Here is a 262,850-nt window from a genome sequence, read left to right on the forward strand (position 1 = left end):
GATGCTGAGGTGGCAGAGCTGCGAGGTACCGGCCCACACGTGGAGGCCTCCGTTTCCAGAATGCACCAAGCACAGCTCCACAGACCTGCAGGCCCGTCCAGGCAAACCTCAAGTGCACATCAGCTCTTCCCAGAGAACTGCGGGGCCAGGGCGGGCTCCTCAGTCCCTAGCCTCATCGCTGCCAGTAGAAGCATTTGAAGGGCTTTCTGGTAAATAAATCAATAGAGCATTTTTAATCTGCAGGGGCCAGATACTGTGCTTCTTTATTCTCACACAAACGGCCAAAGATTTCACACTAGGAAGCTCTTCATTAAACCAGCTAGTTTCCAGAGCCTTCTCCCCACCCCGCCCCATTCTGCATCGGGTCTCCAGGGAGAGCTCAGATCCTTCGACCCAGAGAAGTATCAGGTTTTTCCTTCAAAAACCAAGTCCTGAGATTTCAGGTGATTTCTGCAGGGTCTTTGCTTTTTCTCCACCTGCAAGACTCATGGCTGAGGTAAAATTGGACGAGATCCTAATCACCTCAGGTCTCTGTTGCAAAGAAAGCGAAATATTTTTGTCCCCTCTCCCTCTGCCCTTGGTCTCTACAGGAAAGGGGAAGAGCCCTGAGGGGTCTGGTGCAGAATAAGAACACGCATCCCACAAGATTTTTGTGAGGATTAAACAACTTGGGCCAAAGTATTTTGGAAGCTGCCAGGGGCTGTTCAGATGAGATATACAGAAATGCTGGCTGAAGGCCGACCTAGATTGACAAGCATGATGCAGACGTAAGAAGCTGAAACGGCCTCTGCAGTTCTGAGGGGGCGGCAGCCAGACAAGGATGGGAAGAGGAGTCTCCCACGAGAAGACACGAATTCTTGGCTCCATAGAAAAAAGCTGAAGAGGGGGAGAAATGGCAGGTAGCAAAGTGAAAAACGCTAGTGATGTAAGAGAGCTTGTGGGGATTTCCCGTTTCTAGTCCCTAGGGCCATAGACGTATGAGGGACACACTCAGTGCCAAGGGCCCACCCCAGGGGCCTGTGGGAAACCAACACTGGGAGTCCTTGCCACCCCTGTCTCAGTGCAGGGGTGAAGGACAACCAGAGCGTGGGATCTGGGGAGCGTAGGGAATTTTGGCTTCTATATGGTGTTTCCAGACAACATATTTGCTACTTTCTGTTAGTGAAGCTTCTTTGCTGATAATCTGGCGGTATGCATGCTAGCAAGAGGGCTGAGCTGGCCACGTCTGTCCCACATTTCAGCTGTTCCCAGAAGGGCTTGGCAAAGGAAAACGTGGGTGGGAAGTGTGACAGCAAAATGCCTTGGAAACGTGCAGAAGGGCACACTGCTGGGAGATAAAAACAGGCTCGTGTAAACTGGTTGATGACTTGCTATGGGCCAGGCACTCTTCTAAGTTCTGTGCGTGGACTCGCTCATTCGATCCTCAGTGCAATCCTATGAGGCAGGATGATTTTTTTTTTCTAGGTTAGATTAGCTTTATTCTTTTTATTTTCCTATTTTTAAATTGAAGTATGGTCAGTTTACAATGTTGTGTTAATTTCTGGTATACAGGATAGTGATTCAGTTATACATATATATATATATATATATTCCTTTTCATATTCTTTTTCATTATAGGCTATTAAAAGGTATTGAATGCAGTTCCCTGTGCTACATAGCAGTAGGACCTTGCTGTTTATCTATTTTATATACAATAGTGTGTATCTGCAAATCCCAAACTCCCAATTTATCCCTCACTCCCCCCACCTTCCCCTGACCCCAGTAATAACAATTTAGTTTTCTTTGTCTGTGAGTCTGTTTCTGCTTTGTAAATAAGTTCATTTATATCATTTAAAAATATTCCACTTATAAGTGATATCATATGGTATTTTTCTTTCTCTTTCTGGCTTACTTCAATTAGTATGATGATCTTCAGGTCCATTCATGTTGCTGCAAATGTTATTATTATATTCTTTTTATGGCTGAGTAATATTCCACTGTATAAATATACCACAACTTCTTTATCCAGTCATCTATTGATGGACATTTAGGTGAGGCAGGATTATTATTGTCCCCATTTAATGAATAAGGAAACTGAGGCATAGAGAAGTCAAACAGGCGAAGCCAGATTTTGAACACAGCTTACTAACTGCATAATATTTCATTAAGTGGATATAGCATGTTTCTCTAAGTTGTCTCCAATCAGAAAATAGGGAAATAATATGTCAGCAAGGGCAAGACATAGGGTGGACTATAAAGATACAGCATTACAGCTTACAATGTTAAAATATTTTTGGACACTGCATTACTAAGGATGATTTTGGCTACAAGTAGCAGAATGTCTAACTGAAAGTAATTATACAATAGGGATATTTATTCTTTCACATAGTAATAAATCTGGATTCAGTCCAACTTTAAAAGATTAAATCAATGATGTCTTCAAAGATCCATATATTTTCCATCTCCTGGCTCTGCCTTTCTTGGTATCTCAACCATGTCTCCCTCCTACTAACGAGGTGGCTACAGCAGTTCCAGGCACCGCATGTTAACAAGATCATACCCAGTGAAGAAGTTTCCCATAAGACCCTCAGTAGACTTCACAGGTCACCTGGAGTAAACTGGGTCTCATGTCTGCAGCCTCGCTGTAAGGGAATCTGAGGATGTGTGTAGCTAGAGTTCACAGCTCTACTGAAAGGACAAGGTCCTCCAGCAGGTAAGAAGGGGGTGGGATGAGAGGTGTTGTGCCCCTAATTTGACCACCCACTTAGTGTTTTTAGGTTTAACTTTTATCTTAAGGTGTAGATACACAAAGGACAGATCAAGGTCATGACTTAATGCAAACTGCTAAACCACAACCCATAGCCAGCTCTAGACATGTTTCTGACCTGAAGCTGGGCTCAAAATCTGCACAGCTTGAAACACCCACTTCTGATGCTGCTACGTGGTTCTCTGAAGAGACTGTGCCAACAAGGAGACTCTACCTGCCCCAGTGTCCCAGGGTGTCATGGGCAGGAGCAGCCTAGAGCCCCCAAGTTTAGTCCTGTTTTGCCTCCTCCCACCTATTTAGAAAGAATCTATATCTGTTTCTCTCTATCTTTAGTCTTCAATCTCATATCTTCCTGCTCACTTGAAAGAGAGGCCTGAACAATGTGGGAGAGATTTAAACTGGGTCATTCTCTCTTAACAGAATTTTTGCAAAATACTAGAAATGAAGTTCCTAATGGCCACCAGACAGAAGTGCCGCCACGTCCAGCACCAGAGTGACAGGAATCGTGCCTGTTAGAATCAAGTTCAGCTGCAACAGGGACATTAAACATGGCTTAAATATGACTGGGGTGATGCACTTATGGTTAATTAATCTACGACAAAGCAGGCAAGAATATACAATGGAGAAAAGACAGTCTTTTCAATAAGTAGTGCTACGAAAACTGGATAGCTACATGTAAAAGAATGAAACTAGAACATTCTCTAATACCATACACAAAAATAAACTCTAAAAACCTAAATGTAAGCCCAGATACTCTAAAACTCCTAGAAGAAAACAGGCAGAACACTCTTCGGCATAAGTCACAGCAATATTTTTTTTCAACCAGCTCCTAGAGTGATGGAAATAAAAGCAGAAATAAATGAATGTGACCTAACTAAACTTAAAAGCTTTTGCACAGCAAAGGAAATCATAAACAAAATAAAAAGAACAACCTACTGAATGGGAGAAAATATTTGCAATGATGAGTCCAACAAGGGACTAATTTCCAAAATATACAAACAGCTCATACAGCTTAATATCCAAAAAGAAAAAAAAGCAACTCAATCAAAAAATGGGCAAAAGACCAAAATAGACATTTCTTCAAAGAAGACATCCAGATGGCCATTAAGCACATGAAAAGATGCTCAATTTCACTAATTATTAGGAATTGCAAATCAAAACTACAATGAGGTATCATCTCACACCAGTCAGAATGGCCATCATTAAAAAGTCCACAAATAATAAATGCTGGAGAGGGTGTTGAGAAAAAGGAACCCTCCTACACTGTTGGTGGGAATGTAAACTGATACAGCCTCTATGGAGGACAGTATGGAGGTTCCTTAAAAAGCTAAAAAATAGACTTACCTTATGATCCAGCAATCCCAATCCTGGGCACATAGCTGGAGAAAACTATAATTCGAAAAAACACATGCACCCCAATGTTCATAGCAGCACTACTTACAATAGCCAAGACATGGAAATAACCTAAATGTCTGTTGACAGATGACTGGATAAAGAAAATGTGGTATATATTATATAATAGAATATTACTCAGCCATAAAAAAGAATGAAATAATGCCATTTGCAGCAACATAGATGGACCAAGAGATCATTGTATTAAGTGAAATAAGTCAGAAAAAAACAAACATCACATGATGTCACTTACATGCGGAATCTAAAATTTTAAAAAATACAAACTGTATTTACAAACCAGAAAAAGACTCACGGACATAGAAAACAAATTGTGGTTACCAGGGGGGAAAGTGGGGAGGGACAGATTAGGACTTTGGGATTAACAAATATACATTACTATATATAAAATAGATAAACAACAAAGACCTACTGTATAGCACAGGGAACTATATTCAATTTCTTGTAATCAGCCATAATGGAAAAGGAACTGAAAAATATGTATGTATGTATGTATGTATGTATGTATGTATGTATGTATGTATATGTAAAACTGAATTGCTTTGCTGTACACCTGAAATTAACATTGTAATTCTACTACACTTCAGTAAAAAATAAGAATTAGAAAATATTATGGGGTAAGCCAGAAAGAGATAGAAAAATGCCATATGATATCACTTATATGTGGAATCTAAAAACAAGAACACAAATGAACTTATCTATAAAACAGAAACAGACTCACAGACATAGAGAACAAACGTATGGTTACCATAGGGTAAAGGGGGTGGAAGGGATAAATTAGGAATTTGAAAATTGCGCCTCTTGGGGAGTGATGGGAATGTTCACTATCTTGATTGTGGTAGTGGTTTCATTGGTGGATAGATCTATCAAAATTCATTAAACTGTACATTTGAAATATGCATAGTTCACTGTACAAGAACCATACCACAATAAAGGTGTTAAAAAATATGATGGGGGTATATGTCTCTCTTATGTAAAAGTCCTGATTTAGTAGCTCAGGGCTGGTCAGAGGGCTCCACAGCCAGGGCATGATCCTCTTACCTCACAGAGTTGTCATTCAGAATAAATAAGGTCATTTATACAGTGTCTAGTGCATCATAAAACCTCTCTTGTTTGATCATGAAAGAAATAATAACTAATGTTAATTGAACTTTACCTATGTGTCAAGCCCTGGGTAAGGGCTCTCTATATATTAACTCCTTTAATCCTCACAGTAGCCCTATGAAGAAGGGACTGTCATTATCCTCCTTTTACATATGGGGACACTTTGAGATTAGGTGTCTTAATAAGATTGCCTCGTTAGTTAGTGCAGAGCTGTGATTCAAACTCAGCTTATCTGATTTCTGAACCCAAGAGCCCAACCATCAGCCTGCACCACTCCCTCCCCATGTCAGAGCCCTCCCACCATCCCCCTCCTTCCTCCTCTGGCTGTAAGACAGTCACAGTGTAACCAGGGAAATGGAGCAGATGGGAATGAAAAGCTACTCTGTAGTATAAGGCAGTGGGGGCTAAGTGTTGAAGGAGCAGCCTGATTTCAATAAGGCAGAGGCTCCGTTCCCTGCAGTGAGCAGGGAAGGTGTCACAGCGGGAAGGGGCTGTGATGGACGTACAGGATTTAGAAGATGGTGGAGGGTGTGCCAGGCATGGGGAATGATGTGGATCAAGATTTGGAGGTAGGGAAGGAAATAGCATCGTTGAGGAATAACAAGGAAACAATCCTGGCTAAATCACAGGATTCTTATAGAGGAGTCCTGAGGGAACAGTTTGGAAATGAAGACCGGCATCAGGTTAAGAAACTTGAATGTCATTCTAGAGAGCTGAACTGTATTCTGTAGACACTGGAAGGTGTTGAAATCACATGACGGAAGCGGTATCTTTAGGAATAATGCGATGGCTGTGGGAGAGGTGACTTAGAGACACGGAGGCTGGGAGACTAGCTAAGAGGCTCTTGAAATTATCTAGACATGAGGTAATGAGAACTTGAAGTGGAGCATTAGCATAAGGCATGAATGGAATGGAAGTGATGTGAGAGGCATCACTAGTGCAGAATGGAGGGGACTGGTGACAGTTGCTGGGAGCGAGGGAACAGGAGGGGTCGGGGATGACTGCCAGGTGTTAAGCCTGGGAGATGGGCAAATCCTGTCGTAAACAGAAGCTCTGACTCTCCTAGTCAGAGAGCAACTCTGTTTGTCTCTGTCTTCTGTGAGGTCTCTGTATCCACTGAGCATCTTCATGTACCAAGCATCCACCAAAGGTGCCTGCACCAGTTGGTTGTCTTCTCTTTCTTCTTTGCTGCAAAGGACCACATCCTCCAGAAAAGAATCTAGGGCGCAGGGGAAAACATGGACGGACTTCGGGTCAAACAGATGGGAGTTTAAATCGTCTCTGTCTGTCCCCAGCACAGTAACGCTGAGCATACTCAGAGACGAAGAAATGGGGCCTAGAGAAGACACAGAGCTCGCTAAGGTCCCAGGGACACCGTGAGGCTGAACCAGGGCTTGAACCCTGAGCAGTCCAGCTTCAGCGTCTGTGTTCTTCATCACTACCTTGTCCTTATATTAATAACCAAGGTATCATTTGCACTAAAAGGAGGAAAGAATAGCAAAAAAAGATTCCCTTCAAGGGGGAGATTAAAATACATAACCAGAATGGCTAGGCCACCTGTCTGAGAGGATGGTTACTGGTCATAGCGCAGAGCTGGTCATTTAGGGCCTCTCTGGTTGCTGGGTCCTGGAGAAGTTGCAGGAGGGAGTGGTCCCTGGGGCGGGGCAGAGTTAGGTGGCTGTGGCAGGTCCTTGAGAGGCTCCGGGCAGTGACTTAGAACAATTCACACAGAGCAATGTCAACATCTTCACCTTCCAGTATGGAGGGATAGGTGTGTTCCAGCAAAATATCAAAACTGGTTATCCCTTACCAGTGTTCTCTCATCAACCTGTGGACAAAATAAATAATGACTTTTCAAGGACATTCTCAGGGTTGAACATCATACTGGTTTTTAAAGTGTATTTTATGTATTATTAATACCATACTTAAATTATTAAGAAAAAAGATTTGAAGTACTTTGTAGTAAAAAAACTCTTTGAAAATAAAATCATTAAGGTTGGATAAGAAACAAACACCGTGGAAATAAAGATTTTTATACCTGAAAACCTAAACTAAGAATACATAATGAAACTGAGCACTAAATTTGGCTCTGAGACTCCCAGCAGCCAATGTGAAATGAGAAGTAGGATGAATTTCCTAGTATTGATTGATTATGAAAATAGACCTAAAAGCTTAGATCCCTGTGTTTAGAGCTTAGGGGTGCAGGACCATCAAAGATGGCACTTCGATATGAAAATGAGAAACCTCAATTTATATTCTTGCTCATAAAGAAGTCCACGTCATGTGCTACTACTCCACATGAGAATCATATAATCAAAGTGAAACTTACCTTACTAGCTTCTGCCCGGAAGAAGTCAGTCACAGCTCCAAAGTAAATGACTAAAGATAAAAGCAGGGAAAAGTTAAGTTTGGTACCTCAGGAGAGGAGAATGTGATTTGGACTGGCCTTTCCTTCGACGATCTGTCTAAGGGGAACATGCTGGTCTGGGAGGCATCTTGAATTATCTTAAACAAGATAATTTTCATGCTGTTGATTTCCCTCCACTCAAGTACAGGATGTGCCAATTACATGCAATCTTTCCTCACCAGAGAAATAACTGAGAACTTTGCAAAGACTAGAGGGCATTATGGTGCCTACTACTTTTTTCCTGGGGAGGCAGCCACATAAGACATCTGGGTTCTTTCCTGCAGCACTGATCCTTGAATTAAGGAGAAAGGTTTCTGTTATTGTTTATTGGCTTAAGACTAGACCAAAGTATTTTAGGGGACTTGTTTCTAATAGAGCCTATGATCAAGAAAAATTAGTTTTCTAGGACTAAAAGGAATACTTTCCATATCTTTTCCATTATTATCACATGACCTGAGTTTCCCAGATCTTACCACCCAGTGAGTACAAAAGAGATTGCACTGGGGTGCCCACCTGCTGACTCAAGGCTTTATATTCCAAAGCGTCCCCTTAAGACTTCTGTGACTCTCCAGGGGGTGTTTTACAAACACTAATAACAAGCCTGCTCCCAGAAGGTATCTGCTAGGCATCGTCCCTTTTTTGCCGGCCATCTGCTAATGCCTGCCTTTCCTGCTGCCCCTCCGATGACTGCAGAGCAAAGGGGAAAGTGGGCGTTTGGCTTCTGGGAAGAGAAGAAAAGGATGTGGTCATGAGGGTTTGCACAGGACTTTCTGAAATGGCAGACACCTGGGTCTACACCTGATTTGTTATCTCACCTTGCACAGGTCACCTTGGTGATTTTGGCTTCGATTTCCTCTACTAAAAATGGCAGAAATTCCCACATCTTACACAGATGTAGTGGGAATTGGCTATTTAATGATTGCACCATATTTTGAAAACATCAAATGCAAGGCAAGCGCTAGGTCAGGAAAGCCAAAGGTTTGTGGTTTCCCTAATGAGGCAGCAGATGTGCCTGTCTTTTTCCTTTTTGCTTTAGACATCCAAAGGAAATAAATGTTTAAACATCTGCATAATATTGAGAGAGAACAATCTTGAATACCCAACGTCAATAAATTGCTCCTTAAGCCTCCTTAAATGAACTAAGTTGCTGTATAGGTGAGGCCCAGGCTACAAGTCTTAAAGTATCCTATGCAGTATGAAGTTACACAACTAGGGCACTAAGACGATAGAAAATTTGGGAGGGAATGAGTCCCCATAACCAATATTTGATAATTACATTTTAACAAAAGCAACATTTAATCTTATAATACTCTAATGGCTTAATGAAAACCTTTACTTAAAATTTAAGGAAGGTGTTTAGGAGAGAAGGGAGAATGGTAGGGGCATGGAAAGGAGAAGGTAGATATAAAATTTGAAAATTTTACCTGAGATAAGGCCCTGCTCTCCCCTTGACACTCTCAGAAAACACATCAAAAACAGCTCCTTCTTTCAAAAAATAAGAGACAAGTTATAGGTTGAATTTTGTCCCCCTAAATAGGGTTACGTAAATAGGGTCATTGTAGATACAATGAGTTAAGAGGAAACCTTACTGGAGCGGGGTGGGCCCCTAATCCAGTATGACTGGTGTCCTTATAAAAAGGGCAAATTTGGACAAGATGCATGCGTGCGGGAGAACGCCATGTGAAGATGAAGGCAGAGGTTGGAGTGACGCTTCTACAAGACCAGGAAGACCAAAGATGACTGGCAACTCAACAGAATCTATGGGAGAGGCAAGGACCAATTTTTCTGTTGCTGCTCTCAGGAGGAATCAACCTCACCAACACCTTAATCTCAGACTTTCAGCCTCCAGAACTGTGAGACAATAAATTTCTATTTGTTTAAGTCACCCAGTTTGTGGTATTTCATTATGGCAGCCCTAGCGAACTAATACAGCACATTACACCCAACTGCTCTACCCTAAAGAAGCAGAGATGATGTAGTGAAGAAGAGATTGAAGATAGCGAAGAAGAGAATGAAGGTTCTTCAGTACTTATGCCACTAATACAGAGATTTCATTGGGTTAACATTATTTTCTTAAAATATGAAAATTTCTTTTCAAGGTTATGGTTGTCAATTATTTATACCTTCTGGCATATTGTACTTTCCAAAGATAGCCACCATGTCTCCCAGCCCACATTGCTTTTCAAGAACCTTGCCGTTTCTCCATCAAGCAGTAAGTCTAAATCCTCCTTGAATCAAGTGGGCTTGTGATTGACTTGCAAGCACTGGAATGTGGTAGAAGTGATGCCAATGACTTCTGAGGCCATGTTGTAAAAGTTGATGCAGCTGCTGCCCTGGGAGCAAAAATACTTGCACTGGAGCCCTGAACTGCCCTGGGGCTGCCATGTTGTGAGGAAGCGCAAACCAGCTCTTTTGGGGAGACCACATGGAGAGGCCCCAAGACTGCATGAAAAGAGAGTGAATCACCCAGCCAGACAGTAGCTCCTCCAGTCCCTCTGCGGTTTTAGCTCCAGCCACTGACTGACTGCAACCACATAAGGGACCTCAGGACAGAATCTCCCATTGAGCCCTCCCTGAATTCCCAAGCACAAAAACTGGGGGAGGTAATAAAATGATAATAAAATCGCTGATTTCAGTCACTGAGCTTTAGGGTGATTTATTATGCAGCAATGGCTCATGGGCATGCCTGAGTGCATTACTCTGATAATCAAATTTCTTGACTTTTAAAGTAACTGCTTCAGAATTTAATTTTCTTTGGAAAAGGGTGAGAAGCACAAGGGAAAATATGATTTGGGAAGCCAGAAACATCTACTTTGCAGATTTCTCCAGAGTCTGGTGGGCAGTTTGGTGTGCCCCTAAAGCCAACAGAGTTGCTCTCCTTGGCACTCTGCCCAGCCGTTACTTTAGCAGGGAAACGTGGAGGAGGTACCGTAGCATTTGAAATCTCAGATCACGTTAATGATTAAGTCAATCAGTAAATTCCTGATTGGAGGGTCCTTTTATTCTCTCTACTCCCAAAGGTGTCCTAATGATGCAGAATTGCCACTGGTGCCAGAGTCTTGCATGTTGAATTTTCCAATTTTTGAAGACTTCTCTTTTCAGTCAGAACCTGGCATTAATCCTAATGATTCTTACTTCATTTATGAGGGGGCTGGGAGGGCCAGAATGGTGAAGATGTTTGCACTTTGCATAATCCCAGCCCCCAGCATCTTCCTCATAAGAGCCCCCTCCTGTCTTTAGTGCCCCAGATGGAGCTCTGCTCAATTAATGCAGGGCCATTTACCCTAGTCATTTCCTTCCATTCAGAAAAAGCTTGGACCCCTTTGACACCTTCATGTTCCAAATACTCCCTATCAGCCTGTGGCTTGTTTTCTATAGTATCTTTGATTAAGGCCTTTTTTCTGTCACCGCATTTGAATAATCTCCCCCGCCTCTCTTCTGTTATCCGAGTTCTTGCTCGCTGCTTCTGGTCTCCAAGACAGCCCTCAGCCTTCACTGCCAGGGATTAAGATGCCTGTGAAATCCACGCTGGTGCTGCAAATGCCTTGCAACGGATTCCTTTGAGAACATTGACTTCTTTCCCTTTCTCAATCCTGAAACAGTAGTTACCGGGAAATAGTCATCCAGAACGTGGCTAATAGTTAAGAAACTGCAGACAATAGCCGAGGGGCAACAGAGAAGCTGGAAAGAAAAGGCTTCGTAATCTCTTGTTTGTGACTCCCAAGTGGTAGCTGCTTAAAGTGACTTCTGCGAGCAGGCAGCTGCTTCTGCCGTTTACACTTAATCAGATAATCACGGGGCTGCGAGAGCCCGTAACCCGCCCTTCTGCATTAGCCAGGGCCTGCCAAGGCTTTCTGAAGACTGTTCCAGAAACTTCAAGTGTTGTCCTCACACATACACTTGGGAAAGTAAAAACACTTGGAGAGAGGAGACGTCTATTCCTTCTTGGAAAAGAGGCTGAATGACGTTGTTTTTGTCCCCCGAACCTCTCTTCTTCCTGCACAATCTTTGTATGGACATCACCCCTAGCCCTCAAATACCGTGTAAGGTTGTTATCATTATCCTCATTTCACAGATGGGAAACTACGGTTCAAAGAGGTTAGATTACTGGCTCTGGAGTGGGAGAACTAGGGTAGGTGAGCAACCATCCCAGTTTGCACAGGACGGGGGTTTTCTGGGACAGATGGGGCATCTACTGGCAGCACCAGGAAGGATGCAGAATTCAGAGAACAAAGTTGGGGCATCAGCTTTGGGGGTTCAACTCAGGACACCAGGCCCTCTTGCTGGCTATTCAGAACCACTGGAAAGAAGGGTCCAAGAGCTGACTCTCCAGAGAGGTGAAAGCCAGGTGCAAGCGTGCGCACCGTCGTTTGTGCAGTTGGCCACATCAGAGGACACTTTACCAGTGACCTCAAATCCTTGCCCACTGCACTGCTCGGGCCTCATGACAGAACCTCAGAGAGGCCACGGAGGAGTCAGGTTTTTGCTGAAATGCACAGAGCAGAATTGTACTGAATTAGTTAACAAAATCAGACCACATCATATTTTGACCAAAAGCAGAAATTAAGACCTTCAGACATTCTTTCAAGGATGATCTACAGTCCCTTCTTTCCTTTCTTCTTTCCTCTCACCCTCACCCCCGGGGTTTTCTCTTTCAAGATGTCTCCCTAGCCGAGGGAGGGTATAGCTCAAGTGCTAGAGCACGTGCTCAGCATGCACAAGGTCCTGGGTTCAATCCCCAGCACCTCCTCTAAAATAAACAGATAAACCTGATTATCTCCCCACTAAATAAAAGATATTTTTAAAATTTGTTAAAAGATGTCTCCCTGGACTGCAGGGGGAAGCCAGGCATGGACTACACTTGTGGTGGAAGTGTTGTCACTGGAGCAGAGTCCTGGTTGGTCCTCCCACCACACACACACACACACACACACACACACACTGTGCTGGGTGTTACCCTCTAGTTGTTGGCTCCTAGGAGGTCCAGGGAGGCCTGGGGAGGCCTGGGTTGTTGAGGGAGAGCCTCAGGGGGTGGCTACTTACCAGTGATAAAGGAGTGGGGTGGGGGTTTCAATGTTATAACAGGTGGCGAAGGTGTACCTGGGCATTGGGTTTTTCTCTCAGCCCTAAGTGGGGGGAGCCATCCTCCCACTATAGCTCCTGTGAACAAAACATATTGCCAGCCATATCAGTAAACAAAGAATGCTGTGGCCATCGAGTCCTCAGCTGCTACCCTGCCAGCGAGCAGAAGAAACTCAGGGTGCAGAGAGCAGGTAGCCTGGCCTCTGCAGCCACCCCCAGAAGTGTACCTGGAGGGGAATCAGGACGGGAAGCACGGGAGTCTGGCCCCAGGTAGTTAAGGTGCACATCAAAGGAATGCTTTCAAGGAGCCCAGACCTTTGCACCTTCACATACATAGAAAAGTGCTTAATTCCTTAACTTGAGATATCTGGTTTTCTTTAATTAACAGTAATCTTTTGATGTTCTGACTACCTGGTCTTTGCTGTAAAAACTCCTATATATCCTGGTTCCTCCCCTACCTCTTCCGAGCAGTTCCTCAGAGCGATCTGACAGGCTGTCTTCCCGGGCTTAAGTCCTCAGAATTGTCCACCAAATAAAACATAACTCAACTTTTGCGTTGTGCATTTATTTCAGTCAACACTCCTCTCCATCCACCCGCCTCTGACTCTGTCCCCTTGGAGGACAGAAGATTAAAACAAAAGGGCTTCAGAGAGATCATCTCGTTTGATTCCCTCCTCACCCAGACAGGGGCTGAGGCTGGAGAGGAGATGAGAGCTTGCAAAGTCCCCTTGGGTGACTCCAGGGTGGAGACAAGGAGGCAGGAAGAAAAAGGTCTGCAGCTTCTAATCAAAACTGTTCTCTCCCTTCAGCTGATCTAGAATTTTAGCCCAAATTATTTTCAACTCTTTCGTTCTCCACTGTGTCAAACATGCCAAACTTGTCTTGTTTTGTCATCAAACTTTGTATCTTTATCAGTTCAGTCCTCCTTTCTGCTCTCTGATTGTTTCCAAGTGAAATCATTCACAACGTCTTAACTAGATGGTGCACAGATTTGGGTGGACCCTGGGGAGGAGGAGATGGGGCCTGCTCTTCCTCTACTGCCAGGGGCTCCGTGAGTCACGGTCAGGGGCGGCCGTCAGGTCAGGAGCACCACACACAGTGGTCAGGAGCGAGGACCAGGCCTGGGTTGGACGCTCAGTCAATAAGTTTTACCAAAGGATTTTGTTTTTCTTTACTCCAGCTCCCCACCCCTTGCTTTCTAAAAGCACAGGGCCCATCCCTGAAATTTCAACAGTGGGCGTGGGACCTCCCTTTTCTCACCTGGTGTGTTAGGGGATTATAGCCAAGCTGAGGTGGCCCCGACCTGCACCATCTTCCCATTATTCATGGAAGGGGCAGCGTCTCAGGTGAGGCTCCACCCCCACCCCTCTTGAGAATGTCACCATGCCGCTTCTCTTGCAGCTCCCGCCAGCAGCGGTAAGTCCTAGTGCTGAGGGAGTCAAGGTGGAGCAAGTCATTTGTGGGTGAAGAAAGATGCCCCCCTCCACCTTCCTCCCACAGCCAGGGTGATGGTCCCTGTGATCAGGGGCCTTCTCCTCCTCAGACCATTAGCGTGAATGGGATTTCGAAGGAATGCTCATGCCCTCCCGTTTCATTAGACTCTGGATGAAACTAAACAGAATGAGAAGAAAAGGCAGCATGGGCCACCCCAGATGCAACAGGCTTACCCAGGCCCCTTGCGAACAGGCACTGCTTGTAGGCTGCAGCATCTTAACCCCCAGTCATCAAGTGACTCAGAACTCCAGAAGGACCACAGATGGGCCAGGTGAGATGATGGAATCCACACTTACACCGAAATGCCCACAGTTCACCGAGAGGATGACCTAACCATGACTAGGTATACAATGAACTATGAAGAACACAGTGTGACTGTGTCATGACCTCCAGTCCCTCTTCACCAGGGAGCTTGTGAAACTCTCTGCCAGGAGCAGCCAAGGGAAGCGCCTCCAACCCAGGCCAGCTGGCATCCTCTTCTGTGTCCAGGTTCTCTGCTGCCTGCTGGTCCTCTTCTGCTCCCCACACTGTTCCGTGGCCCCGTCAGGCTGGGCCAGGAAGGGCACTCTGGGAGTCAGAACTTTCAGACCGTCTGCAGAGACTTCTCGGTCTCTCTGTCTGCAAGTTCATACTTTGCGGGCAGCACTTTCAGGAAGTATCCCTCGATCTTCTGGTGACCCCTTTTCCCCATTTGCTTCTGTACAAGTGAGATTTGGCCCTTGGGAGGTTTATAGCCTTCACAGTGGATTTTCTTCTATGCCTTTGGTAGTTTTCTGTCCCCAAGGCATGGCTTTTCTCCCTCTGCACTATTATTGCTCCTTTCCATATGCTCCCCAATCATAAGGCAGCTCTCCGCTCTTTGGTGAGCTCTAGCTTTGGGCAGGAAGAGAGCAGGTACCCTCACTGTCAATATATCACTGCCTTCGATGTGGCTCTACTATACACCTCTGTTTGCTGTAGCACTTGGGGGTCTTAGGTTTAAATACTTTGTGCCCACCATGTGTGGGCTCCACAAGGAAGACTGAGGAAAGTCCAGCATCCTGTTTTAAGTATTATCAGTAGCGACCATTTATTGATCATACACTATGTTCTAGGCATTATGCTAAGCACTTTACCTGTAATATCTCTAGTCCTTAAAAGCAAACCTCTTAGATAAGCATCATTAGTCCCATTTTACAGATGAGAAAACTGAGTCTGAGGGAAGTTATATAACTTTCCCTGGATCACATGGATGGTAAGTGGCAGAATCCAAGTCTGCAGGATTCATAAGTCTATACTCTTTCCTTTCCACCAATCTTCCAGTCACCTAGCAAAAATTTATTGACCAATTACCAACCTCCAGGCCTTGTCTTTCCTTGTGGAGTGTCACATTTAGCTCACTTCACCCTTTATCCTACTTCTCTTGATCTGTGACAATAGAGAAGAGAATTCCTGAAGCCCATCACAAGGTCTAGAACAGCGAAGATAAGGGAAATAATTACCTACCTGCAGGTGTTAATTTGAAGTCTGTTAACCACCAGGAGAAAAAGAACTGTGTGAGAATTACTGTATCCACTATTAGTTCTAGGTCACCCATCCCAGGCAGTAGCTGGAAATTTCAAGCGGAGACAGATGCAAACGTGGGAGATTACGGAATCCACTGAATAACAGGAAAGAGAAGCAGGAAAATGAGCTTTAAACCCCTACAGCCTGCCCTGCAATCCTTTTTATAATTAGTAGCAGTACTGGACTTAATGTTTCTAAGAAATCAACAGCATCATCAATCCAAGTGACATAGGAGAAGATGAGAGCCTGATTGATTGTGTGCTATTCCTTGGAAGTGTAGTAAATCAGTGGTGATATAAAGACCTAGGATCTAAACTTATAGAAAAAAAATCACTGTGGCCAGCTACTTCACTTATTTGTGGGTTGTTGAAAGAGTTTTAATTTTCCTGAGAGCCAAAGCAAGATTTTCTCATTAAAAAAAAAAAGCAAACAGAAATTGAGAACTGATATTGTAAAATCCAATTTTCATGTACTGGACATGTGCCCAAGCACTAAAGCACTTTAGATCATCATACTAAGGACTTCTTGGATTGACAGAACTGTTGGTAGCACTTTTCTACTATCTCACTAGTAACTGAACTCTGATTTTGTTTAGACATCAGGGAAATTTTTCTAGGGAACATAGGTCCTTCCCTTGGGCCCTTGAGATGAGCCATGGTCAGTGTGATTCATTTCCTCTTTGCAGACAAGGGAATGTGGTGGTCATCTGATCCACTTCTCAGCAAGGAGACATAACTGGAAGTCTGCTAATGGCTTCTGTATGGAAGTTCCTCTCTAACAAAGGGAGATACTAAAAAGAAAGCCCAAGTCCCGTCCTACTGTCTTTGAATGTTTTAGTTTAAGTATCAGAGTTAACAAGCTACTATAGCAATCTTGCCACCATGAGGGGAAGCAACACTATCACTCTGAGGGCTACAAAATGAAAGATAGAAAAAGCCTGGGCTCAAGATGTGAAAACAACCTAAATGTCCATTCACAGATGATCGGATAAAGAAGTTGTCATATATATACACAATGGAATAGTACTCAGCCATAAAAAAGAATAAAATAATGCCATTTGCAACAACAGAGATGGACCTGGAGATTATCATACTATATGTAGTAAGTCAGACAGAGAAAGACAAATATATGACATCACTTATATATGGAATATAAAGAAATGACACAAATGAACTTGTTTACAAAACAGAAACATTCACAGACATAGAAAACAAACTTATGGTTACCAGGGGAGAAAGGGCATGGAGAGGGATAAACTGGGAGTTTGGGATTTGTAGATACAAACTACTACATACGAAATAGATAAAGGTCCTACTGTATAGCACAGGAAACCATAATCAATATCTTGTAATAACCTATAATGAAAAAGAATATGAAAAGGAATATATATATATATATGTATAACTGAATCACTATGCTGTACACCAGAAACTGACACAACATTGTAAATCAACTATATTTCAATAGGAGAAAAAGAAACAGAAAAGAAAAAGAAAAAGTCTACGCTCTTGGTGACCTCATTGCACCACTGGACAATGTGAAACCACACACCTGTAGAGTTCTTAATTGATGTAAAACTGCTCTATGGTTTCAGCCACGTTTCATTTCATCTCCATGATACAATGGATAAAGAGAAATAGCTTGGCGTCAATGTATTATTCAAGGGCAGAAGAAATGTGTCTGTGGCCAGATGAGACTGCTGATGTCAGACTCACAGCCTTCAAAGGAATTTAGAAACTGAGCAAACAGCACATATTTATTGACCAAGCACCTACTATGTGCCCTACACTGTGCTGGGTGCTGGGGTTACAAGAGTGGATAAGTAGGCAAGGTCATTAAGGTCACGGAAATCACATTCTGGAAGACAGATGATAACTGCACAAAGAAATAAGAACAGGTGAAAATATTCTTAGGCAACTTTTAAAATATTGTTTCAAATCAGTCCTGAGAAGGGGGGAGGGTACAGCTCAGTGGTAGAGTCATACTTAGCATGCATGAGGTCCTGGGTTCAATTCCCAGTACCTCCATTAAAATATGTAAATAAATAAACCGAATTACCCCCTCCCTACCCCCCACAAAAAAAAGTTGGTCCTGAGTATAAATCCAGATTCTGGAACCAGATAGATGTGAACTCAAAGTCTACCTCTATCTCTTGCTGTGACGTTGGGGAGGTCGTTTTGTCTTTCTGACTTATCCATTTCCCCATCTATAAAATGATGATAATAAAAAACTAATGCATAGAGTTGTGAGGATTAAATAAATTCTCTGGAAAGTATTTTACAGAGATCCTGGCACATAGTCAGTTTCTCTAGATTCTAGATGATGAATCAACATCATCATCGTCATCGTCATCCCCACTGTCATTGTCATAATAATTTGTACCAGACACTGTGGGTGTCAAAAGATGAACAACACACACACCCTGCATTCGGGTAATCTGGGAGGCAAGAATCCAGATTCAGCCATAGAACCGTCAAGAGTTAGGCAATGAATTAGGCAGAAACAAAAGAATTCCTCTGGTAACCAGGGTTGGGGACAGCTAGGCCCCCTGTCTCTACTTTTCTCCCAGACATTTTATAACCATTCTCCCCTTTTCCAAGAGGGAAAGAGATATTCTGAATGATTGCTGCTCTTCTTCCACATACAGCCACTGTTCCCAAGAGAATCAAATGGGCCTTTTCTTTCTCCAGTGGAGTGAAAAATATAGGACATGTCTATCTGGGTGGCATTTACCAGTGTGTGCCACATATCAGCAAACACGCACAGATACTCCGGTAAATGATCGCACCAAGCCCTGTCTCCATTCCTTCATCCTCTCGAAATCATACCCACTTAATGCGTTTAGTGTTCTGCAATTGACTATTAACGGCTGTATCTAGCTGTGAAATCCAGATAAACATCAACTGCCCGGGTCCCCACACCCACACACATACCCTCACCCTTAAGAACATTTCCTCTGATGATCACACAAACTCGCACTCGGGTGCATCTTCCCACAGCCTTGCTCACACGCTAGCTTTTTATTTGAGCTCTCCCATGGGGAAGCCTGTAACCCTCAGATAGGAATTTCATTAACAAAGGAAGGGGAGGGGCCATCAAGAGGAAAGTCCAGATGCAGAGGGAAAGAAATTAAAATAGCTTTTCAAGGGGACCTAAAATTGTATCATCCTAGCCTCATCCTCCCTTATAACTGTATTTGTACATTCTGTGCCTGGGTGGGGGAACAAAAAACCCCACAAGTTTTCATTGATTGGGCGGTTGTCCAGGCTCTTAGTTTGGCATCCAGCCCACAGAGCTGCAAAATCAACCTCAGCAAGTCTCTGCTTTGAAACACAGTGGCATCTAACTGGAAGCTTATGCAAAATAAGGAGCTCAGCGCAGGGGTCCAGGGTCCTGCGCTTCTTCCTTCTTCTCTCAGCCGCACCCCTCTTATCCGATCTTGGTGAAGAGTCTTCCTTGGCTCAAAAAGAGATCAGGGACAAGAAAGTAGTGCCAAGAAAGTTCCACGAGACTCTCAGAAGTCACTGCCTGAACACCAAACCTGAATAACCGGGAGAGATGGAACTCTTAGGTGTTCTCCTGCCCACGCTGCAGGTTTTTCAGGTCCCTGCTTGAGTATGCACTCACAGGCGTAAGTAAACGTGCTCTCCACCGCCTGCGTCAGCCAACCCAGCTATTTAAGCAGGCTGGCAACACCCGACTCAGCTTCCAAATCCAAGGCTTGCCTTTGCCGCTTTCACGTAAGTAACTTTCAGAGGTTTGCTTTTCGTGCAGAGGAATGAACTTGTGTGGAAACTGGGCTGAAATGCTCTAGTTACCATGTTTGCTAGCCTGATGGGAAGAGGTAGACATGAACAGGAGAATGAAAGTTAAGAGCTGGCCCCAAGCAGGGAGCCTGAGAATGCTGTGGGGTATAAGACACCAAATGCTTGCAGATGTGCAAGGGGTCAAGGTGCATTTGGAGCAGGGGGCAGTTGGGTTGGTCTTTTGGTGGGCAGATGAGATGTTTTTCTTGCTCACTTCTATCTCCGAAAGACACAGCGAAATCAGCACTTGTATGACTGTGCCAGATGCATGTGAATTCTGTCACTTAGAAGGTGATAATTGTTAGTCTACATCTTACTTGAAAGTCAGACATAATATCACTTTAAAATATTTTTTGATCCAACGGGAGTCAAACCTCCCAAAAGGGGGGGTGTCTGTGGATTGAGTAGCGGTGTTTCCATGCTGACTTTGCAGTGCTATTTTCTGTTATTTCATAATGCTTATCAGTTAGAACAATGAAAACATTGATCTCGTTTAAGATGAAAAGGAATCTCGTGCTCTGGGGTTTTGAGGAAATGTAAGTTTGTGATATGTGAGCACCAGGTATCCAGGTAAACTGTTAAGTAAAGTGGAATCAGAATCGTTAAATTAAAAGGCACAACATACCACATAGCTTAGGTGAGAAAGTCTTAAAGAGAAGAGGAATGCAGAAAGAACCCACAAGGGAGCACAGTCACAGACAGGGCCCTGGAGTGGGTTTGGGTAAATATGGTTTAATATAACCCAAGCCCAAAACAAAGGGACCTGGGACTGGGGAAGGGATGAGCTGGGGAAGCAGATAGTAGAGGATTATAATTAGATATCATATTTATAAAATGCATGTAGGAATATTATAAGGAATAAAGCATGGCATTGATTCCATAGTTCCTCCCTTTGGGTCAAGAATCTGGCAATTAAGAATCTGGGGAAAGTCAAGAGCTTTTCCCAGGTGGTCCCCCGACCCCTGGCCCCCAACACATATCTTGATGGTCATTTTCTGGACCCCTAGAAATCCATGACTCTAAATGAAGACTCCTGGTTTAAACAAATGCATTATTTTTCAACTGAGCTGAACCTGCTGACTAGGAACCTACAGAGAAGTGGCAGGGTTGGGGGTGGTCGAAACCATTAATATGGCAGGCACTTCTTGGCCACCAAACTGGAGCTCAGTTGTAGGGTCATGAAGGTTTGATTTCCACCAAGCAGGTTGAAGGGGCTTCTCTGATCAAAGATAAGTTGCGGGCCGGGAAGAAGAGAATAGAAGTAAAAGGTAGCTCCTGTTCTTAAAGAGTTTGAAATCTGAAGGACAAGGACATAAATAATGAGAAGTCAGGCAAGAAACAGTACACACCATATGGTATGAAATGATAGGACATGCAAACGAATCTACAGTGACAGAAAGCAGTCACTGGTTACCTGGGAAAGAGGGCAGGAGAAGGGGGTGGGGGGATTAGGAGGGTTTGAGAGTGATGGGTATGTTCGTGACTGGGTAACCATTTCTCATGTGTGACAATTTATCAGATTATACACTTTAAACACGTGCAGTATTGGATGCCAATTAGACCCCAACAAGCAAGACTGTAACAATCTTGTTTATAATAAAAAGCATTTCTAAGAATCAGCCGATGCAACATACTGAAAATGAAAATTGAGTACTTTTGGAAAAAAAAATTCAATAAATAAAGTGGAAGACCAGCCCCTCAGGACTGTGGACTTCCATAGAATTGGGAGGGTCCAAGAGATCATCTAAGTCAGTGGTTGCACACCTGGAGAACTGTTCTTGAAAATACCCTAGGCTGAGCCTCACCTCAACCGATTAAATCAGAATCCCTGGGTGGGTGGCCCTATGCTGTTTTTTAAAGCTCCTCAGGTGATTCTAAGGTGCCGCAGCCAGGGATGAGAACCAGTGAAACCCAAACCCCTCACTTGACACCTGAGGATAAGGAGGCTCAGAGAGAGGGCAGGGTCTGCCCTTGACCACATGACCCCCAAGCACTGTGTTCCAGTGCCCAGGGAGGACAGCAACAGGACGTCAGGGGACAAGGGACCTCCAAGACCATTGCTTCTGGGTCCTCAACACCACACTTCCAACTCCAGCTGGGATAGGGTATCTGGCACATTTCAAGCAAATTCTTGGAACCCAGACATGCTCCGGGCAGCAAGCAGGAGGAATTAGTCAGAGCCTCAAAGGTGCATTATTTAAGGATTGTGCTAACGTGTGAGAAGGGATGTTTCAAAACTATAGCTTCCTTTTGTTCCCCACATAATATCTGGCCTAAGCCAGAGGATTATAATTATTGAAAAGAGTCGCAGCCGACGCAGGCGCTCTGCTCTTGGGGGACAGCCAAGTCGTGCTTTCAGGAGCTACCCCGAGTTCTCTGCATTGGGATGAGTCTGCTTGGCACCACAAGATCTCTTCATTGTGATTTCCAGGTCAGCCCCGGGCAGCAGTGTGAGTGGAGTGAAGTTTGTCTTTGTGGCTTCTGCTCCTCCTGTCTGTCCCTCACCGTGACACCTGTGCCCGTGCAGGGGTGGGTGTAGGGCTGGCCACGGGGCTGCCGCACCTCACCTGTGCTGCCTGGGCCAGCTGGCCACGTTTCAGGTGGTTTCCCATCTCTCGTCCAAGCCCAACGATTTCCAGGGTCCCATCCCCTTAGGGCTTTGCTTACCCAGCTCTGGAACACTAATTAAAGTTACCATGTTAACAGGCAATAATTGTTTAATGAGTTATGTCCCTCCCTGGTATATTAAATAGGATCCAACAAGATCACATCTCTGGGAATTCTTTAAAATGTTATATAAATGTAATTACCACTTGAGGTAATCAGGGGAATCAAAGCTTTTAGCAAAATGTATATTCCCTACGATCAGAATTTCAAGCAATTTGCTGGGGGAAAATATACCAAGATTGGGAGTTTTCAGTAGAAGCCTCCAAGTCACATCCCATAGGAAGCTCCCCACAGACTGTGGGCCCTGAGAGATGTCTTTTATTGAATCAGTCTACTTTTTGTTAAATGTATTTGTCTTCATTAGAGATGGCTGCATTTCATTTATCTTTCTGAAAAATGGAGAGTCACCTTAAGGTCATTACAGTAGAGATAAAAAGTCCATACATTCTGCTCACAGGGCCTTATAAATATTACCTGCTTCCTTCACCAGAACAGAAGGCTGGTACTGTCACAGCCTTGGTGACAAAGGGTCTCCTTCCTGGGGACCCAGTCCTGCAGCCCGGGGCAAGAGGCCCCTAAGTTCCCAAGATCCTCACAGCCCTATCTTCCATTTGGAAAGCTGAGATCACTGCAGCTCATGTTGGCAAGTGGCAGCTGCACTTGGTTGGTCCAGCCTCTGCAGAGGGGTGTGGTCAGGGGTGAACTCAGCCTCCCTCTAGGGATGCAGCGTCTGCAGGCTGCAGGGAGCCAACAGTACAGAATCTTCACTGGTGAGAACAGCAGCGAGGACAGAAGAGGAGGGTGAGTGGTGTCCTGAGCCCCAGGGGACCAGGAGACAGGGGACCCAAGTTCCCAAGATCTGGGGGGAAGGATTAGGCTGTTGGCATCAGGGCAGCACCCAACACTGAAAATGCTGCTGTTTGGAGGCTTAATGTTTCTTCTTCTGGCCACTGAGAGTTCCACAAAAGAGAATAAAATTTTTTTGATAAGTGATAGGTTCGCACAGCTCATGAAATAGGTTTGTTTTAGAGTGACAGAGTTTCTGCCTTCTTTGGGTGACTTTTCTTTGAACATTTCCCCCTCATCTTTGCTTCCAAATTCTCTCAGTGTGGAATGGCTTAGTTCACTTGGACATTTTTAAGGCTATGTCATGACCTAACCCAGATTAATTTTTAGAAGTTGATGGCTTCCTCCCACTTTAAAAAAGCCAGGTGAATGGGAATGGTGAACAGGGCTATGCGATGATGAAATTATTGGCAGAAGGGTGGCCTGTGGCCTGGAGTGATTTATGAAGTACCAGCCTGCCCATTAAAAACCAACACCTGAGGATCCCAAGGCAGCCCTTGAACCACACACCAGCCTTGGGCCAGCGGAGAACACGTCTGAGGCTGCAAATAAAAGACACTGTCCTGACACAGGGGGTGCATGCATCTGCTCTCTTGCTGGCTCCTGCCCTTCAATGACCTTGATGTGGATTTGGAGTTCCAGTGTTGTTAATTCTGAACACAGGTAGGGTTTGGGGTGTGTAAGAACCTGACCAAGCAGATGCAGGTCAGGCTGTCCTTGTTTCTTTGGCTGGGAAAGTGCCTTCATTGATCTTTAGGTGATACGGTGAACACTCTTCCGCAGAACTCCAGTGTAGACTGGTCCTGACAGAAGACAGCCTAGCCCAGGGAGCAGAGTACAAGTCTTGCTGGTCAGGAACCCTGGTTATTTTCAGCTCTAATTCAGCTGTAATGGAATTCTAAAGCAAGCGGGAAAAGCCGGAATATCAGGTGTCCCATTGGATTATTAATAGTGTCCCCTTTCATTCTCAAACATACCTGGCCTTGAGCAATAAACTATATAGTCACCTATTAACATAGTATATGAAGGTACAAGAGAATAAAGTGAGCTGCTCTGTGTCTTAAAATTAGTTGGTGCTGAGCTGACTCTGGAACCCAGGCCTCCCCACGCCTTCCCTCTGGCCTCTCTGCCAAGTTACTCACTCCCCCTGTGACTCAGGTTCCCTGTGGGAAGCACTGTATCCATCCTGCCCAGACGGAGAGCTGGTGTGTTTATATTGGCTCACCAAAAAGAAGTTCAATGTGCATGCTGAGGGTTCAAGGAATTGTTCATCACAAGGTCAGGTTACTCTGGCATTTGCTTCAGGCTCTTGTTAGCTTACGGCCCTGTTTGAGTAGTGATGGAAGCTCTTTTGAAAGGAGAGAAGTTAATTTTTACCCATCCTCATGTAATTTCTTGTAATTTACTTTCAATGGTTTTGATAAAATGTGACCAAACATGAAAATCTTGTCAGATCTTTCCCAAATGAACTGTTTCTATCTTTACATGTTAAAGGAAAAACCAAAACAAAATCATAAACATCGTAAGGCATTGATGAGCTCTAATCTCTTAGTGTACACGGAGCAGGAAATGAACGGTACTCATTCCAGCCATTAGATCTGGATGGATCACGATGGAAGTTTCCTGTAATTCTTACGGGCATGACATAGTCTAGTCTTTGTTGCTGTATTTCCATTTCCTTCCTGTGTGGTTTCTCCCTGAGGAAATTTACATAAATAATCCTCTCTCCCTAGGGCTTATAGTCCCTCCCTCCTTTCCAAACTTCTAGTCTACTGGTCCAGGCGCGAAATCTGTTTCATAAAAAACTTTAATTCAATAATTTATGCCGAGAAATGTCTATCACTCTGTTATATATTCTTTACACTCTTTGTGGATAGTAAAATAGCGTCCTTTGGAGATGACTAGAACTAAGGTTTACAGAGCAGGAGTGAAGAAAGGGGGAGGCCATGACTCTCCCGCTTTCATTAGCATGGTACCCGATTCAGGGTTCCACAATTTAAAAGGGGGCAGAGTCCTTTGAACTAGCTCAAAAGAGCTCCTAGATGACTAAATAATAAAAAAGATCAAGTCAGTAAAGAGTGGCAAAAGGACCAGATGTTATTTAAATTGGATAAGAGAAGGCCAGAAAGCCATTTGATGCTGGTGTTGAAAAGCATGGAGCATGGTTAGGGAGGTCAATGACCGGCTAGTCACCTTGATCTTTGGGGGAAAAAAACCAAGCCCAAGGACCCCAAGGATTGGAATCGGCTGGAGCATGAAGGGGATGAGGTGAGGCATGAAGTATTCCCTCATTATGCAAAAAATACATTAGACAGAATTACACAGGCAAGCTCTGAAAGGCAGGGCAGTCCAACAATCTTTTAATTTTTAAAGTTTTTTTTCTTTAGGCTCACGTTAACATATTCCTGAATTCGTGGTACACACGAGACCCTTCCTACGTTTTACATCTCATTCTATTTCTTCTACTCTCCCACTCTCCGTCTTTCTTGCTCTGTCTTTGAACTCAACACCATATTTTTATGATCTGCCTATGTGACTGATTATACTTCTAATATTTCCAATGCATTACTTCTAACTCCTTTTAATTTATTTTATTTTACTTCTTTTTTAAAAATATATTTATTGATTTATATTCTAACTCCTTTTTAATAGTCTGCTATTTATATACACTATTAGCTTATCTAATCCTCTAGTTTTTTTTTTTTTGGTTTTTTTGTTTTTTTTTTTGGAGGGGGATAGGTAATGAAGTTTATTTTTTAATGGAGGTATTGGGGATTTTACCCATAATCCTGTAATGTTGACCATTTCTTCTGCCTCCAGTTCTCACAAATGATGCCATAATGAATATCCTAATATGTATGTATACTCAACCACCCTGTAGATCTCGTTGGTGGGAGACAGGGGTAGGGAGAGGGGTAGGCTAGATAGCTTATGTTTTCTTTAAGCAATGTGGAATATTAAATCGTCTGTAAGAAATGGAGACACATGATATCACAAGTTCTAGTCTAGTATTTCAAACATTTAGAAGCTTCTCTGAGTTCCTTAGGACTTTACTAAGCCTTTAATAAGTAACTGAAATAATTTTCTGGAACTTAAAGAGTATAATTTTCAGCAATTTTCCCCTCTCAATATCATTTTCTTAAACTTGGGCTAGTCAGTTCTAGAAGTACTTCATTTCTCTGTATTAGTGGACAAAGCAAATGAAATGTTTTAAGAAATCTTGTTAGGCATAAGGTTGAGTGAAGTTTCTACAATGTTTGGCTGCTTTAATGATTGCAAAACCTGATATCATTCAGTTGCTCAACATTATACCCTGAATCACCGGGAAAGCTGGATTAGAACCTTAATAATGGTATCTTGTATCTCTATAGTGTTTATAATTTATAGTGCTATTCATAAACTTAATCCATCTCATTGAATCCTACAACAGCCGTGTGAGACAGGTGGAGTAGGACTGTAGCTTCAATTATAGATGAAGAAACAAAGGTTCAAAGCAATTAAGTGAGTTGTCCAAAGTCACTTGGAGATTTAAGTGGTTCTGGTGGAAGGAGAGTGCAGATCTTCTGAGCCTCCCCATCCAGCCTCTTTCTGCAGTATGACGTCTGATGCTCAGAGGAATGATCTACTGTAGGTTCAGAGCTAGCTTTCTGGTGTATCTGTCATTTTCAATCATTTCATGATGGCAATGAGTAGGCTAGAGCTGCACGTCCTCTGTTTATCCCATTAGCTGAACACCTGTTCATAAAAACCACTCAGCTGGGGAGGGGAGGAAATAAGGCCCATGTAACTGAGTATCATGGCAACAAGCAGCATGCATGGTTGGACTTTGACATGATTTGGAGCTCTACAAAGAACCAGGTGTGTGTCATTTTATCCACTACTGAAAGTACAGTCATAAAATCAGAATGGTAGTTGGACCATAAAAAATAATGATTGATTCAAGTATATTTGTGCAAAGAGATAATTCCATTCTATCAAAGAGTCTTTTTGGCAAACACACAAACAACCTGAGGAAGTTATGCGTTTTAGTAGGCAGGTTTCAACGGACTGTGAACGGGCAGCCTAAACATCTATGGGTCACACATGTGCAACCCATGAAGGTCCCTAACTACCATTCCTTACTAGGCAGTTAGGGCTTAGGCAGCAACATCGTAGAACCCGGAATACATTTTTGAAAACAATAAATCATGATGACATGTTCTCAGAATTACAAATGAACAGCCCTTTTCAGACTCAAGCCCTGAGAATGAAAACATTTTCAGAAAGAAACTCTAATCTCTTAACATTCTAAAGTGACCAAATGGTTTATTGCTACTAGATTTTTAAAATACCAGACGGATTTCCATCAACAGCATTACCAACATTTAAGTTTCTGACCATTCCTCCTTTTCTTATTTTTTACTGACATATAGTTGATTTACAATGTTATATTAGTTTCAGGTATACAGCAAAGTGATTCAGTTATATATATATATGTATATACATTCTTTCTCATTACAGCTCATTAGAAGGTATTGAATATAGTTTCCTGTGCTATACAGTAGGACTTTGTTCTTTATTTATTTTATATATAGTAGTTTGTATCTGTTAATCCTAAACTCCTAATTTATCCCTCTCCCCTTTCCCTTTTGATAACCATAAGTTTGTTTTCCACATCTGTGACTCTGTTTTTGTTTTGTAAATAAGTTCATTTGTATAGCATTTCTCCTTTTCTATGCAAAAAACACACACATCTCACTACTGACTTAATTAATCTAATTAATGTTCTCCTAAATAAAACATAATTAGGAAGCTAAATGGGTGACAAAAATTAATAACATACTCTAGAACATAAAAAGAATATTTGTCTGCCATTTTGACTTATTTGTGCCATTTTTCCTCACCAGAAACTATTTAGTAAGTTGATCTCTTTGTTACTTGCTTCTAAGCTTAATAGTGCAAATTTCTCTTTATGTTTAATGGTTTTCTTTAGAAATATTGAGACCCTCCCCATAACAGAACTCTATTTGTCTAATTTCTTGGCATATTAGGGCATCAGACATTTTTAAAGATGAGATTTGATGATCCAACTTAATTCACAAGTCTCACGCCTCCTGTATTATCTGGTTGGAAAAGCCCTGGCCACGTGGCTGTGCTCCATGGAAATCTCTAGTACAAGCCATTCTTGTTCTTTTGTTTATATTTGATCACAGGACCAAACTCTGTTTGAGATGTAATGGATAGTCACAATTACTAAGCATTGACACCACTATACTAACAATACCCAAAGCAGGCAGAGGTCCAAGGGCTATTCACCCTACTAGATACACCTCTTTTCTACGTATTCAAACTGCAATAGAAGTGAAAGATCAGCAAATTTGAAGTTATAGTATATCCTCTTATCTTTAACCACAGAGCTGCAACAGTATGCTTTCTTAAGAGCAAGAAGCAGCCTCCTGTTCAACACTTCGGTTAGGTTTCTGTCCTCTAAGGTCCGGACAGACCTGCATTTCACTAATCCATAACAGCAGCTCAGGTGCCTAAATTCAACAGGACTTTACTATCCCGCACCCAAGTGAGAAATTCAACATTTTACATATAATAAGGGGATCAGATGTCTAGGTCTGCCTGAGACATTTCTGATATAAGCCGGTTGTTCTGATGGAATTATTCATAGCACCTACTTTACACTGGTGTTCCAGATTGGATGACAAATTATATGGTCATGATAATCTAACAGATAGGCTGAATATTAAACAGCACCGTGGTTCAAAATGTTTCATGAGCTTCGCAGTTGTCCTCTGAAGTAGAAACTAATCACCAAGTGTTCAGCAAATCAGGGGTGCAGCCTAGAACCGGCCACTGTACTCCCCTTTCTCAGGTCAATGACATCAGTGAACTGTTGATGAGGACTAATGTGGTAAAGTGAAACCCAGGCCATTCTGATCATTGCGATTTTAGAAGGGAAATGATCTCAGAGGTTTGGGCTCAGTAGCTTCACTTTTCTGGATGAAGAAGTAATCATAACACTCCCAGAAATGTGTACGTTATTTTACAGTTTTCCAAGTTGTTTCACAAGCATAATAATCTCACTGATTGCAACTGAAGTAAATAGGCAAGGAAGGGTGTTTTTAGTCACATTTTACATAGACGAGAACTAAGTTTCAAATAAGTTAATAAATAAATAAATGAATAAATAAATAAATCAACCAACCAACCAACCAACCTCAGCCAAGGTCATATGACTTTAAGCAGAGGAGTGAAAGCTGAAATCCAGGTCTGACCCCTTGCCCAGTCCCAGTGCTCTTTTCATTATTCCACACCAGCCTAGTATTTTCACTTATTAATGAGGATCTAACATGTATCCCCTACATATAATTTATCTATTAAAGATGCACAGATGTTCCCTCTGTAACTCATGCTAGCTACTGAAAAGAACTTTATTTCTGCTTCTTTTTCTTTTCCCATCTACAAAGAGCTCTGGCAGCAATGAAACTGTTCTTGCCTGACAGCGCCACTTAGAGGCTGACTCAGGAAACACGAGGTACAAAATCTTGCCAATCCCCTTCCTTCTTCCTTGTCCCCTGGGTAGGTGAGGAGGAGAGGGCCATGCAAAGTAACTCCTGGTTTTTTCTTTATCGTTCACCATTCACATCATTAATCATCTCTCAGATGACCTACTTTTCACATCAACACTTCTCAACATGCTCTTCTTTTCTTCCTCTTTCCCCCTCCTTATTTCATCTATGACAAATAAATACAGCTTTAATTATTATGCCTTTACAGCAAGATAAAGAAAAGTCATCCTTCTTGAAATGAAAATAGAGTTCAATCAACATACGTTCAATAAGTACTCACTGCACACCTAACAATGTGTCAGGACTGTTCTAAATACTTGGAATACATCAGAGTTGTGCTACAAACCTCTAATAGCCTCAAAAGTTCCCTGAAACCCCCTTTAGTATCTGCACCAAAACCTCATCTCATTAAGCCAAATTTTAATTAAAACAACTTTTTTTAAGCATTTGCTTTCAGAATGAATAAATGATTTCTTACTATATTTCACAAGGATATTTCCACAGAATTATTTTCTATATTTTTTCCAATTAGAAACATATAACAATTCAGTTACCCTCCCTTTTGTGAGTTAGCCTGGGCTTTGATGCACAATTTATAGTGTTTTTACTGGAGAAAATGTTTTCTGAATTCATAACAATCATTGTGGAGATAGACCTTTGGAAAAGGAAGCTGTTTACAAAATGGAGATCTGCCCTAAGGAGATTATGGAAATGGGATTGCCCTCTTTCATTTGCCCATGTATTTTAAGGAGGTAGACTAAATGCTCCACTTACTCACCAAAGAAGCCTAAGGTTTCATTGTTGTCTTTCACCGTTTTTCCATGTTTTCACATACCAATCTTTGGATTAGAACATGATAAGCTGGGCTATCGGCGAAAAGGACTCAATGTGCATACAAAGAGTTGTAGGTCCAGGGTTAATTAATGATTAATTCACTGCTGGAAGTCATTCACAGACACCCTCCCTTCCAATAGCTCTTTTAATAATATCTTGCTAGTTTCCCTAAGTGGCTGTAGAAAGGCTGGACCGCTGAGGGACTTGTTCCAACAATAGTTTCAGGACGTTCCTTAATCAAGTCAACAAAACTCTGTACATGTAGAGGTTAAGGAGCAGCACTAGTCATAAGATCCAGCTGGTCTGGTTGAAGCCAATCTTTCTATTCCATTCTATCTGATGCTGCAACTTTTCCTCATCTGTATACGGTATTACTCACATAATGTCATCTTTCAATTTTGTCTGTACCAATGAAAGAAAAGTGTGTGGGAAAAGAAAGCCAACCTGGCTGCTGGTGCTGGTGGTATTAACTGAAATCACTAGCTAATCTATTTAGCTAGGTCAGAGCTATGTCTGGTCACCAAGGTTGAGAAACGTGTCCCAGGGAGGGAAGCACTGCTCCCAGGCTAGCCCCGCCTCCCCAGGACACCAGAGCGGATGGAGGACACCACCTCAGTCCTGTCCCAGGTGCACCACTCAGCTTTACTGCCCCTCTTTCCACAACCACCTACCAAGGCACTTCTTTCTTCATAGCTACTCAGTACACAGAGGAAATGCAGTGTAGTGGTTAAAAAAATGGATACAGAAGATGGACTTTCTAGGTTTTGATCCCTGCTCTGCCACTCCCTTGATCTGTGATTTGGGAAAGGTTTCCATCGATATCAGTTTACACGTGTGTAAAATGGAGACAGTATGAGTACCTATCACATAGTGTTACTATTCCTTTAAGAATGAAATGAGTTAATACATCTAAGACATTTAGGGCTGTGCCTGGCGCAAAGCAATTACTCAAGAAATATGTTGCTGTTGTTGTTAGAACAGGTGAGCTTTCTGTACCCGATTCAAAAATAGGGATCAACTCTGTGTTTTGGCGGCAGTGAAGACCAACAGATATTAGGAGGCTAGAACGTTATTTTTTCCAATGTTCTGTTTTGGTTTTGAACATGGCAGGTCCTGGTTGTTGCAAACACAGAGCACTGTCTTCCTAACTTATGTCCTAAATCAAGTCATGCCAGATGCAACTGGTTAAGTTCAGTTCAACATACATACAATGAGCACCGGTTAAGTGTCAGACACTCCTAATGAAGGCTAGAGATATATAAATGTATGAGAAATGACATATCTGCCATGGAGAGCATATAACTTGCTGGGGAAGACAAGCCATAAACAGATTATTTGAAAACAACTTCAATTTGGTCATTATTCTCACAAACCAAGACAGCCTGAAAAAAATCTACTCAACAATTCATAGAGTGTTTGTTCCTGCTTGTTAGTGACCTCCTCACTGCTCATCTTCTGTCCTATTAATGCTTCCACATTAATAGATGAGAGAAAAGTAGACGTTGAGGAGTGGTGATGAGGAATGAGCAAAGAAACTAGTATTTTGGTGAAAATACCAACAATTAAGTTCAAATCAATGTACAATGCATAGAGGGGCTAATGAAAAAACCAGCCCACCCCCACCCTGTTGGTCTTGAGACGCTCCAGCCAGTGATACATTTTACAATGAAGCAACATATACAGCATTTGATTTTTTTTTAAAGGTTCTGATTTCAGCCATAGTGCTTTACCATTTCAGAAAGATTTTAAAAAGGGATTAAAGCCCAGAAAAAGTGACACTTATAAGTGATTCTTACTAGTTTACCACCCGGAAGACACCCTACTGAACACCTTGCTCACAGTCATGTAAAGAACAATAGTAGCTTCCATAAGCAAGCACTTTACACTTTAGAAACAGTTCTCCTAAAATGATATCATATGAGCCTTACAGCAGAGCTGCGAGCTCGACTCGGGTGTGTATTATTATGTCCTCTTTCCACGTGAAAGAAATGGAGGCTCAGCAAAGTGATGTTTCAAATGATTAGAACTCGGGATTTCTATTTGATCTTTTTACTACATTAACTCAAATTTCATTTTGCTGTTAATTCTGCTGGGTTTCCTGAAACAGAGGAGCTTCTAAGGCAAGAGGAAAGCAAATCAAAAGAGGAGGACCTGGAAATCACTAAGCTGAATTAGCAGCTACACAGAGCACAGAAAGAAGTACGCATCCGATATGCAGCACTTAGAAGAAGGCACTTCATATTTTTAAGCCTTGGCTTAACTACTAAAAGATATGCCATCCAAGAGCAGGGCTGAAATATTGAAAACCAAACCTTGATAACATCTTTGCCTGACAAATCTTGGAGAATAAGAGGTACTTGGGATGGGATGGTCACTGGCGACCAGCTGGAATGTCATGAATTCAAGCACTGGTTGGCATCTCTGTCTTCCTGCCCCACAGAGTTAAGTGCAGCGTGTTCTATGAGAACAGCGTGCTTGTCATTGTGAGCTGGCTGGTGGCTCTGCATGTGCCTGTGGCTGTGACACTGGGTCAAAAGTTAAGAGCGCAGATCTTACTGGACAAACGTGAATAAATCTTCCCAGTTCATCTGTACCTCAAAATGTGGGCTCAGAACAAATTTGAAAGGGGCGTTTCCATTCTCTCTGTTGCCTTGGTGTCAAGTAGACCCTAGGACTTTCCCAGGAGATTGAGGAGGTCTTCAGGAGGGCTGCAGCAGGCGCTAAGGGAAGGAGGCTGGAGAGACCACAGTGGGTCAGCAATGGCCTGGCTGCCCCAGTCCCATTTCTTCACTAAAATTAGAGCTCAAAGGTCCAAATGGGCAACTCAGTGATCCCTTAGAATTTCTGACATCAATAGAGCATAGGGGAAGACAGTTTGGAAGTATACATCAATCTTAATGCTCATGACATCATGAACTGCCTTGACTGCTGTGGCCAGAATAAATGGTAGAATTCTGAGCCTACCTCTGATGCTGTAGACCAGTTAGCCTTTCTCGACTACAAAACAGGACTAATTCCATTCTGATTTCTAAGAGAGGATTGTGAAAGAAACTAAAAGAGCTAACACCAACCTGCCTTTGAACAGGAGCTGGGCACCCCATGATCACAGTATTGTTGTCGAGACACTGAGCACATTATTTGATTTCACATGTTTATATCCTGTTTTGAGCCCACAGTCTAATAGTCTCTCTCTTTTACACTTCCTGTCTATCCCTACATCCTTTTTTCTTCCTTATTCAGTCATTTTACACACACCTCGGTAGTTTTCATTTGGAGACTTTGATATTTGCTTTGGGGGAGGGAGGAATAAATTGATGTGATTAACATATTTTTTAAAATGTAGAGTCAAGTCCTGACTCCCAGGAGCGCTGTAGAAGGGACGATAGTAACATTTTTAGCATTATACAGACAAAAGGTCTACCGTAATTAGTTTTCCATGCATCTGTCATATTGTTCCTGGTAACCAGTGGAAATAACAAGCGAGCTTTGAGATAGTCTAAACTCTCCAAAAATACCTCAAATCTCCTCTGAGCTGGAACAGGAAATACTTTTATCCAGTAAATAGTAAACATATGGAACCTTTTAGCCTCAAGAAGTTGAGTAGGCTGGAAACATAAATAGCTTCAAGAAGGTTTAGATATTATTCATAGACGAAAAGAATATATAACAATTTGGGGGAAAGTTTAGAAGTTTGACAAGTGTTGATGAGGATATAGAGCAAAGGAAACGCTATATACTGCTGGTGGGAGTATGATTTGTTCAAAACTTTGGAAAAGAAGTTGGTATTACATTGTAAAGCTACTAGTCACATTCCTTATGACCAGTTCCACTTCTAAAGAAACCATCTGAGATGTGCTTCAGAGGACATATACAAAAATGTTCAGAGACGCAACACTTATCATAGGAAAACACTGGAAACAACCCAAATATCCACCGACAGGCAAAGACCTAAACAAATGGTAGTATATTCACTACATGGAAGCAGCACTAAATATCAATGAATTTCTCTACATGCAGAAATATGGATGAATCTTGGAAATGTGTTGATGAACAAAGCAATTCACAGAAGAATTATGTTTAGTATGATACCATTTTATCTCAAAAATATAAAACCCCCCAAAAAAGTTCTCATAGGGATCCATACATATTTGATAGGACTAATTTTAAAAAGCAAAGAAATAATTTTTAAGAAAAAAATTAAATTTTCTAATTTCAAGGAAATAAATGTGAAAAAACAGAAAAATATCAAGAAAAAAATTTAGGTCATCTGTGGTCCCACAATATAGATATAAACACTGTTAATATTTTGTTGTATTTTCCTCCAGCTTTTGTAATATGTAAAACTGGAATCAATGTAGCATTTTAAAAATGTATTTTCCTGTTTAGATTTGGAATCTTGTTTCCCTGAAGACAGCAGTGATGCTAGATGTATATGGTATATTCATAATCTAATGTTCAGTTTTAAGTTGTATTATGTAAATCTGTAAGAATGATAACTTAAACTTTAGCATTTCCCTCACTGAAAAGTTTAAGAATTTAGAGAAGGACAATCACTTGTCAAGGTTGCCAGATGTCTTCCACTGTAATCTTTGGCTTCCAAATCAACGATGGAAATTTGTATGATGAGGTGAAAGGAATTTTTCCTCTGATGGCCTGCATTCTTAAACTCCGATCTCAACACAAAGAGATCTGTATTATTTCTGAATTTTTGAAAGCGTGAGGAAGTTTCTCTTAGTAGTTCATAATTTTAAAGACGGTTTCCACATTCCTGGCCATATATACAAAAGGTAAACAGCATAATATCTAAATTTCCTCTCCAATGTGTATTTTTAAAATCCTATTCTTTTACAACAACCTCAAACTACTGTCTACTCCAGTGTTGAGATGATATAGAGAATCAGTTAGAAGGTATTTTAAAGCATCTTCATGGTATAAGGTATAAGAAGTTCTAAACACTTACTGTTGATTTTAATGATTAAGTTGCAAAATCTTGTGAGAGCTGAAATACTATTTGTGTCTCCCCATGCTGGATTCCTACAATGTGGTTTTGGTTCAGGAGGTCTGCAGTAGGTCTGGACATTTCTACAGGTGATTCTGAGGCCCAGCCAGGCATGAGAACCACTGTTCTAAGCTTAAGGACATTAACCACGAGGTTCATATTTTAAAAACAAATAAAAACAAAAACAAAAACTCCTTTCTTTTAAACCCCGCCTTGTGTTAGCCTGGGGAAGCAGATCAGTAGTCCACTTCTATTTGTCGCTTTCTGGGAGACGCTGGCAGCTTGGGAGATTCCCACCTTGCACTCCATCCAGAGTAGTTCAGTAAGTGACAAGTGAGGAAATGCTGTCCCCTTCCAAAGGCCCACCACTTCTCTTGGGGAAATGGTAGCACTTAATTTTTCTCACTTAAGAAAATACAGAATGCTTTAAGAGCCCTTTGTTTCCAGAAAGTCCGTGAACATAAAGGAGATTCAGGCTAAAGGAAAGTGGGAGACAGCCCTACAGAATGATCCCTCTGCTTTCTTTACTTTTGGCCAGCTCACCACGGAGCTGCTGCTGAAGACCATCTACCACTGATAACCTTTTCTGCTATCAGTGGCATTACAGAGAGGTCAGAAAGGCTGCGAGAGGGAGGAGAAGATGGACAATGTGAGCCCAAAGTGATTTCTGCAGGTCCCAGTTTGTGGCACTCTTCATGAGCTGGTTCGTGTAGGTCGATACTTTAAACGTCTACAGGATTAGGGGACAAAGGTAAGGCTGTCAGATCTGAACAACTGTCTATCTACCCAGGCATCAGAATTTAGAAAACAGCCAGCAGTTTTCATTTAACATTTTGAAAAGGTTTGTGCACCGTCTTTCCCCAACCACAAAAGAAAACACAACCACAGGGCAGATTACTCTTTGAATGTTTCATAAGGTATTAATAACCACAGCAACAGTAGAACTTGTGCTCAAAGTTTAAGAAGCTTTAAAATATCTTTAGTTCTTTTCATCTGACATTGTTTAGACTACCTTCAGAGATACTTTTCAACAGTTTCCTTACTGGAAAGAGTTGAGAAGTTTTATAAGGCCAGGGTTTACTAGGGTGACTTGATTTATAAGTTTCCTTTGAAAGAACAAGAGGGAGACAAGAAATGGAGCAGTAGCAGCAAACACTCATCAACCAAAGAGAGCTGAAATAGCAGACTGAGTTTTATGGAGAAATAACAGGTAGATCTGACCACCATAGTTAGACCTTTCATGCTCATTTCTAGAAATCAAGTTTGTTTGTTTGGTGTACCTTAGAGAAGTAGGTACTTTCAAATGGTCCTCCCACAAGTCTCCTTGGCAGCCAGCCAAGTCCACTGGGCCTCAACCAGCTACCCTAAGGAGTACTTTAAAGTCAAATGAGACCTATCCACGAAGCCTCATACAAAGTCCTGTAACAGGAAGCCACAAAAATATAGTAAGAGAAAATGCACCTGATTAAGTGTAATAAATGTAAGCATATGAGTCACCCTTGAATTATATAATAGCAACGAACAAAACAGAAAGAGGGGAAGAAGTACATTTAGAACAGTCCTTGAATCTGAGTCCAGTTTAGAAAAACGCACATTTGATAAAGATTTCTGAAGGAGTGGGGAGTTTACAAAGAAGCAGCAAAAATGTTCACAGAAGAGCCAGCAGATCTGTGTCACTGGAATTAGATGGAAACTTTCAAGGGCAAGGAATAAAATCAGAAGCAGCCATTTCCCCTCTCCTGTGTTCTTTCAGGCAAAATGAGCAGTGGTGGGTGGCTCCAGTGGGCAGCTTTGGCTGGAATTGGTATCTTACAAGGACAGTCAGTGCCCATTCAAAATAGCGACAAGCCCCTGCCTGCATTTAATTTAGACTGTTGCACTCCTGAATTTTTTTTTTTTAACAAACTAAAGAGAATGACCTGCTGAGAAGGGTTTAGCAAAGCACAGGCCTGAAACTGAAACTAAGGCTTTCCATTCTAGGGTGCTGGTCACTAAGTTCTTTTCAGCTCTTAAGTTCTCTGTCAGAGAAAGGGGGAGATAGGTGCTAACAGGAGAAGAGGTATTCACAGCCTGGCTTGATCCCATCCTGCTTCGGCACTGACAGGAATCACTGGGATAGACTTTAAAGTGGGGGAACACAGAACTCTCTAAGAACACGAGATTTCACCATGACTTGACAACTGGCTTGAGCCCAAGAATCTCTCACAGTAGAATGGCTTCTTGTCTTACCTGGAAAGCCTCCTCAGGTGACCAAGAGGAGAGGGAAAGACATTTATTTAGGGAGGACAGGATGCAGGTCACAGTAGAATAGGTCGTAACAGCATCAGGGACGTTATGCAGACAGATTGGTGAAGTGTGGCTCATCCCCAGGCACAAACCACATCAAAACCTACTCAGGACTGTGCTGGATGATTTTGCAATTGTTTATTAAAACAACAAACCAACCTGATTCCCACACTTGTGCTTGTCTTTTACTGTCAGAAATGGCAGGTCCTGACCTGCCTGTGCCAAGTCCTCAGCCAAGAACCTGAAGACTTTTCCTATACCTCAGTACAACTTAAATTTGGGGGGGGGTCCACATCTGCCATTGTTTTTGCCCCAGTCCAGAGTTCAGAGAGATGCAGCAGGAAGTCATGTTGCCCAAAATCTGCCAGAGAAATGCTTGGCTGTAAAGTAAGGAAATACAAGTGACCTTGAAGCTGGAAATGGACCCATTCTCTTGACTTTACAGTTAATTTTAATATAATCACAAAGGATGTCTGATTTAAAAGACAACTGCTGTAGACCCTCCTCGGCTGGAAGTCCTCATCTAGGGAGGCACATACTGTATGTACCCTGTGCAACAACGCCCAGGCCATGGTGGGCAGTGAACAGCCGGTTGACTGGAGGCGTCCGACTCACTGACTTAGTTAAATAAACTGGAGATGGAGAGACGGAGGAGGAGGCTGCAGACTGCAGAGTGACTCACACAAGCCCTCAGGTGGAAATTTCTCCTGATGCTCAGTTCTCGGCCCGAGGAACTGCAGGGGGTAAATAGCGTCTTTGGGGACCTATCTCCACCTCTAAAGGGGAGAGAATAAAAGCGCCGCCCCCATTTCCCCAATTTTGTGAAGTAACTTCTGTCCTGTGGGTCATTTCTTGGAAGAAGGTGTGGGGTTGTGCAGGCCTCCCTGGCGAGGGCGGCAAAGTGCTGAACTGTTTTAGAGGCAGCACGGTGCGTACGGGCGGGGCGTCCCCGCCGCGGATCGCGGGAGCCCAGCCACGCCATCTGTCAGGACTGTCCCCAGGGCAGCTCCCTCTCCCCCGGGGAAGCCTTGAAGGCGGTTTTTCAAAGTCATCGCCGCGCTTCCTCCGCTCCTTCCTTGGAGCCTCACGGCCGAGAGGGCTCGCGCCGTCATCTTCCTCCCGGCACCCCAGACCAGGGGCCCCCGGGGAAAGTTGCTGTAAAAATTCGGAGCAGGACGGAGGCCCGAGGACGCGCAGCTCAGCGGTGGGACCCCTAGGTGCGCCCCCGGAAGGCGCCTGGGCGGGCTCCCGCCGCAGCCTGCAGCCGCGGACCCGCGCGCGGTGCGACCGCGAGCAGGGACAGCCCCGCGGGCTGAGGGTGCCTGGCCGCGCCCGGGATCACAGTCCCTCCAGCGTCCCGCCCGCCAGCCCGCCTCACTCACCACCGCCGCTTCTTCTCCCGCAGCCGTGCCGGGACCATGTCGGCGGAGACCGCGAGCGGCCCCACTGAGGACCAGGTGGAGATCCTGGAGTACAACTTCAACAAGGTCAACAAGCACCCGGACCCCACCACGCTGTGCCTGATCGCGGCCGAGGCCGGCCTTTCGGAGGAGGAGACCCAGGTGAGCCCCTGCACGCGCCCTGCCCGCCCCGACCCCTGCCTGCCCGCACCGCCGCGCCCGCCCTCGCCTGGGCCATCTCGAGAAACTGCCCTTGCCCCCGTCTCCTGCTTGGCCTGCCTCCCCGTGATCTTTCATTGATTCTGCCCGCACACTGGGAGCCCAGACCTGCATCGATCCCACCGCAGCATCGCATCCCAGCTTCCCGGCTCCACGGGCGCCGGATCTGCCCCTCTACCCCAGCCCGGTGGCTCCCGCAGGAGCTGCTTAGAAATCTCACGCCCACCCCGGCTTCACCTTGCTTTTCCACTCTCCACTACAGCCCAGGATACACGCTTTCTCCTCTCTCTGGCTTGGGAGCAGCGTGCGTTGGCCCACTTGTCTGGCTTTTCCGGGGTTCTATTTCTCCTCTGGGCTGTGAGCGAAACCTCTGGGAGAGGTGCCGTGTGCGCCCTCTGAGCCCAGTGCCCTCAAATCTATTATCGGCGGGAATGTCAGAACTGGAAGAAATCTCAGCGATCAGCTGTAAATTCAGTCCTCAGGTTTGGTAAACGAGGAAACGGAGGTTCAGAGACAGGGACTTGCCAATGGGTCGTTAGGCATGCTCTTTCCACTACATCACGCTGCAGCTTCCGCTGAGCTGCGGAGCTAAAACTGCACGGAGCCAGGGAGATTTGGTCCCGATTTTTTAAAATTCCACAGCTCTAAGCTTTACGGTCTTTTTCTGGAGTTTTCTGAGAAGGCAGACATTCGATTTTACAGCTGGAGGTCATGGAAGCAGATGTCACCTAAGTGCATTGATTGATTGACTGATTTTTAAATTCCTATCCTGAATATTGTTTAAGGTAGTGAATGCAACACTGCCCGTGATTTTTAACCACTAGGTGCAGTGTTCGCTCCTTCCACTGATTTTTTTTTTTTAATCCTGCCTAAATTCTGACTTCTGTCTTCCCTTTGGTCATGGAAAGGCAATTCGTTATGCATGATACTACTACTTGGAACTCCTCTAGCATCTCTCCCATGGGAGCCCAAAGCACTTCACACCTCTAGTCTCAAGTCTAAACAGAGACTTTTTAAATCACTTTTTTATAGACAAGAGAAAGCATCAGACATTTTGTCCTCTCCTCACCACGAATCATAGTTGAGGCTTAAAAGCTTGTAATGGGTGCTCCTATAGATCCCGAAACCAAGACCCCAAGATCCATTTTAGATCTCAAGTCCCAAATGATTTCTACTAATCAAGCCTACTAATCAAGAGAACTTGCCCATAGAAAACCCGCCCACTCCTAGGTCAAACAGAAAGTCAAATGTATTTGTTTTTAGCAAAGGGAACAGCTGTCTGGCTCACCAGAACCAGAACTTAATGGAAGGTGATTTACTGTAATCCAAGTCTAACAGCTCGTGTTTCTTAGAACCCTCTCTCCCCTGCAGGAGGCAGCCTGCTGACCTTTTGTCATTTAAAATCCCATGCTATATTTAGAAAAGAGGAGTGATCACAGAGACAATAATTCATCTTTTTAAAAAGAAGACTATGGGTTTACTGTGGGTCAGTATCAGCCTCGGATTCTCCCTTGGCAAGATTCTGTCATTTCTTTACCTGTAAAGCAGAATAATTACAGGTGATACTTGCCACCTATTAAATGACCTGTTGTTCCAGGTACTCTCCAAGTGGTCAACCATTTATTCATACCAAAAGGTTAAGTAACTTGCCCACAACCACAACTGGGAAGTAGCAGAGATGGGATCTGAACCCTGGCAGTTTGGCTCCACAGTCCAGACTCTTAACCACCAGGCTGTTTTGTCTCCACAAAAAAAACAGAATGGAAACAACTAGGTAGGGATGGGAAGGAAGGACTGAAAATTCAATGTATTTTCTATTTCTTCCTGAGAAAAAAAACCCAATTCAGTAAATGACAGTCATCCCAGACTATATGTGATCTTTCCTCAAGATTCACCTTATATGACAGAACTGAACAGAAATCAGGTCAGGGACAGGAAGAAAGGGCACCTTTCTGTAACTGAGGTCAGCCAACTCAGACCCCTACACAGCAGGGTCATCTGCCCCCCTCAGGCCACCCTTCAGCCATCTCCCCTTTTCTCCCATCCACAAATGAGCAAATGGTGGACCCAGCCCCGAAGTGAGTGTGCTGGGGGATGAGTCAGCCTCACAGCAGGGCCCCTGGCTTCCTTTTCCTGCCATGAAGCCAACACCTTCTTCCTCCCTGAGACTGCCACAGCTCGTCTCTCCCCTCTGTCTTCCGGGCCTTGACCACAGGGAAGCATCTGAGACCCCAGAGCTCAGAAAGAGGCAACATTTGGCAAGTTCGGGGAAAGAGGCTTCTTTGGCAACCCTCTGTCATCTCCTACTGGGTGGGATCTCATCTTCCAACTTCCCATCTTCCCAACCTTCCTTAACCCCTCCCCGTGTGCACTGGTGGGTGAGAATGGGTCTCTGCAGGGACCTTTTAAATAACTCACGGAGGCCAGGGGCTGCCGGGTCTCCATATAAGCAGTGTCTTGTATCAGCACTTCCCCTATTTCTTTTCTTTGTTAGTGTTACCCCTTTCCATGAGAAAAGGTCATCAAAGCTAAAATAATATTTATTTCATACACCTGATCCCTTATCCCTATCACCACCCACTTGCAGAATTGGATTCATACTCATTTCCCTAGAACAAGTAATACTAGGAGAATAAAAAGAAGCATGCAATGCCCCTGTAAGATAGTTCACTAGAGCTGATTCACATTGCTGATACTTTGACAGGAGCAAGAGGAACCAAAAGTTTGAAACATTCTCTGACCGGAGGCTTTGACTTCTTTATACTGTTCCACAGTAGGACAGTGTTCTCTGCTTGGGGACAGGGGACACCTATGGGAACCCAGGGTGAGGTGAAGGGTGTTCTGATGGAAATAACTTTTTATTAAAAAAACCCTAGAATGGTTTTTTTTTCTGATGACAGTAATTAGATATCTCCTATATTTAAATTAGACAAACTTTACAGAATCCCAACCCCTGTGTCTTTCATTTTGAAGTCAGTGTGAAAAGGGGCTGGGAATGCTCTCATCATCCCTTAGGGAGGTTGGGATGATTTGCCATTTTCTATTATCACCAATTCAGTCCCAGTGTAGCTGGCATTGGTTCTTAAGAGAGGTTTCCAGGATTTTTATCTCCTCTAATGTCCTGGGTTTTAGTTGTTGTTCTATCAGTGGAATAAAAAACTCTAAAGGTTTCCTCTGAAAGGAATGAAATGTTAGTTACTAGAGAAAAGGACAGGAATAATGTTATTTTGCCTCAACCCCTCCCCGTCATAGTGTCTAATTATCATCTGTTCCCTCGGAGGAAATAAATCTCCATCAATGGGCATTACTAATGAGGGCATCCATTTATAAGCAAGAGAGGGGTGAATGTCTTTCCCAGGGGATGACTGAAACAAAGAAGAGGAGGAAAGCCAGGAGGAAAATTAATATTGATGTGAGTGAGATGTGATAGTTTTCAACCCTAGAGGGGAAAAAAAACAAGCAAGGTGTTTAATGGGTTTTGTTGGAGAGCAACTGTTTTGCTAAATTATCATATACACACTTGATTTCAAATATTTATCTTCAGAAAATAGTTGAGCTTTTCTTCCCGTCCCTCAATGCTAGGGTTCAACTTGTGAAGCACTTGGATGCCAACTCACCGGTTCACAAATGTGGTCATTGCTGAAGTTATTTTCAGCTGTGCATTAATATTCTGCTTCATTACTAGTGTAAAGATGTGGGTGGCTCTTCTGAATGAAGCCAGCTCAATCATTTTGTCTTCAGTGAATCCTGATAGAAAACGAGCCTTTCCTCCTCCAAGTTTTAATTAGTCAGTCTTTAAAACTCTGCCATTTATTCAGCTCTAGTAACTGGAAATTCTGTTTAATCAGACCTTCTAGGCTCAAAACCCCTGCAGAGCTACCTCATTAATGAAACTGGAACCGTGCTACCCTCACGTCAGATTCCAGAGTTAACTAAACACACGCATGATCACAGAAGCAAACAGGCCCACGTTGAGCAGCAGAACTTTGGTTAAAGCCACCGAAGTTACGTGTGCTGTCTCCTCCTTAAGGTCAGAGATACCAGGGAGTGAAATATGGCACGTGGAGAACCACCTCCAAAGAGAAGGCTTCCCTAAGGGTAGTCTGCTGGCCCTGGCTTTAGATTACTTTCTCTGCTGCCACCCTGCCCCACAGAGTGTGTAAGACGATGGATCTTGATGGCTTTGTAAGGCACCTGAGTGTGTAAACTCTCAGTTAGGGTGAGTTACAGGTGTGGCCCCTTGCTGTTCAGCCAGCTGAGCCCCAGTGCAGAGCCCCAGACGATCCCGTGGCCTCGCTCCCTTCTCGCTCTACAGGTGTTGAATCTAAGAAGCACTCTTTCCCCTGTGGTTCTCACCCTTTCTTCTGATCTTGGGCTTAAGCTGAAATAAATGCCTTTTGACTCCTTAGATCTCTGCAGGGACAAGGTCTTCCCCAGCATGGCCCTAGAGCCCACCGTTTGTTCTGAGGCTGAAACCACATCTGGCTGTGCTAAGTCAGAGCCCACCACACCAACTCCGTCAGCATGCCCCAGGTCTGGCTGGCATCCATCCCACAGCTATGTTCTTTCTGCTACTTTTCTGTCCCCTCATCTACTGATCCCTAGAATAGGTAAATTTGAGCAACCCAGCAAAGGACAGTGGAGACCCTGTAAGCTTACCTCTTCATTTCCAGTTGAGCTGACTGGCGCTCTATTTTTAGGGACTTCCTCAAGTTCTCATAGCCAGTTGTTTATAATAGAGCTTCTTGTTGGCAGAGCCCAGGAGTGCAGGGTCCCTGGCAGTCACCTCCCCAAGCAGTGTGACATGAAAATATCATCATTCTCAAAGTGTGCCCTGATGTGTGAAAGGTTAGGAAGCACAGGAGAATAAAGCCTGGAGGTCCTGCCTTCCCACAGCCCTCCAACTCATCCTCTCCATGTGGATCAATGCTTGCTGCTTCTATTTCTTCACTACTTTCTCTTGTGGTTTTTTTTTTTTTAAACTTCAGTTTCCTCCTGGCTAACCTGGATCATACCCCAGACTGTTCCCCAACAGGGGTCTCCTTATCTCTCCTTTGCAGATTTCCTCACCCCTTGGTGGTATAATAAAGGCAGATTTGTGTTTCAGCCCTCACATGGTACTATGTCTAGAAGTATCCCTTCTGGGACCTTCCCTAAATCCGTGGTTACTTATGCGAGGTATGAATATTTGGGACACACAGAGCTAGAAGGTTTTGAGTCAACTGGGTGTCCCACTCTATCTTTTCTCACTGCTCAGTGGTCCTGCAGCAGGAAAGATTGGGCTAGCCTATTCCATGAACCCCCAAAAAGGAGTGCCTCAAGGTTGTCCCATGCTCAGTTTTCCATTCATTTTCTTCAGGGAATTTTTACTAAGCACTGCTGATGAGCAATGCCCTTGATGAGATCAGCACACATTGATGAGATACAGCAGCCATACAGATTTATCTGGGGGCATCAAGGAGATGTTTCCATTTATTTTATTCACTCAACAAACATTGACTAATTTCTGTTAAACCCTTGTGCTAGGGGCTAAGGATGCAATGATGATAAGATGGATACAAGTCTCTGCTGTCATGGATCTTTATTTCTAGAAGGAAATGTAGATTAAAAACAAGTGAATGTACAAATGAATTAATTACAGATATTAAAAGTTCTGTGATAGTAACAAAATACTAAAATAGAAAACAAGAAGATGAGTAGAGATTCTACTTTAGATAAAGTGGTTAGGGAAGGCTTCATTGAGAAGGTTCTATTTAAGCCAAGCCCTGAGGATGAGACTGAGATCATCAGATAAATAATGAAGTCTGAGCATGGGAAATAGTATGTGCAAAGGTCCTGAGGCAGGAAAGGTAAGTATCACAGTGAGAAGAACCATCCCCATGGACACAGTTCTTGCTTTCCTCCTTTCCAGCTGGGCCACAGAGGCGACTTTTAGAAAGGGAATGGACATTTCAGTTTTTCAGTATGTGACAGGTAATTTTGTACATTTCTCCCCTCCAGAAATGGTTCAAGCAGCGCCTGGCCCAGTGGCTGCGGTCAGAAGGCCTACCCTCAGAGTGCAGATCCGTCACGGACTAGGGAGATGGTGGGCATTGGTGGCTTCCCTCCATGAAGACCATCTGCTGTTTCTCTTGTCAGCTTAACCAAGCTATTTTGGTTTCTCAATGTAATGTCATATGTTCCACTGTTAGCTGTCCTGCTACTTAACACAACGTTGTATTTTTTTAATGTACATAACTAGAAAAGAAAATAACAATAGGAAGCTATGTGCAGCTTCTGTGGAAAGCAGTAGCTTGGCTGGAAAGTGCTGTGGCTTGCATTTTCCTTCCGGTCACAATGACAGATGGTGTGAAAACCATCTAAGTTTTCTTATGATCATCACCTCCCAATAACAGTTTATTTTCACCATCGATTTCAGAGCAGGCAAAGCCTCTGTTAAAAAGATAACATGACCAAGAAGAAGACATTTCCTTCCAATTCTACTTCCCTAAGTCACTTTCCTTGTGTTTCATTTAATACATGGGGATTGAGTGAGAATATAGGGGGATATTTGAGTCATTCAGATTTCATAAAGGAGTTCCTTGGATTATAGCTGCATTCACTTGGAAAGCACCCAGTGAGGCTGGAAGACAGAAACTCCAACTGGCAGAAAAATCAAGTAACGAAGTGAAAAAAATCCACAAAAGTCTTGAATTTACCTTATTTAAATGCATTTGTTAAATGTTATTTTGCTTAACAAAATGAACTGCTTTTTGTTTCTAAAATGATATTCTAAATAAAACCTTCACGTTTTGTTGAAAATGCATTGAGTGAGTCCTCTACAGACTTTTTAAACTGAATAATCAGCATATCAAAGAAAAACAGAATAGCTCAACAGAGGAGCAGCCTGACAAAAGAGCTGTCATTTTCTAAATCTTTGCTCCTTACAGTGTGGTCCAGGGCTGGCATCATCAGCATTAGCTGCAAGCTTGTGAGAAGTGCAGAATCCCAGACTCCAAACCAGACCTACTGAATCAGAATCTGCATTTTTAACAAGCTCTCCAAGTGGTGGAAATGCACATGAAAGCCTGAGCAGCACTGTTCTAAAGGACTCTACAGTCGATTTGTACACATTTTCTATCACAGCACATTAAACGCCCTAGCAGCCTATCAGTTAAGATTGTTTGCGCGGAACAGTAAGTTGAGTACAACAGGTTAACCAAATAGGCTTTTTGTCTGTTTGTTTAACTGATTAATTGATTGATTTTACATAAGGCATCAGCAGGCAGGTTGCTCCCTAGGGTTGCCAAGGACCTGCGGTCATTTTATCTTCCTACTTTCCTATTTTTAGCATGAGGCTCTTATGTTCATGGAGACAAGATGGATGCATTTCACGTGAAAAAGGAAAAAGCAAAGGGCAAATGCCAGCTAAGACTCTCCCCTTTAAAACAGGCTTCCTGGAGGTCCCCACCTAACAACTTCCACCTACATCTCATTGGCCAGAATTGGGTCACATGGCCACTCTTAAGTGCAAGGGAGTCTAGGAAGGTGAGCCTTTTTAATTGGGCATAGTACTGCCTTGAGCAAAACTCAGGTTCTGTTGGTAAGAAAGAAGGGGAGGATGGATATTGGAAAGGCCACAAGTAGTGCCTGCCAACCCAGCCCAGGATGATGCAGGCGTACACTTCTGAACTCTTACCTACAATGCAGGCCCAGTCTTTTCAGTTCTTTAAAATAAAGAGCCCAGAATAAGAAACATTAACAGTTATTCACAAAACAAATGTTTACAAGATCACATTAAACATCCTTGGCAAGCTTCCTCTTCCTCTACCTTAAAACATTCCTTCTCTAAACAATACACAGTGAACCAAGGGCTAAACAGAACAGCCTCATCTGGCATGCTCTTCTGCAGCCTAATTAGCAGTGGTCTGAGCATCTGTCAGCACAGGGCTGGATGCTGACATCACTTTCTGGAAAGAAAGGAGGGAGAAGGTGTGGATGAGGCAGGAATGTGCGTATATCACAAATATCTGCATGGAGAGAACATTCTTTACCTTTCAAAGCGTGTCCATAGAAACAGGCTAACAGGGAAAAAAATGTGCTGCTAAGATGACTGTGGGCAAAGCAGATCCAGACAGAGCATGGAGATTTGCCCATGCCCAGCAATGAGAGAGATGCTAAACCAGGTCTAAGCCCCAGGTCAGAAGTCTTTGCAACACACCAGAGATATGATTCAAGAACAAGCTATGCAGGACAAGAAGAGTTAACCAGCTGGGCAGAGAATGTGCCTTTAGCTTGGAGCTGAGAAGCACATTTATGACACAAGGATCACTTCCTGTGCTTATCAGGCCCAAGAGTCAAGAGTCCTTGAATGGCAGGTGCTGGGAAGGAATGAGGATTGAGTGTTTTAATTGAATGAGGATTATATCTTTTAATTAACTAATTATATGTATTTAACTAGACCCGAGTTTTGTATTTGTTCATTTCCTGCAATTGAAGTCCTCGGCCTGAGAGTCTTTGCCATAGCCCTTAACTTCCACACAATTGCAACCGACCACTTTGTCGGGTTTTCCTCTCTGTCAGTTTTACAGAGGCAGGCCCATTCCCCGACTTTCTCGTTGTCATCAGCGTTAATGAGGTTGAAACGGTGTTTAGCAGGTGGAGCGAAATCTTGAATGTACCTGAGCCTCCGCCTCTGCACTGCGGGGCAGGGAAATAGTCAGTGCCCTTTTAAATGTGAATTTGTTATCAAATTAACCTTGAGTTTACTTTTTCAACTGTAATACAAGGACAGCAACACTCTACCAAAAAATAAAAGCACTTTGCAAATAGTGATGATAATTACTATTGCTAATACTGTCAAGCGCCTTAACTCTAGATCAGTATCTTTTTAGAGCCCCTCTAACTTTCGGTCAGCTCTCTCTAGGGCTTGCAGTGCAGTCCAGCTTGGTAGCCACTAGCCGTCTGTGGCTGGTGAACACTTGAAATGTGGCTAGTCCAAACTGAGATGTGTTGTAAATGCAAAATACAGATGTCAGAGCCTTATGAAAAAAGAAAATCTAAGATATTGCATTAATAATTTTTCTATTGATTGCATGTGGAAATCATAGTATTTTGGCTATATGGGGTAAATAAAACATATTACTGAAATTAAAAAAAAAATTACTATTGCCACAAAGTACTAATGAAGGTGGGGCAAGGTTATTTTGACAGCAGAGATAAATCTTAAGGAGAACCCAGAGCTCTAAGTTTTATTGTCAGGAGTCTCTTCTGGACCCCCAGGGTCACAGAGCAAAGTGGTAACACCACACCAGACTGAGAAAACTCTGCACAGCCCCCTCTGTTTTCACTGTGTCTTAGTTCTGCTGCGGACACTGTTGGTTGCTCAGCCTGATAATTATTCCCAACCCCTCTCTCTGTTGCCTCTCCCTACTGAGGCTGGAAAACCAAACTACTACTCCCTTTTCCATCCCCACGCCAGGCTCTGGCGGTCACGTGACACAGTCTGGCCAATGAGTTTAGGTTGAAGCGGGGTGGGGGGGAGGTGGCTCAGGGGTAGAAGACTTCAGGGAAGAGTTTTATGTTTCTTGCTAAAAGGTACAGAGGCAGCAGGCTCTCTCCTTTTCTCCTTGAGTGGCACCACTTTCATTGGTTAATTGTAGAAACAGAGGTAAGCAAAAACCAAACAAACACAATAAAAACAACAAAACCCATAAAAATTAACAATGATGCTACCATGCTGAGGTAACCCTAATATTCACCTTAATATTTTTGGGTGAGGCATGTTTTCAGTGCATAAATACACACAGAATAGGCAGAAGAAACCATGTTAGCAGGTAGCTGCAGTTTGAACCATTGCTCTGAGAGGATGTGTAAGGCAAAAATTCTTATTTTTCTCTACTACCACACTCAGAATATTTCACTTCTGACAGCGGATATGCGGCATTTCCCCTCCCTCCACAGCAATTCTGTGACACCAGTTGGGTGCCCTACAATTCAGCTCAGCTCTGACACTGTCTCCCTGGAGTCAGCATCAGATCCCACAGGTTAAGGGCTCTGTCCCATCAGATTGCCCCCCTCTGCAGAGGCCCATTGCAAGCCCAGGCTGTTACCTGCATTTCTGATTGATTGGCTGTAAACTGGAGGTTTCCATGACCCTCTTCTCGGGTGGGGCTGATTTGCCAGAGCAGCTCACAGAACTCGGGAAAACAGTTTACTTACCACACTACCAGTTTATTAAAAAGGATGTAACACAGGAACAGCCAGATGGAAGAGATGCACAGGGCGAGGTATGGGGGAAGGATGTGGAGCTTCCACGCCCTTTGAGCGCACCACCCTCCCAGCATCTCCATGTGTTCACCAAGGCAGAAGCTCTCTCAACCCTGTGCTAAGGATTTTTTTTATGGAGGCCTCATTATGTAGGCACAGCTGATTAAACCATTGGCCATTTACAATTAAACGCAATCCCCAGCCCCTCTCCCCTTCCTGGTGGTGGAGGGTGGAGATGTGGGGCTGAAAGTTTCAACTACCTAATCGCTGGTTCCCCTGGCAACCAGCCTCCATCCTGTGGTTATCTAGGGGCTTTCCAAAAACCACGGCCTAAACACAAACTCAGGTGTGATTGCTGTGAATAACAAGACACTCCCTTCACCTTTATCACTCTGGCGCTATTTCAGGAACTGGAGCTATTTGAGGACAAAAGACCAAATACTATAACAAAAGATGTTATTCTTATCACTTAGGAAATTACAAGGGTTTTAGGAGCTGCAAGCCAGGAGCAAGATGAAGACCAAATACATATTTCTTATTATAAGTCACAATATCACCATATTCTTAGAAGGGTTCTTTCTAGGGAATTTGCTCTTCTATTTTTGAAAACACCTTGATGAATTTTCTTGGCTATGAAATGTAGGTCTAGAAGGAGAAACAAAATGAAGAATTCAGTGGCTGTGCATAAGAAAGTAGCAGGAATTTAGGACTGTGTCTTACGGATGCCCAGGTAGGAGGCTACCTGGGCCCCTCAGGCACTGAGAGGAGAAGTGGAGGAGAGTGATGTGGTGAGGGCGCGCTGGCTCCAGCAGCTTGTCAGCTGACCCAGAAGGCTGGGGGAGTTGCCTCAGGGACTTTAAAATGTGAAATATTCAGCAAGGAGGGTATAGCTCAGTGGTGGAGTGCGTGCTTAGCATGCAAGAGGTCCTGGGTTCAACTCCCAGTACCTCCATTTAAAAAAAAAATAATAATAATGATAAAAAACCTTTCTGTGAAAGCCATCAAGGAGTTCAGATCTTTAAAATAAAGTAGAATGTCAAATAATTAACACCTGTCTGGCGTCGGGCCTGCTGTCACCATCCTGTCACTGCTCTTGGTTATCCTCTGTCTTTAGGAAAGCACTATTGCCCAAAATGGCCTTGCACTGGCGATGCTTCGGGGCCAGGGAAGGAGCTGCTTGAGCTGTTTGTGGCACACAGTGGATGCAGCAGCGCTTGTTTCTGTCCGCTGTCTTCTTGTAGGGGGGTAACAGCACCACTCTACATTTGGGAAACCCCTCCCACTTCACATGGTCCCAGTAGAGCAGTTAACCACAGTGTCCCAGATTTCCCCCTCCTACGCAGAGTTAGACACATGACCCAGGCCGGCCAATCACCAAGCCATGTACCTTGCCACACAGGGACTCAACCAAGGTATGGGACCTTGACCTAAGCTGGGCCAATCAAAGTCCCTCACCAGAGTTTTCCCAGTTGGACCTGGAAGGGTAGTTCTCGATTATCCTTGCGCATGGAGAGTGGTGAGGATGGAGGCCTGGGGTTGCAGGCAGCTGTCCACCAGCCACATAGAGAAGGGTACTCTTCAATACGAGAGAATGAAGCCAGGCAGAGACGGAAGTTAGAGAGACAGAGAGAGAGGGAGGCCAGGTCCACTCTTCCCTTGGGTGACCTGACCCTTCCCAGCTCTGTGAACTACTGAATTCCCTTCTTGGTGTGTATCTGTCATTTACAGCAAGAGTTCTGACTAATGGCAAAGTAAAGAAAGGAAGAGAGGAATGCATGGACAGAGGAATATTGGCCACTAAGGGAATTAAGAATCCAGGAATTAGAGTAAAAGAGCCAGGAATCCACAAGCCAACAGACCTTGAAAATAACTGGACAGAGTACCAGACATTTCTCAGTTGATGGGGACTTGAGAAAAGGATTATTTTTACATATTAAAGGGAAAGATGACCACTGACAAGTAGATAATTTAAGGACATTAAGTACATTTTTTTTGAATTAAGTCCAAATGTAGGGTAGATATGATTTGTTACCTTCTTGGGGACATTTTGCTACTCATCCCCGTCCATCTCCGTGTAGAAATCTTGTTCCACATAGTCCACTGCCCACTAAACGGTCATTTTCAAAACCTCACACCAACTGTGTCAAATGTATCCCTGCCCACACTCAATGCCAAAGTAACCAGCAAAAATAATGGCAGTAAGAGGAAGAATTGAAAACTTCATACTCGTTTCCCACAGTGAACGTACTAAGAGGTAGAGTGACGTGCACATAAGTCAGGCAGGGATGTGGGACATTGGCCACTGCCTGGATTGACAAGGCAGGAGAAGATTTCTTGGTTTTATGAAGCCTGGTGCTTCAGTGGTGTGGTCTCTATGGACAACTGTGGGCATGAGGAAGCAGAGGTTTCTAGAGAGCTTCTCCCTTCGCCTTCATGATCAGCTGTGTTCTTACAAACATTCCCACACTGCTGCATGGAGAATGTACTTCTGTAAGCAGAAATTTCAGTGTGCCTTCTAGTAAGAGTTTACCACTTAAACTTAGAAAGCTATGAGAAACATTGGACTTGAATCTCAGTTTACGTAACTCATCCAACTACTTAACTACGGTGACAATCTGACTCATAGTTCATATGACTCATCTTTGGAGTTCCAGATTCGCCATGCAGAAGGATTTTCTCTTTCTTCCAGATGGAAGCTCCCTCTCTCCATTCCTTTTTTAAAAAGCATTTTGCTTGGAAATTTGGCATTGTCTGGGGGTAGGGAAGGCAAGTTTCTGGATAGGGTGACACCAAGGATAAGAAACCTTAGGGCATAGCCGAGGAGCCACAATCCAGAAGCACAGAGTCTTTTCAGGATGCGGAATGTGTGCTCATGGATGAGAAGAAGATGCCATGTGCATGTTTATGTCCCCTTTCCCAGAGGGGAGGGCTGGGGTAGGGAATCCTGGGTGTCTCCTTAGCCCTTCTCTCCTGCTTCATGTAGTTTTATCTGAGGAGAGTGGCCTCCCAGCTAAAGACTAAATTTTCTCACCTCTCATAGAGTTAAGTTTTAGCCAGCCTCCAGCGAGCTCTGCCTCCTGGCATTCACACATTTGCAGAGGCCCTTCACACCCTGAACCAGAGTCGGTCTGAGTCGGTCTGACCAGTGAAAAAGCAGAAATGATGATGTGTCACTTCTGAAGTTAGTTTCTAAAAGACACGGTAGCTTCTCTCTCTCCTTCTCTCTCTCTCTCTCTCTCTCTCTCTCTCTCTCTCTCTGGGATCAGTTGCTCTGGGGAAAGGCAGTTGCCAGGTGAAGCAGCCCTATGTAGAGACCCACATGGCAAGGAACCAAAGTCTTCTGACAGCAGCCAGTGAGGACAGAGTTTTGCCAACAACCATGTAAGTGAGTTGGGAAGTATATCCTCCAGCCCCTGTCTAGTGTCAGATAACTGCAGCCCCTGAGCCACAACTGGTGAACTAAGATGCTGCTGGAATTGTTTGCTAGAATAGATGTCTGTTGTTTTAATCTGCTAAGCTTTGGGATAACTTCTTGTGCAGCAATAGATAACTAAAACCCTAGACGTGGCCAGTGAAGTGATGTGTGCTACTTCCGGGTCACGCCCCTAAAAAGGGTAAGTGTGCTTTCCTGTGTTTCCTTCCCACTTCCCTGAAGCTAGAATGTGACTGTGGTAATGAGACATCACAGATCATGTAGGTGACAACAACCCCTTAGGCTCTGCAGGGCAACAAAACAGAAAGAGCCTGAGTCTCTGTATTAGTCAGGAAATGTCAGGTTTAGCTGCGCTAACAACCAGCATCCAATCTCAGTGGCTTAAAAGCAATGCTTTATTTCTCACTTCCACAAATACGCTGCAGCTCTGAAAAACTTTTCAGGACGGCTGTCCTTCATATCAACAGCGTTTCCACAAATTTCAGTGAAAGAGAAAACCAGAGCAAGAGAGCCCTGCAATGGCTACTAAATACTTCTGCGACACATCTCACACTCATTTCACTGACCAAAGCAAATTGCAAGACCACATCTAACCCCGAGGGGGCAGAGAAACACATTTCTTCCTTATTTCCAGAGGAAGAAAACTGGAAATACTTTTTCAGCAGAACTAATACCTAACAAAGCATTCAACACCATCAAGTCATTACACCAGCCCTGGACTTCTATACAGGAAGAGAACTGACAGAGAAATAAACTTCCATATTGATTAAGTCACAGTATTGGTGGGGGCGGGGGGGGGGGTTGTAGCCCAAGTGGTAGAGCACATGCTTATTAGCATGCACGAGGTCCTGAGTTCAATCCCCAGTACCTTCTCTAAAAATAAACAACCTACTTAGCTTCCCCATCAACACAAAATAAGTAATACAAAAATAAATAAATAAAATATTAAGAAATGTTTTAAAAAGTCACAGTATTGGGGATCTCTCATTGTAGAGCCTAGCTTGTATCCTAAGCAATCAAGACACACAGATTAAAGAATGAATCTAGGATCTACCTACTTAGCAACTGGTTCTAAAGTTATTGACAAGGAAAATGAAGGCACACAAATGGATAGTCCTATTTTCCCTTCTATATTCACTCTCCACCCTTTTCTACTCTACTTTGTGGCCAAGGAGAATGACATTACAGATACCTCAACCATGCTCCCTTGCCCTCAAGTTCTGCTGGGGTTTAGCCAATGACAGTCACTAGCAGAAGATCAGAGAATAAGAGTAGAGAAAGGTCAGGGCATTTTTTTCTAGTTTACGTCCATCCGGAGTCATGGTTTGACGTGACTATTTTCTTCTAGCCAAGGCCACAGCTTCTGTCAGGAGGCCCTTTCCACAGCTGCAAGTCTCTCCAGCTTCCAGTAACCTCTCCCTCTCCTTGACCCACTCTAATCCTAGAGGTGGGAACTGTTTAGTCCCAGTTTCACTATCTCTTGTTGGTTTCCCTTAATACTCCTCACTTCTTTGCAGAGTCTTTTCATTAAACTGTCCTAATTACAGCCGCCACCTATTTCTTGTCAGTAGCCTGACCAATACGATTTTTTTCCTCAACTTACAGCTATTAGTCAAAATAACCAATGACATAAGAAATGGGCAGAGATGAGAAGTCCCAAAAGGATGATGATAATCTTTTAGATCAACAATGTAATAATCAGAGCAAACAGGCATTAGCACCCAAATCTCACAGGGTGTGAGAAAAACATCCCCTGTACTGGCATCAAGATGGTGAGAAGCCAAGTGGCATCTTAAATATTTGCAACTTTATGCCAAATCATTCCAGCAAAAGCTATACTTTTGCTGACATACTTATTCCAAAATTAAAGCTTATCCCCAAATATCTCCATTATTCATTTCAAATATCACTGGCTTACCGACTTAATTCCTTTTAGCTGGAGTTCCACTGAGTTCAGCCAGGAAGCTTTGAATTAGAACATGGGGTTTGCTAGGTTTCTGGTTTGAACAGGTTTCAGGGAGCCTCCAACACTCTTACAGGTCACAAAGAGTACAGCTCACAGCCCAACGCATCTGCAGCGAAAGAAGGAAAGAAAAAGAAAGAGAGGGAGAATGAGGGTGTGAAAGAGAGAGAGAGAAAGGGAGGCAGGGAGTTGAGGGAGGAAGGGAGGAATGAACCTCCCTATGAAGTTCGTAGAAACAAAGACAATTCTTCAAATGAGAAGCTGTCTCTCCTACATTACCCCCTCCCCCATTTTGGAGCGCTCCCCAAGGGGCACACAGCTAGGGGGCCCAGAAGGGAATGTGACTTTGCTGCCAAACACGTCAACTTCCAGTTAGGGGATCTGCAGTAGCCAAAGGAGGAGACAGATCAAGGAAGAGGGCTTTTCCCATAAAGATGCCTGGGATATAAATTCCTCTATGATCAAATAACACAGCTGAGAAGAAAATGAAAAATATCAGATTCTTCATCCATTTACTAAAATATTCACTCATTCTAATCCAAAACAAGCAACGCCAACGAAATTATACATATTTGCTAGGATGCTTTTGGCTACAAGTAAGTGAATATCCAACTGAAATTGTCTTATCCAGGCTTTCTATTTGCTCATATGAGAAAGGTAGGTGATTCCAGGTTTGGCTAATTTGGCCACCGAACTAGGCCAGAGTGCTGGGTCATCCTCTCTGAAATTCTCTTCTCTTTCTCCTCATGGTCGCAAGATTACTGCCCCAGTTCCAAGCATCACATCCCACATGACACCATCCAGATGAAGGAGGAAAACCCCTGCTTTTTCTTCACGTAATTTTCGTCTCTTTTTTTTTAGGGAGGAAAAGCCTTTACCAGAAGCCCCCCAGCAATCTTCCCCTTATCCCTCATTGTCCATAGTTGGGCTATGTGCCTACCCCATGCTTATAACTGGCAAAGACAGCACTTTGAACAGACTGGCACAGAGGGGCACATAAAATATTTGCCAAGTGAATGAAAGGTGAGCTATTATACCACGGTTGCCTTAGACTAATTACAGTCCGTTTCCCAGAATCCATTTTCCTAGAACACACTGTTGCTTGATGGCTGAAGAAAATCTGCATTTTCTTATCAAAGAAGGCAGGCAGGAATGGCTTTTGAGCAGTCAGCCACCAGTGCATGCCATGTTATGCCATTTCTTCTTAAAGCAGAGAACACGAGTAACCCAGGAAATGGCTTATTATTTTCTAATGGTTACTCTGGGGAAGAAAAAGTTTTTTGGATTTAAATAAATTGTCATTAGGGGCCAAGTTACCATATTCTGGAAAGAAATTAACATTTTTTTCCTGTCCCAGCTTAGGCATCGGATCCTTTAGGATATTCCCTCTGCCCACACCCAGTCCGGGTTAGGTGTCCTTCTTGTCTATTATCAAGCACACTTTACCTCCCCAGACGACAGCACTTTTCACAGCAGATTACACCTCCCTGTTTACCCCTGCAGTAGACCGTTTGTTCACTAAACTCTGTCCTTTCTCTTCTGTGTACTCAGCTACGTTTTCCAACTTCCTCTGTAGTTAGGTGTGGCCACATGACTCAGCCTGGTCAATGCAACGTGGGTAAAGTGAAGCCTGCCACTTCCAGGCTTGCCCTGATCGTGAGAACTGCCTGTGCAGTCTTGTATCTCTCTTTCCAATCTGCTGGCTGAATGGAAAGGGCTTTGTGGGCATTAAAGAATGAGAAGGAGTGAGGCCCCCAATGACAAGATGAAGCAGAACATCTCTCCTCTTACCAATCCAAATCAGACTGAGACGAAATGTGTGAAGAATCCATTTTTTATTGCGCTAAGCTACTGAGAATTAGATGTTTGTGTGTTTTTGTTAGAGAAGGTATCCCACCCTGACTAATACAGTTCCCCATTAGAATGAAACCCTCTTGAAAACAGAAATCTCCTGTCTTTTCTACCATGGTAGTCCTTGCTCTAGCATCATGCCTGGCACATAATTGGCACTAAATACATTTTTTAATGAAATAAATATAGTCCCCTCAACATGCATCAAGTACCTACTATGTGCTGAAATAATTTTAACTTTGCAGTGATGTATCAGTAATTTTTGAGATCTCCTCACTGCTTCAATATTGATACTTACAGTAAGTCCTTTTAAAAGGGGGCTACAGGTACTTATGGTGATGATCCTCCTTGGTAATGAGGGAAGGGAGGAAAGAAGCCACCTCTCACTTTTAAACCCTGTTTTACTGGGAGGAAGAACCCCAGGGGGCAAAGTGAATGGTAGAAGCTTTCTCCCAATGTTGATGTGTTTAAAAGGATATGCAACGGAACATTTAAGGGTCAAAAAGGTCAGTGTCAACAAGGTGATATGATGGAAAGTGAGACAGGAATATTTGTGCTATTATCCCCAGCGCACGTTGTGTGAAAGCCTTGCTGAACCTCTGAGCAATGTTTCAGAGCCGTCTTCATGTTTTGGTTTTTGGTTTTTTTACTTTGGAGTAGTTTTTGGAACACCAATGCTGGGGTATTGCTTTGAAAATGCAAATTCTGTATTTTTAATCAGCTCTCCTGCCCAGTAAATATGAGAAACATTGCTACTTGCCTTGCTTTTTTTTTTTTTTTTTTTTTGGTAATACTGTTTTCCAACAGGTTAATTGGAAACAACTTCAGTATCTCACATTCTGTCAAATCCCTTTCCTTTTTAACTAGCTAATGTCCATGCTAGGAAACGACCCCAAAATAGCTACAGGGTTTCCTTCCTGCTGGCACTGGCTGGGGTGGGACAGTTACAGGTGCCCTCCCCGGCCTCTGTTTTTACTGTTTTTCTTTCGTCACTCAACTGGGCAGCACTGCTAGTTTGTATCCCACAGGTCCTTGCAAATTTTATGCTGCCAGGAACTTGGCCCAGGTTAAGGTATTTGCTGACTTTCTTTTCATCTCAAAACCACCACTGGAGTCCTCACTGTTAATGAAAGTGTAAAACAATACAACCACCTCTGAAAAACTGTTTGGCAGTATCTACTGAAGTTAAAGATATATCTACCCTATGACCCAGAAATTCCAGTCCTAGGTACATCCCCAGGAAAAATGAATGCGTATGTCTATGAAAAGACATGTACCCCAATCTTCATAACAGCTTTATCTGTAATAGCCCCAAACTGTAAACAACCCAAATGTCCATCAACAGAGGAATGGATAAGCATTATGGTGTATTTATATGATGAAATACTACTCAGCAATAATAAAAGAACTAACTACTGATACACATAACAATATGGATGGATCTCAAAAACATGCCATGCAAAAAAGCTACACACAAATGCTGTATGACTCATATGAGGTTCAAGAACAGGCAAAACTAATTGACAGTGACATAAATAAGAACAGGGGCTACTTCTGAGTGAGGAAAGGCAAGAGAGAATTTTCTGGGAAGATGAAAATGTTCTTTACTGATTTGGTTGGTGGTTTCAAAGGTGTATGTATATATGTAAAAATTTGTTGAGCTTATATTTAAGCCTTGTGCTTTCTACTTCACATAATCCTAGGAAGATAGCTGGTTTCCACTAGTCACAAGGGGCAGATACACATGCCTCTGCTTGTTACTTCCCTGTCCTTTCTTGTCAGGGCTTCCTCCATTCCACAGACCTACGCGATTTTTTGTATCCTTACTTACCTGAAGTTTTCTGTAGTTGCCAGTCTCCGCTCAGTCTCCCTGCTAGAGTTTTCTCTCAGCGATGCTGTACGTGGTGCCAGAGCTGATCCTGTGTATAGTTATCCCTTGGAGGATTGGTTCCAAGACCTCTGCAGATACCAAAATGCTTGGACACTCAAGTCCCTCATAGAAAATAGCATCGTATTTGCATATAATCTCAGCACATCCCCCATATATTTTATATTATCTCTAGATTACTTATAATATCTAATACAATGTAAATACTGCGTAAATTGTTGCTAGAGCACTGGGCAAATTCAAGTTTTGCTTTTGAGAGCTTTCCAGAAATTTTTTTTTCAAGTATCTTTTGACCCACGATTGGTTGAATCTGCAGATACGGAACTCCCGAGCATGGAGCGCCAACTGTATTTACTCCCATCACCTACCACCAGGGTGGGTTACTAGCTAGAACCTCATTGGCCCTTCTGTAGCCGAAAGGAGCTGTTGCTGATCCTTCATGGCTCTTTTAAATCTTCCAATTTCTATTTTTTCACCCATTTCTATCTTTTTCACAAACTGGCTTTAGCTTCTGGGATAACTGAAAAAAAAGTTAGTACTTTGGTTGGTGGATTTAACTAGTACCACTGTGGTTTGAGACCCAAGACGACAAAGGTTTGCCAAACAGAGTGAATGCTGCGCAAAAGCAACGTGGTGAGCTGCTGGCAACGTAGGACTTAGAGCAGCAGACTAAGGCTCCGGGAGGCCAAGAGTGAAGATGTTAAATAAACTATGAAGTATCACAGTTAGATGATCAATACCAAAGAGAGTGAGCACACAGGCCCAGTGTAAAAGTCCTCACATTTCTAGCTCCTTGTATCTTTACTTGCTCACAACTTCACAAACTATAAAATCAAGGTTTTTCAGGACAAAAGTACAAACCCATTTGGACAGAAGCCAACTTCTGTTCCAAAGTGGAACATACGATCTCTGCCCACAGTTGAATCACAGCAACCGAATCCAAAATGAAAAAAAAAATCTGTAAAGCAGAATATATCCCCTCTTTCAACCACTGAGCATTCTGAGTCACCCACAGAAAGGAAAGTAGTGCAGACCAGGAGAAACCGAGGAGTCATCCTGACTCAGATAAGGAGCCTGTCCCTGGGATCATGCAGCTTTCTTTGCTGGTTACTGTTAATGGAAAGAAGATAGACAGGGCGTGAGGGTGGTCACTGCTGCAGGGAACCCAACTTGCTAAGGAGTTATGCTGCTCCGGGCTGGTGGTTCTCATCCTTGGCTGCACCCTGAAATTACATGGGGGCCCCAAAACTGGCTGAGGTTTGGATCCTACCCCAGAGATTCTGACTTAACTGGCCTGGACATCAGGATTTTTAAGAGCTCCCACGTGATTTTAATGTGCCATCAAGGTTGAAAACCACTGACCTAAGTTCTAGAACCCCGACTCAGCAGGATACTTGGCAGGCTACAGAATATTCAATAAATACTTATTGCTGTAGGTCATAGTAATCTAAACAAAGTTTTTTTAAATTGAGATATAATTCACATAACATAAAATTCACCATTTTAAAGTGTACAATTCAGTGGATTTTAGTGTATTCACAGAGTTGTGCAACCAGCACTACTATATAATTTCAGAACATTTCCATCACCTTGAAAAGAGATCCTGTATCTACTAGCAGTCAGTCTCTACTCCCCCTTCCTCCAAGCCCCTGGCAACCATTAATCTATTTTCTACCTATAGATTTACCTACTCCAGACATTTCATATAAATGGAATCATATAATACATGGCCTCTTATGTCAGGTTTTCTCAGTGAGCATGATTTTCAAGGTTCATTCATGCTGTAGCATGTATCACTGCTTCATTCCTTTTTATGGCTGAATAACATTCCATGGATATACTACATTTCGTTTTTCCATTTATCAGTTGATGGATATTTGTATTATTTGCACTTCTTGGCTATTATGAATAATGCTGCCATGCTTATTCATGTACAAGTGTATTTGTGAATATGTATTTTCATTTCTCTCGGGTTTATACCTAGGAGTGGCACTGTTGGGTCACATGGTAACTGTATATTTAACTTTTAGAGGAACTGCCAAACTGTTCCCTGTGGCTGTACCATTTTACACCAGCAATGTGTGAGGATTCCCATTTTTCCATATTGTTGTCAACATTTGTTATTCTCTACTTTTAAAAAATATACTGTATACACTTGAAACTAACACAGTATTATAAATCAACTATACTTGAATAAAAATTTTAATTAAAAAATAAAAGTAAAAAATAAAAATATAGTGTATATGAAGTGGTACTCATTGTGGTTCTGATCTGCATTTTCCTAATGACTAATGATGTCGAGCATCTTTTCATGCACTTGTGGGCCATTTGTATACTTTCTTTAGAGAAATGTCTATGTAAATTCTTCACCTATTTTTAAATTGGGTTGTTAGTCTTTTCACTGTTGAGTTGTAAGAGCTTTTTATATATTTTGGATACTAGACTTTTATTACATATATGGTTTGCCAATATTTTCTCCCACTCTGTGGGTTGTCTTCACTTTTTTAAGTTTATTATTTTTATTTTTATTTTTTATTAAAGTGTAGTTGATTTACAGTGTTAGTTTCAGGTGTACAGCAAGCTATTCAGTTACACATACACATACTTTTTTTTTAGATTCTTTTCCATTATATGTTATTGTAAGAAATTGAATATAATTCCCTGTGCTATACATAGGCCCTTGTTGTTTATCTATTTTATGTATAGTAATGTGCATCTGTTAATTCCAAACTCCTAATTTATCCCTCCTCTGCCCTTTCCCCTTTGGTAACATAGTTCTTCTATGTCCGTGTCTTCACTTTCTTGATAGTGTTCTTTGATGCATAAAAGTCTTAGATGACATCTAATCTACCTATTTCTTTTATTGCTTGTGTATGTGGAGTCATATCTGGGTCATATTAATTTTGGTAAATAAAATGGTCACTCTCCCCTCTTTAGCTGTAGTAGGCAGCATTTAAAATGCCTCCAAATCTCTACACCTTATATTCAGGCTCTAGTGGCATCCCCTCCCCTTGCCTGGGCTGCACCCTATGACAAAGGGATGGGATGTCACTTCCAAGATTAGGTTACAAAAAGACTATGACTTCTGTCTTACTCTCCCCTGCTCACTCTCTTACTTACTCCGAGGGAGCCTGCTGCCATGTTGAGAGCTGCCCTCTGGAGAGACCCACACGTCAAAGAACTGAGCAAAGTTTCCGGTCACCAGCCAGCAAGGAGCTAAAGCAGCCACCTATGCTGCACCCAGACTCCAGATCCACAGAAACTGAGATAATAAATGCTTAAAATTTTAAGCCACTGAATTGCAGGGTAGTTTGTTACACAGCAATAGATAACTCATATAACGCCTTTCTGCAAAGGCAAAATAAGAAAAAATAATAAACTAGACTAAAGCTTAGCAGCACAGGAAGCACTCTAGCCTTTAAAGTAAGGCAACTGAAGTTTGGCTGCTTAAACAAATGATACTCACACTAAGCCATGAAGTACAAGTTGCTTGATTTACTACAGGGACTCCCAATCAAATATATATAATTTATATTTAATGTAACACCTGATATATTAACAAATCAATATATCAAACTTAAAGTATTTGAATTGATTAATATATGCACATATATAAATGCATTATATATTAACAATACATTAAATTTAATATAATATAGAAATAGACATACATTAAGTTATATAATAGAAATATAAATTATAAATAGCTAATTTTAGATCAGTAGCACTTGTATTGCTGAAACATTCAGAACAACTGAACCAGTTTTTCTTATCCCTACTTTCTCTTACCCACAACTGTCTGCAGTACCTTCAAATTGGTGTGAGGTTATAGAATACAAGTAGTTATCATACCTGTCTAAGCAAAACAAGGTTGGGAAAATGACTTAGTTATCCAAATAATATGCAATACACATTAAGTGACCAAAAACCGCCGCCAGGACAGTTGATTTCAAATATCCTTTTTCACAGTCCAAATATGTCCTGTCTCTAAAATAGGTAAACAAGGTTGTACTGTATAGCACAGGGAACTATATTCAGTATCTTACAGTAACCTACAATGAAAAGGAATATAGGTATGTATATGTATGACTGAAACATTATGCTGTACACCAGACACTGACACAACATTGTAAACTGACGATACTTCAATTTTTTTTAAATGGGGGAAAAATGTGTCCTGTCTGGGTTTCAGAAAACAGTTTGCCACATATATACCACAAGGTCAAAGAGCAACCATTTGGAATCTTTTGCAAGTTTAGACAATTCAACCCCATTTCAACTAAGTTACTCCATTTGCACCAAGATGTGGGAGCTGTGAGGGTTAATGAGTTAGTGAACCAAGAATCTGAGGTTCTCCAATTAATAAATAAGCCCTAGACCACCTTCAAAGCCCCAAAAGTTCCAGAACAATGGCAGCAACCTAAGAGGTCCTGTTTATGAGTTTAGCTGAGTCTAAACAAGGATAATAAGCAGGGAAATTGCCTTACACAGTCTGAAAAGCCACAGCAGGGTCAGGTCTAACACAAACTTCAGACGGGTGGTTTTGCTCCAAGGAGCTGAGCAGCTGGCTGGAGGGAAGAGAGCCTTCGGTATTTTTCCCTGACCAACGCGGTCATTCCTTTAATCTTCTCTTAGGAATCCACTTTGTTGTCCAGTCCTGGTACAAAATACTTATTCCATAAAAGCACATGAGTGTCTGGTCTGAAGCTAAGAAGGGGCCTTTCCCTTCACTTTCTACTCCTTTGCACAATGCACTCCTTGGTGCTTGGGGGTTGTGGAGAGAGGGGCGTGCAGAGCAACTGGAAAAGCAAAGACAAGGAATTAGGATCTCCTGAGCCACTTTATAAAACCAATTTATCAATTTTTTAGATAAATTGAGACTTACTTGGGGATATTAAAAAGCTTGGTGAGGTAGACCCAAATTCCACAGACGTGCACTAAACGCAGTTTCATTTCAGTTTAGTTAACGTTGAGTGAGTGACTCCGAGGTGGCAGACACAGGGCTGGGCGCAGGGGTCCGGGGGAGAATGAGGCCTGGACCCGCTCTCACTAGACAGGCTGCTTAGCATCTAGCCTCGTTATGTTGTATACCTGAAACTAATAGAATGTTAGATGTCAATTATTCAATTACATCTCAGTTTTAATTGATATATCTGAAAACAACAACAAAAACAACAAAGAGTTAATGGCCTGGACAAGGTGAGGGGCGCGAGGGGCGCGGGGCGTTAAGGACCCGGTCAGTCCCAGGCGGGGGAAGCAGGGGTGGACACAGGTGGTTGGAGCAGAGAGCTTATTCGCGCTCCTCTATCTGCGTGCTGCTTCCCAGTGGTGAGCCTCCCAGGGCCCTGGGACTCCAGCCCACACAGCGCAAACCCCAAGGAGCTGAACCTCGCAGCTCCCTACGCAGTTGAAAGGAGAATGAATCAACTCTCAACCGACAACCCACAAAAAAGAAAGCAGACGGGCTCACCCTTTCCGCAGATGTAGGGCATACTCACCCTGAACAAAATGATAAACTATTGCACTGGTTTCTGAGCCCCTTTCGTATTCCATTTCTCATCCTAGTCTGCCACAGGAGGCTGTGGCTTTTTCTTTTCCCCACCCCCACCGTCTTCTATCCAAACTTAACAGGTCCTGTGTCTCATTCCTTCAAGGTTTGTGCCCTGCTGAGTAAGCAAGGTCACCTAAAATCACCTAATAGCACGTTTACATTTTAAGATAGGTCTTCAGTGCCTCAGCTTAGAGTATATGATGTGAGAATTCTGGAGAAGCCCTGTGGCATTTAGGGGTCAGAGACTCAAAGTATTAAGGTTTCTTGCCCCTCCCTCCCCGTCCTGCCAAGTAATATGGTCAATGCATTCAGCATCCTCTTAATGATTTGGACCAAAGCCTCTTCATTTGATGAAAACCAGTTTTCACATTTCACCTATTCTGGTTAACAGTGTTCAGACGTATCAATGTCTCCAAAGGTGACCAAAGATGTAATAGTTGGCAACACCTGGGAAGGGAAGTCTTAGGATTTAGCAGCAGGGGTGCCACCATCGTGAACCCACAAGAGCGCTCCAGGGCTCTCCTCAAAGCTGGCCAAGGCTCAAGGAAGAACCACCAGAGACTGTCAGGGGCATACCTGGTCTCACTCCACAGGTGCTGGGGAAAACAACTCACACTGTCAGACAGCCTATGAGAGAGAGAAGGCCTCCATACAAATAAAACACATGGCCAAATAATATTCTGAAATATGGACTTCTTCCTTTTTCTCTCCGTAGGACTCCTTTCCCTTCCTTCCATCCCAGCAGGCTCTGGCTTCATTGCCCTGAGGAAGGGATGTACAAGGGAGAAAACAGATATAGTTTGAAAGTATTTTTGCTTTTTGTTCCAAAAGCCAAAGCCCTTAGAGAATCCTAGGGTGGGACCTTGTGGAAAAGATTAAAGAAAGAGAATCTGTGTCATCCCCAGACTGGAAAGAGTTTTTTACAGGTGAGAGTCAAGAGGAAAAAATGAGAGGCTGTGGATTCCAGGAGCAGAAAAGATCTGTGCCTGGCTTGGCACAGTTACTACTACAGGAAAAAATCCCAGAGAGAGAATGTGCCGAAGCAGATAGCATCAAAGGCAGCCCTGCCAAGGACTCCCACACGCCAGTCACGGAGGAAAACAGCAGACAGGGGGAGGACCTGCGGGGAACAGGCAGACAGAGATGACACATCCTAGCAGTAGCCTGCATGAACCAAGGCCCAGAGGATCATCCCCACCCCAACTCCAAGCCCCACCACTCAACGTCTTGGCACTCGGAGGCTCTTGGAACCCCAGAAGGATGGGAGGCTGTTTTCCCACCAGCTCAGTGGAGTAAGGCTTGAGGACTGAAATCAAGCCGAGTTAGAATAAAGACATGTTATTCATAGACCTGAGTTTATGTCCATGATTGAAGGTGGTGAATGGCAAGAGGGGAAGGATGTAAACGGCCCCGGGGCTAGAGGAAACTGGGTCTGATCATGAGCTCGAGTTTGAATTCTCCACCACAGAGAAGCGGTCACAGAGCTGGTTCTCTGCCTAGGCAAAAACAAAAACAAAAACAAAAAAACTGACAAAGTTAAATGTGTGATTACTGATCAACAAGATACTAACAATAAAGCACTTCGTTAAACACCTTTATATATGTTTGTTGACACGGTGAATCCTGTAGTGATAATTGCTAAGATACAGTGTTTACTTACTAAATAAATTGAAGAAGATTTAGAACTTTTCCTATAAAGGGTGAAATTTATTCCTCTGAGTAGACTGATTTAATGTTCATGATAGTCAACCAAGTGAGAAAGCTTATTTTGGCAACGGGTACAAGACATTCTATTGCTCTCATTTTGTTCTTAATCCTTATGCCCTTGCAAAATAAACAACGCACCTTTATGCAGAGTAAACAAAAGACCGAAACCGAAAGCACGTTTTAACCTGATTTGTGCTGGATGATTCAAGATTTCCCCAAGAATGTATCATGCAACAATCTCCTCCCCTCTCATTTTCTCCCACTACTAATATCTTGTATTAGGGTGGTACAATTGTTATCATTGATGAGCCAATATCAATACATTATTATTAACTAACATCCATAGTTTACATTAGGATTCACTCTGTGTTGTACAGTCTATGGATTTGGACAAATGTATAATGACATACATCCACCATTAACATACCATACAGAGTAATTTCATTCCCCTAAAAATCTCCTGTGCTCCACTGATTCATCTTCCCTCTTCTCCCCTCCCAAACCTGACAACCACTCCAATTTGCTTTTTTTCTTTTAATTTTTATTTCTTTATTTTTTATTTTGAGGGGAGGTAATTAGGTTTTTATATATACACTTTTAATGGAGGTACTGGGGTTGAACCCAGGACCTTGTGCCTGCCAGGCATATACTCTACCCCTGAGCTATACTCTCCCCTCTTTCAACTTGCTCTTATTATTAACACAAACAACTCTGGAGAAAATGATGGCCCAATGAATACAAGCAATATTTACATAGGTTTAAATTAAGTCCCCATCTTTATCAGTAGACAGGCTTTTATTTTGCCTATAGCTGTAATAACTGTACTGCTTTGAATTCAAAGTGTTTTCAATCAGCATTATCTCATAGATCTTATTCCATGTACAACACGGTTCACATACTTGTCATCTCTAATCTTGCCATAATTTTTAAGGATGAATTACCTTATAGTTGCCATGATTTTGCAGGATTAATTGCCCTACAGTTTTGAGATGTTTGTTCAAATTTCAGCTCTTCTACGTAAACAATTGCCACTGAATTACAATTTGATCCTTTACTCATGAACTAAATAGTGTCTAGCTTTTGTCCACCCTCTTTTACAGAGGTCATATTTTACTCAAAGAACAAATTTTTGGAAGATCTCTCATAAATTAAGATTCATTTTCCCAAAGGAATAAATAAAGACTACGAGGGATGTATTCCTGGAGTACAAAAATCTATAACCATTAGAGCATATTTTTTCTTTAATGCTGCTTTTAATTTTAAGCACTATTTTTAAATTGCCCCACAGGGTAATCTCTTTAATAGCACAGTATTAGTTTGGTTAATTGGCCTTATTCACACCATTTTATCATATCTAACCTTGATTTTGAACTTTTTGATTTATGGTTGCATTTTTCAAGCCCTAGTTTTAGCAATATCGTAACTTGAATAATATTTTATACGATTTGTAAAATCCTATAAAAATCTTTTAAATTATAGTAATAGCATATGTCAGAATAACAATGTAATAAATGCTAAAATCACAGGTAGAATTTGAGATGTCTTCAAATAATCATAATTCTGACACTGAAGGTGAAGAGAATTACAGTTTGCTGGCTAAAGAGACATGGCCAGATGCCAGGCAGCACCAGAGAACAGTTTACAAGTCACTTCCTTATGCAGCGAGACAGTATTTCCACATCATACTACTATTGTGGGGACCAAGAGTTGATATGAAGATTATTTTAAGCTGAAGACATTTGAGATTCAGCAGATGCGGAAAGAAGTCTCAGAACTTCCCTTATCTGACTAAAAGCAGCAAACTCTGGGAAACGAGGCTGCCATAAATCCCCTCTGGGGAGTTCCACGGCTCGGAAGGCAGAAAGACCACTGCACCTGCATAAACATTCTCACAAACCTTCTTCTCTCCCATTTGTTCTAAAAACCCATTTGTCTTTCCTGAAGAAACCTATTTGTCTTCCCGTAGAGTCTTTTTCTTCCCCCCATCGTCCCTACTAAGTTAGGTCTATAAACCTCTCTAACGTCACGCATTTAAAGAGCCAGCTACTTCTTTTGTTGGCTTTCATATGCATACGAATAAACCTTTTTATCCCGTTAATCTCCCTCTTGTCAGTTTAATTCACAGGCCCAAGGACACTAAACCTAACAGGGTAAAGGAAAAGTTTTTCCTTTCTAACATTTTAGAATCACAAAGCGCTCATTTTCAAGCCCCAACCCAGACCTGCTGAATCAGAATCTCTGGGGAGTGAAACGCCAGAATCCGTGTTGTAACAAGTCCTCTGAGTGATTTCTTGTGCAGGGAAAGTCTGAGTAGCACTTATCTAGAGCAGTGGTTCTCAAACTGTGCAGCAGTACCACTTGGGCAACTTTTGAAAGAGTGGTTCCTGGGCCTCACCTTAACATTTCGGTTCAGCTGGTGGAGGGCTGGACGGTCAGGGGTTGCAACGGCAGACCTAGTTTAGGTCTTCTTCTAAAGCTCCCCTGGTGACTCTAAGGTACAGCCAGGGTTGAGCTCCCCAGGTCCAGAGCCTTTTGGCATGCTGTGGATAACTGCCAGAGAGATGAATGAGCACAGGTCCTCTGGGGTGAACTGAAGCAGCTTACAAACTCCCTGACCTAAGGAGCTTCACCAGCAGTGTATCTCTCTCGAGATAAGCAAGCTTCCCTCTTCCACCTGCAAATCCCCCGCTCCTTTCTGTCACTGGGTGTGACGGTTAATTTGATGCACCAACTTGAATGGCCAGGGGGCGCCCAGACTAAATATTATTTCTAGATGCGTCTGCGAATTATTTCTAGATGCGTCTGCGAGGGTGTTTCCAGGTAAGATTAATTATTTGCCCTGGTGGACTCAGTGGATGGCCCTCGTCCATGTGGGTGGGCATCACCTAATCTGTTGAGGGCCTGAATAGAACAAAAAGCAGAAGGTGGAATTTGCCTCTTTTTTTTAAATTGCCTTATTGTCAGAGCTAGGACATAACATCTCAGGCGCTCAGACTGGAATTTATATCATCAGATCCCCTGGGTCTCAGGCCTTCAGACTCCAACTGAATTATAGCCCTGGCTTTGCTGGATCTCCAGCTTGCAGACAGCAGATCATGGGTCTTCTCAGCCTCCATAATCTTATGAGCCAATTCCTCATAATAAATCCCAGATAGACAGACAGATGGATAGGAAGTAAGGGAGGAAGGAAGATACCCTCACGCTGCTTCTGTCTCTCTGGTGAACCCCGGGCAAGCACAAACACCGAGGAGGTAAGAACATCTTAAAAGACTGGAGCAGCCTGACGCACCAATTGAAAGGGAGAAATTCAGGGGCTCGGGATCCAGTGCTGTTTGTTGTCCTTTAGTCTTGCTGGAATTGTGCATGTGTAAGGCAAGGCCCCTTCAGAATAGCTTAAGGATGTATGGGGTGATTTCTCCTAAGGGGTTAGTACAGCTTATATTCTCAGCTTCTAGGATTTTATAAACTCTGACATGCTGAGGTATAAATGGCTGATTTGGTTTCTGTCTGTGTTTTTTTTTTTTTTACATTTTTATTGATTCATAATCATTTTACAGTGTTGTGTCAAATTCCAGTGTTCAGTACAATTTTTCAGTCATACATGGACATATACACACTCATTGTCACATTTTTTTCTCTGTGATTTATCATAACATTTTGTGTATATTTCCCTGTGCTATACAGTGTAATCTTGTTTATCTGTTCTACAATTTTGAAATCCCAGTCTATCCCTTCCCACCCTCTACCCCGCCCCCCCCCCGGTAACCACAAGTCTGTATTCTCTGTCCATGAGTCCATTTCTGTCCTGTATTTATGCTTTGTTTTTGTTTGTTTGTTTGTTTTTGTTTTTTAGATTCCACATATGAGCGATCTCATATGGTATTTTTCTTTCTCTTTCTGGCTTACTTCACTTAGAATGACATTCTCTAGGAGCATCCATGTTGCTGCAAATGGCATTATGTTGTCAGTTTTTATGGCTGAGTAGTATTCCATTGTATAAATATACCACATCTTCTTTATCCAGTCACCTGTTGATGGACATTTAGGTTGTTTCCATGTTTTGGCTATTGTAAATAGTGCTGCTATGAACACTGGGGTGCAGGTGTCATCCTGAAGTAGATTTCCTTCTGGGTACAAGCCCAGGAGTGGGATTCCTGGGTCATATGGTAAGTCTATTCCTAGTCTTTTGAGGAATCTCCACACTGTTTTCCATAGTGGCTGCACCAAACTGCATTCCCACCAGCAGTGTAGGAGGGTTCCCCTTTCTCCACAGCCTCTCCAGCATTTGTCATTTTTGGATTTTTGAATGACGGCCATTCTGACTGGTGTGAGGTGATACCTCATTGTAGTTTTGATTTGCATTTCTCTGATAATTAGTGATATTGAACATTTTTTCATGTGTTTTTTGATCATTTGTATGTCTTCCTTGGAGAATTGCTTGTTTAGGTCTTCTGCCCATTTTTGGATTGGGTTGTTTATTTTTTTCTTATTGAGTCGTATGAGCTGCTTATATATTTTGGAGATCAAGCCTTTGTTGGTTTCACTTGCAAAAATTTTCTCCCATTCCATAGGTTTTCTTCTTGTTTTATTTCTGGTTTCCTTTGCTCTGCAGAAGCTTGTAAGTTTCATTAGGTCCCATTTGTTTATTCTTGCTTTTATTTCTTCTAGGAGAAAATTTTTGAAATGTATGTCAGATAATGTTTTGCCTATGTTTTCCTCTAGGAGGTTTATTGTATCTTGTCTTATGTTTAAGTCTTTAATCCATTTTGAGTTGATTTTTGTATATGGTGTAAGGGTGTGTTCTAGCTTCATTGTTTTACATGCTGCTGTCCAGTTTTCCAAACACCATTTACTGAAGAGACTGTCTTTATTCCATTGTATATTCTTGCCTCCTTTGTCAAAGATGAGTTGACCAAAAGTTTGTGGGTTCATTTCTGGGCTCTCTATTCTGTTCCATTGGTCTATATGTCTGTTTTGGTACCAATACCATGCTGTCTTGATGACTGTAGCTCTATAGTATTGTCTGAAGTCTGGGAGAGTTATTCCTCCAGCCTCATTCTTTCTCTTCAGTAATGCTTTAGCAATTCTAGGTCTTTGATGGTTCCATATAAATTTTATTATGATTTGTTCTAGTTCTGTGAAATATGTCCTGGGTAATTGGATAGGGATTGCATTAAATCTGTAGATTGCCTTGGGCAGTGTGACCATTTTAACAATATTGATTCTTCCAATCCAAGAGCATGGAATATCTTTCCATTTTTTAAAGTCTTCTTTAATTTCCTTCATCAATGGTTTATAGTTTTCTGTGTATAATTCTTTCACCTCCTTGGTTAGATTTATTCCCAGATATTTTATTACTTTGGGTGCTATTTTAAAGGGGATTGTTTCTTTACTTTCTTTTTCTGTTGATTTATCATTAGTGTAAAGAAAGGCAACTGATTTTTGAACATTAATTTTGTAACCTGCTACCTTGCTGAATTCTTCGATCAGCTCTAGTAGCTTTTTTGTGGACCTTTTAGGGTTTTCTATATATAGTAACATGTCGTCAGCATATAATGACACTTTTACCTCTTCTTTTCCAATTTGGATCCCTTTTATTTCTTTCTATTGCCTGATTGCTGTGGCTAGGACTTCCAGGACTATATTGAATAGGAGTGGTGATAGTGGGCATCCTTGTCTTGTCCCAGATTTTAGTGGGAAGCTTTTGAGTTTTTCACCGTTGAGAACTATGCTGGCTATAGGTTTGTCATATATAGCTTTTATTATGTTGAGATATGTTCCCTCTATACCCACTTTGGCGAGAGTTTTTATCATAAATGGGTGTTGAATTTTATCAAATGCTTTTTCTGCATCGATTGAGATGATCATGTGGTTTTTGTCCTTTCTCTTGTTGATGTGATGTATTACATTGATTGATTTGCGTATGTTGAACCAGCCTTGTGTCCCTGGGATGAACCCCACTTGGTCATGATGTATAATCTTTTTTATGTGTTGTTGGATTCTGTTTGCTAAAATTTTGGTGAGGATTTTGGCGTCTATGTTCATCAGTGATATTGGCCTGTAATTCTCTTTTTTTGTAGTGTCTTTGCCTGGTTTTGGTATCAGGGTGATGGTGGCTTCATAGAAAGAGTTTGGGAGTATTCCCTCCTTTTCAATCGTCCGGAAGAGTTTGAGAAGGACTGGTATGAGTTCTTCTTTGTATGTTTGGTAGAATTCCCCGGTGAAGCCGTCCGGTCCTGGACTTTTATTTGTAGGGAGGTTTTTAATTGCTATTTCTATTTCCTTTCTAGTGATCGGGTTGTTCAAGTGTTCAGTTTCTTCTTGATTCAGTTTTGGTGGACAGTATGTTTCCAGAAACTTGTCCATCTCCTCTAGGTTATCCAGTTTGGTTCCATATAGTTTTTCATAATATTCTCGTATGATATTCTGTATTTCTATTGTGTTTGTTGTAATTTCTCCATTTTCCTTTCTAATTTTGCTAATTTGTGCTCTCTCTTTTTTCTTCTTTGTGAGTTTGGCCAGAGGTTTGTCGACTTTATTTACTTTTTCAAAAAACCAACTTTTGGTTTGGTTGATTTTTTCTATGGTCTTGTTAATCTCTATTGTATTTAATTCCTCTCTGATCTTTATTATTTCCTTCCTTCTGCTGCTTTTTGGGGCTTTTTGTTCTTCTTTTTCTAATTGATTTAGGTGGTGGGTTAACTTGTTTATTTGAGATTGTTCTTCTTTTTTGAGAAAGGCCTGTATCGCTATAAACTTCCCTCTTAGCACTGCCTTTGCTGTGTCCCATAGGTTTTGAGTGGTTGTGCTTTCATTATCATTTGTCTCAAGGTATTTTTTAATTTCAGCTTTGATTTCCTCATTGATCCATTGTTTTTTCAATAACATATTGTTTAATCTCCATGCTTTTCTTTTTTTCTCCTTTGTTTCTCTGTTGTTGATTTCCAGTTTCATGGCATTGTGGTCAGTAAAGATGCTTGAGATAATCTCTATCTTCTTAAATTTGTTGAGGTTTCTTTTGTGTCCAAGTACATGATCGATCCTGGAAAATGTTCCATGTGCACTTGAAAAGAATGTATATTCTATTTTTTGGGGGTGTAAAGCTCTGAAAATATCCACCAAATCTAGTTTTTCTATTGTAGTATTTAATTTCTCTGTTGCCTTGTTTATTTTCTGTCTGGAAGATCTGTCTAGTGATGTTAATGCAGTGTTAAAATCTCCAACTATGATTGTATTCCCATCAATATCCCCCTTTATCTCTGTTAGTAATTCTTGTATGTACTTAGGTGCTCCTATATTGGATGCATATATATTAACGAGTGTAATATCTTCATCTTGTATCACTCCTTTAATCATTATAAAATGTCCTTCTTTATCTTTCTTTATGGCCTTTGTTTTAAAGTCTATTTTGTCTGAAATCAGTACTGCAACACCTGCTTTTTTGGCTTTTCCATTTGCATGGAATATCCTTTTCCATCCTTTCACTCTCAATCTATATGTGTCCTTCTCCCTTAAGTGGGTCTCTTGTATGCAGCATATTGAAGGTTCTTGCTTTATAATCCACTCTGCCACTCTATGTCTTTTGACTGGAGCATTTAGTCCATTAACATTTACAGTAATTAATGATAGATGTGTGTTTATTGCCATTTTGAACTTATCTTTGCAGTTGAATTGGTATATCCTCTTTGTTCCTTTCTTCTTCCTTTTGTGGTTTCGTAATTTTCCTTTGTATTATCATGGATTTTATTTAATTTTTGTGACTCCCTTGTAAATTTTTGACTTGTGGTTACCCTTTTTTGTAAATCTATTAACCTATACCCGTTTTTAATAAACTGATAATAACATGATCTCAAACCCATCCTACTGTTAAAAAAATTTAAAAAAGAAAGAAAAAAAAATTCTATATTTCCCTGCCTCCCTCTCCCACTCTCAGTGATTTGTATGTCTTCTTTTATAATTTCGTGTTTTCTTTATTTGTATTTCATGAGTTATCACCTTTCCAGTTGTACGTTTCTCATTTCTGTAGCATCCTGCTGCTTTTCTATTTAGAATAGCCCTTTCAATATTTCTTTTAGCATGGGTTTAGTGTTGCTAAACTCCTGCAGCTTTTTTTTTTGACTGTGAAACTCTTTATTTCTCCTTCTATCCTAAAGGATAGCCTTGCTGGATAAAGTATCCTAGGCTGCATCTTTTTTTCATTCAGGGCTTTGAATATATCTTGCCACTCCCTTCTAGCCTGTAGTGTTTGTGTAGAGAAATCAGCTGAGAGCCTTATGGGGGTTCCCTTGTAGTTCACTCTTTGCTTTTCTCTTGCTGCCTTTAGAATCATTTCTTTATCCTTGACTCTGGCCATCTTGATTATGATATGTCTTGGTGTGGGTCTATTTGGGTTCTTCCTGTTTGGGACCCTCTGAGCTTCCTGTACTTGGATATCTGATTCCTTCTTTAAGTTTGGGAAGTTTTCAGTCATGATTTCTTCAAAAACCTTTTCAATCCCCTTTGATCCTTCTTCCCCTTCTGGGACCCCTATTATGCGAAGATTGGGACGCTTTATATTATCCCATAGGTCCCTTATGCTATTATCATTATTTTTTATTTGCTTATCTTGTAGTTCTTCTGAATGGGTGCTTTCTGTTGCCCTGTCTTCTAGATCACTAATTCGTTCCTCTGCATTAACTAGTCGGCTTTGCACAGCTGTTAGATCATTCCTCATCTCTGTCATTGAGTTTTCCCATTTTGCTTGGCTCTTCTTTATAGCTTCAATTTCATTTTTGACATATTTTATTTCTCTAAGCATTATCTCTTTTAATTCCTTCAGCAATTTGATCACTCCTTTTTTGAAATCTTGATCTAGTAGGCTATCGATGTCTATTTCATTGAGCTTTCTTTCAGGGGATTCCTCTTGTTCTTTTAATTGGGAAAGGTTTCTCTGCTTCATCTTGCTCATACCTCTCTGGCACTGTGGTTTATGAAGTATCAGTTGTCTGTTTTGGATCTTAAGGATTTTATCTATCTAATGCCTATTTAGGAATAGAACTTAGGAAAAAAAAAAGAAAAAAAAGAGAAAAGAATAAGAGAGAGAGAAAGATTTTTAAAAGAGGGGAGAAAGAGGGTTTGAAAACAATGTATAATGAATAATAGAAGAGCGGGTTGAAGCAGAGTATTAATCGGGTGGAGAAGTCCTTTTAAAACCTTAAAAAAAAAAGGGGGGGTGGGGAGATGAATATATGTGTTTGAAGCCTGTGTCTAATCAATAACAGGACATCAAAACCCAAGAGAAATAGAAATGAATTAAGAAGTAAAAATTAAAAGAGTAATTGAAAATAGAACAGGTAAAAACAGATTATAACAAAACAAAACAGAAACAAAAACAGAAAACAAAAAAACAAAACAAAGACCAAAAAAAAAAAGGGGGTTGTCGGTGTTCTCCTGGAGTGTGTGTGCTTTTAATGTGATGTCCTTCTGTCTTCGTCCTGTTTTGGAAGCTCAGCTTGTTTTCATAGGCCCTCCGTTGGCGCCCTCTTCTGTGCTGCTCCCAGCACCTGTCGGCAAGCAGATCGCGCCTCCTCCTCACACGGGGTCAGGTGCAGCTCTCCTCTGCTGCGGGCGGGCGGGTCACTGCCCCTCCGGATGCCGCAGTCAGATGTTGCAGACTGGCCAGGCAGGAGGGCGGGTCGTGCCCCTTCCCAGCACCTCGGTCAGGGGTTGTGTTCCTGCCCGACAGGCGGGGGGCCGCTCTCCCCCTGCCTGCGCCGCCGGTAGCTCCGCTGCTCTGTGCGGCTGCGCGCTCTGCGCCGGCGCTCCGCCCTGGCTGGCGCTCCGCCCCGGTCGCGCTCCGCCCCGGTCGCGCTCTGCCCCAGTCGCGCTCCGCGGGTGGGCTCGGGGAAGACCCAGGGGCAGCCTCGTCCCTGCTCCGAGCCAAGACCCAGCTGCTTGTTTGTCTTTGTGGAGCAAGTTCTCTGGGGGACCAGAATGGAAGGGTCCTATCTGCCCAGGGCTGTAGGCCCGTCTCAGTCTGGCCCTTGAGGCTGCTAAGCCCTTCGGTGCGGACGCAGATTTCGTCTCTGCCCCCGCCTGGGTGTTAAGAGCCGGAGAATATGGCGGCTCTGCCTGGGCCCCGCCCCTCTTCCCCTGAAAAGTTTCCGCGTGTTTTCAGAGATGGGGGTATGCACCCTTCCCCCGAGAGCACATCAACCTTGCTGTTTTATGGAGGGCCCAGGTTGTTCTGTCCTGTACACCCACAGCCACGGCGCCCAGCCCCTTGCAGTCCCCCGGAGTTTCCTCCGTGCAGCTGCCCCCGTCCTCCGCCCAGATTATGCAGCCTGGCCCTGCCCGCTGCTGCCGGCCCGCGTCTCAGGCTGGGTGTCGGGGGGACGCTCTGTGCCCGTTTAACTTAGTTCTGTCAGACAAGGGCTGCTCTGTACAGATCCGAGCCTCGGAGGCTCCCCCTCCGTCCCGCTGGCCTCTCAATTGGAGAGGGGAGACCCAGCGAGCAAGCGCCAGTCCTCCTTTGCCGCTCCCTCCCCACGGGACCCGTCCCGCGCTGCTTTGCCTTTTGTTCTTTCTTTTTTCCTTTTCTCCTTTCTTTTTTCCTTTTCTCCTACCAGATTTTTGGCGTCTTTATCTTTTGAAGAGGGCGATGATCTGTTGGAGTTCCGCAGGTGCTCTGGTTGGCTGAGTGGGCCTGTAGATGTGGGTCTTGGTGTATTTGTGGGAGAGGGTGGCTTACAAGCGTCCTTCTACTCCGCCATCTTGCCCGGAAGTCCGGTTTCTGTCTGTGTTTGCATTTTGAAAAAGGGATAAAGCCTCAGGTTATGGGAAAACAATTCTGGAGGTGGAATTTGATGCACTAGCAAACTTGCAGGAGAAATGGGGGCTGGATGAGAAAATAACATCAGTGATGATAACAGTCACTAAGTATTGGCCACGAGGCGTGCCTACACTCAGGACACTCACCCATGTCTCATTTAATCTTCAAAAAATGCCGGAGGTAAGCTGGGAGAACTTGAACCCAAACCATATGCACCCACACAGTTCATAGTCTGCATTCACATGACTTTTACCCACCGCCTTCAGTAATATACCTTAGGAAACTCTTACGCACAATTTGTATTATCCTGAAGGCACTCCACTGGCCTCGTCAATTCTCAAAGGCTCCTTCAGAAATCCTCACCTTGCTGTATCTGTCAAGCTCTTGCCCAATTCTAATCAAGCCTGAAACTATAAATATCCCACCACTGCCCTTTCTTTATTTCATGCTGTTAAGACTCTGTCAAGGTCAGGATCTCCCTTATCTCACTGAGCTATAAACTCAGCTCTGCTTGGTCCACCAGCTCCTTGGTGGTGCTTTGGGGAGCAGCATTTGACAGTATTATTCTTATCTCCATTTTGCAAATGGGAAAAATGAGGCCCAGAGGAGTTAGTTAATTTATTCAAAGACACAGAGCTAGTAAGTGGTGAGTCCAGGGTTCAAATTCTGTCATTATGATTCCAGAAAATACATTCCCAGCCATGTCTACACTGCCTCCCTATAAATTTGACATCAGACAACACAGTCATTTATTCTTTCTCCACCAATGATCAGGGAAGCAGGAAATGGCTCCCTGATCCAGGCTACCCTGACCCAAGCTTTAAGCTTGTGGAAGCCAGGGCTGTGGTACTTTCGAACTATTCAAGCCCCAGGGCACTCCTGTCTGCTTAGATGATTACAGAAAACATGGTGTGCTACCTGGGGTCTGTTATTGCTTTCCTTTGATGTGCATCTGCACAAGCCACAGCCACCCTCGCCCTGTTCACAGAGCAGCTGCCTGCCCCAGACCATTGTGTCCCCACTATCCTGGGGCAGATTCGCTCCCCGCTTCACACTGAAGACCAGCTGCTTCTTTCTGCTCCCCCGCTCCCCACAGCCACCTTTCTCTGTTTCCAGTCTAATGCCTGCCCTGTCTTGCACTCCAGCCTAAGATGCCCAACATCCTGAAAGTTCTAGCAGACCACGCCTTGGCAACAGCGAGCAGGCAGGCAGGCAGATGCATGCAGCTATGGGTGGGGAAGCTTTCCCACCTGACAGCCCCTCCCAGATGGAGAAGAAAAACCAACACAAACTGTGAAAGAACACGTTACCTTCAGGCTCCCTGTCCCTACTGCCTGAGCTAGGTCTCTGCTGCCAACGGTGGCATGGATAGAGTGAATTCTGTCTGCTCTGGGGGCAGGTGTGCCGATGGAGTGGACCTGCCCAGGGACTCAGTTCAATTCAAGAGGAGAAATCCATTAGAAATTAGAAATCCATATTAGAAATCCATTTGGTCCACCAAAATCACATTCTCCAAACAGCATTATCGGTAGTATATGAATTATTCTGAACTCCATCTGCCCAGGTTTCTCAATAGTTTCTGAACTCTGGTAGGGAACGGATGGGTATAATTTATCAGAAACTTCCAAATCTCAATAGCAAACACTATTAGCCCCTTTTCATTGAAAAGCTAAGTAATTTGTTCAAGGTTGTATCACTAATACTTGGTGGAGCCTTATTACAGAATCAGCCTCCTTGACCAGAAGTAGAGCTGCCTTCACTTCCTCTCCCCTTGATTGTGGAAGCCATGTAACATTTATGCCCCCATTTTTTCCCATCAACCAAATCCAGGTTAACAAACAAGTCTTTAACACCTTCTCTGTTCCCATTTATTCTTTACATCTGGTGTGTCAAGCATTGCAGCCCAGAGGTCAACAGAGGCATCCTGATCTTTGAAAATTCAATTAGAATTGACTTGAAACCTCTCCCCCATGTAAGTGTGGTGAAAGTCCCGAGTCCCTCCCATGCCCCTGGATTTGCAGTGGGAGCAGGGGTTTGTCTTATTATTCCTAGTGGGTATTCCTCATGATCCCACTTCCACCAAGTTATGAATTCTCACCTTTTGTATGTGCTATTTCTCCCCCACACTATCCCCAGCACGGAGTGCAAACATGTTACCTTGGCTCCACTTTAAACAGCCTCTATACCAAACACGTGGGAGTAAAGCGGACTGACTGGCATGCAGAGTGCTGGGGGAGCTTCACATCGCTCAGGCCCCTGAAGCCTCTGCTGAGACCTGTAACCGTCCATCTTGCTCCCCTCCTATCTTGCACTTTATTATGTAAAACTTCAAACATATCTAATAGAAGAGAGACTATTACAATGAACCCTACGCTAATCACTTAGTTTCAACAATCCTCAACTCACAACAAAGAGTTACTTCATCTATACCTTCATCCGCTACCCTGTTGGGATTATTGCAAAGCAAACTCCAGATATCACTTTATTCACAAATGTTTCAGCTTGCATTTCTAAAAGAATTTCTTTTAAAAGCACAACCAATACCCTCCTAAATATAATTAATAGCAATTCTCTAACATCAGCAAATATCAAGTCAGGGTTCCCCCTCACCTGGTCCCACCTCTCACCTCCTGGCTCCAACCACAGCTAACCGGAATGCCGTGCACATGTGTTTCTCCAGGAGATCTCAGGTCTCAGTGTTGCAACACAGACTCATGCAAGGACTGCCTGCCTGAACCTGGCCAATTGCTCCACTGGGTACAGTAGGCCCGCTGCCTACAGCCCACAATATTTTTAGGAGCTTATAAAAATGTTTTAGTTATTTTTATATGAGAAGGGAAAAATGAACTTTTAGTAACAAAACAGCCTTAATATAAAATATTAACATGCTCATCTTTATACTAATGCAGTAATAAAATATAATTTTTAATATTGTTTTAAGGAACAAAGGATGCAGAAAGGCAAAAGTGCCTAGGGTCCATCAGCCCTGCACCTGCCACCCCCTTTTAGATGTCTCAAAGGCATCCTCTAACCTAAGTGTCCAGAACTGAGCCCACACTTCTCCACTCTTTTGGTCATCTCCCTGTCAGTCAAAGGGTAACTATTGTGGAAATAAAGGAAGATCACCTAAATGAGAACACATACAGGCTTTTAACTCAGAGATTGCTATGCCAAGGGAGTCAGCCGCCACAACTTGCATTTGGCAGAGACTCAAAGGCAGAGGAGTGGGCCAGTTTTATAGCTGTGGGCAGGGGACAAAGGCTTTGGGAACGCTCTGTTAGACACTGATGGCATGGGGAATTTGGAGATCAGCTAACTTAGAAACTGGGCATCGTATGTGAGTCACTTGTGGAATATATTTGGCTTTCTCTGGTTGATAATGAGTTGAGAGTGGGGCCAAAAGTAGGCACCAAGAGGGACCATTGACCAGATCCTGACCATTCTGGGCTGGCTGCTATGGAGGTTGTGGGCCAGAGTTCTGTTGTCATATACGGCCTGGCCATTGTCCATCTGTATATTCAGAGTCTCACTATCTATCCTGTTTCGTAACCTAGAAATCAAGAATTGTCTTGAATGCTTTTCTCTCCCCTACCCCATATCCAATTCATCACTAAGTCCTGTGAGAACTCACCTCCTCAACTACCTCTCAAGTCTGTCACTTCTTCCCATCTCCACCACGGTACCACCAAACTATTCACACCCTTCATCCGATCTACTAAGTAGCCTCCTAACTTGTCTGCCAATCGCCGCTGCCCCCTCCCCAATTTATCTGTCAAGGTAATTTCTTCAAAAGGCAACCAAGATTACATTATCCTTATGCTTAAATTATTTCAACAGCTCCCACTGGTTTCAGGATAAAGACTGAAATCTTAAACATGGCCTCCAGGGCCCGGTACCACCTGGCTTCCATCCTCTACCTCCTCATTGATCACACAACGTCTTTTTACTTCCCATCTGAGCCACATTGGCTGTTCAGTCCCACATCTACCACAGGGGGTTTACTGGAAGGCTGTGCACAGCTCCTCTGTCAAAGGAATAGGTGAAGGGCCATGGGAGGGCCAGGCAGCTCCAGGGACACAGTAGGAGGAGCAAAATGAAGCCTCATCAGGTCACCATTACTGGGAAGTGCTGGCTCCAGCCACCCCCGCCACTTGCACCACTCTGCCCTGGAGGACAGATCAGCGAGCCTGGCTGGCTCAGGCCACGTGCCCAGGCCTGGGCCAGGGCACCTTGAATAAAAGCCCCAGTAATCCTTTATCAGTGAAGAGAGAGTAATTCCCCAAGAGAAAACTGGGAGTTCTTACCAGAAAAGGCAGGAATGGGTGCAGGGTGGCCCCCAAATCAACAGACGGCCACTAAACACGTGTTCTCACTACCTGGACTGGCTTCTTGTCCCCTCTTTGTTAGTTAACCCCACTCAGTTTTTAGATTTCAGCCCAAACGTCCCTTCATTAAAGAAGCTTTCCCTCACCTTCCCAAGAGAGTCAAAGTTCTCTAATCTGTCACCTCATAGCGCTATAACCGCTCCTCCATAGCACTTGCCACTGCTGTAATTTTACATTTATTTGTGAATGTCTGAATAGCATCAGTCTCTCCCAAATGACTAAACGGCGCAAGAGAGCAGAGCCCATATCTGTTCAGCTCACTATGATAGCTCCAGTGCCTAGCACAGTACCTGGCAAAGAAAGACATTCAATGAACATTCATTTAATGTATGAATCAAGCCATAAATATATTTATTTTCCTGGTGATATAAACTATGCCACCCCCACAGAAGGCAAAAGGAGCTGAATTTTTAAACAATTTTTTCCTATTCATACCTTATTATATACTTTTATTTAATCTTTAAAATAGTGCAGTAGGAACTCACTTTACACATAAAGAAACTGAGGCACAGGGAGTTAGGGAATTTGTTCAAAATCACATACCTGGTAAATGATCCATGTGGGATACAAACCCAGGTCTGTCTGATTCCAAAACTCAAGTTCAAAATTCCCATATGGTGTTATATACCAATTTCACCTGAATTTAAAAAAAAGAAGTGGTTGAGGTCAAATTTAAAATGTATACGTATAAAAAAAGTATACCTATATTTCACGTATATAATTTTTCCTTCTGGTTTCCAAAGAAGCTATTTAGAATAATGAACAACAAAATAATAATTTAAAAATAATTAAAATTAGCTACTAATTTTTAAAACAATCTGGAGAGAGTATTCAGTATGTTTAGTCTGTCTTTCAGATAAAAGTCCAAAGTACAAAACATTTCATAAATTGTTCAAAAAAAGCAGAAAATCCATTGTTAAATATAATGAGACAACACCGGGAGGATTCAGTTTATCACTTTTTTCCCCATGGTTTAGCACTGTTAAAGTTAAATAAAGGCACATAACATCTCGTTGTTTTTCAGTAAGAAATCTAAACAAGGTAGAATCATGTCTTCTCTATCTCTTCTTACAGTATAATTGAAGGTAAACTAGTAATGTTTGGGAATTAAAGAAATTAAAATTACTACTTAAATGTGAGGTACTTCTTTGCTATTACTTTTCAATTACAACTACCAGAATAATAGTGGTCAATTATCACTCATTAGTACACCATTTAAGTTTAGTCAACAATACCCATTAATAGTGGAATGCTTTCCTTTTTGCCTCCCTCTAAAAGATGCCGATATTTATTAAATAGAGGGTTTTTTTGCCACATTGAAGTCAGTTGACTTTCTTCAAATTTTAATACCACATTCTCTTTTCAATATTTAGATGAATAAATTTAATTTTTCCTACTGTTCAAAAAAATCAAAACATATTTTATATCAACATTTTAATGAGCTTTTAATAATTAATTCAACATGAAGTTAGTCAACACTTAACTGAGTTACGAAAATAGACTATTCAGATGTTGAGCTGGGGCACAATGATAGTCAAGTTCAGCAAAAATCCTGTTTAACCTGATCTAATGGGAACTTTCAATTAAGGTTTCATTTTGTTTGTTTTGGAGAATCAGTGGAGGAAAGGAGGGAATATTATAATGTAGAACAGGATAAAATAGTTTTAACCTTTATTCTTTGTCCAGAGAAATTCTGGGCTTTCCTTAACTAGTAGCTTTTTGAAAAAAACTCTTTGACACTTCAGGTAGACCATGAATAATCTGACGCTGTATTCCAAAATGGACAATCTTAACTTTCCTAAATTTCACTTATCTAATAAGGAGAAAATCACATTCTTCACCTTTATCCTCCTAACAGGGAGCTGAAAATCACTCCAAGGCCTGACAGTTAACACCTACTATTTGGGAATAAAACTGCGGAAACATAGACATTCACAGCTATTACCCTTGAAAGCGAAAAGAGGTGAGAACACATTCGAGCCTCTTAGTGAAATTATCATAACACTCGGTAGTTCATTACAGCCTCTGTAACATTCCTCAGCGAGACTATTTAATTATAACTTAACCACTTTTTTAAAGGATTTAGGAAGTTCTCAGTTTACACACAAACACATACTAAAGACAGGCACACATACATACACTCCATGGAGCAAGTAAAAACAAATTTAGATTAAAGCACAAGAAACCAGGTAGAAGAGGGGCATGAGGAGATGGCCCTCCCCCGGGGTGGTGGTGGAGGCGATACTGCTGGTAGCTGCTACTGATACCATACTGATGATAATGAGGATGGTGCCCACCAATTTTTGATTTCCTACTGTGACTAGTCACAATGCTAGGAATTTTACTTACTGAGGGGCTCACAATGTTTGAACATGATGCTCATTAGGTTCTAAGATTCTTGTATCCAAGTCAAAGGGAGTAGGCAAAAGGTGAACATAATTTGGGAATTTTAAAACAGAACTTGGAATTTGTGGTAAGAAACAACAATCTGCCTAAATGTGGTTCGAATATCACAGACTCTCACCTTTCTTACTGAATTTTCATAGATATTTGCTGTTTGTCCTTGGGACCATTTCCAGAAGCTTTAATTAAAAAAAAATTAATGTTCACCAGTTTCACTGGGGAGTGTGGTCACTGGAGTTCCTCTTGCAGCCTTGCCGGAAGTCCATCTTTTCAGAGTACTTTTGAATACGTACATTTCACCGTGTTCTGAAATGTACAAACATTGAAGGTATCTCAGAAATGTACTTGAGTTTTATAAATGTCATGATTTATCCTAGACCCAGACAAATTCTAGTTGGGCTTCAGTTATCAATTTACATATCTGGCTCAATGTGTGATTCAGGTGATCTGTTCCAAAAGTACAGAAAAAACATTTGCTCTGCAATCGATGGAGGGCCAAACCTCCTACCACGAGTCTATCTCAGCACTGACCATGGAAAGGAACTCTCTCTCTTTGTTGGATTCAAATCCAGTAGCTCTCGGCTTATTTTAATTTGAGCTAGGGAAAGAACTGAGCTTCCACATTTCATTTTAATCAATAAACCCAGCTTTTTTTCTATGTTAAAAAAAACAACCCAAACAGAAGCAAAACAAAAAACCACCAAAACTGCTGTGTGGTACTGCCTTTCTATAACACTAGCTAGCCCCTTAACATACAGGCCTTAGAGACAGAACTCATTCATGTGTAAACAAGTTCATTTTCATATAAAGCTAGATATGCCATAAAGGTTAGTTTCATTTGTAAAATACTGATCCATGGAGAGAATAAAGCAAAATGAAAAACTCTGGGCAGATGCAATTTGACAAAGCATTATAACACTTACCCAATGCCTTGTTTTTTTCTGTCCTTCATGATAAGTGACACTGAGCATGAATGAAAAGCAGCTTGATGGAGATGTGATCACTTACGGTCACCTGTTCCCTAAATTTCATCTACAGATGATAAATATTGACTTATCCACAAAGGCTTCACCATGTCAGTGTTATTTCTCAGTTATGAGGGGACGTTGGAAAAATAACACAGAATGATTTCAGTTCTCAGGACTTATTAGAGAAGGCACTGATGTGAGATCAGCTCCTGCAGAACACAGATCTCACTGGGAAAAGAAAAGCAAAACCAGCAAAGATAAGGAAGAGTGTTTCTTCCAGGTCAGTCCCAGCAATGAGACAGCCAAGATGCGCTTGAGGAGATAGCAAGGATAATAAGGCAGGCTATCACTTTCTCTTTTATTGCATGCCGGAGCCCCCAAACCTGCTAAAGACATGACTCCAGGCAGCAGCAGCGATTGCTATTCGACAGTCACAGCGATGTTCCCTGGAGGTCTCGTGTGTTTTGAGGGGGTGGAGGATACAACTGATAGTACCAGACCAGGGAACTAAATCATCTGTCTTCCAGAAGCATAACTAGAGTTTGACTGATGCGGCTTTTCTGCACTTAACGCCTAACAGGTTCTGCCAGCTCATGGATCCTTGGAGAACATTGTGTTTTCAGAGCAGCTGGCTTGACTTTAAAGACTTCTGGATCGTAATATATAATATGCATAGGAGTCCTGAAATGGAAAAAAGGATTAAACCTGAAGTAAGATGAACAGGAAAAGAACTAACATTCCTCAGGCATCCACAATGTGGTAGGCACTGTGATATTATCCTATTTTGATTTTCATAAGCACCCCATTAAACAGGTATCATGACCTCCACTGCACAGATAAGGACATGAAGGCCCAGGGAAGTTGTAAGAATGATCTGTGATCAAATCTAGATCTGTGTATGTGTCAGATTTTAAAGCCTTGGCTCTCTCCACAGAAAGTAAATTCTGGAAATTTCTCAATAATTTAGCAATGTTAAAAACAAGCCAGACAGTCCTCTGGTGAACTTAAAGAAATCAATTTTTTTGAAGTTTGCACCCTTAACACCTTAACCACCAAATAATAATTTTGCTACCAGGATAGAACCTTGAGCACTTGATCTTACTTTTCCCTTTCCTTTGTCAGTGTACAGAGAATGCGTGTCATTTCATTTGATGTTGAACTTTTTTTTTTTAAGGAAAACCAAGTTATAAAACTTTTAAAATATTTTATTATATAAGACCTAAAATATTTCCTGTTCTTGAGCTCAAGACTACGACAACTTTTTCAGTTAGGTTTTCCTGATGATGTTTTAAAAAGGGGATCAGATATTATCCCTTGAAGGGAACCAAATGAGCTGAGGTTCAGGCAAGTTAAGAGGTTTTCTAAAAAATGAACAGGAATTACACACAATTTCTTCTTTGTTGAATATATTTTCTGATTTACTGGAAATAGTTCATACATGTACATGATGCAAAAACATTAAAAAATACAAAAGCCAATGTAGTGAAAAATAAGTCTCTCTCCCATCCCAGCCCCCAAGGCCCCCAAAGTAACTATCGCCACTAGCTTCTTGCTTACTTCTCTGAGTTACTATATGGCACATACTTACTTTTTTCTTATGCAAATCGCAACATACTATGCTTCTGTTCTGTAACTTGTTTCACTTAACAATATATGTTAGATAAATAATCCTGTATCCATAATGACAGAGTTGTCTCCTAGGTCTAAAGTTCAATTCTAGTCCACTAACTCTTTAACTGTAGCCTTCTATTTATGGTAGGAAGATCATAGATTTATCACAGCAAATGTAACAAGTGAGATGTTTTTAAATTTTCTTCTATTTTGACAATTCTTTTCACTGTCCTGATGAGGTCAACTTTCCCCTTTCCCTACCACCCCCAACCATTCCTGTCCCATCTTAGCCTTAAAGTGACGTACCTCATATTTGGATTAGCTAGTTCTTGGATTCTGGGAGATATTTTGGAATGGATAGCAGCATAAGATACTGGCCAGGAGGCATCCCGGGGAGGTAAGTAGTCTTGATGAAGAGGCCTGGCCTTAGCTAGAGCTACTATTCGAGGGCTAGGTTTGGCTAGCAAGGCAGCACAGGATATCTAGAGTGGAAACAAAAAGACACAAAATGCATCTCCAATTTCGTGCCTCCCTCTCTTTACAGCTATACCCCTAATGAGTCTCCATCATTTCTCTCCTGGATTGCTGCAACAGACTCTCCACACTGGCTTACTGCTTCCATTCTGGTCCCTCTGCAATCAGCCTTCACGTCACAGTTACTGAGGGAGAGAAAAAGCATTTTAACTCGTGTGTTCCATGAGCCAGATGGAATTCTAAGTGATTTGCCGCCATCATTCCTCTGCAATCATCGTAACAACTCTAGGAGGGAAGGACTTCTGAGGCCCAGGTCAGATCATGTCACTCTCAGGATTTAAAACCTTCTAGTAGCTTTCCATTTTGCTCAGAATAACATTTAGGCTCCTTACTGTGGCCTAGATGGCCCTCCATGATCTGGCTGCTGCCCCTCCTATGGCCTCCCCTTCCACCCCTCCCCGCCTCCATCACTGTGATTCCCACCACACAAGGCCCCCCTGGCCCAGCTCTTCCCATCTCAGGTCCTTTGCACTTGCTAGTTCTGCTTGAAATCCTCTTTCTTATATCTTGTCATGGTGGCCTCTTTGTTGTTCAAGTCTCTAGACGCAAAAATCACAACCTCAAGGAGTTCTTCCCAGACCACCCAAGAGAAATCACTGTTTCTAATTACCCTCTTCCACAGTACTTATTTAATCTTCTTCACAGCACTTACCAACACCTGACTTAGCTCATCCATTTCATTGCTGGTATGTTTATTGTCTGCTTCTCCCCATTAGAATACAAGCTGCTTAAGAGAAGTACTTGTTTCTGGACTAGGCTCTGGTGCACAATTGGTGCTAAATAAATATATCTTGACTGACTGACTGATTAACTCCTTTTGGTCTTACTTTGAAAACTATGTCTACGAGGAGGCCTTCCTATTATGTTGCTTTATTGGTAAAATACGAAGGATGGCGTGTAGCTACTATTCTCTCTCTTAAGTGCTCATTCAGAAGAATTAGGATGACAGCAAATGCCTCTCAGAAGCCCTGAAATGGTTCTGTGTTGCACTGGTACAGATTACTTTGGGTTCTAGGAGTGCGATTATCTGCGGTGGTATCACTTTTTTAAGACTTAAAAAAAAAATTCAAACAATCCTAGCAACTAAAGATGCCTATAGTTTCCATTTTACATAACAAACAAACCTGCAAGTCAAGTGACTTGTCCATGGATCACAAGGCAAGTCACTTTAGCAAACTCAAGACACTTTACCAAGAGTTTTTGATTCCCTAACAGGGAATTTCCTAACAGAATTCCCTATCAAATCCTCAGGTTCCTATAAAGAGGATGAAATTGGTCTGACCTCCTTTGGCAACATGAACATTAGATATTTATTGAAAACTCAACTGGGATTGGGGGCTAAGTGGCCACTACAATAAATGGAGGGGAGTGTCAGGGAGGAAGAGGGAGAGAAGCCACTGAATGTGCCAGGCTCTGAGCTGAACACCTGCCTCATCTGTTATCACAAGTCCTAAGTCCTAAAGCTGGAAACTTATCTTGACAGTCCCCTTGCTCACCCAGCTCCACCCAGCGTCAAGGTCATCCCAACTTTAGGACTTTGGCATGTGCTCTTCCTTTTACCAGAATATTCTCTTTGCGGATCTTCACTTAGCTGACTCCTTCTCATTATTCAGGTTTCAGCTTAAATATCCCTTCCTTAGAGAGGCTTTCCCTGACTACCATGTGGAAAGACACTTATTCCCCACCCTCAGCCACAGTTACTCACTTGTTTTATTCACAGCACTTATCACTACCTGACATTATCTTATTTGTTTACTTCTTTGTTTTTTGTCTCCTCCATCTTGTTCACTGGGCAGATGCCTGGCACACAGTAGGCCTTCAAATTCTTTTCAATAAATAAGGCTCAGGAAGGTTGTTAAAAATCACAGAGATAGGAGTGGTGAGGTGAGAATTTGAACCCAGATCTTACTGACTCCAAAGCCCATGTTCTCCGCCTCTACCCCCAGCCTCTCTCCCTATCTTGCAGCTAGGTCTTCTTTCTTGCCACAGACCACTCTTTTAAGGTTCTCTTTTCCAGTGACTTTGGTCTATGCCCTATAGAGGCAAAATACCACCCTAGGAACAATTGGAAAGTGAACCGAAGGATGCCAAGGCAGTGATGGCTTACAGGATGGATGGGCATTTCACTTCTTTCTCTTTCAAAGCACAGACCCTCTATCTTGATTCTTGGATGGGAAAGCTCTACAATCCTTGGAGTTGCAACAGCAGTCAGGGCAGACATCGAAATCTTGGTTTCAATCTAGGGGAGAAAACAAAAATAGTACCTTCAAGTATCAAACAATAAACACCATCTCAGTCAAGGTTACAAAGTAGTGTCTGACCTCTGGAGCAGATTTCTCAGCAAACCTAGAAGAAAGGAGGAAAATCCTGCAGTAACCTATGATCATAGTGGCAAGGATCAATTTCCATCCTTTTCAAACTAGGTTGAATGGATTCCAACCGAGCTTTTTGGGAACTTACTATTAAACTAAAGATGGGGAGGAAATGGTAATTACACATATTGACTATGAGATAAATGGCAACACTGACTTTGGAATGATAAACTCAGACAAGATGGAAGGCCAGCCCTACCACATAAGAACACTGTAAGGGGGAAAGTTCTACTTTGTTCTTAATTATTTTGCTCTTTGGAAATCAGGAATCATTATCACAAATCCTCATGCTTAAAATGAATGTAACTGGCTCTTTTCTTAAGTGGAACAAATAAGAAAAAGAAACCAAAGCCAAGAGGAAAAAAGGTCAAACCATATACCTCCATAGACAATGTTGTACTCGTCCCCCAAGACACTCCTCACTACCTTAACTGTGGAAGTGTGTTCAAATTACATGGTCTTCTGTTTAAAGCACTTGTATTCAAACTCAACACTTACAAGACTTTGAGAGGATAATATGGTCAATAATAGGAAATAAAACAGGGTTTTAACTGTGGGTGGAAAAAATTATAGATGATCTAAATAAAGAGAGATAAAACATTCATGGGTTAGAAAACTTACTATTACTAAGATGTTAATTCTCTAAGTTGCTTTACATATTCAAGACAATCCTAATCAAAATCACAACAGGCATTTTTGTAGAAACTGACACATTGATTCTAAAATTTATGTGAAAATGGAAAAGATCTAGAAGAACCAAAAATAAACTGAAAAAGGAGAACAAAATAGGAGGACTTATACTATTTTATTTCAAGACTTATAAATCTACAGTAATCATGACAGTAAAGTATTGACATGCGAATAGGTAAGTAAACAATTACAACAGAATTGGGAAGTCCACGAATAGACCCAAGGCCATTCAACAGGGAGAAGAAAGCCTTTCATCAAATGGTACTAGAAAAATTGGATTTTGGTATGGAAAAAAACAAACCTCAATCCCTACCTCACGGCTACCAAAAAACTAATTCAAGGTGGATAATATACATAAATATAAAATCAAAAATTATAAAGCTTCTATAGGAAAATCTACAATACCTTCACAACCTGGGGGAAGACAAAGATTTCTTAGCTGAGACGCCAAAAGCATTAACTATAAAAGAAAAAACTGACAAATTGAACATCTTTTTCTTAAGAAAAGATACAATTAGGAAAATTAATAGAGAGAACATATTTACAAATACATAACCCTGACAAAGGAAATGCGCCAGAATAAATAAATTTTACAAATCATTGATAAAAGGAAAATAACCCATTTTTTTAAATGGGTAAAAGTTTCATAAGACAAGCCAACTCTTCATTAACACAAAATGTGATTCTGTAGGTAGAAAATCCAAAAGAATGTTTCACAAAATCTACTAACTAAATGACAGAAGAAGACATACAAATGCCAACAGGCACATGACAAGTGCTCAACATGAACAGCCATCCTAGACATGTAAATTAAAACCACAGCGAGATGCCACTATACACTCACTAAAGTGGCTACATATTTTAGAAGCTGACAATACCAATGTTGTAAAGTCTGTACAGCATCTAGATCACTCATACACTGCTGGTGAGGTTAAAACTGCACACACATTTTGGAAAATACTTGAGCAGTTTCTCCTAAAACTAAATATACACATACCTTATGGCCAGCTGGGTCATAGGATAGAAGAGCTGATTCTAATCCTAGGTATTTATACAAGAGAAATAAAAATGTATGTCCACAAAAATGTCTGTACAGGAATATCACAGCAACTTTATTCAAAATAGCCCCAAACTGGAAACATCCCAAATGTCCACCAAAAGTGAATGAACAAACTGTGATATACTTACACAATGAAATAATACTTGTCAATAAAAAGGAAAAATCTATTAATACTCTTAATAACATGCATGAATCTCAAAAATACTGTGCCAAGCAATAGAAGCCAAGCAGTAAAGAGTATATACTGTATGATTTTATTTATATCAAGTCCAAGAACAGGCAAAATGAGTCTATGATGATAGGAATCTGAAAGTGGTTCCCTCTGAGGCAGGGGGTGGAGTGGGAATTGACTGGAAACAGTCATGAGGAAACTTTTTAGGATAATGTTTGCATCTTGATTGGGGTGGTTTTTGCATGGGTATATACATTTGTTAAAACCTTATTAAACTATACAACTTAAGATCTATGCATTTTAAATTTTATATATATTATAATTTAAATACATATTATTATTATATAAATTACAACCCCAAACTTTTAAGTTCCAAGCTAGGAAAAATATTTACATCATATATAACAGATGAAGAATTAATATCCTTAAGATGAAAAGAACTTCATGAATCAATAAAAAATGTATAGACCAGTAGAAAAATAAAGCCATGAATAGACAAATTTACAAAAGAATTACACATGGTAAATATATGTGGAGAGCTATTTGACTTTATTAATAATCAGAGAAATGAAAGTATTTTAATGAGATATCACTTTATTATACAGTTAATACTTTATAAAATATATAATTAATATATTATGTACAGTAAAAAAGGCAGCACAAATATGTAAATCAAAATCCCTTCTGTTGAAACACATTTTGGGATTTTATATGAATCACCTCCAAATGTTCATACTCGATCCATTAATTATACTGTGAGAATTTTTATTCTCAGAAAATAATCAGAGATTGAGAATGATTGGGGAGGGACATATTGGTAGAATGACCTCATAAATTAGGACAGCAAATGAGACAAAGCATCATAAAAATGCAGAATACAAGTGCGTAATTTTCAAAGGTATATGCCAGATAGAAAAGAAGAGTATTAAAAGTCAAAATGTATCAAGAGTCAAAGATTTAAAATACCTAACCAAGTTGATTAGTCTGAGTAGCAGCTGTGGACATCTTTAAGTAAAGAGAGGACGATGGTTATGGACTAAGTGAGCTAAGAAACAACCCCTTTCTTTCTAAGTTTCGTAGTCCTAATAAAGCTACCACAAAAAAAAAAAAAAATTTGGAATGACATTCATAGTAAAAGGACTTCCCCAGTGTATCCACCCAAAGTCTCTGGTGGCAAGTATCCTCAGACAGCTGTGACAGTACCTGGACTTCTTTTGTGGGTGTGTGTTATCTTTAAACTTTAAGATTTAGAATTAACTGTAAAAAAGCTGAGAGAATCACAATCATAGAATTAATACTTTGTCTTAAGAATAAATATGTGCAAGAACTGATGAAATTGAACATGGACTATAGACCAAATATAGTATTATATCAATGTTAAATTTCATGATCTTGGTAACAGTATGTTACATAAGATAGTGTCCTGTTCTTGGGAAATATACACTGAAGTGTTGAGGGAAATGGAGTACATTATGTCTGTAACTCTCAAAAAATGATTCAGGGAAAAATTTAAATACACACACACACACACACACACCACAGAGGAGAGAGAATGATAAAGTCAATGGACCAAAATGTTCATTTTTGCAGATTTTCAGTAAATCTGAGATTATTATTAAAACAGAAAGTGAGGTATCACCTCACACCAGTCAGAATGGCCATCATTAAAAAGTCCACAAACAATAAATGCTGGAGAAGGTATGGGGAAAGGAAACCCTCCTACACTGTTGATGGGAATGTAGTTTGTAGGAAAACAGTATGGAGATTCCTCAAAAAACTAAAAATAGACTTAATCTGTGATCCAGCAATCCCATTCCTGGGCATATATCCAGAGAAAACTATAATTTGAAAAAATACATACACCTCAGTGTTAATAGGAGCACTATATACAACAGCCAAGACATGGAAACAAGCTAAATGTCCATTGACAGATGACTGGATAAAGAAGTTGTGGTATATTTATACAATGGAATACTACTAAGCCATAAAAAGAATAAAATAATGCCATTTGCAGTAACATGGATGGACCTAGCGATCATCATACTAAGTGAAATAAGCCAGAAAGAGAAAGAAAAATACCATATGATATCACTCATATATGGAATCTAAAAAAAAAAACCAGATAAATGAACTTATTTACAAAACAGAACAGACTCACAGACATAGAAAACAAACTTATGGTTACCAGAGGGGTAAGAGGGTGATAAGGAATAAATTGGGAGTTCAAGATTTGCAGATACTAACTACTATATATAAAATAGATAAACAACAAGTTTCTTCTGTATAGCACAGGGAACTATATTCAATATCTTGTAGTAACTTACAATGAAAAAGGATATGAAAACAAATATCTGTATGTATATGTATAACTGAAACATTATGCTATACACCAGAAATTGACACATTGTAAACTGACTCTATTTCAATAAAATAAAGATGAAAAACTAAAACAAAAAGTAAGTATATACTATTTAAATAAAAAGTAGGTACATGTTTTAAGAGAGTTTGACCCATCAGTGATACCTTTACAACTGCAATCTGAATGTATAATTAAGTAACTGATTTAGAATCATGACATTAAGTTGATGTCATTCTTACAATATCAAAACCTTCAGGTTCACTATATCTGTTTACTATATTCAATTTTTACATAGTCATTTAATATTTGAGAAGGTTTTATTAATGGAGATGGCTGAAGTAAGAAGCTCAAAAAAGAAACCAAATTTAATATATTTATAAATACAGTTTAAAGTATTTGGAAGTATATAAGTTTGGAAACCAAATCAAACATTATTCCAGACTCTTAAAAGTCACTGTCAAAAGCTGCTAGAATTGTCATTAGAATAACCTTCCAAACTACACTTAAAAGCCTAAGAAAGAAATAGATTTTTTAATTTGAAATTTAAAAAGATGACTATTAATTATTTAAATCAAGAATATACCTCTGAACAGCCTTTTCTGCCTACAAAAACCATGCGCAAGGATACCAAAAGGCTCACATCATTGGGTGTGGCAGTTTTCTTTTCTTAAGTGCCTATAAATTCTTTGCCACTTCTCTCATTGAGAGGTGGGGTTTGTGCCTCTGCCCCCTTGAATTTGGCCAGACTTGTACCTGCATCAATCCACAGAGGATGACTCCAGTGACATAATGTGACTTCCAAGGCCAAATCATAAAAAAAAACAAACATGTAGCTTCCACCTGGTTCTTTTGGAATGCTTATCCTTGGGGCACTCCATTTTAGGGTACTCTTTCTCAGAACACAGCTGCCATGCTGAGGGAGGGCCAAGCCACACAGAGAGGCCATACAAAGGTGCCCCCGCATATATTCCTAACTGAGTCTAGCCTTCAAGTCAGCCCCACGTAGGCACCATCAATAGGTGTTGTTATGGACTGAATGCCTATGTCTTCCCCACACCCCCGCCAAATTCATAGTCCTAACCCCTCAATGCAACGGTACTAGGAGGTGGGGCCTCTGAGAGGCAGGTAATTTGCTTTATATGAGGACACAAGGATAGAACCTCCATAATGAGATTAGTATGCTTATAAGACAAGGAAGAGAGAGCAGAACTCTGTGCACAAAGCATAGGTCATGTGACACACAGCAAGAGGGTGGCTGTCTACAACCAGGAAGAGGGCTCTCACCAAGAAAAGAATCTACTGGCACCTTGATCTTGGGTTTCTCAGCCCCCAGAACTGTGAGAAATAAATGTTTGTTGTTAAAGCCGCCCAGTCTAGGGTGCTACAGCGGCCCAAGCTGAGGCAGGTGTGAAGGAGACTTCCGCTAGTTCTGGCCCCTTACCAGTTCACACACCCAAGCCATTAGAAGTACCCCAGCTGAGGCCCCAGACATTCCTGGAGCAGACACAAGCCATACCTGTTTGCCCTATCAGAACTTCTGAGTCATAAAAGCCTTGAGCATGATACAATGGCTGCTGTTGTACATCACTAAGTCTGGGGGCAGTTCGGCATAAAGTTAACCAAATCAGAACTTAAAGGATGAGTTCTCTGTTCAGGCATATCTCGCTTTATTTGCACTTTTCTTTATTGCACTTTGCAGATACTGCGTTTTTTTTACAAACTGAAGGTTTGTGGCAACTCTGCATCAAGTAAGTCTATCAGCACCATTTTCCCAACAGCATTTGCTCACCTTGTGCCTCTGTGTCACATCTGGGTAATTCTCACAATATTTCAAACTTTTCCTTTATTATTATATTATGCTGATCTGTGGTCAGTGATCTTTGATGCTACTATTGCAAAAAGATTACAACTCACTGAAGGCTCAGTTGATGGTTAGTAATTTTTGCAGTAAAATATTTTTTAATTTTTATTTTATTTTGGGGGGAATGTTTTAATATGTAATATTCATTAATATAATCATATTTGCACTGATAAAGTCATAAAATATTAAATGTATATTTGATGAAGGAAGTGGCCTACAAAAGCAAGTGAGTAGGCAGACATAGAAAACTGATGGTTACCGGAGGGGAAAGGGGGTGGGGAGAGCCAAACTGGGAGTTCAAGATCTGCAAATACCAACCACTACACATAAAATAGATAAACAGTAAGTTTATACTGTTTAGCACAGGGAACCATACTCAACATCCTGCAGCAACCTATTATGAAAAAGAATATGAAAATAAATGTATGCATGATATGCACGACTGAAACACTATGCTGCACACCAGAAACCAACACAACATTGCAAACTGACTGTACTTCAACAAAAATATACGGAAAAAAAAACCCAAAACCAAGTGAGTAGGGCCCATAAAAGTCACCCATGAAAGTCACAGTGTGGTCTTGGGGACAGGGACCCCAGCAAGTCTCTAAGGGATTTGGGAAGAACCTAGAAAATTGATCAAAATGTAGACTCCTGGGCCCAGATTCCTGGCAGTCAGATGCAGCTTGTGGTGAGCCCAGGAATCTGCGTTAAGTATTTTTTAAATTAAGGTATGTACATTGTTTTTTCAGACAAACTGCTATTGCACACTTAAAAGACTACAGTAGTATAAACATAACTTTTGTATGTTATGTTTATAATATATAACCAAAAAATTCGTGTAACTTGCTTTATTGTAATTTTTGCTTTCTTGGGGTGGTCTAGGACCAAACCCACAATATCTCTAAGGTATACCTGTATTGGTTCTAGACTGTCTAGAATTTGTTTTCTCAGTTAATTAGATTTAAAGGTATTAATGATCTTATTGCCAGTGGTTTAAAAAAAAGTTAAAAAGACCTGGTAGTCCATGGCATGCACTGGCAAAACAGAAAGCAAGATTTGGGTGGCCAGACAGCTGCTAACAGAGATCATTTTAGTGAAATAAAGAAGTATAGTGGGATTGGCTCACTGCTTCTAATGCACCGGACAACTTGAGGAAAGAAATGATCAGCTCAGGCCTTTAAATTTTCACCTTAAAGTACAGTTAAGGGACCAGAAAGTTTGTGTGACTTACCCAGAAGAAACTCTTATCTTCTGTGGTCAAAGGACTGAAAATTCTGAAAACCAAACTCAAAATCTAATTTTGTGAGTAGCAAATTATAGTGCAAATTGAATTCCCAAACTTACATAGTCTCCTATATTAAACTTAGAGCAATGAATGGGAAGGAATGGGACCATGAAAATCGGACCGGGAACATACAGGCAATGAAGCTGGGTACTTTAAACTCCTGCTTACTGCCGAGCCTTCCTTACCGATAAAATCAGCCCTTCCTCCCCTTCCTGAGGAGGCTAGACACCCCTTGCCTAAAGAACCTATAACGGCTTCCCCTGAAGTAAATACCTTCCAGGGAACTGCTGACCTACCCTACTCTCTCTCATTGCTTCTAGTTCTATGACCAGACCCAAGTCCCAGCTGCCATAACAGTTTTCCAAAGACATCTCCATCAGCTCCCACGATTGCCTAAGGCTAAATCTATATTACTCATACTGGCTCTGCTTCTGTCATCAAATCCTGACAGATACCTTAGGCACAGGGGAGAGAGTTTAAAAAAACTTCATTTGATGAGAGGGGAAAATAAAAACAAAGAAAAGGAAAATACACACCTAGGAGTAAGAGGGGAGCACGTTACAATTACATACTCATTACATGTTACAAAGTCTATCAGGAATTTTTTCTTCCACAGGGGCCCACTTACCTTTTTCGGAGGAACATAGTCTGGATTTGTGCCTTTGGCTATTGAGAGTCGTAATATCCGGGGAGAAGGGTCAGAGATTTGAAGAGAATTTATTGTTGAGTAATCACTGAAGGGTCTATATGCAAATGGAACATGAAATATTATAATCATTGGAGGAACAATAACTACTTTCTTCATTGTTATAATCAACCTCCAATCAATTATACAAATTGTTTCTATCTTAGGAACATCTTTTCCCATAATCATGAGTGCTCTTTCTACCTACCAGACTGGTGTTTCTCAAAGTTGTTTCACTATGACCCAAGGTGAGAAGCACATTTTATATTGTGATACAGTGTATGTAAGTCTGCATGTATCTGAAACAAAATGATCATGGAACAATGCTTTCCCTAGGCAATGCACTCTGATTTTTAAAATTTCATTTGATAAAAACAAAACAAAACAAACAAAACGGAATTGATTTCATGATCCACTGATGGATTGAGACTTGCAGTTTAAAAAACATTTTACTTCCTACTCAAACCTCATATCAAAACCCTGATACAAAAATTCTAGTCACTACCAAGGACCCTTCTGTGATGGCCAGTATCCTATGCAGTGCAGTTTGAAATAGTGCTGGTCATAACTCCCAGCAACTTGGTTGATTTTCCCACATAGTCCTTTCCCGGAACAGAAACCTATCAACCAACAAACCTACAAACAAACCTAATATGGAAAAAAGTTTTTCTCGAATGAATCTGACTACCCTCTAGGGGTAGTCTGTTAGTTTTTTAAATTGATTTATAGTTGACGTACCATAGGATTTACCCTTTAAAAGTGCAATTCAGTGGTTTCTAGAATACACTCAAAATTGTGCAACTATTACCGCTATCTAAATTCAGAACGTTTTCAACAGCCTGAAGAGATATCCCATACCTATTACCTGTCCCTCTCCATTATTGCATCCCCCACCCCTAGGAAGTACTAATTGACTTTCTGTCTCTACAGATTTGCCTATTCTGGAAATTTCAAATAAACAGAATCATCCAAATATGTAGCCTTTTGTGCCTGGCTTCCTCCACACAGCATATTTTCAAGATTCATGTATCAGTATGTCATTCCTTTTATGGCTGAATTCCATTATTTAAATTTGCCACAGTTTGTTTATCCACGCATCCACTGATGAACATTTGAGTTGTTTCTACTTTTTGGCTATTATGTAATGTTACTGTCAATATCTGTGTACAAGTTTTTGTGTGAATGTATGTTTTGAATTCAATTGGGTACATGCCTGGGAGTGGAACTGCTGACCATATGATGACTCTATGTTTAAAATTTGAGAAACTGGAAAACTATTTTCCACACTAGCTGCACCATTTTACATTCCCAACAGAAATGTATGAGGGTTTCAATTTCTCCACATCCTCTCCAACACAAGTTACTTTTTGTTTATTAATTATTATTATTACTGCCATTCTAGAGGTAAGTAGTAGAGCTTATGGTTTTAATGTGCAATTCCAAGATGACTAATGATAGTTAGCATCTTTTCATGTGCTTCTTCTTGTGTATGAATTTGACTTGGTAGTCTGGTATGATTTGAATTGGTGCTGTGTATAAGTAGAATCATACAGTGTTTTTGTGTGACTGGCTTATTTCATTTAGCATAATGTACTCAAGGTTCATCCATGTTGTACCATGTGTCAGGATTTTCCTTTTTAAAGGCTGAGTAATACTCCATTCCATGTATTGTTTCATTCTTTTTGATGTTACTGCAAATGGGATTGTTTCTAAATTTCTTTTTTTTTTGAAATATAGTCAGTTTACAATGTTGTATCAATTTCTGGTATGCCACAAATGTTTCAGTCTTACACATACATACATATATTCATTTTCATATTCTTTTTCATTATAGGTTACTATAAGATATTGAATATAGTTACCTGTGCTATACAGAAGAAACTTGTTGTCTAACTATTTTATATACAGTAGTTCGTATCTGCAAATCTCAAACTCCAATTTACCCCTTCCCACCCTCTTTCCCCCCGGTAACCATAAGTTTGTTTTCTATGTCTGTGCGTCTGTTTCTGTTTTGTAAATAAGTTTGTGTCCTTTTATTTTTTTTAAGATTCCGCATACGAATGATATCACATGGTATTCTTCTTTCTCTTTCTGGCTTTCTTCACTTAGAACGACAATCTCCAGTTCCATCCATGTTGCTGCAAATGGCATTATTTTATTCTTTTTATGGCTGAGTAGTATTCCATTGTATAAATATATCACAACTTCTTTATCCAGTCATGTTTCTTAATTTAATTTTCAGATTGTTTTTAGTGGATAGATACACAATTGATTTCTGTATATTGATCTTAGAGTCTGTGCCTTCCTGAACTCATTTATTAGCTCTAATAGTTTAAATGTTAATTCCCTGAGATTTTCTATATATAAGATCCTGTCATCTATGAGTAGAGATAGTTTTACTTTTTCCTTTCCAACCTCAATACCTTTTATTTCTTTTATTGCCTAATTGTCCTGACTCAAATCTCCAGTAGGATGTTGAATGGAAGTGGTGAGAACTGATGTTCTTGTCTTATTGCTGATCTTGGGGTGAAAGCATTCAGTCTTTTACCATCAATTATGATGTTAGCTGTGGGGTTTTTGTAGATGTCCCTTATCAAGTTGAGTAAGTTCACTTCTATATATAGTTTGTTGAGTATGGTGTGTGTTAAATTTTGTCAAATGCTTTTTCTGAGTCTATTCAGATAATCACATGGTTTTGGTTTTTTTAGTCTATTGATTTGGTGTATTACCTTGACTTTAGTATGTTGAACCAATCCAATACAGAATACAATATTTCTGTATTCCTGGGAGAAATCCAACTTGGTCATGGTGTATAATTATTTTTATATGTGGTTGGACTTGCTTTGCTAGTATTTTGGTGCGATTGTTGCCTAGGTATTTGAACTTGAAATGTAGCATTTTCATATGAATTGTTACATATATATTCATAAGAGATACTGTCATTTTCTTCTCTTGTATGACCTTTTCTGGTTTTGGTATCAGGTAATATGGACCTCATGGAGTGAGTTGAGAAGTGACCTATTTTTTTAAAGAGTCTGAAGGATTGGTGTTAGTTCTTCTCTAAACATATCATTGAACTCATCAATGAAGACATCTGGTCTTGAGCCATTCATAGGAAGTTTTTGTAAATTATTAATTAAATCTCTTGTTATAGGTCTGCTGAGATTTTCTATTATTTTGTCAGTTTCAGTAGTTTGTCTTTCTAGGGATTTGTCCATTCCACTTATGTAATCTAATCTGTTGCCCTTACAACAGCTCATAGTAATCCCATATAATCCTTTTTTATTTCTATAAAGTAAATAGCAATAACCCTTCTTTTGCAAATGAATCCTTAGAAAGGTCCCTTCTTTCTTTCATGATTTTAGTAATTTGAGTCTTCCGTCTTTTTGTCTTCATAAGTCTAGCTGAAGACTTGTTTTGTTGATTTTTTTTCAAAGAGCCAACTTCTGGCTTTGTTGATTTTCTCTGTTTTTCTAGTTTCTATTTAATTTATTTTCACTCTAATCTTTATTATTTCCTTCTTTCTGCTTGTTTTGAATTAGTTTGCTTTTCCACTTGTAATCTCTTAAAATGGAAGATTAGGTTATGATTTGTGATCTTTTTTACTTTTTAATGTAGGCATTTACAGTTAAAATTTCCCACTAATCACTACTTCAGCTGCATCTCATAAGTTTTGGTATGTTGTGTTTTCATTTAATAAAATATCAAAGTGGTTTCTTCTTTGACTCATTGTTTAGGAGTGTATTTAATTTCACATATTTAAAATTTTTCTTCTGCTATTGGTTTCTAATTTCATTTCACTGTGATCAGAGAACTAGTTTTGTATGTATTCAATTCTTTTAAATTTATTGACACTTGGCTTTATGATCTAATATATTACTATCCTAGAGAACACTTGAGTTGAGAAGAACGAGTGTTCTGATTATTGTTGGGTGTACTGTTCTATAAGGGTCAGTTAGGTATTGTTGGTTTAGTGTTGTTCCAGCCTTCTATTTCCTTGTTGATCTGTGTGTTGTTCTTCTTATTATTTAAAGTAGAATACTGAAAAATTCAACTAGTATTGAATTATCTCTTTCTCTCTTCAGTTCTACCAGGTTTTGTTTCATCTGCTCTGGGGTCCTGTTGTTAGATGTATACAATGTTTGTCTTAAAGTCTATATTGTCTGATATAAGTATAGCCACTCACTGTGGCTGGTTTTCATCGTATATCTTTTTCTATCCTTTTACTTTCAGACTTCAGCCTACTTGTTTCTTTGAATCTAAAGGATGTGTCTCATAGAGAGCATATTATTGAGTACATGTTTTTTTTAATCCATTCTGTGAATCCCTGCCTTTTGATTAGAGTGTTCAATTCATTTGCCAATCCCTGCCTTTTGATTAGAGTGTTCAATTCATTTGCATTTAATATATTACTCACAACATAGAATTTCTGCCTGTAATTTTCTATGTTTTTCATATGTTACATCTTTTTTGTTCCTCTACTCAACCATTCCTCTCTTCTTCCATGTTAGATTTTTTTCTAGTGTACCATTTTAATTCCCTTGTTATTTCTTTTCTTATATTTTAAAAACTATTTTCTTAGTTGTTGCCCTGTATGTCTTAACTTACAACATTCTAATTCAAGTTAATATCACTCCATTTCCTCCCTGTTTTTTTAAATACATTATATGCCCAACAACACAGATTTATAATTATTGTTTTATGCAGTTGTCTTTTAAATCAGGTAGAAGAATAAAAGAGCTATAAACAGAAAAACACAATTATCCTGTCTTTCATATTTACCTGTGTAATTAACTCTACTGATGCCCTTTATTTCTTCATGTAGAGTTGAGCTATTGTCTAGTGTCTTTTCACTTTAGCCCAAAGGAATCCCTTTAGTATTTACTGTAAAACAAGCCTGCTGGTGATGAATTTTCTTAGTTTTTGTTTATCTGGAAATGTCTTAATTTCTTTATTTTTGAAGTATGGTTTTGTTAGATAGAATATTCTCAGCCAATAGTATTTTTCTTTCAGTGCTTTAACTGTGTCATGCCTCTGCCTTCTGGCCTCCATGGTTTCTGACAAGAAGTCATCTGTTAATCTTACTGCAGATCCTTTGTATATGGTGAGTTACTTCTCTTGCTTTCAAGATTTTCTTTGTCTCTGGTTGTGGACAATTTGATTTTGTTGTGTCAGGTTGTGGATCTTTTTGAGTTTATCATACTTGGAGTTTGTTAAGTTTCTTGGATATGTAGCTTAATGTTTTTCATCTAACCTAGGAAACTTTGGGCCATTATTTCTTCAAACATTCCTTCTGCTTCTCTATCTCTTGACTCTCTTTATGAAATTCCCATTATGGATATATTGATACTCTTGATGGTATCCCATAGGGCTATGAGGATTTGTTTATTTTATTTCATTCTTTTTTCTTTCTGTTTCTCAGACTTTATCATCTCAACTGACCTATCCTTAAGTGTGCTAATGCTTTCTTCTGACTACTCAAATCTGCTGTTGAGTCCTCCTGGTGAATCAGCTAAAATATATGTCACAAAGTCCAAGTTCATGTAATATACTTAATGGAGAGCACTGTCTTCACTAAGACCTGCATTTTCCCCTCACAAAATTCTAATGAGCTTGGTTATCTATTTCCAGCACACAGAAGATCAGAAAAGAGACTGCTTAGAGACTATTCCCCCAATAAAAAGACAAATGACAGGAAAACTATGATATGTGAATATCGTAATTTAAAGAGGCCAGGCCACTTAACCTAAGAAATGTGCTTCATAATTAAACATTTTCTGAGAGGTTTTCTAAATTAAAGTATTATGTGATAGCTCATGTTCATCATAAAGATCTCAAGCTAATGAAAAAGGTTACATGTATGTTCAGTATCAGAAGAATCTTCTTAGGAAAGCAGGGAAATGAACTTTCAAACATACAAAAAGTTTTAGCATTCAAGGGGGTTTCACGTATATGAAAAATCACACTTAGCTGTTTCAAAAAGTGGTGACAGTTAAATAAAGTATTATTTTAGTTTATAGATCTAGATCTATAACTACCAAATTTACATGCATATTTTAACTAAATTAGCAGATTTTGTTGAATGATAAATAAGCAAATGAAAAAATTCTGTGGAGGAATTGGGCCTCTTTTGCTGGATTCTATGATGGAAAAACACTCAAGCTGTCCAGTTCAACCTTTCTCTGAATACTGGAATCTTTTCTAAAATTCATGTAAAGTCATCATTCCAGTTTGTGCTTGAGTATTTTTACGGATTTGGTGGAGACTGCAGTTGACTTTTCCAGATAAACATTTTCAGTACTGAATAGCTATCAGAAAGATTTTTCTACACTTAGCTGACGTCAGCTGCTCTATAAATTCCTTGTTGTACTTCTAGTTCTAGGATCAAGATTCAGTAATTTTACTCTCACTTCTCCTTCTTTCAGATGCTAAGCCTTTAAACATTTGGTCACAGCTATCACTGCTTCCTTGGTGTCTTCTCTAAGCTAAACACATTCTTTCTCTTAACTATTTTTCATATAACATAGTTTCCAGAAGACTCAACAACTCATTCATCACCTTCTGAATAGTGTCAAATTTATCAACAGTTTCTTAGGGTACAACACCTGTAAGTGGACACATACACCTAATGTGTTCTGATTAATGTAGAGTACAGTGGTACTGTCACATTCCTGTAATTGTATACTGTACATATTCCAATAATGCAACCTAACATTTTTCCAACAAATTCATCACAATCTTAGCTCCCATGTGAAAGGTATCACTTAAGCTGTTTTTTAAAAACAAGGAGAAATTCAACATTTAAAGCAAAAGGAAGAGCATTTGCAAAGTCACAGAGGCATAAAATAACATCAAGTTCTGTGAACTGCAAAAACCTGTAATGCTTCATTTGCATATTTTTAATTGGCTGATAATGGTAAGTTTAGTGTGAATTTTAGCTTCACTACAATTTGAGTCAAATGTAATTATTGATGATGATCTTCTGATTACCTATAATTACTGCAAATACTTGATTTTTCCCCTTGATCCTTTGAAAAACAAGTGGACTTCTATTTTATGAAAATGCATACACTAAAATAATAACAATATTGTGACATTTCACCAAATTACAGGAGAATTTATGGAGATTCTCAAGGTACTGTACCTATTTATTAGATACTCTTTCTTGAATCTGTTGGGCTGTGACAGCTTCTGGATCCTTTTGGAAGGTGGGCAAAACAGTGTAGGAGAAGGGATCTCCCAGATTACAGACTCTCTACCGCAGCTATAGTAATATTGAGCCCTGCAAGTTGTAGAAGAAGAAAGAAATGAGTGAAACAAGTACGAATTCAAATTATCATAGAAATTTCCAACATTGACACCCCTCCTCACAGGTCTAAGGAAGCAGGTACGACAGTTGATTCCTGCTGCTGAGCTATTTTCTACATAGGGAGAAATTAGAAATGGTTATAACTATCAAGTTTTCAGCTGGCTTCTAATATCCTATTTCAAAACATAAAATTTCTTGTAACAAATAAAGTTCATTTTCTATATAGACCAGGTAAATAGTTGTGATATGTGCTATGAAGGCACTGACTATGCACCAGAGGTGGAGGCTTTCAGAGTAGGTTTGTGAGGGGGTGGAAAGTTATGTGGAGGACAGCAGTCAGGGAAGGTCTCTCTAAAACTGACACCTATGCTGAGACTTAAAGGACCAAAAAGATTTCATCACTGTAGGCATTGTAGACAGAGGGAGAATTTTATGCATAAGGTCTTGAGATGGGAAAGGTCTTGGTGTGTTTGAGAAATAAGCATTCTTTAAATAAACATACCATAAATACAGTTTTATATTTAAGTTATTCCACTTAGTATTACAGCACAAGCATTTCCAAAGGTAATGAAATATAATATTCTTTTAAGAAATAAATTACTTTGGTGAATTTAAACACTTGGTAGAGACTTCCACTTCCAGACAAAATGGAAACATTAGGAACTAGGTTTTCCCATAGACTAAATTAAGTTTCAGTACCATCTGTTTTTCAACTTAGAAGAAATCTTCAAAAATGGGCAAAAGATTTGAATAGACATTTCCCCAAAGAAGCTATACAAGTGGCCAATAAGTACATGAAAAGATGCTCAACATCAAAAGTCATTAAGAAAGTGCAAATGAAAAATACAATGAGTACTACTTCACCGGCACTAGGATGACTATCAAAAAGAGAGGCAATAACAAGTGTTGGCAAAGATGTGGCAAAGATATTGGAACCCTACACACTGCTGGTGGGATTGTAAAACGGCACAGTCACTTTAGAAAACAGTCTGGCAGTTCCCAAAAAAGTTAAACATACGATTACCATATGAACCATAATTCCATTCTTGCTATATACCCAAAAGAAATGAAAACATACCTCTACACAAAAACCTGTACACAACTGTTCATAGCAGCATTATCAGTTACCAAAAAAGCAGAAATAATCCAAATGTCCAGTAACTGATGAATGGATAAATCAAAAGTGACAAATCTATACAGTAGAAATAAATCCAGCCATAAAAAGGAATGAAGTACTAATATGTCATACCACATACATAAACTTTGAAAAAACATTTTGCCAAGTAAAAGAAGCCAATTGCAAAGGACAACATATTGTATAATTCCACTGACATGAAATGTCCAGAATAGGCAAATTTCTAGAGGCAGGAAGTAGATTAATGGCTGCTTAGTGCTTGGGAAAGAAGTTAAAAGGAAGTAGGGATTGACTGCTAATGGATTCAGTGTTTCTTTTAGGGAAGACCAAAAATTTTGGTGATGGTTACACACCCTGTGAATATGCTACAAAACACTTTATTGTAGACTTTAAATGAGTGAATTGTATGGTATATCTCAGTAAAGCTTTTTTTTTAAAGAAAGCCTGAAAGAATCAAAGCACTAATAAATAATGGAATGATGACAAAGTTACAAAGCTCAAGAATATTACAGGAGTAGAAAAATATGCAGGAGCCAGCAAAGTAAAATTTATAGTGTCTGGTACCTAATAAAAAATTATCAGGTATACAAAGAAGCAGTAAATTATGACTTATCATGAGAAAAATCAATCCCTAGAAACAGACTCAGAAATGGCATATTACAGAATTAGTAGGCAAGGACATTAAAAGATGGAGCACACTAAATAGAGATAAGATATAAAAATATCCAAATTGAACTTCTAGAGATAAAAACTATGTTGTATGAAAAAAAAAACCAAACCCTGAATAGGATTAACAGTAAGTACATTGTACACTAGAGAGAAAAAGGTTTGTGAAAACATGGAGGGAAATAAAACAGAAAGAGAAAGAAAGAGAACAGATTCAATGAACTGTAGGACAACTTCAAGCAGCCTAATAAGTGTGTAATTGGAGCCCACAAAGAAGTAATAAATACCAATTCTATACATTTTCCAATTGATCCTATGAGGACAGCATTACCATAAACAAACAATGACATCACAAGAAACAAAGACATTACAAGACAACTACAGACCAATATCCCTCATGAACATAGATACAAAAATTTTTAAATGTTATTGGAACACAGGCACACTCAGTTTACAAAAGTCTATGGCTGCTTTCCCAGCATTGCGTAGTTGGAATAGAGACTTTGTGGCCAACTTTATACCTGGCCCCTTCCAGGAAAAATTTGCAGACTTCTGACTAAAGTTGTATGCTGAAAGAGGTAGAGACATGGCCACCTCAATTATCTTGGAAACCAAACTTCAGATAAATAATAGTATCCTTAATTTTTTCCTTACTTTAATGTCCTTCATTGCCTGTACCCTTCCCCCATCCTCCTTCTACACTCTTTCCTCAAAGAGCCAACCAGCAGAAAGCCCAGTCATTCAACAAATATGCACTAAAAACAAATTGGCAATGGGCATCAAAAGCCTTAACAACATTTTTCCCTTCAGATGCCCTAATTAACTCATGGTAATTAAGCCAAGGGTGGTAAACAAAATGCGTAGTTTCATGTACAGATAAGTTCATCCACAACAGTGGTATATGGTACATATCCTTGCATAATACCCTAATTGTATTTAAAAAATCAAAATCCTGATAAACCAAAACACTGTAAGATGTAATGTAAGTGTGCAAGAGCTAAACAACAGATGTTGCTCTGGGAAAGTTTTCCTGTGGCATCAGACTGGAAACAGATATAGAATCCCTAATCCTCAATAAATTCTGTGTTCATGATAACACACAACCTAGTAACACATAAACACTGACCTGTTAGGTACATATCGGTAGGAGACTTCCTTAGGCTGGGCAAGGTTCTCCAGTCTTTTGGTCAGTTGAGCTGTCAAAGCACTTCGGGAAACAGGGCGAATAGGATCTTGATTTCCCCAAAACAGTTTTCTGTTGAAAACCAGAAAAACAAAATGGTAAGAAATTCACTGCTGGTGGACATCTTAGAAATAGCTCTTGACGATTTTTCTACTGATTTTACCTCATTTCAAGAACTATCTCTATTACAGAGTTTTACAATTATCACGCATCAGAAGTAGACATACTACTTCTGGAAATTAAAATAAGAATAAAATAAGACTTTTATCGACTGTCTTAAAAGGTGGTAACCAAAAATGAACCTATTAATAAAATCATTCCTTTAATTTTCCTACTGGTTTCAAAGAGGGATGGGGTGGAAGGGAGTGTTCCAAGATTATTGACAGTTTTGGCAATATTCATAAGACATCTCATCGATGTATACCTCTCATCAATGTATATGTGTATGAATCCATCAATGAAAAAAAGAATTTAAAGCATATTACATTTTTAATGTTTAAAACCAAGACTTTTAAAAATTCTTTTTAGATTATAGTTGTGAGATACGACATTAATATACAAAAGTATACTGATTTCTTATATACTAGCATTGACATTTGGAATTTGAAATTAAAAATATAACACTATTAACATTAGCACCACAAAATACACAGATATAAATCTAACAACATATGGACAAGATGTATACAAAGAGAACAATAAAATTCCAATGAAAGAAATAAAAGAACTAAATAAATGGAGAGATATTGCATGTTCATGGATAGGAAAACTCAATAATGTCAAGATGTCAGTTCATCCCAACTTGACCTATAGATCTGATGCAATCCCAATCAAAATCCTAACAAGTTACTTTGGAATATTAAAAAACTAACTCTAAGGTTTATATGGGCAGGCAAAACACCTAGAACAGCCAACACAATACTGAAGGAAGGGAAGAAAATTAGAGGACTGACACTACCAGATTTCAAGACTTAGGATAAAGCTACAGTAGTCAAGACAATGTGGTGTTGGTGAAATAACAGACAAATAGATCAAAGGGAAAGAATATAGATCCTAGAAATAGACCCACACAAACATGGTTAATTGATCTTTGACAAAGGAGTGAAGGCAATCTAATAGAGAATGAAGAGCCTTTTCAACAAATGGTGCAGGAAAAACTGGACATTCACATGCAAAAAGAAGGAAAAGAATCTAGACACAGGCTTTACACCTTTCACAAAAATTAACTTGAGATGTATCATAGATTTAAATGTTAAACGCAAAACTATAAAACTTACAGAAGATAATATAAGAAAAAAATCTAAGTGACCTTGGATTTAATGATGCATGTTTAAATGACACCAAAAGCATGACCCATGAAAGAAAAAACTAGTAAGTTGGACTTCATTAAAATTAAAAACTTTTGCTCAACGAAAGATATAACTACAAGAATGAAAAGATAAGCCACAAACTGGGAGAAGATATTTGCAAAATATATATTTCGTATCTTAAGTCCATTTGGGCTGCTGTAACAACACCATAGATGGGGTGTCTTATAAACAACAGAAATTAATATCTGGTAGTTCTGAAGTTTGAAAAGTCCAAGATCAAGCTACCAGCAGATTCAGCATCTGGTAAAGGCCTACTTCCTGCTTCAGAGAGGGGAATCTTCTTTCTGTGTCCTCACATAGTGGAAGGGACAAGGGAGCGCTCTGGGGTCTCTTTTATAAAGGCACTAATCCCATTCAAGATGCCTCACCCTTATGGCCTCCCAGAGGCTCCACCTCCATCACAAATACCATCACATTGGGAGTTAGGATTTCAACATATGAATTTTGGGGGGAGACAGCATTCAGTCTATAGCATCTGATAGTGTATTGTTATTCCAAATATACAAAGAACTCTTCAAATTCAACAATAAGAAAACAAATAACCCAAATAAAAAGTGGGCAAAAGATCTGAACAGACACTTTACAAAAGACAATATACAGATGGCAAAAAAGCGTGTGAAATATGCTCTACATCATGTCATTAGGGAACTGCAAATTAAAACAATGAACCACTATATATCTATTAGAATGGCTAAAATACAAAACACTGACAACACCAAGTGTTGGTGAGGATGTGGAGCAACAGGAACTCTCATTCATTGCTGGTGGGAATGGAACACACTTTGGAAGACAGTTTTGCAGTTTCTCACAAAGCTAAACATATTTTTACCATGTGATCCAGTAATTGCACTCCCAGGTGCTTACCCAAATGAGTTGAAAACTTCTATCTACACAAAAACCTGCATATGAATATTTATAGCAGCTTTATTCATAATTGCCAAAAATTGGAAGCAACCAACATGCCCTTCACTAAGTGAATAGATAAACTATGGTACAGCCAGACTGTAGAATATTACTCAATGCTAAAAAGAAATGCACAGAGGAAGGGTATAGCTCAAACGGTAGAGTGTATGCTTAGCATGCACGAGGTCCTGGGTTCAATCCCCAGTACTTCCTCCTCTATAAATAAATAATTAAGCATGATTATCTCCACCCCACCAAAAAAAATAAACAAAATCTATAATTAAAAAAATAAAAAAGCACCTACTCAGGAGCCGAAAAAGAAAAGGAAGAAAAAGGAAAGGAGGAATCCTGAGACCAAGGGTGAAAAGACTGTGGGTCTGGAGATCTAGAAAACAGGTGTGCTCTAGGCAGAGGATTAGGGACAGCAGGACCAGATGTTAGACGCAGACAAGCTGAACTCGGAGGATGGACACAAGTCTTTCAAAAGAGTGTGGAGTAATACCCTGGGACAGTGTGTCTCAAACCTGTCTGCCTATTAGAATCATCTGGGGACCTTTCAACACTCCTGAAGCCTAGGCTGCACCCTAGACTAATTAAGGATTTCTGGGCTTGGGACCAAAACATCAGTCAATGTTTAAATTTTCCAGGTGATTCCAGTGTGCAGACAAATTTGAGAACCACTGACCTAGGGTTTGCTTCCCTTGTGTTGACTCAACTGAAGCGACAATATTGGTTCAATGGATTCAGTGGAGTAGAGAGGTGCTGGGATGCAGCAGTAGTGGGCAGGTAAGAATAACACTTACCTATTTATTGTAAGGAAAACATCATTACCAACAAGACTATATAAAATTGCCTTACCTGTCTGGGGCTCCCCATTGTTTCTTAGGCCTAGAAAGATCTTGAATTCTCTTCCTAGAAAAAAAACTAATAAATACCAGCTGATTAATTAAAAGAGAATGACTAACAAGTATGATTACATAAGTGGCTCCTACCAAAACAAATCCCATCTGAAGGAGAAAAAAACAAAACAAAACACCAAAGTAGTATGTGCTCAGTAAACATTGAGTTCAATTGAATTGATATTTAATTGTTTAAAATATAAACTTAGTTTAAGCATCGCATAAGGGGGATTCATGAAACTATCAGTAAGCTGGGTAAGGCAATACATTTCAGACGGCTTGAACTGTGTTATTGCTCAAAGAGGCTCCTAAATAAAATAAAGGTTCGAAGGTAGGAAGAGAAGTATCCCACCTCCTGACCCTTTTCCCCCAGTGTCTCACATTCTGGATTCTTCTAACTACCCCGTTTCCTACTGCAACAAACCTATCTGCATTTTATCTGCTGCTTAATTCAAGGGTTCCCAGTCTAAAGCTCCCAAATCCTTAGGGGATATGAAGACAATGATGGGAGTCTCCAAATTTCAGAACATTTCCAAAGGCAAACGGAATCCTACCCCACCCACAATCAGGTCGCAGATGACACCCAAAATAACAGATTTGTTTCAGAATTATATCATCTCCTTATGTTACTTCATGCTGACGGATTAATACTAAAACATGTCCTTATTTTTTAAAAAAATAACAAATATAATTTGTTTTGTGAACAATGACAACAACAAATCTTTCCAAACGTCAGAATGTGGTGATGGTTTGAGATAACCAAAAGATTCTTTGGTGGTGAAATGTTTGCAATCTGCTATGTAAATGGATACAATGCAACTCCCAAGCCATGTCTGTTACTACCTAGAAACAATGAAGGTACTGTCTGTACCAGAACAAAAAAATCCACATCCTTATTCAACAAAAGAGTGATTTTGCCCTGGAGGTACTGCATGAGCCCTGCTGAGAAAGCCTGCGCCAACTTTCCAGGGAGGGTGGCTAGTGGGGTAGAAAGCAAGCCATCAGCAGAGTATCTTATTGTGTATCAATCTCTTCAAGCAAGTTAGCGTCTGGCTTCCTTCATCACCTCCAAGCCAAGATTTTCCCTCCACCTTTTCTTCACCAGCTAAACAGTGTTCCTTTAATGTATCATTTTATACAAGACTATCCACAGTTTCCTAGTTTATTCCTGTAGATACTTAAATTGGGTTGTTACTTCAACTGGAAATGATCTTATTAACATTTGCTAATTCTGTGTGGAGAGCTGACCAATACCTCTGCTTTTCATTCACTTATTGTGCGTTATGTCACCATAGTTACATCTCTTCATCTTAACACAGGCTTCCCTTCTCGCTCGTGTTATTACATTACCTCACTATGTCTAGTCATGAGCCTGTGCAGAAACAAAAGAATGTGGTTGAAGGATTTTAACTCTTGAAGGCAGGTGTGTTTTTTGGGTTTTTTTTTAAATTACCTTGTTGTTCCATGTCTTCATTGATAGTCTTCTACAGTTTGCTAAGAGCTGAGCAAGTTTTGGAAATCCTTACCTTGGGTGCAGAGCAGTATGTATATATTTATTTAGCAATAATTACAGAAATGATTTCAGGTCTGGATTGATGAAGTAATTCAAAAAATTCTTTCAGTCAAAATGCTCTTTTACATTTAACTATTTTGCTTATATTCAGAAAATATTTTCTTTCATAACAATCAGGCACAGCACATTTGCTTAACAAGATAATTTTAGAGGACTGGAATGGGGATGGATAACAGAGAGAGAACAATTTCCCCACAGAGTCAAACCAAGTTAGCCATTCAAACAAAAGCAAGAAGCAGTAGTAACAACTGCAAGGACAAAAACTTTTAAAAACACTTTCTTCACAGTCTTCTTAAGTCTAAAAACTTACCAGGTGTAAACGATTTCATTCCCTATTTAGCCACAGCAGACGCTTACTTGGCATAGTATTTGAAGTAATTTGGTATTTTAAGTGAACATTTAGTAAAACTCTGTGAATGTTAGTTCTATCAGATCTTCTACTCGGCCATCATACAACCTTGGGAAAGTGACACCCTTTCTCTGAATTTCATTTTCTCTCAGTAAAATCTATTTTATTATACCCACCCTATCGACTTCTCAGGATTCTCAGGAGAAGAAAAAAAATTTTTAAACTGCAAAGCATCACATAAACATAAGGTAGTAGTATTTGCTGCCTAAAAGACGTGAGGGGAAAAAAACCTAGAACTACAGTAAACTGAAAATGCAAAATAAGTCTAAATAATAACAATAAATGTAAATGTTAAATAATAACAATATGAATGGTTTTAATCCACTTATTAAAAGAGTGGATAAAAATAAAATCTGATATTATTTCCTCAAATTCATCTATATATGAACCCTTGGTATTTTCTCTTTAATGATTCTGTTCTGTTACCTCTTCTAACTACATCTCAGCCAAACCAAGAGTATGCATCTATTTTCAGGAGGCATCTAGTTTGTACACTGTATGTACACACACACACACTTTTTTTTTTTCATAGAGGGCGCATTCTTGAAATTTCATTAGCTACTGCACTTGAATTAGAGGCAAGAGAAGGTTGGGACACATTAACCTGGAGCTTCACAAAATCTAAGACATGAGATTGTCCATGCAGAATCCCAAGTCCCTTAAAGGTTCAGCTCTGTTATGTGCCACACACAGTACTGAGCAAACAAGTAAGCACTGAATGACTGTAAGAAGAGTTCTCCTACATCTCCACCTTAATCACTTTAGCTCTCTTCTTTCCTCTTCCCACAGGAGCTGTCATTAGAAAAGGGCCTCATGACAAGGGGGAAGCACGGAATCTTCTCAAACCCCCAGGATAGGCTTTCACTTCGAATGGCACAGACTGAGCGTGCCATCCAGCTAAGCTGGCCCTTCGTTAAGTCTGGGAGAACAGCACTGTATCTGTGTTCTTACCGTTTCCTTATAAAGTCACAGGGAACAGGATCTGCAAAAAGAGAAGTAAACACAAAAATTAGATTCAATAAGAATCAAAGATATGATAAAGATAGCCATCACAAATCAGTAAAGAAAGGAGCTGGGAAAAATAACTATTTAGAGGGGCAAGGCCAAATTAAATATGTCACACCACATACCAAAGTAAACCACAGATAAGTTGAGGAGTTAAACTTTTTTTTTTAAAAAAAGTTGAATTACAGCAAAACTAAAACAATGCCTACTTAATCACCGGATTTTAATCTGCATTACAGGTGACAAAAGATGTAGAGGAAAAACACAGTTTAAAATATTTAGAACCTAAAACTGTCAAAAAAAAAATTAGAGAGGAAATCAAAATTTGGTGAAATATTTGGTAACAAAATGATAAAGGTTTAAAAGTCTTAATATTTGAAGAGTACAAAAGTATAGATGAATAAGAAAAACACTTAGGTAAGTGTCAAAAGTTAAATGGACAAAGAAGAACTGAATTCATATATGAAGACATATAATGGGCTAATAAACATAAGAAAAAGTTAAAATTTGTAATCAAAATACTGCAAATAAAAATGAGATTTTTTAAAACTATCAAATTAGCACAAAGTTTTTACAAAGGCTAATAATGCTGGAAGGGTGAGATGAGATGAGTACTCGCACACTGCTGATGGACATTTAAATTGGTACACTTCATGAAAAATAATTTGGTAGTAAGTCAGTAATGCTTCTATTACTTAATCCAGTTCTATTTCTAAAAATGTACCTCGAAGAAATAATTCCAAGTGTGGGCCAAGATTTAAACACAAAAATGTTCATGGCAATATCTTTTATAGTAGAAAATTGGATACACCTGAAATATCCAAAATACATGAAATGGTTAAGTAAATTAAAAATCACGTTTAAAAGTGTTGTTTTTGCTGAACACTGGAATTTGACACAATATTGTAAAATGATTATAAATCAATAAAATAAATAAATAAATAAATAAATAAATAAATAAATAAATAAATAAATAAAAATAAAAACTTTATAGAGGGACGATTGACAGTCAAAAAAAAAGTTTTATTTTAATGTGGGAAAATAGAGGAGATCAAACAGGCCAAATTATCAAAAGGCCTATTATATATAGTAAGCCTCATTATGACAGATCATTTCAGACAGTTTCTTCTTGCAAATTTTAAATCACACCTGGGACTTCTGAAATATTTTCTACCCTCTGGAGTGTTTGGGGTGAAGGAAGGTGGGTGTGGTCAGGCATCAGACAGACATGGCTCAAATCCCAGTTGTGTTACTCAGCTGTCCAATCTTGGGTGAATTATTTAACTTCTCTGAGACTCAGTTTCCCCTTCTCAGACAGGAGGATAGTGGGTAGGTGTGTGTAAAGGTTAATGACATGCATGTAAAACACTCTGTCTGTAGTATATGCAGACAGTAGGTGAGTGGAGTCAGAATTATTAGTCACAACTTAAGCGCATCGATGGAGGCGCACCGTAGAGAAACAGCAATCACCTAATTGACTGGGTTTCCGTTACACACAGCATGGCGCCCGTGTTGAGCGCACAAAAATTAGTAAGATACGGTTTCTTTTTTCAAAGAGTTGACAGCCTACTAAAAGGTAGGCTATGCCCTTAAAAAAAAAAGAAAAAGCAAATGGTATTTTTGAATGCAGGTATTTTCTACTACTCTACTTTTTAAGGCTAAACTGACTCAGATCTAAGGAAAAGGGGAGTCGTCTACAAAAGCTCCCTCGCGCCCAGTCCTGCTGTCACCCGTGAAAGACACAGCACTTGTTTTGTGGACTTTGATGTATCACCAAGCTTGGTTTCCAGCGTTATAAACACAGGCCAGAGAGTCAATAGGACACTGAGTCCATCCTAAAATAACTTCTACAAACGCTGGTTAATATGAATTTTCCTATTGCCTTTTCATGCTATAATTTCTGCCACAGGTAGAGCTCTCACGCTTTATCTTAGAACGATGTTTGATGTTATCTCATCAGTTGGCAGGATGGAATAGCTCCCAGGTGGCCATTGTTAGCTAATGTCCCAAGGGAGCAGTGTTACGCTGATTCCCAAACTTGTCTGCACCTTACAATATCTGGGGAATCTTTGAAAAATTTCAGGTCCCAGGCCCACAACCTTTGTGGTGGAACAAGCACTGCCATTTTTTGAAGCCAGCAGGTTTGGGGAATACAACAATGCTGTCTAATGGATAAGACCACTGGCTCTGGCATCAGTGCCTGGAACCAAACCCTGGCTCTAACTTCTGATCTTGGGCAACACTTAAGCTCTCTGTACATTATCTGTTTAAAGATGAAAAATTTGAGGAAAGAGGTAGAAAAATAGTGGAGGGAGAAGGGAAAGGAAAATGAAATGAAGAATGTCATTATTATACTGAACAAAATTTACAGTTATTCTTTAATACCATCTAATACCTGATAAATATTTAAGCTTCCTTGTCTCAAAGTGTGTTTTTACAGTTGGTTTGTTTGAATTAGGCCTCACACAAGGGCCACATATCGTCTTTTCTCTACTTCTCTTCAACACTAGCCCTGATCCTCTCTCCATATAGGTTATGTTTTGTTTGTTATTCTAACAAATAAAAGATGTTTTTACAGCACCTTTTATTTGTAAGAAAAGTTGGGCAAAATCCCCATATTCTGAATTTTTAATTTTACAGGCATAACTAAATTAGCACAATTCTCAATAAACATTTATCTATTCTACCTTTGTCCCTAAAAGTTTATCTATTCAAATCGGCTAGGATTTTTTCAAATTTCCTTATATTCAAGAATATACAGTAATCCCACTTTGGCAGCATCTTGTTATATCAAATCAAGCAACAGTGTTAAGATACAGACTCTCAGTACTAGAAGTGTCTGTAGAGAGTGCCTAGTCTACTCACCTCATTTTACTAGAAGGAAACAGACAGGCAGCTATGATGAAACCTCAAGTCTCCTACTTCTTAGTTCAGTGCTCTTTCCAGTAGCATTAAGCTCCCTTTACTAACTATGTGTTCAAACTGACATCCTCAGGATGTGGCTGGAGCCATGACTTGGGCACAGCAGTGTTCAAGCACTCACATTTCTTTGGGAGCGGGGGCAGGATTTCACACATCCAATCCCTTCTTAGCGGCAGATCTTCCTGAGTACAACTCCAGTATGGACTCCCTGTCCCCAAAGTATTTCCCAGCTCCTTTCTCCTAGAGAGTAACTTCAGTACTTCTTCCCTCCCATTCTCCATTCTTTTCTCCCACTGACCCAGTGTCTAGCCACTGCAGTATTTCATGGGCTTTGGATCAAACGATGGAGCTTTGAATGCTGGCCCCACCCACAACATGCCCTCAGACAAAGCAGAGTCTCAGATTCCTCATCTGTAAATTGAGGACAAAAATACTTTGCAGAGTGATCCAAGAATGGGAGAGAATTGTATGTAGAGGGTCTGGTTATGGATGGACTTAAGGCCCACATCACTCATCTGGGCTCTGATTACAGATTTTGTTTTACTTATGTCATTATTATTATTACCTCCATAAGCCTGTAAACACTTTGGAAAGATTGCTTTATTTTGTACTCCTCACAGCACATGATGTACACAGCTGAACAGACAATACACAAATGTTTATTTCCCTGACTGTAACAGGCCCACTAGGTACTATTTACTAAACACTGTAATATTTATTGAGCACTAACAACGTGCCAAGCACTGTGCTGCACTCCTTCCCTTCATTATTTCCCTTACCTCCCCTCTCTGTCACCCACAGCACCCAGCACAGGCAGAAGAGTGTGAGGGTGAAGTGGGGCAGGTTGTGGGACTGCCTGTCTGGGCTCAATCTCTGCTCTGTTACTGTGTGTGTGGCCTTTGGCAAGTCCTTTACCTCCTCTCTGCCTCAGTTTCCTTATCTGCAAAGTGGGGACACAAATAGTACTTACTCCGAAGGGTTGTTTTAAAGCTAAAATCAGATGTTAAGTATGTAGGACACTCAATGGACATAAGTTACTGCGAGCTCAGTAATGACTGGGTGAATGTAGACAATGTCCACATGAATGACTTTCATGTGGAATTTATCCATTGGTTCTAAGCTTCGGACTAGAGAAGGGTGGAGATAAAGTTCCTGTCCTACTCTGATGCAGCTTGCCTTTCAGGTGGACAGACAGATCATAGGCAAGTGAACTATTTCAGAAGATGGTAAGTACCAGGAAGAAGATAAACCAGCATGATGTTCTGTACGCAGAAGGCAGGCAGCACCTAGCTTAGGGAGACAATCAGGGAAGCGTCTTTGGAGGAAGTGACACTGTACCTGTGGAAATGAAAGACAAGAAGGTGCCAGATATATTATGACCTGAGGGGAGAAAGTGGGATGAGGGAGGAAGAGCGTTTCACGCCGAGGAAACGGCAACTGTAAAGGCCCTGAGGTGGAATCAAGAGAAAGGCAGAGCAAGCCAGTGGTCAGGGTGGATGCAGGGAAGGGAGCCAGGGAAAGGATTTGTGGTGGGGCCAGATCACCAGCCCTGGAGGAGTCTCGCCCTTATTCCACGGCCAACAGGAAGAAGCCCCAAAAGACTCTGAGTAAGATAATGAGTAGCATCTCCCTCCAGGAGATCAACACAACTTACGATAAACACAAGGTCCTCTGTACAGCACAGGGAACTATACTCAATACCTTGTAATAACCTATAATGAAAAATAATACGAGAAAGAATATTTGTATAATTGAATCACCATGCTCTACACCAGAAACTAACACAACATTGTAAATCAAAAATTCTTCGATTTAAAAAAAAGAACATTATGGCTGCATTATGCCCTTTAAATGTTTGTGTTTTATTCCATAGCACACAAGCCACACTGCTCAGGCTGCCCTTGGAGCTAACAAACCTGATGATCAGGCTTGTGCTCCGAGCCGTCTGCTGGGGAAGGCTGCCATCTGCTGGCAGTAGTCACAATTAAAAGGCTGCCCTTCCAGATGGGGACTAAGGCACAAGGATTCCACTGCACCTACAAATAAAGCCTTCTGTAACATGATCAAGATGAAGCCGGGACAAGTATGGGGCAGGCCTTTCAGAGGAACAGAAAAGAAGCCAGTGTGACTGGGGCAGAGTGAGTAGGAGGGACAGAGGTAGGGGGTGAGGTCAGGGAGCCCGTGGGGCTCTAGAGACCCCTACAAAAAGCTTGGGTTTATCCTGGGAGCAACGGGAAGCCCCTGGAGGACAACACAGTACGGGGGAAATGCAATCCAATTCGGTTTTTCAAATACCCACTCTGGCTGAGGTAGTAGAGAGCTCGCAGGGCACAAGGACAGAAGCAGCGAGACCACTCAGGATGCCAACGTAGAATCCAGGTGACAGATGACCGTGCGTGGCATGACGGTGTTAGCAGAGAAAGTGAGTGAATTCAGGAAATGGTCTGAAGAGGAAACTAACAGAACTCGCATTGGATTTGAGGGTGAAGAAAGAGGAATCAGGGAGAAATGGTAGTTTGGGGTGTTAGGTTTTTTTGTTTGTTTGTTTTTGCAGTGGGAGGCGAGGCTTCAGCAACTGGATACTATTTTCTGGAAGCATCCAGTTGGAAGATTGAGGGAGGAATAAAGATTGAGAAGAAAAATCAAGACTTCTGTCTCGAAGTATATTCCATTTGAGAAGCCTATGATATATCCAAATGGAGAGAGAGGAGCTGAAGTACACAAATTTAGGAGGCAGCAGCATAAAGATGCTATTCAAAGCCAGGAGTGTAGATATGACCACTTGGGAGAGGGGAGGGGAACAGTGTAAATAAAGAGAAAAAGGGTCAGGCTGGAGCCCTTTAGAGTTCAGGAAAACAGGGAGGATTCACCAAATGAGAGAAGCAGCAAGCAGTCAGGCTGGTGATAAACTGGGAGATTGTGGTGTCATAGAGGCCAGGAGAAGGAGGTATGTTTCAAAAAGGCAGTGGTTGATTGTATTAAATGCTGCTGCTAAGAGGTCAAATAAGATACTACTAATAATGGCCAACACCTACTGAGGACTTACCATAGTTGTGGTACCTGGTATGGCAAGTCCTCAGTAGGTGTTAGCCATTAGTAGTAGTATCTTATTTGACCTCTTAGCAGTATTTAAGGATAGAAGGAAAAAACACCGGATTTCACCAAATGAGAGAAGCAGCAAGCAGTCAGGCTGGTGATAAACTGGGAGATTGTGGTGTCATAGAGGCCAGGAGAAGGAGGTATGTTTCAAAAAGGCAGTGGTTGATTGTATTAAATGCTGCTGCTAAGAGGTCAAATAAGATACTACTAATAATGGCCAACACCTACTGAGGACTTACCATAGTTGTGGTACCTGGTATGGCAAGTCCTCAGTAGGTGTTAGCCATTAGTAGTAGTATCTTATTTGACCTCTTAGCAGTATTTAAGGATAGAAGGAAAAAACACTGGATTTGGTGACATAGAGGCTGAAAGAAAAGATCTTTCATTCAATAATAACTGCTAACTTCTGGCTTATTTCAGGCACTGCTTGAGGAACTGAGGATGAAACAGTGGAGAAGACAAGGCTTCTGCCCTCTCAGAGCTTAATGTAAACAGTAAACAAATAGATACTTGATGCAGTCAGAGAAATACCTTAAAGAACATGAGCAGGACAAAGAGGGTCTTTTGGACAGTGATCTGGTACACCTTTACAAGGAGGTGACAAATCCTTGAGGGAAGAGTGTCCTGGGAGAGGAAAAAGCAAGTGAAGTAATTGTGAGGTGGGAACAAGGAGCTCCACGTGGCTGGAGAGCAGAGACAGGAGGCTGGAGGCAGGCTGGAGCACGTGAGGCCTTACAGGCCTGCTTAGGGCTTTAGATTACAAACTATGTGAGATGAGAATCCCCTCTGGAGAGGTGAGAGCAGGAGAGGTGCACATAATTTATGTCCTAAGGGATCCCTGTGACTGCTAAATGAGCATGAACTGGTGGGAATGGGGCGGGGGGAGGGAAGGGGGCAAGAGTGGAAGCTACTGCAGCAGACCATGAGATGATAGTGGCTTACAAAGATGATGAAGGTTTAGATGTTATGAAATGGTCATCATCATGATATATTTCAAAATTAGGGTTTGCTAATGGTTTCGAGGCAGATTTTGAGGAAAAACAGGAGTCAAGAATGACTCCAAGGTTTCTGACACAAGCCACCTGGATGAATCAAGGGTGGTGGGTCAAGGGCTATTTCAAAACACAAGATTCTAGAGTATATGTGTATGCTTGGAACTGACTCAGTAAAAGGGACAAAAGGATGCTGTAGGAGAGGGGATAACCTGCAGGAACAAAGTTCTTCAGGAGACAAGAGTGGAATCCAAAGCACAAGTGGAGGATTTTGCCTTTCACAGAAAAGAGGCACAATTCTTCCCTGAAATATGAGAAAAGACAGAATCCATGGGTGTGGATTTGAGTAAGGCAATAGATTAGCGGTAAGAAAATAAGGGAGTTCATGACAGTGCTTCTGTTTTCTCAAGTGTGAGGCAAAGTCTTCAGCTGTTTCAGGGTCAAAGGTGTAAAGATTGGAAGAGAGTCAGGAAGGCATTTAGTCATCTTCTCAGAGATTAGAAGAATTAACTTACTAGGTGAATAAAGTAGGCTTGCTAGGCAGTGCCAAGTGACCAGTTGAGATTTGTTGTCGTGAAACTGAAATAAAAGCCGTCAGTAAGATTGTGTGATTTTGTACAGGAAGAGTCAGCGGCTCAGGTGTAGGCGGAGGGTAGGTGATTGGTTTTGCCAGGAGAAGTTTGACAGATAGCCAAAAAATCAGTGGGGTGGTGGAAGATGTTGTAAGTGAGCAACTGAAATGACAGCCCATAGAATCGATGCTGATAGACAAGTCAAGGAGATGAGATATAACGTGGTTAGCCAAGGCGACTGGGAGCCCAATGTGCACAAGGAATTTTTCTGGGTGGGGTCAGCAGTGAGAGGTCATAAGTGAGCTGCTGTTGTCAGAGCAAAGGATGTTTATACCCAAGTCCCATGGGCCTTGTTATCTTATGAATTCCGTAAAGACAGAGCATACAGTGAGCATTTAGCAAATGCAGTCTTTGAATTCTTGCTCGATATGTGTTTTGTTACCACATCTTTAACAATGTAATAGCATTTGTTGAACGCCCCCAAGTGCCAAACACTAACAAAAATATCCTCCCTTCAAGGATCCCTCCCCTTAATTGAGGAGAAAGATGATAGAATATAAAATCTTTCGTGCTGTAACAGAGGTATGTTCAAAGTGGCAACCCAGAGGACTACAAGGACTAACTGTACAGAAGACTTAAGAAGGGCTTCAAAAAGAAGTGACAGCGATAAGTCAAGGACAGCTAGGAGGTCATCAGATGGGCAGAGGGGAGAGGGAAAGACGCAGTTTCATTACCAGTCTCAACTTCTATCAGAGTTCCTTGGGGTCCAAAGATAGGACACCGCAAAGCAGCAATTAAACGACACAAGTGTTAATCTTCCTTTAAAACAACTAGGCCCTTGCAGGCAAACCTTTCCATTAGAATCCCCCATTTTTGATGGGGTGGGAGTGCCCCAGAGGCCCCAGAACCTACCGCTCAGGGAAGATGGCGGAATCCGTGGCGGGAATCTGGTTACTAGAGATGGGGAGATCATCACACCTGCTCTGGGAAGCAACTCGGCTTCATGGAGCTTGCGGTACTCTCGGGAAGCATGCGACCCTTGGTGCTTACGGGGTTCGCGAGGCTTGCGGGGCTCACGGGGTGCATGGGGCTCGTACGGTGCCTGGGGCTTGTGGGGCTGATGGGGTTGGTAGGGCTCATAGGGTTCGTGGGGCTTGGGGATCTCGTTGGACCCTTCAGAGTCCTCGGACTCGTCCCGCTGGTCTTGCTCGTCGGCCTCCTGGGACTCCTCGGGTAAGCCCGGCTCCTCAGACTCCTCAGGCCTGGTGTGCATGTCGAATATCCTGACTACAAAGGGCTTCGGAAGGGCTTCGGAGCGAGCGGGTATTTCTGTCGTGTCACGCCCATCAGACAGCACAGAAGAACCCGAAAACTCTTGGCTCTCCATTGATGCCCAGAAGCTCCCGCGGGCCAACGGACGGGGTTTGTTCGCTTTCCGTGGGAGGGGGGCGGGATGGGCGGGATGGGCGGGCCGCCCGCGCCCGCGCCCGCCGCAGCGCGCCCCTCCTGGACGCAGCCTGTGCCCGACAAGCCCCGCCTCTGGACACCCCCTACACGTTCTCCCGTTGCCAAGGGGACGCGAGGCGCTGCAGGGGCCCGCGGTGGCCCCGTGCTCTGAGAAGAGCCATAGTCAGTCCGCCGAAAAAGAGGGCGGGCTCTTGATCTGAGATGTTTTTGCCTCGCTTATTTTAACACTATTTTTAAGCACATTCACGTTTAGGATCATGGTATCTTCCTGGAGAGTTGACCCCTTTATCATTGTTATTCCTGTCTTTTAAAAAATTATAATATTTTATTTTTTCAGTTTTATTGAGAAATAATAGATACACATCACTGTATGTTTAAGGTGTACAACATCTTGGCTTGACTTACATATATTGTAAAATGACTTACCACAAAAGGCTTAGTTAACATCCATCATCTCATAGTGATATAATAAAAAGAATAGAAAAAAAATTTCTCCTTGTGGTGAGAACCCTTAGGATCTACTCTCTTCTTTCCTATATATCATACAGCCGTGGTAACTAGTTATTATGTTGTACGGTCCATCCCTAGTACTTATTTATCTTATAACTGTAAGTTTGTATGTTTTGACCACCTTCCTCTAATCACACCCCCACATGTAACCACAAATCTGATTTATTTTTCTTGAGTTTGGTGTTCTTTCAAATTCCATATTTCACTAAGATCATACAGTATTTTTTGTCTGACTTATTTTACTTAGCATAATGTCTTCAAGGTCCACCCATGTTGTTGCAAATGATAGGCTTTCCTTATTTTTTTTTTAATGGCTGAATCATGTTCTATTGTATGTTATGTGTATACTACAAATTCTTTATCCATTTATCCATCAATGGACATGTCAGTTGTTTCCATGTCTTGGCTATCATAAATTATTAGGAACATGGCGGTGCAGACAGCTTTTTGAGTCAGTGTTTTCATCTCCTTTGGATATATTCTCAGAAATGGAATTGCTGGATCATATGGTAGTTCTAGTTTTAATTTTTCGAGTAATCTCTATACTGTTTTCCATACTGCCTGTACCAATTCACAATCCCACCAACAGTACACAAAGTTTCCCTTTTCTCTACATCCAGGCTCGCATTAGTTATCTCTTGTCTTTTTGATGATGGCCTTTCTAATAGGCATGAGGGGATACATCATCGTTGTTTTAATTTGAATTTCCCTAAAGATAAGTGATGTTGAGTATCTTTTCATGCATGCACTTGTTGGCCATACACATATCTTCTTTGGAAGAAATGTCTATTCAGGTCCATTGCCCATTTTTTAATTGTTTGTTTTTGCTATTGGGTTGTATGAGTTCATTATATATTTTGAATATTAACCCCTTATCAGATATATGGTCTGCAAATATTTTTCCCATTCCATTGGTTCTTTTTTCATTTCGTTGATGGTTTCTTTTGCTGTATAGCTTTTTAGGTTGATGTAGTCCCACTTGTTTATTTTTTATTTTATAGCTTGTGCATTAGGTGTAATTCCTCTCCTTATCCTTGATAACTTCCCTTACTCTGAAGTCTTCTCTGTCTGAAATTAATACAGCTATTCCTGCTTTCTTTTGATTAGTGTTAGCATTAGTGTCTCCATTCATTTGGCTTTAATCTAATGTCTTTTTATATTTAAAGTGAGTTTCTCGTAGGCAACATATAGTTGGATCTTTGATCCACTCTGACAAATCTCTCTTAATTGGTGCCTTTAGACCACTGACCTTCAAAGTTATTATTGATTTAGTTGGATTAATAGCTATCATATTTGTTACTGTTTTCTATTTGTTGTCTTTGTTCTTTGTTTATCTTCTACTCTTTGTCTACCTTTTGTGGTTTTAATTGAGCATTTTACTTGATTTCATTTTCTTTCCTTTCTTTGCTTATCAGTTATAATTTCTTTTATTTTCTTAGTGACTGTCCTAGAGTTTGCAATATATATTAACAACAAATCCAAGTCTACCTTCAAACAACACTATACCATTTCATGGATAGTGACACTGCCTTATAATAACAGAATAATCCTAATTCCTCCCTCTCACACCTTGTATTATTGCTATCATATCATTGATATACATATATGCATGCATAACATACATAAGCATACATAGTCAAATATAGTTTCTATTATTATTTTGAATAGACTGTAATCTGTTAGCTCAATTAAGAATAAGAAAAACAAAAGCTTTAATTTTACCTTCACTTCTTCCTTTCTTTATGTAGATCCAAATTTCTGACCTACATCATTAGTTCTTTAGAGGAACTTCTTTTTAACATTTCTTGCAAAGCAGAAGTACTGGCAACAAATTCCCTCAATTTTTGTTTGTCTAAGAAAGTCTTTCTCCTTCACTTTTGAAGGATTTTACAGGATACAGAAGTCTAAGTTGATGGGTTTTCCTCTCAACACTATAAATAATTTGCTCCACTCTCTTCTTGCTTGCATAGTTTCTGAGAAGTCTAATGTAATTCTTTTTGATCCTCTACAGGTAAGGTTTTTTTTTCCTCTGGCTTCTTTCTAGATTTTTCCTTCATTTTAGATTTTCTGTAGCTTAAAAATGATATGCCTATGGGCAGTTTTTGGGCATTTATCCTGTTTGGTGTTTTCTGAGCTTCTGGGGTCTGTGGTTTGGTGTCTGACATTAATTTGGAGAAATGCTCAGTCATTATTGTTTCAAATATTTATTCTGTTCCTTTCTTTCCTCTCTTTCTGGTTTCCCATTACACACATATTGCAACTTTTGTAGTTGTCCCACAGTCCTTGGATATTCTGTTCTGTTTTTTCCAGAACCTTTGTTCTCTTTGATTTTCAGTTTTGGAGGTTTCTATTGAGATAACCTCAAGCTCAGATATTTTTTTCCTCAGCTGTATTAATAAGCCCATCAAACACATTCTTCATTTCTGTACAGTGCTTGCTCTATCTCGTTTGTGTTTTTTGCCTTTTAGTATGTCTTGTAATTTTTCTTGATAGCCAGGCATGATGTACAGTGAAAAAGAACTGCTGTATAACAAACCTTTAGTAATGCGGTGGTGAGGTGTGGCAGGAGGGGAGTGCTCTATAGTCCTAAGATTATGTCTCAGTCTTTTAGTGACTCTGTGCCTCTGGACTGCAAATTTCACACTTCTGTCTTAGTTTTCTCCACCTTTAGGTGGGACAGGATGGCTAGAGTGGGCTGGAGTTGGCTATTTCCCTTCCGCCAGGTCAGTTAGGCTCTGGTAATATCCCAGCAGGCTAGGTTCTGGTTAACTAGTTTTCTCTGAGGGCAGACCTTGTTAAGGACAGAGTGATCTGATGTATTTAAAAAAATTTTTTTTCCTTCTCCCTTGGAAGCACCAGGGGATTTTCCTCTAATATTTATTGCAGGTATCTGGTTGAGATCCTAGAGGTAAATCTCACAAAATTTGGGACCCACTTATGACCAGGTTACCTTGAATTTTTTCTCTTTTTTTAATGGAGGTACTGAGGACTGAACCCAAGATCTTGTGCACTGAGCTATACCCTCCCAATCCCCTGGAGTTTTTAACCTTCAGAGTAATCAACTTTGATCATCCAACAATTCATCACTTACAGTCCTGGTGTTTATACTCTGGCATTGCTTCCCACGGGCAGTTTCCTGTTATGGGTCTCTGCTCTGGTAAATTGTTATTCTCTGTATTCTCCTGTTGGTCTCTCCAATGTTGATTGTTCAGTCTATTCAGCTTTTTACTTGTTAGGATGAAATGGTGGCTTCCAAGCTACTTACATGCTGGACCAGAAGTCTTTAAAAACAAAAAAAATCAAGACAAGACACTAAGATTAAAAGTTGGATTTATAGCATGGCTGTAGGTAAATAGAGTTATCACCCTTACAAAGTATTTCTAGTAAAGAAAGCTTATCCATATAAAAAAACACAAAATGTCAAGAATTTAAAAAAATAAATCCCCAGTGTTCCTCATTTAGTGTAACAGTTTCTTTAAAAAGAAGCCTTTCCTAAATTTTTCTGAATGCCATTCATGTATACGTCTATACGGGTGTGAAAGTATTTACTTTCTCATTGCCCTATCCTAATATTTCTTTCCCTACAATGTTAAATGGACCCACTTAAAGGAAAGATAGGATTTTTACTTGAGAAGAGGAGTTTATTAAAATATTTTAATATAAATCCCATGTCATTGAAAAAACTACAAATGGGATGAATGCTTGCTAATGTTCACTTTAATTTTATTGATTAAAAATCCAATCCCCCCAAATACATTATTTTACCAATATTTTTAAAGTTCAAAATCTAAATAAAGAGATGCTCTTAATCAATTAACATTATTTTATATATGTATATATGCCGCACATTGAGAAAATAGGAAATGGCTTATTTTTTATTTGAAAGTGGAAACATTTGGCTTCCAGATGGCCACTCCTTGGTGACATTCAAATCATGAGCCTCGCAGTGGGCCTGGGCCTGATCAGTGCATGTCTGCAGCCAGCTGTGCAATCAGGTCTTTGGCATCTTGCATGACAGAGGGTATCTCTGAGCCATTCTCAGTCACCTGGGTTCCAAACAAGAACATCTTCCTGTCATTTCCCACCTCAGATAATGCCAAAGCTTCATGAATATCTGTAATGTGATAGGCTGCTTCAAGATCCTTCACCAAGAGTGGGAAAAGAATTGAGAAAAAGTTGGTCATTTTGCAATCTTTTTGGATAAATACATTTACTACTCTCCTTTATTGCTCTCAATGACCCCCACCCCCATTGTAATATGGAGGATATTGTAACCCCATTATTATGATCCTAGTGGTTGTTTGAATATAAGGATTTTCATCAGAATTATACCAGCATTTATGAGTTACCATCAAAAAAGTATTTTCTGAAATAAAGTTAAGCTGATACAATACCTTAATCAATTTCCTAAACAGAGCAGTCAATCTGCTTCTAATTTTGTTTTTCCATTTTGTCTTTATTTTCCCAAGATTATTCTCAAAAGGATCAATTACTTTTAATTTGTCTTAACAATAGAAATTTGATTCATTAATTGGTTTGTGTCCATATTTTTTGCCAAATGTGAGTTTTCTTTTGTGACCATTATTTCCACTGAACAAAAAATTATGGATCAAATTTGGAGGGGTAGAGGAAGACGGAGACAGGATCAGGGAGGCAGTGAATTTAGAAAGTGGACTAGTGGGTGACAGAGACCAAGAGAGGAGGAACAGGTGGAGAGAACAAGGACAAGAGGGAGAAGTGGGAAAGGCTTAAAGGAGGAAAATCCACAGAGAGAGGCAGAGAGAGGAGAGATTAAAATGAGGAGAAAGAAAACGTGTGCTTATGCTGCATGCCAAGGTCAAAACCTCCTTGAGGTCAAAATGCTAAGGTCAAAACATATTTCTTTGCCTCTTACACAACAAGAATTATTTATGCAAATAACCTCTGATATTCCATTTCCTAAATATACACACAGATTCAGTTATAATTTTTAAGACTTTTGCAAAAGCTTAAGCATTTTTGCTCTTAAAATTGCATTTGTAATTGGCCTTTTGTTGTTTTATAGTGTTTTCCCTAAGTTTTAGGGGATCATTTAAAAATCTCTGGAAGTGTTCCAATATTGAGTTATTTTTTTCTTGTACCACTATGAACCTATCAGATTCCATCACTGGGAGCCTGTGAGGCTTTTCCTGATGTGTTATACCTTTCTGGTCATCCTAACATATTGCCTGTATGAAAACTGAATTCATTTAGTCCTAGAGCCTGCAGTGAATTTCACAACTGTGCTCATGAATCCAGTAACATGTGGACAATGTCTCGAGCCTAAAAAATTCACTGCGGGAATTCGAGAAGACAATAGGAGAGAAAGGGTGTTGGATGGGAGGAGGGGCTCTCTGTAATGATAAAAGCACATCAGGGATAAATATCCAGTATAGCCCACTCTTACATAACTGTGCCTTAATAGAGGTCATGACTTAAAGAGTAAAGATAGTAAGATGACTTTTAAAAAATACTTATAACTTAAACCAGTGAGTCATCTAAAAGCATAGGTTACTTTGGCCAAGGAGTATCAGTAAATATAGATTACCCTTGAACTAGAGTATCCAAACCTTTCATTATTAAACCCAGTAAAAGTTATAAACTTGACACTGAATGGCTCTGTTTATTTCATTTGATGAAGAGATATAAACCACAAAGGAAAGTATTGACAAATCTGATTATTAAAAATGAAAACCTATGTATAAAAAAGGGAACCATAAACAAAGTACAATGATAAACCAATAGGTTGCTGGGGAAGATATTTGTAATGTATGTAACTGACAAAGGATTGTTTTTCCAAAAGATGAGACTACCTACAACTCAAATGAGGAAAGATAAGCACCCTAACAGGAATTTGGGGAAAAATATTAAAAAAAAACAATTTACAGATATGGAAATTGATTTCAAAGAATAAAACTCATTTGAAACTAATAACCAGTGAACATCTCAAAAAATGTTCAAGCTCACGAGTAATTAAGGAAATGCAAATTAGAATGAGGTAAAATTTCATCCCCATGAGACTGGCAAAAATGAAAAAGTTTGACAATACCAAGTATTGACAAAGTGTGCCTGTACAATGCTATAGATGTTGAATGGGGGTTTTTAAACTTTTACTGTGGTCAAATACACATAACTAAATTTGTCATATGAACCATTTATAAGTGTACAGTTCAGTGCACAGTTAAGTACATTCACACTGTTGTACAACCATCCATTTCCAAACAACTTGTAAAACTGAAACTCTGTACGCATTAAACAATAACTCTCCATTTCTCCTTTCCCCCTGCCCCTGGCAACCACAGTTCTACTTTTTGTCTCTATAAATTTGACTACTCTAGGTATCTCATGAAAGTATAATCATACAGTATTTGTCCTTTTGTGACTGGCTTATTTCACTTAGCATAATGTCCACAAGGTTCATCCATGTTGTAGCATGTGTCAGAATTTCCTTCTTTTTTAAGGCTGAATAATATCCCATTGTATGTATAGACCACATTTTGTTTCTGTTCATCTGTGGATAGACACTTGGGTTGTTTCTACTTTTTGGCTACTGTGAATACTTCTGCTATGAACATGGGTATACAAATAACTGTTTAAGTGCCTACTTTGAATTCTACTGGTTATACAGCCAAAAGTGGAACTGCTGGACCATACGAAAATTTTATTTTTGATTTTTTTTAAGCAATTGCCATCCTGTTTTTCATAGTGGCTGTACCATCTGGTATTCTCACCAACACCACACAAGGGTTTCAATTTCTCCATGAATGTTTAGTAATTTTAATGCATGTGTGTGAAATAAATTCAGATCAGGCTAATTGATCTAAAACTACTTTTTTATACATGGTAGGCATTCAAAAAATTTTTTGAAATTAGTTCAACAATCCGTAAATGTTTATTGAATTAAATTCAACACAGATTTGTTGAATTCTTATTATGGACAAGGCCATATACTAGTTATTATATGGGACACAAAGGTTATTGACAGTCTCTGTTCTCAAGGAGTTTACAGCTGTCCCTCGGTATCTGAGGGGAATTGGTTGCAAGACCCCTGAAGATACCAAAATCTGAGGATGCTCAAGTTCCTTACATAAAATGGCACAGTATTTCTATATAACCTATGCACATCCTCCTATACAGTTAAATCCAGATTATTTATAATACCTAGTACAATGTAAATGATATGTAAATAGTTGTAAATACAATATAAATGCTATATAAATATTTCCCTATGTGTGGCAAATACAAGTTTTGCTTTTTGGAACTTTCTGGAATTTTTTCCCCCTGATCCATGGTTGGTTGAATCCACAGACATGAAGGGCTGACTGTATAATCCAGCAGATCTAATTAGTATAAATTGAACTGAACAGATAGTGTATTATTGAATATTTAGCTATTACAAGTACAGACATTTCTAATTCTTGTATTAACAATATAACTGTTGAGTACAATTTATATTTGCACAACTTTTTTACCTGTTTGTTTGCAAACACAACCAGAGGAAGGATTGGGTTTGTTTCAATTAGTTGATGAAGGTGTTTCTTGGCTTCAGGTAGTCTGTTGTGATCTGCTGAATCCACCACAAAGATCAGCAGCAACCCCTTGGACAGGTACATTTCCCAATAGGAACGGAAAGGTTCGCTGCCGCCAACTACAAAGAACAGTAGAGAAGGAAGACATACGCAGAAATCTCAGAAGTGTCCACTGAGGGGGCAGGAAAGGCACAATTAGGTAATTTCTGAACACTGGACAGGTGTTCTGATAAAAGACCTCTGTGAGACTGTACCCAGTTCTGAGAACAACCAGAGAGATGTTACTGGGGAAATGATTGGTGGGAATATTTACCCTCCACAAGTGGGTCATTCATTCTGTAGCACAAAGAATCAGCATAAAGATCTTAAATATGTACTACAGCGGATGCCTCCTGACCTGCTATACACAGCAGTACAGCCAGCAAGTCGGAGTAGGCTACTAAAGTAACTTAGAGTGGTAGGTTAAAACACATGTTTCACTAAAATAAGTTTTAAATGGACTGATTAAAGTTTCATTGGCTAGCCTCACTTGCATAACTTTCTTCCTTTGTCAAAATCCTAGAACTAATTTCCCCTCTTAATCTTGCACTAAGAGTTAATATGATCCAGTGGACATTCAAGAATACTTGCCTCAGGAAAAAATGCCTTTGGGTTCTTTCATTCTGCTGATTCTTCCCAGAAGAAACTTTTGGGGAATGATAATAATACATACACAATGAATTCAGTTACTTTTCTCCTCGGATGGAGGTTGACAAACGATGACCCACAGTCTAAATCTGGTTCACTGCCTATTTTTTGTACAGCCCACAAAGAAAGATTTTTACACTTTTAAATGTTTGGGGCGGGAAAAAAAGAATAATATTTCATGGCACATTTGGATTTCAATACAAAGGATCAGAACACAGACATGCAGTGGAGGGGGTAAGGTACAGCTCAGTGGTAGAGTGCATGCTTAGCATGCACAAGATCCTGGGTTTGATCCCCAGTACCTCCATTAAAATAAACAAATCTAACTACCCACCCACCCCCCACCCCAGGAAAAAATTTAAAGAAAAAAAAAGAACACAGACGTGTGATTGTCCACATATGGCCTTTGGCTGCTTTCACAGGACAACAGCAGGGCTGAGTAGCTGCACAGAGACCATGTGGCCCACAAAGCCTACATTAGCTACTCTTGAGCCCTTAACAAACAAGTTTATAGACTCTTGTTTTGGGAACTTGACAGAAACATTTTAAAAAACAATAATATAGGGTCTTTATTTGCCTTTCCTTGTTTTCTTTGTGTAGAGCCTGGCTAGTCATTCTTTGAAGTATTTTTACTTTTTTTTAAAGAATGTTATATAACCTAAGTAATTCATATGGTTTTAATACATGTAGTTTAAACATGAATGAACATTTAGGTTGTTCCCCATTTTTTGGCAACACCATTACATTTCACCAGCAGAGGGATTGTAATCATTTAGTTATTAACTTCTAATTTAACTGCAACGTAGCCAGACAGCATGGTTTGTATGATGCCTCTTCTTTGAAAAATTTATTAAGACTTGCTGAATGGCCCAGTAAGTGGTCGGTTTTGGCAACTGTTCTGTGAATGTTTGAGAAAAATGTGAATTTTAAATTTTGGATGTGGCTAAAATTGTTTAATTATATATTTGATTGTGTTCAATATTTGTGTCTCTATAGATTTTTTTCTCCTTGATCCTATAAACAAATGACGGAGAGATGTTGAAATCCCTCATTTCAGCTGTAGATCTGTCCATTTCTCCCTGTAATTGGATTCTTCCTTTCTTTCCTTTTTCCTTACTTCATTTTTTCATTTCCTTCCGTTCCCTTCCCTTTTCCTCCCTTCCCTTCCACTTTTTATATTTTGAGACTATTTTCTTAGCTATCTACTTTGTTAAAATTATTATTACTTCTGTAGCTTCTGGGCAAACTGACACCTCTATTCCTAATAATGCTTTTATCTTAAAGATTTGCCTACAGTTTTACCATTTTCTCTGCTCACCATTTTCTCTCTGCAACTGGATGAAAACAAAAATTCATATCGTTTTACTTGTGGGTGGGAGGTGGGGGTACAATAGAGGGTACAGAAAATTCCCAGTTTTCTGGCTTGAGTAACTTGCTGGGTGAGGAGTCACTTACTGACAGTGGATTACAGGGAAAGGAATAGATATGGAGATATAGTAAATATTTTGTTCTGACCATGTTAGATTTGAGAGGCCAATGAAAAACCAGGTAGAGATGTCAGGGGACATCTGGATATGTTTGGGCTGGACAGATAAATTGGGGAGTTATTAGCATATAGATAGTATTTAATATCAAGAGGATGGATGAAATCATCCTAGGAGAGAGTGTAAACAGAAGACAAGAGGATCTGATGCTACTTCAGGGAACAGCAATATTTTGAGAGATGGTGACTCCAGAATTACTATAGACTAGGGGCTTCTGAGTTGCCACCTGGTTACAAGAGGCTGGGGGCTTGTCTATATTTGCACTGGCAGAGAAGGAAGCACACTGTATTTAGATTGCATGTTTATTTGATGAAGTAAGGGAGGAGAGAGGCTGTTATAAGAGGGGGTGCCAAAGCCTTCCTCTCAACTCCTCTTTATCACCACCACTGCAAAAAGGGGAAAATAAAAAGAGCAGAAAGTGATTTCTGCCCCCACTGCACCCTAGCATTCTAGAAGTCTAGGAAAATCTGACCCAGTGCTTCTTTTCACAAGAACCCAATGTTGATAACATTACATCTGGCTTAAGTTGTAACAGTAATGTGGCTACAAGCTGTAGGCTATTCCCAGAACCACTGAGAAAGTGGCCTTACTCTCCAGGAACTCCATTTGGCTGTCTTCAGTACTGATGCACACCGCATTGAAACCTTGGGTGGGTGCCATGCTGTGCTGGACTCTGTTTAAAGCTAGAGAGTGAAGAACACTGGTCTTTCCTGCTCCATCCAGGCCCAACACTAGGATCTGCTTATTTTTCTCCTGCAAAACAAAAAATAAGTCAATAAAGCTATACCATCATATAAATAAAAAAAGCTAGGGCCTTGTTTTCCTGGCTCCTGGTAATGTGCTTGCCAATAATATTTTGGAATTGTAAAACAGAACAAAACTTCACAAAAAATTTAATAGGTCTAGAACAACTGTCCCAGTCAGTTTGTATTGTACAATCAGTCACTGGTTATGTGATATTAATCACACATCCCTTCTTCATCTCCCAAATTCTAGTCAATCTATCAAATAAATACTTAATATCTATCTATATCTATCTATCTATCTATCTAATTACTTATGGGAGGTGCCATATTTTCAGGGCTAATTTTCAGACTTCTGTTTACTTCCTGAGCTCACTGGAGATTGCACCAGAATTCAATTTATTGTTTGGGGTCTTGTATTGATGATCCATGTATTGATTCTGCCATTTAGTTTGTAAGCATCTAAGGTCTCATATTCTTAATTTGTCTTGTCTTCCCAATTGGATCACTAGATTAAAAGCACTCAGGGCAAGGTTCCCCTTTTATATATTTTAAGTATAAATATCATAATTATATGAAAAGGCAAAGATCATAGATAATCAAACCAGCTCTAATCATCTAATTTTAAATCTGATGCTAAAACCTGATGAAATAGATGTAAACTTTAGGAAGAAGCATTCCACCAACATACAAGCCTTAGAAATGTTTATGACAAGTGACTGAAGGGCAAGAAGGGCAAGCTGGGATGGAGGCAGAAATAGAAAATTTAGAGTACTCAGCAAGGTGGCTTTTAGGGTACAAATTTTAATGTAAAGAGTAATAAATGAGCAACAGTCCAGCCAGACTGCTCACAGGAATTCAACCCTATTTCCCAAACAGCCTACTAAAGGGGTTTCTCATGCACAAAAAACACTAGTAAATGTCTTCAATGGCACTGTTTAAAAATAATAATCTTATACATCTCTGCTTGAACATTAAACGTTGACATAGACTTAGATTGGATTCCTGGTAAAAAAGTGATCCTAAACAGCATTAGAATGTCTATCCCACCTCCCATCTCTTTTTCTTCCCCCTCCTAGTAAGATCTACATGCAAGTGAGACGTTTTAAGGCTGGTCTAATAGAGACTTGTGTACAGAGCAAGATTTACAAAGCCTGTCTAGTGAGTAACATTTAAAAGTACATTTTTGTTTTGGGAATGAATTCTTGATGGCTTTTATAGGAATTGGTATTTCCATCGATGTTCCCTATCTCCATCTCCATTTACTCCCCATTCCCTCCCATCTGCATCTAAATATCGGAGTGTCATTCTGAGACTGTGATGGTAAAGAAGAGAACTTGATGCACAAAGAAGATTTCACTGGATGGTTTTAAGTGGCATGCTTTAAAGCAATGGTGGCACCAAGAAATGGCTATAAGATGTGGATTCTGTCCACCATTAACACCACCAATAGCCCCATACAGGCTACCCCAACATATTTCATCAATTCCAAGATTTTTTTTGACATTTAACATTTCTGAAATGAGGACTTTACAATCTATGGTATATCATATTTTGATTGGCAGCATTTTTTTCTTTCTTTTTGGTACCTAAAATAATGGCATTTTAGAGCCTAAGAACCATCATGAATAAGAACAGTTCCTTATTTCCTTTCCAGCCACATCGCTACCTGTAAGCACATCTTATCTAGAAATTCTGTAGTCATTGCTGCCTTACATTTTTCTTCCTTTTTTAGTCTAAAACACAAGCTTCCTTGTGTTTATAATCTCTCAAGAAAAGCTGGGATTACTGTAAACCAAAAGTTCTGACACAAAATGTGATTCTGAACACAACTGTTCCTTGTAAAAAGTTATTCCTTTAACTATATATGAATCTATTTGTCTGTTTTACCAGAGATCAAATCCTTGTTAATAAATTCACATTGTTTAGAACCAGAAAGCAGCTCTGAGCCCAGGAACTCCAAGAGCACAGAGATCACTAAGCTAATCCAAATAATGTCTGTTTTTTCTTTTTTTCTCCCTCAATTTTTAAACTGTGGTAAAATACATAAAATTTACCATCTTAACCATTTTCAAAGATACAGTTCAGTGATATTAAATACATTCATAATGTGCAACCATCACCACCATCCATCTTCATAATATAACCCTTTTCATCTTGTGAAACTGAAACTGTACTCATTAAACACTAACTCCCCACTGTCCTTTCCCCCAGGCCTTGGCAACCACCATTCCATTCTCTGACTGTAATTTTGACTATTCTGTGTACATTATATACGTGGAATCATACAGATTTGTCTTTTTGTGACTACAATGCCTGGTTTCTGAGGCTTCTCAAACCTCTATGACGGCCCCCTTTGGGCGCTGGTGGTCTGAAAAGAATGGAAGCAGTAACCACAGCGCCCACAGAAAAGACCCAGACAGTCCCCAAACACATCCTGCACAAATTCAGGTACCCTGCACCCTCCCACAAAGAACGCATTAAACAGAAAAGACCGGGACAGAGATCCTGTGGGCGGCGAGGGTTTGGAGCTGAGTTCAGTGTTGTGGGCGGTCAGGGAGCTAGGGTTGAGCGCTGGACAGAGATGGGGCTGGAAAAAGGGTGATCCCCGCGCCCCCGTGAAGACCAGCTAAGGCCTCTTCTTCAACACTAGACATGACGAGGGTTGGAGGCGGGGACGGGGTTAGGGGTGAAGCCGGGCAGGAGGCCGCGGGAAAGGGACTAGCGACGGGTCGTTAGAAGACTGGATGGAGCCCCTTCCACCCGCAGATAAAAAGCCCGCGGACGAGACCAGATTCCCTCTGGCGCGGGCCGGGGCCTCGCACGTAACAGAGCCGGCTCTCCGGCCTGAACGCCGGGCAATGGCCTCCGGTGAGGGTCCGAGGCGCCGGTCTCTTACCGGCGGCTCCAGCGGGGGCTTTGTCAATGTGCTGTCGTTGTCCTTCTCTTTCTCTTCTTTTTCCTTAAACTGTTCCTTCTCTTTGTCCGTCTCTTGCTCTTTCCTGTTTTCCTCCTCTTTACTCTTAGTTTTCTTCTCCTTCCCCTTTTCTTTTTCCTTAATTTTCTCCTTCTCCACTTCCTTCTTTTTATCTTTCTCCTCCTTTCCTTTTCCCCGAGTTTTCTCTTTCTCCGGCTCCTTTCCCTTCTCTCTTTTCACTTTCCCCCTCTCCATAGCCACAGCCCCGGCTCCCTTCCCTGCTCCTCCTGCGCGCCCGCACGCTGGAGCCGCGGTGCGAGGTCTCGGCAGGCGTGGCCCCCTCGGTGGGCGCACGGCGGAGACGTAGGTCCACGCGCCGTACGCCGCCCCCGCGGTCACGGCAGTCGGCGCCGCCGGTTCCAGGGCTGCCGCCAGGCATCTGACGCTCGCCCGCGGGGCACTGCGCGCAGCAGATTCGCCGAAGCCGGCGGGGCGGGGGAGCTAGAGGAGGGGTCGAGTCTAGCCAAGGGGATCTGGGAGGCCCGGGCTCGGGAGTTGGGAAAGACCTGAGGGGCAGGAAGAGTGTTCTTGGTGGGTGGGCAGTGGGTGGCGGTGCGCACCGTGGCGAGATTCCTTCGGACTGGGAAGGGTGTCTCAGAAAGGCCTTTAACGCTCGCCCAGATCTTAGCGCCTCACCTCTCCCGCCTCATCCCGGAGCCTGCCCGGCAGACGGGTCTCCGACTCGGAGAATGCTCGAGACGCCGGAGTCCTGAGGGTCTCCAGAGGATTCCCCGCCTTCCCCTAGCTAGTAATCACAAGCCTGGAGAGTGAAGTTGGGTATCTCCTCGCCCTCCGTCCTGTGTAAGTCTACCAGCACCGTCTAGACTCTATCCAGGATGCTGAATAAAAATAACAGAGGTACCTGAACGGTTCACTTATTTAAAATTTGTTACATTTCTCTTAATAAAAAATTCTCTGGAGATAGTCTGCCAGGATCACAGCTACTGGCAATAACGGGTGTTAAAACAACAAAACAAAATCGTCTAGTCACCCCCACAATGATCTAACATGTAGCATATAAGGTACCCACAGGGCTTTTCAAATGTGGTGTAACGTTGCTTAAACTGGTTGAGAAGTATGTGGATGGTTCTTTTACTTTATTAAATTGGATTTAGTGTATTTCATCGTGTAACAAAATTATCTTAATGCAAAAAACTGACCTTCCTTCATCAGATCTACATTTCAAATAGGTTTATAAGGAACAATGAATGAATGGCAGGTTCCAGGAAGGCCTGAGTTATGCAACAGTTTTTAAGTAGTTTTTAATGTTAGCTGTTTCCAAGTAGTCTTGAAAATATTATGTTTAATGATTTAAAACATGTTTTCTCCTCAATTTGTTTATATACAGATTTCAACATGATGAATTTTCAGTGAAGTTGAAACTAGGTTTCAAGGTTCTCTCAATCCCATTAGTTTTGTTTTCTGGTTTTGCTGGGAAGGGCAGGGGACAATTTTTGATAACTCAGTTTAAAAAGTTCTTAGATATACTACTAACAGGAAGTCCTCCATAAAATGCTAACACCCAAAACACTTTAATCCATACTCACTGCTAGATTATTTTATTTTAAAATGTGCCACAGTGAATGGATGTATCTATATTGGTTTTTATAAATGTACACACACACACATATATATATACACAAAGTATATATGTCATTCGTTAAAGAACTGTCCAAAAAAAGAAATAATTCCTAGAAAGTTAATGTAGGTGTTTACACTTCATTTGACAATTACAACTTATCTGAACTGAGGTTTCCATTGCTTAGTAATGACTGATAATAACAATGACTAGCAATTACAATGACAAAATAGCTATAAATTTCACTGTTGTGCCTTGGTCAAAATTTTCATTGATGGATAATTTTCACCAAAATTCTGTACTTTAGTTAACCTAAAAAATGATTATTCTTCACCTCAGAAATTTAATGGAATCCTAAAGCACAAATTTACTAACAATTCCTGAAATAGGGTATATATTCAAAAGGAATAAATATGTCACTCTTAGCAAAAGACTATTCTGAGAGCTCAAAAAGTATGCCATAGTAAATCATTCGTATACAAGGGTCTCTTGTTTAGATGCCACCATAGATTGATTATTCTAAACAGAAAGGCAGCACCACATTTCTTACTCTTATAAAGGAGGAAAAAGCCTTTTTAAAAAACTCTTTGAAGAAGTTTCAGTAGATATATTGAGTCAAACACAGCAGCACTTTATTAACAAGGACAGAGAAATATGACCACAAGGAAATACTCTTAAGTCTAAGGTGAATGCTATCCTGGGCAGCATAAAATGAAAACTAAGAAAGGTGGGCATCCCAGTATGTGTCTCACAGCTGTTCAATGGGAAAGAAAGCAAGGCAAGACAAGAGCGACAGTGACATCACAGGCTGACTACAATACTTCATTACCTTGAGAAGGGTAATGAATGGTCATACCCCCAACTAGAAAGAAGAGTCATTTAAGACATAATAACTGGGCCAGTTTTGTTAAGTTTTAACACTGCCTACTCCTGAACTCTGGTATTGATTTCCTCTCTATGTAGGAAGTTAACACTTAATGCTCTTGATAGAGGCCATTTAAATCTTTCTGATTGAAGCAGTCCAAATCCATCTGACCTCAGAACACTGGGTCTAAGAGTCAATTTCTTGCAACACTGATATATTTTCTTTGAAATCTTTGATGGTGCTAAGTTGGCATAAGGGTACCATAATTTGAAAATGAAATGGCACAAAGAAGTCCTAATTTACATATATGTGCTATATATTATATAATATATATATATAGCATTCCATATTCCAGTATCATATGACAGAATTTACAGTTGGAATAATCAAGACATTTACTTTAGTTTTCCTGTGGCCACTCATGTAATGAAGTGAAGAACACCAGTGTATTAATAAGGTCCCTTTTTATCGCATGCTATTTCTAAGCAGATATTTGGAATGCTCAGAAGACTCCACTTTGTCTCCTAAGGCCTCCTAAAACATAATTTAATTGAAACTTGATAGAATAAGTATCTTCAGACTCTAGTTGAAGCAGTAGTTTCTGTTTATATCCTAGGAAACCTTGGATAACATGCCTTGTTCATGAAATTGAAAATACCAGATCAGCACGCAAAGAGAAAGGATGCAACAGTTATCAAAGTCACTAAATGCCCAATTATTTTGAGTCATCATCTGTGCAAAGCAAGGTGGTACCAAGTAGGCCAAATCTGACTAGGTAAGAGTTCCAGGAAGATGTTTTTCTGTTTGATGCACAAAAAAATAATTTTATGAAAATGTGGGGATGGGAGAGGGAGCAGCTCTGTGCTTCTTGCTGTGTTACCTTTATTATGTTCCTAGTATTACTGAGACTAGTTTAAAAATAGCCTACAACAAGAATGTTCTGATCACCAGCCACCTTTTCCACCTTTCTTCTTTTTCTGTTGCTGCTTCTTCTTTGTTGCTGGAGCCCCTGCAGGTTTCTGGTGTCTTGGGGGTATGATATTACTTGTAGATGTAGATGCTGTTGCTGCACTGCCAGGTCTTGGGGAGGTGGGTGGGCTGCTCACAGTTTTACTGGCATCCCTGAAATCATCAGATCAGCACAGTGTTGGTCATTCATATAGTCAACAAAAAGCTATAAAAATTTCTGTACATGGATTTCACTTTCCACCCCTCACAATCTCCTACACATAGTCTATTTCTTTTAAGGTGGATTCCCCAACTCCCTATCCATTTTTCTTTTGAATAAAATTTTTACTGCTTTATAATTTTTAAAAAAGTAATAGACTGCACATGCCAATTTTTGGAAAGCTTAGAAAATAAAGAAAATTTTAATGACCTACAATCTTACCATTAGAAATAAGTTATTTAGAAAATTTTAAATTCTGCTTTCTAGTCACATTATTTATTTTTATCTGTTTACCTAGTTAGTTAGTTGAATGACTCCACGTACTTAGTTTCCTTCTGAAAGTACTGTAGTCCTAATATTTACAATACAATCTTCTAATTCTAGTATTTACAATATAACCAAACCAGAAACAATACATTTTCTTTCCTTTACATAATAAGCATGCTACAAAACATTTATTAAAGATAATCTGACTATACTTCTCATACTGAAAATGTGTTTTAAAAATTCTTACTAATGACCCTGAGTCAATCTCAGAAAGCAGTCTATGCACTGAGGGACTTCAACTGGGGAGCAATGTCTTACAGTTCAGATGAAGCTCCTGCAGTCGCTCCCTGGGTCCCTTTTCCAATCTGATCCTTCTTTTTACCCTTCTTTCTTCCCCGGTAGTAAGAACGTTCACGCATTGGTAGCCATCTTTCTGGATCTGGGGTCACTTTTGGGTCATAATTCTTAGGCAGTTTTCCTGTGTAACAATTAATTGATAAAGAAATGAGAGGTCTGCCCATAATGCTTTTAAGACAGTCTGTTTAAACACTGTGCCCAAGCCTGGGAATAAAAAAAACATTAAAAGTGAAATAAGTTTCTCTGAGAAAGTTTTATTCGTATAATCTTACCCACTTTTGCCCTGGATTAAGACAGCCTAAACCTATGAATGCATGGCATTCCCCTGGTTAATGATTCATGGCTGGACACTGACCTATGTTGGCCCAATCAGATTAATGGGAAAGGCTTCCCAAGTGCAGAAAGGCTCTCTGTGTCCTGATGGATGGAAATGACAAGTAGGTGGCCCTGTTTCCAACAAACATCTGATTACCGTAATGGGTCCAGTTTTGAGTAAAGCAGAACAAAGAGATATAACTACCGGATAAACTAACCTTGATGCTAACCTTCCTCTACACTGCTAGTTTCATAAACAATAAATTTTCTTAAGCTAGTCTCATGGAGTTCTATGATACTTGTAGCCAAAAGCTCCCTAATGTATAAAGGCTTATGGTGTGCCAGGCACTGTTCTAAGAGCTGTACATGTAATAACTTATTTAATCCTATGAGGTATACACCATCATATTCCACTTCACAGCTGAAAAACTCAGGCAGGTATGTTACAGACCTGTTCACAGTCCCAGCAAAAGAGCAATGTTACTAGAGCAACAATTTCAGGCACTCAAACTTCAGAACTGCACTCTTTACAGTTACAAAATTAAATAAATGTTAGCTATAATCGAGACAAAGTTCAGTATTCAAAGATACAAGAGGACAGTATATTTATGTCTAAAGATTTCTACATAGGACTAAATTCAAGTTTTTATCTTATAAAAAAGAATCTAAAGACTTAAAAAAAAAAGTCTTACCCTTCTTTTTTTTCTTCTTTTTTTTCAAATCTCCCTGTCTACAAAGAGAATAAAAATCATTATCATCACTGTGATAAAATATTTATACAGCATTAAGCATGTTCAAAAGAGTGAGCTGGGCACTTCATCATAAAGGGGTTTAAGATTTGGTGCCACCTCACCAAAGCTGGTAACTAGTTGGGATATCAATTCAGATTCAATTTAAGCAAGCTTCATACACTACAGTTTTTAGAAGGTGGTTTAGAAAAGAGGGGTGACAACTGTTTTCAGAAAATAGATACCATTTACACTGGCACATATTAAGTCTATGCAAAAAGGTAAGAAATCTGTACAAGCACGAAAATCCACAGTTCTATGGTAAGTTACCTTATATTTGGCAAAACTAGAAACTAACTGTAATTCTTTATCAGAAGAACATGTATAGGTGGAATACATGCAAAGAATATTTCTTGGAGGATATGCAAGACAAGTAATACTGGACTTATGGCCTTGGGAGGGAAGAGGGCAGACAGGGTGAGAAGAAAGAATTTATACTCTGTACTTTATTATCTTTCAAGTTTTGAAATTTGTGAGTTTATTGAATTTTTTTAAAGTAAAATCTTTATTAAATACACTGAAAAAAAAAGGTACTGGAAGAGCATAAAAAAATCAAGAAAATACTTGAAAATAACTGTTAAGTACTCTGAGAGCTACAGTAGAAAAGATGAAGACCTAACAAGTATCTCAGGACATACTCATATGTGATATACCTCTATGGGAACTACGAAGCAGCAAACTAAAAGGTGAGACAATAATTTCTGCCCGAACTCCATTCTACCAAGTCTTTCAACAGTGACAGTTCTTTCGGGGTACCCTGAAGAGTAAGAAATGCAACATATAGTGTTTTACTTCGGAGCTTCATCTCTCTTTTCAATAGTCTTCTGAATCGTCTCCTCATAAATCATACTCCACAGCACTACTTACAATTTCCCAAAGATTCTCTGCCATTTCTTACTTCTTTGCTTTGCTCACATTTTGCCAAACTCATCCTCATCTTCTCTAGAGTCAACACAATCCTCTCCTCCCTGAAGCCTTTCCTAACCTTCCACTGTCCTCAGGAAGGACTTTTCCCTCTGGTACATTCCTCTATGCCTGCACAGTCGTAGCACATGCAACCTTTATTTCAATTAATGCTTAAATATATTTCCTTCCTACTAGACTAAGAGTTTTTTTGAGGGCAAGGACAATGAATTTTTTTTTGTCAACAATATAGTATGTCTTCAAAAGAAACTAAATCTTTGTATTCAGAAGTCAGCGTAAAAGGCACTAATAATGCCTAATGAAAATACAGTGCTAAAACTGAGAAGCTTTAAAGTCAATCTATGTCTTAATAATCTGTCTAAGGGAAAGGGAAAGAAGATTAAAGGATTAAAGAAGAACTGTATGTTCTTACTAATTATCCAGCCCTGTACTGGAAGAGGGGAAAAAATACTGAAAATATTTAAATAGGCATTATTTGACAATTCTCTTAAGATCTGGCTTGAATTTATTATTTTGGGGTTCTTGATAAAGCTTGAAATTGAGATCATGATGAAATGGAATCCAGACCAATACAGTATCTCTGAGATGCCAATCCCTTATTTACCTTTTTAAAATCTATTAGTATAATACATTTTTACCAAACACAGAGTTCATAATGAAATCAATCATATACTATCACTGATACATTTTTCAAGTTAGGAAAAATTAGATTTCACAAGTCATTAAAAAAGGGAAAAATAGTGAAAAATTTAATTAAAGTCATAAAGCTGGGGAAGTGTTCTCTCTCTTTCAGTCTCTATTCATCCTGAGTCAAAAACAGAATCCTGAAATATTTTATTTAGTAGGCCTCTGTTGTTTTTGAGACAGCAATGTAGGGAGAACAAGGAAAGAACCAGAATTTGACTTCTTCTAAGTTACCAAAGCTGGTAACTTTTCCTCCCGATCAGCAAAATAAACCTCATCTGATCTCTGGTTTAGAATGTTAAATGATGTACTAAAGGTACGTCAATAACGCACAGGTGAAGTAGGGCGTATCTAGCCTATGGAATACTATGCATAAAAAGAGTATGTCTACATTGAGAATATGGAAAAATCTCTCAGACTTAGTAAATGAAAGAAAGTTCAAAAACAGTTAAACACAGTACAATCCCGTTTCTGTAAAAAATAAAAAATAGTCTAATCTAAAAATATTTCTAAATCAGCTGTGTGTAAACACAAAGAAAAAGATCTGGAAGTATCTACACTAAATTAGTACTGGAGGTTAATTCTGAGTAGGGAGGAAGGCGGGAAACAAGGACAAAAAGCTGAGCACAGAAAGAGAAGGGAAAAGCAGCAAAGGGGACTTAAACTTTATTCACATGGAATTTTTATGAGAATGCATTTTTTAAATTTCTTATATAACTTAAAATCAGCACTGGTGGATGTTACAATGAAAAACATTACCCTTGCTCCTTTGGTTGACTATCTCCAGCAACTTTTCCACCCTTCTTCCGAATGTACGTAGCACCAGGAGAATTTTCAAGAGCCTCAACATCGACTTTGAGAGACATACTATCTGACGAGGGCAAATGTTTACTAAGACTGGGATAATACAGGAGTTTAGGAACACATTATATATACATATATACGTCTAACAATATACTCATGACAAAAGAAAAACAGTCTTTTTTGGGTGCCCTTCATCAAAAGCAAAAAAAGGTTCTTAAATCTTCTACAGAATAATAAATCAGCAGGTCATAAGGTCAATTATAGATCATGTATCATGAAAGGAGAATTTGAGAAGAGTCATAATCTAATCATCCATTCCTTAGTTCAATGATGTACTTCAAGGTGGTGGCTTAATGAAAACTCCACTACAAAACAACTATCAAGCTTACAAAACACAGACTTGCTCACTGCAGAAGCTTTTGACTTGTGGCTGCTTAGCATCCACCATCTCACCTTAGTTTTGGGAACACCAAGGAAATTTGGAGTAGCACACATGGTCCAACTCAGCCAATCAGGGCACCAAATCCCCTCCTACCATCAGTAATTGTTTGAGATGTGACCTAAGACTGTTCAATCAGAATGACATTTTAGAATCATGTACAACTACCTAAATAAAATATGCGTTTTCTTCTTTTTTCTTTGCTGCTCTGCTTGAACCTGGAGAGATACAAGCTGCATTCCTGTTGATTTCACTTTTGCTTGTGGATGAAACTGTACCCCAAGTTGGATCTATCACTGTATTTTCAGCCACATTGATCAATAAATTCTCATTTTTGCTTTTACTACTTAAAGGAAGGGTTTTGTTTGCTGAAATTTAGAAATGGCCATGGTCAAAACAGGTAAGGGACGAGATCTAGTGTGCACTTGGGAGCTATCTGGAACAATCAAAAGGATACGCTTTTGCCTTCTCAGGATCTACGAGTGAGTATGCAGAAATAAGCTGTGCCAGGGTGTGAATATCTTTTGGATTCTGTCTAAAAGAAGAAATAAGAAAGTTACTAAACAGTTTATAAAACTGGAGAAAGTAATATAAACAAGGAAAATAACTCCCTCATATCAAAGAAGAGCAATAAAACTTGGATTTCTACACCTCCACCTTCCAGAGCTTACTTCCATAGCTGTTCTAGGTCACTAATTGCCTCCTTCTTCCGCCCATATTTGAGTTTGAAGTTCGCAGCTTCCCTTACCAAGGACAAATGAGCAGGAGATTTGGGCTATACGTTTAATAAAAAGAGAGGAAAAAAAGTTACAAGCTAAATATCTAGCAAGTCAATGTCACTAGGTCTTTAAAATGGACCAATCCATTAAATTTCTCATCTTAAGTTTTACTGAATGCATTAAACAACAAAAAACAAATTCACACACACAGAGAGAGCTGGATAGACAAATTATTACAAATGTTAATCAATTTATGAATTTGGAATGCAACCTTTCTCTATTTAGACTATCTGGTCTAAAACTGGAAATATTCCCCCATAATCAAATTTTAAAGTTATGTCACCGTATTTCTCAAACATTAATTTAACACACTTCCCAGAACACTGGTATTTCCTCACAGCTAATAGTGCTAACAGTATAAATGCTACCTGTGTATATGTGTACCTAAAAGCTGAATATTGCCTATGCAGAGACCTATACTGGAAAAAATAAAGATGTTCCTATTAGATGGAGATATAATACACAATCATTCTATGTACTGCTGTTCTACCAATTACTACCATCCATGACATCACTTATATGCAATCATGTACAATTATTCTTATTTCTTGAGATTACATATACAAACACCTGTACACACACATAGCAGAGGAAGGAGCTTCAGAAAACATAACTGAGCATATTTTTTTCATCTTGCAGCTATTTCTTACTTCTAATAACTTTATTGGGATCTGGTATACTTAAAAACTGAAAGACGGTCTAATAGCATGCCATCTTTTAAAGAGTTGCAATGTTTCAATCTCTTTAATTTTGAGTTCACTACTACAGCTTTTTATTTTTATGTAAAAACATGCCCTCAACATTTTTACCTGACGGTTTTGATACCACTGGATAGCTTGTGTGAAGACTTCAATGGCACTGTCAATATCTTCCTCATGGCTATACATCGTCACTAATGCAGACACCTATCCAGCCAAAGGTATAAATTAGTAAATAGCATTCCTCCTTCCCTCTAGGATAAACTTTTTGAAAATGAAAAACATTGAATAGCAAAAAAAGGTCGTTAGGCTCTCTACTAGTGCTTAATGCATAAAAATTGCTAGAGCACAATGACTAGAAATACCATAAACAACAATGGTGTTTATCTATAAAAAATACCTTTCCCCTTAAGCAGTCACAGTTCACAGTCTGTTAACCAGTCCACAATAAGTACAGAAGTTTATAATAAATGCTTAGAAAATCAGTTTATATAATAAGACATTGCTGAGACATCCAAGACGTGATCAGTGAGGTGAACTAGCATGGCTGAACTCCCATGCTGAGCTCCATGTGGCCTCAGCTACAGAAAGCCAGTGAAAGCTTGCCTAGTGTGTTGGAGGGACAGTAAGAAGGCCTATGTGGCTGGAGTGGAGCGAGAAGGGGAGGAGCAACAGGAAATAAGGACAAAAAGGGAAACAGAAACAAAAAGCTGGATCATTGAGAAAAATCAATAAAATTAATAAGCCAGACTAAGTAGGAAAAGAAGAGAACAAATAAATAATAACAGGAACAAAATGTTCTACAAGTATTAAAAGAATAAATAGGGAATATCTGAGTGACTTTTACGTCAATAAATCCAACAACCAAGATGAAACATTATTTTCAGCCATATGGTATATTTGATTCTAACATAACGTAATTACAGCCCGAAAGCACTACCATAACACTATTACACATTTACCACGTGTCAACTGTAGACAAGCTAGAGGGTAAAATAGTCCCTGTACATAAATGCACATACCACCACTACAGAATCAGTCTTTACTTGGAAAAAGATGTGTTCACAGCTTTATTAGTGATCTAAGCCTGTGATGCTTGAATAATCAGAGAACTAAAAATTAAATTCATTGGCCACTATTACTGAATTGTTTTAGCTCAAAGAAATCATACTAAAGACATGATAAAAAATTTAGGCTGAGAAATTCACTATATATGTCTTAGTTTGTTTAAGGGTGGCTTTCAGTGGTAATATAAGGCCCAAGTAGTGCCTGTAGTGCCTGCAGTGCCTGACACATTTGACTAAATAATCAATGCAAAGCAGAGCATAAAATGAAATTAAATTTACACCAGAAAACTGTTACTATCCTACCTACTGCTACTATGTTATGAGTATATAAAAAATGCAGAAGAAATTAAAGTGAAAACAAAAAAATGTCACACATATCAATGGACTATTAACTCCATGACATTTCAGTCTTACAATATTTTAGTTATAAACTCACCATGCCTGGTTTATGCTTTAACTCCTCTATGCTTCTCAATATTAGACATGCTTTGGAAATATTACCTTATGAGATTAAAAACAAAATCAACATCACACTGAAGAAAAAGACAAGAAATTTAAGAGTCAAATTTTGTAACATCTCTAAATACTCAAGCTTTGGGACCTTGGGAATAATGTGTTCTATTTACTCATTTTACAAATAAAGGAAATTGAGTCTTAAAGAAACACTATACCTTACTTATGCCCACAAAGTTAATGGCAGAGCTGCTACCAGAAAAGAAGTCTCCCGATTCACAGTCTATTGAGTTCTATTTCTCCTTCTTCAGACTGTAACTTAAAGGTAGGAGTCCTTCCCTAAAGGCCTTGAAATACGTTACTGTAGATATGAGTGCAATGGAATTATTTCCTACAGTGTTAAAATTCTGATTTTCCACTCATTGCAGACCTCAGTAACTTAACCCTTCCAAAGTCTTTAAAGACAAAACAAAACAAACAAAAACCATTACAGACTCACTCTCCATAATTTTAATATGATAAATAATCCTCGCAAAAATAAACTGAAAACTGGATGAGAAAAGATAAAGTGGAAAACAAGAAAAAGAAGAAAGCAAGGTGGGAAAAGAAAAGAGAAACAAAGGAGGGAGGTAAGAAATGTGAAAACAGGGTAGGCTGGTCTCAATCTGGTTTCCATTACTAACCTACTAAGGAGCCTTTTTACACATTTTTCCCCCTAATTGCCAACTCCTCTCTACCGTATGCATGAAATTTTCACTTCAGTCATCATAATATCTAAGATTTTTTCCACCCCCTGCTCCCACCAAACCAATCACCCCTATTGAGAATGCATGGCCGATAACAGAGCTCTGTGACAGAACTTTATGTGACAATGGAAACATCTGTTTCTATGCTGTCCAACTAGTCACAAGTGGCTATAAAACTTCTGAAATGTTGCCAGCACAACTGAGGAACTGAATTTTAAATTTCAGTTAATTTTAATTTAACTTAAAATAGCTACATATGGATAGTGGCTACCAAATACGTACAGCACAGCTCTAGATACTCAGGGCTGGTGCAAAAATGCTAGCAGTTTTCTGTAAGATTAAAAAATGCCAGTTCTCATTAAATTTCCTTGCCTCTTCTCTACCAAAGATATGGATTGTAAAGCATAAATGAAGAATAAACAGCAAAGAAATATTGACTACTAGGATGCAAAGTAACCCTTATTTCATGCAAATACTACCAAGTGACGTAACACACCCAGGAAACTTAAGCATGGAACAAAGGAATTCTTTTCCTTCTAAAAGCTTTCAAGGCACAGATTTAGAAACAGTCTACTCAGGAATAACCCAAGAAAAAGGCTTACTAACTCACTACCAAATGTGCTGGAGCTCATGCAATCTAGCTTCATGTTTGAAATAGCAATAATTATACTTTACTATTATGCAAAGGTTTTACAAATCATAGTTCACAATTACTTCAGAATCATTCCAACCATATGTTTCCATTAAAATATTTTAATCTGGATGAAATAATCATGAATACCTTGGGAAATTTTCAGCTGTGCCATGGTCAGCTTAATTTCAGCAGCATTTTCTGGATGCTGATCTGAAAATTCCTAAAATTTTTTTAGTTGGGGAAAAAAAATCACATTTAATTTATACAACTGTATGCACGCATTCTAATTACTTATCTCGGCCTCAGCTTCATTAAATTTTAAATCCAGTTTTAAAATATTAAACTTCTGGTTTCAGGTCAAATTCTAACTTTGGAAAAATTTTATTCAACATCCACTTTGCTTTAAAATTATGCTCTGAAAGTAAGTGCAATGATGTCAAGTTTCTAGGAAGTCATCAGTAGGGAAATAATAATTGAGATTACTACATAGATTTTTTTTTTTTAAAGAAAGATACTCAAATAAATGATGACTCCTTACTAAGGGTCCCCCGCTAGGCAACTTTGCCCTCAAGATGGTCCTAATTTTACACTGTCCAACTTTCCAATGTATTCTACCCTCAGGAAATTCAAACATGTGATTTAACAGCTGGTTTGGATAAAAACCAAGTCAGTATCTCTGTAACTGTCTGAGGTTTTGAACTGGGACTTAGAGAATACATTAGTGAAAAGGGGGTAAAGTTTGTTCTAGTATTTTAAATCTAAAGCAAACCCTTAACTCTGTGTTAAATCAATCTCCAAATGAAAAGCATTCTTCGGGGTTTATGGCAAATATTTACTAATGCAAATTTATATAAACAAAAGCTGCAGCCCAAGAATTGACTACAGCGCTACTCTGGGATTTGTCTAGTGGTATACACATTACCTATTAGTTGTCCCATGAAATTTACAAACTTCTATGTACATTGTTGTAACATAATGAAAATGAAGCAAGGTTGCAACTACCTGACATCTCATTTAAAATTCAAGTAATTCTTTTACCTGAAGCAGCTCTATTGCTTTCATATGCTGCTTTTCACGGCAGAGCTGGGCAGCTTGGATTAACACAGGAAGGAGATGTTCAGGACTTTGGGACTGTAAACTGGCAGATATTTTGCGGCATTGTTCTGCCTAAAAAACAATATCCACCCCCCACCACAAAAATAAGCTGGTTAATGAAGTCAAACATTATGTGAATGACCAAAAATAAAAGAAGGATGGGGGAGGTGAAAGGAAATCAGTTGGAACAAAACAGCAAGTGAAGAGCTGCCTAGGATGACAGAAGTGGTTTATAGCATCTATTCTCAATTTTCCCCTATAAGAAAAAGATTTCCATTTAAGTTTTGAGTTTTGAATGTAAGTTATGAGTTCTAAAAGCATTTAGGAAAGGACAAATCCTAAACATTCATTTGGATGCTTAAATTCCAGAATTTTGTTAAAAAAGAAACCAGCACATCAAGTGTCAGCCTTTGTTTCAAAACAACAAAAGGTACAAGTATTTCTTGCTAAAGTATTTAAGAAAAACTTGACTCAATTCTAAATAACAGTACTGTCTGTCAGTCCCTCACTGAAAACCTCTGCCCTAGAAGAGTAGGAAATCATATTTTAATTAGAATTTATCCATAGCAGAGTTATAATCTACCTCCTTAACATTTATAACTTGATGAGATTATACACAAACTAAAATGAAAGATGGATCTTAAATCCATAATCAGGATCTGCATTTTTGATGATTTTTACTTTAGTCTGGAGAGATTAGAAATAAGAGTATGAGAAAAATTATCTCATTTACACCTGTGAATAGTGTTTTCTACTTAAAAGCCACCAACTGCACACCTTTACAAAAAATTGGGAAAATTACTTATTTAACAAATACATGACATTTTGAAGTATACATGGGTTTAAGACAAAATATAAATGAAAATATAAATAGACTGGACTGATACACTCATTATGCCTCATGAGCCATACTCCAAAACTTAGCCAGGGAAGCCAGAGGTCTGTTACCTACCTGGTTTGTGTACATAGCAAGTAAAGCTTTGTTAAATTCTATAGCTTGCAGCTGTTTCTTGGAAAGCTTAAACTCTACTCCTTCCGCATTAGTTAATTTCACCTTCTTCTTTGAGTCAAAGACATTTTGGTCCTGACAAAGTAAAGTTAATCCACCATTAATGGCACTCTCAGACTTCAACTCTTTTTAACATTCCAAGGCCTTACTCCTCTTCCATTTAGTTATTTTATGTAAACACAGCAAAAGAGCTTGGAAGCTAATACACCTACCTGGCTGGGGTGTCTGTACTCCTAAGATACATATAAATTTGGCTTGGGTTCTTCATTTTCTTTTATCTTTCTACTATTTAACTTTATTTTTAGCTTTTTGAAGAAAAGTACTTAGGGATTAAACAAATCTTATCGTGGAAATCAGAACTATAAAGATATCTAAATTTGCAATTTCTACAAACCATCTTTAGAATTTAGATGACAAATGAGGAAAGTAATTTATTCCTCTCTGACATATTGTCTATATATAAGCAAATGGAATGGAATAAGAGTAGAAGACAATTAAGTCACGCTACATCCTGTAAAGGACAAACTGGGCATCTGAGTGTTTACTATGTGCGCAATATTCTAGCTTTGCTAAATGATAAATATATTTGCAAATAAGTGTTATACCTCTGTGCTTTTTAAACCAGGTCTTCCACTAGTTTAAAGACCAAAACGAGGTAAAGAAGAAATCTAAAATAAATTCTTTTTCTGAGTTGAAGCTCCAAACCAATGTGGAATTATTTTAATGTACAGCAAGGAACTGGCTTTCATATAAATCAACCCTCAAGATATCATATTTATAGTTGGAACTCCTATGTCACTATTTAATACTTCAATTCACCACACACGCTACTACCAGACTTCTTTTAAACTTTGCTACAATGGCGCTTACCAAAAATTTTTATCTTTTAAGGCTTCCCACACCTTGATTATCACTCAATCTAACCTATTTTTTTAAACTAGCCAACATGGATGTATCCTCTTATCTTCTGTTCTCTCACTTTCCCCCAAGACATAAATATTTTGTCATATGTTTATTTGCTTATGCTGTTGCTTAACCTTTCAAACCATGCCCCTTCTTCAAGGGTCAGCTCAAATTTGCCAACCCAGTCATCTTTTCTTTCATCAAATACTGCAGTTACAAAGTATATGACGAGAATTTACTTTCAAAATTTTTTAGTGGGGAGGTAACCAGGTTGGTTTGTTTGTTTTTAAGGGAGGTACCAGGGATTGAACCTAGGACCTTGCACATGCTAAGCCTGAGCTGTACCCCTTCCCTCTACAAGAATTTAAACATACACAAATTTTTTCCAGCAGCAGAATGAGATTTTTTTAACTACATAATGATTAAGACCATGTCTCATATTTATTCTGCATTACCTAACGCATCCAGCACTGTATTGAATAAAAAGTCAGAAATAAATATTTGTTGACTGAAGAAAGTTCAATGTATCAATACATTTAGATTGAGCTATTTAGTACTTCACACACTCTCTTTCCCACAAATTATATCCCAGATAAAAAGAATTTGTCCTCACTGACATTTCAAATTATCCATAAACAAGGCAGGTATATATTGCTGCTAAGAGTCAAATGCCAGCATCAATTTTTAGAAACCTACACTATGTCAATGGCCTGCAACATCCTATAACTATTACCTCTCTTAATGCCATTATCCCACATAAGAGAATCCTCTGAATTTCTGCCACAGGAGAGAGATACCACAAAGGCCTACAGGGAGAGCACTTTGGGGTCAGAGACAGGAACCTGAATCCAAGTTCTACCTCTTACTGGCTGTGACCTTATACAAATTACTTAACTCCTATAATCAGCCTCAGATTATACTCCTATAAATAGGAGACAAGTACTTACTGCTAACTAAAAAGATAATTGTGAGGATAAAATAAAATGGCACTTGGAAAATCACATGGCCTATCAAAAGAAACCCAATGTTAATTTTTCTAATTGCCTATTGACTTGAATTTCAAATCTGAACTGGAAATGTTTTCCAATTAAAACAATGTTCCAAACAGTAGTTAATTTGACTAGTACAGTACTTTTTTTTTAAACTTTTTTTTAATTGAAGTATAGCTGATTTACAATGTGTGTTAGTTTCTGGTATACAGCAGAGTGATTCAGTAATACATAAATATGTTCTTCAAATTCTCTTTATAGATTATTACAAGATATTGAATGCAGTTCTTTGTGTAATACAGTAGGACCTTGTTATTTAAGTTCAGTACTCTTTAGGATTGTTGATATACATGCTTGTAATATTTTATACATGGGTTGCAGGGGCAGGGTAGGGGGCATAGGGGACAGAGAAAGAGAGAACCAGCCCATGTCTCCCCACCTACCAAATAAAAACCACTGGAAAGAAAAAACTATATATAGAAAACTTGCATTCAGACTTACTGTATGAAAAAAGTCAAAGTCCAAACAATTTACTACTCTAACAAATAGACATTCTCCATATAATAAAAATAATGGGAAATAATATTATAATTATATATTACAATGATACAACTGTATAGAATAGTAATTTTTAAAAATAATGGGAAAAGGGTAACTTTAAAGTCCAGTCCTATAACAAAAAACAAGTTTGATTACTTGAATACACCTTGTAGAATCATCATCATTGTGAGAGTTAAATAACACTATTGTGATTTTGCTGCGTCTGGACTTAGTCATGGTAAAACTTATCCTAGAAGAAGGCTGGGGTACTATGCTTCCAGCATAAAATACAAGTGTAGGAAAGCCTTGGATATTCCATACCTTGTTAATGGTAATGATGTTATTTGCAATCACAGCTAGCAATGCCACATCTGTTGGCCTGGGAACAAAAAGCAATAGTCAAAAAGGAACAAACCTTTAAAAAGAAACTTCATCCCACATAAAAGATACTTCATTTTTAATAACTCACTCACTTTAGTTTTATTATCTGGTTGTAGAGTTGCAAAGCCTCCTCTGTACGACCCTGAAGCTGCAGAATATAGGCCATCTGCCCATGAATGATGGCCAGTTCTGCCTGTGGGTCTTCCTCAGTCCCATCCTAAGGAGAAGAAACATTTTTTTTTCTATAAATTCTCTAAATTGATTCACATATTTATCTAGTGATTCAAACATTCAAAAGAGATACAACCCTAAAGATATATAATTTTCAGTAATTTTCCCATTGAGTCAGTTTGTTAAAATTTAGGAATTGCCACCAAGAGGGAAGTTTAAATGAGAATGGCAAAAAGACAGATTCTGGAAGAACATGGTGACAAGATCAGGAATATCATTCATTGATCACTTTTATTTTCTAAAATCTAAGAATGAGAAAAAGTAAAACCCAGCATGCAAGTTTAACTTTCTACAACAATGCCACTAAATTTTGGAAACAATTTTCTCACAGAAATAATTTTTTAAATGCTTCACTCTTAAATAATTCTAATCCAAAGATTACAAAATTTAACTAGTAATTATCACCATACAAAAAACTTCAAAAGCTGCAACTAATTTTGTAATTAAAACAGAAGCTCTCTTAACTAACACTCCAGATTAATCTATAGTTTACATTCTTCCTAAGACTGACTGATGCCCACATACAGGGAATGCTCAAGGCTAGGAGGTTGCTCTTTTTGGCCATATTGGGCACTCCCACTCTCACCTAGTAAGTGTATGCTGACAAGGAGTCAGATGTGTTTGTTTCCAATCCCACTGTGCCAGCTGTGTTTCATAAGGAAATGATAAAATTTAATTACCATAAGAACTGAGTGTGAAGAGAGACTTGTTTCAATGAAAACTATGCTGAATACTCAGAAATATTTAATAAAAGTGAGTTCCTAAAGAAAATTATCTAATTAGGTATAAGAAAGAAAATGCTAATATGTTAGTGAAAAAAGGACTCTGTAATGAAACTAATTCACAACTGTCTTTAAGATACTAATGCACTTAAAAACAAAACAAAACTGGAGATCATGACTGTTGGATTATATGTAGATTACGTAAGAAACATGCATGGAATTCCCATGAATAGACTCTTACTCAAAGACCTGGGCCCTACATCTAAAAACGGGAGAATGAATTTATACTTGCATGCCTTTAAAATGAAAAGTGTAATGCGTGTAAGATTTTTGTATTGTAATTTCTTACCCTTAAGGGGTTCCATCAAATAACTGATCAAGAGAGGTTCTACTGTGATTCCTATTTAATCAATCAACATGTACTCCAAAAAGTCATAAATACTACAATGAAGTCTCCTAAAATTTTTATTATCCAGAAGTGTAAAATTTGGGTTTAACGACAGTAGAATACTTACAGAGTCTTCTGATAAAGAACGGCGGCAAAGATCTGTAGGAAAAAGTAGTTTTAAAATTAACATTGCTGGATAACTCTCATTTGTTTCACATTCCAAAGAGCAAGAACTAAATCCTCAGGCAGAAGATTTAAGATAATCTAATAACAAGCAAATTTAGAATTTATAATTAGCATCAAATACATTACACAAATATCAGTTCCTGATTATTCTAGTTCTTTGGCATTTTCTTTCACTTTGTAATCCCTAAGATAAAAAAAGTTTTATGAGAATTTTAAAAATATAAATGCTACAAATGTTGACTGCAAAAAATCAATTACATAGAAGTATAAAAATAAAGACAATAATCCTACTGGTTTAATCCTCAGTACCTCCATTAAAATAAATTTAATTACTTCCCCTCCAACAACAAAAAAAAAACAAATAAAATATTCTTGAAAAAATATATATACTGCAGACATCTTTATAATACATATCACCTACTCCACATTATTATTTTTAATATGATAATTGTTCATGACCACATGGTACTCTATTTTGTGGTGTAACACTTGACCAATCCTCTAATAGGATAGAAACTCATGTTTCTAGATTTTTGTTTTTATGAACATCCCTTCAGTTAACATCCATACAGACACATATGTAAATTTATCTTATTATTTTCTTATTTACTTACTTCCTTAAAATAAATTTCTAACAATGAATTTCTTACATCAAAGGGTATGTAAACCTCAAAATCGCGACCCTGCACCAAACTGCCCACTGCGAAGCCTGTACTGTTTTTACATTCCAACTTGCAGTGTATGAGGCTAGCCTTCTCCCATGCCACTGTCAACACTGGGTATGATCCAGACATTGTAACTCCCAAACATATTTTTCTTCTCATTATGCTCTAACCTCTGCTCTTATTTTAACCATCAAAATTTAAAAATAAAACAGATCTTGTTTCACCTTTTTTTCCTCCCCATCATTCACTGCAGTCCCTACATCACTTTTACAGCTTCCAAGGAAAAGAAGAAAGTCTAAATGATGTTTCAGGAGTTGAGACCAGACATAAGCCCCCTAAAAAATTATTTTTTCTCTTAATTAAGAGCTTCAAAGCATGTAGATATTGTATATGGAAACATACTAAATGAACTTAAAATGTGCTTGAAAAGTGTTATCAATGAATAAATGTAGTGTGTGTGCAGACGTGCACACACAGGCAAATCATATTATTACATACTTGTGTGTTTAGTAACAATAATGATAATATTTACCAAATGCTTATTAACTCACTTGATTTACATTTAACAGTCAAAGTTATCTGTTTAAAAACCTACTCATTAAAGTTCAAACTTAAGGTTTGGTGTGGTTGAAAATGGGTAAATAGACTGGCTTAGGGATTAGACAGCAAGAGAGGAGAGATACAGTCCAGAACCCAAGACAAACGCTAGATGGACTTTGGGAAATTCCCACTGCGTCAATAATTTCCATTTAAAAACTCCCCAAAAGTCGGAGAGATGGAAATGTTAGGTATCTTGATTGTGGTGGTGGTTTCATAGGTATATACAGCTATCAAAATTCATCAAATTGTACATCTGAAATATGTGTAGTTTACTGTACAGAGATTATACAATAAAGTTTTAAAAAACAAAAAACAAAACAAAACTTCCCAAAAGTCAAATGTGATGTTTGAAAATATTTCGCAAAGTTATATGCATATTACATTTACATGTAATTTTAACAAACTTCCAACCTTCAGCTTTTTGTAGGATTTTCATTGCCTGGTTCAGCTGGCCTTGTCCTATCAATGCACATGCAGCATTGTAGCACAGTTCGTGTGTGCCTTCCTGGAGGCCCAAGTTCTCCTGCCACAGAGCAAAAACCAGTCAAACACTAGACAGAAATATTATTTCATGGCTGTGTGGGTACACACGGATACTCACTGGAACCACTTTTTCCCAGTTGCTTTGAGCTGCAACAACTGCTGAAAGGTTTGTTTTTCTCTCCTCATCATAATCGTCCTGGGAGTTTCGGACAAGATCTCTATACACAGCTAGGCACTCATCATAGCGTTCTAACCGGTATAACTGAGAGATAAACAGCAAGCAAAAAATCAGAGAAGACAAATACTGTTGTTACATCCCTAACACCATACAAACCCTTTCTGGAACCACTACATAAGAAACCTAATTCAGCATAACATGGACAATCAACTGTTTTTCTGTTATAATTTTTCAATTAGTTCTGTATGCTACTAATACTTTTGAAAAGTTACTTGCAATGAATCCCTATTATATTGCATACTTGTAGGCATGATCCAGCTAGAAAAGCTATTGTACTGTCTCCATCTCGAGGTTAGGTTAAGTGCCTAAGTGTGTTGTGAAAGAAAACCATTCCGTAGAAACTAACCCTGTTACTTAAATCTGACTTACAACAAGAAAAATTTCCCACAGGATTACTATGTCTTGATAAACAGGAACTAAACCAGATGTTAACAAAAGGACTTAATATTTCCTAGGAGATCATTATACTCAATCTTCATTTCTCTTTCCCAGAAACCAACAATCACCCCTTGATAAGGTAGTATCAAGTATACATACCATAATTCTTGCTTTTTTCATTCAAATTGTTCTCACAGGGCAGTAAGAACTGCCACTCCAGGTCAATTAGTCTACCATGTATGACAGAGACAGGTGACCTTCATCAGTCTCAAAATGCTGGAATTTAAGCCAACCCAGCTTACAGGAATTCTTTTCAGATCTACAATCCATAAATTTGCCTTAATCTTTGTTAAACTCACACTACCTTTTAGGAACAATACACTCAATATAACATTGCTGTATTATTGTTGTTGACATTTTAAAAAATTTTAAGAGGGTTTTGCTAGTTTTAATGTAACACTTTTGCCCTCTCATCATAAATAGCCCTATTTTACAGTAGGCTTAATTGCATGTCTCAAAACTCCTTTAGAATAAGCTATTTCCAGGGATTCCATGAACTATCTGAATTTAGCCAAATTCTTAGTCATCATGATTTTTTTTAATTTTAAACCTAGAAAAAACACCAGCTAAAAACTAGAAGTACTATTTCAAAACTGTGTAAATATATAAGCTTACTAGCCTTCATCTTTCCAACTAAAATGTCCAAATTTTATAGAATAGTTCTCAATTTTTAAATTACCTTGAGAAAGTCATTTGTTCATAGAACATGGTATATGCAATTGTTCAAATGAAGATTAAGAAGAGGGAATATGTTCAAACCCCAAGAACTGGTTTATGGAGCATCAGGATGGGCTGCGGTTCCACATCTCTGCTCCCTACCATAGGTAGTGTCATGCTTACTCAGGATGATTGTCAACAGGGATTTTAAAGCAGTAATTACCACTTGTCCATAAAGCTCCTTTAGTTTGTCTGTCTGCTGGTTGGCACTTTCTATTGTCTTCAAGGCATTCTCAATTCTGTTTAGCCTGTACTCACAATATGCCTTCTCAAAGGAAAGAGAGTTACTGAAAAAGGAAAAATCAATATCTGATTATTAGCTAACAATGCAGAGCACCAACATATGCTAGATATTGCTCTAAGTACATCTGATACATATTTAGTTATTTAATCCCCATTAACAACAGATGACAAAGGTTAGTGACTTTTCTGAAAATCAGATGCCTCATAAGTGACAGAAAATACTACATCCATTTCCCTAGGCTCTCTTGCTTTCATGGATATTCTTACTAGAATTATTGACCTTTTGAAACAAATATATAAGAATGAAATCATGAATCAGTTAAATAACTGTTTTAGACACAAAGGCAATCAGAACATTGTTTTGAATGGGTTGTTATATTAGTTTCTTAAATCTATTAATCAAGTAATAAGCCATATAATGCTTTTAACTTGCTCAAGATGCAAATAATTAGCAAAGAAAAAGTAACTAGAAATCTTAAAAGAACATAGTACTTATAACCAAACTGGTAAACACACAACTACAAAAACACTACTTACATATATAGACTTAAAAATTCATCCACGTTGGTGTCCCATATGAAACTCATTTTGAAGTTTCAACCATAATTCATGAGGAAAAATAATTATCAAAGCAAATGGCAGTATCTTTTATTTACTTGACTAACAAAAAATTATTTTAAAATTTCCCTATGTCACAAAATGGCCAAAATTCAAAATACTGAATTTTAGCATAAACATGTTTACTAGTAAAAAGCAGTGTCCTGTTTATTATCCTTTTATTTTTAATAATGTTCAAAAATTAGTTTTTATCTATAATACATGCATTTGCCCCTACAAAAAGGTATACACTGAAAGGTTTTACTCCATTATTCAAATCTACCCTAGTCTCCTCACCTCCTGTGACTATCTTTATTCATTGTTTCTCCATCTAGTGTTTGTCTTTGCAAAAACAAACAAAAAAAACACACGTAGAAATTCTTATATCCTCCTTTTCTTATACAAAAGGAAGTATAGGATACACTGTTCTGTACCTTACAAATATTAAAGAATAAATATGCTGCAAACTTCATTTCAATACACATTTCTTTTGGGGCTTAGGCATAACTGTAAAGAAAAATGAAATTACAGTAACAATTCAGAATATAAGTTCACATTTCATAAAATGGCAATTGAAAGAAATAAATGAAAAAGATTAACAACAACAACAAAAACTGCTATATATTCTAAAGACTGCTAAAGAACTCTGATACTAAAAGATCTTGGTCTAAAATCACACTCACCTAAACAATTCTCAAAGGAGGTAGGCACAAAAGTCAGGCTAAGACTGCCGTGCCATCCTAGAGGCCTCTATTCATACATCCCTGCCCTAGATGTCCTGCATTCTCTGCCTTTTTTTTTTTTAATGAAACTTCCGTTGGGGTGTTCTCCTTATGTCCTCTAAGAACTCTTGTTACTCTTGTTTATGCCCCCAAATCCCTCCACAGTTTACCTTCTTCTGAATGGTTCAAAGGGAAGACAGAGTAAAGAAAAGCCTCCTTAAGGCAGAAAAGAACAAAAGTTACTATTACTTCTTCCACTTTCAGGAACACTACCAGCAAGCAAAAGGAAAAATGAAGGAAGGAAAGAAAAAGGTCAAAAATTACTGACTAGTAGAGGAAAAAAACATGGAAATGGTTATAGCTACGGTAAACGTGTCTGATAACTGCACAAAAAAACTAATTAAATCACTTACTTGGCTAACACTTTGGTGTGAGTATTGATGACATTCAAGGCTTCCTTGAAACTTCCATTCTGGATAAGGCATACCACTTTACAGTGTAAGGCAGTTACATCATCCTTGTTTATCTGTAGTACTAGAGAGCAAATTTAGGAAAGCAATTTTAAAATCCATTCCCTTCCCATATTTTTACTAAAATTTTTCACTTCCTGACGCAGGAAGCTACATTTCCAATTTCATGGCAGCAGAAATGATCAGTCAGAACATTTTTTGAAATGGCTATTCTTTGCTTTTAACTTAAGAAGTGGCAACAAGGAGAGTTATAATTTAGTAAGTTAGACTTTTCAATGAGATAGATTCCCAACATGCATGTACCAAAAAAATTAAGTGAAATAAATAAGCAAGAATGAAGCTGTTTTCTATAGCTTTTTCCATCTTGAGACGCATGCTACATCCTACATATTTCATTACTTCACAGAGAAAGAAAACAGTTCCCGTAGAACTTGGAAGCAAATGACTTAGGATTGAGTACAGGCTTGTCACTATATGCCTTGAGGTCTTAGACAAGTCACCTGACTGCCAAATCTCAATTTTCTGATTCATAAAATGAGTATTAAAGCATTACCTATTTTGCAAAGTAACTAAGATTAAATGACAATATTTTGGAAAAATCTATAAGCTGTAAAGTATACAAACAACTTATCTTGCTGGCAGTATTTCCAAAAACCATTCAAAATTTTCCTTTTCACCTAAGATAACTAAAGAGAGGTATAAGGAAGGGCTCAGGTGGTCAAGTTTCAATGCTGAACAGCTGTTCAGTGTCAAAACGACCAGGATCACTCCTCCTGCTCCTGGGCAACTACAGGAATTCACTTCTCAGTCTAAGAATCAAAATTACTTCTGCCAATTAAGAATATAATATATATGAATAAACTGACAGCCCTTGCTAATTAAAGAATTCCTGCAAAATACTTACATCGCTGAGTAGTACTGGTGGCAGGTCCACTCAAATGCCAAAGTTAATTCAAAACAAGTTTAAGAATCAAATAATTCTAATTAGTAGCTATTTTCCTCAATGTCTGAAATCACCAAATGTGCACTGTGGGCACAATCACTTCTTTTCACATTAACCCAGCCATAGGTTGTTGAAAATTCATACTTGTATGTTACAGATACACCTTGTATGCTATTACTGTTTTGAACAGCCAAACCCTGCCTGGTAATTACATTTCCAAATCTAACAATTACAGACAAAATCTTCAGTAAAGAATTTAGCACGACAGGGAGCATTAAAAGACATGGCCACATTACAGTTACGTAGTAAAGGATAAAAGAATATACTGAGTTGAACATTACACTGAAGATAGTTTACTCGAAATGATCAGTTACTGGACAAAAAACAGGATAAATTTTTGCTCTTTTCAACGTTATTTCAAACGTCGGTGCTTTCACACATTTTTCTCGTCTGAAGACACCAGGCAGAGTCTACCTGTGGGAATGACAGGCCTGATACCCAGATCTAGCCCTTCCCTCTACCCTTAAGTTCCACCTCGTCAGCATCAGCTTTCAAACTACGTGTCCCAAGCAGGTTCCTCCCCGCGCTGAGGCCCAAGAGAAAAAGCTCCCTCAGCAATACTGTCTCGATCGCTCCGTTAAAAGGGCGAAGAAAAGGAGATACCGCGGAGTATTTGCGAAATAAGGCGTAAAAACAGAGGAGTTAAATAAGAAAACAGTTTGAAGCGCAGGACGCTGCGGGCTCTTTAAATCCCTCCCTCGCTTCCCGCGGTGGGTAAAGAGGAAAGTCCACGTGGCTCTAAGCCACCCAGGACCCAGGGCTGGCCAGAAGCAGCAGAGGGGCTGCGACCTGTGCCGCTGGGCGTTCGGGCCCTAGCGCCGGACGGCTGGGGTCTCCCGTCCCGCGCCTGTTCGGAGGCGGTCGCGCGCGCTGGAAGGAGGCCGCATCCTCCCACCCGCCCGGGCCCGCCCCCGCCCCGGCGCCCGCCCGGACACCTACTTTTGTTGATGGTTTTGAGAGCGCGCGTGAAGTCGCCGTTCTGGCCATAACGGTTCACCTCACTCCAGAGCGCAGGCACCGAAACACCCCCACTGCCGCTGCTCGCCATCTTGGAAGAGACGAGGGGAGGGGCGGGGCGACCTGTGCCCCGGAAGAGGATCTCGGAGGTGGCCAAGCGGAGGAGGAAGCCGGTGGTTGCTAAGCGTTTCGAGTCGGAAGCGTCTTTGTCCCAGAGTCAGTGTCAGACACCTCAGTCTTAGCTCTCGTAGGTACAAGTTTGCATAGATAGAGTCGACATACCTTATTTGAAACGGGTTTGGAGGAACGAGGCGTCGGACCCCAGGAAGTGGTCGAGAAAGGATTCAGCACAGATTCGGCTCAAAGCAGCGTGTGTTTCCAGGGCGACCGCTGCGGCGAACCAGTGTGCTGGTCCCTCGAGGAGGAGCTGGGCGACAGTCTGTGGAAGAAAAAAGGTCTACGGGGTGCTAAATACCAACTGGAAACAGTAGAGAGTCGTTTGAAGGAGAAGGGGAGAGCAACGGCTTCTTGCTGTTTGGGGAAACTTAGTAGAGTAATTGGTATTTGAAGGGGATTTTGATAGGTGATTAGGAAAACCTGGGGTTGGTTCTGGGTAAAGTTCTGGCAGAGACGCGAATATGAGAAAAGGCACAGAAGAAGAAAAGAATCTTCAAGTGCAAAGCATGTTTGGTGAGAACTCCTCGGCTGCCCTTTGGGCTCCAGTTCAGGGCATTCTTTGGGGTGAGAATTACCAGTTTCAGTTCCTGGCTTTGCGACTCAGTGGAGATCTGACTGAACGTGTTATCAGAGTCCCAGTTTTCTCGACTGTAAAATAGAGATAATATATAATTGTTCTAGGGATAGAAGATAATCCATGCATCCTGGCATAGTAAGCACTCAGGTAACACATAGACATGGGGGTTTAGAATTTTTGTAAGATCTTAAACACCAAACTATGTTTGAATGTCAGAACTCTTGATGAGAATGACAGGACGTTTTATTGAACGCCTACTCTGCAGACTCATTTCTTTTCACAATCCTACCAACTCCTGCCACTTCCCCCTTCCTCTGTTTCCCAGCAACCTAGCTAACTCCCTTTCATCCTTTAAATATTTCTGTATCCTGGTTCCAGGTTAAAAGTTACTTCCTCGACTGCCTACTACGCAAGGTTCCCCATTACACTCTCTTATGGGGCTCTCTACTTCTGAGTACTACTCTTAATTAGGGCCTATCTCTCTCCACATGGACTGTAATTTCCATGAGGCCAAGGACTGTATCTGCCTTGTATCACCCCAGTATCTCTAGGATCTAGCACACTGCCTGGCATATAGTTGGTACTCAACTTTTTAACTGAATGAGTTTTTGCTTATTTCTCCCCTAATCTGTAAGTTCTTTGAGGGCAGTAACTATGTTCAGCTCATGGTTATATCGTATGGTGCCTGGCACATTTCACGTCTGGTTAATATGTACAGTGCCAAAACAGCACTAATGGTTGAGTGAACTCTAGCTCGGGAGGATATAATCTCTGTGCATTAGTAAACATGATGAGAAGAACTGTGGACTTTTACTTGCTGTGGAACTGTCACATATTTCAAGCCAATCATACCTGGATTTCAGAGAGGGTTAAGGGAGTTCTGGATGAAATTTGGTATACCCAAAACTATGGGAATTTTTCTGAGGAAAGGTTTTGTAGCTTCCATCAGATTCTCATCAACTGTTTATGCCAACTCCCCACCCCAACCACAACACACACAAAGGTTATTGAGAACCACTGCCTTAGTAGTGCTTTTCTAAATTTTCAGAACATTGATGTTATGTAAGGATTCACAATTTTGGTTTCCGTATCAGTCTGATCCCATATACTTTGTAGCTTCTAGAAATTTCCTCAGAATTCTTCTCCTGTGGATTCCTATGTTTCTGTTTCTTCTGTCATTTTTAGTGGTGTTTTGTGGCAAACAGGATATAAATTAAAATGTATGGCTTTAATCTACCATTTCTGAAACAGGGGTCTTCCAAACCAGAGTGAATGTTTTTAAGTATATACTTGATGTTACTTTTCTACCTTCAGGCTAAAATCCAAACAACAAAATCTAACATGTTTTGTGATCTGGCTTCTGCTTGCCGCCTCCCTGACCTACATAGGTCTTTTGTTACTCCCTCCTCCCCTTGCTTGTGATATGTCTCTAAGATTTAGTTATGTGTGGTTCCATGTTGCCATATCTATGGGAATTTGCACACATATTCATTCAACAAATATTTGAGTTCCTTGGAAGTACCAGTGTCAGACATTATACTAGTTGCTAGGTTTACAATTACCAACATAAAGACAACCCCGTGTACTCATGGAATTTAGTTTTTAGCTGAGAGAGAGAGGCAATAAACAAATACATAGTTTGGTGGTAATAAATTCTGTGAAGAAAATTAAGGAAAGGTAAGAGGGATTGAGAATAGAGCGCAGGGGTTGGAGTCCCCCCTTTTCACTCACAGCATACACTTGTTCTTTAGATCTCCCCCTCCTGTTGTACTCAGAATACCCTGTCCTTTATTCCATATGAAGATAATGTAGTATTTTGAAATTGTCTGCCCCAGAAGACTCCAAAACTGAGGGCAGAAATGGGACCTTGTTCATTGTTGCATCCCTAGGGTCTTGCACACAGTAGGTACTCAAAAATGTACCATAATGGATTTAGCTACTTATCATTTCTGAGAAGCTCCCATATACAATATCTTACCATTTTAACCACTCTGTGAGGCAGGCAGAAGAAATAATTTAGTCCCACTTAATAAATGGGAACTGAAGCTCAAAATGTGCCCAAGGGAACCTTTTAATTTCCATTCTACTGCTAGTTTCACTGTACCACAATGCTAGGTTAACACCACCCCCCCAAGTGTTTGAGGTTGCGGGAAGTTAAAGGCAAAAAACAGCCATCAAAAGCAAGCGTTTCGAGGGTGGGGGTTATAGCTCGGTGGCAGGGCGTGTGCTTGGCATGCCCCAGTGCCCCTTTAAGGAAAAAAAAAGTGTTTCCATTGTCTTTCCGAGGACTGCTGTGCTGAAGAGGGCAGGGAGACTGTGGATGTTCCATGGCGCATAATGCTTTATTTAAGTCACGTTATGCTGACTCTCTGCCCTTTTTACCTTTGCTATTTTCAGAAATTAAATCAGCTGAAGGGATTATCAAATTCAAGGAAGTTTTCATGGAATTCATTCTACTCATTGTATACTGTACAGTCTGCCAAATGGATTTTTATATAATGCAGTCACATGCTGGGATATGCTTTCTATACGCTGTCTCATAAAATCCTCACAACCACCATGAGGTAGGTAATATTAGTCCCACTTTACACACGAGGAAATTGAGGCACAAAAATTCTTTAAGTAACTTGGCGAAGATCACATCTCTCAACTGGGCTACAGTAGCCTCTTAACCAGTCTCTTTGCTTCTCTTCTAGTCCATACAATAGCCAGAGAATACTATAAAATATGTTGAATACATCATGTCATTCCCCTGCTCCAGCTTCCCAGCTGTTTTTGTGTCACACTTCAGTGTGGTCCACAGACCCTAAGTGATCAGCCATTGCTTACCTCAGCATCTCCTTCCACTTGTACCCTTGCTCACAGAGCTCCAGCAATACTGGCATGTTTCCAGGTCCTCAAAAAGGCAAAGCTGTTTTACTTTGTTCCCTTAGTCTGGAAAACTATTTCCCTGTATCTTTTCATGGCTTGCTCTTTCACATCATTGCCTGCTCTCCTCAAAAACCATCCCCTAACCCCATCACTTTCCTCTCACCTCGGTTATTACTCACATGCACTTAGACTTCCCTGAATCTATCCAGTTTATCTTTTATGGTTTGTCATCTCCAATCAAAGGTACATTTTGGAAGGGTGAGGGCCTTGTCTTTGTTCAGTGTTGCTTTCCTAGAGCCTAGAATAAAATCAGGTAAAACGTATTTCACATAGGGATGAAAGAATAAAGCTTCACATAGAGCTTATCTTTATCTTTTATTTGGCTGCACTGTTTAAATTTCAGAAGGCATTAAAGTTAACAGCAATTCTGAATGTGGCTTTAAGATATGAAGTTTAAGAACCACATTATTTGGACACAATTTTTTCTCCTCTTTTTAAGTTTAACGACAAGCCCATAGAAAGTATAAACTTCCAAAGAGGTTTAAGTTACTTTTTGTAACACAGTCAAAATATTTTTAAACAAGTATTTACTTTAGCACTGATGAACTGTACTACTGAGGATATATGCACTCAGTATTAAGAAACTAATAGTGAAATAATGACCATTGATAAAAGTCAGTCCTATCCACCAGTCTAAGTCAACGTTTGAAATTTTTATGTACTGCACAGAAATAGGTGAATCTTTTGCTAGGTAGGAATAGAAGAGCTGAAATGTCAGCCATTGACTATTCAGAGACCATGAAACCAAAGTTCAGAAATGTTAAAATCAAATCTTTTTAACTGTTCTTGTAATCTAAAATTAAGATAGAAAATTAAACAGTACGTGATTTTTATAATTCCCCCACTTCTGGCAGACAGTTAAGCATAGGACATCAGAGCATAAGCAATGTAAGGGAAATAAAAGTGTAGAATTGTATTTTCTCCTCTTTGGGAACTCACAATTCAGACAAAGTCCTTGTAGCCATTGTAGCTAGAGGAAGGTTTATTAGGGAAGGTTTCATGGAAACAGTAAAAGATGAAGCTCTAGTAATTAACGAAGGTATTAATGACAGAAATGAGGAAATTCTAAGAATTAAAGGTACAGATATGTGACAGTCTGAAAGTTATGGGGCAACCAAGTTCCCTTGATGGGTTACATTAGCGATTCTTAACCTACAATGCATAAGTTTCAAGGGAACCCAAGAACCAATGGAATGTATTGGTAAGTTTTATGTGTAATTTTCTAGGGAGAGGGTCAATGGCATTCATACGTTCAAAGGAGTCTGGGTTGCAAAGAGATTTATTTAAGAGTCGATGTTCTAAGTCCTTGGACAGTCAACTTCAAAAAGGTTGGGTTGAGAATGAAGACTTTCTAGATCAGGCTGATAGAATTTGTTCTTGCTTGAGGTTTTTGTAGAGGATGGGTAAACAGTAAATTTCAAGACCTGGTGTTGAGTTAGATATGAAAACTCAGAGAAAAACATCAAGGATAAAAAACAAGCTTCGTATTTGGGACAGTGCGTGTAGCCGGCTTTAGGCTTGGTGGAAGATGAACTAACTTTGGAGCATTTACAGGGAAATGGACACTTGAAAAAACAAGTCTACAGACAAGAGCTGGGAGTCACTATGCTAGTTTTAGCTAAAAGAATTAAGATTACTCTACCACTATTTGTAAACAATGAACTGAGTATTAGGAAACGTCAATATTTAAGGGGAAAGAGTACTATATGAGAAGTGACCGAGGCTGGAACAGCTTGGGGTCTAGCCCCAAAAAGGAATAGCTACATCAGTCATACCCCACAGAGATCAGGTGGAAGAAGTGATGAGATGCTTGCTTGTTAGTAGTTGAGAGGGAGGTGAAAAGGCGTAGACAAGTGCAGGCCAGTGGCAAGTCTTATCAAGATTTCATCTGCAGCAGATTCTTAACATTTTTGAGGACACAGATCTTTTGGTAAAAACTGTCCCCTTTTCATAAAATTGAACATATACATAAAATTTTACATGTAAGATTAATGGACTCATGGGCACTCTGACTAAAGTTTAATGATCTATAAAACCTTCAAGGCTGTATAATATAACAATGATTTCCAAATATGGTTTACAGACTGATGATGAACTGTGTACCTCTCAGTAACAACTGCTCCTATAGAAGTGAATTTTATTGGGCATACTCCTAGACTTAATACTATTACAAGAAACAAACTAGTTATGGTTATTAATGGAAGATTCCAGTTTCTGAAAATGATGGTAGGCTGGGAATTGTTAGTCTGGCTAAAATATGTATAATCAGAATTAAAAGAATTTTGACCTACAGATTCACAAAATCTTTCATTTGGAATGGCAAAGGTGACTACTTTTTTTCCCATTGGAAATTGCCCTGACACCCAACAGAGAAGTTCCCAAAAGTCTCTCCATGGCTTCCACATTGCCCTTCATCTTGTTTCATGCCTTTCCTACCCCTACCATCAATCTCAGCTTCTCTTAAAAAAGTAAAATCAAAACCATCATCATTATCTATAGCTAGAGATAAATACATCATTTTCTGATATACTGACTGAAAATAAACTGTGCCTTTAGAATTTTGTAAAGATCATAATATAAAAGAGGACTACATTGCTGTTAACTACCCTCTCTAAGATACTACCATTTTAACTTTCTAAAACTTATGGATTGAGATGTAGGAAGTCCAGTAGTAACTTAAGAGCTCTATAAGATGTTATTAGCATTTAAGAAATATAATTATACTGCCTACCTAATAATGATCATATAGTAAAAGATTAATTTTAAAATGTACTTATAGTAATTTCACTACTGATAAAGAAATATCAGTACACACATATTTCACTAACTGATGAATCTAGAAGCATTTATTCACTTATAAATTTTGTTTTCTCTGATTGATTTTAAATGTTTTGTCTTGATTTTTTTTTCTGCAGCTAAACCAGAGATTTACTGTTTTTCTTCTTAAACAATGTGATGATGTTGTTTCTTATAAATTGCCCTCTCTTATTTTCTTGTCAGCCTGCTTCAAGGAAATCCATGTGTTCAATACACTTGCTCGCAGCTTGGCCCATACCAAATGGTTGTTTAATCCAAATATCTGAGCAGCAAACTGAGCTGATCCTTCTGGAGAAAGTATGGTTGAACAGCCAAGACCTATTGGTTCAGAAAAGAAAAGACAGAAAATTGATGAAATACCACTTAACAAACTATTTTATACTCTTGGAAGCCCTGCTAGCTACAAACAATAAAAGCTACTATATTATCCTTGTCTAAAGTAGGATGTGTGGAAGGAATTTCCATCTTTACTATTAGAGTGATAAAGTAATTATAAGAGGCTAAGTAATATTTATCCACCGGGAACAGATATTTTATATACATCAACTATCATTCTCCTCACTGAATCCACTTGCAAAGAAATTTACTTTTTTCAAAGTTCTTTTCACATGGACTATCCCTTTAAATATCTGATGAAAGGCAACAGAAATAAAACAAAGAATGAGGTAAGTGGGTAGAAGCGAAGCATCTGTTCTTAGACAAACCTGAGGTATGTTAATTGTTCTGGTAATTTTCTAGTTATTCCTTTTGTCTCTGCACTTGAAGTATTCTAACATTTTTAAGCAGTGAAAAAGTCAAATCCATAAAATAATTCTAAGAATCAGGTTATAAATAAATTCAATAATAATATTTCAGTAATAAGATCTAAAAAAAAGAAAGTAACTTCTTGGGCACCACAGGTTTGCTCAAGGAGTTTCTTGAGGTGGTACCATTACGTCTTTGTCCCTAGAGTCAAGGACTAGCTAGCTTAGAATTCCAAAAGCTATATTTTCCCCAAACTCTTGGAATTCATCAGGCTTTCTGACTCTTACTATCCCCAGTAAGAACAGACTAAAGCAGAAATCACAAGGTTTATTTAATTTGTATTAATAAATCAATTTACATATAGCTGTACCACTTACTATGTAACTAACATCAGCCAAATTACTTAATTTTAGTATCCCTATCTGTAACATGGGAGTGATAACTAGTAGCTACCTTTTGTGAGGATTCAGTGAGTTACTGTATAAACAGAGTAAGTGCGTGGCACAGTGCCTGGCACACAGAGTAAGTACTCAGTGAATGTCAACCATTAGTATTATACTGGGTAGAGTGTTCCACTCTAGCAACTGAGATACCTGTGCCTGCTGCCCGGGACTCCCTTTCTGATATTAAGAAAGCTTAATTAGAAAAAAAAATGAAGTTATCTGGGGAGCATGCCATAAGAGAAAGTTTTTAGGATTTTATATAGCCACTGTAAAACTGTTCCTCAAAAGATTATCCCCAATTCTACTGACCAGAATGTACAAATCTTCTAGATTCTGTCTCCCCTTGGATATTACTAGGTAAAAACTGCCAAATTTTTGCTCACCACATTCCTTTTTCTAAGCTCCATGGATAATAATACCTATGCCATTCGTCTGGAATAAATTTGGGTATAGCTTCATTTGTAGTTATAGATTTTTAACTTGCTGAAGCTGATATAATCAGATCTATCTAGTTAAAGATGGATTAGTCAAAAGATGTTTCTCTGAAACCTATAAAAACAACAGTAAAGGGAATAAGGAAATAGACAAACATACACGAACAAAGAGATAACAGCAATAACGTGGCAAATCGAGTAGTAACTAACTTAGCAAACCAAGAAAATTTAAACCTAAACTAGAAGCAGGGAAGATGAAAAGCTACCTGACATTAGAGAACTCACTCAAAGGTTGAGGAATTGGTGATACCAGATACCTTTGAGGGGAAGAGTGAGGGTGAAAATGGGGCTAAAAGGAACACTGAGTAGAAGTTGAACAGTAAGGCCATCAGATCCCCTTCCCTACTCTATGTATCTTAGCAGTGGCCCATTCTGCACCATGGCAGTTTTAAATTTTTCTGGAGGCAAAACACTTTAGTCCAGACTTCTGTGCCAACCAGGCACAGTTGAGGCAAGGAGTGCTACAGTGAAAACATGGGATTAAGTTTGCACACATTTGTTAAGATCGCCAGCTTCCAGAATGCTGGCAGCCAAGTTCACTTCCTCAGGCAGAGACTGAGACTAGAAAGGTTCTCTGGGTAGTTCTGGCCAATACATGAGAAAAGACTGAAGACACTGATGTGGGGGGTTATTCAAAGAACAACCCTACAAGATCACCCCACAGTCGAGGCCACTTGTGACAAGCCCCACCCACTTGTAGAGCTTCCAGTTGGTTTTTACTATGCCCATTCTTTAAGAGCAAACAGCCAAGGCTCAGCAAACAGCTAAGGAAAGGAACCAATATGAAAGAAATAATAATAACCTCAGATTACTGAGAGGTTATTGCAAAGATTAAACAAGAAAAGGATGTCTGGGAGGGACGAGTAAGAAATTAAAAATACTGTACCCAATGAAAACTCAATGGAAGGGTTGGAATGTAAAGCTGAGGAAGTATTCCAGGAGGTATAGCAACAGGAATAAGAAAACAAAATAGAAATGAAGGAAGTTCAAATGTGAAAAATAAATTCAAAAATGAGAGAAGAAAGAAAGTGGAGGGGGAAGGAAATTATTAAGGAATTCAAGAAAATTTCCCAGTACTAAAGAATTGATGTTCCAGATTAAAAGAGCCAACTAAAATGCCAGGATGAAAACGGACTTACCAAGACACATCTTTGAGATTTAAGGACAATGGATTGAAAAGATCCTAAAAGCTTCCAGAAAGAAACACAATGCATAAAACAACCCAGAATCACCTATAGTGGAAGGGGACTGGAGTTTTCAATAACTCTGGAAGCTAGAAGACAGTGGAGTAAGCCCTCAAAATTCTGACAAAATAATTTTCAACCTTGAATTCGATTCCTAAATTATCAAATCAGTGTGAGCTACAATACAAACATTTTAGATATGTGAGGTCTCAGGAAGTTTATCTTCTATACCCTTTCCTCAGGGAGTTCACTAAGAATGCTTTCCAACAAAAAGTAAGCCAAGGCAGGCGAAGACGTGGGACCTAGGACACAAGAGATCCAATACTAGAGAAAGGCAAAATGAACATCCATGATGCTGAGAGCAGTGCAGCAGGCCTGGAGAGAAGCCAGTCCATATGGGAACAGGTCAGGGGGCACAGGTACATAACATACTCCACACATGAGCAGATTTACACTTACACGACTGAGAGAGAAGTTGGAGGTTTAAATAATAAGCAAATCAACTTCTACTAAAGTAATACAGTCATGACTCTTAGGACTTGTAGATCAGATCATTATCTTGGACTATGATGAGCATACCACAATATTGTTATTTTATGAGACTGCTCAGGCAGCCAACTGATGAAACTTCCTTGTGTTTTAATTATTCTAACCCCTAATTTTTTAAAAATTTCATTTCCTCTACAAAAGTAATACCACATTTACTTTAAAAAAAAAAACAAACAAAACTCAATATAATGAATGATGTATTCTTGGGTGGAAAAAAAGAAATCTGAACTTGAAATAACTACAGATCTTACCAGTAGTTTACAGAACATATAGGGGGTGGATGAGCATAGTAAACAACACCCAGGAATATAACCAACTAAATCCAAAATGTGGAAGATTCTATAGGACAAATGAAAGGAAAAAAAGGAAGGGGATTAAAAGAGACTTAAGAGATGTATCAATTAAATGCAGGGTAGGGGCTGTGTTGGATCTTAATTTGAACAAGCCAACTGTAAAAACAAATGAGATGACTGGAAAAATTTGAACCCTAACTGGAATTAAATGATTTTAAGAAATTACCATTAATTTTTCTTACGGTATCCTGATTATGGTTTTAAAACTATAAAGTATCACTTAGAAAAGCATACTTAAATATCTAAGTATAAAATGCTATAATGTCTCAGATCTGCTTTAAAATAATCCAGCAGGAAACTGGCTCTGTTGCACAATGGACAAGCGCGTTGGGCTTCTAAAATAATCCAGCAGGAGAGGGCTACAGATGCAACAAGATGTTAACTGCTGAAGCTGGATAATGGGTACATGAGATTTCATTGTTATATTCTCTCTACTATTGTGCTTGTTTGAAACTTTTTAATAATTTTTAGAAAGTCAGCGTATCTTACCACTGGGTAATCGAAGAGAAGACCACACATCTTGAGCTCCCCAGTCTGCAGTGAGAGGAGGACAGCTGATAACTGGATATGCAGTGTTACCAGACATCACTGGTCCTAAACCATTGCTTCTGCCTGCCACTGCCACAAATACAGTAGGAATGCCATCCCCTAGGGAAATTACAGGTTTATTATTAGGCTAAACATTCAAAAGAGATTTAAAGACGGGTTAAAAAAGAGGGGGGACCCATATGCAGTAACTCCTTGACTTCCTTTAATAGCAATCTGTAGAAAAAGCACTATATTAAGATAATATTGTTAGATATACATTCAAAATACAAGGTTCATTCTGCCACTTACTGTATGTATATCAAGTAATGAAGTAGCAAGAATAGGTTTGGCCATCTTTTGAGATCTATACTATAAAGAGGGTACCAAGGTGCTACTGAGGAAATGGCTCAAAGGCCCCTTCACTGCTGCTGCTTACACTCTGAGGCAAAGAATGACACCACCTGAACCAGCATCTGTCCTCATGTCCTTCAACCTACAGGATATGGGAGACAAGTTAATAGAGACTAGAGGTTTGGGGACACTTCTTGAAACAAGAATTGAAGAAATGAATTCAATAATATAGTACTCAAATATTTAAGGCCCTTTTATAAATATATATATATTTTTAACATATCTCATAAACATTTCATTTTTTCATAAATTATTTGTTTCCTACAGTAGAGATTCCTAACTGAGAATCCAAAATTTTATGTATCTGTATTTTTCTGTAGAAATAGTTCTGGCTTTTACTAGCTTATCATAGGGATCTGAGACCCACCCACCCACTCCTGCCCTGTGTCAGCCAACAAAACAAAATAAACCCAAACTCAATAATTATACTCCTATAGTAACTATCTTTAGAAGGAATACTCAACCAACATTTTTTTCTAGTTGAGAAACTTGGTTGTGTCTCCAGGGCTCCGTTATTTTAGATCTATGCTATCCCATCAAGCCACTTCTTTTATGAATTAAATTCTGCAATTATTCCTTAATTTCATGTTTGACTGCCTCCCAGAAAAGGACAGCCATTCAAGATACTTCAGAGGATCTGCTGCTTCAACCTCAGGTCTCCTGTAACTGCCGTGGGGCCTATTTTCTGTTGAAGAGTATTTGAAACAATGCTTGACGGGCTTCTTATTAGGTAAAGACTAATTCTAACTCTTTTATAAGCTCCAACAGCACCTTAAAGTTTTTGTAGGTAAATATCAAGAAAGTCTAGAATATCACATTTTTTCCCCTTGGAAATGGGGCAAAGCTATTTTTCAGCATTATTAGTCTAAATATATAATTTGGAGACAAATCAGGAGAACTTATTGAAATGCTCTAGTTATTCGACATTCACCTTCATACTGAGCTTTAATCCTCAGAGTTTCATCTGGTCCTTTATGGGCAGATGTTACCCTAAGTTCACATGGAATGCCAAAATTTCCACAAGCCTTCTTAATTTTTTCACAGTGACTGAGATCAGAAGTTGAGCCCATCAATACTACAACTCTGCACTGACTTTTTGGTTTCAGAAGCAACTGGAAGAGAAAAACATGAATATGCAAAAGATGGTAAGGACAAATTTGGATAAATACAGGAATAAGTACCATAAAAATAGTCCGTTTACAGAGTTATAATTTATAGTAAAATTATAACTTGACAGAGTATTTTCTTTCTATTAAGACCAAATTTAAGAAAGAGACAAGCAGAACAAAATGATAGGTTTTATTTTTCAAGATAACCTCCATATATAAAGGAAAGTGGTCTTCATAATTAAGACCCCTAAAGAGTAAGATTTTAAATCAGATAAATTATGTTTACTATTAACAAAAAGTATGTTTACTAAATTATATTTACTATCAACAGAAAATATGTTTACTATTAATAAAAAGCAATGATAAACACTCAAAACTTTTAATTAGTGTTCAGGGAGTTATAATATATTTTATCTAAGATTTTTAGTACATTCTGTTTAACAGAAGTTTTAAGGCATAATCAGCCAAAATAAAGGTCATGTTATAAATCTTTGTAAGCTAGTTGCTTGGAATTCAAAAGGCATGTTCCCATGGAAATGATGTCCTAAAAAGTAGTTACTACCTTGGATAACCACAAACCCTATTCAATGTCCATGGGATTATAGTAATAATAATACCATAAATATTAAACTGCCATTTTAATGTTGCATGGAGTTCCAATTCTGAACTCTGCTAATGGAACTCTGAGTAGCAGTGGACAGGTAGGTGGGAAATGTAAAGCTTCTCCTGCAAGGGGTAAGGAGAAAAGGATTCCAGGTTTCCCTAAAAGAACTTAGGAGAAGTGGCCTGGCCCATTTCACAAGAGGGTTCCAGGATGCCAGTGAGAACAGTTCAGCTGGTACATTTCTTAAAGGTGCTCCTTTAAAGTTATTGGAAAAAAGAAAAGCACAGAACCATCTTGCTTCTTCTCTTTTTGAAGCAAGATTTTCTTAGAGAAAAACACAATACAATATGGATTTATTACAAGGTTTACCTCTACTCTTTCTGCAACCCACTCAAAATTTTTCTTTACCATCTGCAGCCCTTCAGGAGTTACTTCCTTGAGGTCACGATATGACTAGAAAATAAAATAGAAAGTTTAGAATACTTCATGTGCATGACTTCTCCAGCCCCACCAAAAAAAAAGCAACCAGGTCTAATCAGCAGAGATGACTGATATGAGCCACCACTATAGAGACTCACTACCTCTCATCCAATTCCCAGACCTCAGTCAGTTTCTGACTAAAAAAGATATTGGGTATTCTGTTAGTAATATTTTTGCTATCTGAAGTTAATTTGGTTTTTGAGTTTTAGGTATAAATTATGAAGAGGTGGCATAGCAAAAGATCTATCTGTAAATGTATTCATTTCCTGAATTAGACAACAGAAAGTTCAGATAGTAATGTATAGTTAATTTCCATTTAAGGATAAGTGCTTTATACACTAGCAACTACAGTTAACTGCCCTGACAATTCTCATGTATTACGTAGAGAGGGTCTTGCCCTAATCTTGTTTTCCATAGGAAAGAACAGAAATGGAACCTCATAAGATCTGCATGACTTGAGACAGGGTTCCAGATCTGCCACTTACTTATATAATCGTGAAGACTTTTATCCTCTAAGAGCCTTAGTTTTCAATTAGCCCAACAAGGATAATACTGGCTCTGTGTAAGAGTCTGTTAAAATAAGCGAGAAATGTGCTTTGTAAAGTATTATTCCTATCTCTTTTTTCAGGATACAGGAAACGTGAGAAATACATGTTTAAAATTACACAGCAATCAACAATTCAGGTTCATATCATAAGGAACAACAACTGCCTTTTCTTTTCCTCCCATCTTCCCTTTCTCCTCTATCCCAGCCTGATCTTACAAAGGATAAAAAAGAAAGAAAGAAAAAAAAACCTGAAGCATTACCTACCTGTTTGTCTTTTTGTTGGCTTCGATCTCCTGAAGGCCAGAGTCTCCAGGAATCATTATCAATAACATCAGCAAGAACAATTTCTTTGGTGGTTATATCCACACCAAATTCAATCTAGAAACAGTACATCACCACAAGAGGTTTTCAAAACTATACTACTAAAGCCATTTCTCAGTTATAATCTTTACTTTCAAATCTCCATTTTATTTGTACCTTCATATCAACCAGCGTACAGTTCTGGGGCAACCAGGATTTCTCCAGTATTTCAAAGATAGCCTGTGTAGCATGACTCATGATATCCACTTCAGTCTGGCCTATAACAAGGCCAGCAAAGCAAAAATTTGCAGCCATTAGCTGTTCCTCAGACCACTGTGGATCATTATTGGCATCATCCTGAGAAAAAAGTATAGGAGAACAATTAATCTAAATATAAAAATTTTGAGCTTCACAGATAAATTGAATTAAGCATGAATTTCTGAGAGATATTCATCTTCTCTAAAAATTTAATTTTAAAAAATATATACTTTAATTCAAAGAAATCATTTTTTTAACTTTTCTACTTTCAAATAGCTACCTTTAAAATATTTAGGTAACTTATTCTAGGTCATAAATTGGAATTTGCTGTCTCTATATAAATCATCATTTAAATACAAATTTGAAATTTTTAGTTTTCCTTAATCAAAGTCAATAGATTTGGTAAGGCAAAAACACATTTTAGTCCACCAAAATCTTTCCAGAATGCAACTTTCATAATCCCCTGACCTTATTTTTTATAAGTATTTATACAAGACTAGAAGTCTTCAGGGACATTACTTGACAATTCAAGAGAAAAATAAAGAGATTGGTGAGAAAATAAAAAACTTTTACTTTATTCTAAGTACTGTCCCAGTGAAAATTTTCTTTTATGGATTTTTTTTTTAAATAAACTACCTTCTTAAAATTTTTTTTACATATTATTTATTTTAATGAAAGTACTGGGGATTGAACTCAGGACCTTGTGCAAGCTAAGAACATGCTCTACCACTGAGTTACACTCACCCACTTTTATGGATTTTTTTTTAATTGAAGTATAGTTAGTTAATGTGTCAATTTCTGGAGTACAGCACGATGCTTCAGTCATATAGGAACATACATATATTCGTTTTCATATTCTTTTTCACCATAGGTTACTACAAGATATTGAATATAGTTCTCTGTGCTATACAGCATAAACTTGTTTATCTATGGATTCTTGATTTGACATTGCTTCTGAAATAGAATATGCCTAATATCATAAAGATGAACAGATAAAAGCAGTTTCAATAAAAATCAATACAAATTTGTAACTGTTGACTCCTATTTCCTTTATTATACTTTATATGTTTTTGCTTATAAGAGACATTAATACAGTTTCCTGTATTAGAATATAAAAAGATCCCTCATATTAGCCTTCACTTCAAATTCTTCAACAGATTTTAAAATTTATTGAATCGTTACTTTCCTTCCTAGTAACTGCTAATTTTAATTTGTTCATTTTATTAGTCATCTTGGTTCAAAGAAAGATAAGATTTTCACAGATGTTTTCTTTTAAAAATCTGAATTATCATTGCTAATGAAAGTAAACTTTTTTGACATATATTTCTGGAATGACAACTGCAGTATCAAAAGCTTTAATAATGTTTAAATCTTTTGACTTTTTACTAAACTGGTTGCTATGTTATAGTAAGACAGGGAGGCATAAAATAATTACCAAATAATTACCTTGAAAAACATCTCCACTTTAGGTGGGTAGAACTTATATCCTTCCTTGACACCAGGATTTCTTTTGAGAAAAGAACCAGTTGCTATTCTTCTACAAACCCATTCAATTGGAATCATTTCACACCTAGATGCAATGAAAGCTGTCTCCCCACATATTCTGGTGAAAGCAGTTTTGATACCTACATATTGATGACAAAAAGAAAAAAAAATTTTAAAGGTAGATCCAAGGCATAATAAAAGTCCACCCTTAAAACAAAACAAAAACCCTACCTAGCCAAATGCATTATCTTTAAACAGCACTACCAAAAAAAAAAAAAAAAGTAAAAAAAAAAAGGTAGAAGTAAGAAAACAAAATTATTAATATGGCTTTCTACTGCTTATCAAAATATTCAGGAATATTTCATTTCAATGTTGCATGGCAAAGTATATACTGGACCAAAAAAATCTGTATCCCAGTGTCTTTACCATCATTCATCCATTGGAAAAACAGAGTACCTCCTCTGCCAATGTACACATAACTTTGCACAAGGCGTATAACTAAGTGGCACCCAATTACCTCTGAATCAGACCTGGCTGCAGGATTCTCATATTCTAGGGTCCAGCATTATATGGGCCTTATAAAATATTAATCTACTTATCACAATCAGATACAGCCCTAAATTTTGGATAGCCCTTTTCTCTGAATATTTAAAGAAAATAATCCTTGAAAAAAGCATTCAATAGGTAGCAGCAGGAACAGTGGCCAGTTTGGCCAAGAGCAAAAAAAATATTTGTCCTTCCTCTCTCTTCTTACTTAAAATATTACTGAAAAACTGAGATAAAGAGCCGCCTTGTGATGTTTAGGATGGGAGCTATTTTATATGGTAGTCCTGGAAAATAATAATCTAATAATAGTTACAATGTATCATAAACCATATGACCCAGCAATTCCACTTCTAGGTATATATACAACATTGAAAGCAGGGAGTCAAACAGATATTTGTACATCATTGTTCACAGCAGCAACATTCATAATAGCCAAAAGAGGGAAACAACCCAAGTGTCCAACAACAGATGAGCAGAGTAGATAGACAAAATGTAGTAAATACATACAATGATTATTCAGTCATAAAAAAAGAAATTCTGATACAGGCTACAACATGGATGGTCCATGAAAACCTTATGCTAAGTGAAATAAAGGTTAAAAATTGTGTAATTTGACTTATACAAGGTACCTACAATAGACAAATTCATAGAGCCAGAAAGGAGAACAGAGGTTACCAGGAGAGTTACTGTTTAATGGGTCAGAGTTTCTGTTTGGGAGGATGAAAAAGTTCTGGAAATTGAGAATGGTGATTGATGGTTGCACAACACTATCAACGTACTTAAATGACACTGAATCATACATTTAAAAATGCTTAAAATGGTAAATTTTATGTATGTGTATTTTACCACAATTTGCAAGACCTACTTTAAGGCATTGTAAATTCATTTTCTTTTTGTTTAATCCTATTTATTTATGTTTGTTTGTAATACCTGATAAGATATGATAGTCATCCAACGAAACAGGTAAGAACAGAGACACAGCAGTTATGTCAGTAAGGATTAGGGAAAGCAGGCTTTCCAACCCACACTGTCTGAACTCTGTAGGCTGCTGACTTAACCACTATGCTATACTGTCTCTCCTAGAGGTGTTAATACATTACAGTACAAATACTATAGCATAAACATGGATTAAAATATCTTCTGGAAACCTGCATGGGCTGAACATATTAACGCCCATCTTCAGACTAAAATGTTAGTACCTCCGATCCCAATCTAATCCTCTAATAAGATCAATTTTTTTTTAAATCAGGAAAGGATTGAAGATCTTTGATCTTCTGTGTGTACCCACACATAATGGGAACCTACATTTATGGAAACGTTGCTTCATGCTAAGTGTTCTACATGTTACTTTATTTAATCAAACATAAAATTTTTGAGGTAAGTACTATTATTTACATTTTGTAGTGAAAGAAATAGAGGCTCAAAGAAGTTAAGTAATTTAACAAGTTAGGTCATGCTGCCAATCAGTAAAAGAGCCTGGACCTGAAATGCACTATCTGGTTCTAAAACGTGTACTGTTTTCTCTGCATTCCCTCTGGGAAAGAATGTTAAAAACCTTTAGGTAAAATATTTAGGCCATTTTAACCTTTAATGAATGATTGGGCTCATGGGCAGACAGGAGATTTAAATCAATCCTTAATTTGAGGTGGTAACTACATGCCTGGCTTTAAGAGTGCTTCTTTTTTAGGACTGTTAATAGTCGTATCTGCTCACTTGTCTACCAAGCTCGACAGACTAGTATCCAAATTTATTGGTGAAATCCCCTCATTTTTCTCACTTGTTTACAAAATTCAAAACTTCTATCAAAGAGTGAAAATGTAAAAAAAAAAAAAAAAGTGAAAATGTGTCACTTCATATTCTGAATTACAATGGCTGACAGTGACAGCTCATCAGCCCAGTTACCCCTGAGGCCGTCCCTGTATTAAGGTTGCCTAGCTCCCCATCTGTGGTTTAACACCTACAGGACTGTCAGTCATATCACTACCACCACAGCTAAACGTAATTAGAGTTGGTTTCTGTGTGGGAGGGCACTGAGACTTAAAAAGCTAAATTCTGATTTTTAACTATTGAGAATAAATTCAGGAACTTCAAAATTCAGGTACGGTACGTATATTATTTCCATGGAAAACAGTATTATCTATACCTGCTATCTGTATAGTCTTTTACAGTTTGCTCATGAGTGACAAAGAAAATTTGAATTCTGGTATATCGATTCTCATTCTGGTACTCTCCCCATTCAAATTTCTAGAAACACTTTCATTAGGAACACACCCCTGGTTATAAAGAAAGCTGTCTTAAATAGTCCACTGATGGTCAAGACATAGCATTTAACTATTAGCAAGTAAAAATTACATGAGGCTTAATAGGACTCTTAATTGTATCATAAAATACTCTAAGAATTTTTTTAAAAACTTAAGTTTTCCTTAATTTCACAGTATATAAAACCTGGAAAACATCTTTCAACACTTCCTGTGAACCAAGTAAGTTTTAGCTATGTTAAGTGTGACAAATAAAGATAATTGCTGGAGAAGTTCACTTGGGTAACCAACTTTCTCAGTTGAACGAAGGACTTTCAGAGTCAAAACTGGGAAAGTCCTGGACAGAGACAACTTGGATCATCCTAATTCACTTGTTCTTAAGCCCCAGCAAGTACACTGAATAAGTGCCTTATTAAACAAGCAAATAAAAACTTAAGCCTATATTTACCTTCCATTACTTGAAAGTGTATATATATTTTATTTTTTAATATATTTATTATTTTATATATATATACATATATAAAGCCCCATAGCTATGTATAATTACTATGAGAACACAAAAGATAATTTTTGTATTGTTAACTTACAGTGTTCAACAACTAAAAAAAAATTAATGTGTATGGGGAGGAGGTAACTTGTGAGGTTAACAAATGGATCAGTTGTATCTGTACTGCAAAAGAAAGCTAAAATTAGTTTGATGCTCTCTCTAGAAATCTCCTCGGTCATTGGGAAACTACCAATCCAGAAAGCCTTAAAGCAAAATCCTGGATAGTATTACTTAGGTACTGTGAGAAGTGCTTTAAATTTATAGCAATATATTTATCTTCAATGCATAGAGGAATTTATGATGTGGATGATAATTTAGGTTGGCAATTAAACAGTTTTTTTCATATTAATTTAAAAATGTGAAACAGGGTACTTTGGAAAAGGCAAAACTATTCAAGAACCCATTCTGTACTGACAAAATGGATTTAACTTGAACTACCTCGTTCTTTTGTGGAAAGCAGATACATCTATCTTGACTGGAAACAAAGGTATTAAATCCCCCTTTGGATTTAAGAAAGATTAATTCTTACTGGAAGATCTAGGAAATGAGAGGACAACTGGAGATACTGGAAGTAAAAGGAGATGAAGTTATTAAATTATAAAATTAGATCTGGGATGATAAAGAACAATGCTTTTATTTTACAGATGAGCAACTGGAGGCTTAAAAGGTTGAGTGACCTAAGGCACAAGGTCTCTTACAGTGGACAGGGAGCTGAAATCTTTTGCTGGCTGAGATTTTACATACTACAGACCACTCAGCTTTTGACTAAATCCCTGCAGAAAAATGGTTATCCTAATTCTCCTTTCACTCCAAGTACCTTCCACAAAATACTCTGATCTGAATTTCATCTTTCAAATAGATTTCTCTATTGGAAACAGTCTTCATTCAGTTTTAGAGTAGGAGGTAACCCTGGACATCTTTGATCTAGCCCAAATCCCTCACCTGAAGAATGGCAGGATGAGCAGATGTGATCTTCAACGACTTTTCAGGGGTTTCAAGTGGAAGAGGGATTTGAAATTCTGTATTATCTCCAAGGGGGTGGAGCAAATTTATATAGATTTACAGAGACTAAATTTCAATTCATCAATTAGAGCTGCCTAACACCAGAATGTGCTTCCTTCCTGCATGGGTAAGTCTCTCCTAGGAAGATGTCTCCTAGGAAGACTACAGCAAACTGTTAAGATTCTTTTTAACTAATCAAATGATACAACTTAGTAACTCCAAATCAAATAAAGTGTTACAGTGAAGTTTGAGTTCCTGGTTTGATTTAAATAAGCTTAGCATGAGAGACATCCCCAAACATGTTGTTAATCCAAACAGTACCATCTCCCCGTTAAAGAGATCAGAGCGGCGTATGCAAAAGGGAGGAGGCTGTAGGGGGAGCCACTCACCTGATTCCTGTAACAACTGAAAAATACAACTGGTAATTTTATTTGAGATTGCAGCTTTTCCTTCAAGGTGATTCTTTCTGGCTGCATTTCCTGCTGTAATCTGGTCCTTGGACTGCAGGAGGACTTTTCCTGGACTATCCAACAATTCATAGACTTCTTTTGTTTTGCCCTCATAGAGTTTTTTACCAACGTTCAAAACTGTGAAAATAACATGGAAACATCAGATTTTGGAAAAAAATTTCCTAAAGTTAATTTAGGAGACTAAGTTATCTGAAATGATGAATCAGTGAACATACAGAGTAATTAAATAATTTTAATAAAAATTAACTTATCTGCATAGAACCTTATACTCTACAAAGTATTTTCAATGCATCATCACATTTCATTCACATAATTTTGTGAAAAATTATAATTATGTAAATAATTATAGAGATTAGGAAACTAAGAGTCAAAAAGGTGGAGTCAAGGATGTTGCCTAGGTCAAATGAAAGGAAAAAGAACGGTTAGGAAATGGCAGGACTAGGAAAAACCCTAAATCTGGTATCTAATTCTGTGCTCTTCCCACTATCAACCTGCCTCATAGCAGAACTGAAGTAGAATTAGCTAAGATACATTAAAATTAATATAACTACACTAGTATTTTCATATATATACAATATACTCACAATACAATAACTAAACTAACTTGCTAGGGGAAAAAATGCTGTATTTTTCCAGACTTTGGCTTTCCATGGCAGGCAAAATGGCAAAGTTCAGCCAGAAGGTTTTCTTTCTTTTGGGGGGAGGGGGGTAATCAGGCTTATTTATTTATTTTTAATGGACATACTGGGGAATGAACCTAGGACCTCGTGCATGCTAGGCATGCACTCTACCATGAAATGGGTTTCTTGATTTCCAGTTAATGTGCAAGAGGAGACACCTCCACTCACTGAAGTTAGACCATTTGGAAGCCCTTCTATTTTTCTAATCATGCTTTCTTACCCCCTACCCTTCATCTCCTCTCCTCACTGTTACAGAAAACCATGAGAAGAGAACCTAATTTTGATGCAGGTCATGAGATGCAAAAAGTCGACCCTAGTCATTAGAAAGAATGATTTAGACGAAGATCAGAGATAATAGGAGTTTAGGAACTTGACATAAAATTTCCAAAAGGAGAAATTACCCCTCATGCTCCCAGAATACTGACTCATTCTCAGCATGTTTTAGTGCCCATGTGCCAGGTACTAGGGATGTACCAATAAATAAGACCCAGTTCCTGCTCTTAAGTGACCTGAGTCTGAGGGAAGCTGAAATTTAACAAGATATCATAGCAAGTATAACGTGAGAAGTACACAGACTTTGGGATCACAGGTTCATAGCAGGACCACTTAACCTAACCTCTGATGTCTAGACATCAGAGAAGGAAGTCTAGAACTAAGTGAGGATTAGGTTGAGATGTGAAGAATGATCAAAATTTAGCCAGAAGAGGGAAAGGGGTAGGTACTGGTGGTGAAAAAAGACCATGGGGTTAAGAGTACATGACAGAACTTCAGTATGTGTGGAGCACTGTGTGTGTGTATACACTGTGTTGGGCAGGGAAGGGAGGGCAGGGGCACCAGCTAAGGAGAAGAAAGGAAGGCCAGGAGATAACACTGAAGGACTGGGCAGGGGTCATATCACCAGTTAGTGAAGGTAACCATTAAACACAACAGTTACAATTCAGTTTGATAGTTGCCACTGCAGGGTACCTTATTTACAGGATAAATCCCCATCCCCCTTGACTCACTGATACGGTTTTGAAGGTCCTTCAAAGATACAGGCTTGGCTTAGTGCTCCAAACTAAGATTTCTCTATTCCCTTCCTAGAACCCCAACTTCATAACTGAACCTCTATTTCCCCCTCCTGCTTAGGCTTCCCGACATGCTCTTCCCTGGGCTTGGGGCACTGTTTCCTTCCCTTCCATTTCACTACTCATCCTTCAGGTCTCATAAGCCGCCACGTTAAGACTTAAGTTTAGACTTTCTCATAATAACAGGCTTTTAAGCACGTCAATAAAATGACAGGTTTCTATATTAGAAAGATCATTATAGCTACTTTGTGGAGAATGAAATGAGGAAAAGGTGAAGTGGAAGAAAACTAGAGACTGTGAGGACAGTTAGGATGCTGTGGCAGCAATCCAGGCAAGAAATATCCTGGTCTAAGGAAAAAGCAGTGAAATAGGACAACATACTTAAAAGGTAAAAGTTTTCATAACAATTGATTCAATATGGTGGACTGGGGAAGGGAAAGTCAAGGATGTTGCCTAGGTCAGATGAAAGGAAAAAGAAAGTTTGTACCAATGGCCCCTCCCTCCCAGTTTAGCTGATAGGTATTTATTACCTAATCATTAAAGAGGGCAGGAATTTCAACTAATGGACAGAAATAACATAAGATAATATCATAGGAGACATATGCTACAAGTGCCAAAATGCCTGCTACAAAATCACAGATGAATTCAGAAGAGATCGATGAGAACTGAGAAAATTCATGAAACTGGAAATTTACAAGTACTTTTCAGTACTTAATTTCCACACATAAGAGTTAAGAACATCTAGGACTGTGCTGTCCAATATGGTAGCCACTAGCCACATGTGACCATGAAATATTTGAAATGTGCCTACTCCAAACTGAGATGTAAGTTAAGTCACAACACACAATGGATTTCAATGTGAAGAAAAAGCCTGCAAAAATCACAAATTTTTTTATAGTGATTACATGTTGAAATACTATTTTGGATACACTGGGTTAAATAAAATAACATTGAAATTCATTTCACCTGTTTCTTTTTACATTTTAAAATGTGGCTACTAGAAAACACAGTTACATATAGTGTCACATTATATTCCTACTAGACAGCATTGTGCTAGAAGAATCAGCATAAAGAAACATAGAAGAGTAAACATGGCGAATTAACCTGACTGGAAGGTAGGCTTAGGTAGGGTTCACAAGAGAGAAAAATCAAAGTTAGAGTTGAAGAGGTAGAAAGCAGTATACAGGATGTGAATGAAAGATTCTTCAGACTGGATTTTAATAACTTTTGAGTTGCCAGCGAACATTTTTGGGCAAGGAAGTGCTACTGAGAAACCATAAACGTGACAGTTCTGAAAAATTAGCTTGCCCAAAAAATTTTACATGGAAGGAATGGAAGAGCAAAGATTTTAGAGGTCTACAAGTTTAGGGGTACGGCAAAGAAAATTCTGGTCTAACGTCTTGACTTTATGGAGCTGTTACTTATCATCAGGATCTTTTTATTTAGTCTATAGTTTTCTACCTAAATTCAATTTTTCTATGTGGAAGAGAATGTACTGACCAGCCAACACAAGGAATTTGGTTCACCATAAATTTTAAAATAGGGTATTGGGGGAAAAAACCCCAACGTTTTTTCAGCAAAAATATCACAAGCGACCTCTCCCAAGGATCCTAATCACTCGTGGACAAAAATGATTATTTAAATATGTGATATGATAAATACAAAGTGAAGCAAGAACACATTTTTGCCTAGTAGTTTTGAAACTCTCTAAAGCCATCACTGGCATCAAAAGACTGAAAAACACACACAAAATTTTGACAGAAAATAGCAAAGTTTTCAGAAGAGTCAATTATTAACTTTCTAGGATAGTAGGTTATTATTAACGTAACGGGAAAAAGCAAGACTTTAGTTTGAAGAGTAAACACCAGAAGTTCCTGTGATTGTTTTGCAATATCTATTGATTGCAAATGCGATTTCCAGGCACCTCTCCAACCCCTGGACATTTCTCGTTCTAATTACCCTTTGCTCCTTTTCCCCATCCCAAAGGCAGTTTGGGGTGTTTCGGAAAGTTCGGACGCTCGAGAGCGCTTTGTTTCCAACGCACGGCTCGGCAACGCCCGGGCCACGTGCCCGCCCGCCCAGCAGCCTAGAAGGGCGGGGTGCAGGGAAACCGGGGAAGGCCGCTGTCGGGGCAGCAGAGCGCGCACGTGTCCACGTCTAGCCCTCGAGCTCAAGGCGGCGGGAGGGAAGACCGTGGAGGGCAGGGAGTCCCCGGCGGACTCCGGGGGACGCCTCTACTCACCCTCAGCGGTCGCCATTGTCCGGAGTGGGCTGGGGGCGGCGGCCGCGCTCGGAACAGAGGCGGGACTCTGGAAAAGAGGAGTGATCAGAGAGGCTCACGGGGCGGGGAAGGGAGGTGCGGCCCACAGACACGCCCCCGGCGGGCTGCGTGCCCCAGAGCGCCCCCTCGCAGCCTCGTTGAGCACCACCTCAGCGACGGAACCGCGGGGGTCTCTGCGGACCTTGAGGAACTTCGACTCAAGGAGCAGGCGACTTGCCCGAGGCTTCCCGCCGCGCAGGCGCAGCGACGCGGACCGTGCCCCTCCCCGTGCAGGCGCTGTTCCAGCAGAAAGGAAAAGTGGCGCGCACTGGCGGCCCCTCCCCACCCTGCGGCAGCTCGCTGACCAGCCCCCTCCTCTGCAAAGAGAGCGGTTCATAGGTTGGAGTATACCAAGTAGTGACGGCCGGGGGAAAGTATGTGCGGAGGGGACATGCAAAGTTCACATCCTCTGGTAGAGAAATGACTTTAACCCCTGTAGTCTCATCACCCAGTCTTGGGTGCTGGAATATAACGAAGATTTCCACGTGCAGAAAAATTAGCTGCCCGCAGGGACAGGTGGAGGCCTAGCTCCACCCCCACAGAACCTTGACCCCGCCCCTCAGCCGCGGAGCCTCTCCCTCCGTTCTTGCTCATTGGTGGGCTCGCGGGGGCGGGGCAGGGGGCGGGGGGCGAGCTAATCACTCTTACTTCGGGAAAGCAAGCGCCGCCGCAGTAGCGAGGGTCCTGCCACCGTAGAGGGAGCGGCTGCAGCTGGCGCAAGTGTCTGAGGCTTCCAGGCCGAGCGGGCAGCTGGTTGGTGCTTAGACCCCTGCCGCCGCGGCGGGTCCCTCCACGTGCTTTCGGCGGCGACATGGAGCTGGAAGAGTCGGGGATCCGAGAGGAATGTGGCGTGTTTGGGTGCATCGCCTCAGGAGAGTGGCCCACGCAGCTGGATGTACCGCATGTGATCACTCTGGGACTCGTGGGGCTGCAGCACCGGTGAGCAGCTGGGCGAGGGGTGGGGATGGCGGCGCGTGTGCTTCTCTGCCTGAGCCTCTTCCCGAGGCCCGAGTTGGTGATCTCGCGGATGCCTGAGGACCGGAGGCCGGACCTCTCTTTCTTTCCTGGACCGGCATCTGCTTGTGGCATCCACCAGGTTGTCAAGGCTTGCGCGGGTGCTTCCTTGTCCCCCTAGACTTCACTGGGTTTCCCGCAACCCTTAATGCTCTTTAAGGGCTCTCCCCTTTCTTCCAGGGTTGCGTACCCTTCTTGGGTCTAACCAGTTTGTAAGGCTTCTGTTCGCTTGGACTAGTCCGATTGGGTTCCTCCCCGGCTGCTTGCGGGTTTTAATTTCCCAGAGCCTGGAGATGCTGATAGGATTGTGTGGAGTGACTGCTGGTCCGGGACCTACAAGACCCTCAGGTTTCGCGCGGAGCCTCCAACCACCACAAGCTTTTGTTTGCCAGGGCAGAGCTATAGAGCAGATTGTGTATTTGAACGTTGTCGCAGCTATGGGAACTTAGGGATTCAAACCCGGGAAAACAGGGTTAGTTGGTGTTCAAGAGGAACTACCCGCTACAGCTCTCATTTGAATTAACTGAGAACAATCCAATCACAAGGAATAGTGCATGTGCAAAAGATTCATTGGTAAACGTTTTAGACAGTGAATAAAAAGGCTGGCAGTAAGAAAACGCTAAAATAACTTGCTTCTTTACAAGAAAGAGGAGGGCAGTTCTTATATGGCAAGATACACATTGATTTTGAAAAACTCATAGATCCCTTTGAGTTAAAAAGTAACTTTGCTTCTGTGATCTTTCCAATTCTTACTAACTATAGGTTGATATAAACACTCTGATTAAGGAATATAAACCTAGGTTTAACATTTATCAGTGAACGTATTACAAAATTTCTATAAGGCAATATCTCAGCAACAACTTCTAGAACAGTTAAGAAACTTGGCAGTAACACTTAGCAGCAGTATGGGAGCGATAAGTATGCATTCCAAATGATTAGCTTTCCCTCACCAAACGTAAAATAGAAGTAGTGTTTTTGCTTAACTATTTATTTTTTAGCTAAATAACTCAAAAGTTCATCCTAAGCTCTCTTCTTTAAATGTGTGCATGAAGAAAAGGGATGATTTTTGGGGGTTTTTTTGTTTGTTTCTTTTTTTAATGAATACAACTTTATTCCTAGTTACATACACTTTCCTACAGTTGCTTTTAAGTGAAAGAATTACAAGCTAAAGGCAATAAAATAAAATATAAATGTGATTACTTTATGAATAGAGAAAATTAAATGGATTCTATCAGGCTGCTTATTTGACCAAACAACTATTTGTTAAACTGTGGTATTGAAAATTGACCTTGTGATATTTTCAGTAACAATGGCAAGAAATAGGTAGCTTTGGGGGAACAAAGATATTAATGGAAAACAGATTTTCCTTGTGTAGACATAGAATCATTAAGGTTCACTGAGAGGTCTGGTTCTTGCTCATAATCTTTTCCAGTTCAAAACTGTAAAATTAGCAAAAGTCCTCACCCTTTAGGGGAACAGATTCTGATTCTAAGAACATTAAACTTCCTTATGTCTGGAAGATAAAATCTTCTGCTACTCTAAACCGGTAGGTAGGGATCAAAGATTAAGAAATAATGTTTTTATATGGCATTGAATGAAGGACGGTCAAAACTGGAAGGCTAGATAGGTTGTCATAACTTAATACAGTTATATACAGTGTACTGTCAAGTGGTGGTCCTTTGCAGAAGACTCTTTACCGCCTTAACCCAATCCGCTCAATGGTTAGTTTTAAAACAACAAGATTCTGTTGATTTCCCCTCCCTTTTTGATGAAAGAATTTATCACTTATACATTATCTTCCTAAACATGGGATCTAGAAGATGAAATTTCTATCACTTTTGCATTGTATTTGGTTCTGTCTTTATCTTAGCCATAATCTGACCTAAACAAATTTAGTCTTAGGGATAACAGAGTAGCTGAAAATTGTAATATGTATTTTATATATGAAAGCAAATCAGTTGCTATACAGTCATGCACTGGACAATTAATCCAGATGGGCTCACCCAGAAGTACTTCTTTTTAGTAGTCTGGCTATTTGCAAGTTTATTCCATAGCTCTACTTTCTGTCAGGAGGAATTTTCAGTTTTAAACTAACTAGTTGTCGTATTCAGCTGTGAGCTGTGTGTGCGGGCTTGTTCACACCAGATTCATATAATCACCAAGTGGTTTTTCTGTCCAGAAAACATTAGTTCAGTGGTTTGCAGGATTCTGGACAAACCACACCACCCACCCTCCCTAGATCAGAAATCTTCATCTTTAAACCACAGTGACATTTTATGGAGACTAGAATGACATGGATGTATTTGAAGACTCCCTAAAAGGAATTACTAAAATTTCATAGATTTATCCCATGAACCAACTAGTTAGCCTTTCCTTGGTTAGTTAGGAGATGAAAATGTCCTTCAGTGAATTATCACTTCCTTGGGTGAGGAACTGAACCCTACAACTAACTGATAACCATTTTCATACCTCTTCTAAAAATTTATGAGATTTACCTGATGAAGTCGGGTCATGTAGGGGGTTTCCTGTCTGCAAAAACATCCTGTAGAATCTTTTGGTTCTGTTGTTCTTTGAGGAAACCGATTTGCAGTGATCTCAGGAGCAGTTTTCTTGGGAGACACAGACTCTGGTTCTGCAAACAGAGTATATAAAATTATCACAGGAAAGCAGTTGTGAGACTCACCAACCTATGGAATTAGTTCCCAGTGATCTTCATTTAGTTTGTTAGAGAACACATGAGTAGCTTATCAGAGAACTTGCTTTGAGTTGCTAAATTAAGGCTGGGGTTAACTTTTTGGACTTTTATCTCTTAGAAATAATGACCAAACATGTTACATTCCTATAGTGTTTTACATTCCCTTGGTTGGAAAAGTGACTTATCCCCAAGAGTCTCAAAGTACTCCTGCTTTGTCATTCTGGTCAGTACTGGGAACAGCTCTTTCACATAGGACTTGAAATCTAGTGCCAAGATTCCTAGTAACATCAGTTTGATCCTGGGGAAGTCTTCTAATTTCTGAGTCTGTTTTCTCACCTGCTGGGCTATACTTATATATTTAAAGGTCCAGTGCACAGAGTCAGTGGATTGGGAGTGATCATTTTTGTGATTAATCTGTAGCAATTTCCCTTTGCAGTGGCATAGATAATAAAGAGCATTAAGACAAAGCAAAGATGGGGCAACTCATTTGTAATTAGTGTCCAAAAATGGAGAAAATTTTTCAGCTCACTTGAGATATAAGGGTTGTCAGGTAGGGTTGAGGGGCAGTGGATTCCTGCTATTCTCTAATACTTAACTCAAAAAAGATCTGTTGAGCTCCTGCTGTGTATGTGCAAGGTGCCGTGGTAGACACTAGGAATTCTGTACCACACAGGGCTGATGTGATCCCTGCCTCTCACATAGAGGCACTGGAGCAACTGTTTTGACAGCATAGACTTCTTAATGCCTCTATTTCCTCCTTTTTAAACTGAGGATAATGACAGCATGTATCTCAAAGAGTTGTGGTGGAGATTAAATGCATTAATATATGTAAAGTGCTTAGAACAGTAGCTGAATATATGCATACCCCATGACCCAGCATCCCACTCCTGGGTGTCTACTCAACAAAGATGCATACATATGTTTATTGGAAGACATGCACAAGAATTTTTATAGCAGCATTATTCATCATGGCCCCAATCTGGAAGCATAGGAAATGTCCAGCAGTGGAGTGGATAAAGGATGTATGTTCCTATAATGGAATATTCTACAGCAATAAAAAAAGAACGAACTCCTTCTACAAGTAAAATCATGGATGAATCTTACAATGCTATGTGAAAGAATCTTGACATTAAAAAGTACATGCTAAAGAAAAAAAACATTGTATGATTCTAAAGCTAATCTGTGGTGACAGAAGTCAGAATATGGATAACCTTTATGGGGGCCAGAAGGATGATTAATGACTGGGAGGCCACGAGGGTGCTGCTTATGTTTCAGTTCTTGAGTTGAATGGTGGTTACACAGGTGTCTTCACTTTGTAAAAGTTGAGCTCTTCAACTATTGATGTGAATACAAAACAATTCGATAAATTATATTATAGATCTATAAAATGCTAAAGTTGGATTATCTTAGAGATCCAGAGAGATGCAGTCAAGATGCTGCATGTTGAGTTTTTTGGGTCAGTGAGAGACTAGAACTCAGGTTTTCTGATTTCTGAGTTGAGTGTTTTTTCTTATATTCTACATTTTTCTTTATGCTACATTATATTACCTTTTCTGATGCTTATAATGGGTCAGTTGAGAATTTCAGCTCATATAATTAGTTGGCTTCTGAGTTTGGCTTATTTCTAGAATTATTAAAATGTTACACCCATTGCTAACTACCTTTGGAGAAAACCAAATTCAGAACTTACTAGCTTGTGGGGATTTTTCCTTTTACATCCTAGTCTTCTGATAGCAGTCTCTGAAAAGTGTAAATAATTAAAGGCTCATGATAAATGGATAGTTGTGCAGAAATTTCTGATCTGGGAAAGTTTCCATTTACTTTGTTACTTTTCAATCTTAATGAACTAGGAAAGAAATCATTTTTCAGCATTTTTGGCTTTCACACAGCTCATAAACAGTAAAGTCTAATTTGTCAAGGACAGCAATAAATGTCTCTGTTATCAGGAAAAAGCTACAGAAATTTTTCTCAATATGGAAAAACTTGGCATTTCTCAGACTCTTACCATCTTCATGTGCTTTTCTTTTGATGCTCAAAGTTCTTGAGTTTTTGGTACGACCTTCAAATAATTCTTAAATAAAAGAACATAGGAATCATTATATGACATCATCTAAAATACATTAGTCTTCGAGCATTCAAGTACACTAAAGTTAGAACACTTAAGCAATTGGACAGATGAAAAATGAGTTTAAGAGTTAGGAATATTTTGGTACAAGGTTTGAAAAGAAATTGAAATTCTTGATTGTATTAGCTATGTGATTTATAATAATTTGGGGGATCATTTGAACATAAAATAGTGTTAGGAATTTATTATTGAAGAATTTCTTGCTAAGTTAAATGCAAAGAGAGAAGTTCATAGAATTTTTATTTAAAAAGGTTAATTCCAAAGTTACCATGTTTCCATTTGGTAGTTCTGAGAGATGATCGTCTTAGGAGGCCATCAACTTCTTCATAAAATCTCATTTTTCCTTGAGGGTTGCCGTTTTTCTTTTGTAAAACTCTGTACTCATATTTTAAATTTTTGTATTTGGTACGACATTGTTTCCAGTCTCTGTCTATTCCAAACTGCATTAATCTTCTGGCAACTTCCTCAAATATTTCTCTGTTTCTTGTGGCCCCTTCAAGCATTTGCTTAATTTTTTCATCAGACCATATGTGTATGAGTGCTCTGACCTCATTGTCACACCAGTGTCTTCCAGCCTCTGTGTCGCTCACTGTTATAATCTGTAAATGACTTTTAGCATCTTCTAAAGGAATATGACTACCTGTAAACCAACGTTATTTACAATTATTCAGATTTAGAGATACATCTTAGAGATTATTTAGACTTAGAGATGCATCTTAGAGGTATTTGAACATCATTCATTAAAACAACCTGAACTGACGTAAAGCACTGAGAATTACAATCATTTCAATATGAGGGTCAAATTTTTTCCCATACATTCATATTCAAATAAAATAAATATGTATTTAAACTATAAGGCAGACTAGTCCCCAGTATTAGTGGGAATAGTTTAGCTGCTTTTTATTAATATGTACTCTGCACTGGATATTTATGAATACAGAGTCTTGGTATTTACTAAATTTTTTTTTGTAAGAAGTAGAAATAGACAGTTTCTTTCCTCCCCTACCACATTCTCTACCAACTCAGGTATAATGAGGCATTTGGGATAATACATAATAGAGATCTTTCCTATAACTATTTATACTGGTGTATGTTAGAATTTAAACATCAACAGCATTAAAAATAGAACAATTTAGACCCGTTACCTGACCCAGTGATACTCTGTGGTGCTATGGGGCCGCCCACCTCTTCTGAGGCAGTACTTACAGTGTTTTCCTCTGTCAAAAAACAAAGAGAAAATCTATTTAAATTTGTTGTTCACAGAAGCCTAACCTACTTTTGCGATTGAAGATTATGTTGAAAAAAGTAGTAAGGCTGGATCCCAAGATCAAAACTGTAACCTCAAAGCCAAGAACATTTGCCATCTCGAACCAGATTTTAAATGGCATTGTAGGATTCACTACCAACCAAAATATTGGAAGTACTCTGCCCTAAAAGTGATGAGACCATATGCTCTATTTGGGAGTATGAAAGTGCTTTGTGACTCATTTTGGTAATATCTTTCATTGTTACATTTTAATGCTTGACAGAGAGCTCTTAGAACTCCTTTTTCATTTGATCCCCATTGTAACTAATTACTGCAATACATACAAAGGAATAAAAGACCCTGAGATTAAATGGTTTGAGCAGTTTTCACATTGAGATGTTAACAGCAGACAGATGATAAACATTTTAAGGAACTTAAAATGGTTAACCTGGCAAATATAACAGTGATTTATTCTAGTGGGGCAGTATATGAATAGAATGTCAGCTGTCTGTAATTTGGGGAAAGCACCTCCTCTTATGCATATGTTGGATTGCTGTGTTGAAGTATAGCAGTGCTGTGATAGTCTTCTTTTATCTCAGCTGTACTTTCCTATACACTGGGACTTTTAAAAAAAAATCCTGTGACTAAATATAGGTGTCTATGCAGTTGCCTGTAATGATTATTGTAAAATTAGACAATGATTTGTACTAATAGACATGTGAAGCAAAAGGTGGTTAGAGGGCAGTAAGCATATGCAGCAATGAGTGGAGATTTACGACAAGATAGGACCAGATCTTCTTATTGAGGACGTGTTTGGACCATGAGACTAGGCTGAAGTTTAGCCCCCTAGCAATGTCAAGATCTCAAATGACAGGTTGTATTCTGGAGCCACCTAACAAGCTACTTTTTTTTTTAATTGTAAGTTTTATTGAGATAAGTGTAGATTTCACATGCAGTTGTAAGAAATAATAGATATCCTTTCTACACTTTGCCTAGTTTTCTCCGATGGTAACATTTTATAAAACCATATATACTATTAAATCAAGGATACTGGAATTGTTACAATCCACCACTCTGATTCAGATTTCCCCAGGTTTCCTTGTACTCTTTTGTGAACATGTGTGTGTGTGCTTGCATGTGTGTATTAAGTTCTGTAATAATTTTGTCACTTATGTAGTTACGTGTCTTTTTTTTTTTTTTTAATGGAGGTACTGGGGATTGAACACAGGATCTCATGCATGCTAAGCATGTGCTCTGCCACTGAGCTATATCCACCCTGTGCTATGTGTCTACCATCAGGGTCAAGATACTCAACAGTTCCAACATCATAAGGATCCCTCTGGTTGCCCTTTTATAACTAAACCCACCACCTCCTTCTGTGCCCAAACCCCTCCCCAACCCTTGCCCCGCTGGCTACTTTTTAGAGAGGACAAGTCCAAGGTAAACTTTAAACCCAAGTTTCATTTCAGCAAAATATGAGTTTGTAACATTTTACTTAAGTGACTAAAACTGTCACTTCTTAGGCTCAGGCACATGCCCTACTTCTGGGAAATAGGAACATTTAGGGAGATATTAGGTATTATGTAGAAATTTTGAGTAATTAGTCCTGGAAAATAAGATGTCGTAGGAGGGGGCAGAAATCCCTAAATTTAGTAGCTTTTAAGGAAAGAGGAGCTTTTAGTCTCTTATGTTTCCACCCCAACTTTGTGCACAGCAATTCAATCTGACACTAACCCACAGTTAACATCAGATTCCGAAGCTTTCGAAGCTTTAAGGGCTGACTGGCTTCAAATTCAGGAGGGGCCATGACTTTCTCAGGTTTAATAATTTGCCAGAACAACTCATAGAATTTAGGAAAGTGCTGTATTTAGGATTACAGTTTCATTGTAAAAGACAGAACTCAGAAACTGCCGAATGAAGAGATACCCAGGGCAAGGTCTAGGAGGGTCCCAGGTGCAGGGCGTGTCACCCTCCTAGCACATCAATGTGTTCAACCAGGAAGCTCCTCTGAGCCAGAGTTTTTATCGACATGATCGATTATGGCATGATTAGTTAAATCATTGGCCACATGATTGAACTCAGTCTCCAAACTCACTCCCCTGCTGGAGATCAGGCTGACCCTAAATTCCAGCTCTGATCACAAGAGTGGTTTTTCTGGTGACCATCCTGAAGCTATCTAGAAACCCACCTTGAATCACCTCATTAGAATAAATTAACAAGTTGCCTATATTTAAATTTATCTGCATACCTATGTCTGAGCTTTTCTTAGTTTATAATATTTTTAGAAGTTCTAACATTGTGTTTCATTTGACTACATTAGTTTGTCTAATAACTTTACTGTGAAGATTATCCAAATTGTTTGCAAAATATACAGAAGTGTTTATTAAACACTCCATTTTAAAGAAAAGTTTCTATCTTCCGTCTATGAATTGGAGAACACAAAATGCCTGGCATACCTTCTTAGATACTAACAATAGATACTTTAATGCCCTCTGCTGGCCATCACATTGCTAATTTTTGTTAAATTGCTAGGATAGTGTATCTTTTAATTTTGGAAACACAATTTACTATAGCCAAAAGGAAAATAGTTTTAAGATTATCCTTAAAAGAACAATGTAGTCTTTCACTTGTAATTTTTAGGCTGATGATAAGCATGGCCTCCAGTAAGATATATGTGCCTGTCTCCACCCCTCTGAGCCTCTGACTGTCCTGTACTAGAAAGCAGTGACTTGCAATAACCGAGGTACTGAAGAATTCCACCTCATTTAAATAACAGCTGGTGTTGGAGACGAATTAAGGCAGTTTAGTTTCTCCTACTCAGAAAATAACGTAGCTGATAAGATTGTTCAATACAGATTTCTCTCTAGGCGACAGTCCTTTATCCTCTGGTAACTTTCTGATTCCTTTTATCCTCTTTTGCCTTTGCCTCAGAAAGGGAGAAAAATTAATTATTTTACATCCAAAGAAGTAGTTATTCAGTTTTCATGGGCCATTTCTTTTTACTGAAATGTGTAAGTAATAGGCATAGCCTAAGAGTTCTACGATTCTTCCTAGTGATTATCTTCTTTATGCAATGGTCATTCATCCTTTAAGCAATTTTTCAGAATTAGCTAATTTTCTTCCCTAAATGGAATCAAATATGTAGTACTCTCTTCAGACCTCTGCTGGTCTTATTCTCTAAAACATGACAACCCGCCTATGCTTGGCGATCTTCTCCCAAACTGCAAATGCCTGAACCCACTCTACAACATATACTAAACCAAAATCTCCAGGAGTTCTAAGTTGGGAACCAGAATACAAGGGTCTACGGCTCAAATGGATTTTTATTTGAAAGAAGAAAATGCTTGTGGCATATTTTTAAGATAGGAAAGAGATTGCTTTTGGGAGATCAGTTTTAGGACCAAGTGTCAAGGTTAACAATATGGAGCAATAGCAATGTCCAACAGTATTTTTCCTAAAGATAAACCTCAACAGAACAATCTTCTAAATAGTGGAGTGGTGATTTGAGCATCAAGAGGTATATATTGCAAGTGTGCCTAAAATTACTTGCTATTTAAATTTTTTTCATGTACTTAGCTGCAGGAATCCATGTGGGTTAATACCTTTCTTGGTTTTTATTTTCATTTTAAAGTTTAAAATAACATAATTTCTAGAAGAACTGTAAATATATCCTGTTTCATATTTTCTAAATATATTCCATACTAATGTGTAAACATACCAAGCAGTTTTTTTTAAAACCTACCCATTTACATCTGGCTTAATATTTTCCTTTTACATATAAAAAAGTATAAAGAGGTGTAGTACTTAAGTGAGTTTTCCAGAGGACTAATAAGCTAAAATCTTCTGAATGCTAAAGCTTTTTAAGTTTTTCCATGGAAATCTTTCTATCTTATTAAACACTATATGTAGTAATCTGATTTTAACTCTTAATGACACAGGTCATTGTGATGATACCTTAAGAAATCTAAGAGCACAGAGCTTTGCTTACATTTGTTGTCATGCCCCTAGTCATCTGCAGGTTAGTTAGCCTATCAAGTTAGTCTCCTTAATTTCTCTTTATTTTCACCTATCAGTGTTCTAGCTTTCCCTTTTCCCATTAAGCTTTTAATCTGAAGTTTGCCAACAGTGTGAGGAATTTGACTGCCTAGTTATTTTAATCAGCATTGGTCTCTATACTTTACAAGGCTGTATGCAGCTTTGAACTCAAAGACTGTGTGCTAGGTCTCTGACTGCGAGGCTTCTGCTTCGGGGCTCAGTGATCCCCTCTTCCCCCAATTTTGGTTTGTGTAAAAGACAAACCATCAGATTGGAAACAGTCCATCGCTTTAGTACCCTGTGCCACAGGGCTGTCGTTCTCAGACTTGAGCATGTATCAGAATCACCTGAAGAACTTGACAGATTGCTGGGCCCCAACCCGAGTTTCTGATTCTCGATGGGGCCCAAGAATTTACATTTTGAGTAAGTTCCCAGATGATCCTGATCAGATATAGGCAACTTTACTGTCGTTAATAATTTCCACCTTCCATTTCTGTATTTTGGAAATGTATCATCCAACAATCCTTCACATAATGTTGTAACATTCTATTCTTGTATATATTCTTATAACTTAATACCATCCTAGATATTGTAGCTATAGTATAATATATATAATATGTAATATTTTAAAGGCTACCTTTATGACCTCTTCTAAACTTAATTGTTTCCTAAAAGCCCCATCTCCAAATGCTATTACAGTAGAGGTTAGGGGTTTAACATGAATTTCAGGTTGACACAGTTCAGTCTGTAGCAACATCTTATAATCGTATTTTGTCACACACAAAAAAAACAAAGAATATTTTTTTACCTGTGCCAGGGCTTTGTTTCATATCTGTCTCTCTTAGGTCTACTGGCGTATTACTGACCAAGTCATCTTCAGCTGCATCTCCAGCAATGACTGTGTGAACATGGTAGGAGGCATGGTGGTTTGTTTCTTATTCACTTTCAGAACTGAGTTTTAAATTCTAATGTATTATTTTCCCTTTTAGAGTGAATCTAACACTAAAGACTGTGGTTGTTTGCTTTTCTGTAGTTTAGGTTCCCCACCCTTAAACATCTTTTAGTCTTGGGTCACTATAAATATCTGGTGTTGTAAGTCCCTAACTAGGTCTTCTGACATAACCGGTGGGGTCATCTTCAGCTGCACCTCCAGCAATGACTGTGTGAACATAATCATGCCACTGCTGTTGGGCTGTTTTATTGCTAGTCATTTTAGATTTTAATTTTAGTGGGGGAGATGTCTGGTTCCCCAGTAGGCCAGTTTCTTTCTTGTCAACCAGTAACACATGTTAGGACTTCTCTCCACTATTCCCAATCCTAACTCTATCATTTCCCTGTTTTTCCTAGATGCATACTCTTACTAGGACTGCATCATTTAAGGTGGACGTGAAGATCTAGAAACATCATGGGTAGTGCAGGCCTTTAAGAATGTCTTGTCCAGTCCCCCATTTTACAGAGTCAGGTCTAGAGAAGACGGTTTAAAGTTCCACAGAGTCTGAGTTAGAACTTGGATTTCCTGACTCCTGGTTTAGAACTCAGTTTATTTCATGCTGTAATGTCTTTGTGTTAATTGTATCTCAATCCTTTGGGTTAAACTCATTTTAAAGAACTTTCTGAAGGGTCCCAGAACTTAAACTTCAAAGGCTTTGTATTTTTGCAAGTTTTTCAGTGCCCTTTTTCTGCTTACTCACAATGTATCACACTTGATATGAAAACTTGCTTTAAGTTCTGCCATCTAGAGTTGCATTTTTTTCTTTATTAAAATTGGTCTCTTTAAACTTCTGGAAATCAAATTTTATTTCCTTCTTTTGTGTAATTTTTGTACTATTCTCCATCTGGGGGAGATCAAATATATATGAAATCTGTTTTGTAATAAACTGAATAATTAGCTTGTTGAAAAGATTTTTAATGAAATCCATGTAACTTAGACTATATTCATGTTACTGGCTTTTTTTGTATGGTTACATAATGTTAAGATTACTTTTCTTTTTGCCTTCCTACCTGGCTGGTCCTCTTCTGCTTTCATGTGGGCATATCCTGTGGCTTGCTCTTCATCTTGGGATTTCTGTCCTTGTGATTTTTCTGTTTTATTGTGTCCCAGAATAGCATCCAGCTCGGTAAAAAATTTCATACTCCTGGTCATGCCTAGGTCTTGAGCCATTTTTACAGTCTTGTACTCATGTTTTAAGTTTTTGTACTTTGTCCTGCACTGCTTCCAATGTCTGTCGATTCCAAGTTTCTGAAGCTTGGCAGCAATTTGTTCAAATATCCTTTTATTTCTCACTGTTCTCTCTAGTTGTCGTTGTATGCCTCTGTCAGACCAGATGCCTATTAGAGCCCTGACTTCTGGCACAGTCCAGTGCTTTCCTCCTTCATTTGCTACAGTTGGAATAAAAGTTGGATTATTTGGGGGTTCCATTATTGGTGTAGAGTTACCTGGATCAGATGATAAGGGAGAGAGAGATATGTATATATATATGGGTTACTTACATCACACAAGATAAATAATGGGATGCAAGATTAGTAAAGAAAGTAATTTTCTCCATAGGAGATGGACTACGAATCATGGTTTAGTTTTTCTCTCAAACTATTTGGGAAATGGAAGTACAGAGCCTGAATCTATTCCTTATTATAACAGTGACTGGCTTTAATAAAGTTGTGTTTTTAATTAGTTACATTTTGATCATCTTTCTTCTCCATCATTTCTTTCTCTTCCATCCCACTCCTTCAGTATGTGGAGTGTCTGTCAGTATATGATCAAAGTTGAATATGTAATTTTGTAGTATTTACTTGTAGAAAGCAATAAAATTATGTAAGAAAATGGCTCATTGAAGACAATTTTTTTGTGATATGTGTGAGCAATTCATTTTCTTTGCATTCTTTTTCTTTATCTAATGGTTTCCATTTGCTACATATCAGAACCTCCTGGGGAGCTTTTATAAACTGCTGCCCTCACCCTTCATCCCCAGATTGTGATTCTAGCATGCAGTTCAGGGTTGAGAGCCAAGACTACTTGTGGGTAAAGGGCTTGGAAGAGGCACACTGATAATTGGTGCTTCTTACTCTGTGTGAAAATATTTTACTTTGTGAAAATAAAAGTTGTCTCACTGGTTAAAGATCTAATGCCATTTTAAGTGAAATATTATGTTCCTTTAATGCAAGGAAATGTGCCAGAAATTTCATGTCTTAGGCAGGATATCTCCACTTAGTTATAAATCCTTTAATATAACATAGTGCCTTTGTGTTTGATCTCTGGCACAGTTTTGCAACTCGTTTTATGGTAACATTATTTGATATTATATTGGTTATTTAACAGCCATATTATCTTGCTTTTCTCAGATTTCATGTTTAATAAAACGGTAGTTCAGACTTCATCTATAATGTAAGTCATTAAAAAACACTATAGCCTTTCCCTGAGGTAGGAAGTTGTTTTTATTTTGTGGTGTATTTAATATCTTTGTTTTGAGATGCTTTTCAATGTTTTTTCTTACTTGGATTAGCCTTCAATAAGAATTTAGAAGCAAGAAGGGTATTTACTTTGACTTTTCAGGTGAATAAAATCATCCTTGACCTCATTATAGATTTGATATTATTTGCTTTCAAATGTAAAATTCTGTTTGTCTTAGACCCCAGGAATGCTAAAGTCATGCTCATTAAATATTAAGCACCCACTATGTGTAATTTTGGCCATCAGATTCCTTAACTGTATTTAAGGAATAGACATTAGAAATTTGAAGGCTAATATTTCCAGGCAATTTACATTTTGTTAAAGAAATCATTTGTTTTAGAAATGATTTTTTGTATTTTTTATATAATTTTAAAGGTTACTTTCCATTTACAGTTATTACAAAATATTGGCTATATTCCCCATATTGTACAATACATCCCCCGCCCCTTTTTTTTTGCGGGGAGGGGTAGGGGAGAGGTGATCGGAGTTATTTAGTTAGTTAGTTAGTTAAGGTCTGGGGACTGAACCCAGGACCTCATGCATGCTAGACATGCACTCTACACTGAGCTATACCCTCCCCTTCTAGAAATGATTTTTTTTAGTATAGGTTGGTAAAAAAGAGGGAAACATAATTTAATCCTAAGTGTTTCTATCAGGAAAAAATCATCCATTTTCTCAGATTTGAAACCAGCTTTACTTTCCAGTTTGAAATTGGATCAATTTCATTATATTTTTGGCCCACCATACTATACCTACCCAGTTCCATTGGTCTGATATGAGAAACCAAAAGTAAAGGATTTTCTGATATGTCTTCTTTGTCTGCTAATGTAACTGACATTTTGCCTGGAAAGAGAGAAGTCATTTTAAAAATAAGTACCAAGGAAAATTAAAATTGGATTAGTAACTGATCATGCTAATACTTTGAGCTGAATTTGATCATACTCATGAAGGATTATGGATTTATGGTAAACATTTGGTAATAAAGTGATATAATACAGTTTAAATATTTATATATATGAAGAGAAATCAAATTTCTTCCCATTGACACTTTGAATTTCCACTAGAATTGTCTGTCAATTTTATAAGTTTCTAGAGATGATTGTAGTTAGTTTGAGGTATTTTCTTTATATTTGTATTTTAGGTGCTTTAACATAGCAAGCAGTATAAGTGATACTAGTAATGTGAAAAGAGAAATCCTGCAATGAGATCATCAGAAAATCTTGCTTTATTGGCATATATGGTCAAGTAGCTAAGAGTTTATATGTATCTTATGTAATTAGTTGATTGATACATACTAAACTTTACAAAAATTAATCTAACTTTTGACTAAATGGACCAAGGAACGTCATTTAAAAGAACCACACCAGCCTTGAAAAATGAAGACGTCCCTCCTTGATCTCCTGTATCATTTCCACATGTTTTTCTAATTTTGTTTTACTGAGTGGCAGAAATAGCATTATATTCTACATTAGGAGATCAAATGTTAGGTATGATTTCAAAGACATAAACATTCATTTAAAATCAAAGTAAAAATTGTTGAATTTTAAGTCAGGTTTCATAATTATTTGAGGCTAAATTGCAGTTCGGGAATGTTTTGGGTTTAGTTAGAAACATGGAAAATAAAAATCTGAAGTTAATTAAGAATTCTCTTTAGAGAGAAGAACGAAGGACACTGATATACCCAGGTAATTTAACACCCAAGCCTGATGATGAGAATAGTAAGGAAAGGTAGGGTTTGTTAGTCTGTTACCTGCTTTAGGGCCTACTTTTGTTTGTTGAGAAGGTTCTGGAGCTGAAAATACAGGTGTGGGCAAAAAAGAAAAGTTCTCTCTCCAGGGATTTTTGTTTTTTTCTGAAGTTGATCATTCCTAGCATGAATCTCAAAATTGTATGCAGGGCCTCATGCCCTGGAGATTTTAAACTGAAACTCTGAAATCATTACTCCTAATGTGCATTTGTATAAAGTAACAGGAGGGAAATAAAGTGCAAGCTTGATCACTGAGGGAAGCGGCAGTAGGCCAACGGTATTCTGAGGTTGAGGGTGATTATAATTTCCAGAACATGAAGCCTCTTAGAGTTTGTATTTGAGTCCTTTGCCAAGACTCGGTCAGGCTACCTGCTGCCTAACAGGGGACCGGATTCTTTGTCCTTAGACACTTACATAAATTAGGTTGAGCCCAACAGTGGAAAAGGCACATTCATTTTCTTCCCTTCTTCATTTTACCATACACTATTGAACATTCTGCTGGTTCCACCACAGTAAAACCAGAAGACATTATAAATGAATCAGACCTGGAGAAAGGAGGGCTTTCTAAACCTTAGAAAATAAACTATTTGATTATGTTAAAACTGTTGACTTTTGTAGATCAAAGAAAAATCAGCCAAAATTGTAAGGCCAAAGAGGTCATGCAAGTTTTCTAAGACCTCAGCTGACATGAACAGTCAATTCATAAAACTGACTATATACGTAGAAAAATGTTCCACAGCACTAATAATTAAACAGATGCAAAGTAAAAAGTTATTGATTGCATATACCACTGTACATAGCTTGTACTTATTAAATTAGCATACTCCATTATTTATTAAATTAGCAAAGTGTCTCCTCCCTTCAACTTCACCCCGTAATATTGTATTACAGGGTTCTGTAAAAGGGGCACTGTTAATACAGTTTTTTTAAAGCAATTATTTTAGCAATATGTTTCAAAGTAATCATACCCCTCTTGACCAGAAATTTAACTTCTGATAGTCTATCCTAAAGTAATAATGTTAAATATGCTCAAAAGATATTGTAGCATCATTTCTATGAGGGGGCAAAGACCTAAACTCTTGTACATGCACTCAAAAACAATGGAACCATTAAGTAACTATTAATCCTAGATTATGATTAATTCTGGGTATAATTTAAAGATTATTTTTAATGTGACAAAATGCTAATGTTTTTGTAATTTTATAACTTAAAAAATTTTATAAACAACAACCAGTAGCATTGTAAAGGATATGTGGGAAGAGGTAAGAAGTTATCTTAATATTCCATGTAATAGGTGATGAAGTTTTGGATGGTGGTAATGAGAATGGAGCAGAGAGATAAATTTATTAAATATGTCAGTAGATTTTTTTTTTTAAGGATTTCTTGGTTGACCAAAAGTCAAGGATATCTCAAACATTTCTATTTTTTAACTGAGGGGAAATACAGTGATTGCATAAAATAATGTAGTTACTGTTTAATTTGATAATGACTGCAAAGCTTTCTCAGAATTTGGTGTAGTATCAGAAGTGTAAAGGGAGTATGTAAGTTTGGGTATATTTTTTACCAAAGAATTTATTATTGAGTTTTAAACAGGAAGTTCAGATAACCCAGGTTCTCTGTAATCCCTGTCACTTTTAACCCCCTTCTCATTTGGTACCTTGATTTTACCACTTTGTCTTGGGTTACATTTATCTACAGTTCCCTCCTTGCTGAGTTACATCGATGAACGCATGTAACTCAGGGCTTTGCACATGGTGTACACAGACAGTAGGTATTACAGATTTTGAACTGAACAACTCTGCTCTTAAAAACAGCAACTGTGATTACCACACAGAAATTATACCATAAGTTGTTTTTTTAAAAAAGAAAGAAAACAAACCATAATTGAATGTAAAATACTGAACACGTAAGACCCTAATTTAGTTTTATTTTTGAATATGTGATACAAGCATTAAAGATGGTTTAACGCAAAAAAAAAGCAACTGTGAGATTTTGACCATGGGAGGAATGTCATTACTGCCTTTGATTTCCCCAACTTGCCTAGTGATGCATTCGGCTTCCATAGGTACTGAGCAAATTCTACATAAATAGTAGAATAGTAGAATCTTCACAACACAGCAGGTCAGGAAACTTGTTTTAATAAGGCATACCTCCTTTCATTGCCCTTTGCAGGTATTGCGGGGGAGTTTTTGTTTTTGTTTTTCAGAAATTAAAGGTTTGTGGCATCCTTGTGTCAAGCAAGCCTATTAGCGCCATTTTTCTAACAGCATTTGCTCACTTTGGGTCTCTGTGTCACATTTTGGTAATTCGTGATATTTCAAACCATTTAATTGTATTATGCTGATTTGTGGTCAGTGATCTTTGATGTTACTACTGCAACTCACTGAAGGCTCAAACGATGGTTCGCATTTGTCTAGCAATGATGTATTTTTAAATTAAGGTATGTACGTTTTTCAGGCATAATGCTGTTGCATACTTAATAGACTACAGTATGGTGTAAACATTTAAATGCACTGGGAAACCAAAAAATTCGCTTTATTGCAGTATTTGCTTTATTGCAGAGGTCTAGCACCAAACCTGCAGTACCCTGAGGTATGCCTGTTTTTAAATCATTTAATCATAAATCATTTAATCTGTCAAATCTATTTGTTTTACTTCCTGTTAAAATTGAGCTGGTCTTCCAAAGAAGTAATGAAGTTCTCTATCAGTTGTTAGTATCTTAGTGCTTTTATTTATACATTTAGGAAAATGGGAACATTAACATAGAGCAGAGGGGGGAGGATATAGCTCAGTGGCAGAGCCCATGCCTAGCATGCACGAGGTCCTGGGTTCAATCCCCAGTGCCTTCATTAAAATCAATCAATCAATCAATCAATCAATCAACCTAATTACCTCCTCCTTCCTCAAAAAAAATAAATAAAAGACAGGAAATATTAAAAAAACAAAACAAAAAGCCATAGAGCAGAAATTTCTGTCTTGTTTGGAGCTGTGGGAAAACAACAGTTGAGCAATTTTTTTTTTTCACCACTCTTATAAAATTAAAACTTAAGTTGTTTTCAGAACCCAATCCATTTTCCAAAAACCGTATCAGACATGGGTAAGGAGCAGTTGGCAGTAGCAGTTAGTGGCATTTTAATGTGTTTTTCCTGTATTTTACAGATTTTTTAAATGGTGGTATTTAAACTTTTTAAAATTAATTTTTACCTCGTGCAAAATAGCATATACATAAAGGTCGGTTTTTCTCAACCTTGATATTTCAGGCTATATTTATCATATGGACTCAGAAGTCTGGTTCTCTTACAGTTTGTTAGATAAAAACAAAAGAATGGTACTTTTTCTTTTTACCTTCAATGGTCTCTGGAGCTGGACTTTGGCTCAGCGTTGCCAGGCACCTGCTATTTGCATCTTCCTCTGTTAATTGTGTGGCAGGTTCATACTGCAGGATCGCATCCAAATCGTGGAAGAACTTCATAGTTTTAGAGCTGTCTCCAGAGTTGTGGGCGTATTTAACAGTTCTGTATTCATATTTAAGATTTTTGTACTTTGCCCGGCACTGTTTCCAGTCCCTGTGTACTCCTAGAGCTTGCAGCCTTTTAGCAATATAAAGAAATACTCCTTTATTTCTCAGTGTTCCATAAAGTTGTTTTCGTACATTTTTTTCTGCCCAGACACTTAGCAGAGCTTTAACCTCATCCTCAGTCCAGTGCTTTCCTGCTCCACTCTCCATGTTGAAAGTGACCTGGAAATGATTCACTATTTCTAGCCAAGGTTTTGTTTCCTAGGAAACCAGACGGCTGGTTGTCAATAAGCTCTAAAGAGCTGAAAGGATCTAGTTTAACTGGTTCAAGCTGCCTGAGGGGAGTAACTTGAGAAACTGCCAAATAAGCAGGCTTTGTGATTAAAGAAGCCTGGACCGAAATGATTCCTGTTGTTATTCATTTCAGCTTCAAGGAAAAATTACCCTTGACACAAAAGGGAAAGAAAACTTTTATTGGTTTATGTCTTTTCTTATATAATTCACTCTAATTTGCTATATGATTTTTTTAAGTTGTTATGGAAACGATGAGCAGAGGTTCTTTCTACCCTAAAGTTTATGGCTAATGTTATTTTTTTCCCTCTGATATGAATCACTTAGTCTTTTAATGTTGGTTAACCAAAGACCACATCATTTCATTAAATAAATCCTTATGTTATCGCTTATATGTGGAATGAAAAAAAAAGACACAAATGAACTTCTTTACAGAACAGAAATAGACTCACAGACATAGAAAACAAACTTATGGTTACCAAGGGGAAAAGGAGGAGGGGAGGGATAAATTGGGAGTTTGGGATTTGCGGATACTAACTACTATATATAAAATGGATAAACAAGGTCCTATTGTATAGCACAGGGAAGTATATTCACTATCTTGTAGTAACCTATAATGAAAAAGAATATATATATGTGTGTTTATAACTGAATCACCATGCTGTACACCAGAGACTAACACAATATTGTAAATTGACTATATTTCAATTTAAAAAAAGAAAAAGAAATCCTAAGTCACAAATTATTCAGTTGTATAGGATGTATATTATTATACATATCTGGTCAGCATAATAGGTCATAGTATTTGACACATTGATAATTTAGTAAAATCACTTCAATTTTAGTTTTTTAGATTTTTACTATGCAAGTACATTAATGTAGTTTTTCATGTTATTAAAATGCCTAAATATAATTTTGGAAAAGATTGTTTTTACCAAATAAATATATGTATAAGTTTTGATGTATAAATACATATATGATAGAGGTTTACTTTTTATTTCTACCCTGATATATATTCTTTGGAACAAAATGTGTTAATAAACATCTAGTATTTATAGCAGTTGTTCAGAAACATTAAAAATTGTTGAGCAATTAATACCTTTATTTTTATCTTTTGAGTATATTGAGTGGTGCAGATCTAGGTTTTACCAATGTGTTACCCAACCTAGCCAGAAGCTAGTTACCCTGCCCTACCTAGCCAGAAGCCTAGCCTCTGGCTTTTTTCTCTGTATCATCTAAAAATACTAATGCAGCAAATTAGATCCAGAGTTCCTGATCAGCTTAGGGTTTTTTTTGAAGCAGCATTTATTATTTTATGATAAAAAATAGTGATAAATATTTGTAAGAGAAAATTTGGAGAGTGCAAAAAAGCAAAACAAGAAAACTAAAGAATAAATTTTGTTCATAATAATGTTTCCCACAACTAAGCATCTTACCTATTTTATTTAGAGATTTTCATTTAGATCTACATACTCAACCTTATTTATAGGTCACATAACTACAAAGGTTAGAAGCCCAGGTTCTGAAGTCAGATTGTCTGTATTGAAATCCTGGCCATGCCACTGTTCTCTGACCATTCTCTGTGTGACACTGGACAAGTTACTTGCATTTCTTTAGTGTTGTCCCTGTCTATAAAATGTGAATGGTAATCATAGAACCTGCTTCACAGGATTGTTTTGAAAGACTAATAAATTAGATTGATGCAGGAAAAATGGATGTGGGGCATGAGGAGGGCTGTGTCCCAGGTCTCAGTTTTCTGAGTCCCTGGGATGTGCCCTGCCAGATGTGGGTCCTTAGCTTCACACAGGAAAGAATTCAAGAGTGAACCAGTTGAGTAAAGGTAGATTTATTTAGAGAGATACATACTGCATAAAGTGTAGGCTGTTTCAAAAGTCAAGAGAAAGGCTATGAGGTGTGGGGGTTGGGTGCTTAGATTAGAGTAAAAGTAGTTACACATTCCATAGACTGGGGTGGCTGTCTCCAAAGAGGAGGGAGCCAGAAGTGGCCACAAGGTGCTGTGTTGCCAGTTTTTATGGGCTCAGTAGCTTCATATGCTAACAAGTGGGAAGACTGTTTTAACTACCTTGGGGAAGGGGCTGGGATTCCCAGGAAGTTGGCCATTGCCCACTCTTTGACCTTTTATGGTTAGTCTTGGAACAGTCATGGCACCTGTGGGCATGTTTTTCATATTACAGTGGGCAGTAATGAAGCTCAAGGTCTACTAGAAGTCAAATCTCCCACCATCTTGAGCCTCGAGGCCTCTGGGGGTTGATCTTCCACCATTTTGATGTTAATTGTCATTCCTTGAGTGGCTGTGCCCTGCCCCCTTCCTTCCTGTCTCAAAATCATTCCGGTAAATGCTTCTGACAGTGCCTGGCATATTAGAACTCAGTCTCATCTGCTGCTGTTGCTAATCTTGTCATTATAACATCATGCATAGAAGTGGCACTAGTAGTAGTGGCATTTAAGGGTTGTCAGACTCAGTTCATGGATGCTATCGAGAAAAGTTTGTTTCACAAAATTCATTAAGAAGCTTATCAGTGGCGTAAATTTAATAGTTGGTAACTTTTTATATTCACAGGGGTCAGGAGAGTGCTGGTATTGTGACCAGTGATGGGAATTGGATGCCAACATTCAAAACACACAAGGTATATTTAAACATTACAAAATATTGATAATAAAGATAACAATAGCCAGAAGATCACTAGTATATGGGGGCTAAGGAAGGAAATTTGAATAAAGAATAATTTGTATTTAGAAGTATGGTTGAAAAAAAAAAAAGAAAGAAGTATGGTTGACCCTTGAACAACAAGAGTTACGGCTGCTGACCTTCGAAAATTCGCATATATCTTTTGACTCCCCCAAAACTTAATTGCCTACGGTTGACAGGAAGCCTCACCGTTACAGAAACGGTTGATTAACACATATTTTGTGTGTTGTATTTATTATACTATATTCTCACAGTAAAGTAAGCTAGAGAAAAGAAACTATTAAAATCATAAGGAGAAATTACATTTACAGCACAGTACTGTATTTAATCCAGACAATAAGCTTACATTGTCTTTTTTACAAGATGCATGTGAATCTGTCGGTACCTACAGTACCTACGTTAATGTAGTCTTACATGATACAAAACAGTGTAGATGTTATGTGTGTTACTAACACGTGACATCAAAAATGAAAAGATAATGTGAAAAAGCAATTCATATTCACAGGTATAATGATTCATGCATTGATAATGAAGAAGCAGCAATATGATTGCTTTATGGTAGCCTCTACAATAATGAATGGTTATAAAAGATCACTCACTTTATGCCTGTATAAGGATGGACTGTCCACTTTGATGCCAGACTTGCACATGATGGTCTACAGGATGACTACTTAGGCATTGATGATGGTGGCATAGAAACATTGTACAGGTACTTGGTTTTCACATGGGGACACTCACACACATACACAGCAGATAAGTTTATTAACGACATGATGATGACTTACTGTTCATTAAGTGGAAGTGGGTCATCATAAAGGTCTTCATCCTAGTAGCCTTCGTTCACATTGAGTAGGCTGAGGAAGAGGAGGGGTGGATCTTGCTGTCTGGGGAGGGGGGAGGCAGGTGAGGTGGGCACACTGGGTGTAGCTTGATGGAAATACATACTGATTTCTGTCTTGACTTTTGCTTTTTCATTTCTCTAAAAGTGTTTGTGAAGTACCAGTCCTTCTTCCACTGTTTGCTTCAGTTTCAGTGCCCATTTCATAGAAGAGTCCATGTTGTGAAAGAATCAAAAGCGGTCTCGTATAATCAGAACCCTTCTGCCAGACTGTCCAACATCAGTTTGTTTTCTGGTACTGCTGCTTCTGCATCCTCTTCCTCATTATCTAGCGCTGGTTCAGAAGCTTTCACCTCCCTCACGTCATCTTCTGTTAATTCCTCTGAAGAATTTAGCTCTTGAATTTCTCCAAGGTGCCCTTGACCCTTCCCCACCTTTTTTTTTTTTTTCTTTTTTCTTTTCCTTTTTCCCCCCATATCCAGAATCTCTTTCGTGGTTTCCTTGATAGGTTCTGTCGTAAATCTGCACAACATCTGGTCACAGTTTTCTCCAGCAGGAATTTATAGTTTTAGGCTTGATGGCTCTTACAGCTTTTTCTGTAACAACGAGGGCACCTTCAGTGGTGTAGTCCTTCCAGACTTTCATGATGTTCTATCAGGATTCCTTTCTGCAGCATTGACAGTCTTTCCATAGAGTACCATGTGTAATGAGCCTTAAAGATACTTAAGATCCCCTGATCTGGAGGCTAAATTAGAGATGTTGTGTTTGGGGGCACGTAGACCCACTATTCATGCCTTCAGTGTTGAACTTATAGGGTTCTGGGTGCCAGGGTATTGTCCAATATCAAAAGAACTTTGAAAAGCAGTCCTTTACTGGCGAGGTACCTCCTGACTTCAGGGACAAAGCAATGATGGAACCAATCCAGTAAAGGGGTTCTCATTGTCCAGGCTTTCTAGTACAAACAAAAGACTGGCAGCTGGTATTTGTCTTTTCCCTTCAAGGCTCGGGGTTAGCAGCTTTATAGATGAGGGCAGTCCTGATCGTAAAGCCCATGGCGTTTGTGCAAAACAGAGAGTTAGCCTGTCTATTCCTGCCTTAAATCCTGGTGCTTGCTTCACTTCCTTATTAGTAAATGTCCTTTGTGGCTTCCCCCTCAGCTCCAGAATAGAGCATTTTTGTCTGAGTTAAAAACCTTTTCAGTCAGATATCCTTTCTCCTCACTGATTTTCTTAATGGTGTCTGGGAACTTGTCTGCTGCCTTGGTCAGCAGAAGTTGCTTCCCCTGTTATCTTGACTTTTTTTAAGCCAAATACCTTCCTAAAAGTATCAGACCATCCTTTGCTGGCATTAAATTCTCCAGCTTTATATCCTTCACTGTCCTTTTGCATTTAGTTGTCATATAATGACTTCACTTTTTCTCGAATCATATTAGAGTCAATAGGTATGTATACGTTTCTTATAGGAATCCAACACTCACATAAAAGCAGCATTTTTGATATGAGATAAAAAGGTATTTTGCAAAAAATGCAAGGTTTTTGTGCTTATTGATGTAGGCGCAGCAACGGCTTCATGTATTTTCTTTTTCTTTACAATGGTCCTTATGCTGGATTTATTTATCTTGAAATGGTAGCCAACCACAGCTGCAGATCTCAATCTACAGTACGCATCAAGCAATTCAGCTTTTTCTTATAACGGCATGACTCTCCTCTGTTTCTTGGGATCATTTCCAGAATCACTAGCAGCACTTTATATGGGTCCCACGATGTTACTCAAGGTGTATGGTATTGACGCTAAACACTATGAAAAATACACAGGAACTGGGAGAGGTGACTTTTTACTGTGATAGCCAATGTAATGGAGAGGTGAACTGCTCACCCAGAAATAATTGGTGTCACATGGTGTTTTAAGTGGATACTTGTAACACCTGAGCTCACCCCATATTAACAGGAGGTGGCAACGAAATTACTACAGTGGGACTGTCTGCAGTACAGTTCATTTTAGGCAGTTAAGATGTCATCCTCCACTTTAATGTTTGTTTGCATTGCTCGCAACTACAGATAGTGCTATTTACAGTCTGTAGTGTTTGTGTGCGTGAGTTTTGATTAACTCACTACATTTTATAGTAGGTTTGTGTATATTTTATGGTCGTAAATGATTAAACAGAATAGCATCTACACATATTTTATACATTCATGACACTCCTAATTTTTTCTTAATTTTTTCGGTTACTCTAGGCTGCACGGTTCGTCTGCCAGTTTTTGTAAATTGTCGCAAATCTGCAAAAAAATTCTTCTGATACATTTATTGAAAAAAATCCATGAATGTGTGGACCTGCCCAGTTCAAGCCCATGTTGTTCAAGGGTCAACTGTAATACTCTTTGGATCAGCTGTTTCTCTATTTGTCAAACTAGGATGCGTTTCTGTGCCAGTGATAGTTTGCTAGGCTGACTCAAATAGGTCATTTATTTGAATACTTTAACATGCTTTGAACTTAAAATTGCAAATAATTTAGTTTATTGTATATGACAAATTTTATCACTTAGTACATCTGTTCCTCAGTGTTTCATTAAAAAGTGTCTTATAAAACAAGCACTTCATTGTTGTGAATACATCAAATGCTACCAAATCATTCACTTAAAAATGGTTAATTTTATGTCATGTGAGTTTCACCTCGAATTATTTTTTTAGTGCTTCACAGTTCTCATATTTATCACTGTCTTTTTTTTTAAGATTAGAATTCTGAAGCACAGAAAAATTTAAGTCAACTGCATTTTCTAATTTTAGATTGAGCAGAGGCTTATAAAAGTGTTACTAGTGGTTTTTTTTCATAAGATGAGCTCTTGCTTTGAATTTGCAAGGGAATGGGTCTTGTAAATCACGTCTTTACTGAGGACAATTTGAAGAAATTATATACTTCAAATCTTGGAATTGGACACACGAGGTACGCCACTACAGGAAACTGTGAATTAGAAAATTGCCAGCCCTTTGTTGTTGAAACACTTCATGGGAAAATAGCTGTGGCACATAATGGCGAATTGGTAAATGCTGCTCGCTTAAGGAAAAAGGTAAGTTTTTTTTTTTTAATGCTTTTTTTATTATTGTGATAAATTAATAAAAAGAAGTTACTGAGGAACTTGATAAAGGACATTATCCTGTTACCTAACTGCAGAGAACAACTGTATTGGGGGGTAGGGTATAGCTCAGTGGTAGAGCATGTGCTTAGCATGCATGAGGTCCTGGGTTCAATCCCCATTAAAAATAAATAAATAAACCTAATTAAGTCCTCCCCCAACCTCCTCCCCTCCAAAAAAACCCCAACTGTATCAGAATTACATGGACTTCTTGTTATAATTACAAATTCTAAGGTATCACCCCAGAGTCTGGGGTGGGAGATTGCTGAGTCTGCATTTTAATATGCTCCTAAGGTAATTCTAATGCACTGTTTTGGATTAGATATTTGGAAATTGATTTAATTATTTCCCAGAGCGTTGTCCTGCTCTCTTCTTAGATGCTGGGATTATTATAATGACAATAATAAGTTTCATTTGCTAGTTTTTTTGCTCCCAAATGAAAAATTAAAAATTTTTTCAATCAAAAAAGTATAAATATGAAGTAAAAATTATTCATAAAACTTACTGCTTAGAGTTAACCACTAAAAGTTCAATTCCAGACAATACCTAGCTCATTATTTCCAAACTGAACCCCTTACCCAGATGCTAGACTTCACCACTACACATTTTGCTGCTACTGAAAATGCTCTGTAGTGTTAAACTCAGCCTATGCGTGTTAGTGGTGATGCCCTTGTCCAAATCAGTCTTGCTCAGAACCTCGTAATCATAGTGCACTCAACCAATTTTTAGTACATCTTCTACACTTAATTGCTCAGTATAGTCGATTCCTTCTACTCTACCAGGGACAATCAGTGAGGATGGGTAGCCACCATTACTACAACCATCAAATCTAGGTTGAGAGTCCCCCACTGTAATGTGCCACTCTTATGGGAATGTTTCCTGTTCATCAGGAGTGTCCAGGGCTGAAAAAGTTGGAACGGCAATCCCAAATCCTCATGCCTTCTCTGCCCCACCTCCACCACCCACCCATTGCAGGTCTACATTCCATCAAACTTAGTTTTCAAAAGCTGTCCTACATACCTCCTAAAGCACTTTTTTGTTCTGTTTGAGAAGCTTCAAAGACTTCCCGTTGCCTCCAGCAGCAGTTCTCCATTATTATATAGCATACCTTCCTTTGGTAGAATGCAGGATTTTGATACCCGAGCACAATGCCTGGTCTCTTTCTGTGCTGGCAGGCAATTGGGTGAGGGGTGAGGTGAAGCTTCTTCCTTTTCTAATGATTACAACCTTTCTCCTTTCTAAATAGCTTCTGCGTCATGGTATTGGTCTGTCAACAAGTTCTGATAGTGAAATGATCACCCAGTTACTGGCATATACCCCTCCCCAGGAACAAGATGACACCCCAGACTGGGTCGCAAGGTAATTATAAAATTAGGCTGAGCCTGCAGGTCTGGTGATGAGAGCTTTGCCTTGCACGTGTTTATAACTGAAATTATTCATTCAATTATTTAATTAATTCCAGAATTAAAAACTTAATGAAGGAGGCACCCACAGCATACTCCCTGATTATAATGCACAGGGATGTTATTTATGCAGTTCGAGATCCTTATGGAAATCGTCCTCTATGCATTGGTCGTCTTATTCCTGTATCTGATATAAATGATAAAGGTAATGAACTTCAAAGGGAATATAATTTCATAATGCTTTTCCTGGTCGTTGTCTTACTGTTGGCAAACCCTGAAATTTTGAGGTATAGAAAGCTTATTGAGTAAAAGCTAGGTAAAAAAGAAAAATATGGTACTTAGTTTTTAAAGTACATTTCCTTGAGTATTTCTGAGGATAAGCCAGTTTTAATATATTTAATGGGCTTTCCCATTTTGTCCTGTCTCAATGGCCTACTTTATATCCTTTATTTATCTCCTTTGCCCAGCTTTTTCATTTATGTAGTATGATGTCAGTGATTTTCTTTTTGACTTGTCAGATATCTTATTCAAGCCATGAAATCATAATATTTGGAGGAATCTTAGAATTGTTAATTTTATCTTTGGTTCTAGTCAAACAAGGAGCCATGTGCTCTTAAGGTCATAGTAATGGATATTCTCTGAGCTCTTTTATTTATCTATTTTTCATTTAAGTGTTCTCTTTAAATAGATAAGCCTCTTTTAAAATTTCTTGAATTGATTGAACCTATTGTCTCGTGATTTGCAGAAAAAAAATCTTCAGAAACAGAAGGATGGGTGGTGTCTTCAGAATCTTGTAGCTTTTTATCTATTGGTGCAAGGTAAGTTTTATCTCACTCAGCAGATCAATTTTTTGCCACATAAGTAAAAAAATTTTTATTATAATATGAAAGTTCTGTTTCTGATGTCTGCGAGAATACATATTTATAAATGCAGTTTCTTTTGTACATTGTATTCAGCAGTTGCACTGACTTTAATGTTCCAACAATAACCTTCTAATCCTGGACCTAGCATCTTGTTTTCAAAATACCATGAGGCTTATTTTAGAAAGGAAAAAATCTCCTCATCAAGGATCAAAAATTTTAAACTAGGATAAAAATGTTCTCTTTAGTCTTCATTCTTCCAATAATCAATAAAACATAAGGCTTTTATTTTTTTTTTTTTCTAAATTTGAATTTAGGGGTAACAGATTTATAGAGATTATTACTGGAGGAATATTACTTTTTTTATTTTTTAAGCCATTTTTAGACTTTCCTCTATAGGGGAAGGGACTCTGTACTTTCTACTTGATAGTTAGCCTTAAGTACTGGTTTACTTAGTCTTCTTTAACATTGTTTCCCAAGATATTACCGTGAAGTCTTGCCTGGAGAAATTGTGGAAATATCCAGACATAATGTCCAAACTCTTGATATTATACCAAGGTCTGAAGGAAACCCAATGGCCTTCTGTATCTTTGAATATGTTTATTTTGCAAGACCAGATAGTATATTTGAAGGTAAGTAAAATATCTTGATAACAATTAATTAAAGTCTGTTGTTTATCCCATCGAAGCATGGCAGTTCTGGGGCCCAAAGTCTTACCTGGCTCTGTGAAGGCACATAGTTATATGTTGTGGATTTGGATCTGAGCCTACAAGTCATAAGATGACTATTTTTCCTTTTCATCTGACTCCTGGATTTTATTTTCCTTTTAGGAGTAAGGATTTCAGATATGTATTAAAGTTATTTTTTTTTAAATAGTAAATTCCCCCAGTTTACGTATTTCCACTTTAGTGGGGGTTTTTTTTTATGTCTTACTTTTCTTTTTGTGCTCAAATCTATAGGGTTCTAACAAGCTAGTTTTTAGAATAGTGATATTCTGCTGAGCTATATTATACTACATATAAATAATTTATTTCCTTTTCCAAACATTCCAGACCAAATGGTTTACACAGTAAGATACCGTTGTGGTCAGCAGCTGGCCATGGAAGCACCTGTGGATGCAGATTTGGTTAGCACGGTTCCGGAATCTGCTACGCCTGCTGCTCTTGGTTACGCAGCAAAGGTATTTTCTCTTAATTAACACACAGTGAATTGTTCATCTAGCACTGAAATTAGAAATCCATGTATATAAAGAGAAACTCATCAGTTTATTGCAAAGAAAGAAAAAATGTTGGTTTCTTTATGAGTTACTTAGTTTCCAGCCTCTTCATTCAGCAGCACTATTTTTTTTAGCAGAGTCCACAAAAAGTTCACCCAAAGACATAGGAAAATGGTCCTCTTCAATTTAAAAAGATAACATCATGAATATATGTAGAATTTTAAGGTATATTTACTAGCAAGTATCCTCACAAGCCACTGGTATATTTGTTCCCGATTAAGTATGGGTGATGATGAGCTGTTTGCATTAATTCTCTTTAATGTTCTTAGTACTATGCTTTATTTCACTGTTTGTAACCAGGTAGATTATGTAATTATAGTGATCCTAGGTGTAATACCCAGCGTTCATTATATTTGAATGTTTAGTGTATGAATTTTTAAAAGAAATAATATGCAACATTTTAGAGGAGGTACCTTAGTAAGAGGATAAATCACTTCCTGTCCCTCAGAGAGCATCTCCTCAGCCTACTGGTTTTAATTCATTTCTTGCTGATAATTTTATTTGGATTTTTCTGACAGTGATTTATTCTTTGTCATGTGTTCACATTCTTAGTGTTCTCTTCCAAGATAGAGAAATAATATTTATTTAAGAGAGCAGCATTACAAATTCTAACATAATGAGTGGGTTTTCCCACTAAGTTGAGGACTTTCAATGATTCTTCTTTTTGCCTTTTTCTCCTTTAAATAGTGAAGGAAAATTGTAATCTGATGATGGAGAGTTCAGAATAACAACCACATTTAAAAAATTTACATACATGCTACAAGGGGAGCGTGACCTGGAGAAAATAGGAGCTTAGCGTTCTCTGTACATTTGCTGCTCATTGTCCTCTTCTTCCTTCCCTGTCAGTGTGGGCTTCCATACGTGGAGGTGCTATGTAAAAACCGGTATGTAGGAAGAACCTTCATTCAGCCAAACATGAGGTTAAGACAGCTTGGTGTTGCGAAAAAATTTGGAGTATTGTCGGACAACTTCAAAGGCAAAAGAATTGTTCTTGTAGATGATTCAATTGTGAGGGGCAATACCATCTCACCCATAATCAAATTGCTCAAAGAATCTGGTGCAAAAGAGGTAAGTAATATTAGAACATACCCTAAAGCACCAATAATTAACAATGTGATAAAAACTGTTCTCATGTTGTGTAAATTTTATGTTAACATTTTTATAAAATTAGTTTTAAAACTAACAAAAATCACAAAATAAAATACTTCTTAAATTTGTATTACTTTTTCTTTTTGAAGATGTATAGTCAATCCTAGTGTCATAAATTTGACACATTAGGTTATGTTTTCAAATCTCAAAGCTTTTTCTAACTAAATATTTCAGTAATTCAAATTACAGAAGTGAGATGTCATTTACAGGTAATAGTTGAACATATTTAGAAATAAAATCTATTGTGGAGAAAAACGGTATAGAAAGCAGTATGATAGTCTATTTGGAAAGCTTCTAAGGTAATTATGATTATGATTTTCCAGCCCTTTTTTATGACTATTATTATGATTATGGGAATCTCTGTGGCATTCTATGAAAAGCAAGTAATAAAAATGAAATGTAAAGTCAATTCAGCATCCATTACAATAGTAAAAAAGAGTAGACATAAATAAGTAAACAAACAAACTGGAAATGGCTACCTACTAGCATGTATCTACCAGAGGGAAATAGTTTAGGAAATTGATACATCAGTATGATGAAATATCATGCAGCCACTAAAAACTATAATTATGAAGACTGCATAATGTGGGGAAATCGTTGCTGTTATAACAAAGGTAGAAAGTAAATGTGGACACCAATTACAGCCATGTAAACGTACCTGACAAAAGGCAGAAAATAATGATAGACAAAATAGTAGAGAAAAATAGCTCTTTGGGTGGGGAGGGTACAGCTCAAGTGGCAGAGCACATGCTTAGCATGCGTAAGGTCCTGGGTTCCATCCCCAGTACTTCCTCTAAACATAAGTAAATAAACCTACTTATCTCCCCCCTCCCCCAGATAGCTCTTTGTAGTGGTCAGGTTTTTATTATATCCTGGAAGATTGTATTTTTTCTTTTTAAAATGGTACAATAAGAGGTAGGCAGAAGTGCCATTCAAGTGTTACAGCAAAAAATGAAGGTGATCCTAGGAATATAAAGTCATGCAGTGAGAAATGGGAGATCAGAAGAAAGAACTGTCCTTGTTAATAGGTGATGCAAGGAAACAACGGGCAGCTCTGTAAAAACCCTTTACAAGTGGCTGACGTTTTGAAATTCTTATTTAGCACGCTTTGGAGTCTAGAGCAGGGTTGCTCAAGTAGGATTCTTGTAAATGAATTAATTATAAAAGTAGTTCTAACTGAACACCAGAGTTCTGTATGTATATCACATGATTTTCTAGGATTCATTTTCACCTATTACTGTGGAAGAAATTTTGTAGTGTGCTTTATTTATTACTCAAATGTTGTTAAAATATTCCGTTAAACAATTTTTATGTTGCATTTTTCAATGACAGAATTTTGCATAGTTGTTCTTACAGTGAATGTCAAACTAACGAAATGTCTGAAATGATTTCTTTCCAAGGTACACATTCGCGTAGCTTCACCCCCAATTAAATATCCATGCTTCATGGGAATAAACATACCAACAAAAGAAGAGCTTATTGCCAATAAACCAGAATTTGAGCATATTTCAGATTATCTAGGTAGGTATTAAAATTTCTATAAATTATCTTTTATTCATCTAATAACAGAAAATCCAAAGCTTAGATATTTTAATAAAAAATAGTGTTCAATATTTGTTGAAAGTAGATGGTGTATATGTTAAGCAGATATTGGACACTGTTCTGAAAAGTGAGAATGCCTCATGTGGATGGACCATAGTCAGTGCCGTGATGGAGAGCAAGGCCAAGGTGGGACCAGAGGATAAGGAAGAAAGGCTTTCCCAGTAGAAAGAACTACATATCAGTTAAAGCCTCCCAGAGGTCAGACCACAAGAAAAACAAAAGCAATTTCACTGTAGAGTCTAATAGAATAATTTTGATGTCAGTACAGGTCAAAAAGTGAAAAGCTTATGTAGGTTTGTCTTTAATAATGAGATCAGAAGACTTGGAGATGGAGGTCATTCTTGATAAGACATTTGCCTTTCAAAGTCAGGTGAGGAATAAACTCTAAATGTCACATACATGTTCAGCCAGGTATGGTACCTCCAACACTGTTTGTATATGGCTGGTGTTTCTCTTGACTGGTCATGCCTAGAGGTTACCAGTTAAACATTTCAAATATGACCCAACTGACATATTATGAGCAATTGCTCTTTGCCAGGAACATGTCTTTTTTATTGTAATAACAGCACAAAAATGTCACAATTAGGTAATGTTTCCCTTATCTGGTAGATGAAAAAATAGACTTAGGAAATAAGTAAGTGACCTTGAGCTTAAAGTTGAACCCAGATTTTCCTGACTTCAAAATCTGTTAATCAAGAAAATTACTCCTGAAGCCTTCCAGATCTATTCCACTTGAATCCTCCACTGCTATTTTATATTATGTTATCCCTTAAATTCCAATTTAAAATTTAAAAAATAATAATAAAAGCCTGAGTTGTACTGATCCCCTAGTTGACACCACCACCACCACCCCCTTTTTTAAGAGAGGCTAAAAGAGAAATTTTTATTCTGGCTTATGTTTTTCTGTTTTTAACTATTCTCTGTTAAGGCAGGTCTTCCTTTCCAGATGAAATCTCATGGCTTTTTTTTTTTTTCTCTTTGCCCTGTAGGAGCAAACAGTGTTGTGTATCTGTCAGTTAAAGGACTGGTTTCATCTGTGCAAGAAGGGATAATATTTAAAAAACAGAAAGTGAAAAAGCAAGATATTATGGTTCAAGAAAATGGAAATGGTCTGGAATGTTTTGAAAAGAACGGTCATTGTACAAAGCAAGATATTATGGTTCAAGAAAATGGGAATGGTCTAGAAAGTTTTGAAAAGAATGATCATTGTACAGCTTGTCTGACTGGAAAATACCCTGTGGAATTGGAATGGTAGCTGCTAGGGGTAGATATGATGTTTCAAGATACAAAGTCCGTGGAGAAGTTGTAGTGGTTACACTTTATCCATTTACTGTTACTCAGTTGGTATAATGTAAAATGCCACATGCTTGTGTTATACCTTTTGAAATTTTTTTCTGAAAAGGGTACCAAAGTGCTATACTTTCTTTAATAACCCTAGATAAATATTTTGGTGTTATCTAGGAACTTGGGTGACCCTTTCAGTTTTATTTAGTAGTTTAGTACTTTTAGGCTACCAATTGTGAGACCATATACATTTAATTTCAGATCATCAACAGTAATGCAAAGAATTGGTAAATTTCTGTTTTAGAGAGGATTGCCAAGTACTGTACTTCTCCACAGATTCTTAGAGAATTTTGTGGAGGGTTTCTTGAGAATTATTGAAAATCAGTTATGGAGTATTTTTATAATTAACCTTGTTAATCACATATAATACAATGTTATATGGTATTCGTTTTTTAACTCAAGCATTGGCTAGCCTTTTGCACCTGGTCGGAGAAGGCAGGTGGTTAAGTGGCATTTGCCATGTCCATACTTTTAACAGTTTACAGGAGGTCAGACTAAGGTGGTGTAGTACAAACAGGACATGTGAGTCAAGTATAACATTTCAATTTGTTATACCCCAAAGTTATCTAGTGTCTAGGGTTTTGATTATAGTTAGGACCTTGGCTTCTCTTAAAGAAAAACAAAAACAAATACAACTTTTGGTGCTTCACTTTCCCAATCTGTGCAATGGGGTGCTTACATTATTAAATTAAATAACTAACAGCAGTTATTGTTAGTGGCTAGAGCCATCATTCCTCCTTCAGTTTTAAGACAGTGCATGATTATTATTAGCTTTTGAAATGTTGACTGTTGGTCTGCAATTCAGATTTCAAAAGGAAGACACACAGCTTAGCAGTATTTGCCACCTGTCTTTGAGATGCCCTAAGAATGACAGCAAAGACACATCTTGCAAAAAGTTTTCCTACATTTGACTAGAAAGTATGATCCATACTACTTATACCTTATAGTATAAGCCCAGCAAGTAACCTTGTACGTTTGAAGTAAAAACTAAATATTTAGATTCTAACAAACCTTCTATCCTTAATTTGGTTATATGCTTTTTTAATGAAGTGCTTGATCACTTGCAAACATGTGTATATACACATAAAGATCACTGCAATGAGATGATCAAGTAGAAACACTGTAGGGGCCAAATTTGTTCAAGGATCAAGGAGACAGCGACTTTTTTCGGTTAGCATGCTCGTCTAATTCTGAGCATCAACATCACTTTTTCCAATTTGTTTTACTGGGAATCTTATGAAGTAGATTTTTTTTAAGTATTTTTTGGTTAACATCTGAGATTTAAAACTTTAAGATGACTTGCCCCCAACCCTTGTTTTACATAAGATTTTTAAAACATGAAAGTGTTTGTTTCTGTGTTATTGTTACTATAATTTGATGTACGTAGTGTCCAAATCCATCTAGAAATGTAGTATTTATTAACTGTAATCTTTTGTCTTCATTTGGTATTCAGCCTCACATGTTATATTATGGCAGGCCAAGGCAAAATGGTGACAGCTCTTTAAGCCCACACGCAGCAGGCAGCAGTGGGTCAGATATCTCTGTGGTGGTGACATAAGCCAACCAGCATTTGGATAAAGCCCTGGGACCATATGAGTGTATAACCTCTTGTCTTAAATGTATTCCTCATAGCAGCGTGGAGGAGGCAAGACCTATGGGTCAATGTTGAACCAGCCTTATATTTGATTTTTTCAAAACAAGAGACTCAGGGAAAGTACTAAACCAAAATCTCTGATTTGATTTCTGTTGTTTTCCATAGTTTTTATCTTGTTTTACTGAGGTGCTTTTATAAAGGAAAATGGTACTGTGACAGTTTGATAATTCTACAGATTTCTTACTGTTTCTCCATCATGGCCTTTTATTTCACAGGTTTCTAAAGTGTGGATTACAATTTTATACCAGCTTAATCTCAAATGTTGTTTAACTGCTTTAAATTTCTATACTTGTAAACAGCAGAGAAAATCATGTTTTCACGGGATCTATATTACTGTGAACGAAACCTACCTTTTTGTGACCTCCTTGTGATGCGTTGGTGACAAATATATGTAATAAGTATGTTTAAATGTGTTTACTGTTTTTTAATAGTGACTTTTAGTGAGTGTGTTATACGGTGAGCAGTACAGTGATGGTCACATCCAGGATCCATACTCGGCACCAGCGAGGCTGATCTCATTACTCTGATCCAGGTGTTTCAATAAATAGGCCATCTCTTACGAACCAAGCAAAACTGCAGGTTTTGGACAAATAGGAGGGACAAATAAAGTAACGAGAAGTGCAGTGTTAAGTAAGCACTACGGTAAAGGCATGTTCCACGGGGACACTAGCCAGAACAGGGAGGGTGTCACAGAAGAGGAGGCTTAGATTCCCAAACTGTGTGTGTGTGTGTTGGGGAGGAGTACTATTTAAAATCAAAATAAAGTAGGTAGATGAATAAACTGGTACATCCAGCCAATGGAATATTATTCAATCCTAAAAGGAGATGAGCTGTCAAGCTATGAAAAGACATGGAGGGGACTTAAGTGGCTATGACCAAGTGAACAAATGAAGCCTGTCTGAAAAGAGTACATACTGTATGATTCCAACTATATACCTTCTGGAAAAGGTAAAACTATGGAGACAGTAAAAAAGTCAGTGGTTGCTAGGAGTTGGTGAGGAGAGAGGGCTGAGCAGGTGAAGCGCAGGGGATTTTAGGGTAGTGAAACTACTGTTACCATGATGGCAGATACATGTCATTATATATTTGTCCAAACTTATAGGATGTACGACACCAAGAATGAACCCTAATGTAAACTATAAATTTGGGGTGATAATGATGTGTCGGTGTGGTTCATCAATCATAATAAATGGGCCACTGAGGGGTGGGGGAGATATTGAGGTTATTATATCGGGAGTAGGGGGCAAATGGGAGGTTATTATGTCGGGGGTAGGGGGCAAATGGGAACTCTGTACCTTCTGCTCAATTTGCTATGTACCTAAAACTGCTTTTTAAAAGTCTGTTTAAAAATAGATACCAGGGTCCTACCTCAAAAAAAAAAAAATCAAACTACATGCATTTTTAACTATATGTTAAAAATGAAGAAAACAAAGAGGTCAGTGCCCTCTCCAGCCCTCTGTAGTGCACCCACATTTAAATATTTCTTAATCTCTATGTTTTAAATATTACTTCTTACTGTACGTATTTTAGACATTACCTCTATTCTTTCCTGGGATCTAGCAAAGTTTGCTTTCACAGGTAGACTTAATCCACTTAATCATATTATCTTGTCCTAGGGCATCCTTTGAGTTCCCAATGCCTTCTTTAGGTTTCAAGTACAGTGTAGTCAACACCTCTAAGGAAAATTGCCCTCATGTTTCATAGAGAGGTCAGAGTGAAAATCCAGGACTCAGAAAAAAACTGCACACTCCTTAGACATTTTAGAGTAAGCAGTATGCAAAATTTATGCTTTTGTGTGCTGAAATTGTCTTCTCATGTAGCTGAGAAGTTGTTGGATGGCAGGAACCAATGCTTTTAACCTTTCTGGAATTTCTCACTGCACTATGGCAAATAGAAAATGATTACACAAAGGAGACCCGAGTGGGTCCTTGCACTCTTCCTCAATCATTGAATTTGCTTCCTCAATCGTTGAAAAGTGCTTGTTTGGCTTCAGTGATGGTTCTGTTAGATGTGACGGTTAATTTTATGTTTCAGTTTGTCTAATTGTGCGAAGTTGTGTGTTCAAACACCAGTCTAGATGTTGCTGTGAAGGTAGTTTTTAAATGTGATGAACCTTTAAATAGACCGTGAGTAAAGTGGATTACCTTCCATAATGTGGGCGGGCCCCATCCAGACAGCTGAAGGCCTTAAGAACAAAGACTGAGGTTTCCTGAAGAAGACAGAATTCTCAACACTGCACCCACCTAGAAACCCTCCCCGAGTTTCCAACCTGTTTCAAGACTGCAACCTCAACTCTTAATTGAATTTCTAGACTACTGGCCTGCCCTAGGTTTCAGACTTGCCAGCCCTCACAATCGTGTGAGCCAGTTTCTTAAGCTCTATTTATCCTATTGGTTCAGTTTCTCTAGAGAACTCTAGTACAAGAGGCTCACTCTCTTGCAAACAGCCTGACTTCCCTCACCTCTCCATTCTTCCACAGTCACCTGACAAAGATGCCAAGCCTGAATGAACCCAACCACCCATCTTCCCTCTGCCTTCACCTGGGCAGCTAAGCTCCCTTAGACTAAATCACACACCATTGTCTCAACTGTGATAATGGGCTCTGACACTACGAGAGCACATTACAGGGACCTAACCATGTCTTGGGGTAGGGTCAGGGATTTTCAAAATTATTTTTGAAATCATTTTTATTTTTGAAAGAAACTGACACAGCTGAGAGCTGAGTTAGTTAGTAGGTGAGGAGAAGCAGTGAAATGAGAATGGACCAATAAATGTGCAAAAAGAATCAGGAAGGTACTGGAGTAGACACTTGATACTTCCCGGGAATTGGAACAATGTAGTATAGTAGATGGAGAAGAGTAAAACGATAGTTTGGGAAACAGGTGCAGAACGCATGAATCTCTGCTGTCAGGAAGGAACTAAATGAAGTCAGACTTGGAAATAATGCAGCTGTTACAGGTTCTGTGAGAAGTGTAAGTCACCGTTTGGGAAAGGTCTAGGCCTGTACCCTACTTAAAAGCTAACAAGCTACCCTGTTGTTGTTTCATGGCAGGGGATGTGAGATTCCTAAGTCAAAGACAGAGAACTTTATTACTCATGCAAAAGCAGTAGCCAGAGCCTCAAGTCTGTATCAATTCCCCATGCCTCCCAAGTCTCCCTCGGGTGACTGAGGTGGACGTAGATGGGCATCTGCACACTAAGTGGATTGCATTATAGGAAAGGAATACTAAGTTTGGGGGGACTCATTACTTTTACAGTAAGTGGAAACCAGCTTGCTACTTGGGGAAGCCATTACCTCAGCTCTGAAGACTATCCCAAACAACCCTGAAAAATGACCTGGATAAAAAGCAGTCAGTACCTTGCATTCTTTGCATACCCAGCAAGAATTTGCAGGGACACTCAAGGCCCATGGCTAATTGCTCCTCCCAACAATATGCTAGGTTCATGGGATGCGGGTTGGAGGAGAGTGAGTAAATTCACATGCAAGGCTTGAAGAAGGCATTGAGGAGGTGATGTTTAAGCTGTGTCTTCATAAGAGGAGTAAGTGTTCATCAAGTAGGCGTTGGGGAGAAAGGGTTTTTCAGCTTGTGACCCAGCCAAAGCACAGGTGTGGAAACTTGATAAGGGTTTGGTAGGCTCAGAAGACTTACTAGGGTCTTATTTTAGCTGGATCTTACAGCACCAGGTATGGGGAATGTGGAGCATGGAGTGGGGAAGCAGTGGCCAACTGTGAGAGATTATGCTAGAAGGATAATGAGCTATCTTGTTTACCTTGCTAAAGAGTCTGAATGTCATAGTGCAAGCAGTGAGGGACCACTGAAGCTTCTTAAAGCAGGAGACTGCTATGACCGATCTGGTGTTATCTTTTAGAATGATCACTCCAGACTACCAGATGAAAATAGACATAGTCTTCTACATTTGCTTCCTCTTAAGACCCCTTGAAAATGACAGTAAAGAGATTTTTAGAGTCATAAACTCCTAAGAGTAGAGGGAAAGAGAAAAAAAATTATGGAATCAAAAGCAAAGGGCTCAGCTGATTTGGAAAAGCTAAAGTCTAAACCAGCAGTGAGAAAAGCCAATAAGTAATTCTACTTATATCATAGAATGTCCTAAATACTCAGAAACTGGCTTCTGGAAAATAGGAGTAAAGAGGTAACTAAAAGGGTTGGAAGTTCATTTAGTAATGAGTTATACACTTACCCTTACTTATGCACCCATTATCCCCAAAGCCTAATTCTGAAGGCCATTTTGTCTGGGAGAGAGTATAACAGGATCTTTGTATTGGAGGACATCAAGCACCTGGAATAGAATTAAGTGAAAAAAATTTATACTTAACTCTGAGGCCCTTCCCTCTTCCCTTTGCAGCCCTTTTCTCTCACTTGATTTTCAAAAACCTTGTCCCGCAGACTCAGAGCATCCAATCAGCTTTTAAATGCCCCGTTTTAAAATATGAGCAGATAATCAAGGATTACCAGACATCCGTGAAAGCCTCTTATATGAAACACAGATTCCAAAACTAACAGAAGAAATAGAGGCTGTGGGGGGGGGAGAATCCTCAAAAATGCTATTATTAATAGCAGAATTGAACGATGATATTTAAATAATGAAACAAACATCATCCTGACAGCAATTCAGAGTCTACTGGAGCCAAGCAAGACTGGAAAGGTTTTAGGGAAAAGCTGACCAAGATTTTTCATGCATCATTGTTAACACGAGGCTACCTTCTCAGTCCTTCCCTAGCCAAAACAAAAACCAAAACCCTGATCGTTTTGTAACTGAGCAAGGGGTCGTGTGCCTCCGACACAGAAAGCCAAAGTCTTTGACAGCGGGTGCTTGCAGCAAAGTAAGTATTTATTTGCAGGGCACCAAGCAAGGGATTGGGAGACAGATCTCAAATCCACCCCATCTTGGTGTTTGACTTACGATGTTTTAAAGGGGAAGAACAAAAAAACTGGGATTAAACACCATATTTTGTTTTGTTTTGTTTTGTTTTTTGACATTCCTTAATTAAGGTTTTAGGAGTCAGGATGTCTCTGGTTTACGATTCTCTGGAAGGTGATCCAAGTCAGTGAGCTCATCTTGCCCTGGAGAAACAACCTGAGTTTGTAGGTCAATGTATACCTACCACAGCAATTTTAGTACATTAACAATGTTATCAACAGCAGCAATCTTAGTCATCTGACTCTGGTTCATCAGAGTTCAGTTAGCAAAGGACTGAGGTCAGAGGGGACAAAACGGGATACAGTTATGGAGGGAGAGATTAAACAGAAACTCATTAGGGGAACTCGGTTTTAGGGGGACTCAAGTTTCAATTTCCTCCCGCACAGTAGCTTTACAAGTAACACTACTACTGCTTTTGACAGTTAAAATAATTAATTTACATGCGTTCAAACACCACAACTCTCTTAAAAACAGATTTTTAAACTCAAGTGAATAGCTTAAGTAACTTTCTCCCCCTCAGACCTGTTCTATTTTCTTTACAGTTCCTACCAAAAAGATATTTTCTTAGTTATTTAAATTCATCTTTTCCAATTAAAACTTCAGCCAATTTACAACACGGACTTCGTTTGCAAGCTTCATTGTTACAGTCACAGTCCCCGCAGTGTAGGGCAGGAGGCTATAACAAAAAGTCCAGGGGATTAAGCCCAGTCACCCTCTTATTTCAGGATTTCATCAACCATCCGGGATATCTCTACCCCTACGTTGGGAACGGAGACAGCGGCTTGGAATTAAAGCTTCTTGCCCTGAGTTTCTTGGCAAGTAAGAAAGGGCACAGCTCCAAGCGGGTGAGCTTCAAAGCCCTTGCAAACCCTGTCCAAAACCCAGAGCGACTAGATCCAGTATCTGAAACGAGAGCGGCCCGGAAACACGCTGCCAACTCTTCTCTCCAGTTGGCGCCGCAGCTTCCGGAAGGGGCGGGGCAGCGCAACGCAGCCTGCCCCGGGTCGCTCGTGCTTACGTTAGTAAAGCGACGCGGAAGATTTACAGGTGAGCCCTCGTCGTTGATTTCCCGGCTGGCTGCGCTGTTGGACTTCTTTAACTCCTGGCTGTAGTGAATGGCTTATTCTCTGTGTGTGAAGAGCGTCATGGTTGGACTGTCTTTAGAAGGCCTGGATGGGCTCTGACCTTTTCACTGCACCCCCCACTCCTAGGCCTTCTGAGTGGGTTCGGCTGGAGGCGGTGTCTTGTGGGGCACGTGTGAGGGAGGCGAAGTACAACGACACCTGGGGCTGGCTGCGCACAGGTTTGCTTAGTTGGGTGCCACCGCCTGGCTTCGGATTTGAGTTAGTGGTGTCTGGCGGGTTGGAGTGGGGCAAAGACTAAACTTGACCTGTGTGCTTTCTCCAGAGTAATCCTGTGTTAGACTCTCTGCGCCTTCTTTTAAATGGAAATAAGTGTACCCCGTCTTGCTAGCGTGTTGGGAAAAAATGTATTGAAAGATATAAAGTGCATTGTTATTAAACACAGTCGCATAATGTAAGTTAAGAAACCGGTGGATATGGGGAAAATTAGGTTTCTAGATTATTTATCAGCCTTTAAAATGGCCAATAACCTAGGGTGAGTCCCCAAAGCAATAGAGTTTGTTGACATTCTTAAGACTAAATGACTAAATAGTCTCTACAGTTTGTAAATAAAGTAGCAAATATCTTAAAACTTGATGATCCCATTACATATATAATCTGTTTAGCGGATTTTGCTTTTTTTTTCTTCTTGCATGGTCCCAGAAATGTTTAGGTGTCCAGCAAGTATGCTATTCTCTAATGGGGCGAATATATTTATGATTCAGTTAATGAAAATAAAATTTTAGACAACAAGGATAAATTTTGCAGTAATTTTCTCTAGCAACCACTGGGAAACTGGCACTTAAGAGTGTAAAAATATGTTAATTATATGGGTATGTGTGGTGAGTAGTAATTTGTCATAAAAAGTGGAGTTTTCTTTTTTAAGAATATATTTTGTAATCTTGCCCCTTACTTTGATGTAAACTAATTTTAGGGCATAGTATATTAATCAGATTGTCCTCATGTGGAAAGTTAACTGCTATATGTGTTTTTGAGTTAAAACTGCATTATTTTTGCACATAGACTATAACTTTTTGTTTAAAATGTCTTAGTTATAATACATTCTGTAATGTAGGTGATTTGTTATTCATTTGGAGAGAGGGTAGCAGAAAGTACCCTTCTGCACTAACTGAATCTTGTGAAGTGGACTCATTCCCATAATTTTAGTACATGCTAAGGAAGGCCTTCCTTATGTTTATATAATGGTCATTTGTTTGTATGAGGAAAGCTTAAAATTTTTATCTTGTGCATCACAAAAAGAGCTGATATTTATAGAAATGCTTATTAAAAGTACTGTAAGTACTAGTTATTTTATATTTTAAAAAATTTTATTTAGAAATCATAGCATTTCCAAATCTTATGGGTGTCAGCAATTATTGGTTCATTTTGCTCTCTTTAGGAATATTTCATTTTCTCTAATTGATTTTTTTTCTTTTTTTTTCTAACTGATATTGATTAAATGACATGGATGAATCAATAGGTAAATGAGTTCAACTAAGTATATATATAAATAATTATAATTATTAATAATTAAAATAGACTGTTAAATCTTACTTGCTTTGAAATCTGGAAAATAGAGTTTACAGAGGGGAAAATAAACATCACTTTACCTTTGAGGAAATACTAGCATTTGTGAGGGGTTTTTTGTTCAGTCATCCCTAAAGTTTCTCCAATGAAATCCTGTTTCAGATCTCCTTTTTATATCATATGCATTGAGAAGCCCTGAGAACATTGTGTTTATATAATAGTTTATTGAGTTTTAATACTATATTTGGAGACTAAATTTAATGAATTTGTTGGCAATTTAAAAATCAAACTAAAGTATGAAGAGCTTTTTGACAATTGTAAAAGTGACTTGCTGTGACCTCTGTTAAGTATTACATAGTTAGAAGCACAGTTTATATATAGGGAACTGAAACTGATGGATCTAGGTAGTTTTTTCTCTATCAAAGGTTGATTTTAGAGGGAGGGTATAGCTCAACTGGTAGAGTGCATGCCTAGCGTGCACAAGGTCTTAGGTTCAATTCCCAGCACCTCTTCTAAAAATAAATAAACTTAATTACCCCCCCTTCTGCCAAAATAAAATAGTTAAATAATACAATAATAAACAAAGGTTGTTTTTGCTTTCACCTAAGTTCAGTTCCTAAAAGCAGACTTTGTTTGCATTAGTCTTTTCAAAGTCATCATACAGGATTTTAACTGCTGTATTTTAATCAATCGGTAACAACTGAAGAAAAATGAAAAAATGAAGCATGTGGTGCTTTAAATTTGATTTTACTGGTTAATTTTTAAATGTTATAATCTGTTTCTTTTTTACATTGTGGTATGTTGAGAGAGAATTCTACATTTTCAGTTTCATCCTCATCTTTGTGTACCATCCCCCTCCCAGATTTCTTCCAGCTCTGGCAGGGAGGGAGTTTGACTGTATCAGAATTTCAGCCTCATTGTTCAGCAACATTCTCAGCAAAGTTACCATAGACAGTTCATAGTTCAGAGATTCTTTAGTTGTGTGTCTTTGATATAGTTGTTATTTTTTGTGAGGAGTGATTATGTAAAAAGTTTTTCTCTCTCCCCCTCCAACAAACTCCCTAAAACTCCTTGTCTCCCTTCTATTTCTGAATATAGGTAGAGTTCTCTGCTCAGTGATGTTCAGATAAACTTCAGTAAAATGACTCTTCAGGAATTGGTACATCAGGCTGCCTGCCTTTATTCAGATAAAACAGCTGTATGTTTTGATGAATGTAACAACCAGCCTCCAGTTTATTACACCTACAAGACTGTGGTTAACACTGCTTCAGAACTGTCACATTTTCTGCTGTTACACTGTGACTTTCAAGGAATTCGGGAAATTGGTCTCTACTGTCAACCTGGGATAAACTTACCCTCTTGGATTTTAGGGTAATATTTTTTAGAACTAAAAATTCGGTATCTTAAAAGTAAGATTGCTTTCAACAGCTATTCTATGCTGACTCTGTACTTTGTTTCTTTAGAATTCTCCAGGTCCCCGCTGCTTATGCACCTATTGATCCAGATTCACCACCAGCATTATCAGTTCATTTTATTAAAAAATGTGATCTAAAGTATGTCCTTGTTGAAAAACAGCAAATTAATGTAAGTGTGGGTATTTAAATTGTTTTTAATGTGTTATATTTACCTTTCAGTTGAAGGGGTCGCATCCCCTGTCTTGATTTCCAGATTCACTAACTCGGCACAGTTTCTCAGTCTCAGCACTGTTGACATTTTGGGTTGGGTAATTGTTGTGAAAAGTGTTCTGTACATTATAGGGTGTTTAGCAACACCCATGGCCTCCACTTAATAGTCACCAGTAGTACATCCCAGTTATAACATCCAAAATTATCAGACATTGCTAGATGTCTTCTAGAGGCACCCTCCACCCTGCATGCTCCATTCATTGCGAACCACTGCTCAATGGCATCAACATGTCTTCTAGGCTCGTAATAATATATTGTGCATTGTTTTGAATTTCTCTTTCCAAAGTTGTTCCTATAGTAGGAAACTTTTGTAATGCTTGATACTTTTATCTTTGTATATTTATGGCAATTTACAGTGGTCAGCAACATTAAAGAATTATTTCCAAGCTTAGATTTGAAAAAGAGATTGACACTTAGACCTTTCTGGAAAGCTAAATTTATTACTTCCTTACTTTTAAGTGGCCAAGCAAAGATCTAGCCAAGAAACACTACTTAAGGGGCAAGAGTTGATGTTATGTGTTAAGCAAGAAACAGCACATGTTTCATTATTATTTCTTTGTTCCCTGTTTATAAAATACTGTTTTCAGCAAAGAGAAGACACTATAGAAGTTATTTTCAATTTAGCCTGTTATTATCCATTTCTTGTATGAACCATATAGGTAACTTAAATGCATTCCACCTATGTGTGTATATGTGTGTGCATCTATATCTATATGTAGTAAGATGATTCAGGAACTTGAGATACATGGAGGACTTCCTAGAGAATCATGGATTTTAGGGTAAGGCCTCTGGAAAGGGACAACTAAAGTATTAACTAATAAATATTTTCTAAATACACATATATTAGTATCTGGCCACAGTTTTCTTTCCCTCAGATTGGTTATTTGTTGACAAGTAAGCAAAACTAAAAAGGGGATGTGATACTCTTTTTTTAAATAACCTTGGTGAAATTTTTATAGTCAAGGTGGTTGGGTGTGAGAATTAATTAATCAAGCTATTCTTTATAACTTCATATAGGAAGGAGTTGGGTACATAGCAAACGCAATAGAAAGTATGTTGCTTCCTATTCCATGACTTCGATGATGGTGTAGGTGTTCTTCCTTCACTTAACACAGGAACAATCAGGAGGTATTTGTTGAGCACCTACTGTATGCTCAAGATCCACTAGAGCAGTGGCATGCTCTAGCTGGGCATGATTTTGCCTCACAGGACATGTTTGCAATGTCTGAAAGTATTTTTTATTGTCATGATGGAAAAAGGGTGCTGCTGGCATCTAAAAGGTAGAGGTCAGGGATGCTGGTGAAAATCAGCAGACAGTCCCCACAAAGATTTATCCCATCCAAAATGTCAGTAGTGTTGAGACTGAGAAACCCTGCGTCAGTGACGGGGTGTTTGGGAAGGCACTGGTATGTGAAAGTAACCTAAGACATGTTTTTTGCCCTCCATTTGCTTATGTAGTTGGAGAGAGAAGGTAGTATTCCTAAGTCTACATAGTGTGATATTCCCCTAAGAGAAATATATGTAATCTAGTAGTCAAGGGAAAATTTTAATGGAGGAGGATGGTTTTTGAGCTAGGTCTTAAGAATATGTGAGCCCTTAATTTTTTTGACATTACGGGACATACCACACCCTTCACCTGATATACACAGAACAAATACAAAACCCTGCTGGCTCCTGGGGTTTGACCTTTTCCTCTCGTTTGTATTGATTTCTTTATTGTGAATTCTTTTTATGTTTCATTAAGTTGCTGCGTATCAACCTAAAAAGATATATTCAAAGGAGACTTCTGTATTAATCTTTCCATCCGTTAGATAACTGACCCAGAAACTCAGCAGTCTTCTTAGGCTCACTCCTTATCCAGAAGTCATCAAGCTTTGTTAATTCTTTGTTCATAAAACCTTTCTGTCCGCTTCTGTTGCAGTGGACTAGTTCAGGCCCATATAGCGTATCTGGGTTGTTAGGAAAGTTTCATTAAAGGCTCTCAGTTTTTAGAGTCTTGCATATCAGTTTCTCCTTGATAGGCAAAGTTTAGTTTATGCCATTGCCACCTTCAGTTGGATGCCATCACTTACAGGTTAAGGTCTAAACTCCTTACTGAGTGTTGACTGTGCAGTTATTAAGGATTAGCATCTCATCTCCAATCAATAACATGACTCACCTCTCTCCTCCAGTTCTGCAGCTTACTGTTCTCCATAACACGAGCTTTGTCAGGTCAGATACTGTGTATGGTGGTTTGTCTAAAGTACCCCTCTTCTTTGTTTGGAGAATAGCTACTTAAAAGACAAACGTTACACATGAAGAATCAGTCTCTGACTTTCAGATGGAGTTAAGTTTAGCCTTCTGTCCCCATTCACATTTAAAGCATATTTCATTATCGCACTTACACATTGCACTGTAGATGTTTGTTTTTATGTCTCTTTATTTTAAAGATGAGTCTGAAAATAATGACAGCACTTTGGTCTTGGAGGTTTCTCACTCATCTTTTTATCCCTGGATACACAGCAAGTACAGTTGACCCTTGAACAACATGGGGGTTAGGGGTGCGGACTCCCAAGCAGTGGAAAACCCGCCTATAACTTTACAGACAGCCCCTGGTATGCAGAGTGCCACATCCCCAGATTCATCCAGCCTCAGATCAGGTAGTACGTGCTTATTGAAAAAAACCCACATGTAAGTGGACCTGTGCCATTCAAACCCATGTTCAAAGGTCAACTGAACTGTACTAAAAAACAAAAAGGCCATGTTGAATGAGTAAATGAATACTTCATATCCTGTATAAAAAAGAATCTCTTTTAACAAATTAATATTGTGAACTTTGTTCCCCATTTCACATAGAAATTCAAATCTTCCTTTGAAACATTATTAAACTATGATACGTTTACAGTAGAACATAATGACCTAGTACTCTTCAGACTTCATTGGGAAAATGAAGTGAGCTTGACGCTAAATGATAGAAAAGAGAAATGCGAAAAAGGAAAAATGACGAAGAGCATGAATTCTGAGAACCGCACTGAAGAGAAGTCAGACGAGCAAATGGATGTGAGGCTCCAGCACTGCTTGGCCTATGTTCTCCACACATCGGGCACGACGGGGACACCTAAGATTGTCCGAGTCCCTCATACATGTATAGTGCCAAACATCCAGCATTTTCAGTAAGTTCTGTCCTTAGAATTCTTCTTCAGAACTTGTATTTTAAAGTGAAAAAAGAATTTAGAAACATCTATCTTTATAACTCTTGTTCCTGAACTGATAGTGCCAAGTAATGAGTCTCTTGTTTCAGCTGCATCTGAACTTTAGTTCTCAACAGAACAGGGCTGTCTTTACCTGTTTGATCCAAACCTGGAGCCAAACAACAAACAAATGATAAAGTTGGAAGCTTTGCTTCTTAATTATTAAAAAGAAGGGAAGAAACATTCCTGGCAGAGGTACCAGCAGAAGTGTGGGAGAAAGAAGGAGTTCGGCCTCCTAGTGTGCATTGAGGCTGAGCTGCAGCATGGGAGGGTGGGGGTCCTATGACCTGGGGCAGGGCAGGAGCCTGCTGTGCCCTGTTGAAGAGTTTGGACTTCATCCAAAAGATGACAAGGAAAATTTTAAAAATTTGCATTTCATTAAGTTTACTCCTGTAGCACTGTTGACTTTGCTTATGCTCTTACGGTTGGAAGATGAGACGTCTCTATAAAGTTGAAATTCTCAACTTTCAAAGAAAGAAGGAAATAGAGGAGGAAGGAAACCAGAGGAGAGTAGCCTTAGGAAATCAAAAGAGGAAACAAATAGAAACCTCATGAGACGCATGTAATGTTATGTCATTGTAGGTTTTTTGTAATTAAAAATTTTATAGTAACCATATTTAAAAAGTGAAATTAACTTTAACAAAATATCTTATTCTGTATACCTAAAATATTTTAATATGTAATCAGTATAAGAATTATTATGCCCAGGGCTGAAGACATTACAGACTAGAGATAGAGAATAATAAGAGATAAGGAAATGGAGATTTAAAAAATGTGAAGTGTTATTTTCTAGAAAGAAGTTTTAATGGAAGATAAAGAATTCTGGGAGGGTGTAGTTTTTTCTTTTGTTTTTAGATGGAAGAGGTTTATAGGCTAAGGGTAGAGAATTGTTAGGATTGGTTTGAAAAATCAGGTAGTAATGTGATAAAGGAGGAACATATTTTGAGATGGGAGGAGATGATATTTATAATACTGGGTGGGAATACCTCTTTAGAGAGCCTTGGAAAGATGAGGCTCTCATCTTTTTATAATAAATTACATAAATTATTTATGATTAACAAAAAAAGTATTCATATACATATGGAAACTAACAAAAATAGCTAGCTCATTATAAGGGAAGCAAACTTTTACCTTTGTTGAAGAAAATTCAATTAATAATTGATTTAAGAAGAAAATTTAATTAATAATCAAGTTAAGAAGAAAAGAGGGAATTTTATTTGAGCCAAACTGAAGAATATAACTTGGGAGACAGATTCTCAGAAAGCTCTGAGAACTATTCCACCTGTTAGACTTCAAAGGCACACTTATACACATTTTCAAGACAAAGGATTGTACATCAAAATGACATACATGTGAAAAGGAATATATGCATATATTTGACTGAAACATTATGCTGTACACCAGAAACTGACACAACATTATAAACTGACTATACTTCAACAACAACAACAACAAAAAGACATGCTGTTACTTTGCATAAAGTTCACCAAAGTCCAGGTAAGCATGTACAAAGTGAGCAGCAAATCACTGCGACTCCGTACAGAGTGGGGAAAGAATGCTATTCCTTTAAGAAGTTACATTGCTAGAGTCAGAGAAAGGGGGAAAAATGATCCTTAATGGTGGAGCAGGCACTCCTGTCTTTGAGGAGGTTTGGTTAGTGTGTAGTGCAGATGCACACTGCACGTTAGGGGAAGGGGGGAAGGCCCAGATGGGCAGAATTTTATGTTTAAATTTTCTTGTCCTGCCTTAAAATGCAAATTTTATTTCATCACCTTTTACCCTCTTAGGGTTCTTTTTGGCTAGGCCTGAGAATTAGACTGACAAAAGAAAGATCAGCAAGAGAAAAGCATACAAATTTATGTAATACAAGTTTTTTGTGATGCAAAATCCTTAATAAGGAACGAAGACCAAAGAAATGTCAAGGCTTGAAATTAGGTTAAACAGAGAAGCAGTTGTGGAAAAGTGACTAAACTTAATGTGGGGAGGCTAAAGGAAGATAAGAATTATTTTAACAAGGTCTGTTTGTATAGAATTCTCTTGGCTTCACATTCTTATCCTTGATGATAAGAACATCATCCTTCTGGGTAAAGGGAAGACATTCCTATGGGAATTTCGTCTGCTTTTATGAAAAAAGAAAGATCAGAGTGTTTTTCTTGTATTTGTTTTTCAAGTGCCTTTAACTCAAAATAGTCTAGATGCCAGAGCATATTTTGGGGGTGGCATGTTCTGAATTGCATTATTAAATGGTTCAAGTTAGGGGCTTAACTACCTAACTTAGTAGGGGAAAGGAAAGGGAAGCAAAGGCTTCTATGAGAAATCAAGTAAGTTTCTTTAGGAAAGACAGAAGGAGATAAGAAACTCATAATGTTGGTCTACGCAGGTGAGAAGAGTTTTCTTCATGTCTTCAGGGCCATAAAAATCCCCTGTAGAGGGAATTTATGGTAGGTTTACTCTTGATGTACTTTCTGGGAGTAAAAGTCACTCTGAAGACGGAATTTATGGCAGTCTCATTCCCCGAAAGTTTCTGCTATCAGTCAGATAAGGGAATCTCCAAGAAGACTTCTTTCTGCATCTGTTAAATCCAAAATGTTTTCAGCTTAAAATAATCTTACCAACCCTGGATTTCCAAGTGGGTCCCCACATGACCATACTTGGAGATATTTTGAAGTTAAGGTAATCCCTGCTTTTAGATAGAGTAGGGTTTGTGTCTTTAAACTGAAGCAGTGACATTGGCTCAACACTGACCATTTGTGCTCTGTAAATCCTAACCACATATATTCTGTTCTGCTCTTTGTTGAGATCCTGAGAGAAAATGCCAAATGGTGGGAAAAGGGAGTCAGAGTTCTCTATTAAGCATCATTGAATAAGTAGTATAGAGTAATTCAAGATTCTACCAGAAAAACAGAACCAGGAGGCTACATCAGGGATTTATTACAAGGAATTGGCTTACACTTGTCAGGGCTGGCTAAGCAAAACTGAAGTCCATTGGGCAAATGATCAGAAAGAGATCATCATGAACAGACTGGAGCTCCCTGGGCATATGCTTGTCCACAGGCAAGTCAGGAAAGAGGATCGGGGGGAAGGGGGAGTAAACTGCTGATCCAGCTGCTGTTGAGAGTGTCTTTAGAGAAAGCCTGAACACTCTGAAAGGCCTTCCAGTTAAGTAAATCCAGCCAACCCAGGATAACCTCCTTTTTGATTAAAGTGAGCTAATTAGGGACTTCAGTCACATCTACAAAATCCCTTCACAGCAGCACCTAAATTAGTGTTTGATTGAATAACTGGGAGAAGGCATGTGTGCTACAGAATGACAGCTGCCCCTCTTCTGTCCTTCAGCTGTCAAGAGAGAATATCCTTGTCTTATACCCTAACAGGAAACATACTAGAAGGGAAACTAGAGACTAGTTCAGGCCGGCCAAGTTGACATATCAGAAGACCATCATGTATAAAATATATTATGGTAAAAAAAAAAAAGTGGATATTGCTTTAAATGGCTTTTAATCCTTACATTTAGGGAGTAGAGTTCTAGATTTAATAGCACCATTTTGGTTAATCTAAGAAGAATAAAATCTGGCTAACATCTGGAAACTTAATGGCCATAAATTTTTTTTAGGATCATTTGTTTACTAAATGTTAAGCATTTCTCATAATTACATTCTGTTTTGGTCTTAGGGTGCTGTTTGAAATCACGCATGAAGATGTTTTGTTTCTGGCTTCACCTCTGACTTTTGATCCTTCTGTTGTGGAAATATTTGTTGCTCTATCAAGTGGTGCTTCTCTGCTTATTGTACCAACTTCTGTCAAAGTGCTCCCATCAAAGTTAGCTGCTCTTCTCTTTTCCCATCACAGAGTGACTATTTTGCAGGTACATATTATGAACAAATGAAGCATTTTGTCTTTTGTTGTTCAACATTTTAAGTACGTTAGAGAATATTTTATATTCTTGTAATTTTTTAATGGATTAGTGATAATCTAGTTAGATTATCAAGGGCTGTCTCCTGGTGATGTCACTTTTTGTTTGAGAATGAAAAAAATCAGTTCGTTCTGTCTAGAAAATTCTTTTACTATGCATTTTGTACATACTGTAATAACTAAAGGAACTTGACTTTTACTCAGATCTGTTAGGATATGCCTCTCCTTTGTAAAGTTTTAAGTTTATTGCATTTCCCACTACAGGCTGGTTTAAGTAAGTTAAATTATAATTGAGTTAGAAATTAAAGATTTTCTGATTTTTGTATCAGTTTATTTTATGTTAACCTACAAAAACAAGTATTTTTTAAGTTTGGCATTTTTAAAGATTTAAAAAATATGTATCTGAAAGTATGTGATTGATACACAGGCTTTAAGATACTACATTGCAAGTGGTTATTAATACTAGAGAGAGTTAATAAAATTATATGCATATCATGATAAGTTTAAAATATCAGATTTTTAAGTGATATAATGAGACTTGAGAGGATGTTAAATTTCTGCCCCAGAGAGAAAATTTGATGCTGACTTTCTTTTTAGGCAATGTGTTTTTCATCCTATAAAAAACTGTGTGTGTGTGTGTGTGTGTGTCTGTGTGTGTGTTTATCTATATAAATGTATATGTAAATAAAATGTGTATAGGAGTGTGCCTTCCTGGGTATCAGTGGTATAAATTCTCATCTGTTGGTGAAGTATTCTGTGAATCTGGCTAAGATTTTAATATAAATTTTACTTTCTTATAAAATTCAGGAAATATTTGCAAAGTACCCAGATTTGAGTGATGGTTACTAAAGGAAAGGAGACTTTCCTTCTGTGTCAGATTAGTGAATTATACCTCTTTAAATCTGATCTCCTTGCTTAATGTTTTAGCACAGTCTCAAGCAGGTGTTCCTGTGTCTTCTAAGGAGGTCTGGTTAATGTAGAATGCAGGTGCACATGACACACTAAAAGGGGTGGGTATTGGAGCCAAAATGAGCAGAGAGTGAATTTTATGTTTAAAAAATTTTTTTCTTTTTGTCTTTAAAAATAGTTTTATTTCATCAAATGTGAGTAGATGGGATTTGTCCCAGGAATGCACATTTGATTTAACATCCAAAAATCCATTGATGCTACTATACACCACATGAAGAATAATGGACAAAAAATATGTAATTATGTCAACAAATGCAGAAAAATTATTTTGCATAATCCAACATCAATGATTAAAAAAAAACTCAACAAACCACGAATAGAAGGGAACTTCCCCAATATGATGAAGGGCATCTACAAAAAGGCCACAGCTAACATCATTATTGGATGAAAGACTGAATGCTTTCACCCTAAGATTAGGAACAAGGCAAGGATGTTCGCTTTTTCACTTCTCTTCAACATTATTCTGGTTGTTCCAGCCAGTGCAATAAGGCAAAAAGGAAGAAAGAAATTAAGCACCCACATTGGACAGGAAAAAGTAAAAATCTCTATTTGCAGACAACATGGGGGAGCTACTAGAACTAGTACACAAGTTTTAGCAAGGTTGGAGGACACAAGAGCAATATGCAAAATCAACTATATTTCTACATAATGGGAAAAGACAAAAATGAAATTAAGAAAATAATTATATTCACAGTAGTATCTAAAATAGGAATAAATTTAAAGATGAACAAGGCTTGTACAATGAAAGCCTACAGGGCTTTTTTTTTTTTTTTTTTTTTTACTTTTTAATGTAGCTTTACTGATATAATTCACATACGGTAAGTAGTACTGTATTTTTATAATCATAGAAATAAACAATAAATTTTTAAAAGTCTGTTGGGACCAATTACGCTTCTAAAAAGGTATTTCCTTATCCTCCCAAATTATCATGATAGAGGAATTTTATTTTATTTTATTTTTTTTTTTACTTATTTTTTTAACATTTTTTATTGATTTATAATCATTTTACAATGTGTACAGGGCATTGTTGATAGAAATTAAAGAGCTAAATAAATGAAGACACATTTCATGTTCATTAATTGGAAGTCTCAATATTATCAAGATTGCAGTTCTCCTCAAATTGGTCTATAAATTAAACATAGTCCCTATCAAAATCCTGGTAGACTTTTTTGGGGCAGAAATTGACTAGGTGATCCTAAATTTTGCATGGGAATGCAAAAGCTAGTCCTGATCTGTACAATGGAATAAAAAGTCCTATGGTCTGAGTGTTTATGTCCTCCCAAAATTCATATGGGTCCTTTGAGAATGCTTAGGTCATGAGAGTGGAGCCCTCATGAATGGGATTTAGTGCCCTTGTAAAAAAGGAGCCCACAGAGATCCTTAGCCTCTTCCACCCTGTGAAGACACAGCAAGAAATCTGAAGCCTGGCACCCCAGTCTTGGACCTCTGTCCTCGAAGAACTGTGAGGAATACATTTCTGTGTTCTATAACCTACCTAGTCTATAGTGTTTTCTTTTAGTAGCCTGAACAGACTAGGACAAAGAAGAGTGTGCTATTGATACATACAAAATGAACCATAAAGTATTTTTACTCAGCATAGAGTAAAAGAAGCCAGGTCAAAACAGGATACATATTGTATGATTCTATTTTTATAAAATTGTAGAAAATGTCAGCTGATCATTAGTGACAGAAAATAGATCAGTGGTTGTCTGGAGAAGGGGTCCAGTTGGAGAGAAGAAGTACAACAGTACATAAGTGATTTCAGGGTTGAAGGATATGTACATTATCTGGATTGAGGGGATGGTTTCACCAATCATATATCTCAAAATTTGCATTATATACGCTGAAGTATTTGTAGTTTATTGTATATCAATTATATTATCTTGATAGAGGTTTTTTTTTAATCTTTATTCATTTGATTTTGTTTAGGCACTTTTTTTAACCCTCTTATATACTTTGTCTACATAGAAATAATGGAAAAGGAAATGTAAATTGATTTATGGATTTTGTCCTTTTGATCTTTAAGTTTCTTTGTCTAAACTGTAATGAAACAATTAATATTTTGGTTAAGTTTTTTGCTAAAGCAAAATTTATATCCACATTAAAAAGATAATGCTGCTTCAGTAGTTTTTCAAATATGATTTGCCATTAAGTACACACAGCCTTAATTTCCATGTGAACTCTCATTGTTAAGCTTTGGACTAATCATTACATTGTTCATTTTTTTAAAGAAGTGAAGAGAAAGAAATAATTTGTTTTTAATGTATCTGCAGGCAACACCGACACTGCTTAGAAGATTTGGATCTCAGCTTATCAAGTCAACTGTTTTATCAGCCAATACTTCCCTTCGAGTATTAGCCCTTGGTGGTGAAGCATTTCCATCATTAACTGCTCTCAAAAGCTGGAGAGAAGTAGGCAATAAAACTCAAATTTTTAATGTTTATGGTATTACAGAGGTGTCAAGTTGGGCAACTTTTTACAGAATTCCAGAGAAGATTCTTAACTCTACTTTGAAGTAAGTAAGGGTTTCAGTTACTAAGTTAGGTAGAGAGAAACTGTATTTTTCCAGTATCTGAATACAAATATTGTTTTTTATAGGGACTGGGGTAATTATTTTAGAAACGCAAATATTTTATCTTGAATTTTAAGCTGGGAATTCAGAACCTTTCTTATAATTGGTGCTATAGATCCTGCTAGAACTTTTTGTAACTAAACAGCAATAAATAACACGATAGCCTTTCCACCTAACCTTTAACTCTTAGCAGTCTTTGAATGGTAGCATAGCAAAACATTTTTTTTCTTTATTCGGTTCAGTGTGATTTAAATACATTGGGAAATACTCTATTCAAATGAAAAATTTTAAATCTGGTTTGGGTTGTTGTGTTTTCATAGATGTGAATTGCCTGTACAGCTGGGATTTCCACTGCTTGGAACAGTAGTTGAAGTCAGAGATACTAATGGTTTCACAATTCAAGAAGGCATTGGCCAAGTATTTTTAGGTTGTTATATATTTGTTGACTGGGAATAATTTTTTTTTCAAGAAAAAAGATCTGATGTGTTAATTTTATTCTTTCCCCAATTTTTCTTAAGTCTAGTATTCTTTTTGGCGATGGTAATTTTTAATCTCATTCTTATAGTCATGAAACATTTAATAAGTTATCATAATTATTTCAGATAACAATGTCTAATATGCTGAGGAAAAATGTAAAAGTAATTTAGAAACTAACTTGGATCTTTATATTTCTATTTATAGCCAAAATTCTATTTAATAAGTATTCTAATGTTTTTAATCACATATATGTTTTTAGAAATGAATTTTGTATTATCTCTTTGCTTATTTTACCAAGGTTAGTATTATGTGTAATTTTATTAGATAACATTTGAAAGTGAGTCCCCCTTTTTATATAACTATTCAAACTTTGAACCTTAGTAACTGAACTTTTGGAGATGTTTTGATTTGATGATTTTATTATATTTTCTGTGAATTTTTTATTAATTATTTTTTATTGCTTGTTTATATCTTGTGAAGGTGGCAGATATAGAGTGTGTTTTCTCGATGATGAAGTGACAGTACCACTTGGCACAATGCGGGCTACAGGAGACTTTGTGACTGTGAAAGATGGAGAGATATTTTTCTTGGGACGAAAGGACAGTCAGATCAAACGTCATGGCAAACGTCTTAACGTTGAACTTGTGCAACAGGTAGAACTATTTAAATATTAAATATCTATTAATAGCTGTAGATATTTGAGGCAGCTATCACTAGTTTTCTGTGCCAGGGTTCTCTATAAGTATAAATGTTGCTAAGCCTATGATTTTTGTTTTAGTGATGAATTACAATAGACAATATAGATAATTCATTTTGTACTCCATTCTCAACATGAAGAGAGAGTTGTCTTTTAAATAAGTAACAAAATAGATTCTGATAACTGTGAAAATAAATTGGTTTATTTTGCTGTAGGGTCTATTATTTTGGAAAACATTAAGAACCCTGTGTGCTGGTAATAGTGATAGCAGCAGACAGTTTTTTAAAAAAATCTCCAGTGTATTCCAGAATTTAATTTGACTGTATTGATTTCAGACATGGTAAGTTTGAGCATTTAGAAAGTTTGTTTTTAAAAATGTCCTCACTGGCTAATTGGGATAACCTCTTTTATAGATTGCTGAAGGTCTTCAGGAAGTGGAGTCTTGTGCAGTTACATGGTATAATCAGGAAAAATTAATTCTGTTCATGGTGTCCAAAAAGGATTTAGTAAAGGATTGTATCTTTAAAGAACTGCAGAAGCATCTTCCAAGTCATGCAATCCCGGATGAGCTTGTGTTGATTGATTCTCTACCACTTACATCTCACGGTAAAATAGTTTGATGCAGCTGTTTCGGTGCCAAATGATACTAACTGTATTCATAACTAGTTTAAAGGCCACTTAAGTCCTTATAAGTAATGTTAATATGTATTGTGGTAGGACCTCTGTCAAATGCTTTGTATAACTAATTTTATCTCCAGAAAATCCTGTGAGTAGGTGGTATTATTCCCATTTACTGATGTGAAAATAAGGCATAAGAAGTTAAGTAAATTTCCCCAAATCACATTGCTAGTTAGTAGTAGAGTTGGAATTCTGTCTAGGACTGTGTGACTTCAAAACACGTGCGCTTAATCACCATATTCTAATCGCTTCTCGGCCTTTTGGCTAAGATCAAGTGTAATCACCATATTCTGTTACCTTCCCAGTTTCATCTTTATTTAATATTTATTTCAAAATGCTGTACTTGCTCAGTTAATAGTACCATTTCTTTAACTCTTTAAATGAGATCAACATTAGCCTCTGCTTTCTTCTTATCTGTTACCCACTACATTCTCGGTAGCATGGCACTGCTTTCTGTATTAGTGATTGTCTGAGACAAACTATTCTGTAGTATTTCTAACCTTACAGTGAGAAGTGTGTGTATTGTGACTAACGAAGATATGAAGGGTTCAAGTTGAAATTTTAAAATTGTTATTTCTCTTTTATTTTAAGGCAAAATTGATGTTTCTGAGTTAAATAAGATTTATTTAAACTACATAAACTTAAAGTCTGAATGGAAGCTCAATGGCAAAGACGAACTGTGGGAAAAATTACAGCATTTGTGGAAGGTGCAACTTTTTTTATTTTTGGGGGGGTAGGGGCCAGGGGAGGTAATTTATTTATTTTTAGAGGAGGTACCGGGGATTGAACTCAGGACCTCATGCATGCTAAGCATGCACTCTACCTCTTGAGCTGTACCCTCCCCCAAGGTACAACTTCTAAGATATAAATTTGTTATTATAAGGAGGTCATTGTGTATTTTCAGGGAATGATAGCATCTTAATAAGCCTGATAAAATTTTCTAAGAATGTTACTGCTGTCCAGATGTTAAGTAGTATAGCTTCATTTATTCAGTTTGTATTAAAATAAGAGTTAGTTTCTCTACTGTATAGTTAGATTAAGCTCCCCATATAGAAATTTATTGGAAGTGAGGTAGTCATAAAAGGCACAAGTAGACAAAACCTATCTTGACATAACTTTTCCCTAAGAGGAGCAGTGGAGTGCAGTAGCACTTGTCAGAGTTAAGAAAATATGCCACATCTTGCTGTACCACTGTCTGTGGAATAGTCTTAACACCATTATTCCAGAAGAACTGTCAATAACAGCACATATGTTTCTGCTTAAGGGAATTGAGATATGTATATACATACATATATATATGTATAATTGATATATATACAATTTATATATAATTAAAATTTATTTTGAAATATATATTTTTTATTATCTGTGGTTGATAGGTTCAATATAATTTTTCTTAGATAAAATATGGAATTTTCTAAAGCGTTCTAAAAAGAGGATGTAATTATATAGTCTTATCTGAAAATAGAGGATATCTAGATAAAAGTCTTACTTACTTCATTTTTAGATACTTGGAAATAATTGTGATTTATGTGAAGTTGATGAAGATAATTATTCCCATATTATAGAAATATTAGATATTAGCATCTTGTGGGCTTTATAATTAGTAAATCAGATGTCTTTATAATTCCACTCCCTATTGTATGGGTAGAAAAATTGCTCAGAAGGAAAGTATAGTTTGCAATTCTGGGGTAGGTTTGTGACAAAATTGGTAGCATAATGATGGTCTCCTTTACTATACAGAAAATAATTTTAAAGTTTATTTTAATTATTAAAAATATTTATTTTGTGTGTCTTATGTTCATCTCATTAATGTAGGTACTGTCATCTATATATTATCTGTAAATGCCGAATTCTTCTGGTTTTAGGCCTTTAACTTCACCATATTTCTTCTCTAATCCGTAGTCTGTTCTGAATTTCTCAGAAGATCCTCTGAAAGTTCCTAATGAGTCACTCTTCTTAAATAGTGGTGGAGATTCCTTGAAGTCTGTACGGCTCCTCAGTGAGATTGAAAACCTTGTTGGCACATCAGTACCTGGGCTTCTGGAAATTATTCTTAGCAGTTCTATTTTAGAGATTTACAATCACATCCTTCAGACAGTGTTTCCAGATGAAAATCCGACATTTATCAAGAATTATGCTACAAAAAGAAAACTGAATGATGTTAATCAAGAGGAAAACAATGGAAAATCTTTACGTCAGGAATCTATCATGTCTTTAAAGTGTGACAGTGAGATAAATGCTTTTATTGCACTGAGCAGAGGGAGTCAAATTTTGTCTCTGAATACTACTAGGTTTTTAACTACGTTGGAACATTGCCCTTCAGCCTGTTCTTCTGATTTAATTTCACAAACTAACATTCAAAATACAAAAAGCTTAAATCCTCCAGCTCTTATTGGGACGTCAAAAGATCCATCCTGTATTGCAAAAGTTCCTGAAGAGGAAACACCTGTGATGGGGGCTGAGAAAATGGAGTTTCGTGTGAGGTGGAGGTCAGACACAGGCAAATGTGTGGATGCTTCTCCTCTGGTTGTAATACCAGCTGTTGATAAGTCATCTGCGACTGTGTACATTGGCTCCCATTCTCACAGAATGATGGCAGTTGACCTTTACTCTGGGAAGGTGAAATGGGAACAGACTTTGGGAGATCGAATTGAATCCTCAGCATGTGTATCTAAGTGTGGAAACTTTGTTGTAGTGGGTAAGTTTCTGAATTTGAGGTTTAAGAGTTAAATTTAATTACCATGTGAAAATGCTAGTAGGACCAATTTAAATTAAACCATGTATGGTAGGTTTGGTTGCTGTCAAGGAATAATAGTTAACTAAATGCTGATTCACAGTGTGAGCCTTGGGTCAGAGTTTCTGGATTTGGCCCTAACTTCAAAGCCATTACCAGCTCTGTGACCTTCAATAAGTTGCTTAACTTCTTACAACTTCATTTCTCTCATGAGTATATGGGCATAATATATAAAAGATGGTGCTGCTTCACAAATTATCCCCAAACTTAATGGCTTATAGTATTAAACATTTATTATCTCAGTAACTGTGGGTCAGGAATTCAGGAGGAGCTTAACTAAAAGTTCTGGCTCAGGGTCTCTCATGTGGCTGCAACCGCCTGAAGGCTTGACTTGAGCTGGAAAAATCTGCTTCCAAGATGACTCACATTGCTGCTAACAGAAGACTTCAGCTCTTTGCTGGTTCTTGGGAGGAAGCTTCAGTGTCTTGCCACGTGGCCTTCTCCATAGGCTGCTTGAATGCACTCACAACGTGGCAGGTAACTTTCCTGAGAGGGAGTGATCTCAGAGAGTAAGTAAGGAGGAATGCAGTACTTTTATGACTTAGTGTCCAAAATTGTATGCCATCACTTCTGCTTTATTCTGTTACTAGAAGCACATCGTTAAGACTGGCCCACACTCAAGGGAAGGGGAATTAGGCTCCACCTCTTGAGAGGAAGAGTATCAAAGAATTTGTGGACGTATTTTAAAACCACCACAATAATCAGAGCATTTGAGAGGATAAAATGAGATAATTGCTTACGAATCCTTTAATACATTGCTAGACACAGACTAAGGGCTCATTAAGTGTTAGCTACTACCTGCTACTCAGTTTTGTTAAGGTGTAGATGACTTTTTACTTTACAGAGATATGGGAGTCCGGGTTAATGTCTCCTTGACTACCACTCTCTTTTTGCCCTTCAAACTACATTCAGCTTCATTTGAGTGTTCATGGAATCTGTTCACCAAAGGTTTTCAGACTAAGTGCTTAGAAATGTATCTCTCTACTTATGTTACCCTGGCTGAGATCTACTTGAATCTGAGTTTGATCCTTCCCTGTTGAACACCTACATTTTGAAAATTATACTACAGGAAACTTTCAGGTACATATGTGAGTAACATGAGTAATCCCTGTCCATGAAAGTCAGCTCCTTGAGATTACTGTTTGCAGGTGTCTAGACCCAAAGCCTGTGGTACATGATGGTCACTTACATTAATAGAAAAATGTTTAAATTATAATCTATATACAGTAAAAGTCACCCTTTTTAGTATACAGTTGACTTTGTTTTGACAGATGCATACTGTCGTATTGCTACTACAACAATCAGGAGTTCATTAATCCAAAAAATTCCTGTGCTTTATGGTCATTCCAGTTCCTACTCCTCCCAACCACTGATCTATTTTCTGTCCCTATAATTTTACTCTTTCCAGGAAGTCATATAAATGGAATCATGCGGTATGTAGCTTTGAGTCTGACTTAATTTACTTAGTATACTGTGTTGGAGATTCATCCATTTTATGCATGCATCAGTGGTTTATTTTGCTGAGTATTCCATTGTGTGAATGTACCACAGTTTATTTATCCACTCACATTTGGGTTATTTCTGGGGTTTGATAATTATGAGTAAGACTGCTATCTGTTAATAGGATTTTGTGTGAATGTAAGTATTTATTTCACTTAGCTCAATATCTAGGAAAGGGAGGTTGTATGATAAGTGTAGGTTTAACTTTATAAGAAATAGCCAAACTATTTTCCAAAGTAGGTGAACTACTTGGCATTCCACCATCAATGTATGAGAAGTCCAGTTGCTCCACATCCTTGTCAGCATTTTGTATTGTCAGTTAAATTTTTAAAAGATTTTAACTATTTAGTTATGGAGTAGTATCTCATTGTGGTTTTAATTTCATTTCCCTGGTGACTAGTGATGTTTTACCTCTTTTTATGAGCTTATTTGCCATCTGTATATCTTTTATGAAGTATCTGTTCAGATCTTTTGCCCTTTTTTTTTATTGTTATGTTTCTTACTGAGTTTTGAGAATTCTTTATGTATTCTGGATACAAATTCTTTATCAGATGTATGTTTTGCACGTTTTCTTCTAGTTTGTGGCTTGTTTTTTAATTCTCTTAACAGTGTATTTTAAGAGAAGTTTTTTTAATTTCAGCAAAGTCCACTTAATTTTTTTCTTTTATGGATCATGCTTTTGATGTCATATTCGAGAAATCTTGGCTTAAACCAAGGTCACAAAGATTTTTCTTCTGGAGCTGAACTGAAAGAACTTTTTCATTACCTAGTTGAGTGCTGTTGTGCTCCACTATGTAGGACATTTGTCTTCATCATCACTAAGTAGACTTCTCAGATTCAAATCCTGGCTCTGCCACTTACTAGCTGAGTAGTTTTGCCCTTAACCCTGTTGTAGCTTAACTCTCTGTGCTTCAGTTTTATCATCTATAAAATGTGCATACAGTAGCACTTCACTGTGAGGATTACATGAGTTAATACATACCAGATTCTTAGAGTAGTACCCTTCACGAGATGAAAGGTCAATAAACATTGGCTCCTGTTAATGTTAGCATTTCTTGAACACCTTTTACGTGCTAGGCATTTATCCCAATTATCACAATAACCCTGGATGTAGATGTATCCACATTCAGCAGAAAAATAATCTGAGGCCCAGTGATGCTGGGTAATTTGCTCAAAGGATGTCTATGAGGAGATCTGACTCTAGGTCTGTTAAATCCTCTTTCTGCTGCATTGTGCTTTCTGTTCATTGTTTTCTCAGTAGTGAAGCGCTTTATAGTACTTTTAAAATTTAGGTTATACCTGCTAAATAGGTTTCTACACAAGTGATTACTGTTCAGTTTCTGCTTTGCTGAAATGCACATCTGAGCCAAACAGAGCCCAAATACACGTGAAGAACATCGAATATATATATTACCATGATTTAGGCCAAAGAATTATTTTCCAGTGACATATCTACATCTCATCTTTTATATTTTATTTCCCAACAGGCTGTTACAATGGGTTAGTTTATGTTTTGAAAAGTAATAGTGGAGAACAATACTGGATGTTTACTACTGAGGATGCTGTCAAAAGCTCAGCAACTATGGATCCAACCACAGGACTTCTTTACATTGGATCTCATGACCAGCATGCATATGCTTTGGATATTTATGTAAGAAATCACTTCATCAATTTCATACCATAAATGTTGATAGAAGAGTGTGAGACTGTCAGGTGGTGTTGACTAGGGAACAAGTATTAACTTTCCCAAGTTTGTGACCTGGAAAGATTAAGACATATCCTAAGACCCCTTAAAGTCTTAAGATATTTTTAACTTTCTTACCAAATTTTCAAAGATAAATTTACTACTCATAGAGTCTTGAAATATAAAGAATTCAGAATTTACCATCTTGACAATTGAGAAGTATCACAAAGAAAACTATTGGTAAGACCTGATTACATAAAATTTAAGAATTATAAAATTAAAAAGAAGTTGGGGAAAACTTTTGTAAGAAATGTGACAGTTAAAACTCATATTTTTAAATGTACATGAAATTAAGATCAAATACAAATTAATAACAAAAATATAAAGGCCCAGAGAGAAAAATAAGTGAGGGATATAAATGCACAGGACCTCAAAGAAGAAATGGCTAGTAAATGTTTAAATGTTTCATGCCTTTAAGAATCAAAGGAATGAAAATTTAAAACTTTGAGATAGAGAAGCAAATGATAATTAGATTAGAATGATAACATTAAATGCTGATGAGAGTAGTGGGAGATAAGCCTCTAAGGAAAACAGTTTTGACTTTATGTAGCAGTTTCTTATCCTTTGATTTAGTAAAATTCTTCTTCCAGGAATCTATCCTGGCAAAATAATAAGAAACATGGACAAATACATGCACCAATATGTCTATTTCCAAGTTTTTTATAATACAAGAAATTAGTTCCAAACAATTTTCAGTGATAAGGTGGAGAGAGAAATTATTTTATGTTCATACAGGATTAAAGTAATATTTAAAGAGTTTTACAAAATAAGTGAGGTAAATTAGATACAAAGTATATTCAGAATGATCGCAAGTATATTAAACTGTGTGTGTGTGTGTGTGTGTGTGTGTGTACACACTGAAAAGATCACAAGGGAAAATGCTAAAATGTTAACAGTGGTTATTTCTGGGTGGTGGTCTTTGTCAATTCCTTTATACTAACTTGATTCTCCACAGTGAGTATGTTTTTTATACTAAAAATAAAAATCATATTAACTAAATAGACATAAGATCAGGAAGGATAGGATATGTGGATATGTTAACCACCAGCAGAAGCCCATTAATTTGCTTTTTTTTTTTTTTAATTTACTTTCTTATTTGCAGAAAAAGAAGTGTGTTTGGAAGTTGAAATGCGGAGGAACGGTTTTTTCTTCTCCTTGTTTGAGCCTGATTCCACATCATTTGTATTTTGCTACACTGGGAGGACTTTTACTGGCTATAAATCCTGTAGGCATAAAGTAGTGGTTATTGATTTTATTACCTATTTTCTTTAATATTTTTAAATTTTTGCTTTGAATTCTGAAAATTTGAAGCAGATTTCAATTAGATATAGTTCATATGTTACTGAATCAGAATTCATTAAAAATGATTGACATGAAGTCTAAAAAGATGAGAAAATCTAAGTTCTGTGTATGTCTTTTATCAATTTTTTAATTGACAGAATGTTCTCAGTCCCATCAAGAACTTTGTGTCCATTGTAAGGACAGAGTTTATGTGCTATTTATTTCTTTCCTGGTTGTATTGTTTTTATCTTAGCTCTCATAAATGGTACTTATTAATTTTATAGCTGTGTATATGTGTACTAGCTTTATTTATAATGTCAGCATGCCATTATAGCATTTTCTGATGTTTCTAGCTTTACCTCTAGGAGATTTATGAGTTTGTTTTATAAAGGGTAATTGATTAATAGAATGATTTAAATGCTATGAATTGCTTTTTGCCCATGACAGGCTACTGGGAACAGAGTTTGGGAGTATTCCTGTGGAAAGCCACTCTTTTCTTCCCCGCAGTGTTGCCTACAGTATATTTGTATTGGCTGTGTAGATGGGAATTTACTTTGCTTTACTCACTTTGGAGAACAGGTAAGAATTTCTGTTTCTGTTTTACTTATCTTTCTCAAAGGTGTAGTATGTGGTAACAACTGGAGTAAAATTTTAAACGTCATTCAACTCGTGTTGAAAACTAGTTCTGTTTTCATTGTCAAGCCATGGGTTTCTTAATTTTTAAATGATGCTATAGCAGATAGAAAAGATTCTATCCAACCATTGTTTTACTTTTGCCATCCTCCTTCCCCAATTTGAAAATGTTACCAGTTTTTAGCCAACTCTATTATAACTTCTATTGTGGTTATGAAAATTGAAAGAAACCCCTGCTTTTTCTATAAAAACAAGATCTTTTACATAACCCAATTTCCACTGTATAGAAGTTCCAGCTTGAGCTTCTTGATCGTCATGGTAGGCTCCATCTGGGATATATTAGATCTTTCGTTGGGGTTATAGTCTCTATTTTTTAAGTATCCACAAGTGACTATGGCACAGCTTCTACTGTGTTTTTGATATGGGGGATTATTTTGTGGACTTGAGAGTGTACTAGCTCTAACATAAGTTGGCCCATTGTAGCCTGGCAGTTTCTTTTGCTCTGTGTGACATTTACTTTGTGGTGAAATCTTTAAGTTCACTTAATATTTTTTATTTATAAAATAATTTGAATATATTCTCATCTTTGGATTTCTAAAATGTACAAAGAGGCAAATGTTATTACCCACCTCCTTTTATTTTCTGTATGAACCAAAAAAAAGTTAAAGTGATTTTGTCTAAATCAGGGACAGAATTGAGGTTACAAGTCTTATTTCATGAATATGCCCACTCTTTATTTGATTTTTTTTATTATACTGCTATTAGTATGGATTTGTAAACACTACTTCAGATTTATGCCTTTTCTTCCGTGTGTGTTTTCTTCAAAATATTGACTGACAGGTTTATCAGTAGTTGCTTTGAAATAAGCAAATAGTACATATCTACAGAGTAGACACACAAGCTTTTTTATTTAAAGCTTTAATTTAAATTGTTGCACATAAAATTTTCCTCTCAGTGTACTTCTTTCCTTCTTCCTACATTAGGAAACTAGAAATAGATACAATTTTTAACAAGGTACATTGAAAACTCAATGCAGTTTTATCTTTGAACTCAGTGTCTCTGAACATATTAGTATGTTTTGAATGGGTTCAAAATGAATTTTACTTCATAATATGCATAGCAGTAATAGTAGTAAGACATGTAATAATGACACTCTTGTACATTTTATGCTAGATTTTACTACTGGAACAGAGGTCTAATCTGAGTGCTACTTTTCAGAGAAAGCCATTATTTTCTTTATGTATAGCTACCATTCAATAGCTTACATCTCTCACATTTTATTAAGAATTTTATAAAAATTTAATCTACAGAATTGTTGAAATGAGTGAATGAATTACTTTTGCCTTTATCACCCTTCAGGTATGGAAATTCTCTACCAATGAACCAATCTTTTCATCTCCATGTACCTCAGCATCAGAGCAAGAAATATTTTTTGGTTCCCATGATTGCTTTATCTACTGTTGTAGTATGAAAGGTCATCTCCAGTGGAAATTTGAAACTACTTCAAGGGTGTATTCAACACCATTTGCTTTCCATAACCACAATCGTAGCAATGAAATGTTGCTGGCAGCAGCATCTACTGATGGGAAACTGTGGATCTTGGAATCTAAGAGTGGACAGTTGCAAAGTGTGTATCAACTTCCTGGAGAAGTTTTCTCTTCTCCTGTGGTCTGGGAATCAATGCTTATCATTGGATGTAGAAATAATTATGTTTACTGTCTGGATTTATTGAGTGGCAAACAAAAATAATCAAGTGCACTCCTTACTAGAATATATCTGTGAGATGTTTGAAAATATTTTATGTTATAGAGGATGCAAATAGTCTTATTTTATGTTAAAGATTATATTTTGTTTAAGAAACTTGTCTGTTATGCTTTCTTGGAAAATAACCCTATTTTACTTCCTGCAGGAGCAGCAGATGCTTTTAAAAGGAATTACAGAACAAAACACATCAATATATTAAGTAAGACTTTTTAAATTAGGCTACAGATGTTCTACTTTGGTTTTGTTATAGAAGACCTCAGGGAAAAATGATCTGAATATACTTGCTGGGTTAAAAGTTTAGTCTGAGGTAATCCACCATTCACTCATTTACACTGAGATTCATAACAAACGGTTTTCAAAGATAGGATTTATTTATCAAATTAGGTTCCTTAATTTAATATTTTTAAATGAACAAAGTATTAATGTGGAATAACATATATACACTGTATAGTTTCAAGTGGACACACTTCCTTTTCTCAATTTTTGATATATGAACTTGGATGGTGAATATTTTTACACCTGTGTTTTTCAATTTATTAGATTTTGTTGTTGTAACACTCTTTTTTGTTGTTCAGTGGCTTGAAGACAGGGAACACAGAAAAAACTAGGAAAGAGAAAAACTTTATATACTTTTAAGTATCATGTTATCTCATAATGCTTTATGTTGCTTCTTTAGTCCCATAGCACTTTGCTTATACTTCCATTTACCTGGTAGTAAATTGCCCCCAGGGAACTGTATCTCCTCTGCTAGTCATGCCCTTTTTGCAGCCCCCTTCTCTTACACCTGGGCTTGATCTATGATTTGCTTTAACCAACAGAATGCAGTGATGGTAACACTGCCACTTGTGAGCCTAATCTTCAAGAAGGCCTGGCATCTTCTGCTTTTATAGCCTAGGGAACCCCGAGCTGCCACATCAGTCTGGCTGTCTGCTGGAGAAGCCATGTGGTGAGGGAACCACAAGCTAAGACTACACTGAGAAGAGCCACAGGAGCCAGTGAACAGTGACAGCCAAGGATATGGCCCCAACATTCCAGCCAACCCCAGCTATACTCTGTTGCTGACCTTTCTCCTAATTGTACAGTCAGCTGCAGTATCATTTCATTTGTCCATTTATTCGCCAGTAGAATCTCAATTATCAAACATGCCAGAATTCTTGGTTACAAGCAGTAGAAGTCAATTTGGGCTATTTTACGCAGGATATATTTGTTTGTTTGTTTATTTTTTATTTATATTGAAGTATAGTTAATGTATAATATATAAGTTTGACATGACATATATGACATAAATATGACATAGTGATTCACAAGTTTTAAAGGTTATACTCCATTTATTGTTATTATAAAATATTGGCTATATTCCATGTGTTGTACAATATATCCTTGTAGCTTATTTATTTTACACGTAATAGTGTATACCTCTTAATCCCTTACCACTATCTTGTCCCTCCTCCCTTCTTTCTCCCCACTGGTAACCACTAGTTTGTTCTCTATATCTGTGAGTCTATTTCCTTTTTCTTGTATTCACTACTTTTATATTTTTAGATTCCACGTATCAGTGATAATTATACAGTACTTGTCTATCTGTCTGACTTATTTCACTTAGCATAATACTTCCAAGTCCAGCCATGTTGTTGCAAATATCAGAATTTTGTTCTTTTTTATGGTTAAGTAGTATTTCATCAAATGCATATACCACATCTTCTTTATCCATTCATCTGTTGGTGGGCACTTAGGTTGCTTCTGTATCTTGGCAATTGTAAATAATGCTGCTATGAAGATTCGGGTACATATATCTTTTTGAATTAGTGTTTTTGTTTTTTATTGGATATATACCCAGGAGTGGAATTGCTGGGTCATATGGTAGATCTGTTTTCAGTTTTCTGAGAAACCTCCATACTGTTTCTTATAATGGCTACATCAGTTTCCATCACCACCAACAGTGTACGAGTTTCTCTTTTCTCCACATCCTCGCCAACATTTGTTATTCGTGTTCCTTTTAATGATAGCCACTCTGATAGATGTGAGATGATATCTCATTAAGGTTTTGATTTGCATTTCCCTGATGATTAGCAATGTTAAGGATCTTTTCATCAGCCATCTGCATTTCCTCTTTGGAAAAGTTCCTGTTCAGGTCTTCTGCCCATTTTTTTTTTAATTGAAATATAGTCAGTTATGTTGTGTCAGTTTCTAGTATACAACATAATGGCCCAGTCATGCATATATATATATATATATATACACACACACATATGTTTGTTTACATATTCTTTTTCATTAAAGGTTATTATAAGATATTGAATATAGCTTCCTGTGCTATACAGAAGAAAAATTTTAATCTATATATAAAGTGGTTAATATTTGGAAATCTCAAACTCCCAAATTTATCTTCTCACCCCCCTTTTCCCAGTGGCCAAAAGATTATGAGTCTGTTTCTGTTTTGTAGATGAGTTCATAGTGTCTGTCCTTTTTTTTTTTTAGATTTCACATATGAGTGATATGATATTTTTCTTTCTCTTTCTGGTGGTGTCTTTATGATTTTCTATGTATAGTATCATGTCATCTGCAGTGACAGTTGTATCTCTTCCTTTCCAACTTGGATTCCTTTTATTGTCTGATTGCTGTGGCTAGAGCCTCCAATACTATGTTGAGTTAAAGTAGTGAGCGTGGGCATCCTTGTCTTGTTCCTGAACTTAGAAGAAATGCTTTCAGCTTTTCACCATTGAGTATGATGTTAGCTGTGGGTTTGTCGTATATGGCCTTTATTATGTTGAACTATGTTCCTACTCTCTGGACAGTTTTTATCACAAATGAATATTGAATTTTGTCAAAAGCTTTTTCCGTATCTATTGAGATGATCATGTGGTTTTTATTCTTCAATTTGTTAATGTGGTCTATCACATTGATTTGCAGATATTGAAAAATCTTTGCATCCCTGGGATAAATCATACTTGATCATGGTGTAAGATACTTCTAATGTATTGTTGGATTCAGATTGCTAATATTTTGTTGAGGATTTTTGTATCTATGTTCATTAGTGATATTAGGTTGTCATTTTCTTTCTTTGTGATATCTGTCTGGTTTTGGTATCACAGTGATTCTGGCTTTGTAATATGTGTTCATAAGCGTCCCTCTGAATTTTTTTTTTAATATTTTGACAAGAATAGGTGTTAATTCTTCTTTAAATGTTTTTTGAATTCACTTGTGAATCTATGTAGTCTTGGATTTTGTTGGGAGTTTTTAAATTACTGATTCAGTTTTATTGCTGGTGATAGATCTGTTCATATTTTCTATTCCTGGTTGAGTCTTGTGAGATTGTACATTTCTAAGAATTTTTCCATTTCTTCTAGGTTGTCTATTTTATTGGTATATAGTTGTTCTTAGTAGTCTCTTATGATCTTGCATGTTTCTGTAGTGTCGGTTGTAACTTCTCCTTTTTCATTTCTGATTTTATTGATTTGGGCCTTCTTTCCTTTTTTCTTGATGAGTCTGAACTAATGAGTCAATTTTTTTTATCTTTTCAGAGAAACAGCTTTTAGTCTCATTGATCTTTTCCATTGTTTTCCTTAGTTTCTTTCATTTATTTCTGCTCTGATCTTTATTTCTTTCCTTCTACTACAGGTTTTATTTGTTTTTCTTTTTCTAGTTTCAGTATAAGTTTAGGTTATTTGTTAAATCTCAAACAAATACCTCTCATTTCCTGAGGTAAGTTTGTATTGCCATAAACTTCCCTCTTAGAACTGCTTTTGCTGTGTCCCATAGACTTTGGATCATTGTTCATTTTCATTTGTTCCCAGGTTTGTTTTTTTCTCTTTGATTTCTTCAGTGATCCATTGGTTGTTTAGTAGCATATTTTTTCATCTCCATATGTTTGTATTTTTTGCAGTTGTTGTTGATTTCTTGTCTCATAGCACTGTGGTTAGAAAAGATACTTGATATGATTTAAATTTTCTCAAATTTACTGAGGCTTGTTTTGTGGCCTGAAATGTGATCTATCCTGGAGAATGTTCCTTGTGCGCTTGAAAAGAACGTGTATTCTTCTGCTTTTGCATGAAGTGTTCTAAATATATCCATTAAGTGCATCTAGTCTGATATGTCATTTAAGGCTGATGTTTCCTTACGATTTTCTGTCTGGGTGACCTGTCCATTGACATAAGTGGGGTGTTAAAGTCCCCTACTATTATTGTGTTACTGTTGATCTCTCTCTTTATGTCTGTTAGTATTTGCTTTATGTATTTTGGTGCTCCTATGTTGGTGCTTATATATATTACAATATCTTCTTCTTGGATTGATCCACAGTATAATGAGTAGTGGCCTTCTTTGTCTCTTGTAACAGTCTTTATATTAATGTTTATTTTGTTAGGTATGAGTATTGCCACTTCACCTTTCTTTGATTTCCATTTGCATGGAATACCTTTTCCATCTTTTCACTTTCAGTCTGTATGTCTTTAGATGTGAAGTGAGTCTTCTGTAGGCAGGATTTATTTGGGCCATGTTTTTGTATCCATTCAGCCACTCTGTCTTTTGATTAGAGCATTTAGTCTGTTTACATTTAAAGTAATTATTGATATGTATGTTCTTATTGCTATTTTGCTCATTGTTTTGGGGTTGTTTTTGTAGGTGTTTTTTGATCATTTTTTCTTCTTTTCTCTTCTCTTGTGATTTGATGACTGTCTTTAGTGTTGTATTTGGATTCCTTTTTTTGTATGTATTTATTATAGATTTTTGGCTTGTGGTTACCATTAAGTTTTGTGGTTTACCATTAAGTTTTTATATGATTGTTTTAAGTTGCTGTCATCTTAATTTCAAATGCATTTTAACAATCCTGCATTTGTATTCTCCTTTCCTCACAGTACTGTTTTTTGTTATCACGTTTTACCTCTAGTTGTTTTATGTGTCCCTTAACTTCTTATTGTGGATGTAGATGACTTCACTACTGTTGTCTTTTAACCTCCCTACTAGTTTTGTGTGTAGATGATTTCCTACCTTTACTGTATGTTTGCCTTTACCAATAAGCTTTTTCTTTTTGTATTTGTGGCCTTTTCTTTTTCATTAAGAGAAGTTCCTTTAACACCTCTTATAAAGCTGGTTTGATGGTTCTGAACTCTTTCAGCTTTTTCTTGTCTGTAAAGCCTTTGATCTCTCCAACAAATCTGAACAAGAGCCTTGTTGCATAGAGTATTTTTCATTGTAGGTTTTTTCCTTTCATCACTTAAAATACTTTGTGCCACTTCCTTCTGGCCTGTAGAGTTTCTGCTGAAAAAATTAGGTGATAGCCTTATGGGAGTCCCCTTGTATGTTATTTGTTGCTTTTCCTTTGCTGCTTTTAATATTCTCTTTGTCTTTAATTTTTGCCATTTTAATTACAATGTATTTTCATGTGTTCCTCTTTGGGTCAATCCTGTATAGGACTCTCTGTGCTTCCTGGATTTGGATACCTGTTTCCTTTCCCAGATTAGGGAAGTTTTCAGCTATTATGTCTTCAAATATAGTCTCAGCCCCTTTCTCTCTTCCTTCTGGGACCCCTATAATGAAAATATTAATGCACTTGATGTTGTCTTAGAGGTCTCTTATATTGTCCACATTTCTTTTCATTCTTTTTTCTGTTCAGCATGTGATTTCCACTACTCTGTATTCCAGCTCACTGATCCATTTCTCTGTATCATTTGGTCTACAGTTGATTCCTTCTAGTGTATGTTTAATTTCAGTTACAGTATTCTTCATCTCTGTTTGCTTGTTCTTTATATTTTCTAATTCTTTGTTTACAAGTTTTAACTTCTCACTCTGTATCCATTCTTTTCGCAAGTTCTCTGACCATCTATACCATCACTACCGTAAACTCTTTCTTGGGTATTTGCCTCTCACTTCACATAGTTCTTCTAGGGTTTTATCTTGTTCTTTCATCTGGAACATGTTCCTCTGTTGCCACATTTTGCCTAAGTTGCTGAGGGTTTTTTGTGTGGGTTTTTTTTTTTTTTTGATGAATCTAGTAGGTTGATTATGTTTCCTGACCTTGGACAAGTAGCATTCTGTGGGAGACATCCTTTGTGTCCCAGCAGTGCCCTCCCCTCTCATCACCTGAGCTATATGCTCTAGGAGGTCCCCCTGTGAGTGCTGTGTGGGTCCTTCTATTGTGCTGGGCTAACTCTGTAGGCTGTCTAGGCTTGGTTGGCCCCTAGTCCAGTTGGTTGCCAAGCCCTGCCCTTTGCAGAGGCTGATGGCTGCTGGTTGGTGGGACCAGGTCTCAAGGCTGCTGACTGCAAAACCTCATGGGTCCTAGGGCTAGTGTTGGCTCATTGGTGGGTAGAATCAGGGTCTAGAATACTCCAAGGCTGTTACTCCCCCTCCTTGGTGGGCAAAGTCAAGTCCTGAGGTTAGTGCTGGTCTACTGGCGGGCAGAGCTGAGTCTTAGAGTCTGGTTGCTGGGCCCAAGAGTTCCAGAGCTGGTGCCAGATTGCTGGTGGGGAGGTGGGGCTGGTTCCCAACACAGTTGTGTAAAGGGTCCAGGATGTCCCAGAGCTTGTGTTAGCCTGCCAGTAGGCATGGCCAGGCCTGGGCCTGGGCCCAGCTGGTTGATCCTGTGTGGAACTGTGCACTTCCTGGACTTGGGTGACTGTTTCTTTTCCCAAGTTAGGGACATTTTTGGTTATGTTCTTTTCAAAAATTTTCTCAGGTCCCTTCTCTTTCTCTCCTCTTTCTGGGACCCCTGTGATTATTAGTGTCCCAGAGTTCTCTTAAACTATTATCATTTCTTTTCATTCTTTTTTCTTTTTTCTGAAGTAGTGATTTCCACTAATCTGTCTTCTAGTTCATTAATCCATTCTTCTGCCTCATTGAGTCTGTTCTTGGTTCTTTCTAGTGTGTTATTCATTTCAGTGATTTTTTTCTTCAACTCTGTTTGGGTATTCTTTATACTTTCCAACTCTTTGCTAAAAACTTTGCTTTGTGCATCTACACTCCTCTTGAGTTTTCTGAAAATCTTCGCTCTCATTACTCTAAACTCTTTCTTGGATAAATTGCCTATTTCCTCATCAGTTACTTCTTCTGGTATTTTATCTTGCCTCGGCCTGGAAGATATTCCTCTGCCACCTCATATTGTCTATCTTGCTATTTGTATTTTTAGGTTGGTTAGTTATGTTTCTCAACCTTGAAGAAGTGGCCCTCTGTGGGAGACGTCCTATGAGTTCTAGCAGTACACTCCTGTCACCCAAGGGCCAGCATCCAGCCGGTCCCAGGGTACAGTCTGACCTGTGTTTGTGGATTCCTTCCACAGGCTTTGGGATTGTTTTATTTCTGTTATCTGCCCCCTGGTGGATGAGGCTGGACTAGAGGCTTATGCAGGTTTCCTGGCAGGAGGAGTTGGTGCCTGCTCACTGCTGGGTGAAGCTTGGTCCTGGACATCTGGTGAATAGGGCTGTGTCTAGAGGCATTTGTGGCTCAGGAAGTCTGCTGATGGGTAGGA

The 262,850-nt window shown here is 38.6% G+C and overlaps 7 protein-coding genes, 3 long non-coding RNA genes and 1 pseudogene across 27 annotated transcripts; 7 read left to right on the plus strand and 4 right to left on the minus strand.

Moving 5' to 3' along the window:
• Positions 1-19,195: 19,195 nt before the first annotated feature.
• On the plus strand, positions 19,196-46,207 carry HOPX (HOP homeobox). Of its 6 annotated transcripts, none has more exons than XM_072943569.1 (3): positions 19,196-19,528; positions 39,189-39,345; positions 45,403-46,207. In XM_072943569.1, exons 2-3 carry the CDS (start codon positions 39,202-39,204, stop codon positions 45,478-45,480), a joined length of 222 nt encoding a protein of 73 aa, XP_072799670.1. In that variant the 5' UTR covers positions 19,196-19,528; positions 39,189-39,201; the 3' UTR covers positions 45,481-46,207. The 6 variants fall into 6 exon arrangements, with proteins under 6 accessions (XP_072799670.1, XP_072799668.1, XP_072799677.1 ...); XM_072943567.1 differs by lacking the exon at positions 19,196-19,528 and adding an exon at positions 22,964-23,062; XM_072943576.1 differs by lacking the exon at positions 19,196-19,528 and adding an exon at positions 29,567-29,630.
• A 38,746-nt stretch (positions 46,208-84,953) lies between these two features.
• SPMAP2L (sperm microtubule associated protein 2 like) lies at positions 84,954-122,731 on the minus strand. The gene is made up of 9 exons (XM_072943545.1): positions 122,191-122,731; positions 113,640-113,670; positions 110,666-110,731; positions 107,478-107,606; positions 104,386-104,523; positions 97,185-97,299; positions 88,862-88,993; positions 86,527-86,702; positions 84,954-85,290 (listed from the first exon to the last, which is right to left on the minus strand). Exons 1-9 carry the CDS (start codon positions 122,663-122,665, stop codon positions 85,176-85,178), a joined length of 1,377 nt encoding a protein of 458 aa, XP_072799646.1. The 5' UTR covers positions 122,666-122,731; the 3' UTR covers positions 84,954-85,175.
• On the plus strand, positions 118,506-120,228 carry LOC140700286 (uncharacterized). Its single transcript, XR_012078670.1, has 2 exons — positions 118,506-118,753; positions 120,135-120,228. It is a non-coding gene; the product is annotated as an uncharacterized lncRNA (long non-coding RNA).
• Positions 122,732-126,390: 3,659 nt separating the features above from the next.
• ARL9 (ARF like GTPase 9) lies at positions 126,391-137,082 on the minus strand. Of its 4 annotated transcripts, none has more exons than XM_031688236.2 (4): positions 136,676-137,082; positions 133,624-133,786; positions 130,746-130,921; positions 126,391-126,536 (listed from the first exon to the last, which is right to left on the minus strand). In XM_031688236.2, the coding sequence occupies exons 1-4, from the start codon at positions 136,946-136,948 to the stop codon at positions 126,513-126,515; spliced, it is 636 nt and encodes a 211-aa protein (XP_031544096.1). In that variant the 5' UTR covers positions 136,949-137,082; the 3' UTR covers positions 126,391-126,512. The 4 variants fall into 4 exon arrangements, with proteins under 4 accessions (XP_031544096.1, XP_006198215.2, XP_072799659.1 ...); XM_006198153.4 differs by lacking the exon at positions 126,391-126,536 and adding an exon at positions 127,118-127,397 and having other exon boundaries at positions 136,676-137,080; XM_072943558.1 differs by lacking the exons at positions 126,391-126,536; positions 136,676-137,082 and adding exons at positions 127,118-127,397; positions 136,272-136,505.
• Positions 137,083-137,103: 21 nt separating this feature from the next.
• Positions 137,104-145,286, plus strand: LOC140687298 (uncharacterized). Of its 3 annotated transcripts, none has more exons than XR_012061504.1 (4): positions 137,104-137,611; positions 139,814-139,972; positions 142,590-142,778; positions 145,168-145,286. It is a non-coding gene; the product is annotated as an uncharacterized lncRNA (long non-coding RNA). The 3 variants fall into 3 exon arrangements; XR_012061502.1 differs by having other exon boundaries at positions 142,623-142,778; XR_012061500.1 differs by lacking the exon at positions 142,590-142,778.
• On the minus strand, positions 138,943-163,010 carry SRP72 (signal recognition particle 72). Its single transcript, XM_006198151.4, has 19 exons — positions 162,880-163,010; positions 160,881-161,001; positions 159,069-159,192; positions 157,631-157,774; positions 157,441-157,552; positions 155,706-155,737; positions 154,330-154,454; positions 154,178-154,235; positions 151,368-151,499; positions 150,359-150,487; positions 149,468-149,540; positions 147,924-147,988; positions 146,532-146,627; positions 145,615-145,718; positions 145,401-145,478; positions 144,460-144,597; positions 141,997-142,034; positions 140,951-141,110; positions 138,943-140,319 (listed from the first exon to the last, which is right to left on the minus strand). The coding sequence occupies exons 1-19, from the start codon at positions 162,986-162,988 to the stop codon at positions 140,142-140,144; spliced, it is 2,016 nt and encodes a 671-aa protein (XP_006198213.1). The 5' UTR covers positions 162,989-163,010; the 3' UTR covers positions 138,943-140,141.
• Positions 162,957-183,486, plus strand: LOC140687280 (uncharacterized). 5 transcript variants are annotated; one of them, XR_012061482.1, is made up of 10 exons: positions 162,957-163,144; positions 166,049-166,215; positions 169,583-170,064; positions 173,458-173,568; positions 174,710-174,835; positions 175,150-175,250; positions 180,684-180,811; positions 181,870-181,914; positions 182,607-182,726; positions 182,884-183,486. It is a non-coding gene; the product is annotated as an uncharacterized lncRNA (long non-coding RNA). The 5 variants fall into 5 exon arrangements; XR_012061475.1 differs by having other exon boundaries at positions 162,958-163,144; positions 182,607-183,486; XR_012061493.1 differs by lacking the exon at positions 182,607-182,726 and having other exon boundaries at positions 162,958-163,144.
• PAICS (phosphoribosylaminoimidazole carboxylase and phosphoribosylaminoimidazolesuccinocarboxamide synthase) lies at positions 169,401-207,815 on the minus strand. Its single transcript, XM_072943529.1, has 17 exons — positions 207,434-207,815; positions 203,098-203,184; positions 200,895-201,329; positions 199,702-199,791; positions 194,758-194,829; positions 193,881-194,252; positions 193,493-193,558; positions 191,288-191,424; positions 187,701-187,767; positions 183,631-183,828; positions 178,850-179,028; positions 177,323-177,502; positions 177,110-177,223; positions 176,188-176,271; positions 175,037-175,217; positions 173,656-173,814; positions 169,401-169,717 (listed from the first exon to the last, which is right to left on the minus strand). The coding sequence occupies exons 1-17, from the start codon at positions 207,813-207,815 to the stop codon at positions 169,551-169,553; spliced, it is 2,970 nt and encodes a 989-aa protein (XP_072799630.1). The 3' UTR covers positions 169,401-169,550.
• PPAT (phosphoribosyl pyrophosphate amidotransferase) lies at positions 188,438-224,272 on the plus strand. Its single transcript, XM_006198149.4, has 11 exons — positions 188,438-188,717; positions 210,478-210,544; positions 214,303-214,509; positions 215,822-215,934; positions 216,038-216,183; positions 216,724-216,796; positions 217,319-217,470; positions 217,891-218,018; positions 218,961-219,182; positions 220,664-220,784; positions 221,855-224,272. Exons 1-11 carry the CDS (start codon positions 188,590-188,592, stop codon positions 222,118-222,120), a joined length of 1,623 nt encoding a protein of 540 aa, XP_006198211.1. The 5' UTR covers positions 188,438-188,589; the 3' UTR covers positions 222,121-224,272.
• Positions 224,273-229,831: 5,559 nt separating this feature from the next.
• Positions 229,832-255,487, plus strand: AASDH (aminoadipate-semialdehyde dehydrogenase). Of its 4 annotated transcripts, none has more exons than XM_072943486.1 (15): positions 229,832-229,851; positions 232,551-232,823; positions 232,916-233,036; positions 235,973-236,289; positions 240,040-240,232; positions 243,522-243,763; positions 244,141-244,247; positions 244,778-244,950; positions 245,408-245,600; positions 246,264-246,379; positions 247,578-248,373; positions 251,457-251,620; positions 252,816-252,938; positions 253,442-253,573; positions 254,987-255,487. In XM_072943486.1, exons 2-15 carry the CDS (start codon positions 232,594-232,596, stop codon positions 255,374-255,376), a joined length of 3,297 nt encoding a protein of 1,098 aa, XP_072799587.1. In that variant the 5' UTR covers positions 229,832-229,851; positions 232,551-232,593; the 3' UTR covers positions 255,377-255,487. The 4 variants fall into 4 exon arrangements, with proteins under 4 accessions (XP_072799587.1, XP_072799577.1, XP_072799606.1 ...); XM_072943476.1 differs by lacking the exon at positions 229,832-229,851 and adding an exon at positions 229,862-230,107; XM_072943505.1 differs by lacking the exons at positions 229,832-229,851; positions 244,141-244,247 and having other exon boundaries at positions 232,557-232,823.
• On the plus strand, positions 245,917-246,067 carry LOC116276822 (U2 spliceosomal RNA; annotated as a pseudogene).
• Positions 255,488-262,850: the final 7,363 nt, after the last annotated feature.

This window comes from Vicugna pacos, chromosome 2, assembly GCF_048564905.1.
Source record: "Vicugna pacos chromosome 2, VicPac4, whole genome shotgun sequence".
In the NCBI taxonomy this organism is placed as follows: domain Eukaryota; kingdom Metazoa; phylum Chordata; class Mammalia; order Artiodactyla; family Camelidae; genus Vicugna; species Vicugna pacos.

Bases quoted from the DNA above. Each gene is read 5' to 3' on its own strand.
- HOPX (XM_072943567.1), top strand. From the start codon at position 22,983: ATGCAGCGTCTGCAGGCTGCAGGGAGCCAACAGTACAGAATCTTCACT. The intron at 23,063-39,188 runs GTGAGTGGTGTC...CTTCTCCCGCAG, and splicing joins AGCGAGGACAGAAGAGGAGG to CCGTGCCGGGACCATGTCGG. The intron at 39,346-45,402 runs GTGAGCCCCTGC...TCTCCCCTCCAG, and splicing joins TTTCGGAGGAGGAGACCCAG to AAATGGTTCAAGCAGCGCCT.
- SPMAP2L (XM_072943545.1), bottom strand. From the start codon at position 122,665: ATGGAGAGCCAAGAGTTTTCGGGTTCTTCTGTGCTGTCTGATGGGCGT. The intron at 110,732-113,639 runs GTAAGAACACAG...GGTATTTATTAG, and splicing joins TGTGACTTTATAAGGAAACG to TTTTTTTTCTAGGAAGAGAA. The intron at 86,703-88,861 runs GTAAGCCATCAC...TTTCCACTCTAG, and splicing joins GTGAAATGCCCATCCATCCT to ATATCCTGTGCTGCCTTGCT.
- ARL9 (XM_006198153.4), bottom strand. From the start codon at position 136,948: ATGGAGAGGGGGAAAGTGAAAAGAGAGAAGGGAAAGGAGCCGGAGAAA. The intron at 133,787-136,675 runs GTAAGAGACCGG...TTTGTTTTGCAG, and splicing joins AGCCCCCGCTGGAGCCGCCG to GAGAAAAATAAGCAGATCCT. The intron at 130,922-133,623 runs GTAAGGCCACTT...TGTTCTTTGTAG, and splicing joins CCAAATGGAGTTCCTGGAGA to TTGGCGGCAGCGAACCTTTC.
- SRP72 (XM_006198151.4), bottom strand. From the start codon at position 162,988: ATGGCGAGCAGCGGCAGTGGGGGTGTTTCGGTGCCTGCGCTCTGGAGT. The intron at 151,500-154,177 runs GTATGGAATATC...TTACTTTGTCAG, and splicing joins ACATCATTACCATTAACAAG to GACCAAAATGTCTTTGACTC. The intron at 149,541-150,358 runs GTAAAAGAATTA...AAAAAATTTTAG, and splicing joins AAGCAATAGAGCTGCTTCAG to GAATTTTCAGATCAGCATCC.
- PPAT (XM_006198149.4), top strand. From the start codon at position 188,590: ATGGAGCTGGAAGAGTCGGGGATCCGAGAGGAATGTGGCGTGTTTGGG. The intron at 216,797-217,318 runs GTAAGTTTTATC...TTGTTTCCCAAG, and splicing joins TTTTTATCTATTGGTGCAAG to ATATTACCGTGAAGTCTTGC. The intron at 219,183-220,663 runs GTAAGTAATATT...TTTCTTTCCAAG, and splicing joins AAGAATCTGGTGCAAAAGAG to GTACACATTCGCGTAGCTTC.
- PAICS (XM_072943529.1), bottom strand. From the start codon at position 207,815: ATGGAGAGTGGAGCAGGAAAGCACTGGACTGAGGATGAGGTTAAAGCT. The intron at 194,253-194,757 runs GTAACGGGTCTA...GTTGGTTTACAG, and splicing joins ACAGAGTATCACTGGGTCAG to GTAGTCATATTCCTTTAGAA. The intron at 177,503-178,849 runs GTAATTATTTGG...CTTTTTTCTCAG, and splicing joins AAGTGGAGATGTTTTTCAAG to GATGATGCCAATAATGATCC.
- AASDH (XM_072943486.1), top strand. From the start codon at position 232,594: ATGACTCTTCAGGAATTGGTACATCAGGCTGCCTGCCTTTATTCAGAT. The intron at 232,824-232,915 runs GTAATATTTTTT...TTGTTTCTTTAG, and splicing joins TTACCCTCTTGGATTTTAGG to AATTCTCCAGGTCCCCGCTG. The intron at 253,574-254,986 runs GTAAGAATTTCT...ATCACCCTTCAG, and splicing joins TTACTCACTTTGGAGAACAG to GTATGGAAATTCTCTACCAA.